The sequence below is a fragment of the Anas platyrhynchos genome, chromosome 1, assembly GCF_047663525.1.
Source record: "Anas platyrhynchos isolate ZD024472 breed Pekin duck chromosome 1, IASCAAS_PekinDuck_T2T, whole genome shotgun sequence".
NCBI lineage: Eukaryota > Metazoa > Chordata > Aves > Anseriformes > Anatidae > Anas > Anas platyrhynchos.
The window spans coordinates 35,098,881-35,387,238 of NC_092587.1; the positions used below are offsets into that span (position 1 = coordinate 35,098,881).

Consider the following 288,358-nt stretch of genomic DNA (forward strand, 5'->3'; position numbering starts at 1 on the left):
AATAATGCGGGTTGCAGGGACTGCTGCTGGGGTGTTGTGTAATGTGTGCGGCGGTTTGTCCTTACGGCCATATAGGTCTTGGTTAGGTATGGCTTGGTGGGCTTTAGCTACATACAACAACTTCCTCAGGGAGCTGCATTCGAGAGGTTTAGCTTTGCTTTAGGGATACCCTTACATCTCTTAATTCAGAAGGCTTCTCAGTCGTGCATTCAAAGTACAGAAATGAGAGTCCAGGCAAGTCCATTCTTAGCTTTGTCACAGTCTCAGTATTTATTGCTTAACTGTCCAACTTACACAGCTTATTTATATGAATAATGCTGCGACATGATGCTTCAAGGCAAAAAAGATTAATTCTTCAGTGGAACGGCCTCATCTCAGTGATGTTGCAAAATCGAAGCTGTTCTGAAAATGCTGTGAAAAACCTAAAATGGAAAGAGTAGCTCATGTCTCGCAAATTCAGTGATCCTTTATTGTGACTTGATGAATTAGTTTGGAAAGAAAAATTGCATCATGCCAATTAAAAAGCTGTACTGCTGGCACATTATTGTCTATGGCATTGTCTCTTGCTGATTTTTTTTTCTCCCCCTTTTATTCTTCAGAGGTTTCACTCAGTCAAACTTCTTGTGTGAATTTGTTATAGAAACATTAAAATAAGCACATGGCTGAGTCGATGGAATTTCTGTGCAAAGTTATTTAGTTTATAGTATCCCTATTGTGTATTGTTTGCTGTGCTGGATGAGAAAGTACTGCAAGAAATGTTCCTCTGTAGCTTTTCTGAGCACTTCTTTTGACTCATGGAATAATAAAAATGCATTGAGATTCACAGCATAGTCGATTAAGCTTTAGATGCTCTTATTCCCCGGTTTGATGTCTTTTTGCACTATTGTCTTACCTATTTTGTGAAGAACAGTCACCAGCTGCTCGCCCCTCTAGCTACTGTCTGTCAATGCTGCTTCTAAAGATACTGGCACACATCAACCTAAAATCTTAGATTCCAGATAGTCGCTTCCCTGCAGGGTGCGGTTGCCCTCTCTGTCACCAAGGAGAGTGCTGTGTTCCCATGCTAGCAAAACTGGGATTTGAGAACTTGCCTTCAGCGGGGGCTGCTGCAGTCCTTCTGCTTTACAGACCCTGGGCACAATGGGCGAGACCTCCCCTCGCCTGGGGAGCTGCTTAAGGCAGCAAGAGGAAACGCAAGTTTCGGGAGAGTTGCCTCTATGGGCACACGAGCACTTATAGTGTAAGTTAGAGGTCCTACTTGTCCCTGGATGCTTTCACTTCTCTGTCAGAGTGAGTACCAAATTAGCATAAGGAAATGCTTGCACTAGTGATTATAAATACAAAGAATGCAATTTACTTTCATTTACATTGGAAATGGCATATTTAATGACTGGTTATCACATCCCTTCCTGGTCCTTCATCACCTTATTCTGTCTTTCCACCATCTCCACAGTAACTTCTGTGGCCAAGAACTGTCCTTTTTCACTTAAAAAAAAAAAAAAAAAAAAAAAAAAAAAAAAAGTTGATTTCATATATATTTTTAAATGATCATTTTCTTTACACTTCCATGAAACCATTTTAGCATCTCAGCACTAAAGCGGTGTGGTATTTCCCCTTGCACCTGAAGACCACTCAGTGCGCCTCATCCCGTCTGGAGGGTTGCTTTCCCTGCGCTTTGCTTTATCCTTTGCAAGGAGTGTGGATTTTGCCTTGCACGTGTCTTAAACCTTTTCCCACGAATGAATTAGTAAGAAAATGCCAGCACTGAATGATCCAAGGTAACGCTTGCTCTGCCTCTTGTGTGAGGGTTTGTGTTGCAGGGGGAGGGGGTGGTTTTGCTTTTGGTTCCCTTTTGAAATACCACCTCAGGAGGAACTGTGAAGTGACCAAGTGACCTGGCGTTACCTGTGGCACGTGTCCCTGGAAGGATGCGTGATGCGAAGACTCCCAACCTGACAGGCAAAAAAAAAATTTTTTTATCTGGTAAAAATCAGTGTGCTGTGGGGTTTTTGTTTAGATTCTGTTTTGTTTAAAGCAGCCACCGATGCCTTGTGTTTAAGTCTGAAGCTTAGTTTTCAGTCTAAAAGAGACTTTGTTCATTCCCAAAGTTTCTAGACTGTGCTCTGAAAGGGGAGGCTTGTCCAAAAACTGGAGTTGGCAACTTTGAGCACTGAGATCATGACTTGATATAAAATATATTTTGTTCATCTTGTGTCTGTGCTTCTGTGTATTGCAATGTGTGTAAGTGTGCAGTTGAAGAAGGAATTTTCTTGAAAACTAAGATAAATCTACTATTAATAGTACATTTTAGTTGTAAAAAGCTTTGATTAAGATAGCTAAATGCTTTTTGGTAGTTGAAGTAAGAAGTGGTGCCCGCAGGTAGGTTTAAGTGTAAGCTGTATTGCTTTTGTCCAATAAAATGATATTGTAGGTGAATTGTGTTTCTGTAGAGGACAATGGGATTCACCAGTCACTGATGCGTGCAGCTATTGCAGCCAGGCAAACGTTCGTCTCTCATGCAGTGGTGAAGTGTGGCCGTATGCCTAACAAGGAACACCAAGGGGCCAAACATGAACTGAAAAGCCGATGTGTCTTTTTTGAGAGCCTCTGTGTTGTTTCCTGAACTGGTATGGATGTGTGGGACTTACAGAACCATCTGAAAACTTTATTGCTAAGTGAATGACCTATGGGTCATTATAGGTATGAATTCATGTTTAAAAAAAAAGAAAAAAGCCATCATCTGGCTCCATCTTTTCTATTCCCTCTATTGACTAGATAAATCCCGCTGTTACATGTTTCCTCGAGTGATGTTTAAATGCGTTGTAGCTGAACTGTGAGGTTTGCCTGAAGAAAGATGAGGCTGAGGAGGTAGATGGTGAACCATGTGCTCTCTTTTTGTTCTCTCTCCCTAAATTGAACACACCTTTTAGAAGGAAGGGGGATGTGGGGCCGAAGTACAGCCCTCTCTGAAATGCTGCACCCACATGGTAGATGCATGGGCTTAGTGACCTGACTCCTGTTCATGGAGCTGAGGCCCTGGGCTTCTTCCAGATGGACGGGTCACCTCTGTACCACATCAGCAGCTGTGCTTTACAGGGAGAAAGCTGATCCCAAAGTTCTTGCCAGTGCAGGCTGTTACCATGAGGGGACTTGCTATTGCGTGCCTACAGACTACACCAGCATGCACAACTTATGTAAGGGTCTTGTATACACCGCAGCCCTTCAGTAAGCCCTGCAGAGTTGATTCACTGCTGTACGGCATTAGCTCTTGCTGCTTGTGTCTAGCAGTGACAGCTTCAAGGCCGTCTGCGTCATGTGGGATGGCACGAGGTCATCTACAGTGATGTAGTTGGGGTTGGGATCAGAGGTGTGCTGTCATCTTAGCTTTCAAACGCTAATGTCTGCAAAGCTGCGTGCACCTCCTTACAGGTCTGTGCCGTGCTACAACGTGTGCTTTATCGAAAGGAGAGAGCCTTGCTTCCTTTAGTTCTGACCGCATGGACAGCTACTTCAGAATACATCCATGTTCACATCTGTATCGCTGGGTGGCTTGTAGCATGGTGGTGCAGAAGCCAGTAGGGAACTACAAACTGCATCTATTTTTCTATATGTTGTCTTCTCTAAAGACCTCAGGCTAGGCAGAAAATAAATCACTTCCTTACCTGTTCTTACCTACCTGCATTACCTCGTTAGGGACGCTGCTGACACGTACAAGGGGCTGTACTGAATATGTGACATCTGTGCTTCCCGAGGTCTTCCCCAGGTGGTAATCACAAGTATTATCAGGATGTACACGTGCATTGTCACTGTCCGTATCTATCCTGCGCTGCTCTGTGCCATGTAACGCTATCTGATCTACGCAGTGCTTTCTCAGATGCTGAGATTCTGCAGCCTGGTGATCTGCTTTGGCAGTGAAGCAGTAATCTTTTGAGCTGGGCTTGTTGGTGCCAGCAGTATCAGTGTGGCCTTTCATACTGCAAAGCTTGAACACGGAGCCAAGAAATGCTTCTGTCAGAAATGCATGCGGTAGGTTACCTTTCTGTAACCTCGCTCAGGTTTGACCAGAAGGCCTAGAACTAAGATAAGGCTGAAAAGGTACATATGGTACAGTTGGACTTGATGATCCTGGAGGTCTTTTCCAACCGAAATGATGCTATGATTCTGTATGCTTGCATGGTATGAGCTAGCACTGCTGCACTGTGTTAAACTCTACAGGTTGATCAGCCTGCCAGCTACAATGCTTTCATTTCCCAGGTCCCCTAAATTTGTTCCCTCTCGTGAGCCAGCCTTCCCACCACTCCCCAGCCGCCTGAACATCTTTCTGCTTTCTACCACCTAAAAGATTGCTTTGTGGTCGTGATGGTCCTTGATGTTGTGTGTGGTCTGTCGTGCATCCTGTACCCAGCTGCTATCCTGCTACTTTAGTACATGATTATAGGCTGGAGTAGAAAAAAAGAATAGAAAATGGGGAAGGATGCCAGAGGAAGCAAGTACTTAAGTTGTACCATTCTTGTTTTTTTAACAGTTGAAAGATAAAAATAGTTTAGTAAGGAAGCAAAGTGCAAAGGTTAAAGTAGAAAAATAGTGTTAACAATCAAATCCCAAACACAATGATCAGTGCAAGGTCTAGAAGGAACAAAGGCTCTTAAATGTTTCTGCAACATGTTCTCCCCTCCCTTCCCCGGGCTAGTGCTTCCAGCAGCCCCGCTGCTGTAACAGTGCGGTGGTGTTCAGGATGTCATGTCTCCTGATAACCAGTGGTCTACAAGGCAAAATGCAGCCTGTGGTGATAGCTGCAGGTGAGACGGTGATTGATAGGACAGTACACGTGGAGCATTTACTGTTACAAAGCCATCCAAAATGTTTTATTAGTCACAGTCCAACGTATTCAGTGTTGTCAATGTGAAGTACTATATCTACTAGCAAAAAAGTAGGCTACATCCACAGGATGTGTTGTATAAAGACCTAAAAGTAGTTTGAGGTAACAGATGGCAACTCTCAGTCTGTTATATAAAATTATTTGTAAACGTCAGGAAAAAACAATAAAAATAGATTTAATTCAGTCAAAAATTCCTACTGGTTTAAAGAACATACTGAGATTATATCTGATGGATAACAGGAGTGTGTGACAGGAAAACAGTGAAGTGGACCTGCTTGTATTTGAAAGGTAAGCCTAAATGCTGGAACAGGGGGGCTTCCCCTTCTTACCCCCTTTGGAATTCATTGTTTGAGTAAAGTGACGTGCAGCTTTACCTGCAAGTCAGCACCAAGGTGGTCACCAGACTTCACTCATGATGCCCTGAAATCACAAAGCCTTCAGATTAAGTCAAGGCAGCAAGGACTGAGGTATCTTACACCTTTACTCAATTAAATGTAGTCTCAACCATCACCTGAAATACGTGTACTTGGCTACTTCTCATTGCCCCTTTGTGCCTCAGTTTCTTCATCTTTCTTTTCTAGTCATGATTTTTGCTTTCATGCAAATGAAGTCCTGTTAAATTAGTCAAAAGCTTGTCTTCTACAACCTTGAGGCCAGGTAGAAAATGTCTCTGATGTGATACTAGTTTGGCCAGAGCTTGACATCACTGAAAGATGACACTTGGCTGTAGTGGCTGGTTTGGAAGAATTTGCAATACCAAATGGCATTATCTTATTTGTTTAACACTTATCTATTTTTTTTCTCCCTTTCTCTCATGTTTTGTTTGTGCCTTGCTTTCAGCTTCATGGCACATATCTCTAGGCTATTTCAATTTGTTTTCCTATCTCTAGAGACACTGTCAACGGCGTCTTGGTTTGTCAGGACTGTCAAAACAGAAGTGTTTTTTCCATTCAGCGTTCTGTATACCTAAAGTAACAGGAAAGGGAAACAAATGAAGCTTTAGGTTATCCTTCAAGTGATTTAACTGGGTAGGATTTGTTACTGCCTCCTCCACAGTCTTCATAAAGGGCTCATACTTCTCTAGTATGGTTGTTTGTGATAAAGTAAGAGAGTATAAGACTGTTGGTCTCATAATGCTGACATTTAATATTGTTCAAGATGGTATCATATTGACTGCTTTGTACCCATTTTGGCAGGATGCATGGACCAAGATAGTCAACGCAGGAGCTATGTATCATAAAGCAAAGACTTGAAAGAAAGAAAGAAAGAAAGAAAGAAAGAAAGAAAGAAAGAAAGAAAGAAAGAAAGAAAGAAAGAAAGAAAGAAAGAAAGAAAGAAAGAAAGAAAGAAAGAAAGAAAGAAAGAAAGAAAGAAAGAAAGAAAGAAAGAAAGAAAGAAAACACAACAACAACAACAACAACAACAAAACAACAATCTGGTGTCATTGTAGTCCGCTCGCTGTGAACTTCTGCTACTGTGGTTCAGTACGTGGAAAGATTGTTTTTGTTCAGCATAGCATCTTCCCATCATACAGTATTTGATTATTGCATATTGACGGACTGATCTTCTTAATTCAGAAAGGAAATGGAGCTATTGGAGCGAATTCAAAGACTGAAGTGTTTCAGGAGGAGGGGAGTGTCTCAAGATGCAAGCCATACACACATTCAGCAGATCAAAGGAAAGGACAGAAGGTAGCACTACACTTAAATATGGCAAAGCAAACTGATCGTGGGGGGCTTTTAATCATACATGGAGGCATGAAGATCCAGTTGCCATTAATTTCTGTTGTTTGAGTGTTAGGAGTAATAAAATATTTGAACAATTGACTGGGGGAAGTGGTAGAGTAGAAATATTCTATGGGTCTTACATATCTCTTCTAACCACATGCTATGATCCAGAATATGAAAAAAATGATACGTCTGTTGTACAGAGTAGGTGATAACAGGCACTGGTTGGCCAAAGGGAATGACAGGCTACTGGTAGGCTGTACCAGGGAATAGCTGTCTTCAGCATAGGGCTCTGAGCCTTCTCAGTGGCTTCTTCCTTCATGCAGTGGGGGCTGGACATCTCTTTCTTAGGACTTCGTAGTCCTGCCATCCTTACTGTACTTCAGTTCCTCAGCTCTGTTGAGTCCAAAAGGTCAGTGGCCATGGTAATAATGGTCTTTCTCTTTCCGTAGTGCAAAAATTTCCAGAATGCCTATGGCTATTAGTTGAAAATTTGAAGTCAGCATTTTCCTTTAACTCCTTTCTTTCCGTCATCAAAAAAAGTTAACAGTAGACTGCGGTGGTATTGTAAGCCACGGTTTTCTCTGTGAAAGAGAGTTACTGCATGCCTCTCAATAGTGTTTCCTTGGCTTCATATTCTATTGATATCATTGTTCCTAGAAACCATGCTAAGCTCATGTTCCTGATTCTGGTTCCCACATGTCCACCTCTCGCATAGGGACACTTTTTTCTTCCTGTTGGAATGAGTTACTTCTTTTTGGAACTTTAATGAATCTTCTTCAGTGTCATTCTTCTGGTTGTGTAGCTCTTCTGATGGTCACCTCAACATATCTGACAGGGCCAACGTGCTCTGAGCTGGCCAACCTCCAAACCCACTTTTGGAGACTTCCTTCCCTGCATCTGGGTGGCCTTCTGCCCTCCACCAGCAACAGCACCCAGGCATAGCTTCATCTGCAGGAGCACAGGATCCTTTGGTCTCCTCTTCTAGATATAACAGTGTCCACCTGTTGTAACCTGCACAGGGATGGACAATCTCTTCCTTCCCTGAGTGGTTACTGAACTCATTTTCCTCTGCCTGTAACCAAAAGCCGGTTTTTGCACAAGGAGGGTGGTAGTGAGTGAAACACGCTCAGCCCGCTACCCACTGTAAGCGTACTGAAACACTTGGACAGCCACTGCTGTAGTGGCCTGGGAAGGACAGTGGAGCAGTGGCAGCTCTCAAAGGCAGCTCTCATGAGCACTTTTATTCCAATGACAGTATATCTCTTTTTTGTGCCTCTGCCTTCATATCTTGGACTGTGGACAGGCTCTGGAGAAGGTATGCTGTGATTTTTAGAAGAAAATGACTGCTCAGAACAACACTGCAAGGCACAGTATTTGCACCACTACTTGGATGTCGGTGTTCTTTGCTTGTTTTTAGTCAGTGGCAAATAGCTAGTGTAAATACCTGTTGGTGTTATAATTTAAAAACAATTATTTCTCATAAATTGGGAGTTTGAATGTTGGAATAAAGTCTCACACTAGGACGGATTTGGCAAATAGATTACGGTCTTTTTTTTTGTTATGGCATGGCTGTGCACAACACTAAGGCAGCTTCCTTTGCTATCATCGCTGGCTTGGGTTGTGGATAATGCATTGCTTCTGTTTGGGTGCTTATTCAAGCGCTGCTACTGCAAAGGTTTTTGTTTTAAACTTTTTAACTTAGGTTTAAAAAAAAAAAAGTTCTCTGCATCAGGAGAGTCCATCCTGTCAAACACTTGGTTTTGTTCTCTTCTTAATTCTAGCAGGTTTTGTTTTCCAAATTACTGAAAGCATTAGAATCACTCTTTGTTTAGCACTGTATATTCCGTGTAAGCCTTTTTCTGCTATAGAAGGCAACTGTGCAATTGCTGAACCCACTGCTGGGTATGGTCAGTATCCCTTTGAAGGAATGCAGATCATATGCTCCATTTACGGAAGCATCTGAGCTGCTGCTACAGCAAGAAACTATCGCTTAATGTGGGCCATCAGATCAGTCTACACTATGGTCTGCTCACAAAAAAAATAAAAACAGCAGAAAAAGGACGTGATAAAGGCTTATTTCCCTAGATTCCTCATTCTTTTCTGCCAGGTGATATATTTATTTTTAAGTATCTCTGTTTGTGCCAACAGATTTTTTTTTTTCTTAAGCAAGTGCTGAGAAATTGCTCTTCCTCTCCAAGGACGCTCCTCTGTGACCTACTGTAGCATAACCAGCTAAACTTAATCTCTGCTTTGTTCAACACTTGAAAGGATCCATTCACAGAATTGTTCAGGGAGCCTGGACTGAGATTTTTCAGCTGCCCCAAGTGAAATTGGGGAATCAGTAAGAGAACAAGTACTTGAACAAGGTGGTACACAGATGAGTCTGGTGGTTTGGAAGAAGCAGCCTGAAGCTATAGCAAAAATGACTAACCTTTGCTATTGAAACTAAGTATTCTTCTGAGGAGTCTGCAGCCAGCTGCCACATCATTGTCACCTAAACCGCAAATTGGTGCAGTGGCTGTATTGTTAGGCTGTATGTTACAACGTATTGAATCTGATCAAGAACATGGTTTCCTGTTTGTAGTTCAGGGGCATTGCTGTGTAATGCAAGTCAGCTGTGTTTCTGTTTCTGCAGTAAGTGCCTGTAGAGCTCTACATGTCTTAAAATCTATAGAAAAAAATATAGAGGAATGAAGAAACTCTGTCTCACTGTCATACCTGAGATTATTAGAGATGCCTGTGGATAGTAACTACAAAAACAGAAGGAGGAACTGATTGAAAAGCAACACATGTAATTATATTTTTTGCCTGTCTCACCTCCCTTTTCTTATCTGTACCCAAATCTAGCAGGCTGCAGGATGAGTTGCAAATCATTGCATTTAAGATGATACTTGCAAATGATGGAAGGAAATGTGAGTTCTTATGCTGTTTGACTTGACAGCAAATGAATGCTGCTCCATGTAAGAACCTGCTAATTCATATCAAGAAGTATATAAATAAGCAAGTCTTTAATAGTAGCACAAATGAAGGAAGAAAAAATATTTTTCAGCAATAATTCCACTTTTCTTTTTTTTTGAGGAAAAAAAAAAAGAATTTATTCAAATATTCTTTTTATTTACAAAGTAAGTTACATTCTCCACGTGATTATGCAGTTTGGAAAACAGATCTGTACATACATGTGGAAAATACTTTTCTTATAATGAATGCATCTATTCAAGCACTTTTTCACAGCATCGCTGATGGATCTTATTTTACTTTTTTTATTGATTTTGACCATTCCCATGAGATGATTTTCATTAGTCTTTTTTTTTTTTTTTTAAAAAAATACTGTATTTGAGAGAATCCTAGGTTCTGAAATCAGAGTAGTTTCAAACATAAACTAATGAGGTCATTTTCTTGCATAAAATACATGTTTTTTTATTTTTGTTGGAACGGTATTACCTTACTATGTAATGGATGTAAAATGTATCTCCTGAGTCAGTGTTCCTATAACATAACCCATTCTCCCTTTTCTGAATTTGGTTACTTCTTCCTAATAGGACTACATTGCATCTCTGGTGATGTTTCTGCTTATTTCAGGTGACTTCTTAATTTATCAGCATGATTCTGTATTTATAGTGACTAGACTTTTGCTCTTTTCCATTTCAAACTATTTCAGTAAGAATCTATTTTTTCTATGCCACCTCACAGTTAATAAATACATTGAGAAGTCTGTTTTAGGAATGGATTCTAGTAGAATACATTTCTAGAACTCCTTTAAGTTAATACTAACACTAGTGCATTTCTTCTTTCCACAAAGTTTGTTTCCTTATCAGACAAAGCAAGTTTAGTTAGTTGCACTTGATTTCTGATGATGAAGTTGACTACTACTTAATTATTATCTTACCGGTGCTTGAAATTCTCACTGTAAGTTTAGTGTTTCATAAGAAATACAGAACTGTAAGCCCTTATACACACATGCTGTTATGTTTTAAAATAATTTATGTACTTGACATTTCCCAGATTTCACCTCACTTCACCTAACTGTGATTATGTAGAAAGAATGGTGGATGATTCCAGTTAAATATTGCTACTTCCTTCACTTCCCTACAAGCACACATCTCTAAGAGAAACTCTAGCTACAGCTTGTGACAACGATGTAAGTTTTGATGTATCCTCAAAGACAACAACAAGATGGGAGTGAAGGAGGAAACTATTAGATGGCTGAATTTTTGTATATTTTGAAGTTATTATGTTTTTGTATTTACCAAAACAGAACAACTGCAAAAAGGCAAGCAGCTAGTGGAAGTGATCTTTTGAATCACTGGTGCACAATTCAAATTGATGAGACTGGTGAGTGAAGGAAAAATAAAGTTGGGGAACAACTTCACTTTGCCTTAGTGAAGGATGAGAAAAAGAGAAAAAAATGAAATAGAGTAATAGACAAGAAGAGGAGTGAAAGCAGCTTCAGCACAGAAGAGGATGAAATTGTGATAGTAGCTGGCACCCAATGAGTAGTGAACATGATGAATGGACAGTGAAAGACAACAGATGATAGAATGGTCTGAAGACAGAAGAAAGAAAAGATGGGGAATCTAAGGAAGGTGCAGTTAGTATTAGAAAGAGGACATGTGTAACTGGAACTTCCTTCTAAAGAAAAATGGGTAGGCTGTAATGAGAACAGGTCCAGAAGCTAAGATAAAAATTACAGATTTGTATTTGAAAACAATAATGTTCCAGTGAACAGAAATATACAGATTTCCTAGAAACTTCGGTGGAAATTCTCCGTTGCCTGAAGAAGGAAGGGCAAAGTTGTGTTGATCAACAGATGACTCAAGAGTTGGTGCTTAGAAAAATGTTGATGGGTCACTGAGAACACTACAGAGAGAGTGTCTTTCTCAAAGCATATGCTCAGACATATTATGCGATTCAAGTAAGGCCCATGAAGAAGACAATTAAGTTGAGATAGAGCTATATTTACATATCATCCATGCCTATATAAACAGAAAGGGGAAGACATAGGTTGTGAAGGTTCATCAGAGAATATGGCATAAAGACAGGCATGTTAGAGCAGCAGTGATTCTAGACAGACTTCTGGGATCAGGGGAAAAGTGAGAGACTAGTTATAAGAAAACATTTTGTAAACTCCTGAGAAGGATTATTCAAGACAGTTGCAAAAGAACAGCAAGGGATAAAAGAGCCCCTTCCTATTTTATGTTCCTAAATGTTTATCTAGATGTTCTCCAACTGTTTCTCTTGATCCTGACTTACAACTTGTTTTGGTTAACCATTGTTTTGTCATGTCATGCTACTGTTATGTGCTTTTTATTGCAGCCAAGTAGTTCTTAAGCATTTCAGCCTTTCCCATGTCTCTTGAAACAGGAAGGTAAAACAAATACATAGTCACATGCTTGCCTGTTCTTTTTGTTTCTCAGAAGCTTGTTCTCCTTTATAATTTTACTTGCCTTTTTTTTTTTTTTCCTTCCAACCTATTACTTGGCTATGACTGGACACTTTAAACCTGACTTTCTGAAAAAACAAGATGTATGTGATTGTGCATCTGCCACCCCTTTGTTAGGAACTTTGAATTCACTGGCTTATTTCATCCACATTTGACCAACAGGAAGAGAAGTGAAAAATACTAAGTTTCTGAAAAAGTACAACTTCATGTAGGCATCTGCTATTGGAAAGATAAGATCACTCTTATCAGATACCTTAAAACCCACATGAGAACACATTCCATAGGCACAAATCCAGAAGAAAGCAGGCTTTACTGGTTCAGATGCTCAAACCCTTCAAAATTCCTAGGCCCTGTGATGCGGTTGCACCAGGTGGTGGCACGTAAGAATTTTAGCCTAGGAGAACTGGTGTTCTCAAGGCATGTCTGAGAGACCTCACCTGACAGCTGGGTGACTGACTTTAAGTATTACTGTAATGCTAGCCTAGATGTGGTGCAATGGTGGGACATTCAATGAAAACTGCTAGCATAAATAAAGCTATTTCAGTCTCTGTTGTGCTCCAGATTCTGAGGTTGTTTTCATTTTTCAGTTTAAGAGATGTTGCTGTTATATCAATACACTTTTTCATATTCTATTTCCTGGCAAATCTTGGTCTCATTGTTCTGTAGTTTCCAAGTTTAATTAGTCTGATGGGGCAGAAAACATGATGAACGCAGAAAAAAATAGTCTAAGAAAAACACGTGAAACTTGAGAGCTTTGCTAAACTAATAGGATACATACATGGATCATTCTCGGTCCTGTTTTTAAGTACTGCTGCTCATCCTCATCTAAGGGAGTATCTACAGAAAGCATGCTAAAAATTAGCATAGGCTTTCTCAGCAGTAGTCAATGATGAATATATATCCAAACAGTCTCTGTTCAAAGAGAAAAATTCAGCTGTTAGTAGGAAAGAGATCATGGTGAGAACACAAATATTTTATACTGTTTCTTTCATAAAATGCAGTTTTTAAGAGCATAGGGTAATTATATTGAAGTTATATCTTTGGGAATTTTATTGTTATGAATAATTTCTTGAAAATTTGTACCTTCATTTGCCTAGTAATGCTGATGGCCTAATGCTAGCCACAAGAACTGATTTTGAATGCATTGATGGTAGAAATAATAACATTAGAGATGAAGCATGTTTCCATTAAACACTGAAATTTCAGTTAAATAGCTTTGACTATATATACAACTGATGATAACCAGCAATTAGTTCCTTTCCTATAGGGAAGAGGCTGAAAGCAGGAAATGCAGTATTCAGCATTTTTCTGTCACACGAATTCATTCCATATAAACAATCTATTTCCTTCTTCTGATCTAAAAAGCTGCTTTTGTGCATAATCACATAGTGTGCAGCACGTTTATACTTATAGGTAATAGCTGTTATCCAGAAGATGGCTCTTTGCATGTGAAGTGCCCTCAGTGCCTTCATCCTAAAGATAAACAAGATTGATCATACATCTTAGATTTTGCAACCCTACTTTGTTTGCTACTCCTCCACCAGTTGTGTACTGTTTTCCATCTGTTGCAACATCATGCATCTGCACTCAAGCGCCTGATCACTTACAAACACTCTCTAACAGAACCCCAGTGACCCCCTCCTCTCATATCTATTAATGGCATCACTTGAAGTTGAACAAAATTGTCATCGACTTTGTGACGTGTCCTTGTGAAAGCGAAATGGAGGTTCACAAATTTCCTACCTTATTGCAGTCCTGCATCTTCCAGACTCCACTTAGAGGATTTCTCTTACTTCTTTATTTATAAACAATATGCTCTACACCTGGCTAATAACTAATACCTTGTTTTGTTTGTTTGCTTGTTCGTTTCTGAGGACTAAGTCAGGCTGGATATGTTATTGGAAGTAAGTCTTTCTCCAGGAAATATCAAGTAACATTAAATCTGCAAACAGTTCCACATCTTAATACAGTTTTATAAGCTTCATGCTAGTGATTTTCCTGATGTTGAAAGGTTGCCCAGCTGAATGAGCACAGCATTCCCATCAGCTGCCTGAGTTTGCTCTAGAGCTGAGCCTGCAGAGCAGTGCCGTGTTCTTCCATTTAGCTCCAAGCCCATCATCTCCTTAGCTGCGGAGCTGGCACAGCACTATGCAGGAAAGCCTCTGGTCAATGTTTGTAGGCCCCATGAGGTCCCAGAGATCAGGCAGGTGCTTTTGTGTATCCCTGCTGAGCAACATGAGTGTTTAGCACATCTCTATGGGATGGAGCAGAAGGGCACCCTGGCAGGCTTTCTGTCTCGTTGTCACCCCTACTCACCCACTGTCCTGCATCTCCAGCTCAAGGAGCTGCTGCTATTTCTCTCACTCAGCCTCCCTGTCTGCCAAGGCAGCAGGCTTGTAGCAACCCCACAGCCGCAGCCCCTGGGCAATCAGGATGTGTGTAGGGCCGCAGAGTTGTGGCTGGGCCCTCTGAAGCCTGTGGGGTGCAGCCTGTGGTGGTGCCATGGTGGCCAGGCCCTGCCAGGCCTGACCATCAGCCTCCCTGCTCCTGCCCTGTGGATGTGGCCAGTCACCAGCTGGGGTGAAACTGTGTTCCTGTGGCCCTGAGGTGTCTTAAAGCATCACCAGGGCTGTTCAGTCACATGCAGCACCTCATCCATTCTCCTCAACATAAATAAAGGCTGATTCAGAAGCTGCACAGCCGTGAATGAAACACAGCTGTGTGCTGGGTCCCCTCTCTTAGCTTGTCCCAGAAATGGGCTGGCCCCACCCATAAAAGTGCTGACTCGCCTTTACAAAACGATTTCTGGTGATTTGGGAACACTGTAGTAGGAAATACACAGAAGCTAGGATCCTTTTTTTTTTTTTTTTTTTTCGTCTTCACTGGTAATGCCCAGGCTGAATCATCACACAACTTCATGCTTATTAAAAAAATATGCTTTTGTATCATCATACATCTAGCCTGCAATATCAGGCAAATTTGTTTCTAGTTTGCATAGTTTTGCACAGTTCCTTTCCTGCTGGTGCCATTCTTGCCCATAGTGCTTGCTCTTCTGCTGCACTGGTGTTTGCTGAAGCCCCGGAGCTCACTAAGAGGCTGCACCACCTCTGCATGGGCTTCAGCTGTGTGAGCTGGCTTCTGGACATGTCCTCCACTCGTGCACTAGTAAATAAGCCACAACACAAACTCAGCTTCTCATGGGCACCAAATTCGCTGCTATTACCCTATCCACATCAGTAAATGTGATATTTAGCTGACAGTTCTTACTCTCTCACACACATTTTATGAATTTCTGTGGACATTGCACTTCACTAATAAGATGCATAGCATTTTGTCTAGATTGTGGAGAAGCATTCGTTAAGCTGTTCTATTTACTGTTCACTCCTCGGGTAGAACTATGCTGTTCTTGTTCACACAACATAATCTATACATCCGGGGAGTCCAGCAATCCCCCGGTGTCCTTTCTTAAGCTATCGACATATTTAAGAAATTACTAACGTCATTTTTTGTTGTGTTTTGTATGCAAATATCTCAGTGTGACTTTAATCACAGTCTTGGCCAAGCAGAGATTTCCTTCTAGCATTTTTCAAGGGAATCCCGTTTCTGTGTTTCTGGTCTTTGTTGGGGCTGGGTGTGGAAACAGCAAGGCAGGCACACTGTAAGGGAGAGCCAGAGGGTGTGCTCCAGATCTAGGAAGCTGCACAGCATCAAAGGAAGGGGACGTCTTTCACTGGTTTAATGGTAAACACACTGGCAGGTCAGAATATTTGCCTGCAGAGAGGTCTTGCAGCAAAGACACTTTTTTTTTTTTTTTTTTTTTTTTTTTTTTTTTTTTTTCCCCTCATTCAAGTGGCTCTTAGAAGTTCAAAGAAAAAGAATAAGAGGATGTACAAAAGATCACCTCATTGGACTTGTCAATTATTAGATATTTTTCAAAGTTTCGATCATCTCAAATGCTCACTCGGGTTCTTGGTAATGCAGGAGTACTTTTGCAGACATAGGAACTGAACAATTTCATTTTGTTTCTTTGTTGTTTATTTTCTTCCTTGAATAAATACATTAGAAGCCAGCTGTGATCGGGTATGTCCTGAACTGCTACTGCTTCAGCAGCAAGTTACATAGGTTAGACTCTGAGATGCCAGTTAAACCATCTTTGTGACTTTTAAACAAGACAACTCTGAGATGAACAGCATTCCAGTATGTCACATAGAATATATCCCTTAAAGAGAATTTATTTTTTTCTGTGCTGATAAGTGAAGATTAGGTGTACTTTTAAATGAACCTGTAAGACTCGTTTACATCTCCATACACAATAGTGTTGTTAGAATGAAAGCAGTGCTAAATTAAGGGATTAAAAATAAATAAACAAATCCATATGCATTTGCTGAAAAGCAGTCAATAAGAAGTGTTCTTGATGTCTGTGCTGCTGTATATGCTTACCTGTAATTTTCCAGAATTTGATCAGAAGCTTTCCAGACTGTGCTTTAATTGGGAAGAAGTACCCATCATTGTTCTGGGAGGTACAGAGATTTGCTGGTAAGCAGGTCAGTGCTCTGAAGATGCAAGCTTGTTTTACTTATTTAGGAGAACCATTTCATGGGTAAAAACATTGTGTAAAAGCATTTTATGTGATACATTAAGTGTATTTTCCCCATTAATTTGAATTCAAACAAAATAATATTGCACATAATTTATCAGACTCTCCTAATGTCTCTGTAGTTTGCCATAGGGAACGACACAACTGTGTGATGATGGCAGGAAGTGCAAGCTGGTGTAGGTCTTTTTGTATTCTGCAGGTCCATAATGGAGGCTTCAGCTTTGTTTTTATTTTCATGGGTTTTGGGTGTTGTTTTAATAGTTACCATTGGCCTCCCAAACCTTTTAGTGAAATAGGTAATTGTGTATGCATTTTTTTGTCATTTTCTTGACAATGTGTATAAGATTTGTGTGGGGGAATAGCTTTTCTACATAGCTAATAATTTATTATATTGTCTTATGCTGTCTTTTCAGTTTTTTAAATAACTGTTATTATTTCACACTGGAGGGCATAAATATCATTTTCTGCCTTTTTTCCCCCATTGTTTGGAGAGTAACTGGACTACCTCAGTTTCAGGTCAGATAGCATTTCATCAGAACAGTGAAATGACTGTAAGCATTCATCCCCAGTGGATGAAATTCTAACCTGCAGCATTTCAGTCTCCCACCTTGAAGAGTGGCAAGACAATTACTGAGATCCTTGTAGATGGGCTTTAAAGCTGGGCATAATCCAGCAGTGAACGAAATGCATAACCCTCCAAATCAGTGACATTTAACCCAACTGCTCGTCAGGCCAGGTGGAAAGACAAAATTGGCACTCAACTGTTTCCAGCTCACTTTCCTGGTTAGTGCTGCAAACACAGGAAATAATTCCGGTGAGCTGATTTTTGTACACATGCACATGCATGTGCCAACACACTTTATTCTGTATTCAAATTTTCTGTTGTAGATAAACTTGTAAAGCATCTGTATTTCATTTCATGCTCACCTTAAAAGCAGTTGTTCTGCCTGTGGAGAGAGCATTCACCTTTCCCTTTGCCTTTCATCCTTTCTGGTCTTATTTGTGCAGTGAAATTGCATCACTCAGTTGTGACATTTCCGTGGTGGAAGCTACACTCATTTTAACCAAACGAATATCCTTCTGAAACAAAACCTGGGTATATGTACATGTCAACAGATATGCTCTATAACTTCTGTAAAGAGAACTGAATGATAAAAATAGCAAAATATGTGAAGCATTTAGGTAGTTCTGAAATCTACCCTTAAAAAAAGCAAGAGCCAGCAATCCCTTGTACCAACTTCTTTTATCTCTTCCAAAGCTATTTCTCATTTACTGTAATGCTTAACAATCCTATTTCACAGTGTGCTTTAGATTCCCAACAACAGAAAAAAAAATTACTTAAGAAAAAACAACTTGCAAATCCAAGACCAGGCATCTATTTGTGTGCAGTTCTAAATGAAGCTTCACTATTTCTTAACTAATGAGGATCTTCTCCATGTGGAATAAATTCTTAGTACTTAGCAGCATTAGTAATGCTTCAAGAAAAAAAAAAAAAAAAAGTATTTAAAATGGTTCAGTTGCCAACTGTCTTCTTTGACTGTCTCGGTAAGACGTTGAAACAGACCTTCTGCTCTAAATTAATAAGGCCAATCTCAACCACACAAAGCCCAGAATGACCGATCATTCTTCTGGTGTCCTCGCTATCTTTACTGAGGTCAGATAAATCACTTTCAAGCTGTTAAATCAATGATCATAAATTAGGGCTCTGTTTTTACAGCGCCTTGTGGGAAATTCTCATGGTTAAATTAATCTAACAGCTGCAGTGAAGAGCACCTCCCACAAGATCATGTCAAAAGTTCTCTCTCCCCCCCCCGCTTTTTTTTTTAAAGGGGAAAAATGCCTGAATTATTTGTTTTTACCTAGCGCACAAAATGGAATCCCTCGGTCTGTCCCTGCTAATTCATGTTTCAATTGTACCCAGCTGTTTAAATTGCACTGCGCAGAGATTGCCTTGATCCCCAGGTGCTGGTACTCCATCTGTGCTGCTCCGAGAGACTATTTACAGCAGAGGTTAGGCCAGCGATTGCTGGGATGGAAAACTCATTTCTCAGCCTGGCTTTTATTTACACTCTTATTAAAGATCCTTTCACTCATGTTGGAATGGCAGCTAGTGGCTGCACTGAGCATTTGGCGTTGAGCCAAGCAGCGAAATTACCATGTCGATGAAAGATAGCCCGCTTCCATTTTAACCTTTCGCTGTTCTCCCCTTTCCATCTATATTTGCATGAAGAAGGATGATTATTGAAAGAGATAGGGGGACAAAGGGATGAGAGAATCCTTGTCAGCTGAGCTTTTCAAGGGATAAGCCAATGGTTTGTGACCAATTTGGAAAAATCTTTACTGCCTTATTAATTTCCTACTCCTTTCCCTTAATTGCTATTAGAGTTTATTTTCACATGAAGCAACAGAGCTGCTCATGCTCTGCTTCCTTCCTTCCCCCACTGCTTCCCTGTGCCTTATGAGCACAACCCTGGGATATGTCTGCAATGTTGAGGTTTCTCCTTCATCCCCAATGCAGGTCACACAGAGCCACGGCAACACCCTCAAAATGCTTTTCCTATGAATATGCCTCTTGGAAATGAATCGCCTTCCTGGGAGCAAGGGGCTCGCTGCTCACAGCATGTCACATCGCCGGGGAGGGCAGGGGAGGGTGCCTGCACAGTTGGTGGGGGAGGCTGGCGCGTTACAGACCTGGCTGCACTTAAACAAATGAAAATAACTGTTTGTCCAGAAAACTCAGCACATCTGTTCTGGGGAGCAACACGGGATTGGCAAAAAGCACCAGAATGCACCTCAGCTGTTGTGAGACAACAACCCACCTTCCTGAGCGCCAGCTACAGCGTGGCACAATGAGGACAAGAGCCCCAAACCCATAAGCCACGCTACCAGATTCCATTCATGAGACAGACACACCGTGCACTTCAGTGTAGCCATGCTGCAGGTTCTTGACTGCTACCAAAGCAGTGCTTTTCTTTCTCTTTACCTTCCTGGACAGCAGGAGAGGAGTCTATTTTCCATTTTCCTGGGTAGAAGAGCTGAGCAATAGCTGTACCATGAGGTTTACAAGGCTTGGTGTTCTTGCTCTTGATCCTATTTTGGATAGTGAGCAAATATTAGCTTTCACATATTAAAGAAAAAAAAAAAAGCAATATTTTCTGAAGGATTTAACCTTCTACCTAGATGCTTGTTAGATGCTACTATATCCTCGATGCTACTGCTGTTTAGGCACTCAGCCACTCTTTAAACTCACAGGTCGCCAAGATTTTTCATCATTCTTCATCTCCACCCATGCCCAGGAGGCTCAAATGCCTGCTGCTGGCTGGATGCCAGCAGCTCCGGTGGGACCAAGCACCTAAAAGATGGAGGGTTTGTTAACAAAAGCACAGATGTGGACATGGCTGTATTCTGGGTAACAGACAGCTAAAAAGGGGGTGTTTGCAGACCACCGCTTTCTTTCAGCCCCCTGGAAGATGCACAGAGCACAGTTTCCAATATCTCCAAAGTTCCTTGCCATGTTTGTTTCATACATACATGCAGAAAATTGAATTCATAATTCTATATAAAATATGTTATATATAATACATACAAATATAAATTATTATATAATTCATATATAACTATAACATTATATATAAGTGCTTATTTACCAGCTCTCAGTCTGTGCCATTCAGCTAACTTCAGCACTTCGGGTTAGTTGGGTTTTGTCCTTTGCAATTCCCAACTGACTGAGTGCCTGAGCACCACTCTGCTTTCCCAGGGAAGCCATCAGCAGAGAAATTTTGCAGAAGAGGTAGCAGAGGAGCATTACTTGGACATTTTACATAACTGTAATCTTTTTCTTATTTTTTATTTTTTATTTTGGAGCTAAACAGCCTTTCCCTAAAACACCATTCTCAGAAAAATGTAACCACAGAAAGATTTACTGTCTGAGCATTGTGTTTAATATTTTTCCCATTCATAAAATACTTGTCTGTCTGGACATGAGACTCAGTATGAAGGGTGTGTTTTGCTTCTTGTCTGGCTCATTTGAACTGCTTATATGCTAGTGCTCATGCAGAGAAGGGGGAAGAATGATGTCCCATCTCATAACATATTATAAAGTCTCAGATGGAAAATACAATTGCATGACTGCTGGTAGACAACAAGTACTAAGGAGTGTGTGTGCATGCATTTAAAGACCACCAAACTATTTATTTATTTGTTCATTTACTTATTTATTTAACTGGGAGCAACATGAACTTATTCCTCAGCAAATGCAGCCTAAGAAGTTTGTTGCTTGTTGTTGGAGTACCTTGTTCTCAGCGAGCTGAGGTACAGTTGACATTTGGTGACCAGCTTGGGAGAGCTGGAGGATGATGAGAAATGAGACGTTTGGTGCAATTAGCTGTGGTACCAACCCAGGAACAAAAGTGAACAGGCACAACTCGGGGACAAGAGCAGCTTTCAGAGTCAAGGTCTAACTTGCTTGAGGATTTAGCAGTTCTCCCATTTTTGTACATTCTTTGGCAATTTCCTACTTAAATAATTGGATCGTCTGCTTCTAGATCTTGGAGAAATGCAACTGGATTTGGCATCCTCTTGCCTACCCCCATCCCATCCCAGTACGTGCTGGGATATTGCCCTGTACAGCTGCCACAGCCCACAGCCGCTGAGGCTCTCCAGCTGCAACGGGGTTTGAGATTAAAAACTGAACTAACCCACATTTCGGAGCTCTGGATGGGCAGACACAGACCAAATTTTGGAAAAGAGCAAAATGACCGCAGGTGTGCCAGTTGCTTTTACATCCCTGTCTTTTATTGAGTATTATACTGTACAGCGAAACTGAGGAACAGTTTGTGCTACCTGATGAAGGGGCTGCCTTGTTATTTGTCTCTAACAGCTACTTTCATGGGAAAACAGTGTGTTTTCTTGTAATTCTACTTCAATATCTTGCAATATCTCTGTGCTTCTCTTACCTTCCTAAAGAAAAAAAAAAAAATCAGCAAAATTCCATTGTTTTCTGCTTAGTCCCTGAAAAATTGTAGCACTAACTACAGAAATAGGTGACAATTGTCAAATCAGAAGCCAAAAGCTTCATCTGAGCTTGTGTGGCTCTTCCAGCCAGCTCTTCAGTTACTGAGAAGCAGTTTCCCTAGAGAACAGTTGGGCTGAAGAACTGGGGCAGCAAGGTTCAAAACGTAGACCCCTCCAAAATCTACTTAAAACCATAAAAGTTTTCCTTTTAAAATAGGAGAATTCACATATTACATGCATGTATGGTTTCATTTTGAGGTAATGAGCCACATTAAGTAAAATATAAAAAAGAAATTGTTTCCCTTTCTGCTGGCTTCCCTTCGGCTAGCAGTGGTTTCTGCGTTGCTGGTGAGCATCAGCTGCCACGGGAGACGAGAGGTGGAGGGAGGTGAAGAGCCAAAGGCTCAGTGGTTCTTCCAAAACAACAGCTACCTGCTCCACAATGTTTTAAGTTAAAGAGGAGCATGGTAAGGAGAAGGAAGGAAAAATACCACCAATAGGAAAATTGAACCAGATGGATGCTATGCTGTTGTAGAGCCTGTAGGGAATTGCCTTGACTTACCACAGACAAGAAAAAAAATAATAAAATAAAATAAAAAACCACACACACACAAAAAACACACACACACACAGTGATAAATCCAGGGTTGAGTGTTGGGTTTAGGGGTGATACCACATCATTATGGACAGTTGTAGAGCTGCCTTTACAGAACACCATGAAGGATTGCCTTCTATTGCTTAAGGGAATGACTGCTCAGGAGTAAAGGTCAGGGACATTTTGACTCTTTAGAGACTGAGATATTACGCAGTAATACGCCCAAGAAAAACAATGCCATTCTAATCTTAGGTGGCCTAAAATTCATGAGGGTTTAGAGATCTCATCAGTCTATGCATCTAAATAATCAGTCTTAAATTAGCCGCAGGAAAGATCTAATTATTTTTTCTACTGCAGCTTCCTCCCTTTCCCCTTAGTATTTTGTGGCAGAGTGCTGAAGAATATTCCTGCAGCTTCAAATTCATGATTAATTATTCTTAAATTATTAAACAGGAGTCTCTGAATCATCCTTTCTTTATCTACCTGTAGACACATTTTGTCTACCTTGATCGTATGCCTTTTATTAACCTTGTCCTCAAAGCACAATATTTCCTCGAGTCATTGTATCTACCTAAAAAGTTGTGCCATCCTCTGTTCTGCAAAGTGAAAGAACCTTTTTTTTTATTTTTAAAGAAAAAAAAAAAGAAATCCTTCATCTTTCCTTCTAACAAGAACAGGATGTGCAGTAACTTTGGTTTACATAAGCATTCCTGGAAAGCACGAGTGTGACTCTGGAATCAATAAAAGCTGCAGTGTAAGAGTATAAAGAAGTAAACTTTTTTGTGAAGGTACGTGGCTGTGCAGGGGTACGTTAAGAAGACAAAACTTCAGGCCTCTGTTTTACAGCAACTGCACAAAATACATGTACAATAAATTACTGGGACTGTTCCCTTCGATAGCTTTAGGTAATGAAGTGCATTCAGTATAAGAATATGAAAGTATTATTGCACTTTCTGCATACAGGGAGTACGGAAACTGATGTCCACGTCTGAGGAGTTGTATCTATTACCTAGAAATGAAAATAACGAGCCTTACTTGAGCTACAGTCTTACACAATTTAGGGTGTAAGAGACGCAAAAGCAATGGCGCAATGCAGAGCGTGCTCCTTTAGGCTCACTTGGCATGGGACAGCACCCTGTCACTGCACACTACCGACACTGATTTATTCACCTTGCACTAGTGAGGCTGGCAAAGCTACTCCAAAGTATATTTGCACCGTAATTTTAAACCTGACTCAGTGGTCTGAGTACAGTAGTAAACTGTAGAACTTGGAGGAGAGTAAGAAGAACCAGACTGAAAAGAAGAAATCCGTCATCCCTGCACTGTTATGCTCAGTTAACACACTGCGCACAGGCAGCATTTTAAAAAGGGGGGTGACACTGGCAGCAGAGAACAAATGTTTTCACTGCTCTTCTACTGAGTTTGAAGTAAAATAAGAACGGGGAGTAGTAGTAGTGCTACAAGGCAACACCTGAAGAGGCAAACAGCAAATTGCACACTCAGCTCTCATCCCTGTGCTACAGAAGGATGTTGCCCGTGGCTGTGCTGGTACAGTGCAAAGAGGCAGGTGTTACCTGTCAGCTACATCTTCGGTTGCTGAATTACCATAAAGACTTGCTTCGATGGAATCAATGAATCAGCTTTGGTTTCACTCTAATAAAAACTTTGGAGTGGAATTTGAGACAGTGATTCCTGAGAAACTGGGGAGGAAAACCATATCCCAACTGCGCTGTCATTTCAGAACTTGCACCCAATTTTTCATACCACAGACAGCGGAGAGCTGAGCACTTTGCATAGCTCTTCATTGAGTCAAACACAGCAGCTGGCAACCTGAGCCATGAATCATAACCTAAAAGCAGCGTGCAGCTCACAGGGCTCTCCTACAGCCGGACTCCTCTGGATCACCCCACACACTGAGGCACTTCTCAGGGATCTACTTCATTAGATCTGGTGTGAGACCTCTCGTCAGGGACTCGGCCTTTCCCTGGTAAAACAGTGTGTGCTGCTTGTCTGTACTGCATGATTAATACACAAGGAGACTCAGGTACTCTTCAGGACATTCAGAATAATAATGGTTATAGATATAGATGTATATATATATAATTTAAAATTTTATTTAAAATTTTACGCATACACTTCTTCAGCATCCTCCTCTTTTTTTTTTTCATTGCACTGAAAAGTTTCAAAAAACACAAAATATATCCCTTTACTAAACATTTTTTTTTGTTCTTCGGTTACAAAAAGATTAACATTTCACAGTCACAAAGCATAAGTACATTGGTCCAAAACATCTTCCTCCAGCAGGTCCTCCATTCCTCAGGACATATAAAACCTAGAGAGTTTTACAGGTCTCAAAATAAGATGACTTGTCCAATGAAGGGAAGAAAACAGTGACGGCTATTAAAAAAAATCCCAAACCGAAATAAGATACCTATGAAAGAACATCACCAGCAACAGTTAAAAAATATAAAGAAAAAAAATAATAATAAAAAAATGAGACCGGAGGCGGGCAAGGGCATCCTCCTTCAAGTACGTCACAGGTAGAAATACAGCAGCACGGTTACAGCATGGTTTGGTCACGCTCTATGGCAGCCACATCACTACGTCTGCATCTAAGACACGTGGAGGAAAACTATTTACACACCGAGAATGTCGGGGAGGAACAACAATTCTGTAGAGTTTGCAGCTCCTGTTTGATACAAGTGTTGAAATTATTTGCACATGAGATTAAAAAAAAAAAAAAAAGCAGCAAAATGCTGATGCAGGAAGAAACACAGCAGATTGGCTTGGAGTGTGTAGTGTTCTTTAAAATCTAGTAAAAGCTCAAAGCTAAAACACCAAGTGCAGTTCTTAGTTCTTCAAAAATGTCTTGGAGACACGGAGTCTACTGCATCTCATAGACCTTGCCTGTCGTGTTTTAATATGGAATCAACTTTAACATGAAAAAGCACGGCTAATGGCAGGCTATGACCGCTTTCCTTTAGCTTGTTAGACCTGTTACTCTTTAGAAGTCCTTTTATTAAAAGCATTTTCTCTCTCCACCATGAGGCCATTGAAAATTAGCTCTCATGGACAACTTCTGTGTTCATACGGGAAACATCACTGCATTAATTTAACAGAAGACAGTTGCATCCCTCACTTAAGGTGTAAATGACATTTTGAACTATTGTCTTCATCTAATTAAGTAAAGGTGAGTTCAGGCTGTAGTGTGAGAGAAAACCTCTGGAATGTCTGTCCTACTTCTGCAACAGCATTCGCAATGGTAGAAGCTTCTTGGGTCTGGGTTTCTAGAAATTGGACTGGACCAGGCACCAGAAGGCAATGTTAGATGGTGTTGTCTGCTGATCTGAGCTATGTGGCATGCTATTTCCTTTCCTTGCTGGTGTCCAAGGAATGAAAGCTTGCCTTGTTTTCCGAGCAGTGCCAACGCACTGGCAAGGATACAGCACTGTGCAATGGCAGTGCTAATCCAGATGTAACTCAGGGCTGAGCCTCCTTGCTGCTCACACTCAAACAATTTTGGATACTACGAGAACTTCACTAGCCAAAAAAAAACCAACAACACATACTGCTGATGGCATCAGGCAGTGACTAAGATGATGTGCCAAGGACCTAAGAGGTGGACTTGGTGCCTAACTTGCTCCAGTTCGAGATGAGCTCCTGATTTCAGAGCTTCACTGAGCAGCAGAGCAGCTACAAGTCTGAACATGGCCGCATCCATCCTGTGCCTACCTGAAAAATGGCATTGTGCATTGTGGACCACAGCAACCCTTCCTCCCTGCCGTCAGTGATTTCTAATGCTGTGACTCCCAAATAATGCACTCTGTGATGAAATAGGGAATGTGTTTAGTTATACCAGCTTCACACAAACCTCCCCAATAAATGGCTCCTGCTTCCTATTTGTGCCATGCTTTGGCGTGTAGATGTATTTATACCATGCTGTGAAGCAGAGCACAGAGCACAGTGCAGGCATGTAGGAAGCTCCTCATGAAGGCGAATAGAAGTGAGAGCCCAGGTGCTAAAGCGGCGTATCAGAGGTGAACCAGCGACACTCAGGGTAGGCAAGCCTGTAAATGTGTAACAGGGACTTTGTAAAGAAGCAAAACAAAAAAACATCACAGCATAGTTTCAGCCACATACATCTGAGTAGAAAGCTTTTTATTACTCTTGAAAATTTTCAGAATTGATGCTAATTTATGTCAATTGTTGATCCTGTGCTTCTGCCCTTTCCAGGAGAAGAGCTCATAGCTAACACAACTTGACCTAGGTAGGCGCAGCAGCTGCAGAGAAGCAGGCTGACTGATGGCAATGCCTCAGGTGAACAGCAGAACTGGAGGCTGATGCACAAAGCCATACTAGTGCCTGCCAGATTTTGCTCTGAAAACCGATCCCTGAATTTGCTCCCATCGAGTCATGCACTCTGCCACCCCATCTCTCTAGGGGCACGTTTAAAAACACCACTGAAAGAGAAGATGCATTTTCCATTGCCTTGAAATTTCACTTTTAAATTTTGGCTGATGCTATCCCGGAAATTAATTTCTACCACATTGTACTCAGTGGTTTTATTATGACTGGTGTGAATGCTGACACCGTGTTACTGAATAATGAAGACTAACACATGGGTACCGAAATGTTTGACTCCAGCTTGTAGCTGGTAACAGCAAGCATCAGCTTCTTTGCTGTTCATGTGGCTTTGGAGGGATTGCCATTAGTTTCTTCATTAAAGGGGATCTTTATTGCTAAAGGACTACACAACTGCATTTGCAAAGAGACAACAGGAGTTACACAGAGCATGAAAAGCATGTTTACAAGTTTATTAGGCCAAAAAAAAAGAAAAAAAGAGAGTGCAAGAGAAGATCTCCTGCTTGAACTTCAAAACATATGTGGGGCCATGTGAAAAATACTCTAGACTCCAAACCTGCAGATCTCTTTTCACCCATTTGCTCACACAAAAAGATGTAAAGGGGAAAAAATAAAAAGGAATAGATAAAGTGTGATAACATATAATCAGATACACGGTTGATTTATACTGAAGCTCTAGAACATAAAACCTCAGTGTTCTGCACAGCTTTATCATATGCAGGCACTGGGGCATGCACGGAACAGTTTCCAGGCTAAAATCATGCAGTTTGCTGCATGTGCGAGCCATTGCTCACTCTGCATCGGCTCAGCTCATCTCTGAAACTCCTCCTGGGTCTAGAGACTTAGAGAAGGGCATCTGAAATTCTCCGAGAATGTTGCACACGTACTTTTGGATGCAATCAAATAAAGCATCTGGGCAGCTATACCGAACAGCACTGTTCTTTGTTTACATAGCACATTATAAATTATAAAACTGGCAAGCTCGAGGCTACTCCTGTTCAGGAGAAAGTCTGCACACCTCAGGGAGCACAAAGGACACAGCATCCTCCCCTTCGAGCTGGCAGTTTCTCCTTTAGAAAGGATATAACATTTGTGAGATGCCTAGTCAGTGCTCTGCAATTATGTCAGCTCCCTGTCTTTTGGCTATTCAAGAAGTAGCTTTTATGTACAAGCCAGATTAGCAGCTCCAAAAGAACGTGGTCTGGGAGCAATTTAGGTTGAATCTGGCTCCCCAGCTGACACATCTGCCTATATATGAGAACCTTCCTTTTTTTTTTTTTTTTTTTTTTTTTTTTAATTGCAGCCAATGAAGTGAAGAGCTGCCTGTCTGCAGAGCAGGCAGCTAGGTTAAGCTGCAGATTTGCTCAGTTGTTACTCCCATGGATTTGCTTTTACTCCAATAAGGTACTCAGGTTTTCTTTATTTAAATCGATTCAGTACAGCTAAGAAAAAAGCTGATGAAGCTAGTGAGGGGTGAAGGGCTGGTAACTCACAGTGATCTTTTGATCCTCAACTACAGTCCTCAACAAGTGAGAGGACAGAAAGTTATAAGCTGTCACTTTCTGGTAGCCAAGTCAAGCAGGAAGCAGGAATATGCTGAATAGTAAGTGAGGCAGGAAGAAGTGAAATCATTCTTAAACAGATCACTATCTGTGTACCCAAACTGATAACCAGAACAATATCATCACTACAAGTAGAAATCCAACTGAAAATATACTCAGGAGCCCAAATAAATTTACTGAATCCCAGCTGATGCAAAAACTGTGTGTTCAGGGATCCTTTCAACAGGATAAGGCAGACAGACCCATTCAATGAATGAAAATCTGATCCCAAAGAAACCACGACCTCCAGGTAAACATCACATAGAGCTGAGTTTGCTTGCTCTGTATAAGCATGGTATGCACACAACAGGGAATCTCAACAAATACTTCCTCGTATCAGAGCAAATCTTGCAGTACAAGACTGTGACCTATTTCTCCTGGACAATTTTGCAGCTGGCTGTTTTAGCTGCAGTAAACATGTATAGTCACACTAAAAACGATTTCAGTTTTCCTACTAAAATACAGGAGTATAGTCTACTGAAGAAGAGACAAGAGGAAAAATGGGGATTCAAAGGATTACACAAGTTTGCAGTTGTCCATAGGTAAGTCATGAAAGCAACTTTTTGGAAGAAGAAAACTTTTTAGTCTCATATATATATCTATAAAAGTATTTTTAAATGAGATGTAACCCAAGTCACTACTCTGAATACCTGGGGTTGGACTTCAGGAGCCTCCATGGCTTCTGATACCCACCTCTACTTTCACAACTGACATGGCTCTTCCAAGCTACATGGTAAACTGAAAAAAATTAACTCGTATTTCAGGTCTTCACCCGGAGGGATGACAGAATCCGTAATATGCTAGCAGCATTTAAATCCCATTCCCGTTAAGCACCAAAACCTTTTCTATAGGGGAGTTGTAATCTTAAGGGTTATCTTTAATCATATACAGTATATGTGCAGAGCCCTGCCTTTCGGGCAGAAAAGTACCCCTCCAGCATTAGCTTTGAATAGATTACATCAGTTGGAGATGTCCCGGTCAGATCACCAAATGCACATTGTCTCTTAGAGGCCCTTCCTGAAAAGATCCCCTTTCTGAAAACGCTCTCGATACTGCTCTCACGACTGCTTGTTCCCGTGTATTAAAGGAATGACGTAGACAGAAATGTCGTCTCCAGAGCCCAGCCTGTCGTTGGAGATTCGCCAGCCCCGGTCCTTCAGCACTCCCCGGGCTCGCATCACCAGGTCCTGCGCCGCCAGCGTGTACCTGTGGAGAAGGCAGAACACAGCCAGGGAGGGTGAGTATTACGGCCTAGTTTGGTGAAGAAAGCCTGGAGATTTACATTTGTCAGGAACAAGGACAAGCTACCCAGAAGCAGAGAAATGTTAACCACAACATCCGCGCAAAGCAATCGTTCATAATTCAGTAGCAGCTTTTGTCTCAGAAGGTATTTCACAGGCAGTGATCAATCAAAAAGCGAGCAGTCATTTTAAGTGCCCGACTTCACAACTTTTCAGAAAATATTAAAAAAAAATACCTTAACAAATTAAGTTTCTAGTAGTCTGAAAATTTGAGGACACAAAATAGCACCGCTTGTTTACTGAGACCTATACTTGGGGACTGAAACACCTGGAGGTAAATATGGGTTTACTCATTCCATAGACAAACTGTAATAAAGAATGCAATTTGAAAATAAGCAATATTTAAAAATAATATCCAAATTGCCCTTTAAACCAAGCAGATAAGCTATTTTCCTTGACTGTAAGAATGATTTTTGAATCTCTTGTATAGTGAAACTGGAAAAAGAAACTTAATACAGCAGATTCAGAGTCCACAGTCCATTCACATTTATGAGTTCAATGAAAACTGTGTGAATGTGAGTTGTCAAGTGCTTAATTTAGTGAAATACTGACAGTTTCATGTTGCTTCAAAACTCCCAGACTGTGCGGGGCTGAATGGCATTGTATTTATGGGAGTTATTTTCTGTCCTTAGAAAATACCAGATGCTGCTTGGAGGCTGAAGGGTGGCGGAGCACGAGAAGTGGTGCAGAGACAGTGCTCTGCCCTGCGCCAGCCAGAATGGAGAAGCGGTTGTTTACAACGGGATTATTTCTAAAATGAGTCCTTATTCAACAAACCTGAGCCCAATGCAATATTGATCAGACGTGTTATCCCATATCGTTTTACCTGCTGTTACTAGATCAACACATCTGTGTGCTAATTTAGAAGTTTCCTCTGAAAGAAATCTCATTATGGATGAACAAGTACTCCAATCAATCCTCAATCCAACACCTGCCTGAGATGTTTTGAATTTAGCTGGGTGGAGCCAAGCTTCTCTATGATTTGCTGATTAAAAATTAATTGAACAGTTAAGAGACTCACAGAAGAAAAAAAAAAAAAAGACACACGTTCAATATTGTGTCTGCCTGTATTTCATTTTAATCTGAAGTATCAGCCTCTGATGTGATGAGGGGCTCTCTGTAAAGCCAAACTCACAGACATCAGAAGCAAAACACATCCATGTAATTTGAAGAAAGCAGGAAGGACGAGAAGGGTTGGCATTTCAAGACTCCTTTTTCTAGGGAAGAGCCTTGCCCAGAACTGATCTGCCCAGATCTCATCTGAGGCACGGGAAAGAACAGCGCCTCCACTGATCATAAGCAGTGGACAAAAAAGGGGTTTGTTAATTGAGTATCCAAGGATTGTTCTAACCCCAGCTAATTTCACCAAAGAATGAATTATTAAATGCAATTGCTATCAAAAGAGCCTTTATTCACCTTCTTGGGATAACAGAAGAGAAATACCCAATTTATTATGTCCTGTTTCTACAATTTTGGTTCCTTAGGCTCAAACAACTCCTTTGAATCGGGAATAGATTTACTTGCTCTACTAGAAAGTTACTTTTACTGCAAATAAAACAACGTTTCATGGCACAAAAGGTTCGATGTTAAATCCAAATAATGCTCTGCGGAAGCAATGCACCACCCGCTCCTAGTGGTACTGAGGGAGTGGTAACATTTCCAGGTCTCTCTAGTTTTGACACAAAATTTACTTCTAGCCATAAGAGCAGGGCCCAAGGGTCATTTTGCACCAGGCAAGTCACAAACTCCAACACACGCTTGCACAGACGCTGTCTGCAGGTTCCAAGACCTGTCTGCACCAAAGACCTCAAGGTGTAACAGCAGGAGGTGACAAGAAGCGCTGATTGTACTGTCCTAATAATGACATGAAATTTTGTTTTCCAAGGGGAAAGAAACAAACATACATTACTTGCATTCTTCAGTTCCCAAATCCCCAAATCAGATGCAGGGCTAAGAACAAAAGGACTCCACGTGGCAGGCAAGAAACTGAAATATTTATTCACAGCATGTCTGATGCTAAGAGAGTTTTGGCTAAGAACATCTTTTTCAAGGGTTTCTCAGCTATTGTCAGGATTTAAGAGAAGCAAACCCATCATTCTGGGAGAAAACTTTGCCTTCCTTCTTTTTCTAATTAACAAGGGCTCCCCACATCTAAAGAGCACAAAGGAATAAGTACTGCTCTTTATTGTGTAAAGATGTGCTGCTTAATGTTTGGAGAGGGTAAGATTAAAAAAAAAAATGTCTTTAAGAAATCAGAAATCCTCCTGTAGACAGACTGTGAAATACACAAGAAAACCAGCTCGTTGAAGTGGAGGAGAAGGAACAGGTGAAGGCAGCAGCGAGGTAACGTATTCCTCTCCCAGCACAGAGCTGAATTGAGTGACGCTGTTCAGCTTGGCACTAGAGGAGATGGGGCGAGTTTCTGGTACCTGGAGATGAATAGCAGCAGCAGTCCATTATTGAATGCTTTATTCTCCAGCGCTGTGAACTTGGGATTCAGCTGTCAAGACAGCATTAGAGAACTGCTGAAGTAGTTTTAAAGTATCTACTTCCTCCTAATGAACAGCCTCGCTGGAATACAACTTCTGTGTTTTAAGAATAAATATATATATATATATTTTCTCCAGCTCAAGCTTTCAGTATTGATCAGTGAAAGTACTGCAGGGGAAATGGTGGCAGCAGGGGCAACATGCTGTTGTCTGAGCAGCTCCTTATCCGCTCACACACAGCAGAGGTGGAGCAACTCCCCAGCACCCTCATAAATCTCCACATGGGGTGAGGGAGAGGAAGGACAGGAGGGAGGATGAGAAATGAAAGATTCCCAAGGTCAGTGTGTAAGTGCAGCCGAAGGAAATGGTCAAGATCCTTGCTTCTCTTCATCTTCATACTTTCTCAGACAGATGATGTACGAAAAAGCAGCAGTGTGTCGCTACCACCTGTTCTTCACTCAGGGTCGCCTTCATGCTCTTGTGGGCCACAGGACCCGTAAGAAACGAGCTGGCTAAGAAATCCAGCTCAAGCCTGGCTTCTTTGCCCCATCACAGCACTGCCCAGCCCTGGCGGAGAAGCTGCTCTCTGATCAAGTCTGTTCTCGTCACCCGCTGCCCAGATCCCCTGAGGCTGTGTCTGCATGGCTGGGTGAAGACATCGCTCCCTGTGCATTGGAGATGCCCAGGCACATGTTACGTTTGACAGGATTCAGAAATGTTTTTCTGTGGGTAACAAACACTCAGAGCTCTGACAGTAAATACCAACAGGAGAGAGTCCCAAGAGCTTTCCTGAGGGCTATGAGCTCTTATCCATCAGTCTGTAAAATGACTTCTAATTCAAATGGGAGGGATATTGTTCCCTAAAAGAGCTAATTACATAATAGGTAAGTGCTGTGCAGCTCTAAAATTTTCCTATTTTTATTTTTGCCTTTCTTTTTGTTAAATATGCTGCTGTCAGGGAATAAGTAGGCTACTGGGTCAGATGGATCAGGGGTCCAGGTTCTGCTCCAAATGGTAGGTTCTTCAGAAGATCATGGCATTACCAGGCCCAGGGGGCAAGCCCCTTACATTCTGACAAGTTTTCTGCATCCCTAGAGATTTTACATTTCCACCTGATCACCTCACCACAGACTGTTACTGCACCCATCACAGAACTTGACATTTTGTAGGATAACATCTCCTTTAAACATAACACTGGTAATGCTACAAACACGATTCTCCTGTCTCTGAGTAGTGAGAGGAATGAATGCAACTCCAGTGTCTGAGCTGCTATGCTATTGTAAATTCATTAGTTATACCTCATTTGGACCACTGAAGTAATTACATAAAACCTCTCACACAGTACTTTAAACCCTTTAAATATTCTTTATAACCAAGCAGCAAGAGCAATTCCACAAAGGTAATTTTCATAAATATCATTGTAAACTATATGAGGGACTGTTCTAATTACCTTTTGCAAGCTGGCCTGAGAAATGTCTTGCTACCACTATTTGTAAGCCTCTAAATGACCTGGCACAAAGTTACTTAACAGAACAAATTAATTTTCGATTCAGATGTCCATTCACAGACCAATAGGTCAAACACTAATAAATGTGTTTGTTCTAACTCGTAATACAGAATTGGAGCGTGTCGTACTCACACTGGTGCAAACGAGACTAATCCCCCACAATTACTGGGGCTAAAGCTGCATAAATAAATCTAAATCAAGTAAAGAAAATGTTATTTTGCCTTTACTATGATTTCTATGAGTATTTTATAGTGGATGAGAAATTACACACCTTGCATGTCAGAAAGATTGAACAAGGAATTCCCCTTCCTACTGCAAGAGAAGTGTTGGCTACCTCCAGTGCTGGAAACACCAGAAGGAACAAGACCGACACAGTGCACCCAGACTGTGTTCACAGCTAACAGGCCCAGCCAGGACAGCAGGAAGAGCCAACCTTCCCCAGTTACCAGAAGACAATGGAGGCAGAGTAGGGCACAGGTATTGCACTATACCAGCTGTGTTTCCAACAGGAGACTCAGGGGTGCAGAATGCGGAGCAAAAGCTCCCTACCACCTCTGAACAGTGCTAGGGAAAAATGGGGATGCAATTGGGTGGGTCTCCTCCTACCTTCAATGAGCAGCTGATCTGCAGAGCACAGTGCCAGGTGCCCTGCAAGTGCTCCTCACTAGCCATGTAACAAAATTCTGCCTGTGTTTGGAGTGGCTGCCACTTCAAAACCCAAGCGGCCGTCAGGGTGTCTGTACCCTCTGCTGTCCTCCATGTTTGATGATGGAGAACAGGGCTCACCCCTGAAGATGACCACTCAGTAATTATGAATACATAAAGCATTTTGAGATTGGATTTCCCCATACCCTCAGGAGCTGCCACATCCAAACAAGTGAAACTCGAGCTCTCACACAGTCCTGCATGTTCTCACTTGGCTGCTGAGATATCCCACTGCTTATGTCCCAAGCTCCACTTTCCATGGGTACAACTGAGGATGCTTCAAGGGCTCTTTTCCCCCATACTCATCCCAGGGAGAGGGCAGAAGGCAGCAATGGCTAACCAGGCCTAAAATCAGGAGCAACAGGAGCCTCCCTTTCAGAACAATCTCTGGAGAAGGATGAAACTATTTCCATTTTCATCATTCTCCCTTTTAGAAGCGAGAGACTTCTGATCTCCAGCTACATGTTCTAATGCAGTGTGACACTGAACTCGGCAGCAGACAGACACTCCAGGCACACACTGCTCCAGTTAGTTTGGGAAGTTTTTTGTTTGCTTGGTGGTATATTTGAAAGAGAGAAACTGACCAAGAGGAGGTGAAGACAGGAAAATGAAGAGGATTACACAGGCTACAATTATGAAATTAAACAGAATCCAGCTACGTGAAATAGAATAAAACTTTGCACTTATTTTGTCACCACAGCTGCCCAGCAGCAGGCAGGCAGTGGGCATCCACTAGCAGAGGTGGGTTTACAGGTCACAGCACGACTAGGAATAAGTGGCACCCACACAGTATTTATCCATATGTATAGCGTGTGAGAGAGATACCAATAAGGTCCTAGCAAGAAACAATTCTTTAGTGTTAAAAGACTGTCCAGAGGAGAGTTGTGTGTGACTGCTGGAGACAGAGACCTGTCGTGATGTTCTTCTAAGACCTCAGCCTCCTTTAGTTTCCATATGACCTATTACAGCCCACAAGATGATCCTGTGCCAAGATACCACGATCCCACAACTTTCCTTTGAAGGTAGGCAATTCTGAGTTATAACTGGGAAAAAACAAACCCAAACATATTTGCTATAGGGATTCCATCCAGTGTGTAAAAACATGCATACCTACTGCATGTTATCTACTGCATGTGCTCTACACAAATACATTACAAAAAAGCACTCTTAATTCTGGAGAGGATAGAAAGTCAGGGATGAGCACAAACCTGTGGGGATCATCAGGGTCACAGTTTGGTAGGAAGTTAGTGACAGCTTCTGCCACTTCTTCGTTTAACAGAACGTCCCAGAGTCCATCAGTAGCTAGGATCAGAACATCATCCGGCCCATGCTCATACTGCAGGAGGTCGTAGACTCTCACCTAAAACACACAAAAAACATCATGAGAGGCATCCCACAGGCACTGACCCAGCCGGGATGGACCCAAGTGTTCCTGAGCGAGGCTGCACAAAGCAAGCCTCTGATCAAAGCAAAGCCTCCCCCAGCCCAGCTGCCTGGTCTGCATGCGAAGCTCTCCCCTATCGCTGGCAGGGCTAGTCAAATGGAAGCTGAATAATTCATTTGATGAATTTTTGATATTTTCTAATAAAATATTCACAAATAATTGTTTTCACTATTTGTCCAGACCCATTTAACTCTGCCAAATAAATTGCGTATGTTGTGCACAGCAGAAGGCATCTTGTTCGCCTTTCCAGGCCCGAGGCAGGCGCTGCGCTTCCAAACGATGCCCGGGCAGGGGAGCAGTCCCACCAAAGGGAGAGGAGCTATTTATTTACCTGCTCGGTTTTGTGCATCTCTACGGCATTCAGCGGGTAGAGGCTCACTTGAGATTCGCACAGAAGCGAACCCCGAAGCTTATCTGTGTCAGGCTGTTTTGTTAAAACGTCCGCTGGCTTCAGCACCACAGCCAGGGGGACGGGGCTGGGAGGGGCTGGGAGGCCACCAGCCGAGCCCAAATACGAGCAAAGGTCATCATGAGCATTTTAAAACGAGCCTTTTGGTGGCCGTAGCTCTCCTTCCAGCACACGCTGTATTCCAGCTGACAAAGCGCCTGCTCTTTCGATTCCCAGGCTCCAGCAGGGAGCCCTTACAAAGCCCTCCCAGAGCACTTCAATTACCACAGCAACAAGCCCCATCTGAAAGACGTGTGGCAACCCCGGCACGGCAGTCAGGAGGGAACGATGATCCGCACTGAAGTTTGGCAGCAGCACACCTTGTCACACGTCCTGCTCCAGCCTTGGGCTTCACCGGCAGCAGCAAGTTGGTCAGACAAGCACTTGGCATTGCCAGAAGACACGGAGCTGTTTTATTCTCCCCCCTGGTGCACTCTCCCCTTAGGAGCCATGGAGCAGGAAATGCACATAAAATGCCTGGACCTTTTAATGTAATTATGATTTTATGGGACTGCAAGCAGCTCTGGAGAAACAATCATCTAGACCTCACTGCTAATCCTTTACTTGTTCGCCTTTCACTCAAAAGCACAAAAAGGTCATTTGTAAAATGTAACCTTCATTTCATTATCTAAGGTAACAGCTGAAAAAGGACTTTGGAGAGGATTAAAGTCAAGGCAAGATACTCTCTTCATTAGAGCATATCTCCTTATTCAGATTGAGTGGGAATACTATTATAGAAAAGATCCTTATATGCAGCACAGCTCTCCTTTCAAGCCCCCTGCACAAAAGGCAGCAGTTGTCACGGTCCCCATCTCCCAGAGTTTAGTTAACCTTTAACAGCCCAGAGTTTACTGGGCTTCAGGGGATAAACCGGGCAACGCAGCAACCAGTAAGTACACCACACATCCCGGTCAAGTCTCCCAGGTACAAGCAAGTATTTCAGATAGCATCCTGGCTAAAGCTCAGGGATTCACTGAGCAGCAAGCGCCTCATACAAATAACCAAGCTTCTACCATCACAATCTTGTACATTGCTGACAAAAAAGAGCTATTTTAGAGCTGTCCAGTCCATCATAGCTGCAGGTTATGCTTACAGACCGCCTTCCCCAGGTGCAGAAACGAGCCAGCTTCTACCTTTCACAGAGCCCTGCCACCAGCTCCCCTGAGCCTCCCAGCCCCTTCTATTGCCCTCGCAAACTTTTGCCCTCTGTAACATCTCTGGAGCAACAGGACAGCCCTTGAAGGCTTCCATAGGTCACCATACTTCTGCCATCCACTGATGTCCTCTTTGATGTGGAGAGCTGGAGACCTGTGAAGTGGTTCAGTTTGACTTCAGCAATCAGCAAATGCGAAAAGCCAGCTACAAGGAAGCAGCAACCACCTCAGCAGCACCAACACCCGTGACAGTAAGAGCTGGGTTACACCACATTTTATCTCAACTGGTTCTGAGAGATCTCTGCTGAAATTCAGCAGTGGACACTCGCCACCAAACCCACAGTCGCCCACGACACCTTTCTGAACACGCGTTACGTGGCTCGCCACACAGTGCCTTTTTTCATTACAGGTATTTCTTTCTAATATTGCTCGCCTACACGCAATGAGAAGTGCTGAGTAAAATGCTTTGGGCAAGCAGCAAATAAGCAGGTGGGCCGGTTTTATATTTACATTTCAAACAACCTACCCACCGGACAAAACCTGCGTTTGGCTCATGCAAAGGACCACACCAGCGCTGCGAAGGCGCTAAGGCTTGCCAGGCAGTTCTGTTTGTAAGAGGCAGCCAACACGAGTCCCTGTGGCGTGAAAACTGTTCAGACAAAGTGGCACAAGAGCCTGCAGCCATCTGAGGTGCTCCCAAGCAGCCTGCCTGGGGGAATTCAAGCCACACAACAGTCCGCATTCAGTTGCCTGCACTATTGATCAACCCAGTCTCTTCAATAAATTAAACCCTTTCTTAATTGTATTGTCCCTTTTTATGTGCAGTGTTATCCAGTGCGGCTCCACTGGCAAACGATGAGATCTTTCAATACCACCCTCCAAGTAATTTATATGTAAATAATAAAAAGCGGGTCCCAACACTGCTCCCTGCAGCACTCACCAATTAATCTCCTTTTAGCTTTTTACTGCCACCCTTTGTTTCCTGCCCTTTAGCCAATTTCCAGTAGACTGTGCCAACTTTCCACTTAGTCTATAGCTTCATATCTTTTATATTAATAACCTGTGATGCAGAACAGTTTCTCAAATGTTTTTTTTTTTCAGAAATCAAAGTGCTCGGGCAAGATCATCTACCACATTTTTATTTTTTTTTAATTCTCTGGTAGACATAACCCTGAAGGACTTCAAGCTACTAAAGCGTGATGTTTGCTCCCTTAAACCACCTTGACTCCCTTTGATCAAAGAGTACTTCTGTAAGTACTTGCCTCACTTGTTCCTTTAAACGCTGTAATTCCCCAAGATTTCTCCAGAAGGCAGATGTGAATCTAAAACGGCTTCCTTTGACATATTTGCGAAGTCGTCACAAAGATTTTTTTAATGCCTTTGGATGGGGAAAATTTCTCCTTGGTTACCTTCTTACCATTTGCTCCCAGTGGTGGTGTTGGGTTCGTAGTGGCAAGGGCCAGGTGCTGTTGCCGGAGCCACACTGTGTCCACCGAACGGCTGAGCTGCTGCTTGAAAAATTTCAGGATGAAATTCTGCTTTTCCGCTGCAACAAGAAGGCTCTTGCTGAGCTTTAAAAAGCAGAATTTCCTGCTGAAAGCTTTCAAATGAGCTGTTCCATTATGAAAAATAAATATTTAATTCCATGCCAGAGAGCCTCAGCCATAGCTTGCCTGCTTTGTGCTACTCCAGTTCATTATAAAAGGCTCAATTCTCTAGAGCTCACCAACCTGCAGAAGTCCTCCAAATCTGGTCTCGTAACAGCTGAGCCACTGAATCCTGATTACATTTGTCAGTCTTGGCTACATGACTTCTCCTCCCATAGCCTGGCGCTCTATCAAAGGGTAAATTCATACCACCCCCAAATTACTTCTATGCCTGTTTCTAGATATAGCCACACGGATGCTTACCTTGCCTTCAGATAAATTTTGGTGGCCATGCCATACCAGAATTTTGTCACCCTGGCAGTAAATACGCTGAAAACTCACCACCTTGCCCCCAGATTTGGAAAGTACTCTGTAATTACAGCACGGAAACAGAAGCCAGCCTTGGATTCTCCCCATGTCACGGCTCACTGTGAGGCTTCACTTCCTGTGCCTCCCCTTTTCCAGGTCTGGAAACCAGACAACGTGCCTCCCTACCTCTACAAAGACAATTTCCAAATCAAATGCTGCACGAGGGCCAAATGTGACTGCTGCCCGAGGCCACTGCACTTCCAAGCGCCTGGGTGCCCAGATGGCAGCATAAAGAGGTTGATTCTTAATGCTGGTTTCTGTGCAAGGTGTCCACATATGGGCAGAACAAGTCAGAGAAGAATGTGAGGAAACAAAGCACTGGAGCCCTCTCTGGGAAGAGAAGGAAGAGCTGGTTAAGAGAAGAGGTGTAATGGAAAGCAAGTTGGATCATATTTTTTACTTCCTAATAAAATTCAGGTTATGTTGTTTTTTCCCCCTCCTTTCCCACATCTCTAAATCGAGGTGGCAGGTGCTCTGTCTTTCCTCCTGCTGCCCTAGTACATTTCTAACTGAATTTAGCTGAGAAGGGAATATGGAAACAAAGCTAATTTTGCTTCCCTTTAACAAAGCAGTTAAGAGATCCTGAAACGTGGATAGCATAGGAACTGAATGACATATTCCAGAATTTGAACACGCGCTCGCACACACGCACTACACACAAATCAGAAAAGCCCATGAGAAGCTGTGGTTTATACACACAGACAAATAGAGCAGCAGCAGCAATCAGCAGAGATGGTACTGCTGAGATACTGCGCTGCAGCTATTACATTCCCCAGAAATGCTGGGTCTCAGCAAGCCAGAAAGAAAAATAAGTAGGTAGAACTGCATCATTGTGCTGGCACTAAGCAAAACCATCAGAGTGATGAGGGCAGAGCTGCTGCGTGCCTGGCTGAGGAGAACAGCAGCAGGTCCCAGTGATGGGCACCACACACTCAAATGGGGGAGAGGGAAGGGACTGGACTGACAGCAAGGAAAAGCGAAGAAGGGGCTGTCTCTGGATTGCCTCCTTTTCCTCAGGGCCAGAATCTCTCCGTGCTTCATTTTTAAATTGATGTTCTATGATGTTCTAAGCAAGGTCAATTTAATACTTTTGTTCCTTTCTAGCGGTGTTATGCCATTTGTGTATTTTCACTCTCTCACGCTGCTGTATCAAGCAGTAAGTTCAAGGTCAGATACTGGGTATGGTTAAAACAATGGAAAGGCAGCTGACAGTGGATGGCTCTCAGCATTTGGGCCATGGCAGCAAAGCCTCCTCTTTTTGTGCTCTCACAGGATGGTTTGCCCTTGCTTAATATTTTATTGAAAATGTGTCATCCGTTCCCTGATGTAGGAACATGAATAAAGTTCCAGAGAACAAAGTGAGGTTTGAATGTTTCTTGTTAATAACCAAATACATTCAAACCCATTTAGAAGCCTTTGTATCCCTCACTGCAAGGTCTATGGTGGTCAAACAATAGAACTGTTTGCGTTGAGGCAAGTCAAAACAATGGAGGCACTTAAAACTGGTTTCCAGAGAGGTGAGTAGCAGGTTCACTACCCCTAGTATAGTAAATACTGCCTAATCTCCTCTTTATGTCATCATTTGGGAACGCACATTGCCATTTCTGACACTATTTTGGGTTTGCACAGAACCACCATAAAAAAATTAAGCACTGGATGTGAAGGGGCAGCCAGATGGAAGCATAAAGCACTCTTCCAACGCACTCTTGGCGTTTTCCTACTTAGCAGTTGGATCTGGTACCCTCTGCCTAAAGCAGGATGCCATGCTACTGTGGAAGACATCCAATGCTCCCTTCTGCAGAACGCTGGTTTGTGTCAGCTTCTGTGAAGGCTGCATGATCCAGGCCTCAGAGGGTGTTGGGGCACGTGAAGATGAGGAGAGTTGGGTGTCTGCCACACAGAATGGTGAGGCTATGGGATAACTACAGACAAAAGGATGAGAAGGCATCAGTGCTCTGCCTGGGATGTGGAGCAACCAGAGGCAGGCACACAACTGGAGAAGGAATTTTTAACATTCAGGAGTCAGATTTTGGAAGAACAAATAAGCACGGTAAGTATACTTGTTTCTCTCCCACAAACCACATAGTCAAAGCTTGGCTGTTTTACCTCAGGAGATGAGGACAGGAAAGGTTTGATGTAGATATTGGAGTCATGCACCTTCAGGTCGTGGTCTCCCAGTCCTCGGGTCACCCCAATTGTTGCCATAACCCGAGCCTAGAAATAAAGAAATGGGATCAAAACTTGCTTCGTGCATTGTGTCAACATGGAAAGAGATAACATTCCTACTTCACAACTGTCACAGCTAGGGATGAACTCTTTTTCTCCCAGAGACTTGAGATTTAACATAGCTAATCAATGTATGAACTTCATTTCCATTTCTCATTTTGTATTTGTGCCCATGCCAGTCTAAGTATGCCCATCCTAGACTGTGACGATTTGTAAGGGACTGGGACTATGGAAATCTAACTCAGTTGCCTCACTGTCCCATGGTAATCAATGAGAGCACACCTTCAGCAAATTACACTAATATGAAGTAAACTGGTTTTATAAAAGGGATGAGGAGCCTAATTAATCACTTAAGAAACCTGTGGCCTCTTCCTTTTGACATATTGCCACATATTTTCTTCATCAAGGCAAAGTGCCAAAGGCCACCTCAAACTGCTGAGTCTGCAGAGTGCCAGTGCCCACTGAGCTCTCTGTGGAGAGCTGGTCCAAATCAGGTCTGCTCTTACCTCAGATCTAATGCTTTCTTCGCTAAGCATCCTCCTTTGAGACAGGAGCTGTTTCCCAAGAGGTGCTGGGCTCTTCTTCATTAAAGCTTCTCCAGAGCCTGCCCAGGCAGCCTGCCCCGTGGGCACCCTAACTCCCTGCACATCACCTCCCCAGAACACTACCTTTGCCGCAGCAGCTTCCGAACAAGATTGCTCGCAGCATCAGTAACAGTGCAAGACTGACTCAAAATTATTCTGCCTCCCTAACCCCTGGCTCCATAAGGCAAAAAGAGAGAAAATTTAAAAGATATGCGTGAAACATTTTGCAGATAATTATAAACCTAACCAAATTCAGAGATAAGCTGCAGGTCCGAACCTTTAAAACTTGGGCTAATTCTGAAGAGCGTGTGTTTTTGCACTGAGATAAGAGCCTAATGCAGCAGGGGAGCACTATTTAGGAACACAGCAAGCATACAAATATCGGCAAACTGACACCACTGCGTCCTTGTATTGATCCTATTGCTGCATCCAGCTAAGCTTGCTGGGATCAGCACTAATGATCTCACTGTTCTTAATCAGGGAATTGGAAACAAAGTTCACCCAAATGGAAGGGTTCACTTCTTACTTTCAAGAAAAACTATCAGCAATCACATCAGAAAAACTCAACAGTGAGTTCACATACACTAGCTGAAGAAAACATGTTTAAGGGCTGTTATAATTCCTAAATCCTGCCTTGATCCCTCCCCTTCCTAAATTAGGGTTTTTGCATCTCAGAGCACTGTAAAATGTTTTTAAACATCCTTCTGCTTCATTTTCAGCAAACATGACTTATTTTGCTATCTTCAATCATCCTAGTTATATTTTACAATGAAAATAGAAACATTTAAAGTCATCTATTGAAGACGGTCTCTTTGCAGCCTAGTTACTTGCAATGAAACAAAACCAAAATGAAACTGAACAGCAAATGACTTCCCTCTTCCCTCCACCCCAGACATGAGACTGATTTATAACTGAACCAAGATACTCTTTCAAGCTGTCAAAACGATAAAATAAAGAGATACTGAGTGGAAAACAGTGGACTGCCACAGGCTAAATCGAGTGGTAAACAGCAGAGAATTTGTTCTTCCTCTGGTCTGAGGAAAGCACATGTGCCCACCTTCTTGCCTTCTCCATATATCAGGGGAAACTTCAAGTCGTCTTCCTCAATGGTTTTGTATGCCCTGTGAGGGGGGGACAAACAACATTTACAGAGCTTGAACTCAATTAGTGACCCACTGCCTTGAAACAAGCAGATGTGATTATTTAATTATTATTATTAAAATCATTATTTTTCCTAGGGACTCTGCCTTTGATCCGAGATGTACATTTCTTTCTCCATGGAAAGATTCTTCCCGAAGATTTAGTCCATTTCACCACAAAAAAAGTGACCATGAAGTATGTAACGTGCCGACCTGCTCCTATTGCCTGCAAGGAGAAAGAGGTGGACTGGAATAGCATCCTCACCAGGTAACATACTGTGGGTTATGGCAGTAGCTATACCATAACACAGCACCATTAAAGAAATAGGAATGAAACAAAAAGCCAAGAAACCAACCAATGCCTCGATTCACACCGTTAATGTGAAATGGTGAGCAGCAACGGAGTGTGTATGTGGCCGAAGTGTGAAACAGCTCTCTGATCCTGTTCTCACCTTTCAGGACTGCTTAAACTAAAGGCAAGCTTCACATGCTGAAGACTTTTAGAAGGCTATTTAGTGCTCATTTGACCTTGACTGCAACATCCAAGGTTGTCAGAAATTTTACATTTCGCAGCAGTTTTCCAATGGCCGAGAGACAAGAGAAGTAAATGTTCATGCTCTGATTCTGTTCGCTTCATGCCTGCGTACTCTACCTTTTACACATCCAGCTGTTGACACTGATGAGGTGAGAAGGTGAGCAATTTTGCAAGTGAGAAATAAAATCAGAAAAATAGATGGCTGTCACTCTCACAGCCACAGAGCCCCATGGCTTGTGTAACATAACCTGGGGTCCCTCTTTGGTCAGATACCTCACCCCACAGCTTTGCCAGAGGGACACGCTTCCCTTCACACCACAAAATTGTTCCTCCCATGCTTTCCCCGGGTATTGTCCTCCCCTCCATTCTACCCCTGCCCCCAGTCCTCAGGGTGATACCAAAATCATATTTTGGCTTCACCAAAATATGGCACAGACCTGGGATCAGTAAATGGTGCTGGATTACACAGCTATGCTTGCTGCAGCATCTAGGCAAACCTCTTAAAAAGAAAGTAGTGTAGACCCACTTGAGACTCCCCCTTTCATTTCTTAGTAACCATAGGTAGGGTCCATATTAGGGCTTTGGGGTAGGGGGAGAAAGGAGAAAAAGAAACCAAAATCCAAAGAAGAAACAGTAGTGGACAAGTCCACTCCCACGCTATAAAACATCACTACATGGGAAATCCCCAAGTGGAACCAGGTAAAGTTTGCAAAACACGGTGGGTGCTTCATGGGAGACCAGACAGTCAAGAGTATCTGGGGTATGTGGGAATCTCTACAAGGGATGCTATGGAGAAGGCACTTAAATGGCTTCTGTACTGCGGGAAGGGAAACTACAGCTCTTAAACCAAAGGCCACAAATCACTACACACAGAGAGCATGGCAAAACTTCACTGACATGTAAAACTCGGGTTGGCATTTTCTTGGGAAGGATGAGTCAGTCAGTCACGGACTTTGCTCCCGTTCCTATTCTTACATCCAACAGGCAATAGCTAAGGTCTCCGCCTCACTCACCAGCTGGGACACCCTGGTTTGAACAAGGAGGATAATTTTACCATCACTCTACTTACTCCCTGACTGGTTGTGAACACATCCCAAAGCTTCCCGTTAGAACCACAGCTCTGGAAGTCCTGGCAAAGCCTCCCTGAGGAGGAGTCTGAATTCTTCTCATTCCTTTCCTTAGAGGCAGTTGTGCTCCGACACCAAGTAAAACGGTGTCAGCTGAGTCTGTGTTGGTCATCGGAGTTAAATGACTAATCCAAACCATAAACCCAAGGATTTAATTCCTATTGGATTTTTAAACTGCTAGAGGTATTTGTTACAAAAAGCAAATACGACTACATTGATGTGACTTAACTATTTACAACCCCCTTTCTAAAGGAACAAACAAACCCATTCTTTACCCACAGATTACATAATCTGCATGAGAACTAAAAATACTTAAGACCAAAGCCCCCACTTCACATTGTAAGTAGCCAAAACAGGGACCAACTTTTCATCCCACTCTCCCCCCCCCTTCATTTTCCTTTGTAGCACCTCACACCAGCTGTGCTTTAGGAAGAAGGGGAAAAAAGAAGGGGAGGTGGAAAAGAAAAAAGCATCAGTTGGTCTTGTGTCCTTCAAAAGAATGGTCCCCACAGTTAAGTCCAGCATCTGTTATGGACCCACCAAAAAGACAATCGTCTTCCACTGTGACACAATGGTGCAGGGATGTTGGTAGAGGCAGTGTTGCAAGGGCTGAAGCTAACTTGTTTCATCAACAGATTAGGAAGGGCATCCGGCTGGCCTACGACCTCCTGAAGCTATGTGACTCAGTCGGAGATGACCAGAGGGCCGCAGCGATTTGTTTCATGGTTTCTCACAAGCAAATCATCTCCTGGGCTCAGAATGTGGGTGCCAAGACTCATCTCAAATGCACTTTTTTTTTCCTATTGATATTGCTATTGCCTGAAAAATTATCAGCCCTTGAAAAACAATGCTTAGAACTGCAACCACAGCAGTGGAGCTGGCTTGGATACACTGAAAAGCAACCTAAGACACTTGAGAGAAGTACCTAAGCCCTGCACTACTAGCGAAACAGAATTAATAATATATGAGCCTGTGGTTTCCTGCAAAAAGAATGATGAAGGACAGCTTTTCAGCTAGCAGCTCTGCAACTGCGCTGGGGCGAAGGAAGGAAGGAAGCTATGAAGTTCCCGGTGATTTATGCCGTGTGAAACCTCCTGTACTTTGTACATGTGTTTATTTCACACAGGCTACAACCTTCTGGACTATTTCACTTGACTTTATGTAGTAAAGTTGCATTTATACCTTCCTGTGCTCTTTAGAGAGAGAGTATGCTGTATATAAAGATGTAATATGGCAATAGGTATATCAAACACAGACATATGGAGAACCTGAGGGGGTTGTTTGGTTCTTTTAATGCCAACACAGCCTTATTCTGACATCCCTGTAACCCAGCCTATCTCGCTGTTTTAACAAACATAAAGGCAAGGTTGCAATCCTCTGAACTCCTCATCCTCCTCATCGCCATCCCAGAAGGATTCCACAGACAGCAGGGCACGAGAAGATGGGTTTTAAGGTTATAAGGACACGACCATACTACTGCTTGCTGCTCTGAACGAGCCTAAATCCTGTCAGTGCTTCTGCCACGTAAACCTCTACTCCTCCAAATGGAAAAACACAGGGGGTGGAGAAGGGGGAGTAGAAAAGGCAAGCTTGTGCCCAGCTAAATCTAGTTGCATTTTTTTCAGTTAACTTTGTTTCTTCTTTTCATTTCAAAAGAATTATGAAATGCTACTGCTGTCCAAAAATACTGAACTAGGGCTTGACATATGTACCACCCACAAAGTTACATTTGGACTCAGGATCAACATTTTGGAAAACCAGGCCAAATCGCACCAGGAGCCAAAAGAGATGTCAGAACGAAAGAACTAGGACTGACATGATGTTACTCATATGCAAACTGGAATCTGCTCTAAATACATGGTGAAAAATCATCAGAAGCTGATAAATGCCCAAGACAATCTATGAAATAAATTTCCTACAGTACCTGCAGTTGTTAGCAGTGCTTTAGTATTTGTTAAATAAGAGATAGTCAAAACTACCTGAATATTGCTGGGTCAGAACTTGAAAAACTAGTCAGCTCCCAAACACAAACTTCAGAGCCAAAATCCTAGATAATTTCTTACATATGTTAAGCATTCTCCTGCCATATAATTTGTTCTTAAAATTGGTCTTCTGAAAGCAGACAAATTCATGTAAGAGTAGAAGTTGCCGGTGACAAAAAAAAAATAAAATCTACTTTGTGTTCTCTTTTACAGCAAACTATGCAAGTCTACTGTTCATTGAAGGTATTGCATTGGCATCCCCAGGCACAACAGATGGTAGCAAAAACACAATCTATGCTGACCTGGAAGGCTCAGTTCTGCAAACAACAGGGGAATCCAGACTCCATGCCCACTGTGTGCTCTGCTGTTCCACAGCACTTGGCTTCTGAATGTTTGCTCGTTTTTACATCTCTGCTAGTGACACTTGATAGTAAACTGAGGAACAGCAAAAAGAATTGCCATCAAAGGGCTTTAGCTTGAAGCATAACGCAAAACCCACTTGTGGCAAGCACAAAGAAAAAGCACTACACCATCAAAAATGTCTTAGTTTATATTGAACACAAGGATGAAGATTCTCCTTTGAGACAGGTTTGTGGATGCAGTGTATTTCTAGCTCTACTTTGCTATTATTCTGTAAAAAAAAAAAAAAAAAATAAAGACAAAACAAAACCGAACACAACAAGCACAACAAAACCCCTCCAGCAAACCAACCAACCTCCCATCATCCTGACCTGTGTTACTCAAGCTCGACCTTTCTTGGTCATACCAATAGAAAACTAGATTTTTATCCTTGAGCAACATAAAATTTGAAAGAAACAGTTCCCAGTTCCCCCCCAGTCCTCCCAAGTAATCAGTGGACCGGAGCTACTTTTGAATAACAGAGCTCAAATCACCAACCCAGAGGAACTGATTTTCATTACTGTCTATCGAACTACAGGTATCAAACCAATGTAAGCAAGTGCTTACTACCAAATTTTCCAAAAGGAGAAATGATATGTAGCACAGGTTAGGCAAAGAGCCACTGAAAATCTTGCAATTTATGTCTCAATCCAACCATAATTTTGTTTAAATGTCCTTATACGTGTGCTTTGCAGAGTCAGACTCTCTAAATCCAGAGAGTGCTGTCTGATACTAAGTACCCTCTAGATATGTTAGTTTTAATGTTTCAGTGCCTCAGTGTCTTTCTCCTATTACTCATCTGACATAGTTTAATGAGGCAAAACTACAATATACAAATACAATAAAAGCACACAAACTACAGCAATGTTTATAAGAGAAAGGATGATGGCAAACCCAGATGGATTAAAGAAGGCATGCATGCACACATGTGCACAGAAGAGTTTTTAGGGACACATCTATTCTAAACAAAGACACTCTAATAAGGTTTCTTTCAGGTAAAGAGGAAAACATACAAGTTTTAAAATATCTCTTTTTCATAGAGAAGGCAGCAACTCCTTTTTCTAAACCTGAAACTGTACAGTGTTTAATTTTTGCAAATTCCAGCTCTGTCTACACATGTATACATTTTAAAAAGTTTAAAATCTCTCAGCACGGCTTCATACAGATATTTTCTCCAGTTTGGTCAAATCAGACTGGTACTTGAGCTGTGGGCTTTTTCTGGAGAGGATGTGTCCCCCAAGTACCAGGTACTGCTGTGGAAGTAACTCCTAAGCAAAGCGAACTCCACCCATCTTGCTCAGCCCATTTTACAGACTCGAGCATTGGCATCTGCTCTCAGGCACTTCCCTAAGTGTGGCTGATTTTTTAGTACATTTGCCTCTAATGAATCATTAAAAGAAAGTGGTGGAGGAAAAGCTGGGGAGTGAGTGGCCAAGGACTTAGGGAGCCTTGTTCAAAAAAGCTGATAGAACTGATTCCACAGACTAGGAGTCTTTTGGTGTCGTTGCACATGAGGAACCTGATCTCGTGCTGAGGCAAAGCCCAAGCAGAGCTGTGCAGCCACATAGGGACAGGTCTTGGATGCACTGCTTCTGGAAGATGCTCCTGCAGGACACAGCTTGGACCAGACACTTTCTTTCCAGGCTCTCTTGGCCTCAGAAAGGCCATTTACAAAGAACTTTACCTCAGACTTAGTTTCGCCCTTTGTTGCAGCATTATTATTTTTTATGTGTTTGCTTCTTCCTGCCCCAAAGACACTGGCTCGGCTCCTGTGGCATGTGTTCCCTTGGGGACCCCAGAGCCATCCATCACCACCAGGAGACATGCTGTATGCAGCAGGCCAGCTCCCACCTCCTGCTGCTCCTGCAGCGAGGGCTGAAAATCCCCAAAATGCTGGGGCTGTGCACGGCGAGTGCCTCGCTACGGGAGCGAAGACAAAAAAGCCAGGCAAGCGGCCGCGCACTACGGCTCCCGCTGCAAAAATGACACCCTCTGTCTCCTTTCTCTGGAAAGGCCTAATGCTGCTAAGGTGGCCCGTAATCATTAAATTATGAAAATGTAAGTTGCTGGGAGGAAATTAATACCAGGAGTGACTCGGGAAAAGGCTGCTTTTTTTGTGAAGTAATTATGAAATTAAAATTTGATCTCTCCCTGGTGATTGTGCAAAGGATACGGCTGAGGTCTCAAACACAACAATACGGCCGGGGTTTCAACAGAAGAAGCGCAGAAGGTTTCACTCGACAAAAAAGCTCAATTAAAAAATGGGGGGGGGGAGAGGAGAATGACTTTTTGTAAATTACATGAATTTGGCTAAAAGGCGTAATCAAGCAGGTTACGGCACAGGGTCTGCAGACTTCCAATTACTTTTTACAAGTTGGAATCAAGCTGTTAGGAAATGCAGCTTATCTGAATAAGACTAATAATGCTAAGCTAATTAGACCCAGCGGCATTAGCCGGCAGATAAATTCAGGCAGAAAGAGGGACAGTGTCACTTTAAATGCTGCCTTGGGATCGGTGGGAAAGCTAATGAGGAGTGTCAGTCGGGGCTGTTTTATTAGGTGGCTCTCCGGAGGATATAGCCCGAGGTTTCTGTAGCAGGGCTTCTGTGCTTGATTCAATAAATCAATTTATATTAAACGGGGGTGCAGCGCAGGCGCCTGCTTCATAAAGCTCCCGGTGGCATTTCTCAATCTGCTTAGGCGCTCCTCGGCCGGCCTACCTGAACGCGCCGTCAGAGGACACGGAGCGGGGCAGCGAGGAACAAGCAGCCACACCGGCAATGTTTGTTCAGTCGGGCTCACGCATTACCAAGCAAAACATGTACATTGGCTCCCGCCGTGGCACTCCGGATCCCCAATAAGTGATTAATGAGACCCTGGGTTTTGTGAGCTGGAGCCTGAACCGCAGGCCGCGAGGCAGGCTGCACAATGAAAGCAAGAGGCATCCATCCCAAACCAAATAAAATGGCTTGAAAAGTGAAGTTGCTTTTTTAATCAGATGCTCAGAGGCTGAAAGACATTCCCTGTTGGAAAAGAAAAGGGCGAGCGCAGAATAGGCTGGCGGCTTGCCAGCAAGTGGCCAATATTGACTCTAGAATAAAATGGTTTTTGCTTAGCGCCGGCCCCAGGGCACCAGCCTCGCTGCTTGGGAATAAATCAGACGCGCAGCGCTTCCCCAGAAGGGGCTGGCCGTCGGGCGGCTGGTCACGTACCACAGCAAGGCCTCTGGAGGCACAGGGCTGCTGCTAAGGGCTCTGCAGCCCCTACAGCAGTAGGGCACGCTCGGGTGGAGCACGCAGCCCTGTCACTTACTGGGCTTCAGCCCAAAACGCGTGGCTGGGGTTGCGCTGGGTTGAACCGCTTTTCATGGGTCCAGTTCAACTCCGTGCGGTCCTGGAGGGCAAAAGAAGTCACAAACAAATCAGCTGTAAAACCGGACTTTTGTCTGGGGCTCTTTCGCCACTAAAATCTGCTGGAGTCAAAACACTAAAGCTTTGATCTGAAAACAAGCATTTAAAGAATCCTACTTTAATGAGAACAGCAGAAAGGCCACTGTTTACGTTCCAAGGAGGAGCAAAAAACTAATTTTGAAACCACAAAAGGCCAATGCCAACTGGTAGTGTCCTCTGTCTGCCTCTGGTTAAACACACTGCTGTAAGGATGCTCTGGTGCTGCAGGAGGCGGACGGAGGAAAACTGGGAGAGGCAGCTTTGTGTGTACGCATGCCAGTAAGGGGCACAGTAAACCAGAAAATCACCGAGCAGGTTTGGGGAAGATGTCTCAGATACATTCAGTGCAAAGCAGAATTGATCTCACTGGACTTACCCAAGTGTAAAGGAAAACTTGCCAACCGTGTCTTAAATGCTAAATAAAAGGAAGAGATGGAAAACACTAATTCTGTGCAGTCCTTAAAAGGAGCACTTCTTTCCCATAATTTCTACCTCTTTTAGCACTGGCAGCACTTTGCTCTTGTGGTCAGAGTCCTCCCTGATGCTTCTGTTGCCAGGACATGTCAGTGTCACCAGAAGTACCTCCTTTCTGATACGAGCTTAACCTCTGCAAGCCACGGACTGAAAACCCTAGGCCAGAGATCCAGCTGTGAAAGACTGTTAGTAACACAGATGTCTGCCAGCAAATTACAGCTCGAGACAGCTCGGAGGCTTGTTCAGCAGGAGACACAGCTCTTAAGATGCCTTGCCAGCTGCAGTACGCGATCTGTAAGAGTTGCTCAAGCACGATGTGCGGGGGACGAGGGTGCCAAAGGGGCAGCTCATGGTCAGCTCCCACCTAGATGGGATTTATTTTATATGTATTTAATACAGCGGATTTCCTGTCCCAAATCCCACGGGAGTGAAGGGAGAAAGGGTGAAGGGTGGGAGAGCTGGGGGGAGAAGGGAAAGGCTGGTCTCAAAGCAGTTATGGGCAGCCTGGACTAGTGATGCAGCACACATTGCTGGATCAGTGGTTGTCCTAATGCTGTGGGGAAACTTGGCAGCTCTGCTACCACTGTGGGCTGCTGAGACAAAGCCAGTGTGGAAACTTCACAGGGAAAAAATAAAAAGAAAGAAAGAAAAAGAAAAACGAGAAAAGAGAAAAGAAAAAAAAAAAAGGCCAAATGCATTATGACAGACCCAAAGACAATAACCTTTTGTAATCCAAACGAGCTGGGCAAGCCAATTCATTGTTGAGAATCTGAAAAGCTCCAGAGCACAGGAGAAGGGTAAAAAAGAAAAGAAAAAAAAAAAAACTTATACAGCTTCTAATAGAAAACACAGAAAGTGTCCTGAATTTTAAAATAAAGCAGTTCATTTTCGTGAGGAAACATCACAGTGCTGAGTTTTACACCCTCCCACTAAAGGATGCAAGGAAGTGTAAGAGTGGCTGCTTCTTCCCGACATCACCTGCACCTCTCTACGGGTACATGCAAACGTCAACACACCATGAAGTCACTGACCAAAAAAAGATTCAGACAATTGATCTTCTGCATTGTAAGTGATAAAGGTTTGGCAACATTTTAGCATACCGGGCTCTAGCTGGCTAAAGTAGCATCTGACGTTTTCTAGAAAAGGAAATTTAATGCTAATTTATTTTCTGTGATAGATTTTGTCCATAGAAACAACAGATATGTCCTTGGCTGCTGGACCCTGATGAACCAATTAATTCTAAGAATTAGAAAGGGAAAAAAATAAGAGCAAGACTCTTGAGGTGGAAAACAATCACTGAAACGCCAGCCACCTCAAACCATTACCTCGAAGGGCACATCACACTGGAAATCTAATGTCTTCTCCACAATCTCAACCAGTAAGATTGACCCAGACTTTTGGATAAATAGAGGCAGATTGCATTTCCTCTGCTTAGGTGATCACTGCATGGAATTCAACAGAAAACAGCATTTCCTTGGGCACACACCCTGAGAGAAGAAATGGATCCTTGTCTAAAATGACTCTGATTTAAATAAATCTTATGATGACAGAGCAGTTCAGGACAATGAAATGGTGAGTGAAGCAAACAAAGAGGTAACAGATACACTAGCTGTGGGGTACAGAACAGCTAAAAGATTCTGATTGTTTTATTCGGGACAAGAGTGCAGCCGCTATTTTCCACTTCTTGCCAGAAGTCAAAAGGCACAGCAGGGAGAGGTAGCATCATCACAGTCTCCACATGCTTTTGCCTGGCACAGGCCACCTGGGAAAACACTGACGTGAATTTAGTCTTGAATTTTCAAGTCACAGTTTAAGTATTGGTTCTGGAACAACTACTTACAGCTATGACTATTTGTGTTAAACCAGTGATAATCTTTGCACTGACCATATTAGAATCTGTAACTGGATCAATGTGTGTCCCACACTTCAGGAAATTCAGAAAAATCAGCAGGAAAATCAACTCATTTCTCCCCCTTGCCATATGGTAGGGTTAAAAGAGTTCACACACCAGTACTGAAAAACAATACATTGAATCAAACTGCAATCCATTTAGACTTACCCAATCTCTTCTATTCACTATTCCACATTTAAAACATGTTCCTTCTTATTTATCTTTCTTCTAACACCAAACAACACTAGCTGTGCAATAACCATTCTGAATAAGTGCTATACATAGATTCACAAATAAGGCACAAACTGATATGCAGAATTACCCCTTTGTTTAATTTTTAACCATTCCAACCTTGTATGCATCCCAATATCCTGCTTGCAAGCCGAACTTGCGCTGCAGTTTCTGACATGGCTCTCAAGTTCATTTGGAATGTCTGCTGTGCAAAAATAGTTATTTTTCCCAACTCATCCTTTACTTGCTATTTATCAACACCAAATTTGATCACTGTGATGCCTATTTGTGTAAGTTGTTTAAATCTTCTCAGTTCCTCGCAGCCCTTCTTGTTTATTAGTAGAAGGGCTGCTACTTGAACCATTAGTAGAAATACTGCTACTTGAACCATTCTAACCACATCTCCTCCACAGACATCTAACCAACCGGGGAAAAGCCAGAAGAACTCCCATGAACCTCGAGAAAAACTCTTTACCTTCCAACCAGTGAAAGAATTTTGCTCTTACCCTCCTCTTGGCCCATGATACAGTAGTTACACTGTAGCTCTCCCCAAAATTAGTTGGGTGGTTTGGCTTTTTTTTTTTTTTTCCCAGTAGCTTCTCACATCTTGAAAAAAAAGCTTTTGGAAGTCTACATGAAGCCATTCTTTTCTGATGTCTTCAGAAATCCATGAGTTTAACTCTCCTTTTGCAGAAACTGGAAGACTGTCTCACCATCTTCCAAATACTTTACTGTTCAAGTCCTCAGTTGAGCTAATGGTCTCATTTTGTTCCTATTCTTTCACTTCTATTTAGCCTATTTAAAATGTGCAGCCATCACTTTCAGGGAGAGATTAAGTATTTCTACTAGCAGCTGTTCAAGATGATGGACAACGATGGTTATTCCCAGATTAGCATGTTCTGTACAGTGCAAACATTCCAGATTATATTATAAACTTCGGTCATTATTCTGCCATTAAAACATCATTATATTTATGGCCTGTAAAGTATCAGACAATCAGAAGCATGTGGAGTTGTAGTTGTGTGAGTACATCCAAGTCTCCAAACATACAAGAGCTCAGGTGTTTTTACCCCCTCCATCTTTTCCTTTCCTGCATGAACATTTTCTAAGGATGCTAAAACACAAACAGCGAGGAAGTCAATTTGCATACACAGGGCCTGTTCCTTTATAGGTCATATGCACAGCGCTCAACAAAAAAGAAGAGTTGGGCTTCTCTAAATGAGAGTCACTTGAGAAGGAGCCTCTTGAGCTGACGCAGAACAATGAAGACATTTAGCCTGAGACAAAAACCTCATCCCTCTTCCTGTCAATATTGTTCATTCAAGCTTTTCATTTTTGGATGGCTATGACTTCTATTCAGATAGGTCCACCTCTAAAACAGTTCCTGAGGGGTTACCCAAATCAGGTGTCAGGTGCCCTGGAGCATGGAAGGCAGCTCGTCCTTCTGCAAGCACTCCTTCACATGCAAAGGCATGGTGGCTCCTTCTGTAAGAAGCTATTTGCAAGACAGGAGAGTTGTTCAGCTTTCACGAATACCCCCTGGCATATCTTCCCCTTTAAGTGTTTGCTCTGCTTTGAATGCTCACACGCTAAAATGAACTGAGATCCTGGCTGTGGAGGGAGGTCAAGTCATTTCAAATGTTAACTTCTAAAAGAAAAATACATCTGAAAGAAGAAAATACCTTTCCTCATAATACACAGGTGTATACCTCCACCTTTGATGCAGTTTAATCGAAGATGCATACAAAACAGGCATGGGTAGGGGAGAAGATTGACCTCATGCTGAGAAGGGCACATCCTTACCAGCCAGTCATGTTGAAGTCGCGGTAGAGCATCCTTTTTCCAACTTCCTTGCGCTGCACCCTCCGAGGAAACTCTAAATGTGTGAACTCATTTCCCAGCAAGTGGGGCTGCATGTAAGCCTGTGGGCAAAAACCAAGCCACAGATACCACATGAACATCATAAAACAAGACATCATCTATTTTTAATGAGATAGCATTACCATCCCTTCTCACTCCCTTCCCACACGCTTTTTTTTCCTTTTTAAACAAGGAAGATGACAAGCTCTGCTTTGTGAGGTGCACATACACCAGTTCTCACAGTATCTGGTGTCCGGCAGTGGCTCTACTGGAAGCAGTCCTCTGTCCCTCAAAACCCCTCATTTCTTCTCACTGTTTCTCAACATTTGGGATCTCTAAAGTATGCTCCATCCACTGGCCCTGAAGGAGTCTGAGGGGCTTTGTAAAGCAGAACATCTCCTTTTGCAGATTGGTGACCTGAGAGAATGAATGGCCAAAGAACAAAGCCGTCAGGCAAGGAGAGACTTGGAGGGGTGCATGTGGAGAGAAGCTCAAGCTATTTGACACACAGTGCACCTATGTTGACAACACACACAACCTAATGTTACTCCAATGCTTGAATTTTGACTGTCTCCAGAAAAAAATGAGCAATGGTTCTGCTCCCTTTACCTGCTCAGTGTGAGGCACCCCACTGCACAGACACCGCAAGTAAACGTGAACTGCAGAGCACTTTATTTTTGGGTTTTCTAAAAACTACTTCCTTCATACAGGATATGATTAAAGAAAAGCAGCGACTGATGTTTTTGACAGTGTGAACGTTCGACCAGTGCTGCTGCTGTCCCTTCTGGTGTGCTGCTCTCCAGATGCTGGGAGGCCTCCTCAGTGGAGCCGAGCCCAAGGCCTGTGCGCTTCAGAGCTGAGCGTGCTTGAGAACAACGTGAGGCAGCTTCGGCTCTTTGTCCACCGCACACTTTTATACACAGATCCCCTGACACAACAGGTTAATCCTTAATCATACTTCATTTCTTCCTTCTGAAATAAACCTCACTCGTTTTTCTTTAACAAATGCATAAACAATCCTTCCTCCCCCCTTCTCTCCCCAAAGCCACGCCGTGAGTGAGCTTTTCTGAAGATACAGTCAAATTGGCTATGGAACCAAAAAAAAAGTTGCATTTCTTAACCTTTCTGCAGATAACTCTTTTTCCTTATCCAGCCAGTTAAGGCAATAACGTCTGTCTTATCTTCAGCAGCAGCTGCCATCGGGGCAGACCAAATGAGCATGCTTTAGTTGCTGGGTTTGTCATAAATCTAGCGCTCATCAAAGGTGAGCAGCAGGAAGCAGTGGAAGCCCTTATTGATCTACCTGGCAGCTATCATGCAGATAGTTCACAATAAAATATTTCCTGCATTTAAGGGCTGAACCTGCTCCCACTCAATTTAATAGGAGTTGGATCAGGCTCAGTGCATGGCAGCGCTAACCGTCCATCAGCCTGTCCCCGCTCCTTTCGCCAGGCATCCTTTCACAAAACACCTCCCAGCTCTGCTGAGACGGGGCCGAGGGAGATGCAGTGTAGCTGACAAGATTGGATTCTGCTTTCAAGAGGCGGCTTTCAAGCACACAAGTGTGATCTTGACATTGTGATCCCTTCCCGAAACAGGAGCTCCATCAGATTATTTCTGTGCGCAGTTAAGGGCATTACATTTTTTCTCCTGCAATCTACAGTCACCCAGGGTTCCCTCCCCCACCCAAATATTTGTTTCAAGGGCCCTCTAATTGGATCGCTGCTTCTCAATACAGAAATGGATGAGAAGCACTACTGACTTTTGAGTGTCCTCACAGTATTAGTCCAGATGAGGCTTTCCATACTTCCAGAACTCTGGATTCCTTATTGACAAGTATATGGAAACTTCGTGTTCATTTTTGCTCAAGTTGCAAAGGAGTTCCAACATCCCTAATGATGTATGTATTGTGATGCACAACAGAGCTGCATTTTAGTATTTCTTCTTTCTAATCTATGTCTTTGTAAAAAAATGAAGCCAACAGTCTGCTTAGAAAGTGCAGTTCAGTTCACTTTTGAAAATGCATAGCCTACCTTGATTAAGTCATTACAAACCACTTCTAGCTAAAGACTGGTGTCATCTACCTAAAAAAAAATAAGCCTTACTTAAAGCAAAAAACCTCATACCTGAAATCAAAAGCTATTTAACCCTTAGATTATGAGATTACTTATTAGTCCAGATCATAGGTTCAGAAGAAATAAAGTTACAGGCTTTTAGCATTTTTCCCCTTGAAAACAAGAATTTCATTATTGAAAAGGGAAAGCGATTGGGAGAGACTGCGTTTCATAAAGATTTACTCAGATGGAAAGTCTGAGGTCACAAGTGAAATAAGATTAATAAAGCTGGCAGAGTTACCAGAGGACTGCTAATGTTCAAATAAGATTTCTCTTCCGCAGCCAAGCCTCAATGCTTGATTTACAATCTAGGGATCTTAACTTGATTCTAATATTTTTGGCGTCAGTGGAACAGAGGGAAAAGAGCAATTTGGAAGCTTCTGGTGCTGTGAGCTGAATTCTTATGTGAAGAAATTCATTTTTTGGGGATGTATTTTTTAATTTTTATTCTCTTTTTAACAATTATTCTTGATGTTTCACTGGTAATTCTACAGAGAAAAGAGTGATGTATTATAAAACTCAGCTCTGACTTTCAGTCAAGTTTGTTGAGAACTGTTCTCCATTTACTACAAGGCAGGGCTCTTCTCCTTTTCCACACCAACCAAACTATGCTGAACCAAAAAATAAATAGAAGCAATTCTTTAAAAGTCTAATGGTCCTTCAAGTAGATACACAAGCAGACACTAAGAAATCCCTTGACTGATCGAAAGAGAAACAAAACCAGTAAGTTAACTAACTACCAGAATTTCAGCTGTGATGAGGCACCACATTTTCTACTTTTCATTTGTTTAGTCATAATTTGTAAGAGATTCAGATTAGAAACATCATCCAGAGAACTTAAAATGTAATAAAAACAGTGACCGTCAAACACTTCCTATATTCTTACGAGGCATGTTCAGACAACTTTGTTATTCTGTGTTATGAAATGGGAATATTTTCCATCATTTTTCTTTTAGAAGCTGTTACAGTTTTTCTGGCATATATCTGGCACCGGCTGTATCATATGTTTGGTACTCAGCCATTTCATGGTGTATTTTGTGGCTGGATGTATTACACTCAACATTAGCTGTATGAAATGGAGTCTGCTCAGGGAAATATTAGTCACGTTTCTTTCAAAAGGCCATTTACTTCCCGCTGTGTTTCCTAGTGCTCAGCAAAGCAAACATGAAATTAAGATAAACGTAGACTTACACACTAGTATGCTTGTTAATTAGGTCGCAGGGAACATTGTACGTACCTTGCAAGTCTCTTTCCCTCATCCCTCTTCCAGCTCCTCTGGTATGTGCTGCTCTAGTACATCACTGGCAGTAGTAGTTTCACTGCATTACTTGGTATTTTTAGGCTTACTGTTGTCCCATGCATCTGCCATACCTTACAATGCTATCCTCTTATGGATATCCTCATGCCATTTTATCCTGTAGGATATTCTACTACCTGGGAATACCTCTGACAACCACATGTACATCACAACGCATCCAGAGGTTCTCCAAATTACTCAGCCAGTACCATATGGCCAGATTCATGTTGAGCCAAACGGAGATAACTAAAGGTGGTGGTGGTAGAAGAAACGAAAAAAAGTGGGGGCTGAATCCATCCCTGGATCGGTCCTCTCTTTGTTACAAAAGGCCATTCTATAAAACCATGTGCGGCAATGACATCTCTGAAGCGTGACTTCGGTAACTAACAGAAATATACCCATCTGCAATACGCCCATTCATCACTCGTTTTAAACACGTTTTCCAAGGGGATAAGTAACAAAATCTAAGCCATTTACTGTTGCAATTTAGACTATCATGACTGAAATTAATAGCGTCCTCAGAACATAAAACGAAAATTGCCTCTGGTGCTCTTTGCCTGCACAACTCCTGCACATACCAGAGCAGTTCCCAGTCAATACTGCATTTGGTTCTTTCTCAAGATGTACCGATACGGAAAGCCAGAGCTTTCCTTGAGCAGGCACCGTGCAAATTCTTCTGCCAGAATGCCAAACAGAACACGAAGACCTCAAAGTTCAAAACAAAAGGAGGATCGTGAACGCCTGACAGTGGAAGAGAAGCAGTGTGTGCCCTGACCCTCTCTGGGAAGCCAAAGAGCCAAGGGGATACTCATGGCAGGTCTTCCATCACCCAATGGGAGGCACCGAGGAGCTGCGTGCTGGCCTCCCACTGCAAGGACAGGGTGCAGGTGGAGATGAAGAGATGAACGTGCCCAGAGTTGCTCAAAGGTTAGAGAGACTGGGTAGTGACCTTGTTCTTTTGAAGCTGCCATGCCAGAGGCCTATGTCTGGGGTCATTAGCATTAAAACACAAGCTGGTACAGAAAGCATTTGTTTTCTCCTTGTTTGTTCAACCAGCGCTATTTGGAACTCAGTTACGTGTAGGACAGGGCTGGGGGGCTTTATACAGTGATTCTCTCATGACTGAGCAGCTCGTTTTCCTGAAGATTTCCTTGCATGTGGAAGACGAGGCCCAGAAGACAGAGGAAGAATGCAGAAGTCACCAGTTATCCTAAACCAACACTTTTCATGGCCAAAGTAATCAACAGGCACTAAAGGCAGAGGAAGGCTTCCTCAGCCTGCCTATGCTAACAGTATCTCCACAGGCTGCTGCTGTTCAGGAGCTGTAAATTCATACCCTCCGTTTGCCTTCACAGCAACCTCCCTGCACAGACAAGCCCTGAGCAGAACGGTATCTCTGCACTTACCAAGTAAAATATTTATGCTAAAATGATGAAGCAACTTTCTTCCAATTGTTCAGCAAGAACAGCACAATTTGTTTCAAACAGAGAAACTCAGCCTGAACTGCAAATGAGAAAATAAGTCCAAAGCAAGCCACTTCCAGGTAGGAACAACAGAGATACAGAGAGCAGAATGACAGGAGAGTAAGGGGACAGCCCAAGGTGAGTAACGGGAGCCCTTTGGGGTGTAATCAATGGGACAGATGCAAGAGTGTAATGCAACGTTACTATGGAGTGTAACGTTCATGCCAACCTTCAAAGAATTAGGGGTCTTTTCTTTCTTTCTTTTTTTTTTTTAAACGCTAGAGTAAGAATGTTTCTAACAGAATGCTGTGTTTGAAATTATCTCTGATTTTGTTTCACGCTCTTGCTGCCTTGCATGTATTTTCTTTGAACATGATACCCATAGTCCTGGCATATTTGTTACATATAGAAACAAAATAAACAAACAAAGGTAAAAAAAATTCCAAAGGAAACAGCAGAAATGCTTTTCAGATCAGCTGCTGTTTTCAATATAAGCCAGAAAGGACATCAAAAGAGAAAAAGATTCCTTGTAGGCAATGCTTTATCTCGTATTTCTTACAGAAGCACCAGACTTCCTAGATACTACAGATACCTTTTATTTTAAAGGCAAACAAATTATTTTAAAAGTAACTGCAGTGTAAATATTTATTAGGCCTCTTTTCCATTTGGTTTACTGAATTTGAATACTCCCAAAGCAGCACTTCTTCTGAAATTTTTAGCTTCAAGCCAGTGAATCTGACTAAATCTAAACGTGACTGTTGTAGAAACATTTACAATTTCCTTTAAGATCTTCCACCACCATCTTCAACTGCTGGCATATTGTCTAGCCTCAAACTACAGTGCTTGGGCCAGGCTGAAGATAAGACACCTGAAGAACAGGGAATGCCACCAGCCTTGGCCTGTCCACCTTACTTCAGACAAAGCTAACAGTGAGCCTGCCTTGGCTTAGGCTTGAATTTCTAGGAGGTAAAAGCAGGAGACCAGAGGAAGCAGAAAAGAGATCTCTTGGACACGTTAGGAATGGCATTTTGATAAACAGCCACCGAACTTCAACCAAATGATCCGACTGTCAGTGAAACACTTGAAAAGCAACAGGGTTGTCTGTATGGAAAACAACATGCAGTTTGACTTATGTTGACTTGGTGTATAAAGCATCCTGCACCCCCTCGGACAGTCCACCTGTCACAGCATTATGGATGCTCCTACATTACACAAAACTTGTCTTTCTTCACCCATCCTATGCTGCACTTACTAAGACTTGCTCAGATCACCTCGACGTCTTGAGCTGGTTCTATTGGCATACTATTAGAGCAAATGAATAAACCCCTGCAATACTGTCCACATGTGTGCGTAGAGCACTCTGTGAAATCTTACCCTGTCACAAAGTAAACACTGGGATGTACTGAAATACCTCTGTGGCTTGTTAGCTGTGTGCCTGAGCTCTCATTATCCAGCACCAACGAGCTGCTTAAGGTCGGCAGCTGTACAAGGCACATAAGCACAGCCGTGCCAACCGATGGCCTCTACAAAAGAGGTAAGGCTTCTTTCACCAGGATTTGCATTGTCAGGCTTTTCTGCATATTTGCTGATGGCTAAAACACATACACACACATAGTCAACCAGTAGTGTTCAGTGGGTGTGTGGTCTTCCACTGAGCCCCAGTAACTCGGCTCCATGTGTTTTTTAACCTCAGATGTTCCTGGGGCAATGCTCAGCAGCAGCAGCAGCAGCACCTGATTTGGTTCTCCAGTCTCTTACCAGATACTGAAGTCGCTGGCGTTCAGTCTCTGGAGTGAATTCTGAAGACATTGGAATGACTTCACCATTTCGGATTATTATAGCCCTGTAGGAGTAATAAAGCATCATTAGTAGAAGGAGGGGAAAAATGTAAAAACACACAGAAAACCACAGCGTAGGGTCAGACTCTTATTCTCTTCAGAGTCACAGAAAAATAAAGTCATTTCTTTTCTACCGAAGTTCTCAACAGATACAATAACAATTCCTGCCATGCACCCTTTAGGCTGGATAACAAAGTGTATTTGTATATGCCAAGTTCATTTCAGAGCACACAAAAACATCCAAGCAACAAAGGCAAGAGTTATTTTAGTTGATGTCTACTGGGTATCCTTATTAGTGAAATGCAGACACCCAGAGGAGATGCTGCAGAATCACTGATTGCAGAACAACTCTTTGCAGGTTTTAATCCCAGCTGGGGCTGACACTGTCTGAAGCACTGGCTTCAAATGACTCATGCGAGCACTTTCCAATTATTGATTGGTCATATGTCATGTCAGAACATTTCTTCTCCAACAGCAAATGGAAATGGAAAAGCAAATCCAGTTTAACACAAATTTAACTAGCTACCTGCCAAAAGCAGACAGGTAATGGAATGACTATAGATCAGTGGGGAGATTTCACATGTACTTCTGCAAATGGCAGAGAGCAAATGCTCTCAAACACCTGTCTCTTGCCTTTTACTCTGCTTTGTTGCAAGGAAAACATGGCCTGGTCCTTCCCTGGTGTAATTCCACTAGCTGAAAGACAGTTAAGAGGAGGCAAAATTTATGCAGCGTTCCTCCTGCATTTATTGGTCAGGTATTGACTCACAAAATTGTATTGCTTTATCTATTATTTGCACAGTTCTGTAAGTATAGTAATGCTTGGTGCTTTGAACAGCTGGATGAGCCCTCTATCATCCCAAAGATTTTAATACCTGATTTGGAGCTGTTTCCCTACCATCAGTTGATTAATTCAGTGTTTGGGTAACAGCAGCGTGCCTCTTGAATTCGCACAGAATTTGCTGTGGATTAAGCAAGTAACTGGCACTCGGATTCCAGTTTCTGCATGTTCTCTATTATCTCCTTTTGTGTGCTCTTTTAGTTCTGTTGATGTTATTTACATGCTAGCTTACTTCTCCTGATAATTTGATCAATTTGATGGTATTGCTTCATGCCAGGTATTCTGATGGCATTGCAATGAATTGCAAGGAATATGGTAGGCACACAAACACTGAAAGCTTTAAATCTTTAAAGTCAAAACATAAGCATCTTGAGAAAACAAGCCCTGATACAAACCAGCTTTGCAAAATCAGCAGCACTGCATAATTTTCCAAGTGCCATGGATATAATATTGGACTAACACAGACTCTGAATGATCACCTAATACTGCTAGTATGAAAATGGTTGGAGCATTACCACAGAGGAAAGGCACTGCTCACGCTTCTTGAGATTCATATGGCAAAGAACAGACAGGTACAGGACTGAGCAGCACTGGCAGAGGTGGGAAAAGGCTCCAGTGCTGAGAGGAAAACAGCTCTGCTTTGACAGGTAACAAATTTACTGCTCCTGGACTTGCAGCACTCCCTTGCAGATGATCATTTTGCAAATTAGAGGTGGCAAGAGCATAAACCTACAGACATTGCAGGCTCCCACTGGCCCTCCACTGCTACAATTAAGAACAACGTTGCGTGCTTGAAACAAGGCAGACATGGTGGTTGTAATTCTTTAATTTATTTAGAGAAATTTGTGCAGAATTTTTGATGGAAATCCCTCTTTATGGAATCCGAATGCATTACAGGCTTACAAAAACGTCAGTTTGAAGGTTTGCTGAAATTTTTTCCTACTTTAACAGCACACTTGGATTTCTGAGACAGTCCTTTAAAACTCAGTAAAGACCACCACCACCTTTTCTGCAATATCTTTGCTTTTATTTTTGCTGTCCTTAAGGTATTCAGATGTGAACCAGGCTCATTTACCCAATGACAGGGGCATGTTTCATAGGTAATTTGACTCACTTGAGTAAGCTCAACTTGGAGGGACTGTGGGTTTAGTACAGAGTAAGCACTCTCGCAATAGCCTGGGTTGAGCTGATCAAAGGAGCTGATCAGACACGAACCCAATTTTACATACTAGTTTAAGAGAGTCATAAGGAATCTCTTGATCCTGTGCTTGTCTGAAAGAGCTAGAACAGAAACACACACTGACCTAACTGCTAGTGTGTCAAGCTAATTTTTTAATTATCCTTTGCTTCCCCTTTAATCACCATTTCACAGGAAATCCATATTTTAAAGACCACTGAAGTCCGGGGTTCAGCTTTTCCTTTGTGCACACTGACATACTTCCTATATATGCTGATGGCTATCATTCTCACTTCTATGGGTAGAATTGGGCCCTGAGGGACCAACATCATATAAAAAGCAATTCAGAGGCGAGTGGGTCAACCTTTCATGGCTCAACTTATTTTCACTAGAAATTGCAGCCACCTGGGACAAAAAAGTACAACCCGGCACCGAAAACCTTTGCAGGGGGAAATAAAGCAATGCCGTTGATACGTGATTAAATAGAGACTCAGTTTTATGTTTTTCATTAATGCTTTCAGCAGTTAGATTTTATTCAACTCAAAAGTTACAGCTGCTCATAAGAGTCAAATGATTTGGTCTGAGGAGTTAAACAGCCCCAGCTATTAGCAAGGGGAGGGAGGCAGACGCACACATCCAGGTCGCTGCTCTGAATTCAGCTCTGCTGGGCTCGTTATCCTGTTAGCAGTCTCGTTAACTTTCCACACCAGCTGCTTAGTAGTTTCCTGACAGCGAGGGATATTTCTGACCGTCTACATGACAAAAACGGACATATTTGTTGGCAGCCTCACCGCAGAGGCCGGGTGTGAAAGCCTGGCCCGGGAGCTGCCGCACTCGGTGGGATTTTTCCCTGTGATTTAAGAGGTGCCGAATCAGCCCCTAATTGGGCTCGGAGACCGAAATGCCCTTCCAGTGACCTGGCAATGACGGAGCTGGAGCAGTGAGGCTGCCAAGTGCAGTCTGAAGGCTTTTCCCATGGAGCAGCCTCCAGAGCCCCACAGCAGCACCACGGAGGAAGCCTGGTGTCGAGAGCAGCCCAAGAGCTGCTTTTGAACACCCACTCTGCGTGGCTCTGCAGAACAATTAGTTTTGACTTTATGCTTCCTAATGGACCAACAAGCAACATCGTGTTACGTGGCCATTGCTGCTACTGCCATGCATGAGAGATGCATGCGTGTCATGAAATAGTGCTCTGCAAGCATTTAGCTCCCTGTGCATCGTGGAAGTACGAGCGTATTATTTTATACCAGAATAAAGCTGCCCTATTAAACTGTCAAAAATAGCTACATAGGAAGGCAGAAAACTTGAAGAGATGCAGTGCTCAGGGAGCATCTGATTCTGCCATGTTTAATGGTGACATTTTAATTTCAACCACCCTGGTGAAGCACATTATAGCACGGCCACAGGGCAAGCCTGCCAAAGGAAGCCGGGTGATTCATGTTTGTAGGGAACAAGTATGTCAACACTAACAAAATATTCTTTGATGACAAGGTTACTTCAGCGCCATACCAATCATTAATTTATATCAGCAATGAAGAAGTAATAAAAAAAAAGGCATAAAAGTGTTTTTTTTTGGCAGCAGAGGAGGCCAGGAGTCGCAGATCTGCAGCCCTGGGTGCACTGCCCTCCATGCTCTGGGGCTCTGGTGCCTTCTCCATGTAGCATCATCTCAGGGCGAGCAAAGGGAAACTGTTCCTAATGGCCTCCATGTCCTCACGGCTCATGTCAAGCAGTTTTTGATCATTTCTGAAAACTAGGGATTTCACCAAATTCCCTCCACTCTTGAATTTAGCTACTTAACACCCAGCAAAAGGCACCCCACACAGACTGCAGGACTGCACTTGCCCTGGCATTTCATGGACATGTGCACCACACAAAAAAAGAAAGTACATTCACCAGTTTGGAACTGGTAAATATTCACAGGAAACAAGAAAACATTGGGGAAAAAATCAGCCAAAGAAACAATCTGATTTTGCATCTCTTTCCTGGCCAATTTACTTTGAGGATTTTCTGCTTTGGAAAATGCCTGCCCTTAACAACTAGACATGGAGCAAACAATGTGCCTGGGCTTCAGTGTGTGAGATGGGGCTGACAGTCACGGCAAAGTCTGCAGCAGGTTACATCCACCAAGTCTCACACATGTGAAAGGAAACATTATGAGCTTAAGAGGCTGCATGCAAAAAATCTGCATAAAATGCTACATTTATCTTTTAGATCAATATAACTACATAGTCCATGGTGCACAAGTAAATAATATTCTGAGCATCTTAGCATCTTAAGTATTTACTTATTTTCTATATTCAGATTTGATACTTTAAAACAAGCAGTGGTGCCTTAATGTATAATCCCCTTTGAAAATAGGTGGTGAGTGAAAACAAGCAAAGAGTAAAAATCTGCCAGTGTGCTGTAGTGCAGCTTTCACACTCAAGATAGAGCAACAACACGCTAGCCTAGGGAAAATATCAATACATCAATTACTTCTGCATTTTTAATATGGATAAAACAGCCACCCCTCCTTCTAGCAAGCAGGGCTGGTTGTTTTTTTCCTTTTTTTTTTTTTTCTCTCCCTTTCTTTTGTGAAGAACACAATCAGCTGAGAATTGCACAGCATCCTTTCTGTGTTTCTTATGAGAAACAAACAGAGGGAAACTCATACATTTTAGAGGAAGCTATTGTTGGTTACTCTCACTTAATCATACAGAGAAAGAAACACTTTAGTGAACAAGGTCAAAAGTGTAATTTCACTGCTGTCATGGGCCCATTGGGATTCTGGTGCTCAAAACAAAGAGGCATCTCCTACTGTTAGGAGTATTCAGGGGATGCCCTGATTCCATTACACACTTTTCCAGCCAAAAATGATTTGAAACGCAACATTAAACTGCACATTCCTACAACCGAGGATAAAAATCTGGTAAAGGTGACAAAGAGAGACCATTTGGAAAACCCTTTCTGACAGTGTATATCAATTCCAAGCCACAGGGAGGATGTATCTGTTTTGTCAAAAGGTGTTAAGCATTGTGGATTCGGTGCAGACGAAGCAGAAGTGTCTGGCCTGTCTGGAGAGGTATTAGAAATGTGTCAATGGAAAAGAAAGAGGGATTAAACTGACAGAAAGAATAAGGCAGGGTTTTATTACATTCAAAGACGAAACCAAGCAGTAGATTTTAATTAGGTGTGTCACAAAATAGCTGAGGGAAAAAAAATATAAATCCTAGAGCTGTGGAATTGGTCTAGGTGGGTGCTTGTTTACTACAGTAACTAAATGCATGCATTTAAAGAAGCCGAGGAAGCACAATGCTACTGCCGGGTGAGCTTCAGACTGCTTCTGTTTATTTATGTTTTCTTAATTGCTACAAAATGAAAGAGGAGTGATGATAAAAAGATTCAGCATAATGCTTACCTCCTCTATAAATTAAGTACTGGAACTTCACCGTTACGAACAGCCTTTATGATTACTGCTGAGTTTTAAGACCTTCAGCCCTGGCACCCTGGTTTCACTTACTGCTAACCGTATCACTCTCCTTACTCCCATGCAGGATCATTTCCCCGTGTTTACTTCGAAACCAGGTGAACAAATACTTCATTGCATTGGCCGTAATCATGGAACTACAGTGCAAAGCCTTTAAATGATTTCCTTAATTTTGTGCATTAAGTCAGGCTGGGGATAGTGACACAAGCCATTATACAATGTTTAGCTGGCATTAAAACAGGTCCCAGTGATGACATACCCATCACCATAAAACTCAGAGGTGAAAGCAGCAACCCTCAGCAACACAAATGGCAAAACATGCAGCTGCCTCCCACCTGTGATCCCCAAGGTACGTTTTATATATGCCTCGCTCCTACTTCACATCTCTACCAAGAAAAAAAAAAACAAAGAAGCAACAAAACATGGAGGGGGCACAACTACTAAAATTGCCCGTCCTTATTTTCCATCTACTGCCACACAGTCCTGCCACCCTGCTTTCTTCACAAGCCAACACAAGGAGCAAGAACTTAGGGCTGCACAGGGACAGGGTTAAAATAATTTCCTACACCAGTGTACTTTGCCATTCCCTGAAGGAACCATGAAGAACAGTCCTAGGCTTTTGGGAGGGCCTTGCAGGGCCACGAGCCCTCTGAGCAGCTGGGGTGGCCACCTCAGGAGCATTGGTGTCCAGTACAGCCGTGGTGCTCTGTGAGGATGACAGTGCTGGGCTTCCATGGGTGTTGCATCCAAGGGCCCCTCCTCATTTCCTTGCACCAGAACTGAGCCAGCCGTGCTGCACCACCCTGGGGTGCTACAGGCATCTATCTCCTCTTGCTTTTCCAAGAAACATGGGAATAAGTTATAAAACTCAGTTTCTGTAAGAAACCTCAGGAGTCATCTTTCAGAGGCACCGTACCAGCGAGTGAGCTGCTCCTGTAGCACGTCTGTAGGGTTTTATGTTGTTTCCAGTTACCTGACTCATTGTATTTACATTTCTAATGCTTATTTGGTGATTCCTGTGGCCTCTGGGAAAAATGAGGGTGCTGATACACTCTATAGCCACTATTTTGGTGGTCTGGTTGTACTAAGCAATTGTATTATTTTTAATAAAGGATCATGACTGGGCAGGTAGAAGCTATTTCTCAAAGCAGGATAATATTCATAGCTTTCCATGGAAGTGTTTACTCCTCATTTCTACCAGCAGCCGAGCCAGTCAGCATCTTCCTTACTGCAACTGAGAGCAATAAAAATCTGAATTTTTAGAGCTCTCCCATTCCCTCTTGTGTATTCAGCTAACTTAGTAAGCAGTTAAAGGGATTTCCTACACCCAGCAGCCTCCCTCTGCCCCACATATTGCATCCAATAGCGAGAGGCATTTGGCTTCCACCAGCACTGTTACTAAACTTCTTCAGTTGTTTCTGCATCACTGCTCACTCTCTGGTTTAAAATGAAATATAATACTGAGCTTGCAGGTTGTCCACACAGCAGACAGCCTGGAGAAGACATACTGCCCAGTAATTATCGGCCCCTGGAGCTCAGAGATTCTTTGGTGGGGTGTAGCTTGGTTCCCAGGAGACTGTCCCTTAAATTCCCTGCTCTACTTCAGGTCCTCACGTGGACTGCTTCTCTGAGCCAGTCTAAGTGTGGAGTTGTTATTATTAGCAGTTGGCTAATTATTAGCAGTCAGCTTTATTAACAGGGTTTCATTTTAAGGGCTAATTACACTTTTTTTTTTAGTACTCCTCCCATCAGTAATGTGATGGTGTTTGCTATCTATATGTGATTTCTTTTCCTTTTTTGTTGTTTCATCGGGAAAGTAACTTTTACTATTGAAACATGCATCAGTGGTGCCTTTGTGTGTCTACCTATGCACATTTACCTTGTGCTATTTGCTACTCAGATACCAGTAGCATGACCCCAAAAGACAACTAACTGCACTACAACATTCTGTAATGAATTGCCTGCACTTTCCTGCTGCTTTACACCTGAACACACTGATCCTTCCAGCAGCCAGGAGGCCATTACAAGCCAGTCTGCAGCGAGAGGACACTGCTAGCCCGCAAGAACTGCCTGCCGATGGTTCCAGCACGCTAACATTGGAGATTTGCTGCCCTCATGGGATTCATTTTGCTTGTGATGATTTCAGTGTGTTCTTAATCTGAACACCACCAAGCTCAGGGTCGCAGTGACGATAACACCACCACATTTCTGCACTGGCTGAACGTGCCACCCGTGACTCGGGTCGTGCCAGGGAGATGAGCAAAGCAGCGCAGTCACATCTCTGTGACCAGCTCTGAGCCTCGGGACCGGTATCTGTGGAATCAAAGCCTGTTTCTCTGCTGTCCAGGATATCACATTCATCTCCAGGACGAGTTACTATGGCAACTAAACCTGGGCTTAGGGATGAAGGCATCGCTGTGCAAGCCAGTGCTTGCTTTGCCAGTAATATGGCTGGGATACAGCTGACCACAGAAGATGGAAAAAGTGCAGGCTTTTTTTGCCTGCTGTTCAGCAATTTATCATTGAGGATGCCGGAATGATTTTAGCCCCTAAAGCATTACATCTACTTTGATTTCAGCTTTTCTACTTTCTTAACTTAGCAGCAGAACCTTCCAACACATCTCTGACCCCAGGAGACCGAGCAAGCCTCCAGTGCTCCCCCTGGCTCTCCTCCTGATGTTTGGATGGGAACTACAGATGCAAGGTGCCCAGCCTGCTTGGCATGCCTTGGTGCAGGCCCTGTAACACTGCAATGAATAACCCACTGGTCTCTCTCTGGTCAACTAAAAAGGCACAGATTATAAAGGCATTTCTGAGCTCAGCTCCGTGCGCTGGGACATATGGATTCCACTGTACTTCTTACATCACAGGCTGCCTGGACTCAAAATCACAGGCTCTTTATGCATCAGCATGGTTAAAATTATGCCTCAGCACCCTTTGCTCATCTTACCTCAGAGATTATAAGCTCTACAGGCTACACGCACGAAATACATGTGAGGATGTTATTACAGTGAATTTTGTCCTTGATTAGTGCTTATATGCACCAATAAAAGTCAGCAACAGGGGAATTTTTACTTGCAGTGGTAGCAAGCAACTGCTTTGTATGTTTGTTTGTTTGCTTTTGTCTGGTTTGGTTAGTTAGTATTTGTTTTGTTTTTCAAAAGGCTGAAAAAAAACAAGGAGGATGGCAATTTAGAGAATCCATTGCTCCTGGAAACTAATACCAACGAACTGTGGCTTTGCAGCTTACTGAGAGAATTTGAATAGCAAAAATTTCTGTTCTTCCTCATAATCTGAAATATAAAGACTTCATGCATAGAAGGTATCTGTGTGGTTTGGGTCTAAGACCTGGCTGAATGTACCACACATAGTAACTGTTTACAATGGCTTCAACACCTGCTAGGTTGCCATAGACATTGCTAAGGCATACTCTCTCCCAGAAAAAACAAGAGTTTGGAGAAGAAGAAGGATTTTTTTTTTTTTTTGGTCTTCAAAAGCCTATGAACACTGACTGCCAAATTAATCATTTCTGCCAAGTCAGTGCTGGAGAGGATGTGCCAGTGCTTTGGAACTCATCATCCACCGCGTCGTTAGAAAACGCTCTCTCCCGTCACTGCACTTTGAGTGCAACAACTTATTTCTGATCCAACACTTTTTCTCCACACCTTTGATAAAGTGTTTCCTGAAGTGCCTCCAAAAGCTTCACCCGACACAAAATTCTGCAAGATGATCCGAGGTCACCGCTATTCCTGTGAATCCTGTGCTCTTACTTCTCCTTGGAAGGAGGCCAAGTGGCAGAAGGGAAGCAGAAGTGTTTGGAAGCCTGACTTGCAGGCCCTGCAGAAAGGAAGAGAAGCTGGGGAAACAGTGAGATGCTACTTGGCCCTATCTTCTGGGTCTGACTAAGATGTCACGCTCTTTTCCAGCATTTTCTGCTCAGCAGCAGAATCAGACTTCTCCACCTACCAAACTGCAGTCAGTGAAGGAGAATGTGCGTGGGAGAGACTCGCTTTGTTTTGAATCCAGTCCCTCTCCACTTCACAGCCTCCTGAGCAGACCAAGCAGAGGTTGTCTGTTGCCCTGGGAAGACTAAGCACTCACTATTTTTGAGTGATTCCGCCAAAGAATTAATTATCATCTAAAAAGAGGAAGTGCATGCAGCTTGGCCAAAGCATGGTCTGTAGGTGTTGCTCTCGCCTCAGAGGAGGCACCACTTGAGGATTTGGAGCAATAAGAATTTTCAAAGGTGGAGGAAGTGTCATCATGGCAAAAGGATGGACTCTGTGCATGGCTCAGATTTGCAGTTCCTCTTGTCTCACTTTTAGGGGGAGACAGGAATAAGAATGCTGCTCCAAATACTGCAGATTGAAGAAGTGCAGTAACTGAGTTAGTCTTTCCTTTCCTCCAGAGACCTCTAAAGACGAAACACAATCATTGTTTATGCAGACACAGATGTAAGGAGATAAAAGACTTTAAAGAAAAAGATACACAATTTAGATTAGAAAATGGCTAGTTAAGAAAAATCTGAAAAAATCTGAAAATTAAAGTTTCTTAAAGGATACTGTAACACAAAGACAAAAGCAAATCAACTCTACAATAATAATAGACTCGAACACTGCTTGGCTTCCACCCTTAAATAATGTTAGAGCTTCTGGCAAAAATCACCCTGCTGAACTGCCTTGAGGAAGAGGTCAAATAACATGAGCCACAAAAATGGGTCAGAATCTTCAGTTCTGATTTCTCAAAAATTCTAGTTAAGCTACAGTGTCAGCCAACAAATATATTGCTGCTTCCATGCTTCACTCGTTAACTTCATAAAACCATGATTCCCCAAATTTTACTCCCTTCAACGAGAACTACTTATGAAAGAAACAGCTAACAAACATCATGACACAGAAGAACTATAAATGTAGTGAGATTCAACACAAGCAGTAAATCTGGAAAGAATGGAAACAGTAAACACGGTAGAATTCCACTTTTGATTTACTATTATAGTGCACTGTGAGAAGTCAGTGTTAAATACACATCTGGGCAACTGAAGCTACAATGAAGTTGTTTAACCTGCAGCCACATGGAAAACCATCTATTCAGTGAGCTCATATCATTTAGCTATCCCAAATGCCTTAGCATTAGTTCTACAATTGCAAAAAGGAGGAGGAAATATGTTCTGGACATGAGAATATATGTTGAATATACCCTGAAAAGATGAGCACAGGGGAGCAAAAAGCAAGGAAGCAAAAAAAATATAAAAAGAAGAAAAAAAGAAAGAAAGAAAGAAAGAAAAAAAAAAAAACACAACAACAACAAGCTGATGAAGCAAAGCAAAAAATCCAGTGACCCTGCAAGTCTATGAAGCCTCCGAAACATCAGGCTCTTTGCTTTGATGCCATCTTATGCCAATATATCAAAAAAACCCAAGAACTCATTTGCAGATTTAGCGAGTGTTTCAGGCCCTATGGAAAAGTCAGATCAACTTGTGATGTTCTGCATCTTATACAATGATAAAAGCACTGCCTACCTAAGTGGCTCCAAACACAGCATAAAATGGCAGTGCCTGCAGTCTCTGAGCAGCTTCTTAGCCAGACAACATGAAAGCCAGAAGAACGCTTGTGCCAAAGATAGTTAATATGATCATATCGCATTAGAGTCATTGGAGTGATATTGGGCAAATGTTATGTTGCGTGAGGCTATACAGTAATGGGCAGTAATCAGTAAAAACATTTTAAGTCCTTGTTTTACTACTGCTTCATCACTAGCCATAAAAAAACATAGTAATAAAGAACATAAAACTAAAAAGAACCGAGATTAACAAGGCGTGTTATGGCAGTTTAGAAGTAAAAGTCACTTTAGCAATATAAAACTGAACAATACTACTTAAAAGGATGAGTAGAGATTTACTACTCATTATTAAAAATAAAAAATAAAAAAATAGCTATTCAGAGAGTCCACAGCATATCTATCAAATTGGTAAGCAAAGTACCAGTGCTCACTAAAAAGGCACTATAGATCGGATAGCTGACTACAGCACTGTCAGTCCCTACCTAAACAATCATGCATGGACAGTGTTAACCATTGAGAGGGGGAAAGAGAAAGGGAGGCATTAAAAAGCTTTGGCCAATATTCAGACATGAATTTTGACTGTACAAGTAGGTATATTTATGGCAGAGTTCAAGAATGATCAGCAAGCCATTAGAGAATGAAAGTGGCTCCCTCCAAGTTGTTTTTATCAGGCTCTGAAGACATCACCTCATTTTTAGTAGGGTTCTGGTATCATGTGCAGTTAACATATAATTATTACAGAACTGTGATTGCGTCGTTAGCAGAAGTTTAATTATATCATTGACATTAGTGATGCCATAACATCAAGCTCAACAATAGTTCATAACAAAACGTACAATTAGCACAATTTTTCTCCCTTTTACACCAACCAAAAGTGTTCAGCTTGGAGAAGCCTAATAGTCCCTACAGAAGTGAGCTAGGGCTGAACCTGAAAGGATTGCTGGCTGGTAATTTAGTAATATGGTAATTAAAGTCTTTTCATGATGTAATTACACATCAGCTACAAAAGGACAGCTGCTATACAACAGTGCCAGGGTACGTGGCATGAAATGATTAGATTTGAGAAGCTTTAGTGGTTAAACTGAATACCACAGACATAAGTCTGAGGTATAGCTGGCACCACATAGCACATTATTATTCAGGTCTCACACTTGGCGTTTCCTTAGTCTCATTGTGATAGTAACAGTTTGTTGTATGTACCTTGGTCCTGTGACAGCAGAAGCTGTTCAAAACCCACCTTTATAAGCTTCTGCTGTTTTGAAATCGCCTGGAATTAAAAGACCAAACCCTCTTCTGGGCAGAAGCGGTACAAATGAGTTTTGCGTAAACTCAAAATGTTCATTTCTCACCCCTGCAACATGAAATCTCCTCTCATAGACAAGTCTGTTGGAAATGTAGCTTGATTTATTTGCAGTTGTTTTTTTCTTCCAGTGTGGGAGTGGAGAAGGTAGGAGAATGAGGACTGAGAAGAGGCACAAATGAGTAGGTGAACTGAAAGAAACTAAGACTCCACCGAAGAACGGAGGGTTTTGGCATGTGCTTCCAAAAGCAGAAAGCACAAAGTCCCCTGTTTGGGGAAAAAAACAAAACCCACTCTTCTCCTCAAGAGTATATAAATATTTTGTTTAGTAGTTTCCTCATAATATTTATCGCTGCCCTCATTTGTATCTGTACAAAGTACAAAGTTGACCACGCAAGGCATGAGACAGCAAAAATGCACATATTTTTCCACTAACAAGAATAAGAGCTTGGCTGCACGACTGGGCTCTTAAAAATACAATAATGCACTGTGCACTCTGGCAGTAGGCAGACAAGCTCAGAGCTGCTTTTCTAGTCCTAAAATGTCATTTCAGAGATGATAAGCAACTTGGATGTTTCACAGACAACTGCAAACTCTCTTTCTGAAGCATGGGAAGTAGTGGGAAAGATCAAACAGTCTCCTACATTTAAAAGCTTTTATTGAATATAGTTTCTTCAGCTAGAAAATCTAGAAACAGGCCAATTTGGGGAGTCCAGAGAATTCTCCTCAGCATGAGGAATGTTTCTGTGAGGTCCATTTGGAGGGTGGAAAAATGAACTGTTTTTGATCTGAAGTGACTCTGTTACCTGCAGGATCTGAGAAATGAGTAGAAAAACTTCAGTCCTAGTTCAAAGCCTTGCCAGTGGTTTCCCTTCCCTCCCCGTTCCCTTTTTTCTAAAAGAGATGTTTTGGATGGGCTTAATGAACATTCAAGGCCTTCTGAAGTCTCAGAAGTTTTAACTGCAGAGGACACTGGAACCACCTCATGATGACCATCAATAGGAGTTTCTTCCCATGAGTACCAAGAGGTAAGAAGGGAACTGAGACTGCTCTCAGGGAGCAGAGGAAGAACCCTGGGGAACTGGAAGCAGCCAATCACTTAAGAATCAAGACCTCAGCTACTCAGAAACAGACCAGTTTTATACCATACAGTTAAGAGACAATACAACAATTCAGCTAACTCAATGCAAAAGACTCAACTTTACTTCAGTGGATAGAAGCATTGGAAAACATGATTACTTTTAATTTAATGGAAGAGAGCTAAAGTGTAGTGCAGCTAATGGTTCTGATGAGCAGATAGGTGGTCTACTCAAATGTGTCTGCAGCCACCCTCTGTGAGGACTCATTTGCCGTTTGATGGGAAAAGGAGATTCAAATTTGGCACTTGTCAGGAGGAACTCGTTGAGCAATTTACAATTTTATTCAGCAAATTCATCATATTAAGAACAATCACCAACAAAAAAAGAATAGCAACTTTATGCACAATGGATTTGTCTTACCTCTGACACATTTTAAAGCAGCCAGAGGCAATAAAAAATATTTGGTTTGTTACAGAACACTTTGCTCTTGAGTGCTGTCTCTGTAAATACATGGCTGTACACAGTATGAGCATGAACTGTCAGCACTCAAAACTCAAAAAAACATGAATGCGTAACTGTAGCAGTCTTCATCGAAAGACATGACTCAGTACCTGCACAGACTTTAGTTATTCAGCTGCTAACTAGCTGGACCCAACTGCAGACTCTGTCCTGTGAAGAACTACTCTGCCTGGCCTGCTTGTGCAAAGAGCTGCCAGAAGAAATACGTGAAGGTCTGAAGTCTTGCAAGAACAGTTGTTCTCTCCCTCTGGCAGTGCTGTGGCCACAGAACAATAGAGAGGGAAAGTATGCTTCTAGTTTTAGCTGACTTAGAAGACAAAGCAGCAGCTTTTCGTTCACGAGATTTAAAGCATCCAGCTTCAAACTAAAACAAAGCGACAAGTCTTGAACTACAGCTTTCAGTTCTGAGAAATGGCCGAGTACACGAGTCAGAAGAGGTCACAGTAAAAAAAACAGTGATAGTCCCCCTCCCTCCCCTCCTCTTCCACTGAAGGACTACAAGCTATTTGTTTACAGATGATTACTGTCAATTATATTGAAATCTTGATAGATCAGATGGTGTCAGGTGGTTTGCCAAGGCTAGGCCTATGGACAGGGGCCAGCAGACTTTCTATCGAAGCAGTCCAGCCCCACCAGCTGTTCCAGATGCAGTCCCCCTGTCAGTGTTCAACACACAATTCTACTGCACATCCAACATCTGTGTCAATGGCTCTTAAGTGACTTTCCACCTCCCTGCAGCCATCAGCTCATTCAGAAACAATAACAAGGAACTGAAAAAGTTGACCTACCTGAGTGCATCCACCACTCAATTAGATACTGGAAGCCTATCACTGCCTTTTGCATTAATTTTGGGGAGAACTGTCAAGAGTCCAGCCAAAAAAACAGAATCCCCTTGTGATGGCAGTTGCCACTAAAGAAATCAGTAATGCCAGATCTTGGGAGTTTGGAGGTGAAAGTTGGGGAGACATCACGCTCACTTACCTGCTATCACCAGCATTTGCCACGTACAGCTTCCCCAATAAATACACCACCACAAGGGCTGTGCAGCCACCAGAAATATTATACACGGTCCTCTCTCGTTCTATTTGCAAATCCTACGGGAGAAGAAAAGAAAAATGTATAAAGAGAGCACTGCAATTAATGTTTTGGAAAATGAAGACTCCACTAAAAGGTTACAGTCTTCCTTAAACTGCAAGTCCCACTGGCTTTCTTTATGGTTACAGCTTAGGCCACATGCTCAGGGAAAAGAATGAGAAGTCTTAGAGTACCTACTACTTATGATACAAAGCTGAGAAAAAATCAGGACAGGAGATTGTAAAACATCACACATCAAGGAATAAATGGTAAGGCTGAGGGATGCAAGAGATTTTACTATGGAAAAAACACAATGGAGGCAAAGATAAATGTAACTTCACAACAGGTACCTGGTGGTATAATTGGAGAGCACTTTACATAGACAGCAAATAATTAATGAGACCTAGCTCTGACATGAATAACTACCTGCTCTCCAAACAGGAGGCTAGGGTTGTGGAGCGTACACCTTTACAAACAGCAGCAAGACACATTCATGCCACAGAGCTACCCTTCAGAAACACAGAAGGGAGGGATGCTAAACTTGTTAAGGGAAACAAACAAAAGGTCAATAGAACAACATTTACTGAAAAATACCAGGCACTCACAGACCTGCAGGATGAACCATAGTATTTACGGCTGTCTTACCTCACCACTTTTATGAGGCCCTGGAAAGGTTTAATTTATGCACATGCCTGGGTGCAAATATAGGGAGGTAAGTACTTACCCAAGCAGTTTTTCCTGTGTTTAATTTCCAACTGATTCTGAGTTTAATAAATTATATATATTAATATATATAATAGATACATTAATAGATGTGGAGAACACAAGTCACATCTGTCACTGACAGTCAGTCATGCTCAGAAATATGCATTATCCCAGAAATATACATTATCCCAAGAAAGACTGGAGATCATAAAAAAAACCAACAACGGGTAAACAAGCTACTTCCTAGTACTCCGTACATTTTAAACAAAAATTGAATTGTATGCCAATGAACTCATTCTGCTGCCTCTTAGTTTGTCTTGTGGTAATAACCCAGCATGTTACAAGCTACCCTCCTCTCCCGAGTCCAGAATCAAGCCCAATTTCAAACTGGTCTTTCTCTGATACTGGATTCAGACAGGGATCATCATTTAATGTGGCTGTTGCAAATGCTGGCAGATCTTTCCAGCTAAACCCTGCCTACTTGTATGCATTTTTTATTATGAATATATTTGCCTCTGTGTGTGCTCTACTTCATTTTCATATTTGCACTGAGCAACAAACAGCTCAAATTGTCCACGCCTTGGGGTATGGGATTTAGAGCTTTATTTCAGAGCTAAATTTATCCAAAGAAAAGCACCACAACAAATGCTAGCCATGACAGCTGCAATTTGATTGAAAACCTGCAGCGCCGAAGCAGGCTGGGACCATTCTTTGTTTCCTGCAAATTTCCAGAGAGGGAGGTGACCGGGGGGCAGTGGTGGGGATGCTCAGCAGTGCTCGGCTGCTGTCCCGAGCGAGCTGGGCAGGGAGGGCTCCCATTTCTAATAGCGCCTGTCACAAATAATGCTATTCCTGGCGTGCAGGCAGCCTGATCCCATTTGTGCCATGGGGCGGGCGGCGGGGACAGCAAGAGATGTGCAGCGCTACCCGAGGAGGCCATCCTCCGCTGCGCATGGGAACTGCACTGCACGCTGCTTCCCTGCAGGCAGCCGGCTTTGCTGCAGCTCTTGCAAATCCATTCAAGGATGGATTGTTTGGGGGGGGGGAAAAGCTGTTGTTATTGGGTTGGTTGTTTGCTTTTTTGGTGGTGAGGACCAGGAGGCAAACACCTCAAAGCTAAAATCAAATCTTGCAGCGCCTTTGGTCACAGACACGGGCTGCTTGCAAATGCCACTTTATCTAATCTGGCCATAGAGAAGCTGATTTTTCCTCCCCGTGGTTCCTATATATTTTTAAATTAAGCTGAAAAGAACAGTTCAAAGGAAGCAGACGTTTCTAACCATCAAAATAATTTAAACTTACAAATACTACAGTGGATTTTCCAGGCACTGCCAGGAATTTTAAAATACCTTCATCTCTGCTGCTCAGGGTATCCTCTGAGACCTTGAAACAAAGTACAATTCCTCACCTGGCTTCAGCCCTGTCACACGTACACTTCACAAATGCTAGGATACCTAAATTAAAATTTATTTCTTTCAATAAGCAGAACTCAGAAGCATTTATTATGAGAGGGAAGATGGATAATCCTTAGGGCCTCATTCGTAGAGTTTCCTTGACTTAAACTAGATCTGTGTACTGAAGGAGAAGGTTTCCTGCACATCAACAAAATTTGAGGGAAAAAGGTAAAACAAAATAAAGCCCACGACTGCCACTAACTCATTCTGATGTAGAGATATTGGCTTTTAATGAAATACTTTGTAACAGTGCTTCTTGGAAAGTAGTACAGCACAAAGGGGCAGAAACTCAAGAACCCCCCGAAGCCCTTAGAGGTGTAAAGGGGCTCATTCCAGACAAAGCCCAAGCACATGCAAAGCTTTCCTAATTTCCCACCTGCAGAAAGATTTCAGAGCAACTTTTTTTTTCTTTTTTTTCTTTTTTTTTTTTTTCCCCCCTCCCCTCTTTTCTGGAGAATGCAACTTATCTCTCCACAGCAATCTGCTGGGGAAGAGCTGAGCAAAACTGAGCTGAATCAAATGATGCCTTGCTCAGTCCAAGGGGCAGCACGTGGCACACTCTCAGACCCCGATGAAGCTGGGAAACTTCACTCACCAAGTAGAAAACAGATATGAACTGCAGGCTGGAGAACAAAGGACGAAGAAATAGAGGGCTCATTAGTAGCTGGGACAACACCCCTGTTTTAGCTATGAAATTGTTTAAAATAAAAAGATTTCTGCATCCTCTGTGCAAAAAGCAATCATTTAGTGCCAAGGAAGCAGATAATTTAATCTGTGCTCTGCTCCTCTTTTTAGGGAGGGGAGCAGGTAGGAGCAGGGTGCCCTCGGGGTTGCCTCATACCTGGCCCCCCAGGTGATGGCACAAAGGGGAGGACGGAGCCAAGCCTCCAGAGGACACTGAAGTGCTGTGAGGTGTGTTTCCAGAGGGTGATGGAGAACTGTGGTCACTGCTCTGCTGATGACAGAAGCAGCCTGAGGATGCAGTGTGAGCCCTGGGACAGACCATCACCGCTGCCTGGACCACTCAGGGGGTCATCCTAAGTGAAGGTGCATCCTGCAGCTCAGACCTGAGCTTCCCAGAGCAAAAGCACTGGTTCATCATGCTACTTAACAATCTCTTCCAAAAAAAAAAAGGGGGGGGGAGGAAGATTACGCCATGAAGCCCGTACAGTTTGCTCAGCCGGAGGCTCACGGCGGCTTGCTCGTGCCACCTCGTGGAGAGCTGGTGGAGGGGCTCGGGTGTCTGTGAGCACAGCGTGGGCCGCTGGTCTGGGGGTGCTGTGGGACCCCCCTTTTTCTTTCCCCCTTCTTCCAGCAGCATGTGTCGGACACAGCTGATGCAGGCTCGCACATGCAGGCTGCTGGTGTGCTGCAGAGGCGAGGGGAGAGAATAAGAAAGCTGCAAACGTGGTGGTGCAGAAAGCAAGTGCCAGCCCTATCTGTGCCAAATTAAATTTGGCATCTTGAAAACAGAGGTAGGTAAACTCATCAAATCGCAGTACCAGCATTTCAGCTAGTTATTACACTGCAATAACTACTAACAAAACTACTTGTCATCTACATGCATCCTCACTGTAGGTCCTCCAGGACCTTCATCTTGCTATGACAGCAAGGAGCTTTACTCCCTGCACAGAGCCTATATGATGGCTGTTAAAAAAAATAAAAATAAAATACCATGTTTCAGAGGGCAAAAAGTCAAAATTAACTCCTTAAATTGCTTTAGCTCTATCAAAAATGCATCAAAAAGCCTGTACCACCGTTGCAAGCTTCCCTACTTCTATTTCCTATTCCTATTTGGCTATTTAACCAGAGGGTTTTTTTCCAAAAGAAAACCATACAACATATGCTGCTCTCAAGATTGGTGCCATTTTCATTTGAAGCATTTTCTAAAAGCATCTGTCTAGATTTCACGTGAGTCAAACAAATTTCAATAAAGAAGAAAAAGCATGGACTTGGAAGCATGGACACAGAAAAAGAAGAGACACAAACATACACCTTCCGATAAATCATGCAGCCCAGTTCTGTGCCATTTTTTCCTGTCCAAAATTAAATAGGGTTCAGCGTGAAATACATGCCTTCTCTCACAAGATTAAAATAGATTTAAAAAACTGCACTCCAACATACAAGGTTAAATTCAGGGAAGGGATTATAGTTTGATTCTTCTATCTAGAACTGAAGAGCACTTGCAAGCACCCTCCTGGTTCCTAAAACTGAATCTCTAAATGCACATCTCAACACCCAAGGGATGATTATTACAGGATTTGATTTACTACACCTTCAGAAGTTGAGCTAATTTATTTCCACTTAACTGAAGTAATTGTGGTCACTGACAGTTACTGACACTGAGAATTATCATTATTATTAATATTATTTTAAACAGGAAAGTAAATTACCAGCAAACACCTCACAGCAACTTGCTAATCTCAGTTTCAACACAGAGAACACTATCTAGAAGTACTTCAAAAAGTGGAAATCTTAATTGCTTAAATTTCCAAGTTAGACAATAACTTAGTGTGTAGCAGCTTCCCTCAGTGTTTTGGTGCACGTAGCTGTAAGACGAGCACTGTCCAAAATAAAATCGCACCTGACAAAGACAAATAATTTTAAAAAGCCATTTGATATAAATCAATTGCATTTTGTTTGTCACTCAAGGCCAGAACAGGGAGAGCTTAACTAGAATTCATAAGGACATCAGGGAAAAAAGCAGTGGCATGCAGAAAAAATCTCCCAGGAAAAGGGGACAAAACCCTCACTAGACCAACCTGGCAGGCTGGACAGTTACTTAATAAAGAAATAAATAAACAAAAAAGGAACCAAATCTACCCAGCATTTGTGTCGGGTTCAAAGGGTTCCTTTGCAGTGCTGGGTTTTTCAGGAAACAATACCGAGAAGCCTGCCTACGTGTCCAGGAACATGAGCTTTCCCCAAGTGCCAGGTAAAATGATACACCCTGCTGGCGCTGAGCCCCTGGAAATGATGCAAGTCTCCGCTGTGCTGAACTAACTCAACAACATCCATGATGTTCCACCACAAAACAGGACCAGATAAATAATGTACTATGGAGGAGAGGCCCAAAGCCTGCTAAGAGTATAAACAAGCAGGAAGTTAGGGAGAAGTGGGATAAAGACAAATCAGTGCAGGTACAGCTGAGACTGAGTAGTACTGACCTTATGAACACAGACATTCGTGCAAAAGAAAATGGTCCTTTGCCTAACCTGATTATGATTACAAGACACCACCTAGAGTTTGAAGTATATGTAATTATCTAATGCTTTTCTTAATCCGACTTTTTTATAAGACTTCCTTTTAAAGTAAAAGATAATGCCAGGGTTGTACTGCATTGTGAGAGCCACAGTTGGAGTCAAAGTAAAAGGGGGATTTAAGGTACCTGACCAAAGGCACAGGGAGGAAAATGAGATACTCTGGGCTTCAGTTTAGAAAAACGGAGGACAGATTACTATGGTCTGTATGTGGAATACCCAGCCATCACATCTGTAATAAATTATCCAGGGTTTCTACATTTCTACTGTATTACAGCTTTTCCACTGCTCAAGGAAAAATGCTGTAAGAAAAATCCCTGGCTAGGGTATGGTGGGCAGGCAGCATCATCTCTTCCTTCCTTCTTTCCTCAACAAAGAAGGGAGCAAGCTAGTCCCTCTTTCTGAAGGGGGCACGCTATACTGGCAGGACGTTTTCACGTCTTCCTCTTTCCTTTCAGCTAGCAGAAACTTAGCTCAGTAGCTGCAGTGTGCTCATCTGCTCACGTGCCCCACACTGTCTGATGCCAAAACCTTGGCTGTGGGTCTCACTCCTGCACATACTCACCTAAAAGTTGGATGATGCTGTCCAGAGCCAGTTGGAGGATGTGTTTCCCTGCACATCCCTGGCAGTCCAGCAAGATAACTGCTATTCAGAATTCAAAGTGAAACACCACTTTGTAATAACAACTGCAGTCTCTAATTAGATGCATGTACTAAACAAAATTCACATATGTCAGGAAAAGCTATGATTGAATCCTGCCTTTGTACTTCTTTCCAGACAACAAATAAAACCTCTGGGAGATGCTCATTAGTTCAAAAACCTTCTGCTCAAAAAAGAGGCAGAGAGAGAAAGAGAGAGAAAGAAGACATCTCCCAAGACCTTATCCCACGTGTACTTGCTGGCAGACCAAGCCTCTACTCTGCCTGACAGGAATTATTTTTAAGACTGTGAAGAACTGAGGGGGAAAGTGCATAGCAGTTATATCAATTACAAAAGCTCAAAGAGAAAACACAGCCTTCCATGGGGAAATTGGAGGATATTCTGTTTGCACAGGGTCATGATTTCTTCTCAGATATCCTTGCTGTACACGAGTCAAAGTGGGTGGTAAGAACTTACTTCATGCCCCACTCACCCACTCCCAACCAACCTCACCCAGGAGCTGAACACACTCTCTCCCCACAGATACTGCCTTATGAGCAACCTCAGTGAACTGCAGGTCATCAGGTCAAGGAAATTGGCTCTCATCCATGTCCCTGATGTGATTTTAGGACTCATTTTTGTGCAGTTGTGGGCAATACATGCAAGTGTCTGCAGTGCAAGGGATGCTGAGGTGCCTTTGCTGCTGCTCCCACAGGGCAATGAGGCTTTCCAAGGCGCATGTCCATATGTGTAGCCTGATGACAACAGCCAATGTTGAACGTGCCACTATGAGGCAACGCTAATTTTTAAGATTAGAAAGAAAGAAAAAAAAAAGGAAAGATGAAAGAAAGAACAACAAACTTCTCAGAGTCTTTCTAGCAGAGTAAACCAATAATGATGTGGTCATGGCGCTACCTGGGATTTAGGATGTTGCTCCTGTTTGACTGCTAGCAAGCCTGGCAGCAGCTCTAACAAAGGGAGAGAAACAGTTCCATGCCTCACAGAGATGTACTAGTTAAACTGTTGAGGCTCTGAAATACCATCTATGTATGGACAGGATTATTTAAGTAGGGAAAAGAAACTGAAAAAAAAATCCCTTAAAGTTCATTTTATCCAGGCCATGTGGACAAAACCCAAAGACACACGTACCATTTCCTTGAATGCACTTTCTATAGCCCCAATAACCAGGCACTCATGTGGGATCTTCTTCTCGGTGAAGAAGCGTGTTGGAGGTGTGCTGGGTGAGCCCGGGGCCCCCACGCCGCCACGCAGGGAGGCTGCCCGTGTCAGTGTCCTGCTGTTGGTGGCCGGGTTGTCAGGCTCCTCTCCCAGGCAGGTGGGTGGGAGGACAGCCGTGTTCCTCAGGATATCCACGATCTCCTGCAGCTGTTCCAGGATATGGTGCTGCAGCAGTTTGGAAGCGACCACTGCTGCTCCTGAGCCAGCATGTCCATCAAACAGGGACCAGTAGTACAGGCTGATCCCATCTGGGTCCTGGGGAGGTAGAAGGAGAAAAAAAAAGAAAGGAAAAGAGACAGTCACTGTCATGCAACCACAGGTGAGGTAAGTGACGGAGCAGCCCGTGGCACAGCAGCAGCAGGTAAAACACAGGCCACTTTCCTAGAGGTATCTTTCTACTGAAAAGGCAATAGTCCAGTGTGTTAGCACAGCTCTTGCAGGGAAGAGACATGTATTTTTACCTATTTTTCAACCGCCTCAAAAAATACTAACAAAAAGGTTGAGGTTGCCATCTTTTTCACCTTACAGTCATCACAGAATGCCTTGAACAAACACAGCCGCCTCTGTGAGACTGCCTTCATCTCCTAATGAGCTAGTGCCACGGTGTGACCCCTTCCTCTGTAAGGCCCACCCATGCTGACAGAAGGTACAGCTCAGGCTTTTCCTGTCTGTGTCAGACTGGGAACCAGCACAGAGCTCCTCAAGGCTGGTGGATGCACTAGGTCTGCCTGTACTCTTCATGTACTAGCATATACATTCACTACCTAAATATTCCCAGTCCCCCCAAAAGTTTCTTGTATGGTACTGGAGTTACACATCCTATGTATAAGTGTATCAGGATGGCTCTCAGCATGATAGCACACTTTTAGATCTCACATCTTACCTCAGTTCCTAGCAGGCTGGTCAACACAGTTGCTCTCATACAGGCAGAGTAAGTATCTAAAAAAAGTAATTTTTTCTAGGCATCATTAAGAATAAAGTATATGTGGCAATGTTATATATTTGTTCAGCAGTTTTTGATCAACGATGTGATTTTAAAATATTTCTTCACTTCTACTCTACACCTGTCTATGTAAGTCATCTCCACTATTGCTCTGATTTGAGCAGAAATCATGTTCTTGTGGTGGCGTTCAGTATCACAAAGATAGGGCCCATTAACCCTGGCCTCAAAGTAGACCAAGTTCTCAGCAGCACAAGCTCAGATCTGCCTGAAAAAGCACTAAGGAGTCATACCCTAGATAACTTCAACTCTTCTGGAAAACTCACCTCAACATCCTCAGGGAAACATTTAAGGACTAACAGTACCTGTCCTTGCATTATAGCATATTTGGCAGCAGCATCAGGAAGGGATATTTCCAGTCTCTCTTTTGTCCTGTTTCTTCTTAATCCTGCACCTTCTCACAGCTTTGCTGAAATAACTGCTCATGGGGCTGCCTTGCAAGCAAGAAGGGAGTGAGCTAATAAAGATTTTGAAATAAATGATTTTGCAAGGGGTGTGAATCAGGCAATACTGTTGCAAAACACCAAATACTACAAAAGGCATAACCTATATCTCAAAGCAGTCAAATAACTTAAAAATTATGTCTGAACTTTGTGCTGACTATGGTCTAATTTAGGATGACAGACATCCTAGCAATAGCTCCACAGCTAAAATGCATATTTATTTCATTCACCCAAAACTGCTTCCTTACACAGCAGATCAGCATATAGTCTATGTACCACCTGAATCTCCTCACCCCATGCACCCAAAGCACTGCTCATTTCAAAGCTGTGCACAGGGTTGTGAACCACAGCTCCTTTTACTTGTTGCTGTTCCAGCAGCTCCACAAAGGTGCCAAACACTGGCAGTAGGGCAGAGAAAGCAGGTTGGATTGGGAACACCATGAATTGTCATTCACAAATCCAAAAGTAAATATTCATTGCTGACCTGAGTTACAAAATCTGAAACTTAATGCAAAATGTCTCCTTTGCCAACAAGTATCTAGATCATCGCTACAAGTTCACGTTGTTCAAAGCTGCAGAATATTTGCCTAGGGGGACTTGAAAATTAAACCGATACTCACATTTTAAAGAAAAGGTGCAGCATTGAAGAAGTTTCCAGGGTGCAGTGTAGCTCTGCTAACAAAATGTTCCCTAGGCCTCCAACCTGAGATGTTATCGCACCGGGGGAACCTGGTGTGCTGGCTCTAAGGAATAGCACGGAGCGCAGAGCGGCGTGGAGACACCGCGGCTGGGCTCTGTGACCAGGTGGGGACCCGATTGTTCTTGTGCACACCGAGACCAAGCAGCTGCCCTGAGCCAACCACCTGCCATGGCTTTGACAAAATGCTGTACTCCAGTGAACTTTGCTCATTATAATATCATTATAATGCCAAAACACACCTCCATCCCAAAAGCCACCCGCCTCCAAGGTGCGACCACCCCTCACAGAGCACGCGCTCTGAATTTCTCGCAGCCTATTCCTTTAAATGAAAGCCAGAAAACTTTGCACCAATCGTACCCAAGATATGCATGACTAGAGTCACTCAAACTCCACCTAAAAGACAGAAAATAATATAAATTGACTTAAGAGGGAGGGGATGTCAGGGAAGATACCATCTCGAAGGATACCTTCTGACTTCTTGGATCAGTCGACGGGCTGAGCCTCTCTTCCCCCGCACTGGAACACCTCTGGGTAAGATTTGAACACTTGGTCACACCGAGTGCCTCCCTGGGAAACTTAGATATCTCTATAGAGTCTTTGTGCTTTTTAATGTGTTAATAGCCAGCCTGTGTTACTCATACTTCTGGCATTTGAGTGTGCTTTGCAGACAGTGAATTTTTATCACCGACAATCCAAAGAACCTGTGTACCTGTTGCTGTAATAAACTGCACTGATCGCATTGTGACAGCTGTAGCTGTGACAATTCTCATTGAACACGACCAAACTCTGAAAGTGGTGGTTCGTGGAACGTGACTCGAGTGAGGGTGTGCTGCATTACTTGTGAGTCCGTCATCAGGGTAACTCGGTACTCTGAACGCGGCTGGACTTGTAAGGGCTAACTGGTCACCCCTTTAACACAACAGAAAAATTGGCGTAATCAGCAGGATTGCCATGGATAAACTGCTGCAAAAATATGAATGCGCTCCTTCCCAGGTTGCGAGGGAGTGGGCTCAAAATTTTTGGAAAGGTGGAGAGAAATTGGTAGAAAGCATTAAGCAGTGTCAGGCTGCACAAAAGATCGGAGTGGGAAAATGTAAAGGTGCAGTTTGTGAGGTGTTAGGAGCCGGTTTGTCTTCTGCTCAGCAAGGAGCTAAGGAAACTCCTGCTCCCAAACTAATTTCTGATGTGGAATACGCGGCTTTGAAATCAGAAAATGAGGCGTTAAAGTCATCATTGGCCTCTGAAAGGGAGATGGGAAAAACATTAGGAATTAGTGTGGATAAACTTTTGAATGAGAATAATAAACTTTTGAATGAGAATAATCGTCTTAAACAATTACTGAACAAGTATAATCACCTGGTAAATAAAATAAAGCCTTCCGCTCCAGTTAAGCAGGTTCATAGATTAATGCATAGTGCAGACCCTGAAAGCTGGAATGGTGAAATTTGGTTTGACAGTGATGATGAGGCCAAAAAGACTGCCAATTTTGAACCTCAATCGATTTCCATGAGACCTTCGGTTAAAACTGAGACCACCGTTGATGATGGAGTTGAGATCCGCACTACAGTGCGAACGATCCCATGGTCACCAGCAGAGCTGATAAAAATACAGGAGAAGTTCTCAAGGCGGTCAGGAGAATCAGAAGTCAAGTACGTGTGGCGAGTTTCTCTTGAAGGAGGAGACCAAATTATGTTGAGTGAGGAAGAAGCAAGAGGCTTTTGGGGACCAGGAGTATTTTTAACCACCACACCAGGAGACCATAATTACTCCTTAACTGCACGAGCTGCATACTGGGCGGGGGGTATAGATCCTCAGGAGAGAGGGGAACCCCTGGAAATTAGAGCCACGAGCTATTCTGACCTGGCTGTCGCGGTACAGAAAGCAGCCTGCATTCAGGCAATATATGAAAGAGATGAATTTAGGAAATCCCCAATGTTGGCTCCTATCAACCCAGCTCGATTAACCCCTCTTATCCGTGGACTCCCTGACTGTCTTAAGATGTTTGTATCAAATACCCAGGGTCGCATACAAGCTGCTCATAGGGATGGTGATCGTGGTCGTAGGCAAAATCCATACTTCCCCATTCCCACCTGGAGTGAATTTGTACAAGATATAGATAACTATGCACGCCGAATGGGCTGGATTAGTTTGTCCCATACTAAGCCCCCAGATCACTCCTGGCGAGCGCGCCAAATCCACACGCAAAACCCCAAATATCCCAACTTCAAAGAGACATTCAAACATAATAAAGAACGGACTGAGTTGTGGCGTAAGGCCATAGCTTTGGGTGTACCCCGACCAATCTTGCGTGGTGTCTCTATGGAGGATCTCCGTATATTAGTCCAATCTCTGGTTAACAAAAATAATCCCGGTGGGGAGAGCTGCCTAACTGGAAAAGCCCCAGCCCACAAGGAAAGCAAACCTCCTGCACCAAGCCCACCTGACAAGGCAGAGTATCAACAAAAAAACTCCTATCCTCGGGGAGGGCAGCAAGCCACCCTGCTCGGCAGGTATTAGCAATTTAATGGCCCTCTGCTGAATACTCTTACCCTACCATTGCCTTCCCATTGGACCCCAAAATATTGGTAAACATTCTCATTGATACCTGAGCCCAAATGTCAGTAATTACCCATGAGACAGCACAAACCCTGGGTGTAACACCTGGTCAATGCAGGGTTAAATTCACAGGAATCGACGATGTGGAAAAACAATGCCCCACAACAAAAATTTCACTCTGGCTGCCAGAGGAACGAAAATTAACCAGGGCAGAAGTGTTAGTCAGTGCTGCATATACTTATATAGATTGTTCAGGAAAAGTACACCACATCTGCACCTGGTGGATTTCACCCTCTTTCTAACCCTGCCGGTTGAATACAACCGAGCATGTTTTCTTCCCTTTTGTGTTCACAGGAATCCCGAGTGAACCGCGTGTGGACAGCTGGAGAATGACAAATCAGCAGTTTGGATTGATAATGCTATGCTTTACCCTGACATTAATGCAATCCCCTCTGGTTCATAGCCAAAAAGACCCTGAATGGCCGTGGTCCCAAGCCCAGGTTAAATACACTGGATTATGGGAACACTTGCCATCAGGGAAAACTTAAACTTAGCTACTGTGGCTGTGCATGGAGGTGAGGTGTTTCACCGTGACATCTCGTAACGACCCTTGGACCATGCATTGTCACGATACAGTGCAAGTGTTGCAACACTGCAACTCTTCAACTTAGCTGGTTGCTAAAAAGGATAGAGCTATAGTTGTGCATTAATATTTCATAAATCAACTCAAAATGTACCACCTTTTTGAGAACTCCATACACTGGCTGGATAGCATGGTTACACGGATGTTCTCTGAAAAAGTCTTGGCGCATGCCACGGGATACAAATTGGGTTATTGGGAACAGGATTAGGTATATTAAATAGCATTGATGCTGAGGTCCTAATGAGCTGAATAACTGCTACTACAGACGACCTAAGGAAATTGGAATGCATCCTTATCGGCCTTAGGAGCAAGTCAATGGCTTTTATCAGACATTTTACCCCATTGGGAACAAATTGAAGAAAATGATCATCAATTAATTGTAAATGCCCTTAGGAAAACCCAAAGTAATACTTCTATTGCCTTGAGCTGCATCCAAGTGCAGTTATGGATACAGTCTGTAGCAGCAGCTATTATTAGAGAGGGAAAAGGAATAACCTTATCCACAAAAACCTGAAAATTGATTTGGGATACTGCTTCAGAATTTGAAAAGGATTTTCAAGCATGGTGGCAATTAGTCAACTTTACCCATTATGCAGAAAGCGATAAAATATTGCTTTAATAAGCAATGCTACAGTATACAACGTATATCCAATCATTGCATTAGGACTCAGTCATCACGGAACTATACTTTATCCTAAGGAGCATAAAGTATGGGCCCATCAAAAGGGAGGAAAGTGGTAAACAATTGATGTAAATGCATGTATTGTGCATGAACAAAAAGGCTTCATCTGTGAAAGTAACATGCTTGAAGCCCAAGACATTTGTTCTTGACACTGAACAAAACATTTATCACTTTGAGATACACCCTAAAGAAACCCCTGAAACTACTTGTATATATTGGGATAGGCTGTGTTTGCATGAGAACCCACTGTGATTCTATAGTCATAGATAATATTACTGTAAGTGCAAGTAATGACTCCAATGTTTGTGTTTTTAACTTTACCACGATTCTAGGATGTGATTTTAGTTACTTAGCTCCTGTCACCTCTTAACAACTTATTACATCCAATTATACTCTACTTCATGATCTGCTGTCTACTCCTATTGGAATGAACCTCACACTGGTGAAGAAATTACTGTTATATGAAGCTTTGAAGCAGTTGATGAAATGAGTTCGAGAAAATGGACAAAGGACTCATTATTGTCCATCATGATATAGAAGAAATACATCGAGTGATGGGAAGAGTAAAGAAAGATGAAAAACACTGCTGCTGGGACACTTTCTTTGGATGGATGCCAACTGACACAGGAATCTTCAACAAGATGCTTCACCCTGTTGTTGTTTGGTTAATACTCACTGCATTATGTTTTATGCTAAAAATTACTTTGTATGTTAAACTTTGGATTATGATACCTATGAGATATACATATACTCGATAATCCTCACCACAAGAACATACGTGATACACACGATATATTCCAAATGTCGTGAAGCTTGAGTGACTATAGTCATGGGGTGGATTATGAGGAATAATTCCCTAAGGTGACTTGAAAATTAAACTGATATTCATGTTTTAACAAACAGGTACAGCATTGAAGAAGTTTCCAGGGTGCAGTGTAGCTCTGCTAACAAAATGTTCCCTAGGCCTCCAACCTTAGATGCTATCGCACCAGGGGAACCTGGTGTGCTGGCTCTCAGGAACAGCACGGAGTGCAGAGCGGCGTGGAGACACCGCGGCTGGGCTCTGTGACCAGGTGGGGACCCAATTGTTCTTGTGCACACCGAGACCAACCAGCTGCACATTTTCTGCCCTGAGCCAACTGCCTGTCCTGTTTCTGACAAAATGCTGTACTCCAGTGAACTTTGCTCATTATAATGCCAAAACACACCTCCATCCCAAAATCCACCCGCCTCCAAGGTGTGACCATCTCTCACAGAAAATGAAAGCCAGAAAACTTTGCACCAATCGTACCCAAGATATGCATGACTAGAGTCACTCAAACTCCACCTAAAAGACAGAAAATAATATAAATTGACTTAAGAGGGAGGGAATTTCAGGGAAGATACCATCATGACTTCTGGGGTCAGTCGATGAGCTGAGTCTCTCTTCCCCCCAATTAGGATGCCTCTGGGTAAGATCTGGACACTTGGTCACCCCAAAAGCCTCCCTGGTAAACTCAGAAATCTCTATAGAGTCTTTGTGCTTTTTAATGTGTTAATAGCCAGCCTGTGTTACTCGTACTTCTGGCATTTGAGTGTGCTTTGCAGACAGTGAATTTTTATCACTGACAATCCAAAGAACCTGTGTACCTGTTGCTGTAATAAACTGCACTAGATTGCATTGAACCTAGCCATGACAGTTCTCATTGAACATGACCAAACTCTTTAAGTGTGGCTGTGCTGGTTTGTGGAACGTGACTCGAGTGAGGGTGTGCTGCATTACGTGTGAGTTCGGCATCGGGGTAGCTTGGACTTAAAATAGTTAATTTGTCACCCTTTTAATGCAACGAAAGTGCGAAAAGTTCATGGCTGAATAAACACAATTACTTAAAAATCTATTTGAAATGCACTTTCAAAAGTCTGAATTATAAATATTATCCTTTTTATTATGATTATTTAAGCTTCTGGCATTGTTGCTCTGTGTACAGTGTATCAACTGCATGTAGTAAAGTTCTAAAGTATCCTCAACCATTTCACCAAGAGTATAGTCACCTATACAAGGGAGCTCCTCTAAGCCTGACTTCTACCAAGAAAACAAAGAAAGCAACCTATTGTGCACACCATTCATTTCGTTATTGAAATGCTGAGAAATGGGAGGATTGTCTTGCAGTACTGGATTACCCACCACAGTAAGCATCATACAGGAAACATCCTATAGTTGTAGGGGGAAAAAAACAAGTGTATACAGCTCTGAATGCAGCTCCATATCCAGTCCCACCCACTTGCCTGGTTTGGTGAATTCACCAAAAACATTATATGAATTTTTTACCCCTGAGGGCATGTCTGGCAGTTGTGCCAGCTCACTCTTGGCTCAGAATCACTGGAAGTCCACACAACTGCTGTCTGTAAAGTTCTGCATTAAGCCATTTTTAACAGATAACAGGATTACTGACCAAAAAATCTGTTTGCAAAAATAGTTTACTATTCATACAAAATGTGAAGTAGTTTGCCAGCAAAAACAACTGTCCCAAATTGGTAGTATAAAACTAAAAACTGAAACCATTTATTCAGAATGGCAACACTGCCTCCTGGGAGCTGGTGGTCAAGTTGCTTCTGCTCCCATTCCTCTCTTAGGGTTTGTTTCCCTGACCAAAATCCCTCTCTTATGGTGCACCACAGATAATGTTTCCACTGTTTTTATCTTCATACCATTTGTAAGGTGCAAGTCCTTCACAGACATGCTGTCATTGGTGATGAGGTGTGTATACGCATAAAGGCATTATATCTGGTCCTGGTTTCAGCGAGGATTGAGTTAACTTTCCTCCTAGTAGCTGGTAGAGTGCTCTGTTTTGGATTTAGAATGAGAATAATGTTGATATCACACTGATGTTTTAATTGTTGCAGAGCAGTGCTTACACCAAGCCAAGGACTTTTTGGCTTCTCATTCTGTCCTGCCAGCCGGCAGGCTGGGGGTGCAGCAGGAGCTGGGAGGGGAGAGACCCAGAACAGCTGACCCAAATCGGCCAAATGGCCATCCATCCCATCTGACAGCACGCTGAGCAATTAATATGGGGGGCTGGCTGGGGTGGGGTTCTGGCTGCTTGGGAATAGGCTGGGCATCGGTCAGCAGGTGGTGAGCAATTGCATTGTGCATCCCTTGTTTTCTACATATTATTATTAGTAGTACTATTATCATTATTATTTTCCTTTCTTTTCTGTCCTAATAAATTGTCTTTATCTCAACCCAGAGGCTTCATTTTTTTTGATTCTCTCCTCCATCCCAGAGAGGGAATGGGGAGGGTGAGCGAACGGCTGTGTGGTGCTTGCCTGCCAGCCAGGTTAAACCACAACATATCTCTAACTCTATTCGAAATAGAAATATTTTACCTTCCACCTAGAGGATTTGAATTTTGATAGTGCCCCCCACCCCAGACAATTTCTATCAGAAAGCTACAATTAAAAGCTAGTCACTGAAAATAAATTATTGAATCTTCCAAAGCAAGCCCCTGAAGTCTGTATTAGAGCTGTTCAGAAAATAAAGCAGAACACTTAAAGTAATTCATTCTTTACTGACACAACAGTCATTTAGGATTAGCATTTGCAAAGAGGTGTTCATACCAAGCTACACTTTATTCCATTCCTGCTCTGTTTTCTCAGCTCAGTTCTTGTGGCTGCAGTCACCTCACTTCATGTGCAAGGTTTCTGACAGTGCCCCCGCCACTCAACACACAGCAAATGGCCATGATGAGAGCAAAGCTGCCTCACCACCTGATTCAGGAGCAGAGCTAAAGTCTCTGTTGCTGGAAAAGCCTAATCAGAGCCAGTGCAGGTCTTTGTTTCACTAACAGTGTTGTCTTGAACAAGAAAACCTTCAAGGCAGAGAGAAGTTTCCAAGCAGAAATGTCCAGACGCCAAATACCAGGACACAGATGGGAAAGTTACTGTCTTCCGCTCACCTGCTCATGCCTTATGCCTATTGTTCCTTGGTCTTCTGCACACTACTTTGTCATCCCTCACACCAGAGGGAAGAGGAGTGCAAACCTGGAGCTCCTTTACCTCACCATCAACCTTGAAACAGCACTACAGTGAACATGGTAAATCAGGAACACACATTTTTGAAGCAGGGATGAAAGACCCTGCTCCAAAGACCACCTCTTGAGCTCTGCTCCAGCCAAACCCCTCATCTTCTCCAGAGGAGGTAAGTTTTCTTCCTCTTACCCACAGCTGTGCCAACCCTGCCACTGTAGCCTCTGGTGTGCACGGGCCAGACGTGATGCTCCAGTACTTACTGGATACTAGACTCGACTTAGTAGTAAAACAAGGTGGCAAAGACCATAAAGTTTTAAACAGATCCGAACAACAGGCCATGACAAAAAGAGAAATTGAAATGTTACCACTTGTTTCCTATAAGCCACTGGAAAGCACACATTAGCACAGAAAAGCTCATGTGGGCCCAAGCTGCAGTCTGAAGCTGTCATTGATATGAACACGGCATGCTCGTGACAGCTCTGGTGGTTCCTGGGTACTTCACCTAACTTTGAAACAAGACAGTGTTGCTACCGGCTCAGCTAAGTTCAGACATCCATAATGCACATCTCTAAGACAGTTCCCTAGATTCCCCTTATAACCAGTGGAGGAAAAAAACACCCTGCACTTTCACACTATCCTCATCTTATTCCAAGGTAGACTTATTTGTTCTTATAGACTGTAGAAATAACCTAGATAACTGAGAGGTATGTATTATAAAGTTATGGGAGATGACTACCACAACATTTCTCTTATACACACATTCCTTATGAGATGCTCTACTGCCTTAACTTCAGCTGGGATCTGCAGGCACTACAGTAACAAATATTAGTCTCCACAAACTTGTATATATTCCTGCAAAGCCTGATTAACTTTTGAACTAGCAAAGAGAATAACCATTAATAACCTATTAGCTATCTAAATAAGAAGGCAGAAATAAACTCATTTTCCCCCCTCCTGAGAATAAAAACAGCTCTGCTTGAAAAAAATTGAATTATCCAAAACCCATGCCAATTTACTGAGAATTAAATATACAGTGCAAATAAGGCAGAAACTCGGAGAACAAACAAGAGCTGGCAATCAGGGCGGCCAGATGAGACAAAAGGCACAAGAAGATCCTCACTTTTCTTCCACACTGAGACGCCTTCTGTAGCCACCATGCTATTATCCATTTTGGTGTGCAGATGCAGGGCTGTTCTCCATCTCTCGTTTGGGGATCTTGAACTTCCTCCTAACACAAAGGTATTATCATTCTTCAACATCTCAGAGACATCCATTTCTGCTAGCTCTGGTGGTATTCTGTCTTTCAGTCATGATACTCCATTCATTCATTCAACTGGACAAAGCCCTCAACTGGGAGTATGATAAGTCAACACACCCTGATTTTAGATTTTCCTTTGTTCAGATTTAACGGCATTCTAAATAGCTACAAGACACATCAGGAGAAAACAGATCCTTCACTGCACTGACCTTACAATTCGTTTCCCGTATGCACTAGGAAATTTAATAAGCTTCAGACTCTACATCTGCTGACCTTGTGCTCAGGCACATGCAACAGTCTCCTGGGTTTTGTAATTGTAAAACTTAATTAAGACATGCAAAGTTTTGGGTCAAGCAATGGATGAGAAATCATGACAGCAAATGCGTATGTACAAATAACTGGAGGTTGGTTATAGTAAAAAGCGGGCAGTTTTAGAAATATATAGCAATCAATTTCAGACATATTTTTCAGGTAAGCTAGATGGTGGTCCTGCATTGTAAACTTGAGCTTTTTTATGCAACTAATTCCAAACAGGCAAACGAATCATGTTGCTATCCGAGATTTGTTCTGAGAAAAAAAACAATCAAAAAAAACAACCACAGTCCACCCTACTACTATTGTACCAAATAAGTGCAGATACAAATGCAATGGAGCAAGACTTGGGTTCAGATAAAATCAGAATTGGGTGAGCAGCTGCCATCCCATCCACAGAGGAAAGCCTCCTTGTGGCACTAATGGTGTGTTCAGCTACATATGGTAGACAACCAGGCTTGTGTCATATAAAACAAGTACTCCTTCCCATCTTTGTGAAACAGAGAAAACTACAGCACTATTAATTATGTATCTCCATGGTACGATGACAATTAATAATGCATCACATTAAGTCCTGTCACCTGACCGTCACTATGACAAGACCCTGGCATTCGACTCCCATTTCACTCACTGATGGTAACTGAAGAAATCTTTTTTTTTTTTTTCCCCTTTGGACAAGTACTCAGTAAATCACTTCTCTCATCCTTTCTTCCTCCAAAACTTCTATGAAGTGCTTCACTACTCAGGGATGATTTCAGATCATGCATTACAGGGATGTCCCCAGAAGGCATTTACAGAATTCAGCCCCTGGCTTTCTTACTGAACACTTGCTGAGATGAGATCACAACATCCACCAGAGTGCCTCAAGCCTGTATTTCTGCATCCTTTTGATACAGAATAGTTGCATCCTCATCATGTTTAACACTGACTCAGATACTCTTTAAAAAATATTTGCTTCCAATGCTAAAAATGCTATGTGAGGGCAAAATACAATATTATACTTCACAGCATAAAAATACAAAAAAAATAGAAAAGTAAAAGTATAATAACTATAAAAATAGTATGGTATCATTATCAGTATCTTTTTTAAAATTATTTTTAAATATTTTCAAGTAGCAAAAGATGTACCAAGGAAAAAACATCCTAACAATTGCTAGTGTAAGAGTGCCCTCTAGTAGAGATAACATTCTCCAGAAATATGCTGCCTGCTTTGGGAAAATATATTACAAATTTCTATTCACAAGCTGTGGTCTAATAACATGGTAGAATAGGTTTTACACAGCTAAATTATGAGTGCTACAGCACCTTCAAAGGTCACGTAGTAAACAAGAAAATCTGTAGATAAGAACACATAAAAACCAGGATGAGTAGCACGGAAGCAGTACTATGCTGTATAGATCAGCTGGTTCTTCACTTCCGACACTATGCACTCTTCTGGTCAAAGTATGTAAGAAATACAAGAAAGTAAAAATATTTGTAATAAAAAGGTTTCTCTCATTAAAGCTGAAAGAAAGTAGCTATTTAAGCCAAAACGGAGATGAAAGGTACAGAATCAAAGTAGGAAATACACTAATAAAGAGAAGAAATTGCAGAAGTCTATGAGCTATTTCTTTCTCATTACGCAGGGCAATGGGATATTTGATAAGGCTAACAATCATCCAGTCTAAAATGAATAAAAAAAGCAGCTTTCAAAAATATGTAATCAGTTTATAGACCCTACCATTATGGTGCCATAACAGTATGAAAACCATAATGATAGATAACATCAGGGCTACTGAAGACATCTTTCTATAATGAAATAAGTTTTATATTCCTGTATTTTGCATGCAATCTAAACATATTAAGTACTTAATGTTTGGAGAAAAATACCTTGTGGGGAAACTGATTAACTGTGCAGTAAAGTATATACAAACCTAGCATGCCTTTTGCTCTCTTGGGAAGAAGCATCTGACACACTACTCAAAACTGGAAGTTAACTGGACTTGCGAAACATCACTGTGAACCTTTATGTTCCATGCATGCTTCCAAAATATGAAAACAGAGGCAAATTCAGTACAGCTATATCCATCCACACCATGGATTCAGAGGTCCCTGATACGGTTTCCCACAAGCTAGGCCTGGAACTTTAATGAGGTGTTAGAGCATCCCTACACAGGTCAGGGTCTGCTCCAGGGTCCTTGTAGTGTGCTATATGCATGACAACAGTAGCTTTGGTGTCAAACAAACCCATCACACGGACCAAATATGTTGTTACTTATCTTTGTGTGGTTTACATATGTGCCTATGCACTGTAGTCAGACACTTGCTTCATTAAAAGCAAGTAATGCATGCAAAAATTAAATACACTCATTGCAACCAAGCATTTGAGTAGGTCAACAGCAGAGAGCTGCATGGTCTTTCTAGGACAGACTTTTTTTTTCTGAACATAGAGTATTAAAAATTCTTTTTTGCATTGCGAGAATGTATGCAAAACTGATTAGTCTCAACAAGTACAGGGCACAATTCTTTATCCTGGAGGGTGTAAATATGCACTTGGAAAAAAAAAAGCGACAGTCTGAATTCAATGAGGAATGTCAGCACGCAGAAACTAGCATAGATGATTTTAGGAAAGGTTTGAAAGAGGAAAGGACAAGACTATTTGCAAACCTGAGTCTGAAGATTTTGCAGCAATAAGGAAGTATGAAACAGAGCAGGGGGAGCACGAGGTGAGGAGGTACACGGTACAAGAGGAAGTTCTTGTTCCTCAGGACCTCAGTGACCCCTGCAGTCATCAGGTGTTCATCAAGCCATGGGGTTTTGGGAAAGAGACTGAAGTAGACTTGTAAATACTACATGGTTTAAAAACAGACAAACAAACAAAAAAAGAAAAGATGTTCTTATAGTCCAACAAAAGGCTGATCAGTACTTTGGGAGAAGCTGTGCTCTCCCAACAGCAGAGAGACAGCATATCCGCAATGTCTGACTACAACATCCAAAATTTATGGAGTTTATATGTCTGAATCTAACATAGTATCAATCGTTGCTGGAGCCTGAGACCATGCTTAAAGAATGGATGAAATAATACAGACGAAGAACAGAAGATGATTACCAACAGAGAAGTGCATGATGTACATCACTCTCCACAGAGAGGGTCGCTGTCCATGATCACTGAATTCAGGGTGCTGGAGGACCTTAACCTACCTACATAAACCAAGTTTGTGACATTCAATCCTGTTTCAGTAAGAAGAACCCAAATAAAGTCCAACTCTTCATAAAATGGTGAAATCGTATAAACAATGATTCTGTTATGCTTGCAGTGACCTTCACTGGACAAGATAACCACAAAAATTAAACTCAGTATTTTGCAGCAGTAAATTTCTCAGGATTATGTTTTCATAAATGAATTATAAAGGAAAATCTAAGGAGTACTCCCTTCTGCATATTTAAACTAATAAGCAAGAAGCATTTTTCTGTGAAAAAAAAATAATCAAGTAGTAGAGCTAAGAAAAAATTAGTTAGGTGTTCTGTATTTACACAGAGATTATATCATGTAACTGGAAACACATGAAACAGTAAACACTTGGAGTTCTTCTTTCGGTGTCCTATCACCACATCCTTTTATTTTTATTTTGTACTTCTCCACAGAAGTCTGCTTACCGAGTTGTCTTTCAGTTGGAGACCTTCTCCATTCGGCAGCGATGACCTCCGTTTTGTTGAGTTCTTGTTTGGTGTGGAATTCGCGCCTCCAGATTTCTTCTTGACAAAGAGGACTTCACAGCTGGCCTGATCTTCATTGTGTGTGCTCTTCCCTGCATTTATTACCCTAAAGAAGGAAAAAAATCAAAAGAGAAATTAAGGGACATAGTCCAAGTTAGTGAAGCACAGAAGCCTCCAACTGTATCTTATATATAACTCACGAGGTAGTATTGCAAATGCCAACTGAATTACAATACCTGACTTTTGTACACACATACACCCCCCCACACACACATGCATACTTGCTTGTTTCCATACACCTACATTTGGCATAACCATCATTTCTCACAGAACTACGTGAATAAGAGCCAATGGTATCACAAGCGTGTTTTACCCTTAGGCATGACACACTTTTCCTTACAGCGACTACCTGATGGTCATGTCTGATACCATTTATGCCTCCCGGTTGAAATATGAGATCCCCAGTTGCTTTTCTACAGCAACGTCTGCTATGCTGAATAATGAATCTGTTGGCACGGGGTGTGTATTTGGTCAAGTTCTGAATCTTGCACAAACAAAATACCTGCTGTAAATCTAAGAGTTGTTGGCACTAAAGGTACAAAAGAGAGAGAGGGAAAAAAGGAACTACTGTTGGTCTGTTGAAAGGACAGACTCTGCCTTGTATTCCAACAGGCAAATTGCACCACGGCAACACAGAGATGCATATGCCCCCTTTGGCACTGCAGCATAACATATAAAAAACAAAACAAAAAAAACCAGCTCAAACTCAGTCCTCTGTCCCATTTGCAACTTGGAGAGCAGCTGACTTACACCAAGAGCTGCAAGCATGCAGAAATGACCACCAAGATCTCAGTACAGCTCTGGGCAGCCAAGGGTATCCCCAGACTTACACCACGGCTGCTGATGTCTACTCAGCTGAAGTCACCACCATTGGTGAGACAACAACCAAGACACCATTTGCTTGAGGCAGCGTTTCCAGACAAGCACAGTTTCGTGTCAGGCACACAGTGTCTTGAAAAACAACTGCTGCCACCCCAGAAAGCACAACAGCTCGAAGGCATATCGTAATCCTGACGGCAAGTTGAAGACATACGTGAATTCTTGATCTCTAGTGTTTTGATTACAGTAAAATTTTACATAACAAAAAACCTTGATAGAAGTTGTTGGAAAGCAGAGAAAACAAAAATTGCAGGCAGGCCTGCAGGGGACTCTGCATCAGCTTGTCTCTTCTTGCGGAAATGTCAGCCCTGTGTCAGTCTCGCTTAAAGATAAAATATTCTTTTGATTTTTTAAGAGCAACATGGTACTGTAACATGCAAATGAGCATTTCTTCCTTCCAATAGAAGAAACATGGTTAAACTCTGTAAATGCATCCACTCCAGTTAAGTGCTTGCAGAAAGTTTCCTTGCAGTGCTGAACGTCATACGCTGCAGTCACACAGAAGAGAGATTTTATCTGCAGTTAACACCTGTATGCACAATGCCACCAGTTGTTTGCAAGTATTTCATGTAAATAAACACCAACTGTAGATAAAATCATTTTTGAAAACATATAAAAAGCATAGATTAAGGAGCCTCTAGTCATGAGGCACCTGTGTGTGGTTTAACCACGCGCATTCTGTAGTCCCTCTCGTTTGAGCTAATGGAGATACTGATCAAAAACATTGAGGCAATAAGCTTCTAGTTTGAAAACCTGACGTATATTCAGAAATAAAAATACAAATACCAAAGAATTGATGTCAGCTGACCAACACTTCTTTAGTTTGAAAGGCTATGAGCATGATTAGAGTAGTGCAGTAGCACAGAGAGCAGTTTTATAAAAAACACTCTGTTCAGCTGACTACTTTCCTTACTTATGATGCTGTTTTCAATCTAGAAAAGACAAATTGAGCCAAAAGCTACTCCTTACAAAGCCCACGACACTCCTTAGCACTTCTCATTCCTTACGAAAATCACTGAGGTACTGGAGCTGCTCTGGTCTCTGAGCTTGGCAATGGACTTCAGGACTTTAACAGCAGGAGATGTTCTGATGCTCAATGGTGTGTTAAGTTACACACAATATGGTATCATTTTACAAAGCTCTTACCAAGAAAATTTGTCAAGGCACTGAATGCATGAGAAAACCTACAAGAACAAAGTGACCTGACAAGCCAGCCTGGCAGGCAGCTGCTGTGAGACACACCTGGCAGCTGAATCTGTGCAGCAAAAACCTTGCTAGGAGAGGGAATGGCCAAAAGGAACCCGGCAAGACTGAAAACCGAAAGCACATGGGGGTTGGGGTGTCAGTATATTGAGGTGGGAGGATTGGGGCTGTGAAAGACAAGTTCCTGCTTACTATTCCAGCTTTTCCAATTATTTCGGAAATAAATTAATCATAATGTCAAAACAGTGTTTATGGGCACTACAGGCAATGCAGGGTCCAGATGCCAGAGGTTCCCCTCTCATGATACGGGCACTCTTCTGCCCTCACATCCCACCTCATACCCCAGCTTCTGGGAAAGGGTTGCAGGAAGCCCCACGATTTTTAACCTCAAAGTTTGACCTATGTGTTTGTAATTACTAACCCTGATGCCTAACACAGACACTAGTAACACCTTCTACTCCAACAGCTCTGTGTCACTGCTGTCTTTTGAAATCCTTTTCTCTGTGCAGCTTCTTAAATCCCTTCTTGAGGCACTTCTTTCAGCCAGCTTTCCAATGCTGTTTTTACTGTTGTCTTTGCTCCTTGCTCTCACAGCTAACTCATCAGGACAAAAAACACATCTAAACTGCTTATACAAATAACAAAGCAGAACTAACAAGTTGTTCATATCTCTAAAAGATAACTCTTAATTACACATCTTTTAAAAATCTTAAGGAAAACCTACCACCCCCCTCCGTCAATAGAGGAAATGCCTCAACTTCCTAAGCTTTTCGGTTCCCCTTCATATTTCTCTTTCTGTCTACCCCTCAAAAATGTTATCCTCCACTAAAGTGAACAAAATGAGATAAAGCATTACCTTATCACATTAATAAAAGAAACACCCTTCCAAAAAAAAATCTCCAACCATGCAGTTGTCCTCACTTCCATTATATCATGAATGCAAGTAATAAGAAAATGTCAGAGCAAAAAGGGGGAGAAAAAGATAAAGACCTATAAGTCTCTAGCTTTTACTTGAACACATTTTCAAGGATTTTTTTTTTTCTCTCGCCATAACAGTTCCTCAGGGAACTGTTGAATTAGACCTGTTCATGATCAACAACTCCTGTCTTCTTCCCCATTACCCATTTATCCATTATCCAATCTTCCTTGAAGTTCAACTCAAAAAGCATATCTACTTCGGATCAGAAGTCCCTCTTTTTACAGTATTGTCTGTCTCTAAAGCATCAAACACGCATTGTTCAGTAATAAACAGGCAATCCTGTGGCTTAGTCCATGGTATACTAGTGCTAGCAAAAACACATCCTACTTTGCAAACAGGAGCTTCACGAAACCTGCATGGCAAGGTGGTAGGATTTCATCACATTTGCAGAGGTCTCTTGATAGACACTTCAGTACATTACAGGCCGATCTGATTTGCTGAAAGCAAATCCCCCAGATATGAGCCAGCTAGTTTGTCTGGCTCACAATTAGCATTCTGCTGGTATCTCACAAGACCCCAAATCCCATCTGACTGAATGGAGATGTAGGTCACGCTGTGCTTCTATTCTTCATTCATTGAGCAGAGCTCAAACTCCTGTTACCAACATCACTGATTACAAAATCCTAAATTTATCTTAAAAGAACAAACCAGGCCAGTCAAACAAACCCTGGACAGCTTCTCTGTAACCAGTTCCTAACAAAAACACAACCACCACATCCTAAGTCTTCTGCAGCATTCTCATTCAGCCCTCTGTTCTTCAAGTTTATATCAATACATTTACTCTGGGGAACACCTTTGGCTGTTTTACTCTTCTCTAAACCACACGTGAGATTGCATGAAGATGTATTTGCTCCAGTAGAAGCTCCAAGGAAGCTTTAGGAGGACTCTTTTTACCCTGGTCTAGATCTCAAACTATTAAAAAACTTAAATAAGTAGTGCACACACACATATATATATATATATATTTTTTTTTTTTTTGCAAAACTTATGTCTCATATCTTGACAAAAATATCTGGGAAACGCAAACAGTTTAGTAGAAATACTGAATGATGCATAGCTACAGCAGTATTCATAAAAGTGCTTTTTGAAACTTAAGGACTATGAGAGCTCCAAGACTTCTTGCACCAGGGAGCCACCATGCACCAGGAGAAGCACAGGAACCGACTACACACCTACTCCAGACTGGCCCCAGCTCAGAAATAAAACTCATTACCAGGGCCCTGATCTACCCCTTCAGTCACTGACAAGCACTTGCAACCACACGATAAGATCCCAAATCCTACCTGCTTCTCTCCTACCACAGCTCCTCTCTGCAGTTACTGGGCTGCATCAAAAGCAGTGAGGCCAGCAGGCCAAGGGAGGTGATTCTCCCTCCCTTCTCTACTCATGTGAGACCCCCCCCAAGCACTGTGTTCAGCTCTAGAGCCCCCAGCACAAGAAGGTCATGGACCTGTTGGTGAGAGTCCAGAGAAGGGCCACAAGGATGCTCAGAGGGCTGAAGAACCTTTCTTATGCAGACAGGCTGAGGGAGTTGGGCTTGTTCAGCCTGGAGAAGGTTCCAGAGACACCTTACAGCGGCCTGCCTGTACCTAAAGGGGGCCTGCAGGAAAGCCAGGGAAGGACTCTTTGTTGGGGGACGGGGTGATAGGACAAAGTGGGATGGCTTTAAACTAAAAAAGGGGAGATTTAAATTAGATATTCAGAAGAAATAATTTACCATGAGGATAATGAGGCACTGGAACAGGTTTCCCAGAGAAGCCGTGGGTGCCCCATCCCTGGAGGTGCTCAAGGCCAGGCTGGATGGGGCTTTGGGCAGCCTGGTCTGGTGGGAGGTGTCCCTGCCCAAGGCAGGGGGTTGGAACTGAGTGGTCTTGTCCACTTCTGATAAAGATGCAGAAAGCAAAGCCTTAAATAAAAGACGAGTTGATGTTCTCAAGTTGCTGCTTTCTTATAGAACACTTCTCTATAAACTTAATTTAGAAAAGGCTTCAACTCCACCCAAAAAAACCTGAAAGTCCCATAAGATGTTAAAAAAATACCTGCATTAAAAAAAAAAAAAAAACCCTCTGCAAATTAGTTATGTCCTTCATACTAACCCATGCCTTTCAAAAAATAAAATCTTCCAATCACCAAAACATTTTTTTCTACTAACCACATATTTATTTTCCTTCCCCCAGGATGTTCTCTAACTCCATCATTTGTCTAATTAGTAGACACGTAATCCTAACATTCATTAAACTTTACAACCTGGTACATACACCTGTCTTCTTCATTATCAGTTTTCAGATTACCAACAACTCTAAAGAGTTATTCTGGTCATTGGGGAAGCAAACAAATCTTTTTTCCAGGAATTAATGTATTTATTCAATAACCACAAAAATTAAGCAATGATAACCGAGAGCTTTTGTTGAGGTTATTTCTTTATTTTCTGTAGATCAAAGTGACTCTCTGCAATTCCTGCATCTACAAGTTTCTGAAAAAAAAATCAATTTGTTAACCCTCAAGCAAATAGAAAAGCTTTTCGTATCCTCCTTAAGGCTTTCAATAAGGAGATAGACAAACACAAATATATCCATGGGCAGCTCATTGTTTATTTTGATTTTCAGTTTAAGGCTGAGGATTGAGAGTGCAGCAGGTACCCCCAGCACAGAAGTCTGTCCATGGTGCAGCACGCCATCCTTCCAGGCTCCAGCAGCTCAGAGGAGCTGCAGCCAGAGCCTCCTTCCTTACTCCAACTGGGGTATACGCGTGTCACCCTGCCACCATCAGTGGGACAACAGCTTGCAGCCAACCTAACCAATAACACAGAAGTAGCCTAGATTAATTAAAAGTATATCTGTGAACAGCAGACAATATGTTCCTAAAATTTTCCTTTATAATTTCAATAGTCATCATTTCACTAGAATGAGGATTAAGGATACCATACAAGTACCCTCTTTCATAAACGTGTTGCTGGCTTTTCTTCCCCACCCTCCATCCCCACCCTTCTCTTTCTTTTTTTTATTTTTTTCCTCCCCCTCTAATGGATTGGCATTGGAGTGGATGCCACAGCCTTTTTCTGTGACATCTCATTTATAGTCTTAGATTTCCAGGTAGGTGGCTGTTTCCCCCCCTTCACCCACACAAGATTTATTTCTGCATTGGGAATTGACTTGCAAGAGATTTCATTCTATCTGCTCAAATTCTCCCACAGATGAAAGGAAGCTTTTGAAAGAGGCTAAACAATTTCATTCATTCATTACTGTAACTGTGATATTGCTCACATCAAAAACAAAATACCCACTAGTATTGTTTTCTGTGGGCAGAAACCAAAGCCATCCATGAATAATTTGTCTGAATCCATGGGGTTACATAAAATCTTCATTTCCTTAAACAAGCTGGAAGTGAATTTTTAGCCAAAAACGATGAGTCTTTCAATACTTCAGTGTGAAAATGTGCATTTTTTTTTTTGTGTGTGTGTGTGTGTCAGCAACCACACCAGCATACAGGGCCCAACCCGCTTTAGGACTGAACTACAAGCTATTACACCTGCCAGGCTGATAAGGAATAAACATGGGATTAAAATAGGCAGGGTTCAAAAGTGGAATGCAATTTTAAATTAAAATATATGATAGAAGTCAAAAACAATGCAAAAAAAAAAAGTTTCCACAAGTTTGGTGTAAATGAACACAAGCTGGAAATGCATGCACAGCCCACCACCCACATATACTTTCCAAAAAAATACTGAACCAAGCAACTAGAAGCAACAAGGCAGTTTTAGGTCACAGTAACAGAGCAGGCTCCATGATCACTAAACAGAAAGGGATGAGCAGCAGCTGTGTTAGTAATTAGGATATAGGAAACTACATGAGTAATGCAATGGTCAGTGAGCCTGCAGCAGATGCTGAGCTGGTCTGGTGGGATGCAAATGTGGTTAAGAGTGATCTCACTTCAGGGCTGAGCAATCTCAGCCATGGCTGGAAATAGAAATGCCCAATTCTCCTTCCTCACTCCTTCTGTACTGGCTATCAGCACTGGTTGGTAAGAGGTTGCTAAAGCAAAGATGATCTTGATGCTGTAAAAGAGAACCACCATTTATTTAAAGCACAGTGAAAGTGCCGGGGGAAAACAAACAAACAAAGAAACAAAACTAAGCAAGAGACCTGGAGGATAACAGGACGAACTTAGGTTGACCAGGGCCCTTCTAACCTGATGTCCACTAACACACTGCCTTCCAGCTTTTTCTTTTTGGAAAAACTATTTTTGGAGATATTTCCATGGTATACAGGAAGAAGTTACTTTGAAAGTTCTTCACTGATGTTTCTTCTATGAATAGCATATACAGTCTGGTGAAGCTTGCCTTTAGATGGGTATATTTGCACAAAAAATCTGAAGATTTTCATGCATAATTTGATTTTTCTAGATTTTTGTTGTTTTTAAGGCAAGAAATGGTCATCACCTTTGGCTACCGTGACAAATCAAAGATTGAAATTGAAACAGAAAACACTGAGCAACAAAACAGGTGTGAAAAGAAAATGAACCTTTATATAGGAAAATACTTCAGCGCTGTTCATCAGCCTGAGAATTGCCCGTGGGCTTCATTTTACACATTAGGATGGACAACTCCTGAAACTGAAGCACCCAGTTCAATGTTCAGAAGTCATGCTATGCACATCGTGATAGTGACTTTTCTGCATGTTGTTGCCAGCCACTTTGCCACACATGACTTGTTAATTTGGCCTTGAAGGGTGATACTGAGAGTTCACTATGAGCAACACTTTCCTTTTGGCTTCGCACTGAGAAACAGCTCTGTGGATAGTAGTTTTGAGCTGTATTTTGATGAGAAACATCTTTGACTCAGTTCTTCAGCCCACACTCAAAGAGAGAACCCAACTCATCCCTTCCCTTTGCTCTGATGTAGGGGAACAGCAGCCACTCCTGTGCCTTTTCCCAGGAGCTGTGCAAGTCCTTACGTGCATGAGGCTGAGGATAAGCTTGAACATGAGCATTGGTTAAAAAGATGCAGAGGCAGGGACAACAGCCTGCCCCATGCCCCTACAGAAAGGGGCCCTCAGGCCTCACAAATACCTGCTTTGCCTGCAAGCTCCATACTGCTACTACTAAAACAGCAGCCTCACAAACAGGACACCCAGCCAAATGCTCAATTTGAATTCAGAACATTTTATTGTGGCACATAAGTGAATGTTTGCACGTGGCAAGGGTGCATGAAGAAAACAAAATGCTGTTTTTGGTGATTTCTTTCCCAAAGTTCTACTTACGAAAGCACATCCTAAATAAACCCTTTCTTCCCTAGAACAATGCCAGTTACATGCAAATAAAACCTCTCCTTATACTTACCCTGAAGCGAGTTATATGTTTAAAGTACTTCAGTAAATCACACGCCATTAGGCTATGCTGCTGTGAAGTGCCATCGCAGCTCTCTCAGGGTTAAAAGAAATCACGATAAATGGCTTATGCAAAACTGGTTCAAGCTTCAAAAAAATTATCTTTCATATTTAGCATGTGTGAAAGTTAACTGCAACAGTTTGGTGGTGACAGTACTAATCCCTTTTATACAGCTGTCAACTTAAATTAGCCCCAAGCTAATCTTGGCAAGTGTGACAGAAAGTGTACACATTTCCACAGATAAGCACTAATGCTTTATTCACAATAACCCGCTACTACAGCTGCTATTGTGAAACCCCTATAACATGAAAGATGTCAGTTTGGTAATTTATTCTCTAAAAGTCATTATAGGAAACTCTATATGTATGCAAGTACACAAATGCAAGTCAAGAAAAAAAAGGAAACATTATGTACAGCTTTGTTACCAAGAATCCGTAAGTAGAAAATCAATTCAAAGCCACTCTTATGGTGGTTATTTTTAGGAATAGCTTAGAGAAGACATACACCCTGCTGCTGGAGTTTTACGTCCATCAATTCTCCTCCAGAGAACATTAAATGGCAGGTCTGCAGGAAGGGGCCACGTGCAAACCACACCACAATGACTCTTTGCCATAAAAATGTGCCTCAAAAATTAATCTTTTAGGTCTCCTATTTAAATTACTTTTCTAGACCTTATCTTTGAAGCTGTTAAGATATAAGCTAAATGCAAGACAAAAGCAAAAAAGAGACTGCAGAGCACTGGCAGCTACCTTCATCTTGATAGATCTTTATCATCAAAACATTTGCACGGTGCTCATCCACTCTGCTTGGGAGTAACAGACAACTCCAAAATTAGCTTCCCCAAATTTTAGGCTAAAAAAGTAGTGACAGTATTTAACGTGAAACAGGATTAGAAAATACTACAATAGTTTTATATATTTTTAATATACTCATACACACGCTGGTAAAATCAGCACCATCTAAAAGAAGAAGAACCACAGCTGAACGGGGAATTCTACCCAAGAACAAGCACACAGCAGTGAGCAAACGAGCGTGTGTATAGGGCTTGGAGACAAGAGTGTTCTTTCCAGCCCAAACCACTCCTGTTATCCCAAGGGGAGGTCCACAAGCTCTGGGGTCTGCACACACAGAGCTGGCTGCACAGGACCGTGTCCAGGTGGGCATGCAGAGGGAGCAAAGCAGTGGAGACCTGTCTCACCCAGCACACGGACAAGATCCAGCACAGAGCAGGATACCCAGTGCTGTTGTTTCTTCTGCCTGTGTTGCAAATCTGTCTGCATTATGAATCTTGCCCTTTCCAAAGTCAATGACTTGAGCACCATTGGTTCCTATAAACCCTCAGCACAAGTCTTCACCTGTAAAGGTACACATATGAAAACCTGCTTGTTTGAAAGCAGTTTGCAGTTAGCACAAACACATGCAGGGCCACCTATCAAATATTTTAAGAGTTATAACCAAGGAGAGTCCATTGTGTTCAAGATGTTCCCCAGATGAAGGGGCAGCCCAGCACAATCAGACCTAAGCAGCACTTCAGGGACAGATCCTGCATGGTGTGATCAAAGGCACCTGCAATCCCTGTGAGGTCTCACAACAGGTACAAAGTCAACACCAGAACCAGCTGACTACTGCAGCTTGTACATAGACCTTTCCATTCCCCTCAGGCCACTGGGAAATTAGAGCCTTGTCAAGATCTGTAAAAAATACGTATCAGGAAAGGATAAAATATTAGTGTCCCTGCACCCTGCTACACCAAGGAATAGCATGCATTCAGGAATTATAATTACAGTTGCACAGAGCACAAACATGAAATATACACTAAGGTAGCAACTGAAATTGGAAGTTTAAGAGGCATTAATTAACCCCTTGACAAGATTGCAAACAAACACTAAACAAAGCTGTACGTGGACTGAAAAGAAAACCCTGCCGAATGCAACAGTTAATTCTGAAAGTTAACAAGGGAGTCAACTTCTCAGGCAAAAGAGGAAAGGTGAACTTTCACACACATCCCCTTTCTTGGCTTTCCCTCTGTAAGCAAACCTCCACATGGCAGTGTGCTGCCCACAGGTACACCTGTGCAGCATTTTTTTTTTTTAACCCAAATCAACATATTTCCACAGCAACACTGAAGAGACAACATGAAGGCAGAAAGAGCAGATGATGTGGAGGACAGGTCCTGCTTAAAGGAACATTTCTGGAGAAAATGAAGGTTATGCAATTGTGTTTGATGAGTTGAGGAAGTTAGCAATGAAGAAAAAAAAAAGAATCGTAGCTTAATGCTATCTGTCTGCATATTATCAAATACCAATCTGTAGCTTCCTTTGGAAAAATCCATCCATTCTTTCTTCTTTGGAAATTAGCTTCTGCCAGAAAGCAGCACAGGAATTCACAGGGTGAGGAGAAACACGGCTGCTCAGACAGGTTTGCCTGCAGCTTCAAGAAAGGAAGCCCAGAGCACTTTCACCTTGGTGCTCGCAGTTGCAGCGACTGTGCCGAGCCAAGTATTTTTAATCCTCTTAGGTGTCTACACGTGCCTACAGTCACCTACATGTGATGGCTGCTACAAGCATGGTCCCCAGAGGTGAGATCTATTCAGATGTCCACGGTGCAGACAGCTAAGTCCGAGCTAATCATCCGGACTTTATTTATAAGCAAAGAGAAGGAGGACATCTGGGGGCATGATTCATCTGACCTATTTTAGCTGTTTACATTAACATGAAGTGTCTGTTCCTCTTTGTGGACAATAAGAAAGATCCTAGGCACTTGCACAGCAGGTTGTCCGTATGATGTGGTCAATTGATTCCCACCTTACATGCCTGAGCTTACATGGCTGGGGGCAGCAAAAAAACAAGACGCCAACTTCTTTTTCAGTAAGTTTCCTTGCTGTTTTAAATGCATTTTCTTCATAATAGAAGTCCCGTGGTGTGACTAATGGTGCCACCCAGTGCAGAGAGCCAAGGCTGACGGAGAGGTGGTAGACAAAGAATCAAATGCAGCAAAAATGATTTTTAAAGTAAAGGCCAGGGACATGTTACGAGCTGCCTCAAATCTGGCTCAATAGCTCCTGATGTGACAAGTGAATTTAGCATGGTGCAGCAATTTAAATGCATCTAAAACAGCTGGTGGGATTCTCAAACACAAAGAGAGATAATTGTCAACCTTATTCACAGCAATTAAATCTCTATGGACTAAAATAGAACCTATTGTTCCCCAACACCCTGGGACTGGAGCCAGAAGGAACTTCAGTAGAGCAGAAAGTTGGCAGTTTGGAAAGAAAAAAAAATGCACAGAAAACTGTGCAATTCTCTGGCATAAGAAAAAAATCCCCCCCCCCCCCCCCAAAAAAAAAAATAAAATATGGAAACAGACCTTCCTGTTGCACAGTAATAGGGAGACAGCAGAAATTAGCACTGAGATAGATGTCAATATGGGCTTATCTCAGTGGGTACTCCACACAAACGGAAGCGTATCCAGAAATTTCTTCTACTGACTGAAAAGAAGAAAGCTAGAGATTATTATTGCTATATTTAGACACTTGCATAGTGCCCAGATATGTTTCCTCTGGAGTCATCTGAGCACATGATACTTAGACAGACACAAGAAAGCTGGATAACTGTTATTAAGAGGCAACCACTGCCAATACAGAAACAATCATTAATCTGCTCTCAATTCAAAATGATCACAAAGAAGTGGCAAAAGTTTTGTAAATCATTTGCCAAGGACAAAATACCTCCAGAGCAGCATCAAGAGACAGCTAAGAGAGACTGGGAAAAGCCACAAAGAGGTGGTGCCAGAATCGTTCAAGTGACACTCAGGCTGCCACACATCAATCAATGTGCCCCAAAGAGACCGATGGTTGCGTTGGCTGGGCTGGGGGCAGCAAGGGAAGCATACAACAAATCTTCAAGGTAGAAAAAAAAATATTCCTCCAAACCATTTGAAAACGTGCCTCTCCTGACCAAAAACGTGAAGAACTCAGACCAGGGGTGGGCCAGAACATGCTGCAACCACAAGTCTTCTGCTCCCTAAGCCTGTATGCAGCTAGCTATCTGCTCCTGTACAGAAAGTGTATTAAAATGTAAAAGTAGTTCAGTGTTGACTTCAAGGAATAAAAATCCATCTGCTTAGGGCTCTGACAAAGTGGTCTGATGGAAGAAATGCAAAGCATAGGCTGAAGGATGTACCGAAGTTCCCTCTGCAGATTTGCATCCAGCCCCGTGACTAGGCCAGGCTGCTGAAGGCCCTCGGGGCAGCTCACTGTCACTGTTGACACTTCTGGTCCTGTCCCTGCCTTTCCTCCATCTGGAGATTTTGCCCCCTCCCTGCACCAGGTCTGCCCTTCTGAACCAGAAGCAGCAAACTCTGCACCAGCTCCGTTGTGCAAGCCTCCTCCTGGGTTACATCTGCATTGCTGCATACAGCTGGCCAACCTCCAGCCCAGGGACCAAGGGACATGGGCTATGCTCTTCATCCTCTCCCAAAACTGAGTATCTGCATCCACACTGCCTGCACAAAGCAGCTCCTGGCTCAGCGCTGCCCATGTTCCTCCTGGGTACCATCTGGAAAAACACCAGACTGTGGGCCACAGCTGTGCTGGGGACACAATAAGAAACAAATTTGTGTAAATGCAGGACGAGCTCTTAAGCCAACATCAGCTTCAGCAGAGTTTCACAGCACAAACGCTGCTCTGGAAGCCAGAATAAGACCTGCAATGAAAGGCAGCTTTCCCCTGATCTGCAGACTCAGGAATTCCTGCACAGTCCTTTAAGGTCTCCAATGCTGGACACTGTAAAATGGGATATTCCCCCATGCCTTTTTCCAGCTGAGAAATCCTTGGGAACCTCACAGAAGCAAAAACAAACTCAATTATTCTACACAATTTCTCTTGAAGAGACAAACTAACCCCACCATTATTATGCCATATGATCCACCTGAAATACAATTCTGCAATAAAAGATGAATACAGATAGATGCCGTTACGCATCGCAAACACCATAATTAAAAATCATTAATCTTCAAGATATCTTTCTCCAAAGCTTCATGTGCATTGTATTATTCATTGAAAAGGCTTCTGTTGCACTCAGGAAAAAAATGAAGTTAACCATTCTTCCACAGCGAGAACATTTCATTCAGTGACTGTTGTGTAGTGCAGAGGAAGCCCACGCAGCTTCTGAATTTACTAACAGGGATGTTGTAACTGAGCCCCAGCAATACAAGGTGGAAAGTAAATCAGCAAGTGCCAACCCCATTTGGAGACAACAGCGCAGCATCCAGCGTCACGGTGATGGCAGGGTGAGAGCTGCTCCTTTCTTAACACCACCCTTGCAAACCCATGGCATTGGCAGAGATGCTTGAAGCTCCTTTTGATCTTGAGTGGCTCTAGGCCCTGCTCGCAATGCCAGCCTGACACAGGCACTGTCCTGGCTGCTGCCCAGCCCTGCATAAACACTCCTGGTGCTGTGCCCAAGCTGCTGCCTTCAGGGTTCAGATAGAGTCCTCCTGGGCTCTCTTTGCCACTAGATACAACCACAACACTCTGCTGAGTCTTTTTCTGCCCTGGGTTCCTCTACTCCTGCCTGGCCCCTTGGTTAAAAGGGTATGTTGTGGTGAGGCCACATTTCTTCCTCCTAATCCCGAGGATAGCATCCAGCTTTCAGATCCAGTTCTTCAACTTTCTCTAGTTGGATCTCATTCACTATCAAAAAACTCGGTTCTCCTTTCTCATTACTAGGAACTTTCTAATCCTGCAGCATCTTACTTGAAAGGAAGCTGAAAGAGGTATCGCCTACTTTCAGCCAACACTGCCAATAAAAAGCAAACATGACACTCCCCCGTCATATGGGTTAATAACCAGCAGTAAACAGAAACTTCATAGGAAACCAAAAGAAAAATACTACTCTTCAGCTGCTTCTCAAAGTCACCATCTGGTTCTGCAAGGCTGTCTCCTAATATAAGGTAGTGCAGCAGTTTAAGTTGCATTACTTCTTGCCTTCAAATATCTTAACACATTGTACAACACAGAGCGATGTAACAACCAACAGGTTTTATATATACAGAAAAGAGCTACAAAGAACAAGAAAAAAATAAAATTATTCTCTTTATATAATACTGCAACTAGGTATAACCACTTAATTGTATTGCAACTTACACACAAACACACACAAAATATCTTCAAAAAAAGCTTTAAAATGACCAGTGAAGCAGCCAAAACCTTCCATCTTTGTTTTCAATTTCTCACTTCCAACTTGCAAAATCATGATATTTTCCACCCATTTACCCATCAACCAGCTTAAAATGCCAACCTTTTCCCACTGAAGTATGTGCATGTAAAATATTTCATTAAGAAAGAGGAGATCCACAGACTCAGACACAAAATAAGATCATACCACCTCCTGAATTTTTTTGTAGCTGGTTATGGTAACCACACTTCCTTAGTCCAATCTTCTTTGGATGTATATATAAATACATATATGTGCATACACACACACATTAAACAAAGATAAACCTATCTGGCTAGGACAGATTTTTATTTTTTTTTTAATCTTTGTTTGGAAAATAAATCTCCACAGTTCTCAGTGATGAAATCAAACACCCCACAGAACACATGAGTAATCAGCAGAGCAATTAGAAAGAAAGATTTAAAACACAGTGGAGTTGTGCTCTACTGGGAAGAGGAAGTAAAAAAAAAAAAAAAAAAAAGAAAGTTTCCATTCCTCTGAACTATTGATTATATCAGTAAGTACAACATGCAGTCTTACAAAGGAAACAGCTGTGAGGAATTCACTTCTGAACAGAACAAATCCACCTTTCCATGGCTGATGAACAGAAGGTGGCTGCAGCGGGGCAAAGGATCCTCAGGGCCTCATTACCTTCCTTCACTGAACTACCTCAGTACAGCTCTGCTGTCCCTGATGTCCCTGCTCTGAAGTGCCATTCTGGGGAGAGACAGCAGGGAGCAGGTAGAGTAATTATGCACTTTTCTAATAGCAGAACAGCTTCCAAAGGAATTTTACCCTCCCACAGTAGCCCCAGGACCAGACACCTCAGTGTAAATGCCAAAGGAATTGCCCGCTTCCTGCTCACTAGTCTTGTACCGACTTACTTACTGCTTCTGCAATCTCAGTTAATCACATTTTATCACTCGAGCTCAGATAAATACAGCCCCCACATATATAACTCCTTCCCTTCTTGTGAAAGTTTTGGCTGGCACTTCTTTCCTTTTATAAAGAAAAAAGGCTTTTCTAGGAGGTTGGATGCTGAAGGGAAACTGCTTGCCTTTTTTTTTTTCAAGCAGTATTTCTGCTTAGGAAGGCATGTTTTTTCAATTATGGTAAAAAAAAAATGAAATTGTTTAATCTTCTTATTTCCACATGCATGAGAATTTGCACAGTCTTCTGGATTTACTGCACTTTTTAGACCATAACTACCCATTGAATATAAATTGAAATTCTGCTATAGAGATATCAGTGGGTGGCCATGGGACTACCATCCCATCTTCCCCAGTTATTTGGGCATGCAAAAACTTCACTGCACACAATTTTTTAATTTCTACAACAACAATTCTATTTCCCCCATCCCTAATTTCTCTTCTGCCTACCAGCACAAACTGAACTACACCGAAGCAAAAAAAAGAGTTTAAACGCCTAATTAAAACCATCAAATACTCCAGTTGGTGGTTGGCATTACTGTACATCATTTTTTTTTGCATTTCCTTCCTCAGATAACAGATCTTTGGTCCAATGTGCTGTGAAGCGTAGCAACTAATACCCTCCTAGGATCCTGCATACTTTGAACGTGACCCAAACATGTAGTAGATATTTTCTCTAGGGATGAAACTTAGCGTCCAATTAACATTTTGAATAGCCTCGATAACTATTGCAAAGAACACTAGGATGATAATTGTAGCCATTAGACTTCCACGCTTCAAGCATATTCATCTGCCTATGACTCCACAGTGGCCTTCAACTGGGCTTTAAATATGATAATAAAAACATTAAGCAAGAACACTGTTGCAGCTGATGCTCAATAGCACATAGAACTTCAAAAATATTCTTGACTAAGAGAATGATTTTTACTCTGTACTAACACACAAATCCAGTGTTTAGACATGGGAACAATACTCCCCAAAATGTTTAACTAACAGACTTCATTCTTTACAAACCCTCCTCAGAGCATGAAGAGGGATATCTTCTGTAAAGAAAAAAAATCACTTTATTAACATGAAAGTAAGGAGACAAGGACCACGCTCAACTTATCTGCTTAAAAGCATTTCCTGCATTGCCACCTCTCTATAGGTATTTACGATTTACTGGATTATAATACAGCCAAAATAATGTTCAGTTTGAGGGCTTGTTTTGCATAACATTTTAAAGTACCCACTGTAAGCTCCTCAACCCATTCTAATTTGGGTCTTCAACAGCTTAGTAGGGTCTTGATGCTTATCTACTTTCTTTCAGAGTTGCCTGAAAAACAAGTAGCCCACCTTTACATGCATTCTCTGATAGCTGCTTAATCAAAGAGAACTATTTCTGTCACCATGTAAGCATGGAGACTTTACATCTTACTAAGTCATAGTGCTTGAAACACTGATCATAGGTATAAGGAAAGGAAGGAACAGCTCGGAGATGTGCACACGGCTTGGGTCATCTGTGTGTTGTGCTTATTCCTCACCTTTCAGTCCAATACTCACAGCTCTTAATGTCTTTAAAAAACAAGTCAAAATCTGTACAGAAGCCTGGAGTGTACTAATGGTACAAAAAGCCTTAGGTGCTTACAAGAATGGGATTTACAATTCTTTGGGAGGGCCAAAGTCAGGGTCAGTCCCCCATAAACTCTGTGTTCTGCACCACAGCCAGGCTCACCAATGACAGACACCTACAGGAACTTGCACCGGGCAGCTACGGGCAGCACAGTGAAATCCCTAGAGGTAACACACATGGTAACAAAAGACATCCCAGTTAGCTCAAGTGCTGCAGAATGCAAGTCAATCCATTTCACTGCCATAAAATAAGCCTCCAAATAAAGCTTTCTAACATAAAGCTGGTGGAGTAATGAGGACAGAGCAAGGAATGATGACTTGAGGAAAGGAAAATGACAGATAAGTTCATCTGGTAATTAAAAGGATTACTATTATTACTAGGTTTTACAGGTCTTAAAGTAGAAAATAAGTTTTATAGACTAGTACATCTACCAGCATCTGAATGATTAAGAAGAACAGTACTTTGAGTGTTTAATCAGCTTTTGATTTAGAGTACCTCTTAAACAACTGTCTCAGGAACTAGTACAGACTGTGATCTTGCATTTAAAAACATACATCTTTTGTTGCTTTTTTTTACTACATAGTATTAAGCAGAAAATAATTCCTTTCCTCACATCACTTAGATGAAAGAACTGTAAAAATGCACATTTCTTTCTGGGTCTAAGAGTAACAAACAGCCCTTTTCACCTACATGAAGGTCATCTAGCCTAGGCAAAGAGACACAAATATTTCCCTGTGCTGAACTCCCCACAAAACTAGGCAAGATGGCTTTCCCTTATCTGGAGTTTCCCTAGTCTGTGGTGACAAATCTAGACAGGCAATTTAACCAAATATTCCTGTTAGGAATGTACCTTTTGAAGTTCAAGATCACTGCTGGCTGCTCCTGTTTATCTGGGGGGTGGGTTCTTGGCAAAGCCAAGCTGGGAAAGAAACTTGAGGGCAACTGGGATTTGCTCCCTGGTGGTTTAGGTACCTTGTCAACAGCAGCCTTTGGTGTCACATTTTGTTGGTTTCCTCAGGCCGAACAGTGACACAGAGCCGGTGACAAGGTGCTGATACTCAGTCCGTGGCAGTTTGCCATATGCTGGGTTTGCAGCTTTCGGGACAGGGGAAGCCACTTCAACAAGTCAACATCAAAGGTGGATTCTCTGGATGACACCGGTGAAGACTAAGGAGCAACCTTTCAACAACCTCAAAAGCCATGATAAAAAGGCCAAAAAGATGGGGGTCATGGGATACTCATATTTTAAATTTAGGTCCTTTTCCCACATAATCCCCAAGAACATTTTTTATTTTTCTAAACAGCTGCTTATACTTCTATAGAAGTTTCCTTTCTCCCAACTATAACTAAAACTAACTACACAAACAGCCATAAATACAAATGGCCTGTTGGACCACCAAATCATTGCCTTCTGCAAGGACAGTTCATCACCTCAAGGTCCAGCCCTAGGCAAAGCAACCCCCTGACCTTTGAAGGTCCCTAGTACTCAAACTGGAACTTATTTCTACAAAAAAATGGCAGGCCAACTTGGAGTAAACCTGAAAAAACAAGTGCTTTTCCTGGGTGCCGTTCCACATCCCACATGAGACGAGTTAACTGCTTCCTTCTATTCCCTCAAGATAGGGAGTTTCTCCTCTGTGCCCTTGGAAGGCCATATGGGTAGCTCCACAGACTCTCCCCTCACCCTCCTCACCTTTTGCCTCCAGCTGTAGTGGTTAAGTCAAGTGAAAAAAGGACTATGGCAAACTTTTTCAATATCCAGCTGTATCTGCATACCCCAGGCAATCTCCTATGCAACAGAAAGTAATACTAAAACTGTTTTTTTTTTTTTTAAAAAAAAAAGCTGGCTCCCATACAGTGCCTTGTTTATTTGCAGATCACAGATGTTTTTAACACACACTGGCAAAGTGGGATAAAATCAGCAAAATGCATAAGCATCTGCAACCAGCATTACGCTGAAAAAGGCAACGCAATTTTTATGTCATATCTGTCAAGCCCACAGAGGTTTACCAATCACAGCCTGCAATCACACTGAACATATTGGTTGCCTTAGGCAACTGCCTCTTTTGCAGAAGAGATAACCCAGGTATTGAATCAGATAAACCCTATTTTTTGGTCAATAAGAGCCCATGTGTCAGGTTTTTATCCTCCCATCCCTCAAGGAATAACCACGCTGAAGCAAAGGCTCAAGCAAGCAACAAGCCCTCACAGAGCTGGCCTCATGAACCCGACTCATCTGCCCAAAGAGGTTGCTGAGCACCCTCCAGGTGCCTTTACCACCTCCTTGCTGCTCCTGCTGCCGCACCACAACCCACCACCATCCTGCGGCCTGCTCGCCCTCTGCCAAACCAATCTCCAAGGCTGAATCACCAGCCAAGGATGGCAAGCCACAAACCCACACGCTACGCTGCTGGGTGTTTTCATTCACTGGCTGTTATGTTTGAAGGAAGTTGCTTCCACTCAGGACAAATTTTCAGTTTAAACCATAGCAGTAGGCCCTAGACACGCCAGCCATAACAACAGCCTCACTTCAGGTGAGGACTCTAGGCGTTGGCATACCAAATGTGAAAATTTCCTTCCCATCACCTAAAAATTCACTGTAGGATAACATAATAGCTTGTTGTTTTGTTGCCTTTGTCTTGTTGGACAGTTGTGTTTGTAGGCATGACAAGAAGAGGGAATTATGGAAGAAATGGTTCCAATGCGCTGTTCCTCCTTGAAGTCCTTCCATTACGCGGTTTCAGGAGGTGAAACTACAACTTCCATGTATTATATTATCTCAACAGCTATTTCTCCACAGCTGCACTCAGTAACAGAAAGCACCTGTGCTGTTCTGATGGGGCCTCAGGATGTGAGAGGGTAAACTGTGCAATTAATCATAATTCAGTGACTGAAGACTCTAGCAGTCAATAGAAGCCATAAGACAGCGAAGACAAAAGATAAGAAACAACTATCCAAGTTTTGCCTTTTTTTTTTTTTTTTTTTTAAAAAAGCTAAAGCATAAGGCTCAGGTTTGTTGCACCTTCATCCTGGAAGCTATCCTATCTCCCACTTCGCAGACCACAAAAATGAAACATGCCAGTTCCTCAGCTGCCCCAGTTCACATCCACCTCAGAGTAGATGGCTGACGAAGGTAAATTTATGCTAAGATGTTTAAGTGTAAACTGAAGCAGCTGAGGCACACGAGCTCTTTCCCATTTGCCAGCAGTGCTTCAGGGGGTTTGTTCAAGAAAACAGTCTTGTCCCAGCTTCACAGGCAGGTTTTCCAGCTTGCATTAAGCTGCAGACTGCTATAAGCACAAAGCACTTACCTGGTTAGCTTTTTGCCAGGCACGCTCTGTCTGCAGTCTAGGCACATCTTGGTACAAATTTTCCACTTATCAAGATGTAGGTTTAAGTCTAGAACTCCACAGCACAGGGGCAGGCATGAGCCAGGGCTGTGGAAAACAGCTGTTCTGTACAAGATGTCTTGTTTTTTTGTGACTGTGATACCAATCAAATTTCAAGATATTACATGAGAAAAACATTCCTCAATACTGAGAAAACACATTTGAGGGAGAAGATATCGAAGTGACTAGAGGGTCTTTTTAGCTTCCTGCTCCTTTAAGCAGCAGCTTCTTTCAGAGGATCCATTTCAATTTTTAGAGAAGGTGAATGAGGAGAGGTGACATAACAAAAGGCTTTGCCATTTTGCAAGCTAAGGACTTGGAACAATTCCTCAGTGTAAACTTGCATCTGTTTGGTCAGGTCTTTCATCAGCAGAGCCCGAGTGAGAGTGTCTCCTTCCCCAGAAGTATTTACTGATGCTTATGAAAAATGCAAGTGCCACGGAAAGGACAGAGTTGGAAGACATGTGGCATCTCTAGTGCCTCATGCCCACTGAGTTATTAGATCAATAACTTCTACCTACTCAATTAATGTTGCTATACAACATGTAGGAACCTCACTACCTCTGAGAACTGTCAAACTTTGTTGAAAACAGCCAACAGGTTTTGAATTTACTAGAGAGATACACAGAGCATTCATACAGACCTTGTTTCCATAGAAAACTTGTTGTCCTCGGTAAGGATCAGAACAATAGCAAAGATTAAAAAGCTATTACGGAGCTCAACAGGAATGGCAGGTTTGGTGGTATTTTTTTTTTTTTCTTACCTAGAGGAAACAATGTGTTTTTACTGAAACAGATAACTACAGAATGAAGAATAAGACAGTGCTGCACTGTAACTCCAGTGCAGTATGATACAGCCAATGCCTGAAACACCAGGTTTCAATGCTTTGCTTTCAGCTTCCACTGAAGCTTAAAACTGTTTTAATCAGAAATCCCATGTCCACACATAGCTAGACACAAGCAGTACTGTAACAGACGCAGCAAGAAGCAGGTTTGTCTATGCACGAGTATTCATTTGCACACCTTGTTGAATATACTCCTAAACAGGTATAGAGTCTATCTTTTATATCCCAAAGTAAAAATACTGCCCAAATGAAAACAAGTTAGTATAATTCATTCAAGAAAAGCAGCCTGAGAGTTGTACACTTTTTTCCACACACTCGGTCTATCAATTCCAATTGTACTCTTAACAGTATCCTCTAAGAGCCCATCTTCTCTTTTTAAAATCATCTCTGCAAATGGCAGGAAGACAGGTTAGTTGTTCTAAAAACTCACTCTGTTGTGCATATTCATTTTATATATGTTGCTTAGAGAGAGAAAAGCCATAGGTATATCAAGATGAATTTAATATATTTAATACTCCTCTACATCTAATACACTGTTTTGTTTCTTTTTAACATTCTACACTGTGAAAATGTAATATTTTATGACAAATATCAAATGCAAAGCATGCCTTGTAAGTGTCTAAGGTCCAGCAGGGGAGATGTGCTAGGTGAGATACACAGCAGCAAGCGCAGCCAGCGGAGCCTGAGGAAGTGGAGGGAAATGACTTCATCTCCCATACCAGGAGATAACAGGCCAGCACCTCGTGAAAGCAATGAGGGTGGAAAAGTCAGCACATTCCTTGCATTTTAAGTGTGTGCATGTGGGGGGAATAACTCAGAGCAGCCGTTCTGACTGGATGTAGCAAGCGCCTTCAGAGGGACATGTTACTTGGAAGGAGGATACAGAGAGAAGATGCAGCATCAGAGACTCTCTGGGGCATGTCAGCCCAGGTGTGGGCTCATTAGCCACCACTGTGCACCAGTCAAAATGCTGAAGCAGCCAAGAAAGAATCCTATGCTAAGGAAAAAAAATTGCATCTTAGCATAAACATAAAAATACGTTTTGGTGCATCATCTTTTTACAACTTTGAAAACAAACTTTTCCCATAATGGATCAAATAAACGTATTTTTAACTCTGAACTTTTACTTCGAACCAGTCTGGACACGTGGCACACAGCAAGGCACTCCATCTTCAGGGGCACAGTCAATACTTGGGGGGCTCAAGTCCCACCTGAGCTCAAGGGTTCTCAGAGGGAAGCTCTGTGCTCCTTCACTACTCTGGAACCTCCAAGGGTTGCATTGGTCAATGCAGGGATTTGGGTGAGGAAGGTTTGTGTGACAAGCCATGGACAGGCCACCTCCTCAGTACTCAGCAGTTTACTGCAAAATGCATCCACACCTTCAGAATCCTGGAGGAATTCTGGTAGGCATGAAGCTGGCATATGAGTCATCAAAACACAGGGCAGGAGGAAGCTTTTGAATTCAGCTACAGCTTGATTTGAACTGACAGGGATGCATTTTTACTTTGGTGACCAAAGGAAACTGTGCTGTGTTTTTGACATGTATCTAAATTGGTTTTACCTTGCTTTACACTTCCAACAGGTTGCTGTCATGGTCCAGAAATGATAGAGAGTTTAGGAAACATAAAAAGGGAGAAGGGGAAATTTTTGTTTCAAGATAACATTTGGAGTGCTGCAAAATCATCCCAGGGCCTACTCAGAAATGTGAATACATATCCATGTACACTGCTGAGACAGATGTGGTTCTGTCTTTAGTCATATTTAAGCATGTTTAAAATTGCTTGCTGAGTGGAATGGCACAGCAATCACAACAGCAGGAAAACTTGAGGAAGAATTCTACCCTCCCACCGAACCAAGAATAGTTTTTACTGATGATTTGCCTCAACATTTGTCTTGAGCACCAGCAAAGTTCGCTCATTTCTTTTCTGAGTGAAGAAGCACATACTGTGGGAAGAGAAGCACATACTTTTTTCGTCTCTATAACAGTTCAAATATTTCTTAGAGGAACTTCTTAAGAACTGGCATTAAATGTTCAAAGTACTTTCTGCAGACTGGTTGAACACAATGTACTGTTTAATATACCAGACAAGAAAATACCCAATTTCTTCCATTCTTGTGGTCCATACCAACCGCCGGGCAAAGAGCAAGCAGACTAACACTGACTAAACACACTCAACTACACATGAGCAGTAGTGGATTAGTAACAGCAAAAGAGTATCCCAGCTGCTGAGATGCCTCCTCTCTCCAAGAAGAGTCCTTCACTGCTAGTCAAAACACTCCTCTGATGCTTGTACGTTGATGTGGCAGAAGGCTTGTTGTAATGACCTTGGAAGCTACTACCAGCTGCGATTATAAAACATTAGGGTTAGGGCAATACATGTTGGATAAAAGGTGAAGATCAGAGAGAAGAAACTCACTGGCCACCAAGAGAGAAGGGTGATGGTTGGCCATTTGCCACTCCTTCAAACACAAAAACAAGATAATAGGATGTCATGGTTTTAGCTCGGATAGAGTGAATTTTCTTCAGGGAGGCTTTTGTGATGCTGTGTTTTGGATTTTTGATGAAAACAGTGGTGATAACACACGGATGTTTTAGTTGTTGTAGAGCAGAGCTTACACAGAGCCAAGGACATTTCATCTTTTCATGCTGTCCTGCCAGTGAGGGGGCTGCAGAAGGAGCTGGGAGGGGACACAGCCAGGACAGCTGGCCCAGATAGATGTCTCATACCACAGAGCATCATGCTTGGCAATAAAAGATAGGAGAAAGAAAGAGAAAGGGGGCATGCGGGAGAGAAGGGACATTCAAAGTCATAGCATTTGTCTTCCCAACAAACTGTTATGCGTGAAGAGCCTTGCTCTCCTGGAAGTGGCTGAACACCTACCTGCTGATGGGAAGCAGCGAGTGAATTCCTTGTTCTGCTTTGCTTGTGTGCATGACTTTTGCTTTATCTAGTGAACTGTCCTTATCTCAGCCCATGAGTTCTTGCACTTTTACCTTTCCAATTCTCTCCCCCATCCCACCTGGGGAAAGCGAGCTGTGGGGCTGAGCTGCCTGCTGGGTTAAACAACAACATAGGGTCATCATTAAAGCAAGCTCCACGATAAAGACAAAATAAGTTTAAGATTTTTGCAGTACATAGGGATGTGGGAAGAATCTAATATCCAATGCCGAGTAAAATCATTGAGGCTTCTTAATTTCCTGGCTGACACAAATTCCTATGGAGGTCCTGCCATCAAGAAGTGATGTACTTTCTGTCAAAGGCTTGGTCTACAGAGCCCCCAAAGCTACAATAAGGCACATACAAAAGGGCTGTCTATGCCCCCATTAATTAGATATAAACACAGAAAATTTTCATCAGATAACACTCAAGAAACCCAAGGAAGAAAAAGCGATAAAAACATGCTTCTTTAAGAGCATCCCATTCCAGTTTCTCTACATTAGTGATTTTTCCGAAGTTCTGAGACAGAATGATACTGAGAAACCTTTTTTTTTTTTAAATGAAGTAAGAGTACAATCTTGCTTTCAGTTTTCCCAATTCTTGGCCTAATGCTGCATTCAGTGGACTTGCACAAATTATGTGCAGCAACATACAAAAACTCTCTGCAGGAGTGACATTCAGAACTGAATTTTTTAATGTTTAATTATAAAGCAAAACGCTTCATGTAAACCTAATAAGGTTTTGTTTGGACAGGCACAGGGCTTGCCATAATGCTTCAGCAGCCTGTATCTGATATCTGTCCTGTAAAAATACAGCACTTCGAGTCATTAAGACACTGTATATTGCAGAATATAAATTAGAATTATTTTCACTTGCCAGCTGCGAAGCGTTCGCTATTTATGCTCTGCTGTAATTCGGATGTATACACTCCATCTTAAAACCCCATAAATTTGTTTGGTACTGGATTAAAAGAGGAAAAAAAAAGTTTCAGCATTTAATTTAATAAAATCACATTAAATCAACCACCACCACCATGACCACGATACCCCCCGCCTTTCCCCCAACAGATAAGGAAAACCATTAGCACTGTTAGATCAAGTTGTAACGGGTTCATTTGATGAGAAGTTAAAAACCGCAGGGCTTTTGAAGGTGATACACAGCCCTGTAGCTGCCAAATGATCAGAGCAGAGCTCTCCCAGGCAAGGATTTACAGCATCAAGCAGTACTGAAGCACGCAGTTACCCTGGCTGCTACTTCTACTGGGAGGGAAACAAGGCAGAACTATCACTAGGCTTACTATAAACACAACCATTTTGTTCTGTGAGCTCTTGGGATCTCATTTAAACTATCTCCAGACCCAGAAGGGCCCTACTTTAATTACCAAGTTCCCCTACCCTCCTCCTCCCCACCATCCCCTGGTACAACCAACTGGCACAAACACAGCTGGGCCTTTCCTGCAGAAAGCACCGCGTCCATCTCGGGCCCAGCCTGGTGGGCCTGGCAGCAGGTGGCTGTGGAGGAGCACAAGGAACACCTTGGGCAGACCTCTCCACAGGTACTCTTGGACTTTATAATTTAGTTGAATTTTAGGATTTGGGGTCACCTCTTGCCTCTGTTGGAAACTGATTTAAAATAAACTTGCTAGATGCAGAAGCCACAGCTATGCATGGCAAAGTCAAGTCAGAAGAGGGCTAGTCCTGTCCTCAGTGGGGTGGCTGCTCGTCACAGGGACCCAGAAAAGCCACGTCCAGCTCCAGGGAGAGAAAAGACCCCTTCCCTTCATAGACAGTGCAGACAAGATGCACCTGAGCACATTTATCATGAGTCACAACACAGCTTGGGCATCTCAAGAGGTACAACGCAGCCCCAGAATGTGCAGGATGGATAAAACAGAATAAATCAAACTACACAATTTAAAGATTAGTATAATTGGATGACATGGTTGTAAATAGTATGTTTCCACTTAAAAGCAGTAAGTGGAGGATATCAATATTCAATGCTCCCAGAAAGCACGATCTACTCCTACAACATGCAGCAAAAATAACTCCACAAGCTTACATAAAATCCAGCATAAGAAGATATATGAGGCTTATCCTGTCAATGAAAAGGCTTTTTCATTGTAAAACTCAAGAGCCAGACGAGCAAATACAGCAACACTGACATCCCACTCTCAAGTCTGAAGACAAAGAAAACACATTACCTGCTGCCACACAGGAAAACCTGAAGCCTTGGGTTAAAAAGAGAAGTGCATTCACCAGTTTTCTCTGCACTTCCTTTTTTTTCTTTTTTCTTGGGGTAGTAAGGGGACAGGGAGGGGACAGGTAGTGTAAAAACCCACTGCTTCAAGATACAAGGATGAAGAGCAGGGCAGCAAGCAACCAGCTTTGCAAACATCATCTCAGGGGGCTTGGCTACGAGGCAAGCACATCGAGTTCATGAGATGGAGGTAAAATTTACACAATAATTGCTTGCCACAGCAGAAAAGTGAAATAAAGAAGTATTCTCCTTCTTTAGGAGGTTGATTTACTTTCACATCAGGTTTCTGTTTTAAACTTTCAGCCTAAACCTATACTGAGTTGAGAAGAGGCTGCAATGGTAGGATACAAATTTAGGTTCTTCACATGTGGAATAGTAAGGAGTCTCCACACTTGTTTACAACGTTTCAGCAAGTGGAAGAACATTTCTAATCACCATTTCTTTAACTAGTGTGCTTTTAAAAAAAAAAAAAAGAAAAAAATCCAGCTAGCATCATTTACTGATCATGAGCTGTCAAAATCCTAGGACAAGTTAATTTCTCTGAACCAAACAGTTTAATACTATGGGGGAGAAAACAAAATCAAGCATTGCACATACTTGGCAATTATTTAACTTGAACAGTGACATCCCTGCATAGTAATCACATATCTCATTCTAAAAAAAAATGGAACTTCTAGTCAAAGGATTGAAGGTAATAAGTGAACTCATGTTTTGCTACAAAAAAATCTGATGCTTCTCAAAGTAAATGACTCATCTATACCAATACTTTTATGATCCACCATTTTCTAAGAAATTGTCTTTTCTTTTTTAAACCACAGGAGAATACAACTTTGAAATGAGGACTCATGAGGCAAGTGATGACAGAGGCATGCAAGCCTCTTAAGACTGCACATGCAGATAATTAAAGCAGACATCACAATTCTGCAGGATTACAGCCCAAGGAATGAAACAAGAATGTAAACCTCAAGCTTTTCACAGGAGTTGTCTCTGGTGGCTTTTGAGAAGTTGTGAACTAGTTTATGAGTAGACATAGTGACTCAATTGGTTGTCATTTTTGCTTTGTCTCAACTGTAGAGCGTTGCCTTATTATACCAACTTCATTCAAATGATTCAAAATTCATTGAATCAAACATTTAAGAGGTTATTGAATTGTGCTGCTTTATCTCCCAGCTATTTACCATCCCTAATAATTTGAATTTCCATCCTCTTTACATTCAAGGAGTGAATAGAATTCAAGACAAAGCCTTCTGCCTGACTCTTTAAATGTAGATTTGATGAAAGCATGAGAAAAATCCTAACAATTACAGATTTTTTACACAGAGAAGGTAATAGGCTTCATCAAGAGCTACAGACAAGCAAAAAAAATCAAACCAGTTCTGATGGTACTAAGTAACCATGCAAGAAATTTGGAAGGAATGTAATCCCAGTACAACTGAATATCAGACTATGCAACATATGTCACCACTTGATTAGTAGCTTAAGGATATCACCAAACATAAAACATCCAGTGGAAAATGACCTAAACTGGCAGTTCATCCCCAGTGCTCATGTCCAAGAAATTATTATCCCTGCATCTGGTTCCCATTCCTCTCACTGTCCCCACTATGGATGATTTGGGATTCATAGTCCCAGGGTCCCTTCTGGACAAACATCAGAGGACAAGAAAGCAACCCGAGGCTGCGCCATCAAAGCCTTCCCTAGCAGGACAGCTGTCTCACAAAGCTGCCAGGTTAAACAGCTTAATCAAAAAAAAAAAATCTGAAAAAGTGCTATCATTCCCAAGCTATAAAGTGCAATCACCTCATTTTGCTACTGTTACACTGTATCTAGCATGACATAATACATTTTCCAATCTGTAAACAGGTATCTGATGGTGAAGATGTCACCGGTTTACACAGTATGAGGGTGAAAACCACACCTCCTCAAACTAATTATAAAAAGTCATCAAACAGCAGGAGATGTGTTCCTCTGCAAGGTCCCACAGGACACTGCTGCTGCTTACACCTGACAAATTTTTCCCCTGTGAATTACTGCCTTATGATTCGCCTTAAAAATCAAAAGCCTGGAAGGCATTTAGGCTGTTAAAGATTAATGAGCAGAGGCCTTTCAGCTCTTGCTTTATGCTCAAATATCAAGAGGTCCTCTATCAAGGATTTTATTAATTTGAGCAGAATTGATGGAGGCTGCCCACACAGCATCTCCTTGCCAATTATAAGTATACCATAATAACTGTAAGAACGCCCACTCCCATTCACACGACGTTGAAATAATGCTGTCATATGCGACTGAGCCCAGACAGAGAAGTGCCCAAATCTCTGTGTACCTGCTTGCAGGTATGTCCTGGTTTCTGAAGAAAAAAAATCTCCTTTCTCCTGCTCCCCAACACACACACACACTTTGTTCTTCTCTGTAAATGGTTCTTTAATAAACTATGAATGAGGACTAAAACTGGGAACTTTGTCTTTCACATGATTCGAATAATGAAGTTAGGCAAGATGTTTGAAGACATAGATTATACTTGATAAGCATAAATACCCAAGAGACCCATCCACAGGCTAGAAGCGGATAAATGTACTGATAAACAGCACAAGATACTGTACAAGCAGGAAATTAAAAATAAGTGCACACACGTCCGTCCCATGTCCACTGCCCCCCTCAAAATAAGTAACACACAACTCTCAATCAAAGCAAACAAACAAACAAACAAAAAAACACAACTATGGATTTCTCTCCTCCGTGTTACTGTCTCTCCCAAAAACACCCACACTATAGTTACACAGAGCAAGGCAAATGTTTTTCTGGACTGTTTCCACCCTAAAGGACAGTAGGTACAAACGTGGGTCATAAAAATCCCCAATCCATGCAAAATTGGCTGAAAAATGCCCTTTACAAATACACTGAAGTTTAATGATCTGCTTGGAGAATGTGAGTATATTGGACTAGCCAGCAGCTGACATTAAATCGCTTCACTGGTCACTGTCAACATTCCTGCAATAGTCCATGCTACAAGAACTTAGTCACAGCATAAAAATGCCAAAATCTTTCAGAATCTGAGCTGCATGAGACCAGAAATCACCTGACTTTTCTGCACGGTCAAATGCACTGACCAGCCTGGAAGACTGCACCCACATGTTGCCTGGTGTTATAGGAAAGAACAACAAATTATTCGACGTTTCCTATATTTTCATTCCTTTGTCCCTTTCCCCTTTTCCAAAAACATATTTTCTCCTGGAATACGTTTCATATAAATAACACTTCCAGAAATTTCAAACACTTTGAAGCTCTGTTCCTTCCTTAAATGACTGCCAGAAGCACAACTTGCCTTGTAGGGGTGTTGGAAGAGCCTTTGAGTAAGGAGCTGTGGGGATACAGAGAACACCGCAGTAATAAACATCCTGAAGAAGAAATGCAAAAAGAACTAAATAAAATGCTAACTTGGAAATGCTGAGCTGAGTTTCAGTTTTAGGTTAAAAGTGCAAGTCTACTGCTACACCGTTACTGTGGTATGTGCCCTGACCCAGGTGAAGCCCTCTTTTTCACCTCTCTTGAATCACTCCCACACATTTCTCATCTGAATTTCTTTATTTCTCAAAGCAGAAACCACTATTTGGCTCCAGCATGGTATACAGATGCACCTGGAGCAAAGAATTTACAAGCAAGTTTACAAAACCTCCTAGTGCTGTTTCACACTAGAAACCCCACTGCACGTCTTCTTGGATGTTCTCATACCATCTCTGACTCCTAACAAGGAACAGTGAGTCTGTCCTCACCACCAGTTAACATTACACTGAGTACATCAGTAATATCCACCATTGTCTCTTCCACTCAAAGACAGATTTACTCCCAGCCTCGCTTTCCTCCACAGCACTAAAAGTCCTAACCCTGAACCCCACATACCGGGCCCTGCAAGACATTCCCAGCCCCTAACCACTCATTCCTGACTTTTTTTTTTTTAACCAAGTTCCATCAGTTTATTATGAAATACACCCACCTGGTTTTGGCTGCCACACGACATCTCCTGTGCCTGCACCAGCTCCACTCCCCCTAGATCCAAGGATCACACCCTTTAGTACAGCTTTCTTGTTTGGGGCAGTAGCACCTCCTCTTAGAGAAGCTGCCATGCACTTAGAGCCAGGTCTCATACTGTGGCTCTGCTGCTCATAAAGACAGCTAAAAGACAATACTGAGCCAGTCCGTAATCACTGGGAAAGGCAGCACTTTATGCCAATGAATTACCACAATCCTCACAATCCACGTGGCAACTACCACAGCATCAGCCATGTAAAAATGTATGTGTGTATATGGAACTTGCTAGTTCAAGTTTGGGCTACACAGAGTTTATCCACTTCTCCGTGCCCAGCCCAACACTTCAACTCAATTTTTTTTGCATTCACCACTGGAGATGTTCTCTCAGGAGGCGTTAGTTCTGCCAACTGGGCTCTAAAGAACAGACCCAGGCAGACATGTCTCTAGAGCTGGATCTGTCACAAAGACTTCCAAGGGCTGAACTCACTTGGACTCAAGGAGCTTACCATCTGACTCATACCAAACAGAAGAGATGACCCCCACTGCCTCTGCTTGGGATGTCTTCTGCACTGGGGAAGAGTCGTCCTGGAGGATATCTACAAGTTTGTGACTGAAGACAAGTACTGGAGAAGAAACATTTTGTGGCTTGTTTAAGAAATTGTCTTTGTTCCAAAGGCAATGGTGTTAGGCTGCAAAAAAAAACAACAGATGTGCTCAGCTTCAAAGCTGAGCTGTATTATTGCTAGTAATCAACATAAAGCAGACAGCAATAATGTTAGATATCAACTGGCCAAGAAAAGTGCTAACAATCAAAAAGGAACAGCAGCAAAGTTCTGGTTTCTGCAGAAATGCAAACCAGTAACCTGAGATACAGGTGGCCTGTGTTACAGCCTGGTTGTCCCCAGCTCAGCATGTTACATCAGCTCTTTGAACAAGGCTTTCCTGTTCCTCTGACAGGTGTTTCATCATGCAAATAAACAGGTTCTAGCCAGCTAAAGATAAAAGATAAGCAATGAACTCATTCGCATTAAAAATGATACTGAGCTACCAGTGCCAACGTGTGAAAATGCTCCCACCGATAGCTGTGCAGGCTGCAATAATTCTGTACCTTTACCACATGCTCCTGGCTTGGCACATGCCTATTAATGCCACAACACTATGTCAGTACAAGACAGCCACATCCAAGGTAAATCCTCCAGAATAACTTCTGCAAGTTAAGCAAGAGTGCCAACTGGAACTGCCATTTTCCCCCCAGAGAACAGTTATCTAGGCTTCACAACAAACAAAGAGAAGAGGAATGCAATTAGTGAAATCAGGAGATAGTTGGCAGGGATGTCACATGGGAGAATTAAAGAAAACAAAAATGACCTTCAATAATCAGGTCAAACATACAATACAAAAGCTGGGTTATACTACAGAGGTTACTCAGCCAGCCAGCTACAAAAATGGTAATCAGATAATTGAGGTTTCCTCTTCTCTTTTTAAAAATTGCTTTTAAAATAGTTAAGAAGCATTGGCAGTTTGTACCTACCCCCTCGCCCCTTTTGTTTTTTTAAAGGAACTTGAAGAGCTTAGGGCAACAGGTTTCTCCCTAGGAAATGTTCATGAAATAACCACACATGCGGCAGTACTCTCCTGAAAGCGTAGAAAAGACAGACCATCCACACTACTACAGCCACTCCTAACGTTTGTTAGCATACAAACACCAGATAAAGTCATCTTTATAATCATTTAATGAGCCCCAAATTAATATTTCTATAATCAGTGTCAAATACTAAATGAGTGGGGAGGTCAGTCCCAAATACTGCTATTAAGGTCTCTCTCTCTCTCTCTAGCATAAGGGAAAAGTAATACACGGTCTAGGGATCTGATGGAGTAGTGTAATTAATCATTATTATTATCAAGTCCTAGGCAAAAGAGATCAAACACTGCACTGCTAAGGAGGATATATATAATCTGAGCCTCCTGAACTTCACACACGCCGCTCGGGATATCACCAGCTGTGACTTCATTCAGCAGCAGGGAACAGCGAGGATGGAGGCTGCCTGCAACCACTGGATGCCTGGGGCTCCAGTGCAAAGGGGAACGGAGCAGCCAAAAGAAAAACGGTACATTAAATTAAGTCAATGTCTACATACAGAAAGAGCTATGTAAATGTGTATTTCCCACACCTTTAAAGATGTTCAGAAGTACAAATGCATGCTGGTTTTGAAGTCAGAGCCTTTTCCATGATGCACTGAAATTCTCTACACAAGAGTTAGGTCAGAAACTCTCAGTACTGAAGGCGACTAGCTTGTGACTAGGGAAATGACCCCATAAAACAAGAAGCAAAGCTAGGACTGTTCATTAGAGACAAGAAGTCCAGAAAACAAGTAAGTTCCCAATTGTACCAGGATTGCCATCTGTGATCAGAACATTCACATCATTGTCTCAAATCGCAACAGGAGCTTTAGAAGAGAAAGGCCAATTTGGCTCATTTCTCTGCTTTTCAGAAGTTTGATGGGCAAGCAAAATGATTTGATTGATCCAGGTCTCCTCCACTCTGTGCCTACCATTCTTGACCAGACGAAAGGTCTGGGCTGGGGTAAATAAGGAGGAAGAAAAGTTGTTCTGGTAGGATGACAGTGATAGGTGGCACTGCGGAAGTGGGGTCAGCACAATTCATCCCTCATGGAGAAAACAACACTGTTTGTCAACCAACTAACATGCCAAAACATAACATAAGGGTTTACTACTGTCATGGTTCTGGCTAGGATAGAGTGAATTTTCTTCAGGGAGGCTTGTGTGATGCCGTGTTTTGGATTTTTATGAAAATAGTGGTGATAACACACGGATGTTTTAGTTGTTGCAGAGCAGGGCTTACACAGAGCCAAGGACATTTCAGCTTCTCATGCTGTCCTGCCAGCGACAGGGCTGGGGCTGCACAAGGAGCTGGGAGGGGACACAGCCAGGACAGCTGGCCCAAAGGGATGTCCCATACCGCACAGCATCATGTTTGGCAATAAAAGCTGGGAGAAAGGAGGAGGAAAGGGGGGGACATACAAAGTGATGGCGTTTGTCTTCCCAACAAACAGTTGTGTGATGAGCCCTGCTCTCCTGGAAGTGACTGAACACCTGTCTGCTGATGGGAAGCAGCAAACAAATTCCTTGTGTGTGCACAGGCAAAGCAAAGCAGCTTTCACTTTATCTAATGAACTATCCTTATCTCTGCCCATGAGTTCTCACACTTTTCTTTCCGATTCTCTCCCCCATCTCACCTGGGGAGAGTGAGCAAGCGGCTGCGTGGGGCTGGGGTGCCTGTTAGGTTAACCCACAACAAGTAAATTTTTGGAACACAAACATGTTTGGAGGCAACAGCTGAGTGAAGCAGTTGAAACTCTCAGTTCCAGCAAAGGAAACAAAATGACGACTGTGCAGTGGGGGATGCACACTCTCAAAGTAAGAAGGGAAGCAAAGACTCTGCCAGGTCCAGTAAATTTTTTAGAAAGTCTTTAAAAAAAAATGTTTAAAATCAGCTACACTGACCTCCACATAACCTTTTTGTGGTCTTTAGGTTTTTATTTATAAAAGTCCAGGCTTCCTAGGAACTCTGAGCACATTACTCTGTAGCTTAGCTGATTTATTTCCTTTGACCTCATCTCTCTGTCATTTACGCTTTCAGCCCAGGTTCAGGGCTGGGCAGATGGTACCTGCAGCTCCTCTCACGAAGGATGCAGCAATCAGGGTGAGCTGTCCCCCTCGTGCCAGGAGCTGTGCTGCAGCCTCCACGTGGTGCAGGAGGATGCTCCCATTCCTCTCCCAGCCAGGACTGTTCCAGTTATCACAGCCAACACTGAAGTGCTTCTGACCAAGGACTTTATAAGCTAGAGCTGATGCTGAAACCTACCCATGCTGCTGAGCTGCATGCTATCTGATCTGTCCTGAGTGAGGGGGATTAAATGGGTAGAAAAAAAAACTTCATTAAAACTTTTCCCTGAATTCAACTCCTGTTGCTCACGACAAAGCTCTAATTCAGACCTTGCCAGTTGTAGGAAAAACAAGATGGGAGATAACGCTCTAACTACAAAGTCTACTCTGTCAGCTGGCCATCGGGCTGACAGACAACATGCAAACTCCCTGCAAGAGTTTGTAAGAGGCAAATCTGTGACAGGACTTCACTGTTTGAATTTCTGTGTATTTATTTGAAGCAATACACTGTCACTTAGTAGGCTGGTCTTTAAACTTTTTTGTTCACACACCCCATGACTAAAAAGTACAAATAATTGCCTATATTGATATACTTGTGCTCATCTCTCCAATTACATACTTTCACCACTGAAGTTCTAATATTTTCTTCTTGCACCTCACTGGATCATCTCATTCAGTCCACTTTGAAGACCACTGAAAAAAAGCCAATCAGAAGATTTCAAAAACTTAAGATTGATTTTCATATTAAATATGTTAACACACCCCTTTTTGAGAACCATTTCATTTTCTCCACAGATTCTACACAGAAAAAGCAACTTTACAAAGATTTTCACCAGGTCTAATAACAGGCAAATAAAATATTCCCAAAGTCACCAAAACTAAAGAACATTTGTCTCTCCTGCAATACTGCCCAAACATCCGGAAAAAAAAAAGAGTTCCCACACCTTAGACCCAAGCTCATTAGCTTTGGCTGGGATAAAGTGGATTTTCTTCCTAGCAGCTGGTGTGATGCTGTGTTAGGGATTTTTGATGAGAATAGCGGTGATAACACACAGATGATTTCAGTTGTTGCAGAGCAGGGCTTACACAGAGCCAAGGACATCTCAGATTCTTGTGCTGGCCTGCCAGCGAGGGGGCTGAGGGTGCACCAGGAGCTGGGAGTGGACACAGCCAGGACAGCTGGCCCAGGATGACCAAAGGGATGTCCCATACCATGTGCCATCATGCTCAGCAATAACATCTGGAGGTAAGGAGGAGGAGCGGGGGCATGTTGGGGATGCTGCTGCTTGTCATCCCAACCAACCACTAGGTTTGGTGAGCCCTGCTCTCCTGGAAGTGGCTGAACACCAAAGGGAAGCAGCGAGTGAATTCTTTGTCCTGCTTTGATTGTGCATGTAGCTTTTTCTTTACCTAGGGAACCATCCTTATCTCAACCCATGAGTTCTCGCACTTTTACCTTTCCAATTCTCTCCCTCATCCCACCTGGGTAGAGTGAGTGAGCAGCTGTGTGGGGTGAGATGCCCACAGAGGTTAATATACAACACCCAAACTACCCACTGCTATCTAGATAAAAGCAATAAAACGCAGACATGCATTCAGAGTCCGCTTTTAAAGTGCTGTATCATTGTATTTGTAGTTTTCACACTGCACTTTTTTCTCTGGGCTTACAGATGATGATTTTGTTTTCAAATTGCATATTCCCTTCACATGAGATTTTACCAGCTACTGCTGTACTACACAATTTCTCACTGAACCATATAATTAGGTTACATTTTTAGCTGACTACATAAATTGACCTTCAGATCTAACAACTGCATGTGCAGACTGACATTCTGGACACACGCAGCTTGGCTGTACCCTGCTTTCACGGAACAAGTGGCAAGGCTTCCTCTTGCTCCAAAGACAAGTGTTTTGTCTAGAAGAAAATGCAGAAACTGTGATAAGAGGACAAAGTAGCAATACTAGTTACATACATTGGCCTCCCTCCCCCCCCCCCAAAAAAAAAAAAAAAGACAACCCCAACCCCCCAAAACAACAAACCAAAACAGAAATAATCTTAGTGAAAACTCACTGTTACACCAACTGATGACCTCTTTGAAGAGGTCATACCATCATACAGAGCCACATACAAGTTTCATCTAAGGTTTTGATGTCTTCATGAGTAATTACAATTCATTCTCCTAACTCGTTAATCTATTTCACAAGAATAAAAGGATCCTGCAATTTCTTGTCTCAAACTTATTTCTGCTAACTTGAAATTACTATCATTTCAAAGACATAATGCCTTTCAAATTCTTCAGCTGGAGAACGGACTGAAATGACCCTTTTTAAGGGATTCAAGTCTCAGATTCACATTCAGTCTTGACTATGAGACTACTAAAGTTTAAAAATGATATTTTTTAGAACAGATATTTGAAATTTAAGCCATATTATAGGAGCCTCCCCATTACAAGCACTCCCCACCAAAGGATTTACTTCCTGTGACATGCTTCAAGTCTACTCCTACACCCACTGGCAAGCTCATCTTCTGACTTATAATAATACCTAGAAAAATGCTTCAGTGAAGTGACCTGAGCATTTATCAGACTCACACAGGAAATAATTAATTCACAGATTTATGAATGTTTTTTCTCTGTGGCCTGTATTCTTTAACAAGAATAAAAATTTGAAAAGGTTATTCTCTGTATCTCAAATGAGTAAAGATACTTGTTCCTAAACACTTCCTAAAACTATTACATGAATCTGATTTTCCCTTTCCGGGTCTCTGCAATATCAAAGTAATCCTACTTGGTTCTAGACTTAAAAGGTATGAAAGATATTTTGCCCCCTTGATGAGAGGCCAGTAGAAACTTTTGAGTCCCTTCAGCTTGTGGCTGAGTCTTCTGTCTTCACCCTTCACAGTCTGTAGAGCACAACTTTTCTCTAGAGTCTACTTTCCAGTTGCTCTGCCTTTTCCTCTTGTCTGTTGCTTTTTACAACTATTGTCCACTTGAGTGAATACAATGATGCCAAGCCTCTTTGAAACAGCACAGCATAACTCAACCATACACCTAAAACTCTCTTCCCTCCAGTGTGCTGTGCCTCAGGATGGCCTTATCCACACCACCTACCAGGAGCAGGAACTGTCTGGGGATTGCTAGACATCGTGACCCAAAACTCCGTCCAAACGATGGAGACACCAGGCTTGAAGCCTGCGCCACTGGCCCACTCCACACAGACGCACCAACAGCCCACACAGCAAGTCTTGGCCTGCAAGGCGCCCCTTCTGTCCTCCTTGTGCCAGCCACCAGCCCATTTGTGTAACACCTTCCAATTATATTAACCCAGACCACAACACAGCCCTTTCTTTCCCTCCTTTTCATCCACTTGCTTCCTCCTCTCCCCAGCTCTTTGATGACAACAAACCCGATGTCTGTTCCTCCATCCAGCCTGTCTGACCAGCTTGGAATTACATTTAGAGACCTACGTTTTTTTAAGCAACTCACCTCAGTCAGTTTCTAAATTTGTTCCCATAGCTCTGCACCTTCCTAGTTTAACAGCTGTCATCACACGCCTGTGGCCAGATGAACCATTTAACTTGGGTAATGCAATCTGAAGGACAATCTCTGCATCCCATCAAGGTGGGATAAAGAGATACAACTTCTCTGCAGCAAGCCTGACCTCTGCTTTCAGCTGGCACAGCACCTGCAAGCCACTACTAAAGAAGCCGTAAGGGCCGAACGGGTTCATTTGCCATTACGAATGGCAGATTGCAGTGCTCTGAAATACTTTTCCAGCACTGACTGAACAAAAACAGTGATTAGCAGATCAATCTAGCAATCACCCACTATCAACCCAGCCTGTGGATCAGCCCACACTCATTCCTCCCAGCCAGCCCACACTCACTGCTCCCTCCCACGGCCATCACCCAAGCCTCAGGCACTACTGCCCCAAGCAAAGCTTCCCAGAGCCACTCCATTTTCCTTCTCCATCTACAGCTGCCTGGCTTTCTCTTCTCTTTATTACTTACATCTACACATATTATTAGTTAGTATTAGCAATTTGTTTTCCTTCTTTCCTGATTAGGAGAAATGCAGCCCATTTTTTTTCTAGGAACCTTTTTTTTTTTTTTCCCTCTCTTCCTGCTCACCTGCACATCACCTCCCACTGCCTTGATCAGAGCTCTTAGGCCAGCTGGACAACACAAAATCCAAAGCAGACAGCCATACAGCAGGAAGAAAGAACACTTACCAGCATGAGTTTGTTTTTAAAATCTAGTCTCTAGCCCCCATACCTACCTCATGATTACAACAGTATTTACCACTGCCTCCTAGGGCTAAAGCAGTCTCCACGTAGGTGCTGGGGGGACCAGCACCGCCACCCAGCCACCACAGCCTCATGAGCCTGGGAGCCCAGGCACTGCACTTCAGGTCCCACCTGGCCTGCCACCTTCCCTGCTATTGTCACACCCCAAGCAGCCATTAAGGTTTGTTCTGCTCTTGTACCTCCAATGAGAGGCTGCTCACTTCTCCAGTTCTCTAACCCAGCAAGCCTGAGGTACAATGCTTGGGCTAGCCAAGGCCCTCCCTGGTCATCCCGGCTGCAGTAGGACACCTTCTCCCATCCTTCAGGAGAAACCCTCTTATTCACACCATGGTAGTGTTTCCTTTAGCAGTAAGAGCAAAGCACTGTGAAGGAAAACTGGGGTACCCAGCAGTGCAGACCACACACACACACACCTTTCCCAAAGGGCTGACAGCCCCTGGTGGCCACCAGGCGGTCTTCAACCAGCAGCAGCAATGAGGGAGCCATCTGTAGTTTGAGACCTCCAAGATGCCTCCCAGAATAAATTCCTTTGCACCATCCCTTCTGAGTCTGTTGTGGCTCTCCTGATATCTCATCTACAGGATTTGTCCTGTTGGCAACTCAGCAATTCCTGGGCACCCAATGATAAATGTCACTATACCCCACCCGCAGGTCTCTCTGGACACACCAGCCTTACCACAACAAGCAGTTGTAGTGATATCTGAGAGACTCTTGGTATAATTTTCACTAAAACAAAAGAGATCTGAGGACAAAACAGAAAATGGTAGGCTTCCAGCTTGCTAAAGACAATCATAATTAGTTCTTCAGCAACACGGCATGCTCTGGGTCCAGACACCAAATGGCACACTGGCCTACAGGGCTACAAATGAGTATGCACAGCAAACGGGTTTCAAGCCTGCACCATGAGGTACAGCATCCCAACAACATGAAAGGTCCCTAAAAGAAGACGAGTGCCTCACATGAGCCATGTGACACGGAACAGGGAACCATTTACACAACAGTTAGCATCACACTCCTGGAGACTTTTTTGAAATTAAGCTTCGACCCCATACATCCTTTTCCAATTTTACCATTAAACTCTCACTTTATAATAGCGCTCCATTAGAAAAAAATAGAAATAGTAAGGATTAACGTGCACTGATTAAGATACCTGCTACCATATGTGCAGAACCTTTTTGTAGATTTAATCTGTGCTGATTTTTCAGGTAATACAAGTATAAAATATTTATTCTCAGCTTTCCCGTTCTTAATAAAATCATTACTGCCATGGATCAAAGTGATAAATACAGCTCCATGTCCAGAGAAAATGCCCCAGGTGTTCGAACTTCAGAAGAGGTCAAGCAGCATTAAACTTTCAGATCCATGCTATTATGTTACATCAGATGATGGCTATAATCACCTCTGGTAAGTCATGATATTAAGGCTAGTATGGGCAGCACGTACTTTTGTTGCGCATTTTGTTAGCTTATGTTTATTTTTAAAATCCAAAGGTGCTGATTGCTGTATGGGACATTTTTTTCTGAAACGGAAACAACAATCTTCAAAATCTTATAGGTGTTCCACACAAAGCAAGTACTGCAATTGGGAAACAAAACCAAAGAACTTAGCAAAACAGCTTAGGTTTGTAGTTAGCTGATGTCCAAGTTCAGAAATAAATGATCCAGAAAGCATTTGGCAGCATAAAGTATTTTAACAGAAGTAATTATCACCAGCTTCTCTACTTTTTATTATTATTTAACTTCATTTCTAAATTTTTGATCAGGAAGAAAAGGGAGATAGCTCCAATCCCTGCTTTTTCTTAACACCGTAAACCAAACTGGAGCATAAAACGAGTACTTCTCTCCTCATCTTGTAGCATATAAAATATCTTTTCACTTGGAACCTCTGAAGTCCTAGAATCAATAATTTTAAATGCATAGTCTAGCAAGTTATAAAAAGAATTCCATTAAGAATAGATTACGCTTCAATATAATGCTAAAAAAGCTTATTTCCGATATGTTTTATTTCTGCTCACTGATATAAACCAGACCTTACTTTAACACATCAATAATTAGGAACCTGGGGCACTGATGCTCCTTTGAAGGTCAGTAAATGGCTTCACTGTCTCCTCCACAGTGACTGCGAAAGACTGAAATGATGCTATCAGTGCTCTCCTACTACTAACACTGAGATACAGCAACTCTTTTTGTGAAACCATATATCCATATAGTTCTATATAAATGGCAGAATATTAAAGCCTCCTATCCATCATTTAAGATTTTTTACTTCCTTCAGAGAGACAGCGGTGTAGGAAAATGACATTGAGTCCCACTAGTGAGCTAGCTGAGCTGATTGTAGAAGCACCAGGAGCCTTCACCTTTTGGGAGGTGCAAATTGAACTCCTGTTCTCTTACAAAACAATACTTGATCTTCCAAGATGAATTCCAGCTCCTTCTGCAAATCCTTCCTTGCAGGGACAGATTCTGCCCGTGTTATGTTCGAATCCCAGCTAAGCATGTGCTTACTCACTGGCCAATATGCCCATCCTGACCAACGATCATGCCTGGCCAAAGAGAATGGAAAAAATAAGATATTGCCACAACTTCCTCCAAATAAGGTTTTCCTGTTCTGTCTCTCTCAGCAGCCATGCATTTTCGATAGACTTGGGAGTATTCAACTCAGAGTCCTGCTCCTTGGACAAGTTTGGCTGAAATTATCCTCCAAAGAACTTCCAACTGTGGATTGACCTCTAGTAGATAAGATAATCAAGCATGCTTCCCTCCTTCAAAGCACTGGGCTTCATTTTGCCCTTAAAGTTTAAAAAAAAAAAAAAAAAAAAAAAAGGCATTTTGATTTTAAAAGAGATTTTGAATCAAGGAAAGTATCCTACACTTGAATCTTTCCACTCCATTTGTGGTATTTCCAACCCTTGTTATCTGTAGTAAGATAACGGGAAGGAAGACTGGCAATGAAAATCCCAGTCCTTACAATGGCAGCAAGAAGGTTAAAACATCAGCCCTGCCTCCAGCCAGCTGTCCTCAAGGCTGCTCTTCTGCTCCCAGCACGTGAGATGTCCAGATAGCTGATTCCCTTGCTGTGTCACATTTTGATGGAAACTCACTCTAAAACATGTATCTATGTGTATAAACACTCATACATATTCATGCAGATATATCTATAAATATATTTACACTTGTGTGTGTGTGTGTATATATATATATTTAGAGAGGAAGACAAAAACACAAAAACACAAAGCTCCCTAGACATTGTTGCTCAGAAGCAAAACAAAACAACACCCTAGGCAGGCTTTTCTTTTCATTGCTCATGTTACTAAATGACACGCACAAATTAAACTAAAATAAGGAAGAAGAAATTCCATTAATGCAGTCACCTCACAATTAAGTATTTATGTAGATACTGCAGAAAGCTGGTGGATATTTTATAACCCCTTGGGGGCCGAATAAAAGGAAATCAAGGGGAAAAGGAAATGGGGTGACGCAAAAGCTTGCTTTAATTAATCAAAATTAACCAAAATATAAGTTAGTGTTCTTCTAGCAGTCAAAGCAGCTCCAGGGTAGATATGAAAATGAAGTAAATAACCCATCAGAAATATAAATGCTCCAAGTATAGGCACCCCTTAATTAAAAGGTTTTTGAAATCCTAAACTGCCAAGAGACACACTTTTGCAGAATCCTTTCTAACAGGTGTTTTTCAGGTTGGTTTTGAGAAATGCTCAAGAAACACATATAAATCTCAGCCTTGTTGGCCTCAAACTGTGGGCTGCTGCTCTTTGAAGCAGGACAGCTGCCCCTTTGCAAGGGGTAAAGCTGCGAGCATCGCTGCGGCTGCATGGCTCTGCAAACACTTCTTGAGGGCTGGTGTGGTGGGGCACGGCAAGGCAGTCTTCCACAACGCTGAAAGCAGGTGCAAGGACCACCTTGCACTTCGATTGTGTACACACACACAGCATTTGGGGGGTTTGACAACTAATTGGCTACCTTCTTAATTACAACCCCAGCTGAGATAATCTTTTCTAAACGGGTGAAAGTGCCAAGCATCGCCATAGCTACTAATAAGGCTGATACAATCCATAATCAGAGCAGTGTAAGCAAGACTGAGCAGTTACATTTAAAAGACTCACTTTAGTCAAGTGCTATAACCAGACGAGATAATTGCTATGAAAATAGTTTCATCTATTAAAACAGGTTTTCTAAGAAATATATTTATAAAAGGTTTTAAAGCCAGAAGTTCATCGGCTAGTCAGATCTCTAATCTACCACAGATCTTGACATGATTGAAATACTTTTAAACCAGTATGAGTAATTTGTGTCTGCAGAAACTCTGGTTTCTCAGGAGTATTCACTCCTTAGGCTAGGACCCCAAAACAGGACCTTCACCAGCTGAGAACGTCCATCTTCTCCTGACAGAGCCTTGAATTACCTACCACCCCATGAAAGACTTGTGTTTCACATTCAAATCAAGTTTCTTCAAGAGATTAAAAGAATCCCTTAACAGTGCATTTTCCCCATAACTATTTTTATAACCCTAATCAGGTCAGTTCTCACTCTTCTTTTGGCCAACAAGATAGGGTACCTCCAAGTCTGCTGCTATAAGGCACCTTCTCCATCTTCTGAATAACCTTATCAGCCCCCTTCTTCAATCTGTGATTTTCCCAACATCCTTTAAAGGATGCTGACACCAGAACATCACCCGGTACCCCAACAACACAATACGCAGAGGCAAAAGTCTTACCCACCCTATACTTCTGGGGCACATTATGAATGCAGAGATACGCCAAGGCTGTCTGTACAACACCAGGTGTCTTCACAGACTTCTCAAACCCATAAGCAGGGCCCAAACTATCAACATCTCAAAACCCCCAGGTCTACCCACTAATGCTGAGCAGCAGTTCATCTCTAAAACCTTCTGCACAGTCCCCTCTTTGGCTGTTTCCCTGGGAGCACACCAGCTCGATACCCCTGTGCTTCCGCTGAACTCCCCATGGAGGAAAGTCAGGATGTCTTTGCTGAAGTGATCTGTTCTATCTTGCAAACACCCCCGTTGGGTTAGTCCCTGTACCTTTCTTGATGGTTACCTCTCATTTTGTTAAGGTGAATAAAAAATGGCCCGTGACTTCAAAATAGAGTATTAAGCTGCAGAGTAGAGACACTGTGCTTGCTATCTGGAAATATCCATAAGTGAAAGAAATCCTGTAAAGCAACTCTCTATTATTTTAATAGACTTTCCTTGCTAACTGCAGTCTCTGCAGATTTACAGACCAATCTGGCAGCAGCTCCAGTGACAGCACTGCTGCACAACAATAATTACCATTCCCAAGGCAGGAAATGCTCACTAATACGTAAACAACTCACTGTCATTAAAAATATGTACATTTCATGTGAGGATGGAGACATTTCTTTTTGCCCTTCTCTTCACACACCAAACAGCAAAGAAACCTTCACCCCAAACCAAGGCGGAGCATTACCAGGCAGACCTGCATAGGAACCCTGTGCAGCACCCAGCTCTGCTGGCAGATGCCACCAGGGAGCTGAGGAGCTTTCGGCATGCACTTTGGGAGCACCCCTCAGACTTTTTAATTACTCACTATAAGAAAAGCCCAAATTTGAACTAAGAAGCAACACTTCAATAAAATCTCTTAAGAAGCAAGACAGCTCAATCACTTAATCTTCATCAAAACTTTCTCATCTGCAGAAACGGTGTAGAAATGAAAACGCACAATAAGGAGTTTTACCAGCCCCAAACCAAAGAGATCCCAAAAGATATTACAGTATGTGTCTGCAGCAGGAAAACTGTAATGTATCTCTATTTAGAATATGCATGTGTGCCTATTTGCTCTAGATGCATGTATAATCATCCCTGCTATAAATTAGAAAACAGATGAAGGATTAAACATCAATTGCCTGTCCTCCTACACTTCCCATCTCCCTGCCAGGGCCTGAGCAACAGAAGGCATGGTGGCAGTGGTTGGAAACAGACTCTGAAATTGGAGTGAGAGAGGAAAATAAGCATTTTCCTTCTGCAGCAGAAGGAGAACCTATAGGAACCACTCGTGTTTCACTCTCAACAAATACACCCTTATTCTAAAATTACAAAACGCTTACGGCTTTAACAAGGATCTTAAAATGCAGCATAAATAAGGATCACTTGAATTTGCAGTTGTAACTATTAAATTTGACAATGGAAGCAGCACTGTTACGCAAAGAGTTGCTTTAATACTAGTGAAGCATCCTACATATTGTAACTATTTCTGAGAGACTAGGAGAGTTTTACACAAGTGTAACCTTTGCTAGCTTCACCATCTGGGAGTGCACAGACAGCACTTAGCTCCCTTGGCTTTTTTCCAGGAGACTTACAGTAAGTCTGTGGTATGCTTTTCTCTTAACAATGAATTGAGAGGTTTATTTTATTTTTGATTGTGGCTTAAAATAGCCCACCATCAAAATAATATTAAGGAGATTGGATCTCCAGACAGCAATAGCATCTTTTATGAGACCAACTGATAGAGCTGAAACTTTGCCCAGTATTTCCACCCAGGTACGTACACATTTCTTCAGAAATGAGTAAATGCAGAAAACTCAGAACTACAGATAAACAAAGATGAAAAGTCAGAAAGAAACAGCCTGCTGACAGAACATGGGATAGGTCAGAAAGAGGCAAGAGAAGCGGGTCAGAAGCTTGTGAGATAACAAGAGAAAGGATGCTCTAGAAAAGAAGAGGGCGGAGCTGGAGAGAGAGAGGTATAATTACAAGCCACGCCATAAAGCTATTACGCATATCTTGAGATATCCCTCCTATTATGCATATGTGTATCTCTACCATTATCCATTATGCATATCCAGGAGAGCTGCAACAAGTTCAATTTCTCAAGTTCATATTTATACTGCTTTTTCCCCCCTCTCTCTTTTTTTGTTTGTTTGTTTTTCAGAATAACTAGAGAATCGAGGACGGGAAGAAAGTGGGAAGATACGAGAGATGCTTTCCTGCTAAAAACAGAGAGTTCCAGTCCTTTACCAACTGTCTGCAGGAAAGCGTCTGGGTGTTAATGGCTCTTCAGAGTCACCCACACAGTTCCTGTGATAGCTCTACTGCTCTGGACTGAGTCTGTTGCATTCAGAGCATATGTAGGTTTCAGGGATTCCTACAACTCTATTCCCTAAACATTTAATGTGAACATATGCTGTTCTGACCCAGCGTGGTTTCACAATTGCTTTTCATCCACTGGCAGTTTGTTCCTTGTGAAAACTTTGGTAAGGCTGATGGCTTTTCTGAGGACTCAAGGAGCAGGGGCAAATGAAGAATGTGGTTTGGGGGTAATGGAAAAATGTATTTAAAGGTTTGGTCTTCTGATTCTGGCTGAAAAATACTCACTGATCCATCATGGTTACAGAATAGATTGGTAAATAAAAGGAAAGAACAACTAATGATAACTTCAGTTCCAGGTGTTTTATACACAGGCACAGCTTGTTTAGAGAAGCAACCAGAGTGCTAAGCTGATGAAGCAGAGCACTCCCTACAGACGAGCACCCGAGCTGCAAACCACCACCTCACTGGTGTGCGTGATGTCCACTGGTTTTGTGGAGGAAGGCGTCTTGGTCTGTGGGTTGGGCCTCAGAAGCATGGCAAGGTCTGAGGAATCAAAGTGCGATAACCTTGTCCCGAAAACTCCACTGTACAGGTCAAACAGACAACACGGTCATGCTGGACATCACAGATTGAAAGCTGCCAGAGAAAAACAATAACAATATTGGCTCTCTTCCGACATAATTCTCCTCTTTTACGCTCTGATTCACCACACAATTAATTAAAAGGATCAAAGGTCATGGGTGTACTTCATGAATTACGCTTCTCCATCACACTAGATGATCTGTCCAGCTGGAAAGTAGAGCAATGTGGCTTTCCTATCTCAACGGGTACTCAAAGTGTGTCAGCACTTTTAGATAAAGATATAATTAGAAGTTTTCTGTTTGTTGAAAAACAGACAGTGGCTTATTTCAAGTGATCAACTTGGCAGGAAGGGACAAAGTGAAGTAACAGGCAAAAGAAAACAAAACACTTTGAAGGTCTCCAAGACTTACAGCCTGTGGGATATGCTCTGAATGCATAAAGGCTTTTGATTACAATGAATTTGCTTTCTTTAAAATAAAAATGCCTAAAATGGCCTTCTTGAAGGCAACAGAACAATTTCCTTTTGGAAAATATGTCACAGGTCACTGCCCATACACACAGATGAAACCTACACTCTCAGCTATGGTACATGTTCCCTAGCTGCTACCACCAGGTAAGGCAGATGCTCACACACAAAGTCAGCATTTGTAATAGTGAAACACTAACAATGGTCCTAGATTTCAATCATGTGTCAGCTTTCTTATTTCCAAATTTCTAGACCCAATTTCTATTCTGAGTTGACTAGGAGGAAACATATTTCCCTACGTACCTTGTCAGACTACTTGGCAGTTTAGTGGCCACATTTCACTCTTCGGTAACAGGAACTGGACCCATGAAACATGTAGAAAGAGAAGGACAGAAGTCAGCTTTGCAGTCACATCACCCCTCCGTACATGATGGGGTTCTGAAGACATCCTACCATCCACATGAAGAGACTGTGAGAAGCCAATGCTTTCTGCAGTGCATCCCTTCTCTCCTCAGCTGAAGAGCACAGATGCGGTTTCCCATTCCACAACTATGTTACCACTGGTTCCCTTGCCCACAAAAATTAACAGAACTGCTGCAAAATTAAAGCTTTTGTAACTCTCCATCCCACAGGGCTGCAGGTGAACAAACATAGGAGAAAGGGGTACATTTCCTACAAGCCATCTAAAGCAGATCAAGTCTTGTGGAAAGGGTATCCACAAAGCTATCTGTGTAAATTCAACACCGTTTAGGTGTTGAACTTAGTGATATGGTTTAGTGGAGGACTTGTTAGTGTTAGGTCAGAGGTTGGACTCTTGAGGTCTCTTCCAACCTAGACAATTCTGTGATTCTGTGATCTGGAAGTGTATTACATATTTCTTACATCTGAGGTTTTTTGTTCAGATTTCATGCTGTTTCTTAAAACAACAGGTTAAAACTCATTTGACATAAGTCTGCAATCACATTTCCTCCCATATCCCCAAAGGTTGACTTTCTGCATAGCTAAATTCAGGCAGCTTACCAGGTTTATTTTCTATTTGATTTACAACCAAGTTTGCTGAAGAATATTGCGTAAGCTCTTATCTATAGATAGTGTTTGCTTCACTGTTTCACATGTAAGAGAGTAATAGCTCATGAAGATGCTCTAGCAGCAGTGTTCCCAAACAAGCTTACTTCACGCCTGCTGTATGAAAACTCCACCGTGTTTTTCAATTCCCTGAAATAACACTGCCCCCATCTCTGCCTACACAAACATCCTTTTAATTCCGGTTAAGATGAGCTCTCCTGCAAAATGCAACGTTACCTCCATACATGACTTATACTCCTCACCCTGCTGCGTGACATGCCACTGCCGGTGCTAGGTGCTTTTGTACAGCAAGTGCCTCTCAGCCGAGAGCAAACCCTGCCTGCTCCATGCTGCTTGCTAGTATGACTTTCACTGGAGATATTTTGGTTCCTTCAGGTCTTGTTAAAACCCTCACACAGGAAATACTTTTCAAACCCCATTCTCATTTTAAAAGTCAAGACCCTCTTGCCATTCCTCCAGACAGAGCTATTTGTTGAACGATTCTTTCTGACTATTCTATTCGCTACTCATGCACCTTTGTGGCATCAGCCTTACAGCCTGCCTGTAACAATGCTTTACTGCTCACTGGTGCAGTAAGTTTATTTTATTTTTTATAAAGTATTTTCCTAGTGGCACTCCTGCAAGGCTGGGGAGAGCGGTGTAGAAGCTCACAGCTCTGTGACACTGCCAGAGGCTGGGGTCTCAACAGCACATCCAGTAAGAGAACAGAACAGGATAGCTATTTGCATATATTTCTTTTGCATTTTGTTTCAGGAATGCAGGCTAAAATATTGCATAAGAACAGAAAGATGAAGACTAAGATGCTACAGAGCATGGGAAAAGCTCTTATTTTAGGATTCCATAAAGTAAACACATTCATCCTCAAACAAAAAAAAATTGCTTTCTGTTGTACTTAACTACGGACTACTAAAACAAAGACTTGTCAGCCTACCCCTAGAAGAGCTTTTAAGAAGGAATTTCCTTCCAATGCAGAATATCTACACACCGCTTTTCAGTACAATTTGTGCTGCCATTTTCAATTTCTACTGCAGTCTCCATGGAAGGGCCTTCTCCCACAGGTTGGACTGTCATTCTAAATGGAAACACACTTGGGAGGATTTTTCAGGGCAGCTCAGTTTGTGCCCCCTAATTGCACCCTGCTTGCAGCTGCAGACTCGCTATTCCCAGTGGAACTGTGAGAAATGCCAGGTTAATGCAGGAATGAACCCAGCCATAGCAGAGTAATTCCCTCAATGCCCAGTAGAGTCATCTGCCAAGCAGCAGAGCATGAGATGTTTTATCTTCCTTAAAATACATTAAAAAGCCTCCGGGTTTTCATGACACCTACCTCTAACAATAGTTTCACCAACTGATCCGAGGCCTCTGGGCACTCTGACACAGAAGGCCCTGACCTGTCACAAGCCTTTCACCACTGTATGTCCTCACACAATGAGCTCTGTCTATATAACTCTAAGTTACAGAGAGGCATCATCTTTTATCACTGTTTACAGCCTGTGATAGGGGTTTCTATTCCTGTTAAACATTTCCCCTGATACTAAAATATTTAGCCTACCTTCAGCATGCTCTCTCCTGGTTTCATAAGGCTTGCTTTCTATTCCTTCTCTTCCAACTCCTCTGCATTTCCTAATTACTTTTTCCATAGTCATTATTTCTCCTTTTAAGCTTTGCCCATAATTAAGGATGAACACTATTCTCAACAGTGTTTTAAATGCAGACTTCTACAGAGGCAATTTATTTTCCACTATTGCATCCCACTTCCCTTGTATGCTAACATTTTCTTTGGCTTTTTGACTATACCCTGAGCAACTATTTTTGGTAGCTCCCTAGAAGGATTCTAAAAGGGCTAATTTTAAAATGCATACCCGTGTAACTAGTTCAAATCAGCTTTGCCAACCACCACTGTATTTCTCCAAGATTACACCCACCTAGTTACTCACCTAGTCTTTCCAAATTCTATAGGAAATACAGCAAAGTTTCAAAAGATGAAAGAACAAAACCTTTCCCTTCAATTATCTGTTGGTTTTGTTTCTTTATTTAACGCCCCTCATTTATTTACACGATAGCCTCAAGAGGTGTGCTTGCAGTAGAGGAGGGTGTGCAGTACCAACACCACGTACCAAACTTCTGTAAGCAACCGCAAGAGAAGCAGCATGCCTTATGCTTGTCATTAAACTAAGTGTAAACAAGGCAGTCTGGCACAATCTCTCCAAATACCAAATTGACTAAGTCTACCTGGTGATTGGATTAACACTACAGCATTTTGTTGCAGATTGCAGCATCGTCTCTCCCACCCCTCCTACTTTTTGCAAACATTTGAACTGATGATGAGGGGACTGACACCTGAGGCCAACTAAGCACCAAATTAATACTCCTTTTTAGCTCACTTGGTGACTCTGCTCCCACTTTGCATTCCTTCGGGGAGCTGGATGTGCAGGTTACAGCTTGAACCAGGCCATCCTTCCAGTGGGGCCTGCATCCCTCTGCTCTTCCCAGGACCTAGGACAGCCACCACCACCAGGGCTTCCCCACCTAACACCACCATACACATGCTGGTGGGGGAGGGAACTTGATGGGAAGACAAGGGGAAGCCTCAACTCACTGCAACGTAGAGACTGAGCAAAACTGCACGTCTCTAATCTGCTGTTTAAGAAAGCAATGAGCTCAGTCTTTATGCCTCACTCCTCTCCAGAACTCACTCTATAGGCCTCATGTAGCATCTGACTCTGAGATTAGCCACACTTATTTTCAATTTGTCCAGCAAACGAGCAAGATGTGAACAAGACGCCTTTCTGCCTGCTTCCACAGCTTCCTCATACTTCATCCTTTGAGTCCCCCGGAAACTGGGACAAGCCCCAGCAGTGGCAGCGCCGACAACCCCACTGCTCCCAGAGGCCACCACCTGCCCCAGACAGCACCCAAGCTTTGAATGCGACCAGTTGTTAGCAAGTGATGTAGCATTGAAAGACATCCATCTCAGGTTGCACTTTGCGTTTCACACAGCAAAAAGATGATCTTTGTCCCCAGAGCACCTCATTGTTTGTGCTCTGCTGCCCTTACATGCAACAGAAGCATTTTCCATTCCTTTTGTGAAGAGCCCTACCTCTCTCCTACCCCAGCCGGGTTGCTAACACCTCAAACCAGCCTCTCAAGAGAAGTCAGCTTAGCACTAAAAGGAAAAACACACACCCCAATGGGAAAAAATTCCCCAGGTAATTCACTTCATGCAAAGTAAAAGTCTCTTAATAAAAGCTTTATTTATTTATTTTTATGTAGACAAGGGACCAAACAAACAAAACCAACACAGAAAAGCGATTCGGTCAGCAGCAATAACATACTAGCAAATAATAGTATTCTAACATAAACCTTTGGGTCTACAAAGCTCCAAAGAGCAACTTGCAGTGTATGTATAAGTTGCTTCTTGCCCGTGCTTAAGCATACACAGCTACCTGAAAGGATTATGCTCCTTTTATGTTTTCACTTCCATCCTCTTGGTTTCAGATTTCTAAATTACACTGAGCAACAAAGAGTAGAAAGTGCCAACTATGACAGTTCATTTCTCTCTTGCCACTGTCTTTTTTCAAAGACAACCAGCTGAGCAGGAAGACAATTGCCAGCCCCTCCACAGAAGCCCTTCGGGTGCTCCACAGAGCTAGCTGGTGATGTAGGCATCAGGCACTTCTCTCGAACCCAGCAAGAATGGGATTACAGTTAATCACATTAGCCTATAACTTTTTTTTTTCTCTAAAGGCAGGATTACAGCCAGAGATAGAGAACTTCCCACATTCCTGCATGCCAGCTGCATTCTTCCCGACTTCATTTGATTAACAGCTAATAGAATTACAATCCACAGACCTGGGTTTTAGGGGATTATGCCAGAGGGGTTGCTGAAGGCGCTCGCTTGGCTGTAATTCCCAGCTTTGCACTACTGGAGAGGGACAGAGAGACCTTAAAATGACATTGAGAAGTACACTGGAGGGAGCCCCAGCCTAAAGAAGTGGCCCTATGTATTTTCTTATCTACCATATTTCCTGATAACGCTGGGCTAGAGCACGTGTGCCTGATTTAAAGTTCTTGCCTTCAGAAGATGTAGGAGAATAGTTGAAAAACACGTTTTTGTAGGAAGGGAGGGAAGATGGGAGGAAAATATATTCTGCAGATATTCTGAAATTGCTCATTTCAGAACAACTCAGAAAGCTCTGATGTATGTGATGATTTAAGCAACAATATTCATTGGAGTTAGCTTTAAGATCAGTATTTCTTATTTCTGAACACCCACCTATCTGAATTGAAAGGTATACTCCATCCTCAGAAGCACCAAATACACTGAGCAGGTTTCAACCTACAGCTCTTTAAATTTCTGAAGGAAAACTTTTTTTAAAAGTTTGAACTAAAATCCAATGAGGAAGTCCCTGGAAAGAAATGGAGGGGGGGGAGGGGGAGAAGACAATTTCCTTTTTCAATCAAGACACCTACAAATAAGCGAAGCATAGAGAAACAAAAACCTAGTTTGAACTGTGTTGTAGATTCAGCTTTAGCACAAAAATTCAACGTTCACACCTGAAACAAAGATATTTAAAATAGATTTGGGTAAAACAAACAAACAAAAAACACCCTCTAAAATTCTGTTTCAAAAAAAAAAAAACAAAAGCACCAGAAACCACACATACTTATAAGCAGTAATTTAAGGAACTCAGTTGTACTGCACAGACTTCTGCAAAGCATCACATACTGCTGAACAAATAAACAAAAACCTAAGACCTGCACTCTAAATGCCAGGGAGCTTGCACAGAAGCTGAGCCAGGGTATTAATGGGGTCTGAGGGCAAGGGGTGCACTAAACCCCTTGCACATCTCCTAAAACCAACAAAGATGCAAGGAAATGTGCACCCTTGAGCACCTCCATGCTGCTCAGCAAACCTGGCATGTGCAGGCAGCTGGGATGTGACAGATTGAACAGGGTGGCTCTCGCCTTGCAACAATTTGCAAACTGCACTCACGGGACAGGGCTTGGCTCCTGGTGACAGCCCTGGGGCCTGCAGCCATGTCAGGAACATGTTTCCCAAACAGATACTGCAGGAAGTCTTGCTTCTCTCTATTGGACTCACAGCTTCTCATTTTCTCCTCCTCATGACCAACCAAAAAGGAAAAAAGTCCACAACCAAGGGGAAAAAAAACACAACAACAAACTTCCCTCAAAATGGCGGGGTGGTGGGGGGGGGAGGGGGGGGGGTTAAATAATGATAACCATCATCATTTCATTCATTATCATTGCCACTTTGGGAAACTCACTGATCTCTCAAACTGCATCCTCCAAAACCTAACAAAAAGCCTCCCTACTCAGAGCAGCAATACCCACACCGTTTTCTCAGCCTTCCAAGTGCCGGGCAGCTTGCAGCACAAGGGATCCTATTTCACCCCAGAGAAGGTGTATCAAGTGTTTCACAGCTGGGTAAAGGCTGAAGCTGCCATTTCTGGAAGACCCGACAGATCCCAGCCAGCAGCATGTCTGTCTGCACAGTGACCTGCTATAGCTGAGGGCACTGAGACCTCAGGAGAACACAGGGGTAACATTTCTTCCCCTTAGACTATTCCACAAAACAGAGCAGTGTCCCAGACAGGAGTTGGAGATGCGTCCTGCATCCTGCTGCAGACTTCACCAGGGACCAGACCATTAGTTCTGCTTGGTAGAAATTTTGTGACATTCCAGCCATGCACTGTGCACCATCTGTTTCTAAGGAGGCCTCTGACATGTACCTAAAGACAGACAAACAACACTTAGTCTCAATGAATCAATGTTGGCAAAAATAAATAAATAAATAAAAGAGCTTGCTTGGCTGGAATTGGATTTCTTGCACCTTTCTGCAGGAAGCTCGGAGAGCACAAATTATAACGGGCCATAAAGGACAGAACAAACTGGGAAATTCGGAAAGGCTCATGGGAGGAGCAAGATTTAAAAGAGACCTCATCTCTGTCAGTACCTTTGTGTAAAGGAGCAGAGGCACAGGCAGGACAGTGTAAAAGTAGCCTAGCTGCAGGACCAGCAGTTTAATAGAAGAATTTAACTGGAAAGACTTTGTAAACAGAGCTATGACTACAAGAGGATCCTTAGACAACCTTGGAGACCTCTAATGCGAGTCCAGGACACTGCCATAAGATTTCTGAAGCAGTGGTATTCAGGACTTCAGAACATGGTCCATAAAACCACTGTGGACTAACACACAAATAGCAGTTTGCTCTTCTACTTCAAAGCACACAGATGCTGCCCCCTCTCCAAACTAATTGCTTACGATGCAAAAACAGAGCAGCAAAAGATGCAATCAAAGCTCAGCCTGTTTCTTCTCTTATTAGAAGAGAATCCCACATGGAAAGCATACACAAATGTATGTTTCCCACTCCTTCCCCAACCCTCTCTCCCTGAAAAGCAAGGCCCATCTACCTGCACCAGCTCATATCAGTGTGCTATCACAACCACAAGCCACGCTGAAGACAGAGCCTGAATGGCATCAGAAACAGTCAGCCAGGATTAAACATCCTATGGTAGCAGTTCAAAAATAAATTGTGGGTAAGGGGAAAAAAAAAAAAAAAAAAAAAAAGATTGATAGCGATTATCCACCTCAGCCACAGTGACCATCAGGACCCGGGGTCTGCTTCCATGAGAAGAAAGTGTGCGGAGCCAACAGGATCTGACAGCATTCCTCCTCCAGCACAGGAGATGCCCAGCGAAGTTAATAACAACCTGACACTATCAGGAGTGAACCGATGGGACAGCCTCATCCTGATCTCTCTGCACCAGGGGAGAAAGAGGTTAGTGCAACTGCTGCTTCCCCGTGGAGGACCAGGCCCGTTCGCTCCCTGCCTGTCTCAGAGATGGCAACCATCTGGGAGGAGCACCACCACAGCCATCAAGACTGTGAGGTGTTAATGCGACCTTTGGTATTAAAGGAAAGAAAGATGAAGAAATTAAATGAAGCTGAACACAAGTCATAGTAACAGATGATCAAATATGAATCCCATAAGAGGAGAACTGCCACCCTGCCTCATGCCAGAGCTGCACCCCTGCCACAGCAACACTGGTTAATAACCCTTTTATGTTTTATTTTTTATTTGTGGTGTGTGTGTGTGGGGGGAGGAGGGTTGTTTGTTTTGAATCAGCATGAGTGTGGAGCAGTACACAGGGTCCATATTTTGGTTTTCCCCAGCTACACCTTGCCAACACCTACCCTCCTGCTCAGAGCCTCTCTCCAACCTCCTGCATTCACCAGCGTCGCCTGCCCCCTCCAACCATCAGCATGTTTGGCAGGATACAACAGACACCTCCTGCTGGAGGGGGAACCATGCAAGAAGGCCATGGGTGAAACCAGCAACACCACTGCCACGGACATGCTGGCCTCCCTCTTGCGTTCTTCAAGCTCTTTAATTCCTATGCAGTAAAAATCCCACCCCACGCCTGTTGGGTTTGGATTGCAGGGGTTGGACACAAGCTGGGACTTCTCCACTATGTCCAACAGTTTTGTAGGCTGAATACTTGAAACCAAAACCCTTTCTGCTCCACCTAATGAGGGGGCAGGGAAAACTCTGGGGACAGTGCCACGTACTGCATATAGCCATCCCAAACCTAAACCCTACTTGGTGAATGTAACTGGCCAAATGGGAACCAAGTGTTACACATCATCTTCCTCCTCCTGCTTCACTGGGAGGAAAAAAGGTCCTTAGAGAGTTAAGAAATAATAAAAAGCACAGTTAACGCTGAGTTGCCCAGCACAATGTCTTGCATTTTAGAGCAGCAAGTTCAATCACGAGTCATATTCAGGATTCGGCTCAACGAAGAACTGACCAACCTGTCCTTAAACCCACAAACCATATTTCTTCCTCATGTAATACACGGGCCCTGTCACAGGGATGAGCTGTGCTTTGCAGCTCTGCTTCCCTTCAAGGTTAACGCAAGCATGTTTCATTTGATCACACTCACGGGCTGGAAGAGGTTCACCCTCGGGGGCACAGCCCTGTCAGGTTTCCTTATAGCACGTACCTTCCTGAACAACGCAGCTGTATCAGACAGAAAAGAGCCAAGCCAGAGCACTCACCGATCACTAACAGAGCCTGGTGAAATTGGGCAAACCAAAACTGCCCGGGAAGACACAGATGCCCTCCCATTTTGGGAGCTGGGACCAAGCTCAAGCGAGCTCCTCAGACAGCAGCGGTCCTCAGCCCCTGGGGCCAACAGCACGAAACACAGCACAGAGGGATGGATTTCCTACTTGTCTCTTTAGGAATCATGTGCATGCAATTTAGACAACATTAAAAACACCAGAGCACATGATTTACCCTTTCCCCCTGCCCTCCCTCCCAACTAGTTCGAAGAAACCAGAGACCACATAGGAAAAGCCAAGCACAGAAAGGCAGGAAAAATTGTGTCGTCCAAGCACGCAACTTCAAACTCAGGACTCATTTTCCACATTCGTAACTCCCCCCCCCCTTGCCAGAGCTTATCCTCACTGCCTCAGTTTCTTCATCTGAAGCAGCAGGACGATTTGCACATGTATATTCTTCTCCGGGGCTGTTCTGAAGTTATTATTTGCAAGACACTTGGCAGATTAGAGCCATTACATAAATATTAAATGTTATGGTATCAGCTCTTACACAAGGAGAGGGATTTCTGAAGCTCTTACAACTACCATGAGGTTTCTGTAGGCTGATTCATACAGGCCCAGGCTTAATACACGTTGCCAAATTCCTATTTAAAGTTAAGATTATATTATGCATAAAAGAATAATTCGTTCACAGGAAGAGTGTTCAGGCCTCTTTAGGTACACATATGGGATTTGAATTTTTAGCTCATCCATCAGGTCCCTATTCAGTCCTGTCTTCTGAACTACAGAAAAAAATAAGGAACATGATTTTATCCAGATATAGGGGGGAAAGTAAACAGTATTTTTAAAAGTTTAAAAAGGAAAGTAATTCATTATTTCTGTGTATTCAACCTGAGGAAAAAGGCAAAGAGAACAAGACAAAAAAGGTATTCCTTTTTCCGGGCACGCTATCCCCCTGAAATCTGTACCAAGCAGAACACACACAAGAAACCTGTTTACAGGCAGGGGATGAGTCATGCTCCCAGCTGACGGTTCGAAAGACTGGCTCCCAGAAAGGAGAACATAACTTGCAATTCACAGGAGCCAAATGCTGCTATTAGCAGGCGATGGGCATCAGGATAAGGGATCGGGAGCTGCAAGTCCTCCGCTATCCGCTGCCCAACTCCGGACAAGCAGTTTCTGTGCCTTGGTTTATCCCACCTCACAGACGTGGGGAGCTTTCACCTACCTCAGAGGGTTACTGCAAGGCTCAGCATTTGTATAAACAGCTCAGTCTAGACAGAAGGTGGAAGGTACTTCAGGGGGAAAACTACTTCTTTGTTATTTTAACCCTGAAAATCAACAAGTTTGGGCTTGATTGTGCCAACCTAAAATTTCTGACGACCGAAAGTGGATGGAAATGATTTTATTAAAAATCCTTCACTCAATCCCTGCGTACATTCATTTCTTATAAGCTAAGTAACACAGCGTGAGAAAATATGATGCAACATCAGCCTTACCAAAGAACCAATACTTGGAGTGGAAAAAAAATAATCCATAAGCTTCCCTTCTCCATCCCACCCTTTGCCTTTTTCATTTTAAGCTTAAATTATTGCTGTAACAACGTGCCTCTGGAATAACACTGTCGAAGGACACGGTGGTCATACTTCACCTACAACTCCACATCCATTACGGGCCAGCAGTCACCACACCACAGAGCAGATGTAATTGCTACTGCAGGCCTGCAGAGCAGAGAAACCACAGCGTTGCAAGCCTTCTGAAATGTAACGTTATGGAAAAAAGAGCCTGGACTTTGTGGCTCATCAAACTAAAGGCACCGCTGGGATACTAAATTGATTTTATAAAGCCAAGATGCATACATACCGCAAAGGCCTAGTTTCTAGCTACCTATTATGACTTGGAACTGCACAGATATCTAGAGCGGCATTTAGAAATTAAAAAAAGCAAAACAAGCCCTTGCATAAAGTCACAGACAACATATGAGCCTGTTTCCACATTTCCCTTAAATATCCTATTAAGTGCATTTAATGGTACCTTTTGATACTAGTCTCCAAAGAGATGATAGGAAGGTAAGAGTAGGGAGAAGAGAAGAAAGCATGTGATACTGGAAAATCTAGCTATGATCCCACCCCCAGGACTCATTATTTAGAAAAGCAATTGCAGCACTAAATTATGGACCACCAGAAACGCACATCCACATTCAATACAAGTGGAAAATGACTCAGGCTTTGTTTTTCTATCACAAAATGTTATTCAGTTGCAGTTTCTTTGCAACTTCACCAGAATAAGGCTATTTCTTCGTCAATTACAAACTCAGGATCAGATTTGTGTAAGTGCTATCTGTAGCCCAGGTAATTCAGCCAGGAGAGGAAGGCTCTGCTCCACCCTACTGATGTTCAAAGCAGGAACAGGACAGATAGAGAAAAAGGTGAAAAAAATGATGTTATGGGCAAAGTTCAGGCAGGCAAACACTACCCAAGCCGTTCAATGCTATGTCCTCCAGCTCTGCTGCTGCCTCTACTGGGCCGGCTACATTTGGAGTTTAGCACTGGGGCTGATGGCAGCTTAGCAGAAACCACAGGAAAGAGGTCACAGCATGCTAAAGCCAAGCAGAGAGAGGAACTACAGAAGTTTTCCTCCTGGTAACAGGGCAATCCAAGCAGATGCTCAGAAAGCAGCTCGAGGTGCAGATCAGAGGAGGCCTTCAGCCTTGGAGCACAGATGCTTTGGAGGACAGGGAGGCAACGAGCAAATGCAGTGTCAGGCAGGACTCCCCCCACACAAATAAATCACTGAACTCTTCAGAGAGCAGCAAATCTCCTTACCCCTCTGGATTAAAGGCAGACTTAAAGGAATGTTTGTTAACAGACTGCTCACTCCCTGGGTCATTCCCAATGCATGTTAGCTAACCACATTCAGCGGAGTTATGTCAGGGATGTCCTTGATTTAAAAAATAAATACATAAATAAAAAGTGTTTCTAAACAAATTGATACCTCTAAGGACAATCAAAAAGCTGACTAGACGTGGGACAACTCATTTCATTTCTATGGGGTTTGTTGACTGCCTGCAGTATCTTTTTGAAACATCTACTTGCCTTTTGCTATTCTGTAGATCAAGAATTGAAATTCAGGGTCTCAGGTCTTCCACGGGAGTAACAGGACAGATGTTTTGGGAGGCAATTTTCAGTCTGCTCACTACAGAAAGCTGATTCCCTATGGGATTCCCACTGAAATTTCAGGAAGCAATGATATTTTATGCCAGCATTGACTATGTTTTTGAAGATTTCATTTGCCTGCCTACATGCTTTGCATAATAATTATCACACTGAAAGAGGGGAAGCTAATAATAAAAATTAAATGCTAATTTACATTTCACTGCATAACACCACAGAGATAACTTATTTTTTAAATTACCTACTTAAAATATATGACATGGATGAGCAATATTGCAAAAATATCTATTACAAAAAAAGCTCAGTATGAGCAAAGATAGAAAAAGGGAAGGACCAGTGCTTGTTCCAGGGGGACAAGTCTGATGAACAGGCATGTAACACAGATGCTAAGGAGAAGAAAAAAAGAATACGGTGGGCTTCTTTGTCACTGTCTAAGGTGGTAAGAAATCCCTGTCCTCAGGAACCAAAGAAACAAGAGAAAGTCCCTGAAAATATATATATATATTTAGTGGACTTGGACTGCTTTAGTCCAGCACAGGAACCAGCTCTAACCCCAAAACACATTCTCCAGCTTGGATGAAACAGACATGAGGGAGCTCCAGTATCATCAGCACACTGACACGCTTTTACAACTAAAGAACATGAACACAGCAAACGCCGTCCCGAGCCAAGGCATCCAGGTGATCTGTTCTCCGAGCCAAAATTTCCTCCCAAAGACAGCAAGACATGCACTGGCCACAGAGCATAAATCCAGCAACTCCATCCCTGCTGTGCACAGCCCATGACACCAGTAAAGACTCAATAAAGGCAGCACAAAGTCTCTCCAGGGCTAAATCTCCATCTTCCAAGCCTACTGCAAACCTCTCTTTAACTTCAAGGAATAAAAAAAACTCAGAGCCCGGAGCTATCACTGCCAACAAACTAGTAAAACACGAATTAAACTGCTGCCCTTCGCATGTCACCAGCTGCTGGTGAGGACGCCAAGCCTGCCCCTGACATTCTTGCAAGTGCTCATTTGTACTGCACTGAGAGGCAAGCACTGCTCTGGTAGTTTCCTTAATACAGATTCTAACACAATGCTAAGTAATGGTATAAAAGTACTTCCTCCCCTGAATCCCTCTGAGCAAACAAACTTAAGAATATGTATAATAGTAATTTGACCTTCCTGTTTCTTTTTTTCCTTTATTTTCTCCATATAATTCAAATGCATTCCAAAAGGAAAACAGGTATTTTCAATATATACCACCAAGTGAATCTTGCAATTATCTTCAGACAGCCTGGTAACAGCTTGAGGGGGGGAGTGCTGGGAAAAAAAAAAAAAAGTCAAATTTGACAAAACCCAATTTTGTCCTTATTTCCTTCTTTTTCTTTGTGCATTATGTCTGTTGCATTGCTTCATCTTTGGATGACAACATAATTTTGGTAGCACTGTTTTCTTCTTAGCTACAGCGCAGTGAGCATTTTGACATCTTCTGGTTACAACCAAGCCCCATTTTGGAAGTGCAGAGGGATGTTTCTGGGAGCAGCCTAGTAGCACTTCCACAAGCTCTTCTCTTCCCTTAAGGCAGCAGTACCCCCCTTGAGCTCTGCTCCATGCAAGTCAGTTACTGCAGCCAGGACTGCACTGGGAGGGGATGAGATAAAAAAAAGAAAAACAAACAGAGCAAAAGGCTAATCTCTTTTCACAGAGATAACAGTAGGAACAACGAAGGACAGTAACTTTTTTATGCCTTCCAATTAACCAAACTGCTCAAAGCTCAGAAGAGGTATTTGAAAGTGAGCCTGGCACATCCTCCTTTCACTATCACCAGAGCTGGCTACCTTGTCTCCAAACACTCCCCCCCGAACTGCAGGTTTCAGCTACAGGGTCTCCCCTGGCCTTCCCCTTCCAGCATCCTCATTTTCCTTCCCCGGCAGTCCCGGGCAGAGGCTGCCGGTAGCGGTGGATGCGCAGACCTGGGAGCCGGAGAGCCTCCCTGCCGCTCCGTCACCAACCTGCAATTACAGCTGCTTGCTGAAAGCCACAGCACCTCACGTAAGCTAAAAATAGCAGCACTTACTTGCTTTGGTAAAGAACTGCTTTTTAAGGGACTATTATAGTAGCGGAACAATCAGAGCTTACTTTTAAACGTTTCAACTTATAGTTCCTAGGGAATTCGCTCAGCAGCATATTCAATTCCTTAATAATCTGAGGAGAACAATCCAATCTGAAATTCTTTAAAACTCCCTTCCTATTTCAGCGTCCCCGATGATGCAGCAACTCATATCAACCTTTTAAATAAAGCTAGCAATTGCTCATTAGCAACACACAGCCTTCTCTGTAGTGTTTGCGGCAGCTTTGCTGGGAATTCACGGATGCCCAAAGAGACGGTATGGCAAAAGAGCTGGTAGCTTGGAAGAGCTCCTTTGGTGGGACTTCAGCAAGCTGCCAGGTAGGAGTGATGTGAACGGCACAGTCAGGACTTGGAGACGGCAGCCGGGAGACATCAAATACTCGGCCCTGCTCCCAGCATCACCAAAGCAGCAATGTGTGCTGGTACAGGAGTCAAGTGCAAGGACGTGCCTTGCCTCCGCAGCCGCTGCCCTTGCCAGCGGGACGAGGAGCTGCATCCAAACGAGCGCTGCCCTTCGCCTGCAGACAGTGCTTGAGGTGCACCCACGTCGCTTGCGCTCAGGGCTACCACCGGTCCCAGCTGGGCACCCTCCGAAGCAAACAGCATGGCACTGATCACAGCAAGGAGCTGCTGGGGAAGCCCGCTTTTAGGATTATTTCCATCAGTTCAGAGCTCGCGTCCCTCACGCCTTCCCCCAAGCTGGGGGCACTTTGTGAAGAAGCAGCCGGCCACCCGTGTGACTTACATCTTGCTGGGTGCACACGGATTTGCCCGCAGACCCCATCCCAGCCCTTGTGGCGTGCAGGCAGCACCCACACGAGCCGAGCTCCCTGCCCACAGCCCCTCCGCTCCCCAGCCCCGGCAGGGCTCCGGCCTCACCCCCTCCTCCTTGGGGGGGCACCAACGCCTTTAGGGGGGGACAGGGCACCGCGGATGCCCCCCCACTGCCCCCAAACGGGCTCCCCTTGCCCTCGGGCTCCGTGCAGGCCTGGAGGGGGGGAGGACAGGGGGTGCTGAGGGCAGGGCAGGGCGGAGCAGGGCGCTGCCGGCCGCCCCCCACCTGCCCGCCGGCGCCGTACTCACTCGGCGTAGCCCGTGGTCCAGGGCAGGCGGCGGGTGTCCTTGCTGAGGATGAGGATGGGCCGGGCGATGTGGTCGGCGGAGCACTCCACCTCGTCCGGGGACAGCCCCAGGAACTCGGGTCTGCCGTAGGGGAAGCGCAAGGGCAGCTCGGAGCCGCCGCCGCCGCCGCCTCCCCCGCCGTGCTCGCCGCCCGCGCTGCCAGCCATGATGCCGCCCATGAAATTGGCCACGGCGGACTTGACCCGGGTGAGCATAGTACCCCGGGAGCCCCCCCCCGCCACGGGGGAGCCCCCGCCGCAACCCCGCACCGGGGAGGGGGGGCTCCGGGCCGAGCCGCGCCGCGGAGCCGAGCCGCGCCGAGCCGCGCCGAGCCGAGCCGGGTGCCGCAGGCTCAGGGGCGGCGGGGCGGCGGGCTCATGGCAGCGGCAGGTTTCCCCCTCCCGGCTGGACTCAGCCCGGTGGCGGCGGCTGCTGAGTCATGTGATGGCGAGGCTGGGTTCGCCACGGCGCTTCCTGCTCCTCCTGCGGCACCGCCGGAGCTCCCGGCCGGCCCCCGGCCCCCGGCAGGTGCGCGGCGGGCGGGGCCGGGCCGAGCGGGGCCGCCCACGCCGGGGCCGCCCCCGGGCAGAGCCACCTGGGGGCCGCGGGGCCCCGCTCCCCCCCGCTAACCCCGAGGGGTCGCTCCGGGCCCCGGGAGCCGCGGTGGGTGCAGCGGGAGGATGCCGGGGCCGAGGGGCGAGCCCGGGTGCCCGCAGGGTGGGGGACGGGGAAGTTTTGTCTGCTGGCCCGCAGCCAAGGCGGTGGAGGGGGCACAGGGCTGGGGGTGCCGGGCTGTAAGTCACCAGGAGGCAGCGACCCGTGGGGCGGAATCCAGTTAATCGGGACAATTCCCACCCCAGGTTAAACACTGAAGCAGGTATACACCCGGATTTCGGAGGAAGTGGTTATTTTTCACATCTCTTATTTAACCTGGATTGGTAGAGGTATTTTGGGGAACAGTAAACCTCTCCTAGGTTTATCAACTACTTGATATTAATAACTAACCGCTTGATAACAACGTAAGGACACCTTGTAACTCTGCCATTCATGCATTTCTGTTTGTTTTGCTTTGTTTCCTGGTTATGTTGCAGAGGTCATAACTTTAAAGAAAATAAAAAAGAAAAAAAAAAGAAAAGAAAAAAGAGAGAAATAAAAGGATTGTTAAATATATATATATATATATATATTTTTTTTTTTTTTTTTCCAGGGGTCCTTTGTCTGAGTGCTGTAACAGGCAGCAGTTCATCCAATCCACACGTGACAGAGGAAGGCAAGTCTGAGGTGACCAGGGCTGACCCCAAACCCCTGGTTACTCTATTCAGTGGTCCGTACGGTATTTGATTTGCCCAGTTCAGTTCACTGCTGGCCCCATCCACCTGAGGATAATCCCTCTCCTCTCCTTTTTCAGCTAGATGGCCAATGTTCTTCCTCGAGCAGCAATCCAGTGCCACTTGCCTCACTACTGCCATAACAGCCTGCTGTCTGAGGAAGACAGGAGTGAGAAGAGGGACATGAGCAGAACTTGACATGTATCCTGAAGAGGCTCATTTTTTCTGTGTAAAAGTCGAGCTCCTCACAGGTTATCACATACACTCTTGGAGAGGCTGTGCCAGCTGACTGAATTTTGCAGTATATCTGACACACGGCTTCAAAAAATACCATTGACAAGAACTCAGAGAGGATGAGTGTTTGTCCTCCTGCCCCACTTGTGGTCACCATTCTGCACAAAACGTGAGGGAGAAATGTAAGAGAGTATGTATAGACTTGTTAGAATTTAAATGATCGTCTCTGCAAGATGAGAAGGAAAAGCTCAGATCAGACATATGGGGAGACAGCTTAACAGCTCGCCATTCAGAACAAATCTGTGCGCTATTTGAAATTCTGGGGTTGTTTGCCTCTGACACAAGAACGCTATGCAGATAAAACAGCTATGATGTGACCTTTCCATAATGAAATGTATAGAGATGCTTTGATTTCAGTTCTCTTTGAGGAAAGAGGATCGTGTTGTTCACTTCTGAGTCAAAGGTGAAGCCCCACTTCTCAAAGGAAGTCAGGCCTGGCAGATCTGAGCAAGTTCTTCAAATCGCTCAGCCTGAGGTCCATCAGGTCCAAGCCAGACATCTTTTGTGGTGGGCAGACCTTGAAATGTCTGGGTATTCAATTCACATCAAATTTTCAGGCTAAATTCTCAATGTCACTATTTGAAAACTGACTCTCTCTTTCTGCTATCCCATGACTAATGCAAAGAAAAGATGACAGGTTTGATTTTTTTTTTTTAATACAAACGTATTTGTGAAATTGAGATAAATATAATTTTCTCTCTGAATGGCTAACCACGTCATGGAGCTAGAGACACATTCACACGCAGCACTTTGAGGGATCTGCACTGTATTATGTCACCTTGCCATGCATTATAATCAACATTTGACAAATTCAACAGCATTTTACTCACGATGAAAAAAAAAATATTATGCAGAGAATGCTCAAGATCTTTACAGAATAATAGAATAATTCTGATTGGAAAGGGCTTCTAATGATCATGTGCTCCAACTTCTTTGTCAAAGAAGGGCCAACTTTAAAATTATATCCCATTGTCCAGAATCTTGTCCAGTTGAGTTTTCTGTGTAACCAAGGTTGCAGATACCACGGCTTTTCTGGGCACTTTTTAAAGAACTGTAACAAAGTTCACTTTAAAAAATTGAAAAGTTTGCAGGATCCATGTGGCTCCGAGGACTTTGGCTCTGTCTTTTGGGTATATGGGATGCTTGAGCAGAGGGCATATTGTGTGGAGTGGTTGGACCAGTGAATGTGCTTTGAGTCAACATGTTTCCACATTTTCTGATGAAAATAAATGTCTGGGACAGGCCCTTCTTTGTTTCTATTACAGAATATGCAACTCCTGTCTCATAAAAGGCACCAGACTATGCAAGCCATTGGATATATTCGTGTTTCCTAAAGGATTATGGAATTTATTTTATAATTTATTAATTAATAAAAATATATATTTATTTCAGTGTGATTCTTGTACTTGCCTGTACATTGTTTATACCTCACCTTGCTTGCCTGTTTTAGTCTTCGTTTGCTGTGCTTTTTATACTCTGAGTGAAAGCAATGGGAAAACTCACAAGAACTCCCAAAGCAGTAGGTCTAATGTGGGGTGAAAGGAGCATTTCTGCTGGCATGAACTTCTGCACTGTTTTTAGTACTGAGTATGTACAGAATATCGACAGGTGTGAACTCTGTTACTGGCTTAATTCTGAGAGTATGTCAGAATAGGTATCTGGCATTATGGTGATGAAACTATCAGCAGGGTTAAAAAATAAATAAAGGAAGAATTGTTTGTTTTTCTCAGTTAATCCCCCAAAAGAAAAGCACTTGGAGCCTTATTGTTGCACATGACTCTGCTTAGGAAGATCACCACATCATGTGGTGATCAATGAACTTATTCTTACCTTTTCAGAAGTACAGTACAATCTTTAATAGGCATGAGGAAGCTCTTCATCTCTGAAGAAAGGCCCTTCAGAGGCACAGTGCCTGAAGCATCACAGAGATGTGGAGGGGAAAATGCCTCTTGTTAAGACATCAGTGCTACTCCCTGCAGTGCCCGATCTCCCCTGCATGCCCTTAGCTACCCCCAGTGTTTCTAGGCTCATCAGAGCTGACAAGATCAAAGCCACTGGTGCTCTTGCCAGTTTGCAAGCAAGAGCACCAAGTATATTAAAAAATAAACAGCGATACTCGCAGTGATGTATTTCCTCTGTTGTATCTGATTTCTACTTCATTCCTGAGTAAGTATTTATTTCACGCATGGTATTTCCTTATGAGAGATTTCCAAGGCTGAAGTTCAAAGGGAGCATCTCCTGCAGAACATGGGCAGTGCCACGATCCCAAGGCTTGGGGACCCAATCCTGTCCCCACAGAGCATGATTCGAGTGGTCTCACTGAAGGCTGCAGGCTACCCAAAGAGACCAAATAGATGATCCTTATGGGTCCCTACCAATTCAGGATATTCTATGAAATCCACAAAATGGCACCAGGGCCAAAACACCCAAATATCTTATTCCGGAGCACAAACTTTAGGGCAAACTCTTCATTTTGCATCACTGCCCTAACCATGACATGACCAGAACCGCTGAGTACGGTTTGCCAGGCTGCAGCAGCTGTAGCCAGACTCACCAGTGTGGCTTGGGGGGTGAAAGGAATGAGAAAACATCCAAGGTTTCCTTTAGACTAGGGAGAAACTAGGGATAAAACTTGTATTCATGAGTTTCATGCTGACAAGCAACAGGGGCCAGGGGCCCTAACGCACAGAAATCGTAGCCAGGCAATGAGGACTTCTGTCACAGCTCTGCCCTTACTCAAAGATATGCTGAACAGTTGCATGGGGAAAACACTCAGGCCAGAAAAGTGGCTTCATGTTTCTTCTCACGATGGAGCACGAATAAATGCACAATTCTGAGCTGTGTGAAAGTAGCCCTGGTTTAGGTACCCAGGCAGGAAAAAGGCCCTAAAGAGGGGTCTTAGGTGACAGGCAGTCACAGTAAAAAATGTCCCAAGATCTTATACTGGCTTGCAATCTGCGTAAATATAAATAAATACCTCAATGTAAGCTGCCCATAAGCCCACAAATTTTCATATTTGCCAAAAACTACAGGATGACTTTTTCTGCGAGAATCTCTATGCAAGTATCCTGAAGAAATAACCATCTAATTTCACTACAAACATCATCAACAACATTTTGCTTCTACAACCTCTTCTTAGTTTCCATTATCTGCTCCTTTTTAATGCCTGCAGCTCCATCTGCTAATAACGGGCTGCGCTGGGGATTAGCTTGTTTATGTGCTCCCGTTGGCAGCTTTACGTGGGGGAGGTGGAGCAAAATGATTATAACCTCCTTGTGCTCCTTTGCCCTGATCCCTGCGAAAGAACAGCTTGCCCAGATGATGCCATGAGATGCTTCACAGTGTCAGCTATAGCTGGTAAGGAGGTCTTGACTCATGCCCAAGTTAAGCATGGGTTAAACGCTCAGGGAAGTGTTTTGTGTTTGCAGAGTGGTGGGGAATGTTTGTGTAACCTGCCAGCTGCTTTCACTGGCTCCTTACCTGGGGTGTTTGAAGAGTAAACGGGATGGGCAGGGGCTGCCTAGATGCCTGTGGGGCAGGAGCAGGTGGCAGGGGCATGGGGTACAGGAGAGCCAACCCTCACCATCACACCCTGCTTTGACTTTGCTTCTTTATTTTCCCTTTTTTTTTTTTTTTAATTTTATTTTCTTGACTTTTTTTTTTTCTTTTAATACAAATTAAGTGAATGGTTCTGGCAAACCTTCAAGGTTTTAATGTCAGTCTGGGCACACAAAATCAAAGGTAAAGCTCTTACGTGGCACTTGCTCTCAGGCAACATTGCCAAGGGAGGAAGTGGGATTTTTGAACAAGTTGTCAAAACCCTGAGCTCCTAGACTTGAGGCTGAAGGCTTACCAGATGTTTTGTGCTGTCAGAAATCACAGTCCCGGTTATTATGAATCATGGCAGAGAAAAAAATTACTCTACTTTTGCATTCAGTTCTTGGATTTCTGTTCATCTTCTGTAAGCAGGAGTATGGAAACTATTTTTCCCCATTTTTTTCCTTCTTATTTTTTTCTTTTTTTCCCTTTTTTCTTTTCTTTCCAGCACTGCTCTTGAGGTGCGTGTGGCCCTGCATGGTCAGCCTGGCTGCCTGGTTTCCCAAATACGTGGCATATGTGGCATTCTGATATTAACGTGTTATCATTCAGATTGCTATGGGTAATACCCAGAATCCTGTCAATACCTGAAGAAACAAGTGCAAACAAGGCAAAAACAAGCATTTAGAATTTCCTGACACTTCCAAAAGTCTTGAAAAGTTGTAAAAGTGTGTATATAAATATTTATTAAGTTGTGTTGGAGAAAAAAAAAAAAGTGAAAGTTCAAGTCTTCAGAGCTCTCCAGTTTCAGCTGTGTAATAAGATGCTATAAATGTTGTCCTTTCTTCTGCAGCATCAAAGGCCCCTTGTTATAGGATCTGCTGCTTTGTCTGCAAAGACCTGTGTAGTGGGGGCTCTAATCCATTTTTAAGTTGTGCAAGCACATTTCTATTTTTCCCCCCACCATTTTTTTTTATAGCTTGACCATTCCCTTTTATTAATGCTGTTAACAAGATTGTTTAAATGGATTCTTTGTTGTCTTGTTTTATGTGTGGGGTGGGGTTTTTTTGGCTCGATTTGTACTTTTTTATTTCTTCCTTTTTTATTGACTAGAAGCTATGGCTTTTGACAGTCTTTTGTAGAGGAGATTTAAAAATAATAATAGAAAATTATTTTTATTTTTCACGTCTTCCTATAATAGATTGTCCAAGGCACAGAAATTTCACCTGGGTTGCACTACGAGCATAATGCAATGTAAAGGCTGCTCCAAAATCATACAAGCCATTACTTTCTCAGATGTCCTCAACAAAGAAAAAAAAACAAACAAACAAACAAAAAGAATAAACTGGAGGCCAAAAATCAGACTGAAAATGTTGTGCTGGGGAGAAGTTGGTCCAGCACCAGGCCAGCTAATTAGGGAAAAGTGCAAACAGGATTATGTGAATATCGCTGCTTCCGCAGCAGACACAGCAGCAGGAAAGGTCCCCAACAAACATGTAGCCACAACAATAGGCAATCTGCACGGCCTGCTGGTTGCTCCAGCTGAGCTACAAATCTAATTAACCTCTGACTTCTCTGGGTCATGGCCTTTCAACTACTGTGCGGAACAACCTAGGAAACGTGATAGAAAAGTTGCTTTATATCAGATTTCAGGCAATAAAGAAAGCCTCACAATCTCCCATTAAAGAGCTGACATAAATTTGCTGACTTTCTGGAAATATCATTATTTGTGATAAACATCTGTGTTTACAATTTTTATTAATATAGGGTGTTTAAAAAAAAACACAACAGTTTCTATGGAGTTGTAGCCCCTTTGGAAAGTGACTCATGCACCTCAAATGCATTTAAGTAATGTAAGTAAATAATTAGCATGCCATAACCTACTGCAGGTCACTGCCAATTGTTCGTCAGCTTAGCCACTGACAATTATTTTCACCATGGTGCAGAGGGGTTCCCTTCATCCCGTGTCCAAAGCTTGCCACCAGCATAGGTAAAGCCCATTTCAGTCTCCCTGAAGGTGGAAGTAAAATAACCCTGCAGCTGCTCACTGCCTTCCCCAGCCAGGGATGGCATGGGGCTGACAGCAAAGGTAGTGGGGCAGCTTTGGGGGATGCTCAGCCCCCTCCCAGCACCTCCAGCCCTCAGACAACCTGTGCCAAAACCCAGGAGTCACTGGGCACTCACTTGTTCCCTGCACTTTGTACCTGCGGTTTGCAATCCCGAACCACAAAGGGGTTTCCTCCACAGATTTCAGGATAGCACAGGCTGAGATGTCTCCGTATGCACTTGGACTTGGTGAGCCACAGGAATCTACAGCCCCATAAAAAGACTCATGGTTAAGAAAAATCTGGAAAAGTACTGTCTGTATTTCCACATTATTTACTATTAAGAGATTTAGGGGTGTGTGGGGAACAACATATGATAAATTGCAAGATACAGAAATAAGCCTGCTGTAGGAAGCCCCAGTACCTGAGCCCCTGTAGGCATCTGTGATAGATGCAGGTCTGATAATCAAGGTCAAAAAGTTCCTTGGCACGATAGCGAGGAGAGAAACCACAGCTTGAGGGGAGACTGAAGAAAAGTGTTGACACCACAAAGGCAGCGACAATGCTCCATTAAACCTGATGAAGCTTGAAATCCAAAGCTGGTAGGAAAGGCTTGTATAAACTGCATAGGAAGCGCTTAAAAATGCTGATAAGTAGGTATCTTTCTGACCCTGTTGGCAGCTGCATTGATACACATTTACAGGGACAAAGTTCCTGTAGAGAAGTTTCTCAGGAGCATTTGATGTGCCAGTGCATTCAGGCAAAAATGGGCAAAAACCTCCCTGAAGCTCAAGCAAACACGGTTAAGGAAAACACCACAAGCACAGAACTGCTCCGCTCCCTGCTTTGTTTTCACTTGCTCCTCATGGGAGATTTTGTGACAGGGGATTATATAGCTCCCATGTGCAATTATCTTTTTATTCTGGATGCCCTAAAGACATTCAGTGACTGTTTACATGCCCTTTTTTTTTTTTTTTTTTTTTTTTTAACAAGGGATTGAAGCTGGTCTTTGGCTCTAAAGTATGCCCAGGCTGCCACCCCTCTTCTGAGCACATTGACATGCCCCAGGTTCCTCATGTGGTTCTTCTGGTCCTCCTCCCTGAGCACAAACTTGAAAACAACCAGAAATCCTCATCGGGACCGACACAGGGTATGGTGCCCCTGTGGGGTCTCCACCCTTTCTGAGAAAGGAATGAGGTGCTCAAGACCAGGTGAGAAGTGCTTGTGGGGATACCCCACAGGGAAAAATGGTTGACATTTTTAGGATGGGGCAGTGAAGGGTTTGAAGTGAGGCAGGAATAAAAGAGGAGTCTGGGCGAGGTGGAAAAAGGCATCCAGGAAGTGTAATGATGTATTAATTCGGTGATATGGATTATGATAGTTGCAGATTGTCGTCATAGTAATTCCATTGTTAGTTCCATAATAATATTTCAGCAAAGACTCCAGTTCTTGATGAAAATAAAGTTTGGAAACTGTTGATTTAATGAATAACAAGAAATTTGGTAAATCACAGTAAAAGCTGTTGTCTGTAATTTTGTAGCCACATATTAAAAATTGCTATTGACACCTCACGGCAGGGAATTCGTAACATTTCAAGTTACCTTGATTTTGTTATTCTGCACAGCACAGCCATGGGAGCTCACGGAAACCCTGGAGGTAGAACTTGTTTCCAATTACTCCTGAAGCTGCCAAGGAAAGCAAACCTCACTTTTAGAAAGTTCTGCCCCTTGGCTTCTGCTGCAATGACCATTTGGCTTCAGTAACATCTGTGTGTCCTCAGCAGCTCCGAGAAACAGTGTGTTTCTGTCAGGTACCCAAAGAGGTGTTGAAGAGCTGGAGTTAAGTACTTGGTCTTGACAATCTGATGAAATGGGATTTTTCATAAAAAGTCCTAGTGGTTGTATTTCATCAAAAATAGGGGCAGATACTGCTGCCTTCAATACTTGCCTTTTCCTGTTTGTATACTAACACACACGTCATCAGCTGTGTCTTGAAACACTGATTTGGAAAAATAAATTTAGTTTATTGTATTAACAAGGCTGCAAGGATGCGTAAACCCAACTACATTTTATATGACAGTTTGCCAGAGTTGCTCACCCATATCTAATTACCAGTGTGGCAACAAAGGTGAGATTAGGGCATAATCGTGTCTTCTGCTTGGTGACTTTCACTATAGCAAAGAGAGCAGTAAAGGAGTGTCATGGTGCATGTAGTTTTAGTTTTGATAGCTTGGGTAATATTAATGGTCACCATAAAATGAAATAACACAGGTGTCGGCATGACAGAGGTACTGGGGGAAAAATCCAACGTCCTTGATAATCTCCTCACAGCCTGTGCTGAAACACTGGCCACTGTGCTCCCCAGTGAAATCAGAGCACTCAGCTGGGGTCATCCTGATGAAAGCCTGCTGCCCAGATGCAAGCTAGCACCGGCCCTCTGTAACAGAGGACACCAGGTCCCAGCAGCTGGTGCTCCTCAGGCTTGTAGACAGTTGTATTTTGTAGAAATACAACGTTCAACACATCCTTATATGAATCTTGTGTGTTCTTCCTCTTCGGTATCTTCCAAACAAGTTCTGTGTGTCTCTGCTTATCATTTCCAGCTGGTCATTAACAGGGTAGTTGCACATCTTGTATAATTTAAAGTGCATATCAACTCAGAATGCTTGTAATAAAATATAGATTAATTCCTTAACAACAACAACAAAATCTATGCAGAAAACTGTTGCCTTTACAGCAGAGTGGAACTTCATGTGAGAAGCTCCTTCAGGGCAGTAAAATGATCTTTTGATATTTTTTCATGTAAATCTCTGCAGACTTTTTTTTTTTCCTTTTCCTTTTGTAGAAAGAAAATAAAAATTTTAAAATAGCCAGAAGGCAAAATATTAACACATTTTACATTTGAACAAGTTCTTCTGATTCCTTTCATAAATACCATCAGTGCCAAAAGGGAATTCTGCACTTACATTCTGAAGCATCAGTGTGATCATATGATTCACACTAAAATTCAATCTGAATAGCAGCGTTTTATTGTGGTATTACAAAAAAAAAAAAAAAAAAAAAAAAAAAAGAAAAAGCTGCCCCAAGGCTGGCAGCTTCTTCTTTGCAGTATGGAGAAAGAATTTTCTCTGTAGGACATGGTATAAAGCTGTATTATAAATGTGTTCAGGTACCTGCACACACAGTTGATGTAAGACACCTTATGCTTTTGTCAGAGGTGTGTGACACTGTAACAGGCACAGATTTAAGTGGGAGAAGCAAATTTCCATTCAGGACAGTATGACTGAGTCTATCCTGGTCTGAAAGAGCAATGTTTGTGTGCATGTATCCTGCCGGTGCCCTTCACCTACTCCTGTGCAGGGGGTGACAGGGCTGTGCCCAAGCAGTGCCCTCCTCCCTGCAAGTACCAAAACAATGCCATGCATGCAGAGCACATGGGCTGCAGCACTGAGCAATGCTCTGTTTTCCCTGGCAGACTTTATTCTCTGCTGTCCTGCAAGGTGCATGTGCTTGGGCCCTTCAATACCAAAGGCCACCTGCTTGCAAGCAACCAGACCAGTCCAGGCACTATCCTTGTGTATACATCATCGTGCAGACAGCTTGCTCTTGTGTAACGGGCCCAATTCTCCTCCAATTTGATGTGTTTTGCATCTGGCAATGCAAGGGGATTGATGCATAGGTGCACAAGCACAGAGCAGGTCCATGTCAGGCACATTTCTGTTTTTCCCCAGCATCGTTGCCAGTGAGGCAGCATAGTTTGCAGAGGAAGGTACTAGAAATGTAAAGTATCACAAAGATCACAGCTACTGCGCTGTGGAATAGTTTGGGTCCACTTACAGCTCCTTGTAGTCCCAATCCACCTTCTTCCTTTGTGATTCAAGGTTACAAGTAGAACAGCATCCCCTGTAGCAGAAAGGAGATGACTCTGCTGTAATTACAAAGGGGACTTTTGAGATCAAAAGATGTAAACAGCTTCTCATAAGTGTGCTATCCTGCTAATTCCCCAGCCAACTGAATGCTAAGCTGTGCCCTGCTGGGATGCAAAAAAAACTTGAAAGGCAAAGAGCAGAGGTCAGAGTGATGTCTCTTTGGGCACTGGCTGAGATACTGGCGTACAGTGAGCTCATGAAGTAGCCCAAGGCTCAGTGCAAGCATCATTCATACAGCTGCAGGGACCCAGGAGCATGCATCACACCAGCCTTGGGGACGAATCCAGCTTCCAACACTTTGCAAGGTGGCAGCCCATGCAAAAGGGAGAACCTCCGGCAAGAACAGGGCAACGGAGCTGCTGGTTTCCATCCTGGTTTCCATCCCACAGAGCAGGGCTGTGGCCCTGCTACCTGCAAGGCTTGCCTCAGGTGCTCACGTGTGGGCACGCCACTGCCAATTTTATGAGATGCTTGCATCGATATGCACCCTCAGACCTAACTATTCTAAAATTGTGTCCCAGCCCTTCACTGAGGCTTTAAAGAGCATTGTTAACTCCATATGTGTCTTTTGGCTCCCTGCTTTTTATTTCTGTGTTTTATCTGCTGGCACCCTCCGAGTGTTAAAAGTTGCATTTAACCTTGTCAAAGGAGGACTGCTTCTATTTTAAATTGAAGCATTTTGTGCAGAAGTCATATTTTGCTTGCAGCATTTCCTTATGGCTAAATATTTCTGTTGGAATTCCCAAATGACAATGTAAAAACACTCCAACGAGCTGAGGAAGAGCAACTTCTGCTCTGGAAGGGAGTCTGATGATATCCTTGATACCTTTAATTGAAACTATTTTATGTCCAAGACAAATGAAGGGTTAACAGCAACATGCATATTCATGACAGATTTAGCCTTTTATTTTATTTTTTTACAACATTTTTCTGAGCATATCATGATTCCCTCAAATTTCTATGGTTAAATCTCTTGGGCTGTTTTATTGTACAAATTGCCATATTCCATAGAGTGAGTGACAAGATTCCCCAGGCTGAAGCATCACCTCCTCACCCTGGGGCTTAGCTGTCATTGCAGAGGCAAGTTGCACATTGCAGCTACTTTGCCTGGGCAAGCGTGTACTTCACCTGCTTGGGTTTATTTAATTTATTCCTTGAATATGTCAGTGTGCAGCTCTAAGATCTGCTTTCTCCTGGAACTGACTGGGCATTCTCAAAAGAAAAAGTTAAACTTGCAAACTTCTTGCACTGAGAGAGCTGAAGTAGAATAGATTGTTTTGGATTTGTTTAATCTGAACTACAAGCTCATTGCTTTGGGACCTTGGAATAAATTCCTTTGTTATCATGCAGGAGGGCATCTCTTCTGCAGAGTCCCATAACAAATCTTGGCTGTTACGTGACCACATACTCAGAAAACACCTTTGCTTTTCTCAACTGCAATTCTTTGGGTGTTTTCTTCCCATAAAATTGGCTTTAATTTGATTTGAGACAAAATATGAAAATATCCAAATTCTCCCCAAATAAAAATCCTGCTTGCTTAGCTCTTCTTCCTGCAGAGATCTGTACAATAAAGCTTTAAGTAAAATTAGTAGAAAGAGAAATAGCAGAGGGAGAAGCATGACTAAGCAGATTGAAGAGAACATCACTGTCTACCTACAGTATTTTTCAACCTTTGTCCTAAATCTGTTTTAATGCCTATGGGGAACTGCTCTATTCGTACAGAAGGACAATAGAAGTGGTCTGAAGTGATTTTTGCCCTAAAGAACCAACCTTTGAATGTAGCCTGGCTAGGTAAAACCTGGCCATCAGCTTTCAGTGACTATTAGGAAAACAACCAACCAAACAAACAAACAAACATATTTTCTCATTGTCTTGAAGCTCTTCAAATATATTCTTCTTGGTCTTCACGTTATATTAGAAAATGCTACTGTCAAATGAACTTTTCAAATCAAAATGGAACTTTTTTCATTTTTAACAGTAAAAACTAATAAAAGATATTGTCTCTGCCTAAACACAGTGGTGACAAAAGACACCAGCAATATACCTGACACAAACTAATCTCTATCCCTTTGAAATAAATGGCTACCTAATGGAATAGCTGCTCTTTTATAGGTCTTCCTTTTGAATAGAGATACTGAATGAATCCTCATTATCTATTCCTTCCATACTTATTCAAAGAGTGAAAATATATGACAGGTGGGCACAATACATGGAAGATGTATTACTGCATAGCTGTAATCCAGTACACTAAGGTCATTACTTCAGCTGCGACTTAACTTGGTAATGGAGATAGGATAAACAAGAAAGGAAAGAACCGTACTTTTCCTTGAATATCTCAGAAAATAATACTGTATATTATTTTTGATTCAGAGACAGCTATGTAACTACTTTTAAAAAAAATATATTTTCTTTTCCTGAAAAAAAAAATAATGGCGTGAAAAGCAGCCATTAATGAAACAGACCGGTTTCTCCTGGGCTGAAAAAGATACGATGAGGCCAAGATTTTTCAGCTGATGAACCCGCTTCTGTAATCTGTTTTGGATAACATTGTTATAACAGCATCAAAAGCATGCCTATGTGAAAGATATTAATGATTTCTTCTGAAGCAAAACATGAAGAACAACTATCTGGAAAGAATGTAATTGATCATCTATTATGGGGAATTAAAGGCAGTGGTGGGGGTGTTACAAACTTTTCATTACATTAAAATGAAAACCGGCCATTATGGGATGAGAGGGATTGAACTTTGTACTGAAAACATCATGCATTCATCTATTTATTTAAACCGTGCTTCCTAGATGACTCAGCCCTTTGTTAGGGTTGTCTAAGCCTATTACCTCCTTTTCCAGTTGCCTTTTTTTTTTTGAGAAATTTCAACTGACTGAGCCGTATTTTTTATTTGATCTCTACCTCACCCTGGATTTTAAAGTTAAATGTGATTTTAAGAAGTTCAGACATAATTGAAAGGAATGCTAGGACCAGGAGGCAGATTCCTCAGTACCTGATGCATTTTCCACTATAAAGCACTTGTGGTAAGCCTCCTGTTTGGTGGAGGTATATGAGACTTGGCAAGAAATTTGGTTCTAGGTTCACTAGGCTTCTGCTATTTCCTCGGGCGACACCTACCTGTATTAGAAACCCCAGAAACTCACAAGATATACAGGTTTTCCTGCAATTGCTCAATGCAGATGAAAATGACAGCAGCCTTAAGGCTACCCAGCATTTATGCTGAAAGACTGGACCTGCCTACAGACATCCAGCAACCCATAAAAATGCGAGACTGAGATTGCTGTTCCACATAAAAATGGCTCTGTGTGTCATTCCCAGTGCTCTGTTCCACATCACACATTCAGGTATGTCCTTCATGGCTATGGGATGTATCAATCCATCGCGGTCCTACACAAGGACTGCAAGACAAATTGGCTATTTGGCTGTTACGGTGACGGAGGACATTCTCCTGCTTCTGTATTGGATGACAAGGATAAATCTTTAACCGTGTGTAAGTACACTTCACCAGCTGCCAGCAGAGTAAGAGTACATTAGAAAAACAACTTGATAAGCATATTGATTAATGAGCACTTGGAACGGTTCAGTTAAAGACTTAATTCAGATTTGTTGTAATTCTGATTACTATGTGCTCATAAATGCTCTCATAATCCATAGCTATAACCAAACTATTAGAAACACTGGGAATTAGCATAGTGAGACTGCAAATGAGCCTCTGGATCATGCTGACAACATGCTATGCACTAGTCGTATTTTTTTTTCCTTTTTAAAACAATGATCATTGTGGGATTAAATGGGTCAAAATGATGAAGCAGCACAGGTTTGAAAGAATTTGCATTTCCCATGTCACACCAAATGGCTGGCTTTCAGAGTGTGCCATTTAACCAGTTTGCCTCCCTTTCCAGGTTTTAATCAGTTTCTAGATAGTTCTGCAAAAGTTTGGGGTTGAACCTTGTTGAACCTATTTCAGAAAGTTATGAATCTTCTGAGAGAATGTACAAAAAGACCAAAACTGAGGTAAAAATAAGACAAAAAAAAAAAGGATTAAAAAAAAAAAAGTTACGCCACCTTTTAAAAAGTAGTAGTACTGAAGGAGTAATGAAGTAGTATTTCAATGTTACTACTTTCAATACTAGTTGAAAGTAGTAGCATTGAATCTACTAATCTTTCAATACTGTTACTTCCACCACTAAAACTGACCTAGATAAGGTTAAAATACAAGGCTGCAGATAGAAAGAAACACCTGATCTTCCTTCTCTTCATCTCCTAGAGAGGATCTGAAGCCTCCTGACCTGCACCTGCCTCCCACCTGCATTCAGGGCGTGCTGTTGAGGAGCCCACACAGAGAGAAGGCCTTCGGGGCCAACCAGCAGGCATGGGGATGTGGGGGCTAAGCTTTGGGATGGTGCAGAGTGGAACAGACCAGAGAGACAAATTCAGAAACGCAAATACTTGTCTGACTGGCAATGAGAGCTGGCCTTTCTCTGCTACCTCACGTACAAGGTTTTCGCAACTTCACCTCCAAAGAGCATCTCAGCTGAAAACCCAGGTGCCAAAGATACTCATTTAGAATGGATGACCCACAGCTCTTTTAGGTGTAGGACTCGCTCTCAGAGCCTGGGAGTTGGCAGACCTGGGCAAACGAGAGCCCCAGCTCTGCCGCTGTGACACCCACAGGTCAGGCTGCGTCCTGCTCAGGGGACCGACCCTCAGGAAAGCGTGCAGGTCCTGGAAAGATCCCACCGGCTGCTCTAAGTCAGCAGTCTGCTGAATCCAGCATATGGGTCAAAGTTGGCATGGCTTTCAGCGTAATTCTGTTAATTCCTTGGAGATTTGCAAAGCTTCATGAAAAACGCCGTGTTTTCCCAGTGGCCATCTGTTATGAGCACATAAGATTGCCTGTGCTCGTGGCTAGCAGGTCAGCTGCTGGAGGGGGTTTCTTATCATATCCCTTCAGCGATGGGATCAATCTTTACAAGTAGAATAGAATAGAATAGAATAGAATAGAATAGAATAGAATAGAATAGAATAGAATAGAATAGAATAGAATAGCTCAGTTGGAAGGGAACTACGAATGCCATCAAGACCAACTGCCTGACCACTTTAGGGCTAACCAAGAGTTAAAGCACACCATTGAGGGCATTGTCTAAATGCCCTCATCAACCACCTCTCTAGGAAGCCTGTTCTAGTGTTTGACCACCTTCACAGCAAAGAAATTTTTGTAACATCCAGTCTGAACCTCCCCTGACGCAGCTTTGTGCCACTCCCATGCGTTCTGTTGTCATTTACCAGGGAGCAGAGACCGGCACCTCCCTCTCCACTTCCCTTCCTCAGAAGGTTGTAGAGAGCATTGAGGTCGCCTCAGCTTTATTTTCTACAGACTAGACAACCCAAGCCTCCTCAGCTTCTCCTTGTAAGAAGCAAAAGTTCCTCTCAGATCACATCCAGATGTTCATTGCAGGCAAGGAAATACAGACCACATGGCAGTGGCTCTTCCAACTATCACACTTGACCAGGCTTTGCTCAAGTGTTGTATGAGAAGTTTTAAAAAGTGAGAAGCAGCGGCCACAGTTTCTCCCAACACAGTGTGGGGGCTTTTCAGGAGACGTGACACAGGCACCTCCGTGCGCTCTCAGAAATGCACATGCCGAGATCAGAGCTGCTGTTGTTGCAGCTGCTGCCTCACACACACAGCACTTTGAAGCCTGTGTTTGAGCTTTTGGTTTGGGATTTGTCATGGGCCAACTTGGAACAAGGAAGGGAAGATGGCTCAAGGCTTGCATCTTGCCTTGCATAGGTGGAAAGATGGGGGTGAGGGCTAGAAATGCAGGTAAAGGAGGAGGAATGAAAAAATAGGGAGTTCAGAGGGAGACACTCGGTTGCAGGAGATGGGGAAGAATAGGGAAGTAGACAGAGATATGGGGCTGGGATCCAGACAAGAGAAATTGGATTGTCATATAAGTGTTCAGAGAAGCTGATACTGACCAATTTGTTTTGGGAAGCTTTCGTAGGCACTTAGAAGGATGCCTTGCAAAAAAAGTGAACAGCTCAAGGTGCTGTTGCTTTCTGTTAACCTGGAATTCTTCTAGAATGCCTGGCTGGAGACTTGCATCCAGGCACTATAGAGGTGATGAGTATGCCATTCAGTGTTATTCAGATAGCTACATCATTCCTATCAGGGTTAATGATAACATGAATTTAGAAAAGCCTCTGGTGGGTTTCTGTAGTTGCTCTTATTCCCTAGAGACAGGACTTCATCCATGCAAAACCCACTTGGGTAAGACTGCAATGAAAGGATATTTTACGGCAGCACAAACCCTTCTGTAAGTCACTCTTTCAACAATGATTAGACAACTCTTTTCCTAGTGTATTGCCTAAGTCTTCTGTATGCATGGAAAACCTTTTGCTAGTTGTCAAATGACTGTTTCTGAGGCTCTAAGGATCTGTTACATTTGGAATAAACCTACAACTTGCTTAACCTTGTTCTTTCTGTGCCCTAAGGCCTCAGGGCTGCTGGAGGCACGATGTAAAAACGCCTTGCCAGGAGCACGTTCACACTGGGGAGCCATGGCAGGAGACAAGGCTCTTGGTGGCATTGTGAGGAGAAGCATATGTGCCTCCTCTGTTCAGCAGCACCTATTGGAAGGCACTGTTGGATGGGTTCCCAGCATTAATTTGCAATAATCACAATCATTTACATTCAGGCCTTAATTAATGAATATCTGGATGTGTATGGGATGGGGTGATGTGGAGAGGATATGCAGGGTCTATTTCTGCCCCTTTTCATTCTGGTAAAACTCTGCTCATGACTCACTGCTCATTACTGTCTCCTGGCAATGTATGAAGAAAGAGATGTACAGCAGAACAAAATGTTTCTTACTCTGATTATTTGCTTCTTTTTAACAGCCCAGTACCTCCCTTACCACAGCCTGGTAAATGGGTTCCTTACAATTTTAAATCCTCAAAGTGTTTTTGTAAGGAAATGTTTGAGCATACGACTACCTCAAGGTTATTTGAGTTTTATCGTCTTTAATCATCGGTTATTTGAGTTATAGTCTCAGTGCTAAATGGTTGTTGGAGGGATAAGGGGATAGAAAGTCCTTTTCTGTGGGATATGCCATCCCAACCTGGCTGCTGGAGCTGTTTAAAATCTCTGACCTGGTAACTACTGAAGCCCACCTATATCTCCGTGTGCTGTCGTGCATGGCTGCTGCTTCCAAATGCAGGACAGGTATGCCAGCGGCATTCTTCCCACTGCATGGGAGTCCTAAGGACCTCTTCCAGCTCTATTTGCTGGCCCAGTTGAACAGTACAGGGTGCTGAAGGCATCTCAGCAGCATGGGCACAATGGAGGAAAGGTGACCTGAGCTTGGGGCAGGCCATCTCCCAAGGGAGAAGCATCGATGGGCCTATGGATACACCTCAAATGTTGGTTGAGCTGGGTTAGGGGGAAGAGTGCTGGGAAGTGCTGGGACGATAGCTGGATACGTGCAAAAAATACAAGGTTGGCATCTGGTCTGACTAACAGAAACACACTAAAATTATCCTAGGGAAGAAGCATTTCAAGTTACTCATTTACAGCTGGCACACATTTTATATCTGACAGTAGGACAAAGCACTGTAAAAATACCCTTAAGAATGTGAATCTCTGCTCTGATTTGCACTTAAAAGGCAACATCTGATTAGTGTCTGTGTTTTATTAGCAGAAAACTGAGAGGATGAAAGCTTCTCAGATATTACCTTTATTGTACCAAATACTTTTCAGAGTATACTGTGGAGGAAAATGTCACATTTCATTAAAGTGGATCATTCATATACCACAAAGGACTTGGCAGTGGTTTATAGACCCAGTGGTAATTTTCAATGTTGCCCATTTTTTAGTCTTGAAGATCATTTTAAAAATGCTTCCGATGACCTCAGACTAGATCAACTGGTGCTCACTGGTCTGTATGTTGATGTGTGCTGTTGTGCACCAGCTGTGGGGCTGCTTTAGGTATAAGCAGCTCAGTTGCTGTGTCAGCAGTTATCACACAGTTCAATTTTAATAGGCTTGGTTACACAGCACATTCCCAGACCTTCCAGCTGTGCCTCATGAAAATGTATGCTGACACTCATTCTGGTCTCAGCATAACCCCTTCTTTGGTGTTACTTTATTATTATTATTATTATTATTATTATTATTATTATTATTATTATTATTATTATACTTACAAGTAATCTCAGTGTTTCAGATATATGAAATGTCAGATATGTTGAGGATAATATCCCATCACTGCAAGTTTTCGCCTCTATTAGTTGTTTCTGTGTGCTTCATTTAATCTGTTTGCTACCCATTAGAAAGGCTAGCAAAACATTTGGTTCTTGAAGAGTTGAGTGCTTCATTTTATCTGATGCAACTGAATCAGCAGGGCAATAATTTACAACAAAGAACTTTTTTGGCAGTCTTGGGCTTTTTTTTCATGGATTGTCTTTGAACAGATTGTAATTTTCTTGAATTTATTAATTATTCAAAATGTTAATGACTTTGGGGGATTGATTATGAGCAATTTTATGTGAGTATTTGGTATTCAGTATACAACTTCTAGGGCCATTACTTCGTTGTGTAGGTAGATAAAGGAGCATCGTTTTCTCTGTATTGTTGACAAAAGATGCTGAAAAATGTCATGAGAATTTTGCTCAGAAGATAAGAGCTTGGGAAAACACAAGAAAAAAGATCAGAACATTTACCCCTAAAATCCTGGCAGATAAAGTGTTTTCCTAACAATAATTTCTGAAGTAAGGGTTATTGTCAAATCTCTTTTGTTTACATATAGGATGTTCATTTCTCAAGATAACTCACACACAAAGCAATTGGGTGTGTGCATGTAGTCCTCATGAGGGTGTAATACAGCTTAGGTCACAGTTGCCTTGTGCTTTGGTGAGAGGCATGTTTCTCCAAACAATATATTCTGCCATTGCTGTCAGTCTGCAAATTTATCTCAAGGTTACAGTGAAGGTGAAGGTGACTGGATGCAGTTTCTAGTTCCGAAGAGTGCTGTCAGATGCTTGTGCACCTTGCTGGTCTCTGAACATTTGCTTTCTAATTCTATTGAAGCACAAAAGGCTTTAATTCACAGTTAATGAGCATTTTGTGGGATAACAACCTCAGTTCTTGAACAGCAAGTGGCTTGAAGCAGGTGTTCAACAAATTAACTTTTAAAGATATTTGAATACTTAATTAGGAAATATTTGGTGATGCTTCCTTCGATCTGCTCTTGCCTACTTTTGCTTTAAGGGGGAGAGGAGAGAGGGAAAGCAGTTGCTGTGAGGTAGAAGTACGTACTTCTTGCATCATTTAAATATAGATCTGATTTTTGTGTTAAAAATTCAGTGTTAAAAAATCACGTTTTAATTGCTGTATATATTTACTATATCTTTCATTCCCATACTCTTGACATTTTGGCCAGTCTGGGAAGCAGCTGTGTGAGTGGCTGCTGCTGGCTGGAGCTTTCCCCCTGTACCAGACAGGAATCTCTACAAGCTCTGCACCTCCTCGGTGTAACTTTTCATTGCTTTGACTAGCAGGTCTACTGATGGATTTCCTTAAAAAGCAGACTGCTACCCAGATCTTAGAGTAATGTGATGTGTGCTGAGGCTCTCTGTAGCTGTTGAGGTGAATGAAGAGCACTTACATTTCTTCTGGCTCTGCACAAGCAAAGCTAAATGAAGGGTGCAGACGCTGCAGAGGACTGCTGGCTTAGCACAGGAAAGAGTCACGGCACAGCCTGTGGGAGCATGTGAGAGCTCCCATCTGCAGTTCTTTCCCAGTCATGCTCAGGATGTTTTTTTTCCACTAAATGTCCAGTTGTTGCTTTATTTCTTTTCCCACAACCTTCCACCATCTGGCTTGTATTTAAAAGACACAGTTTAGTTCAACACATTAAATTTCAGCTATGCAGGCTGCAATAGCTTCTGCTCTCCAGGAACTGGTAAAGCATCATGTGTCAGCTCTCAGAGAAATACAAGGGTTAGTTGGTTAGAAAATGAGCAGAGAAGCAAAAGCTATACACCTTAAGGTTGATAGAAGTTAATCCATTTTAAACTCCTTACATCATTTAAGCCTCTTGGGACAGGGATTTGTCTTTAAGTCCCTGTAAAATATCATGTCATATCCATTCTGCTCTATAAAAAATGAGTAAAACCCATAAAATTCCTCAGTCATGCTAGAAATCTATGGGACACCTACATTTGGTTTGCATTGAAACCCCAGTAAACCTGATCTGGTTCTTCACAGTAGACACTGAAGTGAAAATTCATCGTTAGTTAGCAGTGCTCTGGCACTCCCCTAGCTGTACTTCAGAAATAGGCTGAACTGGGTATGCTTTATGGAAAAATAAAAAAAAGAAAAAAAAAAAAAAAGGAATTTTTATAATTGCGTTCAAGATTATGATTTCCAATTTAGAGTATCTGTATGTGAGCTAAGGGCATGCTGCAGGTGCTTGACTGCATGTTTCTGCAGCAGAGCTGCTCAGTCACTCAGCTGTGGCAATCTGTGACCACACACGGGACCCCCAAGTCCCCCTGGGGTGGCAGGAGAAGCCAGGTCTGATAATCTGGAGCACCTCACATGAGGTGCATTTGATGTCTATGTTTGGGACAAATTAATCCATGATTAGGTATATGAGTTCCCACTATACGCAGGGGACATTTTTTCTGTGCAGTTGGGAGAAAGGCCAGAGAGCAATTTGGTCACCCTGAAGTAGACCCCTAGGTGCTTGGGCTGTTTTTTCTTGTCTCACCATCAGCCTTTCTAAAAGCTGGCCAGAACCACTCCTTTGGATGCCTGGGCCGTGCTGCACCTGACAGGATGGTCACGAGTCCATCTGTGTGGTGCAGAAAGCATCTTCCAGCCCCTCGGGTCTGTTGTATTCACCGAGGCTCTCCGGTTGACAGCTGTCTAGCTACATGCCACAGAGGGGTTACTGCATCTCAAACATCACTTTTTCAAACATCGCTATTGCAACACACATTTTTCTGTGTGTGGTCTTCCTTCCTGACAAAGAGCAAGGTAAGTGAGCAAGAATGTGCAAGAATGTGTACAAGTATAAGCACGTACTTGTGAACGTAGCATACAAATACTATAAGGAAAAATGCAGTTTCTGTTGCCATTAAAGCTGTCTAATAATTTCCATTTCCTTTTTACAGATGCCTCTGAAGCTGAGGTTTATATGAGTTAAATCTTTGTTTGCAAATTCTGCAACAGACTCTACTGCTTTGACTTCCTGTGCTGTAAAGTCCTGCTTCTTCTGTGCACATACTTCTGGGCCAACCGGAGGTCAACAGATACTTCCTAAGAAAGCTCTTGATGGCTTTTCTTTTCTTTTCTTCCCCTGACATATAAAGTTCTCTCTCTCTGAACATTACAGTAAAAGCGCAGTAACAGGAAAGGTACAAGGAAAATGGAACTGTACGTTTAAAGGTAAAAGTCAGGAGTAATCTCTCTCTATTGTGATACAGGGTACACACAGCTGTCTGGCTGGCTGAGTTTTGGAATGCACTGAAATATAAGCAGAGGCTTGTTCTTTGTCTTTCACTTTTAACTTGACAAGATCCTCAAATGTATTTTTATAGTTTCCTTCCTGGTATGCTCCCAGAGATAAGTACTTGCTTGAAGTAAATGGCAGGCCTGCACTAGCTGGAAGAAAGCTTCTCCTTACACTCTGTAATAGAAGCAACAGAATTTGCTCCTGATTCCTTTGTTGAGCCACCAGAGATCATAAAAAGAAAAGCCAAAGGATAATGCATTTCTAACTGGTGCACTCCTGGCTACCCTGTGTATGGTATGAAGAAATGTAAAAGCTCATACGCAGTGCAATACTCAATCATACACTTGATCATGAGCTCTAATAAAGAAAGGAGGATTACAAGCTCTTCTTTGTTTCACATGGGAAAGTATTTTCTGTTTCATTTATTATACTGAGCTTTCCTGCAAAGATATTCCTAATACATGTCTGCCATGTTCCTGCATTCCCTTTCATATTCACATCATTAAAAAAAAAGAAAAAAAAAGAAAAGCAAAACAAACAAAAGCAAACAAACAAACAAACAAAACCAGACCTTTTCTGATATATTTAATAATTATTCTTGCAACAGTAACACTTTTCAAAGCAGTTTACTATTTTATTTAGCCCAGGGAATTTAGGGGGAATTAGCTCAAATGGTAGAGCGCTCGCTTAGCATGCGAGAGGTAGCGGGATCGATGCCCGCATTCTCCATTTTGCACTGTGAGTTGGCTGAAGGGAAGGAGCCAGAGGGTTGATGTCAATGGGGTGGAGCCAAGTTGGAGTCCTGTGTCTAGTGGAGTCTCTCAAGGGTTGGTACTGGGACCAGTGTTGTTTAATATATTCATCGATGACTTGGATGAGGGAATGGGCTGTGCTGTCAGCAAGTTTGCTGATGACACTAAACTGGGAGGAGTGGCTGACATGCCTGAGGGCTGTGCTGGATGGCTGAAGGACCTTGATAGGCTTTGAGAAACTTAATGAAATATAACCAGGGCAAGCGTAGACTCCTGCATCTGGGCAAGAACAATCCCGGACACCAGGACAGGCTGGAGACTGCCCTGCTGGAGAGCAGTGAAGGGGAGAGGGACCTGGGGGTCCTGTCCTAGTGGACAGCAGGATGACCATGAGCCAGCACTGTGCCCTTGTGGCCAAGAAGGCCAATGGCAGCCTGGGGGTGGTTAGTAGGTCGAGAGAGGTTCTCCTGCCTTCTGCTCTGCCCTGGTGAGATTGCATTTAGAATATTGTGTCCAGTTCTGGGCCCTTCAGTTCATGAAGGACAGGGAACTGCTTGAGAGAGTCCAGCGCAGAGCCACGAGGATGATTCAGGGAGTGGAGCATCTCCCTTATGAGGAAAGGCTGAGGGAGATGTGTCTCCTTAGCTTGGAGGAGACTGAGGGGTGACCTTATTAATGATTATAATATGTAAAGTAGCTTGGGAACAGCGCCCTACCATGACTCCTAAAGAGGACAAATAGGTGGCTAAAGGCTGTGAGGCAGCTGCTTCTGCTGGGAGCACTGGGAGGGAGATGTGGCGAGGGATGGCTCCTCTCTCATGCGGGCATGTAGACTCCAGCAGCCCTGTGAGATGCCACTCCTGGATCAGCTGGGCTCTCTGGGTCTTTGACACTGTAAAAACAAATAAAGGAGCAGACTTGCTCATACATACTCAAGGGTTGTAAGTGCTAAATGACCCAAGTCAATAGCCAAGGGGGACAAAGTCCACTAAAATCAATGAGAAGACTAAAAAAAAGGTAGGAGAGAAACTGCTTTAAACAGAACCTTTTATTACCATCAACTAAAAGTTAGCATGAAGACTACTTCCCTTTGACTTACACAGCAGTATTTGTGTAGTATAATAAGAGAGAGGCAGGAAGCTGGAAACAAAACCAACACTGGAGTTAGAGGAAGGTAAATAAAGCAAGTCCCTGCAAGTTAGAAAGTTTAGAACATCCTGGTTACACGGAAAGTAAAAAAGAGCCAACTTCCCACTTCTCAGGAGAGGCACTAGATACACGTTTGGAAATGTTCACATAGCACAACTTTCATTAAAAAGCAACTGAGCTGCTGCCATCTTCCTGAATCAATGCAGAACTATTTTACCTTTTCTAGTGTCATTTCAAATGTCGCCTAATGCAGCATCATTAAATGCAAATGAAGTTGTTGTTATGGAGAATACCCTGCTGTTTCTGGTAATGATCAGTTAGAAGGTGTGCTTGCATGAAGAAACCAGAAGGTTGGTATTTATGTCTCTGTAATGAATGAATTGCATCTTAGCAGAGTTAAGGGAGTCCAAAGATGAACAGATTCCTGCTGGTTGCCTTGTCAAGACAGCAGCTGTGGAATAAGTAACCAGGGAGAAAGTCATCAGAGATCAATTTACAAAAATGACAACAAGGTATTAAGAACCTCCTGAAACCTGTAAAAGTGCGTTAGAAAAGAGACATGAAGAACTTCATAGAAAATTTTAAACTAAAAGAGGGTAGATTTAGATTAGATACTAGGTTTTAAACTAAAAGGGCAAATTTAGATTAGATACTAGGATAGGGGTAGATATTAGATATTAGCTACGAGGGTGTTGAGGCCCTGGCACAGGCTGCCCAGAGCAGCTGTGGCTGCCCCATCCCTGGAGGTGCTCAAGGCCAGGCTGGATGGGGCTTTGGGCAACCTGGGCTGGTGGGAGGTGTCCCTGCCATGGCAGGGGGGTGGAGCTGGGTGAGCTTTAAGGTCCTTTCCAACCCAAACCATTCTGTGACTCTATGAAGATGTTTAACAGTTTCAGCATAGGAAGTGAGTATCTTTATATATACATGTACGGTACTTATGGTCTTGGTGTTTAGGAACTGAGAAGAATTTGTTTCTGTTCTCAGACCTTCCTTGTACTTTGCAATAAACTATAAATAAATAAATAAATAAATTTAATAGGCAGAGTTTATATTAGTGCCCTGGTTTCATCTGGGGTAGTTAATTTTCTTCCTAGTAGCTGATACAGTGCTGTGTGATTTAGGGTGATGTTGATAACACACAGATGATTTCAGTTGTTGCAGAGCAGGGCCTACACTGAGCCAAGGACATTTCAGCTCTGCCAGCAAAGAGGCTGGGGATGAACAAGGAGCTGGGAGGGGCCACAGCCAGAACAGCTGGCCCAAAGGGACCAAAGGGATGTCCCATACTGTATGATACTGTAGGATGACACGCTCAGCATTATAAGCTGGGGGAGCTGCTTGGGGGGCTGCTGTTGCTTGGGGACTGGCTGGGCAGAGATCAGATGGTGGTGAGCAATTGTGTTTTGCATCACTTGTTTTCTGTACCCTTTTATTTTTTTATTTCATTTTTTCCCCCTTTTCTTTCCTACTAAATTGTCTTTATCTTAACCCACAACTTTTATTTTGTTCCCCAATTCTCTCCCCCATCCCACTGGGGGCAGGAATGAATGAGCAAGCAGCTCTGTGGCACTAAACTGCCTGCCAGGCTAACCCACAACAGTCAGTCAGTGGAAGTCAAAGGGCCAGGTTGGGACTTTTGCACTTCTGAAGTGCTCCTGAAGTGTTATTTAGAAGGCACGAATGAAAATCCAACCGTACATAGGCCTTACTTTACAGCCTTGCACTGAATGAATTTTGCCCTGAGTAGTTTGCTATTGCCAGGCAGAAATCACTGTGAGAAGCATCATTTCTGCAGAGAAACATCATTACACCAGGAGGAGAGAAGATTCAGCTCCCCTAACTTCTGTGATATCTAAGCTGGGCACTGGGAAGGCATTTCTCCTATCAAAGCCGGGAGATGTCAGGCCTCCACGAATGAGTGATTCGCCCCGGTCTAAAGAAGGCATCTGAGACAAATCAGACGAGCTGCTCTCTGGAGGCGCCTCTGTCTCTCCACTGACAACAGAGAGAAACTGGACTGCAAGAACAGGCACGATGCTGAACTCTACGTGGCTGCAATTATGTGACAGAAATTCTACCTTTCACAAGCAAAGGTTGTGTTTTAGTGTAAGACATAATATAAACATATAGGAAAAAAATATATATATATATAAAATAAAAATGAGGAGAAGCCAAGCATCTTTATGCAGAGAAACAAGTATCTAAAGTTATACTTAGAAGCCTGAAAATCTTGAGCATACAGCTCATTAGGTAATAAAGAGTAAAGCATGCAAATAAGGAATGAAGAGTACATACAAGGACAATATCCCCACTGTTTTTTAGGACAATAGCAACAGATCTTACTTCCAGTGGATGCTGCTTTCTTAGCCTGCCCTTTTGCTGGCTGGAAGCTCCTCCTCATTACGGAGGAGCCCATAGTGCTCCTGGACCCCAGCACCTCCCTGAGCTCCTGGGGCTCGTGGCCCAGGGGGGGCATCTCAGCAAAGTCCCACCTCAGCTCTGCCACTGCCTTAGCACCTACACCACTAGCAGCTCACCTGGAGGGTAACTTTGTGACCAGGCTACTTCTAGACAGCCTCTGTGGAGGAAAGTCTCTTCAAACTGTCATCTCTGACATTTCCCACTTGCTGTTTCCCTTTACTCTGTTGCCTACTAACATGACCTATCAGTCTAAGTGGCTGCATCACATAACCTTAATGTGATAACCTCTAATAATATATTATATAATAAATAATATATTATATAATAAATAATAACCTCTACGGAGACCTATATAGTTCAACGCAATCTACAGGCTACCAGCTACCCACAGACTAAATGATGTTTGCTGTATTTATGTCACCTATGTATAGCTCCCTAACATATTTTTTTTCCTTAATTTTATGTAAAATAGCAAAAAAAAATACGGGTAATGCATTTCATTAAAATTCTTTCTGCCTCCTGAGTGGCCAAACTCAGGAGAAAAGGGAAAACCGTTGACATGCTATTTCAGAGGAAAAAATTCAGACAGTACATAGATGATTAGATGTTGAATGCTTGTTATTGCTGATGTGAATGGCTGGTTTAATTCCCCTGCTATCACACTACAAAATTACCCTTGACATGATCTTCTGTAATGTGCCGAGCATTATTTTATAGACTGTGTTCCTAATGAATTTACCCTGATGAGAAATGTAGCAAAAGGGAAAAAAGTCTGCACCTCCTTTTCATGCCTGATTCCTTTTGTGTTTCCTTCTTGAGGTAATGTCTGGATTTTGACTTCTTTGTTGCTAGTGCAGTACATTAAAAATCAGCTAATGTAGCATTAACTAAACACTAATAGGCCATTAAAGACAGACTTCCATGCTGGAGAAAACAAGAATGTTTCAAATGTAAATATAAGGCAATTTCATATGCGCAAAGTTTTGCTGTCTGATGCCATTTGTATTAATAATTAATGCACGTGCTTCACTGGGGCATTATCAATCTCGATAGATGCCCAAATTTTCTTGGCTCAGTGCTGCTTCTTGTCCTCCCAAATGGCACAAGAAGCCCAGGGAAGGCTGGCCATTGCTTTGTCCTCCCCTGCCAACTCTGGCAAGAGGCTGGCCCCAGCTGAGCGGTGATACTGGCTGCACCACAAGTGATCCCGAAGCAAATAATCCTTGACATGTATCCTGCTGTCACAGGTCCTTATAATTTGCATGATGATCTGCAAATGTTTTCTTGTATCTAAGGGCACAGAGTTGTACTTTCGCTGTATTTATTCGGAGTGCAGATACACGCACAGCCACCCTGTGCCGATAACCTCGTTATCAGCACACACACACGCCTCTCCAAGCGCTAAGGAAATTTCCATCATGGATCTGATTCAACCCCTTCCTGCTGTGGTGTTCATCACCAAATCACAGGCTGGAAGGACTCGAGTGTCCCACAGCCAGCACCCACGAGGCAGGGCTCCCATGCCCATGCAGTCGAGCTGCCCGTGGCTTTGCCAAAGTCTCCTGGGATGGAGGTCTTGGCTGCCAGGCAGCTGATGAATGCTGTCCTCCCAGGACACTGCCAGCATCTCCTGTACAGCTGAGAAATGAGACCCTTGTGCATGAGGCAGCCTGCTGGAATCAGTGAGAATACCTGCTGTGCACAATCCTACAGGCAAACTGTGCTTATAAGATCTGCGCTTATGTCAGATAGAGTTCAAGAGATATCTGTGAAGATATCCATCTATACAGCTGACACGAGGAGACAGAGAATGAGAATGGATGGTGAAGATGATGACGTTCATCTCCTAGAGCAACTCTCCAGATGACTTTTTAATGAGAAATCCTGTTTGAGTTGTTGCAACTAAATAAGCTATTGCATTTTGCTTTGGTATAGATAATCATGATAATAATATCTGCCCATAGCAAAAAGCTGTTGTAAGGCAGGGATGTGATTTCCATCTGTCTTTCTCAGATTGTTTTAACCTTAGCAAAAAATCCTGTTTTTCAGACAGAAGCTGCTCACACATAATCTAAGTCCAAGACACATTTTCGGCTTTAGTCTACTGATTGTGATCATTCAGTCACTTGCCTTCCCTACACTTGGGTGGATCTTCATTAGAGAGAGTTATCAAAATATTTGTGTTAGCATTTAAGTATGTATCTACCACATAACCAGAAAGAGGCAGAGGGGATTTTCTTTTTTTTTTTCACATATAAAGTAGATAAGACATCAGAACAAATTTCTTGCTCCAGTAGAGCCAAATATAATTTCAGTCTAAATCAAAGCACAAAAATAAAATAAAATAAAATAAAATAAAATAAAATAAAATAAAATAAAATAAAATAAAATAAAAACTAGTTCATTTCTGATCTTTGCCTGTCCGTCCTGGTCCAAGGTGGCAGAAGGGGCATTGCTCAGGGCTCAGGGCAGCTCAGGCTTTTCCATGAGGATCTTCTGGGGTGTGTTTGATGCAGCAGAATCAGGACCCCCCCCCCACCCCCCATAGATCTAAAAGCCTTGGTTGTTTTTTCTAATTATTGCTCTAGTTAGTTGGAATGAAACCTGGTGAGCCAATACCTCCAGTTTAAAGCCACGTGCAGATGAATGGTTTCTTGTATTTGAAATATTAGAGTAATAGATGCATTGTTTGTGTCTGAGACAGGCCAGTTTTACAAGTGTCACATTTGGAAAATAAATCTGCTCCTGTGCCCCCTCAAGGCGGCATTAGATGATGTTAAGTGCTCTCATTTTTCTGCTCCTTAAGATATTTTTATCTGCATGAGTCATTAGGTATTCTGGTCACTCCTCTTACAGATGCAGCTATGATTCGAACAGGGAAAATGTCAGCACGGCGACACCTCTCTGTGACAACCCTTCTCTTTTTTTCTAAGGATTTCAGTTCTCATGGAGTTATAGAAAGCGCCACGTTGGGCACCCCCTTCCCCAGGGCAGGCTCAGCGCAGCCTGGCCAGCCCTGGAGGCAGACAGCTCTTAGTTTTTCCTGCAGCTTGAGACCAGCATTATTTAACCTAAATCTGCTGTTTAGGCACTTTTTAAGAGTGTTTCTTCTCAACCTGTGACCCACAGCCTGCAGGACAATCTTCTGAAGGTGGAAGCTGTTAGTATATTTCTCCTCTGCTTTCTCTTGCCTGAACAGCCCCAGTGCTCTCTGTCTCATCTCTTGGATCGGGGACTCTCAGCCTTTAATCTTGCTGCTTCTGCTCGGGCTTCTTTCAAACTGACCCCATGTTTCTTCACGCAGAGCCGAGACGTTGCCAGTGACAAACAGGGCAGAAGGATTACTTAGCCCATCTTCCACACAAATCCTTTATTTCAGCACCCCGCTGCGAAGCTGTGTTCTTGCAGCAGCTCAACACTACTGACTCGGATCATGTGCTCCCACATGCTCATGTGCCCCAGAGCCTTAAATGAAAAACAGGAGCTTTATTCACCATTTCCTATCTGTATTCTTACAGTGAATTTTACTACCTCTGTATTGTGCTATTTATTTCAGGCCATTTCAGTTTTTCAGAATAAATTTGAAGTCCAACCTTATCTTCCACCCTGTGCCCTGTATTAGAGGGCTTCATTGTCTTGTGTCCAAACCTTAAATATCATATAACACCAGACCCTGGAGAAATCCTAGCACAAATTTACTTGTCATTTTCTGTAGAAGTATGATTTTCCAGCCCGTTGTACAATTTCACAGTGGTTTAAATAAGACTGCTTCCTTAACTTGTTTATGAGAGTCCCATGGGAAGCGAAGTCAAACGCATTGCTGCAGCCAATACCAACAAATCTACCACTTCTTCCCTGCTCAGGTCTCGTATCCAATCTCTATATAACATTAACCTTCTTTGCCCTTAGCAATGAGCCTTTTTTTCTTTGTCTTCATATTTTACAAGTGTTCTTTCATGGTATTTCTTCTATTTATTTTTTTCTTGTTTCATTCTGTGTTAATTCTACTTCCTTCTATGCCTTGGCCTTTCTGATTTTGTCCTTGTAGGTTTGCGCTAGTCTTACATATATCTTCTTAGTAACTTGACCTACTTTCCACGCCAAATAATTTTCAGGTCACTGAAAAACTTCTGAGTTAGCAAAAGAGGCTTCTCACTACACGTCGTGTGTCTCCTTTCGATGAGAATAAAGCGTGCTTCTCTCTTTGAGCCTGCCTTTTTTAGGACTTCCTTCTAACCCCCCTATTTTACTTCTGCCTTGCTTATTTCCCAATTGACCATGTAGCGGTGTTTCTTTTCTTGAAATAATTTGTTTTCATGTCGCTGCTTTACTGCTAAATTTCCGGAATACCATTCTTTGTGCTCACTTGCACCAAGTTTGTCTTCTTCATGATCCGGGCCAACTCCTTCTGTGCTCTGCAGAAATGAGATGCAAAGGAGCCTTTACCTTTCTGAGAACCAGATAACAATCCCCACTGCATCAGGGCTGCTTCTCCCTCCTCTTTTCATGCTCAGAGTCTCTCAGCATCTCTATCGCCTCCAACTGCTGGTGTTCACAGCAGGTGTATGCAACTGCCTTGCACACCTTGAAAACATGCCTCTCCCCCTGCCCCAAATAAATCACAAATGTATCAAGTCTATTAAGCTATCAAATTAATTAAGTCATACTTCTGATGTTCCTGTCTCCTGGCTACCCCATCCTCTCCGGGTGCTGGTCCCTGCCCCAGCCTTGGCCCTCAGCTGGAGAGGCTGGGGGGAGCCCTCAAGCCTCCCTCCTGCATCCCGCAGCTCTCACCTGTCCCAGGGGACGCTTTAATGGCACAGGTTTTCTAACAGCTCACATCCAGGCTTTCTGGTGCCGTGCCTTTTGGGATGTCAGGTTAGATCTGGAAACAGACATCTCTGTCACCGTCATCCTCTTTCCTTGGCAGACTGCCAGTTTTGCACATCTTACACAAATGATGTGTGACCATCCTCAAACACTACTAATGATGATTCCCCACTTGGTACCAAGGTGAAGCATGGATATCTATGTACATTATCCAGAAAAAAAATAGTCATTAAAGCATAATAACATAATGATCACACTGTATACTCCCATCTTTCATAAGCATGAAAGCAGTTTCTTGCCAAAGGCCATGGATCTTTATTATTTTTGTAACGGGGGACATTTTTATGTCCCTGATTCAACTGGATGTCTAACTCCAAGCACAGATCAGCTCAGCTGAGCCACCAAAGCCCCAAATCAATGCCTAAATGATGAACAGATGCCTGCTGTTCATCTGAGTCTAGACTAATGGCAATATGCAGACATACTTTCATACAAAAATAATCTGTGCTACCGAACACCCTGAAAGTCAAAGGTGCGAACAAAACTGCTTTCATTACCAAGTCTGAATTTCATTCCAGCTTGCAAAATGTTGAATAGTTTCTCTTTGACTCTGTTTCTGAAAATCTTGGATTAGGTGAGTCTCCAAGATTTTATTAAAAGCTCAGTAGTTCCTTATGATTGCAGGGAGAAACTTGAAAACCTGCACCTTGCTAGTTCAGCAGCAAAACAGCAAATTCAAAAGGCTATGATTTGTAGTTTGCGTCAGTCATTTTAATCTTATTATTTTGAAATGAATTCTGTCACTAATGTTTTTGAAATATTTGCACTTGCCACAGAACCAAATAAGTGTGGCAAATGTCTTCAGGATTGAGACCATTAGCTGATGTGGTCTATTCTGTCCTGTTTTCTAATCTGTCTGCCTGAGAAAAAGAAACACAGTAGAGATATAAAATAATAAGCTATCCAAATATCAGCATTGTGGAGCCAAATTCATCTTGGTGAATGAATCTGACCACTTATTTTACTTAGGGTGAATATTTTTGTGTGTGTGTGCCATGTTCTTTGGCTTTGTAGTCTCTCTATCCAGTGAAAAATTATTCTTTCTTGGTTTGTCACTGATAACAAAGCCAATCACACATTAGGAAATCAAGTATAATTTCTCCAAGGCTCAAGCAAGCAACATTTTCTATAGCTTATTTCCACAGGAAAGGAACCTGCAGATAACATGGCAAAATGGTTCTTCTATTTTCCTTAATGGGAGCACTAGAAATTCTCTGCTGTGCCAGTTCCTCCTTGCGAAAATTAATGCATTTTAGGGTTGGGAGGAAAAATGTCAGCATCCTGATATTTAGTGGAATGACATTATTCTACATACTGCTAACAAGTACATCGTATTTCTGCTGTTTATGATAAAATTGTGCTGCATGTCAACTGCAAAGCCACCTTTTGCCATTTTTAGGGAAGCAGTATACATGTACATGGATGAGAAGAGCTGGAAGTAGTGGATGTCCCTGTGGGTGAACTGCTGGGGCTTTGGCACACTTCCGATGATAGCCTGGCAGGGTGCTGCTCTCTGTGGGCATCCCAAAAGAAGGATGGGATGAGAACGGCGTGAGAGCTGTATGGTGGCACAACTTGTGCTGTCTTATGTCTGCACGGAATTGTGGAGTCATGTTAGAGGAAGAAATTGCCACCTCTGCTTTTTATCTGAGTAACAATGCTGTCTCTTTGTCTGTGTTGGTTGTAGCAGTTCCAGCTTCCATGTGTTACACTCCCCTGCACATCCTGGTGTGGATCCCTTCTTGGGGCCAAATTCACCTTCACATCAACATGCACAAGTCTGAGAAGAATCCCTCAGCAGGAGTTTAATGTAATGATTGAAGCAGAAGTAATTCAGATAAGGCATGCTACTGAATTGGGGCCGTAATTAAGTTGTACACAGTGCAGGAAAACATTTCTCATCATTATCCATCATCATCTTCACTCTCACTTGGAAAGTATTAAGCTACCATATTAAGTTATTTAGATTGTTAGTCAAATAAACAAGAGGCTCTGTAATTGCTGTCTTGGAGACTGGTATTTTATCAGCCAGCAGCAGTCTTCTCATATCTTAATAAAAGCAAAGGCCACACTCAGGGGAAAATCACTATATTGAGGTGAAAGAAAATGACCCTGCTATGTTCCTAAATTTCCCCATGTCCTAGAAACTCCCAAAGAGAAGGGCTATTACACCAAAATATCACCCCATCCTCAAAATGAAGATGATCTAACTATTTTAAAAATCAATTTTAATTACTTTTTAAATTTGTTCTTTACTACACCATAATAAAATAATTACTGGAGCCATTCACTTGCTTTTCCCTGTGAATAGGGAGGGTTAGGCTTTTTGGACAATGTAGAGGTATACAGCAATTCAGATTTAGCTTGAGAAGGCAAAAGCAATTTGTTAATAGGCAGAGGAGCTTTCTTTTTCCTACAGTGATAACAGGCATGAACCTCACAAATGTACAAATGAACTAGATATGGAGCTCTAAGACCTGGGTGCCTACAAAATAAACACTGTCACCACCTAGTAAATGCAGGGAGAAGGCTGAGAACAGAGAGCAAGTTGCACAAGTTGCCTTATTTTCCTGGTGGAAAAGAGTAAAACAAATTAAAAGAAACTACCCCATCTTTTCCATCCTCTCCATGCTTGGCTGAAGGAAGAAGGGCCATGGCTCCAGGAGCAGCCTTGTCCCTCCTGTCAACCTGGGCAGAGCAGATTGCACAGCAGCCCTGGGAGAAATGGCTTCTTCCAAGCTGCTGGAGCCAAGGGCTCTCTTGGGTGCCCTGGCACATGGCAGCGCAGCTCAGAGCTGGGCACAGCCATCGCGTTAAAAAGTGTGATCTCTGCTGCAGCTGCCACTATTGTTTACATGGGATAATAATAACAGAAAGCACTTGCAGTAAGGTTGTAGCTTTCACTGTGACTTAGCAGCTCACTGAAAGGAGAAGCACCAGCCTGCTGTGCTAGCCAGACCCCCAAAGAACTACTGCTCTGGGTTGGTTTTCATATAAAGATTCCCACCAGTTTTCCTGCTCTGCCTTTCACTGTGCCTTAGTTTGCTGGAAGCTAGCAAGGGCTGAGGGAACATCTTTCAAGCTCTGTAATTTTTGCCCACACTGGCAATTGCTCCCAGTGCTGGGAATTCACCAAAAACTGGGATTTGCCATATAACCTGTTTCTTCATCAACTACCATGCTGTATTTTTATTCACTCAACCAAGGCAGTGTGCAGGCCTGTTAAAGGCACTGAAGTGGCAGCCACTTGTGTCCCTGCTAAACAGGTGGGATCAGCCTCGGTACCACAAGCTGATATTAGGGTTGCCAAATACATACAGAAAGAACTGTGCTAGCTTCATTTTTTTTTTTTTAACAAAGCTACAGAGGCAAAATGCTGGAAGTCAAAACTGTTCCAACCCAGCAAACTTAGCTCAAGCCTCCAAACAGCTCTATAGATTGCTACTGAGCACTGGGAAATAGTCGATTTGGAGTCAAATCAACTAAAATTTTGATCCTTGTTTCTAAAAACTGTTAGCATAAAGCACTCAGAAACAATGGGTCATTTAGTGCAGCACCTAGCAAATTCCTACTGGGGTAAAGTTTGGTATTTTATCTTCCAAACAGTTTCACTAAGTACAGAAAAGCAGCTGGAGAGATTTTCCTACAGAGGGGAAGACGATTTTTCCATATATTAATGAGAAAATAGGATTCTCACTATGGTATTACCATTGCCATAGAAAAGTTCTAATGCCCAAGGCTGTGGGAATTAAGTGGACTCTTTGGTCTGCTTGAAGTTAAAGCTGAAACATCTCTTTCTATCCTCATTTACGGTGTACTGGATTTACTTGGCAAGGTTTTGTTAGCAGGGGGCTGCAGGGATGGTCTCTGTGAGCAGAACCCAACAGCTGCCCCATGTCAGATCAGAGCCAGCTCCAGGTGGCTCCAAAAGGGACCTGCTGCTGGCCAGAGCTGAGCCAGGGAGCAATGCTGGGTGGGTCTCTGGGAGAGCAGATTGAAGAAAGGGGAAAAAAAAAAAGTGCAGCACAACAGCAGATGGGAGAGAGGAGTGAGAAAATGTGAGAGAAGCAGCCCTGCAGCCCCCAAGGCCAGTGCAGCAGGAGGGCAGGAGGTGCTGCAGGCACACAGCAGCAGTTCCCCTGCGGCCTGTGGAGAGGCCCCTGGTGGAGCAGGCTGTCCCCCTGCAGCCCATGGGTCCCACATGGAGCAGATCTCCACGCTGCAGCCCCCCCATGGGTGGAGGAGCCCCCGGTGGAGCAGGTGGCTGTGGCCTGGAGGAGGCTGCGGCCCATGGGGAGGCCCTGCAGGATCAGGGAGGGGGTCTGGGGAATACTGATGCCCGTGGGGGACCCGTGCTGGAGCAGTTTGCTCCTGGGGGATGGAGCCCGTGGGATGGAGCCGTGTGGGAGCAGTGCTTGGAGAGCTGCTGCCTGTGGGCAGCCCCCACAGGCTCAGTTCGGGAAGGATGGCATCCCTGGGAGGGACCCCACGGGGAGCAGGGGCAGAGAGGGACCGTGAAGGAGCTGTGGAAGCAAAGTATTAAGGTCTGACCACAGCCCCCATTCCCCATTCTCCTGCGCTGCTTGGAAGGAGGAGGTAGAAGAGGATGGATGAGGGGGGATGGTGTTTTTAGTTTGCTTTTAGTTTCTTACTGCTCTAGCTTGTTAGTAATAGGTAATAAATTACATTTGCCTTCTTGTACTGACTGTTTTGCCTGTGACTATAATTGTTGAGTGATCTCCATGTCCTTATCTCAACCTATAGGATTTTTCCATAGTATTTTTTCTTTTTTTTTTTTTTTTTCTTTGAGTAGGGTGGTGAGGGAATGAGAGCATGGCTGTGATGGAGTTCAGCTGCCCAGCAGGTTGAAACCACCACAATGGGGACAGCTGCGGTAACGGTGAGGCAGCACCACCAGCCTCCTTGCCCAGCACCCTGTGGCAGCGCTGGTGTAGGCAGAGGCAAAGCTGCCACAGCTGAACACACGCATGCACAAAAGGCTTTGGGGGAAAATGCAGATCCCTTCTGGATCCTAAATTTAGCGTTTCTAAATAAAAAGGATTTATACGGTGGCGCCTCCTTTCTCCTCTAAGACGTAGCTCCCAACAGATGGTGAGGAACAGCCTGGAATAACAGCGTACCCCGCTACATTGCTAGATGCCTTTTCACAGCACAACTCTCTGGGCTGCATCCTTACCACTTACAGCTACAGAGTGGTAATTTTAGTTGCTCACGTCATTTTTGCCAAAATGTGATTTCAGCTGGAGACACTTTCTTCAGAACAGCCAGATGTATGGGTTTCTACAAGGCTGCCTGTTGGTAAGAAGCGAGGGGCTACAGCTCAGCAGGGTCACAGCAGGCTCAGGTTTGTGATTTACCTACAGAGAACAAAATAATGTTCCAGGAAGTGACATGCCTGCCAAACATTTCATTAACAGAATGGATAAAACCCTTGAAAACTAGTTGGAGTGAGTAAAATGCCTTCCAAAGGCTAACCACCCATCAGGTTGTCCATAGTGAGCCCATGTCATCAGCTAGGAGACACAAACCCACCTTTTCCCTTGTCAGCAGAAGGCCATACATGTCACTGAAAAAGCAGTTAGTGAACGTCTTCCTTTTGCTCTCTTGTACCTTGACTGATAGATTAAGCTGGCAGAATTGATATATCTATACAATTAACCATACTGAAATAAAACCTCCAACATTTATTTATTGAATTAAGCAGACTGAAAAGGTTTTTCCTTTTGGTTGTGAAAAACAGATATATTTGGGGCTCAGTTTCCCTTTGAATAGTGCCTTGTATTCTGATGGCATTATACATTATAGCTCTTCCTTGGGTGCAAAGACGTTTTCCCTTTACATTTAGGATGATACCACTTTTCTAACCACTCAAGGATCCAGTCGATTAGTGTATTATTTTAGATAGCTGGTTTCTTAACAGCATTTGCTCCCTCAGCTTTGCAGATGAAGTTTGTTCCTTGAGATGCCCCACTACTGTATGATGCAAGTAGGTCTTTGGCCTGGCTCAGGAGCCCTGAAAACTGAAACTTCACCTTTAATACTTTACTCTGAAATGAGCTATGCTTTCCCTGATAGTTTTCTAATAACTGATGGGAAAGGACTTATACATCTCTTTTTTTCCCCAAACGAGCAAGAACTGCTCGTGGTAACTGATAGATTTGGCTTAACAAACTGAATGCTAATGATTCTATATCACAAATTAAGTGGAACAAATCAAGGATGTTTGGGCTAGCCCGTAATTCTCCTCAGCAAAGGAAGAGCATCCAGAAGTACCCAATTTATGAAAGAGAAGAGACTGCATACCGAGAAGCGAATTCACTCCTCCTTCATCATGAAGCCCTGATAGTCAGAGAAGGAATTTCTGCAAGGTAAATATAAGAGGATCTGGGCAATGCTATAATTTGGAGGTTCTTTACAAAAATTATTTACCTCATGTATTTATTTGTAACTAGACTCAGACATAACAAATCACGCTAAAGATTTATTCTGCATGTTTATTTTTTATTTTTTTTCCATTTCTTGACAATAATGATAATTGATAATGAGGAATTCTGTAGCAGGCTAACAAATGCAAATAAGATGCATTTTCAAGAAAAAATGATAAGGAGTGAAAAAATTATAAGATGATAAGAAGTAAGCAAGCTGGAATACTCCAGAAGAAAAAAAAAAAAAGGGGGGCGGGTGGGTAGAGGGAGGGGAGTAAATGGGTTATAGCCCATGTTAATTGCAGCCAGAGCTACATCAGGGAAAACCTAAAGATCAAAAGTAGTAGCATACATAAGGAAAATCCATATCTTACCAGGATGGATCAGCAGCTTCAGAATGATCAGTTAACGTTTTAAATTTCAGTTTATGAAATGTTGACAATTAAGCTGTTTTTTCCCTGCCAGGATGTCAAATGCTGCTCCTTGGAGGCCTGGCTCATTAGATAATTATGTAAGCCAGTCAGTCTCAGAGAAATTTCAATCTTGAAATAAGCTTGGAGCTCAGCAGAGACATTAGCTGTTATTGGAGTAGGACTTTTGGTTTGATTTTTCACTAATTCGCTGAACACAATAAGAAATTGGTGGCCTTCTCCTTTGCAGCTTTTATTACGCTCCCAGTTGGCACCAAGTAATAAGTGACTGTGCATATGCCTTCTGATCTCTTCAGATTCCCTTTATTGTTTATATGCATGCTGGGAGCCTATCCATGGGCATCCCAAAACAAAAGCAAGGAAGATGAGCAGTGACAGACTACCAGCTCTAGCAATCTGCTTGCTAATAGTATTTTCAGATTATTATCATTTGGTTGCATTGATTTAAAATAATGTCTGTAGTAAAGGGCTACAAAAAGGAAAACATTTTATATGACCAAAAAGGAACTGGTTTCCTTCTGAACTGTTTGCCGGCTCTTGCTTTGTCAGTGCTGGTTTACCAGTGACCTTCTACAACACGCCAAGAGTCCTTTCTCCCTCAGTAGCCAGCTTGAACTTGCTGCTGACATTGCAGCCTCACAGGGGACCTACACTATTACAGAGCAACACTTGAGAAAGTCTCCAAAAATAGTCTAAATCCACCCGTTCAAAAGAGATCAGCATCAACACTTTGGACGTTTCCACAAAAGCAGGTTCCTTAGTTTCTGAATGCCTATGGTTCCTATGTGTGTGTTTAGGGATGGGTGGTGTGGGCTATCTAGGGTACGAATTTAACCCAGACTGTTGAGGCTCTGAGCCTGCAAATGCTTAATAGCAGACACAACTTCATTTTTGAGCAGTTAGGTACCTGCAAACACAATGACTGCAATGACAAACACCGTAATGATAAACACCGGTTACAAGACTTTCCCCTCCATTCAGGCTACCTGCAGAAATAATTTGCAAAGGTCTTTGTCTCAGCTTTGTAGGCAGCACATGACACTCTCCTAAAACTGTGGGGGCAAACTGTGCTGGCTAATGGCTGAGTTTGCAGATACCCCCATCCTACCTGGAAGGTGTGCCGTCCGCATCTCTCTGCGCCCTTGTCCTCATTTCGATCCACTCAACATATGCAAATGAGCAAAATGTGCCCCCTGCATAAAAATGAACGATTCCTGAAATGTCTGGACAGCCTCTAACTTCGAGAAAACATAGCAGTTCTCTCTAATATTGAAATAGCACTCTTCCTCTTCTGCCTGGCCTGCAGGAATTTACTGAACTGCTCTATAAACAAGACCTAACTATGGATGTTTATTCTGCTCTCTCTTCCCTCCCTTCCTGGAAAGCACACTGAAAGAAGGACATTCAAAAAAGGACATTCAAAAATAAGAGTTGAAGGAAATTAAAAAAAAAAAAGTTGAACAGTGTTAAACAGTTCTATGTTATCTTTAAGAAACTGGAAACAGCAAAAGACAAGTATTAGCCACACACACCTATGTGTATATATATGTAGCAATTATTTTAAAATTAAATTAGTCCCTTCCCCATTGTTATCCTACAGTATGTTGAAAACAACATGACGTTATTACTGGTCAGAAATTGAAAAGCAGGCAGATTGTCTTCCTCCTAGTGCCAGTTGTACCAGCTGTGCAAGTGGGCTTTCTGTAATCCCGCATCAAGATAATGCACTTCTAATCTTACCCTTTAAATGTGACTCCTGAAAAAGGACACTGCATCCCTTCTCTGCCACTGCATTTTCTGCAAATCACTGGGTTCTTCCTTTCATGCTTCAAAACTGCTGTGCTGTCCTGAAAGAGCCTTGCATTCACATGATCTTAATTTTCTAACAAAAACTATCATTATTTTACAGCTTCAGAATCAAACACAAAATTGCCTCTCATGTATAACAGAATTATCTAAGCAGAAGAATATCCCTCCAAATCTGAAAACTAATTATAACGCCTTCTTTCATATGCTTGAAACATTGACCCTTATAACTTGGTGCTAGGATCTTGTTGCTCCTGTTAAATTGGGATTGCCTCAGGAGAGATTCAGTCCCACACGTGGTCTATAGTTCTCAATCACAGGATTAGTCACACTGACTTATTCTATTTCTTACCTGTGTAAAGACAGTAAGATCAAGCTACTGATTTGATTTTTAACCTGGATGGACAACAGTCATATTTTGGGTATTCCAAAATCCTTTCTGCCTTTGTATCTATGCCATCTCTGAATCTGTGTTTTGGACATGCTTACACCCTTGCTGAACTGTGTGCATAGGGAGTAGTCACAGACAAGGTCTACAAGGTCTATCATCACTGCTGGTAGCCTTGAAATGACGATGGTCCTCAGCCCCTGGCTCCCTGGGTTGCTCCTGTCCGGCTTATTCCTTATAGTAACATGCATCACCCCAACACCTCTTAAGGTCTGAGCCTCTAAATGGTACACAGGTGGGCAAGAGGAAAGTATTTTCAGTTTTGAAAGCCCTTTGAAGCACTTCCTAATCCCTCGTGAGAAGGACACCAGAACAGCCTTGTTTCAGTTTGACAGACGAAGAAAATGTGACCAGGGATTTTTACTGAAATTTGCAGAAGTCCGTTCAGGTTTGGGAGTGAAAGTTCCTCCTTTCATTCTTGTGACGGATCGTGTCTAAAATGCTGCTTTCCTCTGCCAAAAACTGAAGTTGAGTTAAATTAAGGAGTGTGTGATACGAGTGCATTATTTTTAGAACCCCAGCCGTAAACGCTGCACAAACCAAACAGGCCCAGGGTTGTTTCCTCAGCGCTTTCTGTTGTCAAATCAGGCAGACAAGGCGGCTGCTTGTACGGGAGACTGGGCCCGGTATAGCAGGAGCACTGCTGCATTCAGCTGTTTTCACATGTCAGGGACTTCCCAAAACACCTTTTAAAATGTAAGGTGATGTTGATTCTGGAGGCCAGCGGCATGGCAGAGCCCAGACACCAGGGCCACCAGCAGTGTTGCTGGCAGAAAATACGGCTAAGGCCTTCTCACATAAAATTTTGTCTGAAAACAGGCTGCAATTTTCTGACATGCAACCAAGCACAAGGGGATCTACGAAGCAAGATACAAGTCAATGGCTAGGGGTGGTTGAGACCACTGGTCCCAAGGATGGCGTTTCCTGACCTGCTTTGCCTCGACAGAGGTGGCACAGGGTATAAGGGAAGCGGAGCGGTGCCTTGCCAGGGGTTTAGCGGGGAGGAGCTGCCATTACTCAGAAATCCTGCTTAATTCCTTGAACTGCCTTGTTGACACGGCCTCCAGAAGAGTACACACAACATTGCCTTTGGAAGTAAGCCAGCTCCTCGCTGGGAGCCGAAGGAGAAGTGCCTCCCGTGAACGTGCTGCCAGATCTGCAGCGAGTGCTGGGATGACAGCAGGGTCTGACATGCCGGTGGGGCACGGAGTGCACCCGTACCCACTTGGTGCTGGCTGGGTGCCCTGGCCCAAGACGGAGGAGCCCTGAGTGATTTCTGTGAGGTTTTTAGTCTCCCAGGCTGTGAACAGGCCATTTTCTGTACATGCAATATATGCTATTCTTCCCCCTGAGCTGATGAGGAATGCTGGAGCCCTGGCCGGATGCACAGGAGCTGGAGGCCCCTTCAGGGCAGCAGGAAAATGGAAATTCAGCAATAAAAGGGATGCGGGAGCCTTCACAGAGAGCTAGGGCTGCTGCTGGGTAGCACTGGACACGTGTGTGTATGCAGGCATGCGCGCACGTCCCTGGGTTTTCCTTGGGGGGATGCTTCATCCAGCCAGAGAAACCAGAACAAGCACTGCTAGTGAGCCCATGGCTGGGCTGGTGTGGACAGAGGCCAAAAATAATAAACAGAAGGCAGCAGGGTCCCTTCTGAACAGAGCTGGGACACTGGGGCTTTTTGCAAACCCTTCATAGGGGATGTAGCTGCAGGCACTGTACTCCTAGGCCATGAGCAAATTCAGAAATGCAGAGGCAGCCAAAGGAATTAAAGGGAAAAGTGCCTGGCAAGAGGACAACTTCTCTAGGTGCTTATGGAGGAGAAAACATGCCAATGGAGGGAGCAGGGAAAGAGGCAGGGGGGCCTGAAGGCAGAGCAGACACAGCAACTGAGCAAGGTAGCAAAGGTAAAACGCTGTAAAGAAGACAGAAGGAAGGACTGAAATGTTCTTCGAAATAGGATAAAGAGGAATAGAAGAGCAGTACATGGAGCCCTGAGCAAAGTGATCTCTGACCCTTTTTGTATAGGGATATTTTGCATTGCAGTGAGTCCAGGGACACCTATAAAATCTTGAAACAAGTGCAAGGTGGGAAAAATGCATCCCTGCTTCTTCAGACAGTATGGATCTAGAGAAGGTAGAAAATGAGAAATAACATGAAAGAGAAGTTGTATCAACAGAATTAACAGTCTTGATAAAGGCTGGTATTTTGAAAGTTGCCTCAGGGGGTTGTGTTTACAAGTATTTCCTGATACAAAGGGAAGAGACTAAATAAATGGATTTGTTGGGTGTGGGGGACGAGGGAGACTATTATAAAGTTAACACATTGTGTTCCTTAAATGTATAAGGGAGGCTTATTCCTAAACTGTGCTGTATTTCCAAGGCAGAAATGGGACAGAGCAGCTGCAGTCCTGGAAGAAGCAGGAAGACTCGTGAGTCAGCTCTAACACTTACATGTCAGGAAAAAATGCATCGTGTTTTCCATCCCAGTGTGAATCTTTGGGAAGGAATGATAGAGGAGGAAATGTCTTATGCTTTGGGGTCCTGATAAAATTACAGGATTGATGGATGATGAGGACTTCCATTGTGAAGGCCAGATTTTAGGTATGGAGGCCTAGTCTGAGGCACTTTGTAAATGAGATAAAGGAAGGTAAGATGCGGGCTACCAGGGATCAGCCACTTTGGCTTCATGAGTCAGCCGTACACTTGGACTGCTTTAGTCTTCCTGGACAGTATTTTCAACATCCTAAAGGGAAGAAATTGGCTACCGACAGCTGTTTATTCAGAAAGTAAAAGCAAAGCATAATCTAAGAAGAGAGCGAGATTCTCTGGAGTCCTGCATGTTTTGGCTTCCCTCTATGCACGAGGGTCAGGACCATTGCAACAGACAGCAGGCATAGGCTGCTGCTTCCACAAGAGCATGGCCAGGTTGGTCAACTAGTTGCCTCGTACGGGACTTGTGGGAGCAGTGGTATAAGGCAGTGAGTGCTAAATCACTGTCATATCAGGAAAAAATCCACTGCATTTATAGAAGATACAAAATGAGCGTGCTGTGCAATGCCTACTTCAGTCAAGAGGCTTTCCAGTGCTAGGACGGACAACATTTGGCTTCGTGAGGTTCAGAAATTTCTTGAATACAGTTCCCTCAGTGAAGTGAAGTGAGAGTACCAACCGCTCCTAGGAAACTTTGCTGATAAGATTTGTTGTTCCAGTGTAAATGGGTCAAGAACTATAATTTTCTCTTTGACTTTGTGTAAAACAGAACTGAATTTATGTTGGAAAGGTGGAGAATCTTTATTTTTGGAGACTGTAAACAACAGATGAGAAAAGTACCTGACAGCTGTTATTTAACAGAGCTGCTTTTCCCTTGGGCTGGTCTTGCAAGAAGACCACTCAAGGTCCATTCCCAAATGCAAAATATCATATTCTGTACTTAATTTTCACTTAATGTCAAGGATTATACTCTCTTTTTCCCCAACATTTCAAATAGAGTATAAGAATTTTATGATTGGAGGTTAATTGCTTTTTTTTATGATCAAATCAGCAATTAATCTATAAGAATAACAATTTCCTTGCATCAGCCACAAACTCTCCTCTCATTTCATGCTTAGCAAAAACCCAAGCATTCTTAATGGTGTAAATGTTATTGCTAATGAAAATAGTGTATTATGGGCTCATCAACTGTATCCAGGGTGCAGATTTTGTCATGATTTCTCTGCTGTTCCACTACTGTCAGGACCATTTCTTCGGACTGTGCGCTTAGTCACATGGTCTGAACTTGGGTAGACCTGTGCGGTGTCAAGAGTTGGACTTGATGATCCTTAAGGGTCCCTTCCAACTCAGGATATTCTATGATTCTATGATTCTGTCATCTGTCATAACCTGTGTTAGCATCTTAGTTTCAGCAGCTGGCAGAAAGGTGCAGGAGGGCCACATGACTATCATGTTTCTGTGTATGACCCAGAACACTGATCCTACAGAATTTTCCACCATGCTGTTTGAGAACCAACGTTGCTTTAAATGGCAAAGCTCAAGCAGAGCGTGCTCTTCAGATGTCAGTACTATTTAGATAATGAGCAGTAGCTGAGAAAGCTGTGAAGACTTTCATTACTGCCTGAACATACTGCTGGTAGTACTTTCGATTCAAATGGAACCCAGTAGACCAAGTATATGAAAGATATGAAAAACTGGGCAACACAAAATACGTGACTTCATAATTTGAGCATATAGACCCCTGAAAAGAAACTGAAAGAAAACAAATCAGATCATGTGTAACTGATGCCATCTTTGAGCACTTGCAGAAGATTCATGCTAGAGAAAGCCAAAAAATCTTTAGGTTCAGGAAATGCTATTTAATGTGTGTGAAGCAAGAGATTAATTTTGGTGATCCAGTTGAGGACAAAGCAAACATCAAGAGGGGATTTACCTGTAATTATAGTTATGTTATGGCTATAGCACTCTTACTAAGAAGCATTGCAGCACTACCGGGTAATCCTCTAAGGTATATAACAGACAAGATAGAAGTGATGCTCAGCAGTTATATAACCTGTACATCTCCAGGGACTATCACAACATGTCCATAGCTGAGCTGGATGCAACTTGGACGTGTCCGTTTGAGAAGGTTGCTGTGATTACAGCCAGCTCCTGGGCTGCTTCTTTACCTCCCTCAGTGTACCTAGGCTGCTTCTCTCTCCTCCACCTCCACCCTGACAAGCAGTCCTAACCCACAGAACAGTCTGGGGGACCCAGAAATGGAGACTCCTATCAGATCATGACCCCATTCCAGCACTCTGGAAAAAAGCTGGTCCAATGGGGAATGGCGTCAGAGCTGGACAAGGGGCTGTCTTCTCCTCAGACCTTTACAAGTCCAGGCTAGATTTAGGGGACCATACCAAGGGGTGGCTAATAGCAAAGACTCTTGGCAGGACTGTGAATTTCAGCACCATCTAGAAAGCTTGACAAATTTAGTTACGTCTCAGATCCTTCTAAAAGACACTAGTGAATGCTATGGCCATGCAGAATAACTCCAAAACAGGAGGGCACAAAAGACTGGCTTAAAGACTCAGGACTGTAAGCACCTCATGAAAGTAGAGTGAAAGTGTCACAACATGCACATCTGGGACTGACAGGAGCTTTCAAAAACCTCTAGACATGACCCTGTAGCCCCTTTCTCAGATGAGCAGTGCTTATTCACGCAAATAATTGCTTTTAAATCAATAGAAAGACTGGTATCGATAGTGGCTTTCATGTCTTGCTGCTAAGATCTGCCCACATCACTTTACACCATACTGTGGGGCTTCTTATACCCCAGTACAGTAAAAGCTGGACACAAGCAATGCCCGGGGAGTCCTGTCCACTGCATACCCCCAGCAGAAAACTTATTCCTATAGGGCTGCCAGCATGCCTTGTGTCACAGCACTGGGAGAAGGGCTGGGCAGTTTGCAGAGACATATCAGAAGTGATTTGTGTTGCGTCCATACATTCAGCTTCAGTGCACAAGAGCATGGTGCAGGGACCAGTTCATTACTCTGCATGCACACTGCCTCTTTAACACAGGCTCAGATCAATATGCGTTGTTTCAAATGTGACCTTCATGGTGGTTACTGCAGCATGAACAGCACATGATAGCTCTTACATCAATAAAAAAATAAAAAATAAAAAAGCTTAAATAGCAACTTTTAGCTGTAGTCATCATTTTATATCATGGGTTGTTTCCTGAGGCTGTTTGTGCTGTTATCTCATACAATCTTCCTTTTTAGCCACTGAGCAACTTCCTACACTTAGTTGATGAAGTTTCTTAAAATATCTACTCCAAGTGATGAAAACAGAGCTGCTGATCTGTTTATCTTCTAGCCTTTTAATGTGATGTGCTATGTTTTAAAGTGAAACAGATGAATTTTTTGCTTCTGCCTCTGGTCCCTTTACTGTCTTTTTCATCCCAGTCTTCACTCTTTCTTTTTTTAACCACATTTTGCCCCAGATAGCACATAGCTCAAAAGTCGTATCTGACTTGAGTTCTGAATCTGTATTATTCAAGTGACTTTGTTGTTCCCATGAAATAGAATGATTTGGTTCCAGAGCTTTTGATTAGAGAAAATGAAAGATCAAGTCATTTGTCATTGAGTTAGGATGATGACGAGGGCCGTGATACTTAAGAAGGAGAATTTCTAAAATACCACATACACCAAGCTGTTTATTATTTTGACAGTCTTGCAACATTCTTCTCCATTAACGCAGAATGATGCATTATTTACATAAAAATCTACTGAAATTAACATTATTGAATGCTCAAGACTTGCATAAATCAAACTGCTCCTGAGACTAGTGAAGAGTGTGAAGTTCAGCTTATACTTTTGAAGAAAAAGATCTGTTAGCATGCTGTTCTGGAGCAACAGGGTCTGCATGGTGTCTGTGCAAGACCAGCAATCCCATTTTCTATTCTTTGCATGACTTCCCATTGCAGGGCTATGGAAGCCCCTACTTTCTCTTTGGCTTCCCTGGAGTAGATGCCAAAGTCTGTCCTTGTCCCATTGATACTGCAGCTGATGATGTGGTGGGATCCCAGCCTCCCCTCAGAAGGAAGAACTCCATGCTGACACATATTTTGTTTCGAAGCAGAAGACTATTTCTGGATGCCACAGGGTTGACTCACCAGCCTGAGTTCAAATCCCCAACCACAGGATTCAGTTCCTTTTACTTTACTGCTTCAGTTTTAATTTCTTCAGAACAAAAGAAGAAGCTTCTGAACACATGCTGAACATATCCTCCATGCCTTCCCTTCTCTGCTGAGCACAGGCTCACCAGAAATACACTTTTGCAGTTTAGAGAAGACGACTCCCCTTTTTTTCCCATTGTCCCAGACCATGTTTTTTGAGGCAAACACCTGAGAGTTGTAAATAAAGGGGTTCTTCACTCATACAAGGTATGATAACTGCAGGATAACTGCATGATCTGCTGATCACCTCATTTTGTCTTGTATGCGGGTGTTGGCAATCACCTGCTGCTCACAAGCTGGAAGCTTTAATTTCATCACCGTGAAGAATTCCCGTGGAATGCTGTGTGAGCACAGAACTGGAACCCATGGAGCTATCCTTTGAAGACCGATCTTCAAAGCACTTTTAAAGGGGGCTCTGGCAAGCTAACGATCCTACAGGCCTGCTAGATCACCACTTCCAGTCCCCTGCTGTCATGGGCAATCATGTCATTTCTTTAATTAACAAAAATCTACATTTAAATTAATCACTTGTTGCCCATGAGAAATGGAAGCATTTGGGAGGCCTGGAAATCTTTTCCTGAGTTCCGGCCTAAATTTTATTTACAGGCAATTTATACCCATCTGTTTTTGTACCAAGAATGTGCTTCATCCTGACTAGCTTGTCTCCTCTTTACATTCACCCCTCCGTGTATTTATAGTTAACAGTCATAATGATTCCCAGCCTTTACTTTCCTAGGACAGACAAACTGTGCTGTTTGAGCTTTGCTTTTCTGTTGATCACCGCTATGGCTCCGTCTGTGTCTATTTGTCTTTTGGATGGTCTTCAGTGATTTCTGACACAGGACTGCAGGTGAGTCTTACCTCCAGAGGAAGTCTCACCTCACCCTTCTGTTGTGTTAGAAATACTTTCACAGGTAAGATTCCATTCTGGGTGGCTTCTGTGTTTTTTGTGGTTTTTTTTGGACATCACATTAGCAGCTTTATAGTCATCCTGTAACCGATTAAGGTACCTGCGTCTGTCTCCTCTCCTGTCATGCTTCCATAATGAGAGTGAGTGTGCATATCAGGGGATGGACTTCACCAGACTGGTGCTTGCATTCCCTCTCTTTCAAATACTTGGGGAGTTAGGTGTCCTGGTTAATGTTCCTAGCAGGTAACATGGCAGGCAGGCACAGCAAGATGAGTGGCCACAAGGGATGTCTCCGTGTGGAGCCTCCAGGTTCTGGTTCTCACCCCCTGCGAGGCTGGTGAGGGGCTGGCTCAGAGCACCTGGGAACAATAAAATATTAGGAGAGGTTTAACAAATCTGAGCGATTGTTAGAAGCAGCATACATCAAGTTAGCTTCAGATAGGCTAATAGAAAACTAGAAAGACATCGGAGGGAGAAGTTTCAGGAGTGAAATATGAGCCCAAGCCTTTCTCTGGCAGAGGCCAGAAAGCAAACTTTGTTTCATCTGGTCAATAGCTACATCATTTAAGGTGCATCGATTAGGATCAGACATTACTAAATTGTGTGCAGTTACTTTATGTAGGCTAAGATAATTTCCCGTTAGTGGCAGTAGTATTAGAGGAATAATATAACTCTCTTTTCTCCCAGCAAACACGTGGAAGTCAGCATTTCCTCTCACCCTGCTCACTGCCCTTGGGCTGCTGCAGAGTGGGAAGGCAAAATTCTTGGGCAGGAAGGGAGCAGCCTACAGGAAAGTATCTCTGCAGGGCACTGTAGTGGGTATGCAGCCACGTATCAGGAAAGCATCTTCCAGTTCCAGCCCCTGCTGCTTGGATTGACTCTGCGTCTTGAATCAGGCAATCATCTGCCATTTATTCATTTACACATTATTTATTTATTTATTTATTTTCACACTGATTGAAATAAGGTTTGCGAAGAGAACACCAATAAATGCTGAAGGATGTGCATGCATTTTCAGATGTTCTAATTTTCAGCTTAAAACTACAATTTTACTCTTCACAAATCTATTCCTGTACTCTATTTCACCCAACATTTGACCCAAAACCTTCAGAAATGCTGTAACTATTTTTGTCTTTCCCTTGTTTCTATTTTCTTTTTCAATAATTGAATGCAGCAAAGTGATGAATAACCTAGGATTTACTGACCTCTAACGGCTAAATTAAAAACTTCTACCTCTTGTGTAAACGTGACACTAAAATGAAAAAAATACCTTCGGGATCCACTTTTTAAAAATTATTATTTTTTTTTTTTTGATCAACACACTCCAGCTTAGAAAGCATGTCTCTTCCTTCTGCTGGCAAAGAATTGCTTGTTCTCTGGGCTGAATAATATTTATATATTTTGAGATATGAGTAAATTATCAGTCACTTTGCCTTTCCCTGTAATTAGCATGAAAAGGGGAAGACAAGAAGCTGGGGTGCCTGGTTTAGTATGTTTTCATCAGCTGTGCATGCACTGCTAATGGGAAAGAAGCAGTTCACCTCAGTGATTTTAAGCTTTTTACCTGTGGACAGATTAGGTTTACCACATGAACACATCACTGGGTGATTGCACAAAACACTAATGAGGGACATCAGGACATGAAGAGGTGAGGTGTCCATCACAAGAAGCGTTTGCAAAGACTCTGGCTTACTCTGACCTCTGGGGACCAAAGATGCAAACCCAAATCCCAGCCAGTGCTATACTGCGCCCAGCCAGCCCCTCAGTCCCCCAGCTGCATGCAAAGGAGAAGACTAGCGGGGGACATAAGGCATTTTAAATTAAAATACATTAAAAATAAGGCATGATATAATGATAGGATCTAACCAGTTGGACATATTTTGAGTGCAAGGTGCATTTTCCCCATGAAGGGCAAGCAAAGAGCAGATCAGCCCTTATCTATCATTTCCACTTCTGATGTGCTGCCACTGGGACACACTGGATCTGCCCTCTGAAACCCCTTACCCTAAAGAACCAAAAATTACCATTTGTGTTTATGGTGATGGCAGGCAAAGTGCTAGCTTGTTGCCAAGTGAGTGACCAGGCAGAGATTACAAAATAGACAAATATTGCTAAAAGCAGGATAACAATTTATGCACCATAACTAACGTGCACCATCATTTTTAAAGAAAAGCATTGTGTTTCCTCTTGAAAGTGTAACTGCATAATCAGAATGAGCAAATAATGATAGATCACACTCACCCATTGATGTGCTTTTATTTATTTATTTTAAGACAAAGCCCTTCAAAATATTAACAGCAGTGTTCTTTCCCATTTTGCCTATGTAGTACAGGGGTGATATTATATCAGTATACTACTGATTTAGAGGAGGTAACACTGTGATCTTCCACTACTTTAGCATATAGATTAAAATCTCATGATTTTCTTCAAAATATCACTCATCATAAATCTAAATTTGCAATTGTTTTATTTAAGATTGCTTTCTGGAGTCAGCAATGTGCAGGTAACCTTGTAGTTTTTGAGCTCCTTTGTCATCCGCATAGGAAGAAGGGGAGCAAAACATCAGAGGTTTTGTTTTGAATTTTGCCCATCTCTGAGCATCAGGACTTCACAGATGGGTGGTTTCACACAGCTGTGCTTAACCACGTCAGATCCCACAGGTAAAATAATACCTGCTTATTAGCAAGGGCCTTCAAGGCCTCCCATTGAACTATAATTTCCTTGTGAACATATGGTGATGGTCCCACAGAACTTACAGAAACCAGTAGTACAGACCTCTGCAGCTGAGCAGGTCCTTAGGATTTCCTTTCAGTCAGCAAGGTTGTTTTTAGGATGCAGGTCTCTTACCCATTCAGGACACCTCCTTTAGGATGCACAGACTACGTGAGTTTGTCTGAGGTGGAGAGCAGCTCCAGTCTATAAATTTATTATTTGCTGGCAAGATGAGATAGACGATTTTTCTTTACCTTTCTTACTTCTGGTCATTAGGGACGAAGTTTGCCTGTGATTTCTAAAAGTGCTCTTCAAACACCATTTTCTCTGGGTGTCGACCAATTCAGTGCTTCTTGTTTTCAGTATCACCAATTTTCTTTGTATGATATTGTGAACACGAAGTGGCCAGAGCCACAGGAGTAAAGCTTATGGGGCCGTTAGTTGCCACCTATGAAGTGCTTCTCCCTCATTTTAGTCTTTCACTGGGCTGGGAGCGCAAAGCTAGATGGAGCAATGTGACGAGCTGGCTGTCAGCAGCGAAATGCACTGCAGCGTGGGGTTTTCAGGCACAGAAAAGCCCCAAGCACTTCCTCACTCTGCTTGTTCTTCCTCAGTTTGGTCCCAGTCTTCTGCATGGAGAAAAGCAAAAGATCAGCACCTGTGAGCACTAGTACATCATGCAGAAACAATGGATTTATGTAGCTCTTTGTACACTTTAAACACTTCTAACAATAATCAACTCTAGTTACCTGTAGTCTTGGCACATTCACTGAGCCTCTTACAGACTCCCCACAGCTCCTCAATTTCAAAGCAGGGTCTGCAGAGCACTACTTGTGCTCCGGTGAGATACTTGCATTCAAACAAACCTGTACCCAAAGTGATACTGCTCAAACACTAGATTCGTCATACCATTAAAAATATATTTTCAGTTCAGGCTGTCCCTTCTGCCATTGCTCAGCCATGTTCCGCTACCTACATTACTGAGAAGAAAATGTTTCCTTATTTTGTCATGATTCCTATCTTTCTAATGCATATTGTCTTAGGCCCATTTCTAAAAAGTCCTTTTTTACAGCCTACAAAACCAATCAGTGCTGAGCTATTTTCTTGGGAAAGGAGGTGTAACCCTAACAAGAGCTTTTTTTGGGGCTTCTAACTCATAGCTGTAATGCTTACTTACCAATAATCCTGCTTTGCTCTGTGTCTAAGATGCATCTTCATTCCAAATGCAACAGCTCTTCTTTTACCAGACATGTACCATTAGCCCCGTTGTTCTTTCACTGCTTTACCATCAGGTTGCACAGTGATTCACAGCCTGCTTCACTCACAGTCAAAGTCCTGGATGCGGTCTGCAGAGCTTTCTCCAGCTAATCCACTCCTTAGCTGTGCCTCTGAGGGCAGGGCATGAAGGTCCACGGGTTATTAACCTGGATCAGCTGGAGATGGGGGCATGCGGCAGCTCCACACTCCAAATTACATTATGGGATTCACTGCTCGGTCAATGTCTTGGCACTTAACATAAGGCTAAGGAAATACTGGTTCCCTGCAGAGTGACTGCTGATAAATTTGTTTTGTAGTCATGGGTTCAGCACTCTTAGACCCAGCTGTGAGGTATACTACAAAAATGTAAACAGCTGGAGTGCCTTCCCTCAAACACTGTCTGGTCTTATTTAAAATACTTTAAATTATAGAATTTACATTGCTTCCTTTGGGAGATTGTATCACAGTCCAATAATCTCCGTGCCAGGCAGCTCTGAGACAGCCAGGCACATTTCTGTGTGTGCTCTACTCCTTGTAGCTCCAGCAATTTGTAATTCACCTTGCCATTTATGCCCTACAAATATTACACACTACACAGAGCATAGTAAAATAAACAAATAAACAAACAAACAAATAAATAAAAGTTGATGAAAACCTAATGGCAGGATCACCTACAGTTTACAGAAAATGGTGAGGGAAACAGTTTTTCTTGGCTGGCTGCCGTGGTGGTGGCTTTGTAAAGCACTTCCACCCAGGACAAAATCATCTTTCTATGAAGTCCAGCACTTCAATAACAGCTCTTTCTAAATGAATCCCTGCAGCCCCTTAATCCCTGTTGCTCTTTCCATTACTTTCAGGCTACTTACATCTTTCTTCTACTTAAGTGGTTAGGACTATAAGCAGCTTTTAAGGGCAATCTCAAGAGTGAAGAGCAGAAGGAGTTGATTCCCTGCTGACTAACACAGTTACTACAGCCCATAATCTCAGATCCTGTTTGCTCTTCTTTAAAGAACAACATATATATATATATATATATATATTTTTTTTTTTTTTGGCTTGAGGATTGTCCATGTAAAGAAGAAAGGGGAATATATACAAACAAACCCACTGGTTAATTTTATTCCAATTATTATTAAACAAGGATCAAGGATCATCCAGCTAACAAGAAATGGTGGGGAGTGTCTAAAAGCTGTTTTTTCCTGTTGTCAAGCCAGGATTATTTTAATCACAGGGTCCTTACCATGTCTGGACCCTGCCAAATTTACAATGTATGAGCAATATTTACCATTACTATCCATTACTCTTTCATGAATTTTTAAGAACAGAGTAAAAGGGAACACAAGTGAACAGTAAAGAACTGCCATTTCTGGCGGTTTCTTGTTGGGACAACTCTTTTCTGGGTTTAGATGTAATTTCCCTCACATTGACTGTGAGCATTATCTCAATATATATCACAGAAAAATGAAGCAGTTTATGGATTTACAAGAAATATCACTGAAAACTTGATTTATATTGTTGGGGTTTATATAAATATTTAACACATAGATAGAAATAAAAGATTACTACTAAACCATATGAAAGAAATAACAGTATTGAATAGGAAAGAAAGGATTCTGAAAATAATCTGGAGGCAGGCAAACTGTAATTCTTAAACTAAATACCACTATTTCTTTCTGCTCATTATAGTTTACATGTAATTCTTCTCCATATCCCCCTGCAAAATGTTTTTAGCATTTTACTTCATCAATAATAATTATTCAACCAGTTTGAAAGCAGAACAAGAATATGAAGATGAATCGGCCCACATTTTCCCTGTACTTCACCACAGCTGACAGGCTCCTTTGGGAGTGGGATTTTGGTGGAGCAGCTTTCTGTCAACACAAATGAGCAATATTTCAATACTGTTTGAAGGGCTCTGAACGAACAATAATGAGTTGAAAGATATTCCTCATTATGTTATGAGGCCTTTTCTTCCTTTTTCTTCATCATTGTGTATTGGGTTTATGTGGCAAGGGCTTGGTAGCAGGGGACGGCAAATGTGGCCTCTGTGAGAAGAATCCAGAAGCTGCCCCATGTTAGATAAGGGCCAGATTCCGTTGGCTCCAAAGGGACCCCACCGCAGGCCAGAGGTGAGCCAGTGAGCGACACTGGTTGGGCCTCTGTGAGAGCATATTTAAGAAAGGGAAAACAAACCAAACAGGGACACAACTGCAGCTGGGAGAGTGAGGAGTGAGAAGCAGCCCTGCAGACCACAGGGTCAGTGCAGCAGGAGGGCAGGAGGAGCTCCAGGCAGGCAGCAGCAGTTCCCCTGCGGCCTGTGCAGGGGGAGGCCCCTGGTGGAGCAGGATGTCGCCCTGCAGCCCATGGGTCCCACACGGAGCAGATCTCCACGCTGCAGCCCCCCCATGGGTGGAGGAGCCCCCGGTGGAGCAGGTGGCTGTGGCCTGGAGGAGGCTGTGGCCCATGGAGAGCCCCCGCAGGAGCAGGCCCCGGGCCGGAGCTGCAGCCCGTGGAGAGGAGCCCCCGCAGGAGCAGGGGGCCTGGGGGGAGCTGTCACCTGTGGGGGACCCGTGCTGGAGCAGTTTGCTCCTGGGGGATGGAGCCCGTGGTACGGAGCCGTGTGGGAGCAGTGCTTGAAGAGCTGCTGCCTGTGGGCAGCCCCCACAGGCTCTGTCCAGGGCATCTCGCAGGAGGGACCCCATGTGGAGCAGGGGCAGAGGGTGACCGTGAAGGAGCGGTGGAGACAAAAGCATCAGGGACTGACCACAGCACCCATTCCCCCATGCTGTTTGGGGTAAGAAGATGGAAGAGGGTGGATGGGAGGAAGGTGGTTTTGGTTTCTTCCCTTTGTTTCTAACTTCTGTAGCTTGTTAGTAATGGCCAATGGGCTTTATTAATTTCCATACTCTGAGTTTGTTTTGCCCTTCACAATAATTGTTGAGTGATCTCCCTGTTCTTGTCTCAACCCCTGAGCCCTTTCCATCATATTTTCTCCCCCTTTTCCCTTTGAGGAGGGGGAGTGAGCGAGCGGTTGTGGTGGAGCTCAGCTGCCCACCTGAGTAAAACCACTGCAGAGGTGTGTCCCACAGTCTCTGCGTAGGCAAACAAGGAGTCTTGCAATGTGAATCCTTCACAGTGGATGAGAAGTTCCCCCTGCCCCCTTCTTTTGCTCCCTCCATAGAGGTTCACAGTCCGAGGCAATTGCGTGCTGTAGCGGAGCAGGGGATCACGGTGGCCAGGCGCTTTTCCTCATCGAGGTCACTGGAGGCAGGCGAGGGAGCCACAAGGACCTGGCAAGTCGACTCCATGCTTCAAGACTTCCTCCAGCCAGAAGGAAAGAAGGGTAATGGTTGTAGGCGACTCCCTTCTGAAGGGAACAGAGGGCCCCGTATGTCAGGTAGACCCTACCCATGGGGAAGTCTGCAGCCTACCTGGGGCTCGGGTCGAGGCCATTCCCAGGAAACTTCCTGACCTTGTTAGCCCCTCCGATTATTCCCCATTAGGGAGAATTCAGGCTGGCAGTGATGAAATTGCTGAGACAAGCCTGGAGGCTACCAAAAGGGACTTCAGGGGACTGAGGCAATTGCTGGATGGAGTGGGCACGCAGGTGGTGTTTTCCTCTATCCCTTCAGCCCTCCCTGAATTTGCCAGATGAGTGTCAGAAGGTCTCTTTATATGGGAGAGCCCGAGTCTCCTTCCCAGGAGAACACCTTGCTCAGAGGATGCTGGTTTGAAGCCTACAAATCATTTGCCCTGCATTCAGAAATCTGGCCACAGCACTAAAGCTCTCTGCCAGCCTCATGGACAGTGTGGTTGAGGCCCCCGCTTGTCGTGGGCTACCCCTTTTGCAAGGGAACCATTTCTAGCCACAGCAGGCAAATGACACCTCTGTCTTTGCGTATTCTCCCTTTTTCCATCCCAAGCCCTTGTCCCTAGTTTGCCCACGAGTTTCCCTTGGTACTGTGAAACTCACAGGATACATCTGCAAAAGGCTTGGTCTGATTCCCACAACGGAAATAACACATTTGCTGTTCACAGGATGCTCCTGGTCAGTAAGGGAGACAAGCAGAAGGAATCGGAGGGAATGGTCACATGGCCATGGGAGAGGAGAAGCAAAGCCCGGAAGGGAGAAGAGAAGAAGACAAACACCCGCACTACATGACATGCTTTATTAAATGCCAAGGTGGGCGACAGAACTTGGAATTAAAGGCAAGCTGTTATCTGCACAGAACCGCCTTGTTTTCTGGACTGGGACGTCCTCTGCTCCACCTTCATCTGATCTGTAATCGTGTTCAGCTGTGAAAACAAGTAAATGCAAAATAAGGAAATGCACAAGGCAGGAACACGTTGTCACCTCCAATTAACAGTATGTCAAAAGTTAGTGAAGGAAATTCCAGAAGCTACACACAGAACGTTGTGAGGGAACCTGCAAAGGACTCTTGCTCAGCAGTGTTAGACTTAGTCCTCTGCAGCCCTCTTCATCCTCGAGTGTCCCTACTCCCTAAGCATTCAAACTGGGCGTTCTTTGGAACACTACTCCTAAAATGCAGCTTCCGCATTCACCTTGAAAACGTTGAAAAGGATCTGCCTTTGAAAAGGCAAACATCTTCTTGCTGCCACCTGGCCCTAACGCAGCCTTCGGTGTGGCATGTCTTTGTCTGGTGCCCGTTCTCTCATTACCATTTTTACGGTCATTTTGTCTATTCTCCCTGTCTTTCCCTTCACTCTTTCCCTTATGACTTTTCAGAAGAAGAAGGGCACTCTGTATTTTGCACACCCCCCAATGACCAGAGGTCTTCAGCCCTCCCCCATACAGTTGTGCACTCTTCTGATGCTTAGCAGTTGTTTTAGCATAAAGACGGTGTGTTTTGGAACCACAAAGGGATTCTAACTTGAGGCTCAGAAGCACAAGCTTGCCCACAGATATTCTTTCAGAGGGGTTGAGAATAACATTAATGAATGCTGACCTTAGCCACGCAGGCTTCAGTGGTGCTTCCGGCCTTCTGGTTGAGCTTAGCGTTGGCTTCGTTGAGTCTCTGATGAGCTCTGAAAAATTCAGAGAGATTGAATCAGGAGATTCAGAGAGTCTGCTCTCTAGAAGGACCATATTATTCAAGCATTCATGTTTGCAGACAGGCAATTTTTCTTCCCTGACTTATATCGCGGAGAACATTACGACGAGGAACACATTATCGGAGTGGCCAGAAGGCCACCTCTTAAGACGATACCAACTTCAAAAATGCTTTTGTAATGCCATGACCAGTGATGCTACTGCGGGAACACTGAAGCATTATGAAGGCAGTTCTAAAAGAGAGGAAGGGTTGCAGAGGAGTCTTTTATCAGTATGCCTTTTTAGGCAAATTCACTGATATAATGCCGAGCAGACAGAAAAAAAGGGATGTTAGGAAGAAAATGTACAAGGAAAAAGCAGCATCTTGCTCTCACTCCAAAAAAAGTGCAGACGTACTTTTGGAGGTCCTTTTCTAGGCGTCTTCTGAGGTTTACTTCCTGCAGATAGTAGTGCTTGTAACTTGCCAGCCTTGCCTCAATGGACTCATATGGAGAAGTATGCTCTTGCAGTGTCTTTTCCCTAACATCCTCCTCTTCAGAGTCAGCATCTCTGCTTCTGTGCGTTAGCTTCTTTCTCAGAGAAGCACGAGGAGGGAATCTTGTCAGATCTTGCGTGTCCAGAGAGGCTGCCTGTGTCTGAAGCAGATAATGAAATTTCCATCACCACAAAGAAGAGAACCATCCCCCCATCAGCCACACATAGCCAGTTTCAAGGGCCCAGCCTCACTAAGGGGAGGGCGCTCTCCTCCTCACTACCACCAGCAGTCAAGGCAGAACACGGAAACTACCACAGGTCAACGATTCTATTTCTCAGGAGGAGAAAGTAGGCCTTTTCCAAAGGCTCCATACACAATTCACAGGGACTTCTGCGCCAGGGGAGAACAACGCCTCACAGAAAGAATGAGGGGCAAGACCCCAAATACAAATATGTCCTGAGACTTCTGGTATGAGCACTTGTTCCCTGTCAGGCTCTTTCTTATCTGTGTCTCATACTGTTGCTTTTGGTCGTGACCCACCTTGTAAGTCTTCAGAAGATCTTTGAGGTATGCCACCTCTTTTTGCAGCTGGACATTGGTCTTCTCCAGTTTTTCCTGAGACCCACGCAGAGCAGACAGCTCTTCTTGCAGGTTGCAAGTTTGTGCTTCTAGCTGCCTGCGTTTTTCAGACTCCATCTCCAGCTGCTGCGAAAGTTCTTTGAGCTGTGGAGAGCAAAGCATAAAGGGGTAGGGCCTCAAGATGGTGTTTGTCACCTTCTGACTTGGTATTGAAAGCAAAGTAAAGGCGGGCTCGTCTTTTAACAGAACAGCTTTTAGATCATTGCTGACAGGATTCCCCAAGTTTTCACCCTGCCTCGGTTCTGCGGGGAGACTGGTCTGAAAGGTGCTAGGGACGGACGCTCTTGCCCGAAATGCTCCTCTGCTCATGGGACATCAAACACAACTCTACCCAGACACCAGAAAGAACACCTATTGTGTGTGGGGGGGGGCACGAGCAACCAATGCTCTTCCTGTCGTTACTCTGAAAGCTTTGGAAACTGTGCCTCAGAAGGCCATTTGACATGGCTGCTGGAGGAAGGCATTTTCTCTCTAGGTCAAAGCTGATGTTTGCTTGCAAGGATACGCAGGATAGAGCAGATGTTCCATGAAGTCCCAAAGGTCAGCTGCGGTGCTGCCTTACTCTCCTCCCCCAGAAATGTACCCTTTTTATACATACTAAAAATACAATCGGGAGGTTCCTGCCTTTCATAAATAGATAGCAAACAAAACCAAAACCCTCACAAACAAGCAGACAAAAAAAAAGGAAACTTAATCTTCACTTTACACTGCCTCCACACAATGCTACTTCCTTGCAAATAAGAGACCTCTTCTAATGGCAGTGAAGCTACGAGAATGCTACGAGCCTTTGGACTAAGAATGGGCCACCACAAGGGCACTTGACTCCTTCCACAATACCTCCTAAAGCACACGTGTGCCTTAGCAGCACCTCTCAGTAACGAGGGGAAGGGTAGCTAAAGGGTTCCATGCAACTGAACAAGACACCCATGGCAGCTCAAAAGCACTTCTTGCTCCTCGACATCAGGGTGCCCATGGCTAGGGGAAGACGGGCTGAGACAGCGGCTGGTGAGCGGCAAGTTACAAAAGCGTCACTGGCTCAACTCCTAAGACAGGGCTCCAGAAGTGATCTTGGGCAAAGCCAACTTCAGACAGGTGGAGTTGCACCTGCCAGACCTGGAAAATGCTGTGGGCCTGTGCCATGGCCTGTGAAGCCACTGAGCCCACCAGCCTTGCTGTGACTCTCAGCTCGTCCTTCCTTCACAGAGCAGCCTGCCCTCAGTGTGCCCTCACAGATACTGCTCTGCACGTTCATTTTGACCCATAATGGCAACTGCATCTGCGTTCACCTGCTATGTATGACAACAGAAGGAGCACCGAGGAGAGAACAGGGAACTCGTAATACGAGAAGCAGTATAGAAAAGAAAAGAGAGGTACAAACATTAACAGACAAAAAAAAGAAATCAAAAAATCCTGCAGAATCCAGAGCTCACCTTTGCTGTTAATTTGTCAGCTTCACGGGCCCCTTCAGAGCAGCTGCTCATCGTGTCTCCTGCAGTATTAAACTGGGTCTCTCTTTCTCTGGCCTCATATTTGCTTAGGATCTTCAGAGCTGCATTCAGATGCCTCCTTAACCTGCGCAGCAAATTAGTCAAGAAAACAATGAGGTGAAGGAACTACCAGCCCGTTTCACATTCTCAGACATAAACAGCATAGAGGTCGCTTGCTTCTTCTTTAACATGCTTGACAGACCAGGAGTTACTGAGAAAAAAACAGCGTTCCAGTGCCACAGGTCACTTGGAGGGTCCACCTTGCGCCTCAACGCAGGAACAAATGGAGAAGGGACTTCCTTCCCTCCCAGGAGACTTGCAGGGCAACCTGCATTTGAAGTTCTTTTGGCAGCTCTGTAAAACCAAAAGCACGCGTACAGAAGAGCCTTGTAAGGCCTAGCGTGAGGCTTGAATTTGCTCACAGACAGTTGCCCTCACCTACTTTTACAATCAGCCTCCATGACGCTTGATTTCTACTCTATGGGATCTCTCTTTAGAGTGCTAACAAGCCATACCTGTCATGTTCTCTCTGCAGTTTGCTGTTGCTTTTCTTTTCCTGCTGGAGGTGTACTTCGACTGGGTGTTTCAACATGACCTGCTGCTTCTGTTCCGTTCTCTCACACTGACACTTTCAAAACAGAAAAGATGCATGGTAGAACCAGCGCAGGGACAGTATCTACATGTGGTATGTGCAGAATGCCTAGGCAGAACTGGGTAGCAGCACTGGGGAAGCAGGGGGAGCAGGGCTTCCCCTTCCCTTGAAAGTGCTCTGCCATAAAAGCAGGAGGATTCCCCATGGCTCCCCATGTCTTTCCACCCACTGCCTGCCCAGCAGGTATTCAAAGGCTAAAAGTCATTCACAGAAAGCATTCCCATACCTGCTGGTGTGGAGGCCCGTCTGCGGTCATCTGTGCTGACTGAAAGGGAGTTACCAAGGTCTTCTGGGGATTAAGAGCCTACAGAAGCACAAGAAGAAGTGAAAAGTCATGCTGCATGCAACTTTCCTGCCTCACATCTCTCTGCTGCTCTTCCCCTCCTGCCAGTCCCAGTAGAGCACTGGGCTCATGTTCGCCTCACCACCTCCCCAGGCAGACAAGAAGAATCATTTGCTTCGCAGAGGCCACAAATGAAAGCCCCTCCTTTACACCAAGAGGAACTGCTTTGTTAGCGACCGCGTGGCATTTCAGGTCGGGGCTGTGCAGCATTGTGCAAACTTGACAACTACCTCTCATGCAGGAGGACTATCTCAAGTGCAGCCTGAGGTCTACAGTATCACCACTGGTCTAAAGCAGAAAATACCTAGACCGGTGCATTCCAGTGAATCCTTCTTACTTTCCTACTTACAGGGAATCCATCTTACTTTGTCCCCACAGAACTACTTAGCCAGGCGCAGGAGCTCACAGGGAAGAGGGAAGTTTGTCACTGACTTACTGAGGCAGAGGCTTGCCGGTGTCTCTGAAGGGCTTCAATCAGTCTGCTTTGTTGCTGGATTGTGGCTTCCAATCTGTCACTTTCAGCTTCGAGTCTGAAAGAGAAATATGGGCCTTGTTGTGGAACTCCACAAGAGCATACAGTTGGAAAGAGCAGTGTGCAAGAACGTAAGCTAAAGCAAAGGCTTCTTTCCAAATCAAGTGTTAACTTTCTGCGATGCGACGAGGCAGTCCCCGTGCGTTCACACAGTCCCAGAAAGCAGCGCCTCGCCCCTCTGTCGTACTACCCTGCTTACCCTTGCACGCGTTCTTCCAGGTCTCGGAGAGTTGCAGTTCCAGAGAATGCCTCCAGAAGGTCTTGCACTTTCTGGGAAGAAGCTGCTACTTCGCTCTTCTTATCCTGCAGTACAGTCTCCAGGTGTTTTACCCAGTCCTCAGCCTGAATATGCTTTTGTTTCAATTCCTTCACCTGCAAAACCACAGGAAGAATCAATCCATGGTAGTCAGCCTAGTCTCTATGGAGGGGACTTGGCTGCTCCCACTCTCAAACCCCCATGCATGTTACTTCACTGCAGTTTGTACTAACCCCTCTCCTATAGCTCTCAAGATTTTCTACAGCATTTCCTGAATGCTGCCACAAAACTCAGCCCATTTTGCGCCTCTGACACAGACACTGGCAATGCTGGCCCCAACATAGAGACATGAAAAAAAGTTTTCAGCTGTTGCCAGAGCACACCCAAGTGGTGGCACACCCTCTGTGCCTCAGAGCACAGCCAAGTTTTGAGAAAGCGCAAACTGCTCTGCTCAAACCTACCCACCAGAAGGTGGCTCCTAACGCACTGCTTGTCCCTCCAGCTTGTGAAAAGCTCCCCAAAGGGCCCGTTGTGTTGGTCACCAGCAGAGAGGGGGAAGAAGGGAAGAGAAAGGACAACCACCCTCGGATTTATCCCTATAGTGCAGCCTTTCCATACCTCAGCTTTAACCTTCTTCAATTCCTCTCGCAAGCGTTCTGCGTCTTCCTCATCGTCCCCATGCTGGCTCTCAGTAGCTTCAGGTGTGGCTTTTGACACAAACACACTTTCAGAAGCACCAGGAAGCTCCATCTGCATCTGTCTGTCTCGATCCTACAGAAATGGGGTTCAGTGAGCATGACAAAGTCAGTGAGAACATGGGAATATGAGCTGCGCTTTTACTCATTAGCTTCTGCAACGAGGTCAGTCTTTTGCCTGAAACAAAGCATTGGCAGCGCACCACCGCCGGGCATCTGCACAGCTGGGGACCTCTCTCCATCTTTCTTAGCCTCAACTATCAGCAGCTCTTTGTGAGGGTTTCTGTTGCTTAAAACACAGGAAGGCTTAACGTTTTTTCTCTTCTTGGAACATAGCCGGAGAGACTGGGCAGGGGCTTTCTGCCTACGCAAGAAGGCGGGCAGTGGAGAATGGAATCTGCAGAACTATTGTTGCCTCCAGGGGCATTTCAGCACTTGTAAAGCAGAGGCCAGACTTCTTTCTGCCAGAGCTTAAGCATGGCCTGGAATCTCCCTGCAGCTTCTGAGAATATGCTCGCAACCAAGGAATGCACACTGCAAGCAGAGCTGCAAGCCCTCAGTGCTATTCTCTGGTATGTATGTCTTCGTTGTTGGCCTTAAAAATTGCCACGTAAAGGTTACCGGAGCGCTGGTGAGGTATGGTGAAAAGCAATGGCCACTACCGCCAGCCCCTTTGAGAAGCTCAGATTTTAAGCAGCAGGAAGAACCTTTGCTGCTTCATTATATAGAATATGCTTCCCCTCGGCTGGAACTCTACAGATACCTCAAAGGAGGCTGTAGTGAGGCGGGGGTTGGCCTGTTCTCCCACGTGCCTGGTGACAGGACGAGGGGGAATGGGCTTAAGTTGTGCCAGGGGAGTTTTAGGTTAGATGTTAGGAAGAACTTCTTTACTGAAAGGGTTGTTAGGCACTGGAACAGGCTGCCCAGGGAGGTGGTGGAGTCACCATCCCTGGAAGTCTTCAAAAGACGTTTAGATGTAGAGCTTAGGGATATGGTTTAGTGGGGACTGTTAGTGTTAGGTTAGAGGTTGGACTCGATGATCTTGAGGTCTCTTCCAACCTAGAAATTCTGTGATTCTGTGATTCTAACTGAAAGGCCAGCTGCAGCGAGACCCAGGTCTCCTAGCACCTTGACCAACCTTTGTCCCAGTGCAAACTGAAGAGCTGGGCTGGAGCACAAGTAGTTCAAGGGCCCCCAGTCACAAACATGTGGCAGAGGCAGCAAGAGAGGGAAGCGAGCCCAGAGGTAAACCTGCCCCAAAGTAAGCGAGCCAAGTGGCAGCCAGTGGGTCCTTCACAGAAAGTACCTTGTGATCCGTGGGCAATTCAGCCTCTTCCTCCTGCTCTGCTCCTACACCTGGCAGGGCGCCTACAAGGGATGGACGAAGCAAGACAGTGTGAGCATTCCTGGTACTCTGCGTTTCCCGGCCAGTCAAGCCCTGACCCCAAATACGGGAAAGGGTCTGACATCAGGCCACATTACTTGTCCTCATCGGCTCTTCCACACTACAGGCTCCTACCTTCTCCATCCAAAGCACATGTGGCCGCTGTAATGCACTCAGTCCTTGGAGAGCACCATCTGCTGGGGACTGCTGTGTCTTGTGCAGCATCAGCAGAAGCTTCTCCCGTCTTTTCACTGCGTTCATGTTCTTGCAGTTTCCTGGCAATGCTACGCGTAGAAAGAGAGAACATACAGGCAGTCAGATCCAAAACATCCTTGCCCAGGATCCTGGCTCTTGCTGAGGACAGCAACTGACTTGGAACCGGTTCAGAACTGTCTGTGTGCGGTGTCAGTCTCCCCATGATGGTGGATCTGCTACGCCACCAGGGATCTCTTTGAGGGTTTATCTGAAGGGACACTGGTAAGATCCCCACTGAAAGACAAGGCGCCTCTTCCCTGCTCAGTGGAGTGGAACTGGCCTTAGCAACACAAGCAGGATTTCTAGGAGAGCCTTGTGGGTGGAAGTTCTCCTCTACTTCCAAATCCTCTCTTGACTTGGGAAGGAGACTAACGAGAAGGCATCACTGAGCCCAGCTTCAAGAATGGTCTGAAGATATCATTAAGCCTTTGTGCATCTACCACAAAGGGTGACAAATCAGCACGGACACGGACAACTCAGCCACTCTAACAGCGACGTACAAAACGCTCACCCAACATGTCCCAACTGGAGAGCATAATCCACAGCCGTGAAGCCACTGAAATCTTTGCAGGTAGTGTTGACACCATAGGAAAGAAGTAGCTCTATTATCTCCATTTCCCCAACAGAAGCGGCAAGCATAAGAGCAGTCCTAAAACATCCAAAAGATGATATATGAAACATATATCATATATGCATTTGCAGGCTCTGTGTTGTTATTATTCTAATCCCTGTCTACTCCCCAAACAATTCCCTCCCTGATTCCTACAAGCTGAGGGAAAGCAAGCCACAACACACAGGGGAGTGTTGCAGGACTGAGGCTGGAAGGCACCTCGGGACACCTCCTGGCCAACCGCGTCCCCAGAGCAGACTCAGCCACGAGTCCAGACCACGTTGCTCAAGGCTTCTTCCACGCTGCTCTTCAAAGCCTGCAAGGATGGAGGCTGCTCAAACCCCTGGCACCACCTGCTCCCCTGATTAACCTTCCTCATGCCGAGAGGGTTTCTCCTAAGCAGCTCTGGGAAGGACTCTTGTTTCACTTCATGCCCACTGTCTCTTGGACAACACTGACTCTCTTTCTCCAGATCCTTCCAGTGACAACACTAAGAAGACCCACATGCACTTTGGAGCAACGCCTCACCTTTTAAAATCATTTTTAGCACACGCAGTCGCTCCTTTTTGAAGAAGAAAGTTTACCATCTCTTTCTGATGGCTGGAGATGGCAAGAAGAAGCGGGGTATTTCCCTCCTGAAAGGATAAAGAATCCCAGTCAGAACAACCCAGATGAATTACGTGCCTTTCCCAAAGAGCAGCGCTACCCATACTCAAAACTTACCCAGTTCTTTGCTTCAAGCTGTGCACCATGCTCAATTAACATCTCTGCTATAGATGTGTTAGGAGCTGCGGCAGCCAGGTGAAGGGCAGAGTTGCCTCTGCTAACATTCAAGTTTGGGTCGGCATGGTGCTCTAGCAGAATCGCCACGCATTCTTCATGCTGGCTCTCCACTGCCTGCAAACAACACAAAGGAAGGATTTGTGCCATGTTTCACTCTGTCACAGCTACAGCAGCTTCCCAGTGCTGGAAGACAAGAGTGTCTTCCAAGACAAGCTCGCGTACGCTTATTACGTGCTGATTACAACTTTCAGGCTTCTCTACAGGTTGGCGTGAAGAATGCAGCAAGACGCTTGTCACTTGAAGCGCAATCGATAAAGCCCCACTTAGAGCAGAGTAACGTGTTCCACATACCTTCATCAGTGGCGATCTGCCAGTGTTGTCACAAAGGTTCAGCAGGCACTTCTCTTGCACCAGGAATCGAACAACATCTGCATGGCCGTTCGCACAGGCAAGGTGCAGAGGTGTCCTAAAACCAAAATAAATTAGCTTTCCACAGGCAGGCAGTGCCTGAAATCACTCCTGGCTGTGGAACACGCGCAGGGCCACAAGTCTTCACTTGCCAATGCCAAGCGGAACGTAAGCTTTGGAGGCTGTGGAACTCCATGAAGACTGTGAAGTCTGTGTAAGCCTCCGAGTTTTTCCACAATCGCTCAAGCGGCAGAAGGGCGGTGAATGCCCTGATGCTGATCACCACCAGACAGGAGAGAACTGCTAATGCCCGAGCGGCTGCTAAACAACCCCACAGGGAGAGGACAGGGCGGTGGCGGTCGGCGGCACACCCTTCGAGCAGCGCTCGAGCCGCCCCAGCAATTCCAAGCAAAGCTGGATTTTTCCCCTCTGCCAGCTGAGAGGGAAAAGCCCTCGCAGTGATCAGCTCTGACCCAGGGTTCCAGGGGAGGCGGTGCCCTTGCTGCCGTGCTCCTGACTCTGCCCTGCGCTTCAGCCGTCTCTCCGCGCAGGGCTGAAGGCTTTGCCAAGGGCTGGTAGGAGCACGTTCCCCTGACTATGTCCAGTGCCAGTGACTGCCTGGCCGGACGAGGCCCAGTCTCAGCCCTCCATCGCCTCAGCTCTTGCTGACACCTGCTGCAGAAGGAGGGTTGGTGCCAGAGCCGCGTATGCAGTGGCACCAGGCTGAAGCTCGCACGCCACAGGAGAGCGATCCCAGCCCGAGCCTTTAAGATGCCCCCCAGCCCCTCACCGCTTTGCCTGGTCCAGACAGTTTTTGCCTAGTCTCTTCAGCCACCAGTGCTTCCTCAGCCGGGCCAGGTCGCCACGGGCAGCCGCGCGGTGCAGCCCATGCAGGCCCTCCTCTGGCAGCTGGTGGGCATCGCTGTCTCTGGACAGCAAAGTGCTGCTGGGCATTGGACGCTCCTGGTGCCCCAGGAGCCTCTTCATGCTGCAGCAAGGATGTGGGCACAAGCCCACCTGGGGCCACCGGAGCCCTGCGGGCCCTGCTTGGGTCCGACACGGACAGGCGCAGGGGCAGGGGAGCCAAGCCCCGAGCAGCGGCTGTGGCCTGGCACTCCCAGGCAGGGCACGGACGCACCAAGGCTCCCAGCCAGGGCAGTGCTGTTGCTCCCACAGCAGAGGCAACAGCACTGAGCACTGCTGCTGGCAGCGGTGCATATACACTGTGTCTCAGTGTTGTGTCACATTATGTCACAATGGGCGTCACCAGGGGCGTCACTAGGTGTTGCCTTAAGTTGGAGGGCCACACTCCCCCACAGTCCAGCAGTGACTGCGGCAGTTTCTGGCTCCTGCCTTCAGAGCTCTTTGTGCCTCAGTTGACGTTCTTCCGCAGCGTGGATGTGGATCTCGGGCCATGCGACAGGGCTGGGCTCCTCAGGAGGCATTGAGAACATGCCTGGCTGGCAGGGGCACTGCATTACTTCCCTGGGGCCATGGTTGAGCTGGCACCTGCCCCAGTTGTACTGGGTCTGGCTGGGATGGAGCTAACGGTCCCTGCAGCAGCCCATATAGTGTTGTTCTCTGCACTTGTACAGAATCATAGAATCATAGACTCATTAAGGCTGGAAGTTGCCTTCAGGATCATCTGGTCCAGCCATCACCCTACTACCAATGTCACTCACTAACCCACATCCCTAAGCGCCAGGTCCAACCTTTCCTTGAACGCCCCCAGGGACAGCGATGCCACCACCTCCCTGGGCAACCCGCTCCAATCCCCGACTGCTCTTTCTGACAAGAAATACCTCCTAATTTATAACGTTATCCTCCCCTGGTGCAGTTTGAGGCCACTCCCTCCAATCCTGCCACTAGTTACCTGAGAGAAGAGGTGGACCCCAGCTCGCCACACCTTCCTTTCGGGTAGCTGTAGACGGTAATGAGGTCTCCCCTGAGCCTCCTCTTCTCCAGACTAAACAAGCCGAATTGCCTCAGCTGCTCCCCACAGGACTTGTGTTCCGGGCCCCTCACCAGCTTCGTAGCCCTTTTCTGGACACGTTCCAGGGCCTCGATGTCCTTCTTGCACTGAGGAGCCCAAAGCTGAACACAGTACTCAAGGTGCAGCCTCACCAGAGGAACAGGGGAACAATCACCTCCCTGTTCCTGCTGGCTACACTGTTCCTGATACTAGCCAGGATGCCATTGGTCTTCTTGGCCACCTGGGCACACTGCCGGCTCATGTTCAGGCCAGCATCGACCAACACGCCCAGATCTTTTTCCTCTGCACAGCTCCTGAGCCACTCTCCCCCAAGCCTGTGGCGCTGCAGGAGGTTGTTGTGGCCAAAGTGCAGGACCTGGCACTTAGCCATGTTGAACCTCATCCCATTGGCCTCTGCCCATCGAAGCATCCTGTCCAGGTCGCTCTGCAGGGCCTTCTGAATTTTAGGAGTAGTTTTAGCTGTATTTTAGGAGTAGTTTCCCAAAGAATGCCCAGTTTGAATGTTTAGGGAGTAGGGACACTTGAGGATGAAGCGGGCTGCAGAGGACTAAGTCTAACAACACTGGTGTGCAATAGTCCTTTGCAGGTTCCCTTCAGATGTCCTGCGTGGAGCCTGTGGATTTACTTTCACTAACTTTTGAAATGCTTGTAGTTGGAGGTGAAAATGTCTGCTCCTTCCTTAAGCACTTCCCTCCTATTGTGCGTTTCCCTGTTTTCACAGCTGAACATGATTACAGATCAGATGAAGGTGGAGCAGAGTACGTCCCAGTCCAGAAAACAAGGCATAGTTCTACCAAGATGGAAGAAGACTGCCAACACTTGCCTTCTGACCCCTAACTCAGGCAGCTTCCAGGCAGTGAGCAAGCGCAGTCATTGGCCCCACCATGCTGGCAAGAATGCAGCGGTTTTGTGCAGGTAACAGCCTGCCTTTAATTCCAAGTTCTGTCGCCCACCTTGGCATTTAATAAAGCATGTCATGTAGTGCGGGTCTTTGTCTTCTTCTCTTTTCCCTTCCGGGCTTTGCTTCTCCCCTCCCCTACTCATTTGACCGTTCCCTCTAATTCCTGCCGCTGGCAGGGGCACAGCATCATTACTTCCCCATCCATGGCTGTGGTTGATCTAGCAGCTGTGCTAGCTCACCCCCGCACTCTCCCAGGCACAGGGCAGCACCGTGCCCACATGCAGGGACAGTTCCCCCCTTCTTCACTTGTGCTGCCACAGTGGTGCTGCTGGGTTGGTGACAGCGGCTGAAGGTGTTCGCGTGCTCCAGACCATCTGGGTGCAGATGGGCCTCCCCAGATTTGCCGGAGGAATGGCAGAAGATCTCTTCCTATAGGAGTATTGGGTTTACACAGCAAGGTTTTATCTGCAGGGCGCTGCAGGGGTAGCCTCTGTGAGAAGAGTCCAGAAGGTGCCCCATCTTAGATAAGGGCCAGATTCCGTTGGCTCCAAAGGGACCCCACCACTAGCCAGAGATGAGCCAAAAATTGTTCTTTGTGCATCTGTGAGAGCATATTTAAGAAAGGGAAAACAAACAAACCAAACAGGGACACAACTGCAGCTGGGAGAGTGAGGAGTGAGAAGCAGCCCTGCAGACCACAGGGTCAGTGCAGCAGGAGGTGAGGAGGAGCTCCAGGCAGGCAGCAGCAGTTCCCCTGCGGCCTGTGCAGGGAGAGGCCCCTGGTGGAGCAGGATGTCGCCCTGCAGCCCATGGGTCCCACACGGAGCAGATCTCCACGCTGCAGCCCCCCTATGGGTGGAGGAGCCCCTGGTGGAGCAGGTGGCTGTGGCCTGGAGGAGGCTGTGGCCCATGGAGAGCCCCCGCAGGAGCAGGCCCCGGGCCGGAGCTGCAGCCCGTGGAGAGGAGTCCTCGCAGGAGCAGGGGGTCTGGGGGGAGCTGCCGCCCATGGGGGACCCGTGCTGGAGCAGTTTGCTCCTGGGGGATGGAGCCCGTGGTACGGAGCCGTGTGGGAGCAGTGCTTGAAGAGCTGCTGCCTGTGGGCAGCCCCCGCAGGCTCAGGAGCAGCAGAGAACAAGTGTTAGGGACTGACCCCAGCCCCCATTCCCTGTTCTCCTGTGCTTCTCATGGAGGAGGACATATAAGAGTGTAGTTGGGGGGGAAGGCATTATTACTTTGTTTTAAGTTTCTCACTGCTCTAGCTTGTTAGTAATAGCTATTAAATTGCATTAGCTTCCTTGTGCTGAGTCTGTTTTGCCTGTGACGTTAATTGTTGAGTCATCTCCCTGACCTTACCTCAACCCTTGAACACTTTTCATCGTATTTTCTCCCATTTTCCCTTTGAGTAGAGGGAGTGAGAGCACAGTTGTGGTACAGCTCAGCTGCCCAGCTCAGTAAAACCACCACACCTCTTCTTCTTCCTGCTGCTGTTCATTTATCAGTGTGCAGTAGTGTTGCCTGGCAGGGGCAGTGACTGAAATGAGCCAACTGTGTTGAATGAACATAACCACATTATCAAGAGACAACAATGTTAAGCAAGAAGATAAATGGTTATAATAAGACCAAGTAAAGAGGGCTGTGCACTCCAGGCTGGGGATCCAGACTAGAGGACATCACTCCATATTTGCCTGCTCTTCTGGCTCATCGTAGTCATCTGTGACTGCTGTTTCCCAGAACTGGGTGCTGGAGTGGATGGGCACTGTGCATGTCTGCTTTTGTGGTCATAAAACATGAGTGAGCAAGGGAGCACTCAAGAGGATGGCAGATTTTACTTATTGTTGTTTAAACCCTGTTCCAAACTCACCTGTTTCTATCAGAGGTCACTTTCATTTTTAAAGGAGCCTGGACACTTTTAACATCTGAGAAAAAATAAATACATCAGCTGTTGTAAAGATCTCTGTGAGATTCAAATTTGCAAAGACAGCCTCCAACTGTGAGGAATCACTGGGAAAGGAAAAACAGCATCCTAGGAAATTTCCCATTTTCCCCTGTGAACTATTTGAGCAATTGCTTAAATATCAAGAGTTAGTTCTTCATTTTATACTTCATAACTTGATGAAATATTTAGTTATTTGACAATGCTGACATATCTATCAACATATATTGAGATGTCCTTTTATGTTAGCAACATATAACACTTTCATCTCCCTACTGGTAAAATGCAGAGATTTAAGATTGATCGGTGAATTAGATATTAATGACTGGGAGGCATTGTTGTACTTAGAGTGCATTATTTGAATCAATATTTGGATAATGTCAAGAGTAAATGGGAACCACGGGAAATAAGATCTTGGTCATATAGAACATATATCAATCATTAAAACACCTACCCCACCAGAAAGCAGTAGAGCATAGGTGAACAGTAAGTGTTTGGCTTACGTGCAGCTTCACGATCAGCCATTGAAAAACTATGTAAAAAAAAATAAGTAAAAAATTATAAATCACTGTTAGTTACAATATGTGTTTTGCAGCAGACAGTTACCATTTTTCTAAATCACAAGCAGCCAGCTGGTGTTTAATTACAGTAGATTGATATTCCTAAAACTGTCAGGAGTTTCAGCGGTAACTCTTTTTAATAAATGTAGTGAAATAGGAAAAGTCTGATCTTGAAAGGTGATCAAGCTTTGGCAGTTAAGAACCTATCACCATCCCTTTGTTGAGACAGTGCCAATAACAGAAATCTAAGGATGACAAGTCTTAGACTGGGACAGAAAGGAAATTAATAACCAGTTCATGCTTGATGAGATTTCTTTTTTGGTGGCAGTGTGCTGGATGACATCTGGCTGCTATTTACATATGGTATTTGTAAGATACATAAACACTACAGGGGGTGAACACTTATTGTATGGACAGTCAAAGTCATGGTCCAGTGCAGGTCTGATTATGGTGGTGGGCGAGCAAGTCCTGTGCTGCAGCAGAGTTAGGGATGATTATGATTCCATTTGCACTGGGAAAATGCTAGGGATGATGAGCAGCTCTCCACTTCTCAAGAAGATCTTTTGGAAAGCCAGTTGCCTAGGGGCTGGACTCCTCATTTGAATAACAGTCCTGGAAACTTCTGGCTCTGGTTTTGCTCCTTTCCCTGTCTCAGCTGCCAGCCCCAGAGACACCAAGGAATGTGCCCATTGGGCCTCCACTGCCTTGGGAGTGCCTCCTTGGGGACAGGGGGAAAGAATGGCAGGACCCATTGGCTCTAACTGTAGGTAGGTGAAATGCTCAGACTTTGATGGGATTTGAGCCATCACCTGTTTCTCCTCACTGTGTATTTTTCTTTTTTTTCTCTTACCTATCCCACACAGTGGTTGAGAATGTTCTATTCTGGTGAATATTCTGAATTTTGTTGGTTGTGTTAACACGTGTTGCAATTGGTCCGACCCGTTTGGGTTGCTGCAGTTTTGGTGCAGGTGCTGAAGCCCTGACTGACACCCAGCTCCTTGGGCCCTGGCAGAGAGACCAAGGCCAGCAGAACCCAGCTGTTCCTTCCACACCCTCATGAGCCTGGTATAAGGTAAAATAAATCCAGCTCCTGGCCAGAACTGGGATTGTTCTGCTGCAGCAGCTTTCAGTTACTACACGCAGCTTCTTGTGAGGTCTGAACATCTGCACTATGGAAAAATCCACCCTGCTGAGCCTAGTTATGTCCTGCCCTAAAGGCTGTGTCTGTATTGGAAAAGGTGAGGAAATTCCTTGTGGATAAACATGTAGAAATCTCTGGTCTGCCACTGTCCACAAGAAAACGTGAACACGGGTGGGTGCTGGGTGCGAGGAGAGGGGCTGCTGCTATGGGCCAGCACCACGGGAGGCCAGGAGGTGGCACAGGAGCTGCTGCAGTGGTGCCGAAAGTCCACGGTGTGGTGCCAGCGCGATGCGCTCTGGGCCTCCTGACGCTGGTGGCAGCTTCTGAGGGCAGCCGGCGCCTGATTTTGGTGTGTGAGCATCGAAGCAAAACGGCCTTGTCCTTCGGGTTGTCTGAGTGCTGGCACAGCTCGAGGTGCTGCTCTTTCAGGGCCGCTTGCCTCTGCTCCCCCAGCGTTATGTGGTGCTGTAATCCAGCACGGCTCAACCACCTCAGCTGGGCACCAGGTCCTGCAGCAGGGTCAGCACCCCTGGAAAGGTCGAGTCCAAGTCCTGAAGACAACGAAGGACACACGAGCATGCCCTAGTGATGTGTGATGTGGGCTCCCACCAGCAACTGAAAGAGACCTGGCAGACAAGAGCAGGGTGTGAGCTCCCAGACCCCTCCTGGTGGCAAGCTGGGGTTCTAAATACTTTCACCCCAAGTTTTCACCCCAAGCTTTGTAAAAAAAAAAAAAAAATAAAAAAATGTCTGAAAACAAAATCTGTTTGTTTTTATTTGTATGGATGCAATGAGGTAGGCGGGCAGGATATTCAATCCCTCCCGTGGTTTGAGGAGCATCCTACCAGTAACAGACCTTTTACCTAAGGACACTTAGGCCTCATGTCTAAAGGTAAAAGAAGCAGGTGGTGACAAGCCCAGGAGCCACAGAACCTCTTCGTTTTATGCTAAACAAAAGTTACTCTTATTTGTAGAGAAAACCTTTTGCAGAGCAAAAACCATGATGATGGATGCTACCTACACAACCCGCTGAACTGTCCTGCAAGGCACAGACATCTGCACTGAGGCCTTGAACAAGCTGCAAGTAAATGACGTACTGGTGTTTCTCTTTCAAGGTCTCTTCAGATCTGAATGAGCTTTGCTAGAGGCTCCTTGATGCTGGGTTGAACAGGCAAAGGATGTTAGCACTTGACAGAGAGTTTAACAGACATAGAGGAAAGAGGCCCAGTTTGTTTTCCTTGAGCTAATACATCGCTCTGCAAACGGTATCTTAAATAATGCTAATTTATGCTATTTGTCCTTAGGAGCTTGTTGCCTATGTAATTAGCAAAGGCTGACTTGCACTTCTGCCTTGCAGACCTTTGCTTTACACTGTTAATCACTGTGTACAAGACAGCTTTCCAGAGACTGTAACAGCTGTAGGGTGGATGCCCCTGCCCCAGGATTATGTAGCGTTGGGCCACTACAAGCATAAACCAAAATGTTACCCACCTCATGCACTGATGTGTATTGGGAAAGTTCCTTCGTTAGTACTACAGCTGTCAGTTACACAGTACACTCGGTCTGCTTGGCTTCCAAATATCTAGTGCATGGTGTTTCGCTACCAAATGTAATGTAAGCATCTACAAAAGCCTCATGACTTTTAATGAGCGTAACCCAGAAGATGATAACTCCTCAGTGTGAAGAATGAATGTTTTGTGACATAGACATGCTGCAACACATTTCTAAACTAAAGAGCTGTTTATAAATATCAAAATAAGAATTCAAAGGCAATGAGACATTTATGAAATCTGTAACATAATAAAAAGTGTCCACAGCAATATATCATCACTTGAAGACATCTACTGTATGACTATTCTTATTTCTGTTACTGGGGTAGCTGCATGAGGGTTTTTTGTATGTACAATAGATATCTGAGCATCAAGTCGTGGTGCACTAAACTATGGCTGAAATGAGTCTATATGATTGACAGCTTAGCTCTGGCAATACATTCTAAATCAAGGCCCTATGTGACGAATACAGAGTATCACAAGGTACACTAGGAAGGTGTATGTGGCAAACGCCAAAATCTGGGTGCAGCTTTAATAAAAGTTGTGGGTGGGTGTTGGCTACAGGAAAAGGTGAAGAGGGTTTATTTAACAATAAAGTGGTGTATATAATGTGAAGGGATTCCTGTGTAGAAATGGCTGTGCAGAAGTAAGAACCTATTTGTAGAAGAACTGTTAGAAAATAAAATTCCATGTTTGAGAATAAGCAACTGAAAGTAGACTGATGTGAGCTTATAAGACACTCAACACTTTTGGTGATGTGAAGAGGCCTCATCAATCATCCACCTACACTGTCATTTGCCTTTGTCTGACAAAGCCTTGAATCCTCTTCCAGGACTGGTGGGGAAGTGTTTTGTATCTGTAATGGAAGCCAAGCAGGGATCTTTCTGAGGATGTCTTCTGCTGACTGGAAGTGTAAAACTGGATGCCACAGGCACTGCATGATGTATTAGGATGCCCACGTGAGCTTTGTGGTGTGGACCCAAAGCACAAAGCTGCTCCCCAGTTACCTAGCAGGGGTGCTGAGGGAGCAGCTGCAGGACTGCCAGCTGCCACTACTTCACCACTAACATTTTGACATTAAGCGTGTTGCTGATGTCAAAGGCTTTTTCCTTCACCAGTTGTTCAGCACACTTGTGACCTTAAGCACCTCAATTTTCCTTTCTTCAAGAAAGATTCAAGCTCTCATTATGACACTGAAAACCCAGTCCCATAACAGCTGAACAAAACAGGAAGCTAATTTCCAAAAGCTGTATTTTTGCGTTTGCTTTTTGAAATTGTAAGAAAGGAGGTTTATGGATTGAAAGGAAAAGGAGAAAACATTCAGCTGCATACTGCTGGAAGAGAGCTGTTGGAGGAGTGTTTGTTTCATTATTATGTTGGAAAATGTTGGTGGTTTTTTGTGTATGTGCGTTGCATGCAGTGGGAGGGATGATGTGATCTGTAAAGTTAAGGTTTAATTTAATTTCAATAAAACGTCAGCATGCATACAAACATGATAATTTCGACTTTCTTTTTATTCATCTAAGAAATCTGTGGCTTCCTGGACAGAGTGGCAATTACAGACATGAAGTAGATAACAATTGTTTTAAAACTGTAAATGAACATGCCCACATTTTTCTGTTTCAGCCATATGCCTTTTAATAAGTAGGGTCTGTGTCTTGTTTACAGAATTGTCTGTGTAATGATGAAAGCCAGTAATCTTCTGTAAGTCACACAGGACAGATGAATTTCCCTATAACAGGCTTTGCAAGGAACACTGCTTTGCAATTATGTTCTTAAACTATTAAGCATTTTGATGCTTGAAAAATGACAGTAAATTAGGCCGATATGGATCACATTTTGTCTGCTCATTAACAAAAAGACCTAAATAAAGAGGAGGAAAACCAGAAGAAAAACTAATCCTAAACCCATAAGAGCTAAAAATGCTAGTAATGGCTAAAATACATGAAACATGCATGGGTGCTTTAGTAGAAAGGAAGACAGGACTTTACATATTTTTCTGTGAAGACGTCAATGCAGATGACACATTTTGTTCAAATGATTTTACATTCCCATTCATGCTGAGGACTGGGTGATGAAGGAGTAGTTGTATAAGTCATCTTTTAGGTTGGAAAGTTTATAATACTCCTTTTTTTTTTTTTCTTTTTTTTTCTTTTTTTCTTTTTTTAAGCTACGTAGAGTTAGTAAGATCATCACTGCAGTTCTGTCAACACTGGAGTCCACTGAGCTCCACCATGTTCACAGTTTCCATGTGTGTACATATACAAACCCACACCCTAGGCTTACACACCATGCACAGATGCACAAGAACAGATTAGAGAAGGAAAAACACCGCTAAACTTTTTAATTCTACAGCTGCAAAATACCTGGCAGTTCTTCTGGATGCCTCCCCAGAAACTCCAGACCTGAAGAAGATTCTGTCGATTTATCATACCAGTTCTTGCAGATTACTACTTGAGTAGATCTGTACAAATCCTTCTCACATATCCCAAACCTTTTTAATTCTCTGCACAGTGAACATTACTGTGGAGTTCTGGATCTGAAAAAGTTGCTTGAAGAGAAAGATTATTGTGAATTTATCCAGACATGACAAAGGTATAGTCTGGTTACAAATTTGAGTACCATCTCTGAGTGTAAAATGGGCTAGCTTGGACTGCTGCAGAGGTATCCAACTGGCAGACTGTATTGTTAATCCACAGGTATGGGTTTGCATACATCAGGCAGCTGATGAGCAGGTTGAACTTTCTGAGTGAAACAAAACAAAACAAAACAAAGCAAAACAAAGCAAAACAAAAAAACTTGCTTGGTAAAAAAAAAATATATATATTTACTGCTGTAAATTGTGTTACATTCAGTTCCATGAACTACCACCCTTGTTTTCTGCCCCAAACTCCCAAATTAAAGACCCTAAAATATTACATAAAGTACAGTCTTTACCCGTATGGGAAACAGAAAGAACAACCTGTCCATCTTATTCCATCTGATTTATCTGTTTTGCTATGATCCTAAAATAAATAAATAAATAAACACACACATTAAAAAACAAACAAACAAACAAACAAACAAACAAAACACTCAGGAATTGAATTATTTTAGTTTTTATTAAGGCAGTTAGGGGCAACATTCCAGAGCAAAATTCTGATAGTATATGATTTCAGGTAATCTTGCCTATTCTGTTTTGGCCAACTATTAATGTAAAAATTAGGTATGGAATTCAAGGCTTGTTAGGAAAATGAAAAACATAAAAGTGATGCTTTGCCTCTTTTTTTTTTTTTTTTTTAACCCTTGCACTTTTCCTTTGGCTAGTGCTATCTACCTTGTATTAAAAAGTTAAACCTGGAAAAGACATTGCTATTATCATTTTACACAGCCATATATTTTGTTAACAAAACCAAGGAATGCACTATGAGACACTTGAAAAGTTGTTCTACTTCCAGTCATTTTGGAACTTTCTGAACAAAACCTTGTAGAAGCATAGTTTGAATGGAAACCTATTTTCCCACTTCACCACAGCATGGGAAAACAAGGCAAGAGGAAATATGTAACAGCCACAGAGAAAGGCAGTCTGGGAACCTGGATCAGCACGGTTTACAGTGAAAGGGACCCAGATTATTTAAATCTACAACACCTGACATTTTGAAGAGAAGATATAAAAATACACTTTGCACAGAACAAAATACTCCATCTTTACTAGATGCGTGAAGCTTGAAGATACCTGTTCTCATCCCCAAAGAAAATGAAAATGAAAACGAAAACGAAAAAGAAAAAGAGAGTGTTAGGACTACCTGCTGGGAGGAAAGCACCTTCACACGGCTGTGAGAGGAGAGTAAATCCATAGAGAAAGTGTTGCATTCCTTAAATGTTTTCAAATTCTTTGTAAGGTAAGTTAGAGAGAAGTAGACCTTAATTAGTATGAGTACTGAGTGGAGCCTTGAGCAACTCTTTTGAAACTAATTTTCATCAAGTTGTTTCAGGTTTCAGTGTGCAAATTTACTGATGGTAACAGTATGCACATCTTGAAAGCCTGCCAAAGACTATTATATATACTCTGGCATTACAAAAATGTTAATAGTCTGTTTTTCACCACTACTAAAGCTCACTCAGCACATGACTGCTATGCAGGTTGCGAGAGGCTTGCTGTGACACTGCCCTCATGCCCTCTGTGTGTGGTGGGGAGAGCACACCCTTCTTCTTCACAGCTGTTTGGGAGTACAAGGCAGCAAGATCCCAGCAGGCCCCATCCACCCCAGGGACTGTGTCAGCATGTTGAAGGGCAGCCCCCATGTCCCACAGCATGGGGAGGCTCCCAGGCATGCCCCAGGTTGCAGCCTAAAAGGAGCCATCCCACAAAGTCATGTGTACGGATTCCTTCAGGGTGAGGGATAAAAACAGCTGGCTCCTCAGGACCTTGTTTATAGGCTGGGTATCCCCAAGGCACTCAGTCATTGCCTCCAAAACTTTGGTAGGAACCTCACTTTTCTATAATTCTCACAGGGTCTAGCAACTGCAATAGTACCAACTTTATTTTAAAAAGGAGACCAAAAGGAATATGTGGTAATACGGAACAACTGAAGCCATGATCGCTGTGTGGTGATGCAGATGTTGGCAACCTCTGCATAAGGAATTTCTTAGTAAATCCCCGTTTTGTGGGAGGTTTTTCTTTTGTTCTTTCTGTTGGAGAATTGTTTTTGAAAGGCAACATACTGGTAGCATCTTGCTACCAGTATGGGGCTGCTACCCTGATGTCCTGTGGATCCTCATTCCAGTGTAGGACTGAAATGCTCCATAGAAGATGCTTTGGAATTAAGAACAGGACTTTTTTTCCCCACATTGGAGAAAAACAATGACAACTGTAAAGTGAGAGGATGTAGCAGCAGACCTTTTTTTAAAGACTTTGAAAGAAAACATGAGCAGCTAAAGTGAAGGAGAAAATGACCTCTTAGAGTGCTCTACCCAGTCCTCCCTGCAACCAAAGACATCTGTACTGTGTTCTGCTTCACATGATTTAACAGCATTGATTTCAGAAATAGCTTCAATACCTTAAAAGGAAATATCCTTTAGACTAATTGAAAATTGGGGTCCTGAATAAATGGCATAATTCATAAAAAAGCCTGAGCAGACCACGAAAGCTTTCAAAAGAAAGAAACAGCTGGTGAAGGAGTCTGAGGAAAAGTGCTGGACAAGTTAGCTATTCCTCTGATGACTGGGTTTTGGCTAAGACGTAATTGAATACAGATACATATTTCTTTAAAGTACTGGTTCTGAATCATCAAATGGACCATAAAAATCCCTTATCTAGAGGAGAAAAATGTTAGAACCACAGAGACATCCCTGTTTGCTGCTGAGCCATCAGATGCCCTGAATAATCCAAATGAAAGAAGCTTGACAGCTAAATTTTATTCCCCATGCATCAAAAGTATATAACATATAAAGCAGGGTGATAAAGGAAAATGAACTCTCTTTTTAAAAGAAAAAAGCCCTTCCCAAGGGCTATAGCTTTGCTTTGCTTTGTTATTTGGAAATCCTGAGTAGCTAACATTTAGTAAGATGGGTCAGCATAGATGTATTTCTTCCCAGGATGACAGTAATAAAATCCTTGTATAAAGGATTTATTATTAATATTCCTAACAAGGCAGGACTTCACCTGATGGACCCTCCAGAGCTACCTCTCTTCTGTTATGTAAATTATGACCCTCCTGCTCAAAACTCCCAGGTGCATTTGACTTCATTAAAGAAGTGAAAAAATGAATGGTGAATGGTGAATGAATCAGTAAATTCACTGTTTTTAACTTTTACAGTTGTAAGTATATCTGTAAAAATAGATTGCTGTGTCCTACGAAGAAATGTCCTGCAACTGACTGAAAATGGATGTCAGAAGATAATTTGCCTGCTACTCTATCCAGCAGTCCATCTACGCATCCATCCATCCATCCATCCATCCATCCATCCATCCATCCATCCATCCATCCATCCATCCATTCTTGTATCCTTTTCTTATCTTGTAGCAAAGATACAGTGATATGTAATTTAGGTCCAGATACTCTATGGCATTTCCACTGTATAAAAATCCTGAGTGATTTGCTTTATGCCAATAAAGACGGGAATTTTTCATAAGTTAACTTTTCTCAAGGCCATACTGTGCCAGCATAATTCAAAGCGAATCTAAATGAGATTTCATGTCTCCTCTTTGATGAGAAGCCCCATGTTGATTGATGTCCTTCTTATTAGCAGGACAACAGCCTGTCTATCTCTTTGACTCCTCTTGAACTTTCTCATATAGAAAATCCAATGTCTCATGACCTTTGTTTTTGTTTTTGTTTTTGTTTTGTCTACAATAGCATACACTTATAGACAGAGTCTTTGAAGAACACCTACAAAGGTCTCATCCAGTAGTGGAATTATTTTAGAGGAGAGACACTAGGTCTGGATGTCACTGACCTGTTGCTTGCTCCTATCAACCTACATCTCTCAGGTCTAAATCGTGGCTTTTATCTACCTGAAAAATACCATTCATGCATTTTTCCTTGCTCCTTTCTAACTTCCCCACTGACTAGAATAAATGCAGCCCTCAGATAAGTTGTAACTCTCTTGAATTCTCAAGCAGCAAGTTTAACACTTTTATTCTCCTTCATGGGAAAGGATGTGATGCACAGCCTTTAATTGAAACAGCTGATGGTTTGCAGAGATATCATCATGAGGGCACGAAAGTAAAGAAAACCAACCCAGATGCCAAGTGTTGGCTGTTTGCATCTCCTTTGCATTGGAATGTTGATTTCATAGATTGCACATATATTTGCTATCCTATTTTTCCCAAGGGAATAGAAATCAGTTCATTTATACAACAGATTATCTCTCTGCTGAGAATAGCTCTCATAAGTCAGAGATTACTTGTCCCCAGGGAGAAGAGGAAAGAGAAAGCTTATGTAGAGAGATTACAGAGTTCATGTGTGTGCTCTAGTCTGCTTCCTATTACCAGTCATGACCCAAGAAGTTAGGAAGAGTCAGTTACTTTCATCTTTACAGTAAAAACCAAACCCAATTGAAAACAAATAATAAATATAACAGTGTAAGCCAGGAAGAGCAGGGTTTTAAGGTTTGCTCATACTTCCAGCTTCAAAAGCCGATAAATTCTAGTTGCAGTATCACAGTGACTTTGGATGGACTTATTCCCTTAAGGCTCTTCACTCATCCGAAGACCCTGAAACAATCCTTGATTCATATCCCCAAAGCTGCTTCTGTTAACCAGGGACCACATAAGCTTCACTTACCTCTGCAGTGACCCAGTAGCCATGCAACCTGCTGTAGCAGAGCCCCTGGAAATGTGATTTCCCCACTTTCACCCCTGTAGAGATCTTCAGCAGCCTTTAACCATTTGATTCATGAAGAGCTGATGAGCCAACAGTGAACAGAGCAGATAATTCTCAGGAGACCTTTACTGCTTCCCAGTGACTTCCTCAGTAGTCCCTGTATGCCAAACCCTTTGCTGTCTTACAGGATGAGCCCCATCCCTGTCTTGCAGAGAAGACCCAGTTTTACTGGGGAAACCCCAAAGAGGACATAGCCATCTCCCTCCTACGAGCCCCTGCCTGAAGTGTGTTGGTGCTGCACTAGGATGCAGCACCACACAGTCCTCAGCTCAGTGCTGTAAGTACCAAGAAATGGCACTCATGTCTGTATCACACCTTTAAAACACACGGAACAGACTATTCATTTCTAAACACGGTGTAAAAACTCAGTCCCTATTTGCTATCATGCTGGCCCTGTGCCCTGGTAGTGCTGCACGCACTGGGTACAAGCTCACTCCACCCCAATATTTGGCCCACCAGGCACAGGGGGCTCTGCTATTGCCCTTCCCTTTGCCTGTACCACTGAGATAACAAATGTCCCTTCTTCAGAAGACAGAATGGGGTCAACCTGACCAAGCCTTCCCCTTGCACTGTCTACCTTACCGTGAGGAACTGATCCCCAAATAAAGCTTTTAGCTATAAAATATTTAAATTTGATACTAATCACTTCAATTTTCCCATACATATATAAATGTCTACATCTCAGCTTTCCTAGAGTGTCTAAAAATTGTTGGATATTGCAAGACTGTTGGGTCCCTGGTTCGTATTGCCACCAGACACTACAAACAACACAGTATCTATTTATCCTTGTTAACCAAAGCAGCATGTGAGCTCAGATTCCAAATTTGATGTTTTACAGGGTTGTCTGTACTGGCAGTTGAGTCACGTATAACAAATTTACCAATCGTAGCCCTCACAGGCAGATGTTTTCAGGATGTGAATTTCCACCCCCTCCCCCCCACACACCTCATGACTGACTGCTTTTAACTAAGGGGCGATAGCTCTTAATAACAAAACTCCCTAAAAATTCACACACATTCCTGTCCTGCTTTTGACAAGTTCCCTAGGAGATCTTGCCTAAGTCTTCAGTTTGTCATACCTTGATCTTTTCTTGAAGTGGACACAATGTTCTTTTAAAAAATGGGAAATCATTCGGGGTCATCTTAAAATTTCTACTTATTTTCAATTCTTGAGCACTTGCTTACTATCTGCCATCTATATCTTCTTTTCTGTGCATGTATTTCTAGCTATAAATATACTTAAAGCAGGGAGGAGAGGGAAATTCCCTAGTGGATTATGACTTGCTTTTGTGGCACTTGTAATTTGTCAAACGCAACTGGTTCATGGATTGCTATTTCTAAAGGGAATTCACCTAAAAAAATAAAAAAATAAAAGTAAGAAAAGAAAATGTATCCTCATTTTTATGCATGAATGTAAGCGAAACCAAAACAACAACAACAACAAAAAAAACAACCCTGACTAAATTAATCACTCTCTGCCCCAGTTTTTACATCTCAAACTAAAGAGAAGAACGAGGGGAAGAGAACACTGGCTTTATTGATATTGCAAAGATTTAATGTGACTGGGAATCAGAATTTGGCCAAGAGATAGAAGGACTGACAGTTTTTAGGAAAACAGTATTCAAAATAGTCTTTCTCTCCTAGTGTATCCCCACTGAAATTTTCATTGGTTATAAGGATCCACTGCCAGAGGAGAACAAGTAGGGCATCTCCATAGGTTTTATTGGCTGATACTTTTCATAGTCTCTGAGGTTGTGGGAGTCTCAATCCTCATCACAAGGACTGAAAAACTCATCCATAAGTTTTTGGTGCATAATGTTTATTACAGTGGGTGCTAATCATAAAAAAAATAATAATACCCAAAACCAAACCAACCAAACAAAAAAACACCACCACCACCAACAAACCTCCTACATATTCTGAAAGGTTCATAGGCTTCATCTATAATCTTTCAAATAATCTCTCTTGTCCTGAAATGTACAGGACCAGGCATGCAAAACCCTGACTCTTCACCTAAGGGGTCCTGCAACCAGTAGCACAGAATGATTTGTGCCATGGCTGGGCTCAGACACTGAGTTACGCAGCACTCCGTCCCTTCTGTCAGTTTAAAGGAAATGTTTTTCCAGAAATACCCAGGAATAAGGGTTTGTGTTCCAGCAAACTCTTAACAGTGGTAAATGCTTTTAGTGTACTTGTGAGAAGAATTTTTTTTTAAAGCAAACAAGAAATATGAGGAACTGTGCATCTCCAAATATGCTTTCCCACGATCTCACAAGAACCCACACCTTGAGTGTCACCAATTTGAAAAGAGAAGCACTAAATAAGTATTAATATTTATAGGATGACAAAGAAAGATTGCAGTAGCAAAAAAATACCTTTAAAATCTGTATCATATGTGTTAGAAAGAGCATTATGATGTCTCTGACAAGGCCGATGAATGCAGAGAAGGTATGAAAGTCTGGCATTGTTTCATATCCCATTCTCAGAGATGATCCTTGCCCCCAGCGCAGCCCAGTGCTAGGAGAGGACAAGAATTGCCCCAAGTCTTCCTGCTCCGGTCTCTCCTTCCTCCAAAGATTCTTCCCTTTTCAGTAACTTTAATTTTGCAGTTAACATCATTTAAAAGACTGCTAACATTCTCTTCATTATAAATGAAGAGAAGCCTGAAATCTGGAGTGAAGGGAACAAAATTATTCCAGGCTTTAGCAAAATTCAGACATATATAGCCAAAATAAAAATTCGGTTGAATTAATTTTGACACGGAACAGTTGCAGGTTACTGGAAAAGCTGATGACAATGTGTCTTTTTTATTTCTCAAATCTAAAATGGTTTTGTTTCTGCTGTTTTTGTTGTTGTTGTTGTTTGTTTGTTTGCTTGTTTTGCGGAAGATTGGGTATGGTGCATTTGTTCCTGCTTTTACTTTCTTTCATTACCCTTAATATCCAGAACATATCCAGAACAAAATTCAGTTGCTGTCCAAATGTCCTTTAAACCTCATTATAAATATTTCAGGGCATGGATACCTGAAGTGAACCCAAGTGAAAGGGTTTTAGTGTCCTGACCCTTGAGGTGACACCTATGGACCAGCTCAACCAGTGAGATCCTTCTGAAAACTGAGCACCACAGCGCTGAGTGCTTCCCACTGCTTTCAGCTTCAAGGCCAATTTGTAGCAAATTGCTGTAGCACAGTTCAGTGTGAGGTCTGACAGAAGGGAAAGGTGACTTGACTTTGCTAAATCTCCAAGTTGTTTGTTACCCACTCACGGGCACATACTCGTGTGCTTGGAAGCACTGGCATATACATCCCTGATTAGCCAAAAGGAGCTGATATGGGGTTGCCTTTCCTGCCCTTTCCAAGTGGGAGTGGATGCTGTTTGGGATCTTTTGCCTCAGCATATCATCTCCTCCATCATAAGTCTTGTTTTCCTTATCTGTTTATTTTATGGCTCCAGGCATGCTCTTTATCTTCTTGTCACCTTATCTTAAGGTCAGGTTGTTCCTCCTCTTCCTTTGAATGAAATCACACACATAGAGCTATTAATCTTCCCTCCCCTGTTAAACCTTGTTCTCCCGTTTCATTGACTGCTTTCACACAAGCATTTCCATTCATAATTGACCAATCTTAATATTTTTGCTACCAATCTCTACAAAGTCACTCGACTGCAGTGTGGTGCTAATGCTGGTGCAGCCTGTGCAGGATCGCATCCAGCCGCGGCGTTGCAGCAAATCCCCCTGTCACCTCCTGCCAACATGCCCTGGTGGACCCTGGTGGATGGAGGGACTCCACGATACAGCTCCATGTGGGTGTGGATTTTCCCCCAAAAGAGACATCCCCAGCAAACTTCCAGGCACTCATCACTAGGAGCATGATCCTGGCATGTATACTATTATTCTTTTCATTTAATCCCTAATTGATTTTAATATAGAAGACCGTGCGGGGCTGATTTGCTCTTTTTGGAACTGCTTTCAGAAATACACCTATCTATACAGTATGGGCCCGACACACAGGATTTGGCTAGGCAGATGACCCACAATTAAATATAAGGTAAAAAAAGGTCATATAAAACCTGGATTCAGATGGCTGAGAAAAACACTGAAATTAATTTACAGCTGCAACAAAGCATGATCCCATAAAAATGGATCAGTTGGAATCAGTAAGTGAAATATTTCATTTGGCCACACATGCTCATTCAGTTCTTAAGCAAAGCCTGTCTAGAAGAGTAAGCACAATAAAAACTAACATTTTTCTGAAGAGCATTCTTTAACAGATTCTTAAAAAAATCTTTAAAAGGCACCACTGAAGCCATAGAATTGGAAACTGAGAAGTCCCAGTCAGGAAGGCTGTGCTTTGCACCACTGCCATGGATTTACTGTGAGTGTCAGGGGGCAGTGGGTGAACATGAATGTTCATGCTGTCCTCGCTGCATGTACACAACATACTGGGAAGCCCTCTGGTCTGTTAGTTATATATTTACCTTCTGCATCACCTCAAATGACACTCATTTGAGAACAGCTCTAAGGACAAATGAAAACAACACACTTATCACTTCCCTTTAAGTCTTTCTCAGGTTTTCAAAACTGAAGTTTTACTTACCCCTAGAGTATACAACACAGAAGAAAAATAATTATGTCCAGAAAAAAATACATATATATATATATATATTTAAAAAAATAAATAAATAAATTACCAAGCCCTGAGAAAAAACATCAAGAATAACCTTATCCCAGTGCTGGTGCTGCTGCTTTCAAAGAAGGCAGAAGATGGGAAGGTCTGCCCATGGGGAGACGATGTCTGCCCTCATCAGCTGTTCCGGGCTAGGACGCTAGGAGTTTACCTGTGCTGGTAAGTTGTTGGCATGGACCTTGCCACAGATGTGGTCTGTGGAAACCCCAGTAGTAGCTGAGGGGTTAGAAAGAGTCAGGGACAAGAGCTACATTAGATGCTTTGGAGGAAAAGTGAATTTTTGTGTATGAACTTCACCATGTCTCAGGGCTGAAGGCTAGATAGAGATGTCTGGTCTGTAGTTTTGTCAGGTTTGTTTGCTTTTTACTGACACAGAGGAAGACAGAGAATCAGATCAGCTGCTTGATGAACCTCTTGTCTTTCCTATCATAATCTTGCTTTTAGCCCCAGCAACGTAATTGTTGTACCCTGACCTGCAAAAGCTGAAGGCAGCAGGTAACAGCAGAGTGGAGCAGCAGCAGTGAGATGGGCAGCTAGCTTTGTGGTGAACATCTGCATGAGACAACCCCACACCTTGCCGCATCACCCCAAGCATGGTCATGTGTGCTGCCATGAGGGCGAGCAGTCCTTCACCCTGTCCCCTGCTCCAGAGCAGGATAAGGACACTGCTGTGGGAGAACTCTTCAGATGTCCCAACAATGGGGATAGGGCAGCAGAGACCTTAGGAAGCCCAGCTTCATCTCCATTCCCCGGGGTGCAATAACATCCTGGTTTGAGTCCCCAGCTCAAGAGGGATGAGGAGAAAGTGTAGATGGCCAAGTGGTGGGGTGCCAAGGTACTCAGGGACATGAGGAAAGGCTGAAGGACTGGGCTTGTTGTCCTGGCAAACAGGAGCCACAGCACGCCCCAGTGGCTGCCTGCAGTCCTTGTGGGGTGGTTGCAGAGAGGATGGAAGCCAGCTCGTCTGAGGAGTGCCACACTCCTCATTGTGCAAAAGCCTTCACTGGAAAGCAGTGAAGAGATGACTCTCACCAGATGAAAAACATGGCTGCACAAAAAAATCAAAGGTAAATTAACTTAAGGTGTGTTTACAATATGTGCAGGATTTTGCAATTTACAGGACAGATGAGCATAAAAAGCATTGTATTATGCTTGGAAAATATTTCTGTAATATGATGAAGTATTCTGTCATGCTAAGTACACTACTTCCAGACTGAAAAAATCTTCAAGTTAAGAAGATTAATAAAAAGACAAAGAATGAACAGTTTTAAATGGTATTCATCTCAGATTGGTTCAATTTTGAAAAATAGATACCCTCTTTCTGTCATGTAATGCCTATAAATTACAGAGCATGAAGAAAGCACATTATGAAATATTTATGTTTTATAACTGATGAATCCAAATGCCTGGCATATGTTATCACAGTGTTTCTGCTAATTAGCAATATGTTGGTTTGCTTTGGCTCTTTTACTGAAATAAGAGCCAGCATCTGAGCTTGAGGACTCGTACCAGCTAAAACATCATCTATTTTATCTCACTGTTGCACTAAAACAATTCTTGCTCGGAATTATGCTTCCAGATCATTTTGGAGAGATCTAAATAAAGGAAAAAGCAACTGGACCACTAAGATGTGGTTAGTCATAAGCCACTAGCACCAGAAGAGAATATTAATAAATAAATGGTTTATATTCTTGTCCTAACAAATTATTATTTGAAAAACCCTGAGCCTCCATCATCAGAAAATGATGCTTTAAAATGTTACCTTGAATGTCTCCTGATTAGAGCTGGTTAAAAATAAAAGATTAAAGACAAAATATGCGTAGAAATATTGACTCGTTTTTAGTCTGCTCCTAATGTGAGAAACGGTTGGCAGTATCATAGTGCCAGGTCAAGCACAGAGCTCAGCAAGACTGAGATGTGTTAGTGCTGGGTTTTGAATTAGCAAAATTGTTCTTCTCCTACAAAATACCAAATATACAGAGATATGGTATAAAACAAACAAACAAACAAAACCAGCAAGAAATATTTATTAGGTCTTGTCTCCAAGACATTTTTCTGCTTTAGGCACCTGCCCCTCTAAGAATCACAGAATAGTTTGGGTTGGAAGGAACCTTAAAGACCATCTGGTTCCAACCCCTGCTGAGGGAAGCATGGTCCTGCATCCCACTGCCAGCCCAACAGGTGACCCCTGTTCGTGCCCTCCTCTTGGATCCATGGGGAGGGACACCAAGAACTTTGCAAGTGTCCTGGGGAGTCTCTGTGCTCCCTTGTAACTTTGCCTTCAGAAAGATTTAAAACTCGTGGTGGGAAGATACACTTAGGAGCTCGATCCTATTGGTTCATGAAGAGTTAGTATTGTACAACCTGAGTGTCTTCCCAGTGGGAGATGGAGTGGGGTGAGGAGGCTCCTGGGTCCTGCTGTCCTTCACCAGGAAGCCAAAGAGACCCCTGGCCTCCCCACACAGACCACAGGGTACACAGACTTGGAGGCACACAGAGTTTATTTATTTTATACCCATCTGACATCTTTTGTAGAAAAAGGACATTTTTCATCAGATGCCAAATTTGATTTTTTTTCCCACTAAGCCAGCAAATCACTTTCACTTTTCACTAAAACACTTGAGAAGGAAATTAATTGACCAGAATTAGTGCTTCCCTTTTTACTACCACTGCTTCTGTTCATGTTGAAATCAGTTGTCGGTGGCATCAGGTGCAAATTATTTTACACTATAATCTTTCCAAAGTTTTTTTACAATTGTGCTGTTTCTTAGGAAACCAGGACATCACATGCTGTACATGGCAGAGATGCCTAACATGCCACTCTCGCTTTCCTTATTATTGCTTTTCTTTCCACACAGTATTACCAAGAATTTTAGGCACTATCCTGAAGTTTTATCTCTGGTCTTAACTCTGTGTGTAACAAGATATATTGCTTTCTATATTGCTCGTTGACCCTTAGGGTTGTATTATCTGAGTATCTCAGAAAGTTCTACCTAATTAAGGATTTTCTCCGAAATCCACCTTTAAACACAAAGGAGATGAAACCTGAAAAGGTTCAGCATACACAGATGGGACACATGGAGAGATTAGATGGAGAAATCATTCCCTCTTTGTGAGACCATAGATGCCATGTGGGTGTGAGGAGGTAAACTGATCTCTAGCCTCATTTCTGTTTTGATTTTTCTTGTGATGTGACTAACCAAGGCACCCAGCCGGCAGAATCCTTGCAATATGAACTACCATTTCTTACCTATTGGCATAGCAATGTCAACTCCATTTCAATTAGTATGATCCTACTAGGTGGTAACATTTGGTGGTTGCCCTGAAATAAAGTAAAACCCTGAATTTGGAATATGGAGGTCCCCACTAAGAATTAAAAAAAAAATAATAATAATCCAGGAAACCAACCACACCAAAATAATAATAATAATAATAATAATAATAATAATAATAATAATAATAATAATAATAATAATAATAATAATAATAATAATAATAATAATAATAATAATAATAATAATAATAATAAATAAATAAATAAATAAATAAAAAACACCACAACACTAGCACCACCAAAAGAACAGCAGCAGTAGAGAGCTATCTCCAGTACAGGTGCACAGATCCAGTCTCGCTGTCTACTTGCCATTACAGTCAATGAGCAGTCTTCTGGCCAATGTATCAGTGGAGATAAGGACGGCATTTGATGGATCATATGTCGACCTCATCTATATAATGACTCCATGGATTCCAAAAACTTGCTCTGCCTTGTCTGCAAAAATGATCACTCTTGCTTAGATGGACACACCCACACTCAGGCAGATGGATTCCATCTTTGTGTCTTCCATCTTTGAGGGCCCATATTGAGCGTCTTAGGTCACAACTTTGTAGAGAAATGAGAATCAATTGTCTAGTTACACTAAGCTTCACTCTGTAATCTTTGTGAGGCAGAAGAGCAAGTGTTAGTGATAAATCTTGTCTTGCTGAAAGAGGGAGTTAAGCTGGGATTCTTCATGGTGCCTTGGATCATCTCATCTCCTGTATGGTGTACTCAAAATGCAACTTTTCAGTGGAATTGTTGCAGTAGATGCAAGAAACACCAAAAATCAAACACAAGAACAAAGTCAGAACTCTGTGTTCATTTTTCCAACTTCTATTTAGTTTAATAATGTTATTAACTGATAAGCTTCAAGTGTATTGATTTAATTAAGAACATCTATAACCATGTATCAGAACTCAGAGTTCTTGAGCCCCTGAACTCCTGCTTTGAGGTGAACTAGGTTGTCAGACTTACATAATTAAGTACCTGCTCATCTCTTTTGAAAAAGACAAGTACAGTCTTGTTTGGGAAATAAGAGTACATATAGCAACACAAATGTATCTTTTTCTTTTGTTTATTATTGACTGCATGTAATTCTTTACTGCCTTCACAGTACTTGGAGTACTGGAGATTGTGGGACTCCAGAAGGACTGAAGTCCAGATGAATATCCAAGTGCCATAACGAACTCAAACCTTAGCTCTTTCCTACCAATATTATTCATTTATTTATTTATTTGTCACGCTACTGGCTTCTGTTATGCTGGAAGCCTTCCTTTGCTCCCATGGAAACACTGACACATCCCACATTTAGAAGTAGTGGCCATTTAATAATGTCTGCTCCTTTTCTGAAGAGAATTGCTTGAACCAAGTGCATGGCAAATTAGTCTGATGATTTGATTTCCTTCTTTTTCTGATCTCAGCTAATGATAATGTTTTCCTATGTGGTGACTGACAACATCAATATTTCAGAGGTTCATTTGATGATGGTTACCCCATCTTATTATACTGCATAACTCTGCCCGCTTTACAGTGAGCCAGGAGACAGCATTTGCAATCCATTTTATTACTACTAGCCACTACCTTGTGTAATTAGTATTCTTACTTAGAAAAAAACATTTGAACAGACAGCAAGCCAATTTCTCCTTTGGATTAAGAATGTTACAATTAAAAATGTATTCCTAATCCTTTGCACTCTCCATCCTCTGCTCCTCACTTCCTCAACATTTCCAACCAAAAGTTTTCTAAAGTAGTAGAAAGTCTGTTGCCTTTTAGACTGGAGATTTAGGCATCTATCATAACATTTAGCCTGACTTTATCACCTTTCCAAAAAGACAGGGTTAATATTTATCTGCCTTCCTTTCTCCTCCCTGAAAGCTCTGTGGCTGCCCACATTTCCCACGGGTCATCTCCGTACTGTGAGGGCCAGGACCCTCAGGTCACGACTTCAATGCTTGACCTGAACAGATCTTTGGACAATACTTGGTATGTATTTTTTATACATAGCCTTGCAGCTAGGCACCTCAGCAGCAAGTTATTAGAGTAGAAATGAAGTGAATGCAGTTACAGTTCCTGGAGATAAGGGGCGTTACAAATATCTCACAAATACATTACAAATTTCTCACAATTGCAAAATGGAAACCATCTTGATGCTTTCAAATGGTCTTTGTGCTAAGATGCTTTATTTGCTCTCTAGCTCATCAGTCCATCTCTCTCCCAATATTCACTGTATTTTTATTGTTGTTGTTATGTTTTATTCTACATGACCCACTTTCCAGGAGTTCAAAACAAACACATGATAGACAGCTCTGTTTTCTGCTACTGCTGAGGTCCCTGTCCCCATTCCTGTTGCTGCCATCATTACCAGGGACAGGAGAGACTGTGGCAGGGCCAGTCACAGCTGTAGTGGTGGAAGAGGCCAGGACATCCTCTGTGCCAGTCTCTGGTTAGCAGTTCTTCACCTTCCAGAATGAGCTCCATGCCCTGGAGGACCAAGGAGTTTGTAATGCCAGTTTTGTCGTGTTTTGTTTCAAAGGTGTAAAAGCTGATGGGCCACCTACAGCCTGCATTTCCAGTGTGTTGATTAAGAAAGCTTCTTGAGCTCATATATAGCATTTCTTATCCATGTATCTATGAGAACTTATGGAGGAAGTCAAGCATCATTACCCTGAGCTAGAATAACTCAGGCACCAGTAAACTAATTTGACCAGTACTGGCTATGTGGCCACTGTCACATGGAGGAGGCATGAGGCATGACTCAGTGTCCTGTCAGTGACTGAACCTTTGTAAGGGGACTAAACAGCACTGAACGATGATCAGCAGTTGCTCCCTTCTTTGTCTGCCTGCCCCACTGAAGAGGAATGAGACAGGCAAACACAAAGGGGACCAGCAATGGCAGGATGGCTTCGTCAGTAAACTTATGTCCATATGATGTCACTGCTGAGCATATTCATGCCCTGCAGGAATAATGGTTAATAATGTTTCCTAGCCTGGTCCTGTGGCTCTTTTCTTCTTGTTGTTTTGTCAGAGTTAGACTGAAAATTCCTTGTTTTAAGGCCCACAACTTTCTGTATTTGTGCAGCACTGTGCAAATAATAAATAATAATAAACCTATAGCTAAGATTATAAGCCAAATCTGCAATAGTAAAAATCTCTGCTATCAAGCAGTACTAAGCAAATAAATAAAAAATTGTAGGTCTTGGAATGATGTATATGTCAAGTGGGACAATATGGAAGAAACACAGCCTAATAGGTCATTAATGAGCCAAAACAGGATCCAAAATATGTGGGCTCTTTTTCTTCAGTTCAGATTGGGCTGTGTTGCTTGACCCGCAGCAGAAGTAAACCTCATTAACCTGGTTAAGCAGGTCTCACAAGCCCACCACATTTGTGCAGGAAAAGTAAGACGTTATAGTCCTAAACATATAAAATACTGCCACCGAAGGAGGGCTGTGATTTCAGTAGCACTTCATCCTGCTGGAGCACAATCAATTTAGCAGTGTGCCGTCATGAAATGGTCATCCTTATTTCTGCAATCAGAGAACATTAAATCTTAATTCCTGCTTATCCAATTGTTAATAGAGTTAGCACCTTACAGAAGCCCATAATGAATCACAGCTGTTTGAAACTGTTCCTGGGAATTACTTAAATTAACATGAAATGGAGGGGAAGCCACTCTTGCATTTAGCTCATTGGGAAAGGAAGAACCTAAACCAATGAAGAGGAAAGAAATTTATAGACAACCTTCCGCTGATCTTGACGACAAATTTTCCTGAAAGCCATCCATCCTTTGCTGGCACAGCACTGAGAAAGTGCAACATCCCTGTCCCCCATAACCCCTAAAAATAAATAAAGGAAAAAAGGCTGGAAATGGGCAATCTTCCCTTTTCTCTGATTAGCTCTACCTGTACCCAACAGCATCTTGGTCCACCTGGTGGCCAGGAGACTTGCTGGAGACTCTGGGAAGAGAACTTTATGCTCTGGATGCCTCCTCACAGCCTCGCATTTCAGAAGTAGAGTAACCCAATGGACCATGTCAGGAATTTGGCTAAAAATGTCCTTATGAAAACCTAAAGCTAATTACCATGTAAACTGTTACTCCAAGCAAGTTTATACTAAGCCTTGGCAAATTACTGAGCAGCTGCAGTAAAGCAGCAACACGGCATTAAGCTGTTAATGCAGAACTGATCCAGTATGTTTTGCAGGACCAGTCCTGGGAGAGGCAGACCCACGCTGGCTGGCTCTACCGAAGCTCAGCAGGGACCAGTCATTTTTGTTGCTCCCTGGCTTTCTACACACCTGCACAAACCATTCTGCATGACTTACATTACCTTTGGTAATTTCCTGCCTTTTTCAAAACTAGTCAGACCTACTCTTGTGTGGGGGATGGTTACCTGAGCCAGCCAGGACTGCTCCCTGTGGAGCAGCTGAAATCTATTCCTGGACCTTGAAACCTGTTCATTTATATGCCCTGTAATGCCTCTACTTGATCAGTGAGTAACATGTTCTCCAGTAAAATGAACTCCTAAAGAAAAGCCCAGAGCACTACCTTGTAACAATAGCTGAAGCACCAAACCAGTGTCAAAACACACTAGCTCCATTCTGCCCCCCCAGCCTACCAAAATCCTGCACAGAAGGCACAGTATGACTGAAACTTACGCTGGCACTCTTTAGAAGGACAACATATTTAATTAGTCCTTTGTGCAGATGAGGGACTCAGGCTGGGCCAACTCTGTAGGAGCTTCCCCTGTGCAGTAAGTAACTGTATTTCAGCGATAGCTCTCCTCCTCTAAGGTAAGGGTTTACTTTCTAAGTCTGGGTCACCAGTACGTGCCCTTGGATGACATAAAGGGGCTTATAAAAGAGATGGAAAGCAACTTTTTGCCCAGTCAGATAATGACAGGACAAGGGGGAATAGTTTTAACCTAAAAGAGGGAAGATTAAATCAGATGTTAGGAGGAAATTCTTCACTCGGAGGGTGGTGAGGCCCTGGCACAGGCTGCCCAGAGCAGCTGTGGGTGCCCCATCCCTGGAGGTGCTCAAGGCCAGGCTGGATGGGGCTTTGGGCAACCTGGGCTGGTGGGAGGTGTCCCTGCCATGGCAGGGGGTTGGAGTTGGTTGGGCTTTCAGGTCCCTTCCAAACCAAACCATTCTGTGATTCTCTGGTTCTATGATTTGGCTGCGCGACTCCTTTCCTTCTTGTGCCCTGGTTTCCTTATGCACAAGCTGGAGAGAGCATGTGTGCATTTCAATGAGGTCTTTTAATTGGGACAATTAGGAACTGGCCATAAGATCTGCTGTAGATCTTTGTCTCTGCAGGATTGGGCCCAGATGAACATACGCGTTCTTGTAGACTTTGCCCTTATTGTGGTAATACAGGAAAGAAAACAACCAAACAAAAACACAATTTTTATCTTTCTAAACAAACTATTTGCTTCCAATTTTAAAAAAGAAATGACTTTTACAAGCTTTTTTGTTTGTTTATTTTGTGGGCAACTTATATGACTTATTTAGAAGAATAAAATCCTTTCCATCTTCTTTATCATCCCATATGCTCCACTTTCTGACATCTAAATGCTGCAATTCGAGCATCCTCAGCACCAAACAACACAATGCAAGCTCACTCGCTCGGTCTTATTTTTCACTAGAAGCTTAGTATTTCGTTCCTTGGAACTAAAACAAAAATAGCAGAATAACACCTCTAGAACACGATTGAATGTTACGTTGTATGTTTTAACAATACTGGCTGCATATAGTGGAAAACTGACTGCACATCCCTTCTCTGGACATGTGTCCTTCCTGCTCTGTGTGTAACATAAAAAACATTAGAATTTTGCTAATTACTTAAAGTCATGGGATAACTCATCAAAATTAACAAAGGAATTTCACGTTTTGTAAAGTATATGGAGCATCATCAAAGATGTGTCAGGTCATACAAATCTAGTCAGGTGAAAGAAACAAAATGTTTCTCATCAATTATATACAGGTTTATTAGAGCAAGTTGTCATGTTTTAAATGTGCAATGGTTTCACAATTTCCTTTTTCTTTCCATTCTCATTAGTGTGGCCTCATGATAACCCAAAGCAGCTGTTAAAAAACAAACAAACAAACAAAAAATCTCTACAAATGAACAACTATAAAAATATGTGCTGTATAAACTACAGGTTACAATTACAATTATGTGAAAAAGAAAAACAACAACAAACAATCAAAACTCGGTATTTACAAAAATGCCTGGAATCCAAATAGTCCAAAGTCATTTTATTGATTTAATTACAGAAACAGAACACTCATGGAGTACATTTACACTGACAAGCCCCAAGTGTAAGCCTAGGCTTTGTAACATACTTGGAAGAAACTGAAAATTATAATTTTGAAATGGTTTACTCTTTTTATTTATTTGTCATTACCCTGCTTAGTTTTATGATCAGTATTATTGTACATTTGTTTTCTCAGCATCTTCTCTGTTTGAATAAAAAGTGTAGTAGAAAAATAATTCAGCAAACATGAAAATTCTGTCAGTGCAGCTAATTGTTTTTGAATATATATTTTATGTACAGAGAAAGTAGTAACACAAATATAAAACTAGGCAAAGAGTAGTGTACTTAACTTGAAACATTTGCAATTTCAGTATTTGTGAATTACCGACTTGTGAAATATATGCAGTATATACAATGTGCTCAAATACACTCACACAACACCACTGCATGCATCTTTTGGACTAAAATATGCCTTCATTGTCATATACCTTCACCCATAACTGGTGAGAACTGTTGTCATACCCATGTCAAAAAGACAGCCTGCTAAATAAAAGCCCTTCCACCATGCTGTCCTTTTGGTTCTAGTGTTTTGGACACCACCAACAAAATACTAGAACAGATTGCTCTCCCGGAGAGCAGAAAATGCTGACAAGAAATGTAGAGAAAAGAGCAATGATTTTCTTTTGTGACAACAAAAATCCATTTTTTTCTTTTAAGTTTTTATTTTTGAGCCATATTCTTCGTACTTCTTTGCCTGGAATAGTCAGTGATACATCTAGCAGCTCCTGAAGCAAATGATGGGTTGAATATGGTCTTATCTGTCTCTAGCTCTATTAATTTCTGCTACCATTACTGAGAGAGGCATGCGGCCAGCATCATCCTCAGTAAAAGCTATAGTTGCAGCCCCTTATGTTTCTCCTCAAGCAATTAGCAAAGGAATCTTGGTTGCCTGACTTTGAGGGAAGGAGGGCAAAAAAGAAATGTGCTGCTGAGGTTCCTGCTGTGCACGTGCCCCACAGCTCTGTAGGGCCAGCTGGAACCATGCCTGGAGTCCTGCACAGTGCCGGGGGAACGACTGGATTTCAGGACCCAGACAGCTGAGGAAAATGGAGCAGATGGGTAGGTAGAAGAGAGGAAGAACATCATGCAGATGCCCACTGAACACCACCAGGTCTCTTTTTGGTTTCGCTACTCTAAATGCAGAACATCTCAAAGAGGTCCTCAGGACTTTGAAAACTCTGCAGAAATTATTCAAGGAGCTTCAAAATCCGGTCCCCAGGTAAAGCACAGTCTCCACAGAAAGACACAACAGGATTATTCAGAAGCTGTAGACGCTATGTTTGGCTTGGCATGCATTGTAGTGAAGACAAGCACACTTTGAATGCTTGATTAATAGTAAATGTGATGTGGTGCCTTTATTGCAGTTTACCGCTGTTTTCACAGCCTACATTGTCATGACCTGCCACAAATAAATAAATAACATTGACAATTTTTACATATTTCCAGAAGATTTGCAAGCTTGATTCCCAAATCTGTGTCTTGGAATGTACTGATTCTGCAGCCATTACCAAAGAGCAACATCCCCCCAAATTTATGGAGCTATTTTACTTAAAGAACAAAAGTGGCTCAATTCTAGCTGTTTTTGTGAACAAACAGACAAAAGATATGATTCTTTCCCACAAAGCAAACATTTCTGGTAGTCAAGATGAGTTTTCTTGGTGCTGAGCTAGTCATAGCTTACCATACTAATTTATCAAAATATCTTTTTTAATAGTTAAAAAAATTAAAGGTAGGTGTAACAATACAAACAAAATACCATATAACTTCCACCAACATGAGGGGAAGAAGAAATGTCACTCTAAAAATCAAACTCCACAATCCACATGCAGACACTGACAGCAGTTACAGCTTTTCCTTCTTAAGTGTTGTTACATTTTGTCATTAAATGAGAATTACTAACATTCTGAAATTGCTTTAATGGATAAAGCAGTGTGATCAATGAGATTCCCAATAATTTAGAGCCTGTCTAATCATGTTCCTTACCTGGTCAGTCTGGACTTTCTTCCAACTCCTTCCTGTTTGTGTTTAAGACTAAAGTGTGATCTTACTTTTATCATCTTCTTCCTCTGTGTAAGAAGTTTTAGGCATCAATGCTAGAGAGCGGGGTTATCCCAAAGTATGTTAACTCTGCTATTTTTACTGCTGTGAGCAAGCAAACAATGTGCTTATTTTAGAAACAAAAAATACAATGAATAATAAATTCTATTTAGAAAAATAATTGCTTTATTATTGTCATGCCTTCCTGACGAGTTGCCAAGTCCCAGATACCTTTCATACAATAATTTACAGGCTGCAGAATAGCTTATTGAGCAAGGCAGAGCATTTTTTCTTGGGGCCATCTCAGCTGTTCCTTGCTGCCACGACCTTGACCCTTGGCCAGCTTGAAGTGCTCTGCCACAGCCTTCCCGAGTGCTGCCAGCAGGCTGTGGGGACTGCCTGCCTGGTGTCTTCTCAGGTGGGAATGGGGATGAAGCTGGTCGATTTCGAGTGGGGTGACTCCCTCCAGGTGTTCAAGCTGTGGGTTGGGCTCCTGTTGTTGGTGAAAGAAGTCTGTCGCCTGCTGTTGCTGTTCGAATCTTCCTTACTCAGCGTTTGCTTCACTTTTTGGCAGCAAGGGAAGCTCTGTATGCAGTCTTGCAGGAGATGCCCGCTGAAGAACATGTAGATCCACGGGTTACAGCAACTGTTCAGGCTGGCCAAGAGAGCAGTGACTGTAGTAGCAGTGTTTTCAGAGTCTGGGGGGGGAAACAAAGGGGTTTAACCATCAAAGGAACATGCTCAGCCTTCAGTCAATTGCTTTACTAACTCTTTTTTTCTTTTCTTTTGCAGTTGCTGAGTAATCCCAGTTCTATGAGGTAGTGACTTCAGCAACGGTATTTGAAACAAATACGGGTATAATCAGGAAAGTTCCTACTTATGCTAAGCTTACATTGAAGTCAATGGGAATTTTTCTGAATAGACTTCAGAAATCCATGACAGAAGTATGGGGCAATCCAGCACAGCCCACAGGCACGGAATAATGCTTTAGCCCTTTTCCACTGGTGTTTATCCATGTGTTGATAAGTCTGTGCTTATATTTTAATAACAGACTTACTTTTTTACAGTTTTTATTCAGATTTTTGCTTAAAAAAATGGTTACTGTGGGAAGCAACAGCAAAATTCCCACAGCTTTCTCACTGCTTTCAGTAACACAGGGTTTTGCTGGGTACATTTGCACACTGAAATTTGTTCAGAGGTTGAACAAATGTTACCGAAAGAACAAATGGAAGTTAGCACTACGCCACTGAACAGTTACGCTGTGATACTTTTTCTAATTAGTTAAATTATCAAGTACTGTAAATATATGGTGGAATCAATTATTAGTGAGCCCTCTTTGTAAAGACTGAGGCACCACAGAAGTACAATTGCAGTGCTGTACAGTTCCATCAGATTTAAAGCATCTCTTCAAACAAACCCACCAAACAGCCTTATGTTCAAACAGCCCTGCATTTCTTTCTATGATTTTTGAGGTACGTAAATAAATAAATAAACATCTGCTTGTCTACTGCAAGCATTTATTTCTCTGTATCAACCTGCATCCTTGACTTTAGTTCTGTATTAGGGGCGATCAATGCTCTCAATGCAGTAAGTGATAATTTGGGTATATTTAAAAATAAAAAATTAAAAATTAAAAAAATTATGACTTCCAGCGTTTTGATTTGCACCTTTCTCACTATGAAGAACCTGAGTGTATGTTACCACGCTGCCTGTCGTGCCTCAAGCAACAATTTGAAGCTCACCAACTATCTCCAGCCGGATTTAACAGCGGGACAGGCATCCCCGAACCAGCCCCCACCGTGCCGCGGCAGCCGGTGGATGGCAGAAGGAGATGCTGGGGGTGCCCCGGAGCAGGGAGTGGGACGGCAGGGGGGCACCCTGGGGGCAGGAGCCCGGCTCCCCCCTCCGAAGCCTGGCCGGTGCCGGCAGGACGGCCCCGGGGGCTGCAGCAGGGCCAGCCCCGGGGGTCGGGACGGCTGATCCCGGGTCGGGACGCCTGATCCCGGGTCGGGACGGCTGATCCCGGGTCCCCCTCTCGCCCCCCGCCGCCACCTACCGAGCCACGGGAAGCGCTGGTCCCAGACGGACCACATCTGGATGGTGAAGAAGGGCGCCCAGCAGACGACGTACGCCGAGACGATGACGAAGGTCATCTTGACGGTGCGGATCTTGGCTCGGGAGATGCTCCTGACGCTGCTGACACAGGGGGCGAGCAGCAGCCCCCGCCGCGGGGCCGGGGCTCCCCCGCCGCCGCCCCCCGCCCGCCGCCCGCCGCCCGCCGCCGCCGCCTGCCCCGGGCGCGCCTTGCCGCGGGCGTTGCGCCAGATGTGGTAGCAGATGAAGCCGTAGCAGGTGGCGAGGATGAGGACGGGCGCGACGAAGATGCCGCCCGTGATCCAGGTGACATAGGCGCGGGGCCCCCAGGGCATGATGAAGTGCGCCCAGCAGTCGTAGACCCGCGAGCCGCGCTCCACCTCGCTGAGGGAGAAGATGAAGTACTGCGGGGTGCTGAGCAGCAGGCTGAGCGCCCAGGCGGCCGCGATCATGCCGTAGGAGCGCTTGGTGGGCTGCTGCAGCGTCTTCAGCGGGTGGCACACGGCGATGTAGCGGTCGGCGGTCATGGCCACCAGCATGTACGCCGAGGCGAACATGCCGAAGACCTGCAGGTGCTTGACCACCCGGCACAGCCCGTCGGGGCCGTGGAAGCGGTGCGTGACCTCCCAGCAGAGCTGCGGCAGCACCTGGAAGAAGGCCACCACCAGGTCGGCCAGGCTGAGGTGCCGGATGAAGAGGTGCATGCGGGACGCCTTGCGGGGCGTGCGGCGCAGCGCCAGCAGCACGCTGCCGTTGCCCACCACGGCCACGGCGAAGGTGACGGCCAGCACGGCGATCTCCAGCTTGGCCAGCTCCTCGTCGCGCCCGAACGGGTCCCAGCCGCCCAGGCTGCCGTTGGGGGACCCCGACCAAGCCTCCTCGGGGCTCGGGCTGCTGCTGCTGCTCCCTCCGCCGCCCTCCGCCGCCCGCCAGCGGCTGCCGTTGCCGGGGGGGGAGCCCCCAGCCCGCGGGGAGCCGGTGCCGCCCGCGAGGCGCATGGAGGGGGCTGCGCCGCCCGGCACGGCCCGGCTCGGCTCGGCTCGGCTCGGCTCGGAGCGGCCCCGCACGGCCCCCGCTGCCCGCCCAGAGGCTCCGGCGGTGCGGAGCCGAGCGGGGGCCCCGGGCCTTTATCCCCCGCGGCGGCAGGCGAGGCGAGCCGGCAGCCGCCGTGCCAGTGGCTGCCCGCCGCCTGACGCCAGCCCCCCGCCGGCCCGCCCCGCCTCGGCCCCGCCGACAGCCCGCGGGCAGCCCCGGGGGGACGGGGGACGGCCGGCGGGGCCGGGGGGGAGGCAGGGATCCTCCTTCCCCTGGCAGGGACGCAGGGAGGCTTCCTCGACGGCAGCCCGCTCCGGCAGGGAAAGCCGTCGGCGTGAGCTTCGCTCTAAGGAGATGCTCGGAAAAAAAAAAACACCCCAAAACCCAAAATACTCTCAAGAAACCAACCCCCAAACTCAAAAGCTGTGGCACAGAAAATGTGGCTGTGTGAAGTTCTCAGTAAAGCTCCTTCTCTAAAGGTGCCGTTCTTCCAAAATCCCTTATTTATTTATTTACTTATTTACTTACTTTGTGAACAGCTCAGGGCACGATTCACGGCTTGGTGCCTGTTCCCTGCTGCACCGTGAACATTACCAGAGGTACTGGTAAGGATCCATTCCAAACCCGGTTTCTGGGCTGATTTGTGGTGAAGTCAAACTACTTTACATTATGGTGTCGAAAACTTTGTCAGTCGAACACATTCCCACACGGCGTCCCAGCTTTTCAACAGCAGTTCCAAGACATCAGCTTAGCTATACACTGTATTACACCCAGGAAACCTTATGAACCACACAGCACATTAATGTGTGTGATTGCAGGTCTCAGGTCAACTACCGAAGGAATTCAATGCCTCATACCACAGATCTCACAACACACAGCTACCGAGTACACAGCATCATGCCCTGCCGTAAGAACTGCTGGAGGTACTGCCTCTACCTCCAGCAGGCTTTACAGGAGCTGGACGCTGCATAAATGAATGTTGTGATTAGGGAAATTGTGCTAACAGCTTTTCTACTGTGCAAACCACGTGAGTATCATAAAGCTCTGTTCACTACTGGGTATGTAATTTCTACAATAGAAACCATGAAAGTTTCAGGTGTGACAAAGACATCCCTACAACAGCCAGACAATAAAACAAGGGTGGTCATGCTGAGTACTGAGAGTTTGTCAAGCCCACATCTTCTCAGAGAGGTCCCTCTCCAGCCCATATTCATTTCATCTGGGCAGTGCTTTTAAGAGTGTTTCCAGAGGAAAAGGCTGAAAACTTGCCTCAACATCATTGCATAAGGCTGCGCTTGGTGACCATGGGCAAGGTTAACATGGAATGGATGCTGATTTTTGCTGTCAGACAGAAGTGACCCGAGGATAGTCATTATACTTTCTTTCCCCAAATTAGTCAATAATCATGTTTTTATATATCTAACCAGGCTGTTGCAAATTTGTTGTTTCTACTGATCTAGGTAATTCTGCAGAGGGTTTTATTTATATTTAGTACTGCAAAAATGTCCTTCTGCTCCAAATATTAAGTATATTCAGGGCCCCTGAGGTTTCTATACTAGTGTAATTGGGGTCTAGACTGCTTCTGCTTTCTGAATTCTAACAGTATCTGTGTGTAGATGGAAGTCACGGATAAAATGTTGTTCAATTTAAACAAGGAATCAGTGTAGTTTTCAGTCAAAGTAGCTGCCCTTTATTAGGCTGAAGCCAAGTAACGCTCCCCTATCTGACCAGACATGGAGAGAGCTCCTCTGCCCACAGAAAGCTGTAACATGGAGAGCAGCTTGGGGAAAAGCAGCTAACAGAAAACTTGTAGAACACCCTTCTAAAAAGAAAAAAAAAAAAAAAAAAAAAAAAAAAAAAAAAAAAACATCGTTGGGAAGACTGCTAGAGGAAATGAACATCTTAACCCTGTGATTCACCTGGAGCTCAGCTTGGGACTAAAGACTCAGGAAAGAAAATTGAGGTTGCCCTTACAGGAAGCGTTCGTTTGTTCTATGCATGCACCTTTCTACAAAAATGCCTAAAGATGGCAAGGATTTGTGGCTTACTCTCAGCAGGCATACAGGTTTCTGCAAAAATGCTGAAAGGTTGCCAGACATCTTTCAGTATGTTGAATTCATTAATGACTGAATGGCTTATACAAAATACTCCAAAATGTAATTGGAACAGGACCTAGTTTGCTGCCAAATGTAGCTGTTTTCTGTTCATATATTGTGGTGGTGGTGGTGACTTTTGCTGCCTTTCGACAGTCCTAGGCTCTTCTTCCAGGGCTAGAAAACAATGCTTTGAGCAAGCCAAAGTCTCAGGATTTTAATCCTTGGACATTGGTGACGATTTGTATTTTCAAGCTAAGTTTTTCACCAAAGTGTAAGGGGGTTTCAGTGTAATCTTCTTCAGAAAACCTGACAGTTTTGAATTGTAGCTGCTCATAGTCAAAACAGGATTGTCTGCCAGGTTCATAAAGAGTTGCTCAATTCATTAGAGTTTCAAAGAAGCAATATAAGAAAAAAGAAAAAAAAAAAAAAGTCAAGCTCCTCATGCAGGATATGGGTTAAGGCACTGCTAAAAAAGGAGTCCTGGTTGTTTATAGAGGACTCAGCCACCCTTTTACATAGCATGTAAAGCCTCTACACAGATAGAAAGAGTTGTCCCTGTCACCTGCCTCCCCGTTCTAAGCATCCTCAGTGCTCTTTTATGCAGGCACTGCTTAGTAACTGAGGATGTGTGATAGCTATTCCCAAAGCCACAAGAGATGGAGGTGCTGCAGACCCAATCTGTCAAATCAGAGCTGTGGAAACCAAGCATGGAAGAAAGCCTGTACGGTAAGAAAAGGGCTGCTGAAAGCTGGGGGCACCAAGGATGCTCCATCCATTCACCATCCACAGGAAGGAAACATCACCCGAGGGAGACCAGACATGTACATCTAGCTACAGACCAGACATCTACATACAAAGGCTGGAGCTGTCCCGGGCTTCTACAGAAAAACTGGAATAGGGAAAAGAAAGATGCCTACTGCCTTGTAGATGCTTCCAAGGTGGGGTGGCTTCTCAGCCAGAGCTGTTAGACAGCTGTGTGGTCTGGGACTCAAAGCAGCCTCCCCAAAACATGACATGTTTATAACACGAGTTAGTCTAGCTTGTTGGTTACCAGAGCCAAACTAAGAGGAGAATTACCCCCAGACCACCTTCAAAACAGAACAGAAGTCTGAATTTAAGGTTCTGGGAAGTTTGTTGTACCAGACTGAGAAATGAGTAAGACTGGATAAACTCCCTCTCTGGAAAGCATGGAAAAAGCCCACTGCAGTAGACAGACCTTCAGGAGTAGCTCTTAGGATTCAGTTCGCAAAGGCCCATTTCATTGTCAGGAAATAATTAAAAGTGTCCAGGAAACACAGAACTTTAAGATTATGCTCCAGTCTGTCTGTCTGTCTATCTATTGTTTATTAACTGAAAGATTCAAATTCTAGTATTTTTGCACATATGAAATTGTGTCTGGCTATCCCTGTCATATTGTTTCTCTCTTCCCACAAGGGAGGTTGAGCGTGGCACTCAAAGCAGCATTTCAGAGAGGCCCGTACAGCTAAACGTCACTCGCAGAACCAGCGAGTTGCCCTCCCTGCTCTCTTTGCCTCCTTCATTACGGTCTTGCTGACCTGGCTGATAGCAATCGGGATCCTTGGGAGTCAGAGAGTTCAGCCATTCCCTACAGAAATGTTCATCCAGCAGCTCCTGGCCTGTCTGGATATCAGGGTAGGACAGGAAAGCGGCATCTGGGGGCCCAGTGAGCCCTTGCATGTTTATAATGAAGCACCAGAAAATTGTAGTGCAAGCACCTGCCTTTCCCCACTGCGTCACGTCGTTCAGACTTTCAGCATATCCAAGGCATAATAAGAGCTATCTGAGACAGTTTAAGTAGACCCTCAGGCAGCAATCTCTCCTGTAATCTGAAGGATTAAATTCATAGGGGCATAAATCCACTGAATCATTCGATGCTGTCATTGGCAGAAAAGGAAAATTTAAGACTGAGTTTTCTCATGTTGCCTAAGCATCTACCTTGTGAAGTGGTATAATCTCAGGCTTTCCAGACCTGAAAGAGAATTAATATACATTTTGCACTTTCACAGATACTGCAAGAGTTTTTGCTTTAAGCGCATAATCAGTAGTTTTATCTCTCAGTTCTCTTATTTCAGAGAAGTTAAAGGCTCTTGTTGACGATTTTTCATACGCCTTGAGCCAGTTTTTAAATTACTCCTCTCTAAAGTTTCATAAAAACATATGCTTCAGGTCTCCAGCAGGTCTGATAAATGCTTCCATCTGTAACCCACTATTTGTAACACTGTGTTAACACCTACCTTATGCTTTTTTACGCCTTTTATAAATTTTGATGCATCTAGGGGCAATTTAATAATGATTTTTGTCTTCTCTTCTAGTTAACATACACCAAGCCAAGCTAAGGGAAAATATTTTATAAAGTTTGGTGGCAAGAATAATAAGTAAAATGAAGTGAAATGAATGTTCTTGGGTATTCTTGTGGTTTCTTCTTAGAAAACACTTGATGTACTGAGATGTGACTCTCAAAAACATGTAGTAAAAATTATCTTCAGGCATTTAATATAGCAGGAAGGAATACAGACAATCTATGCATGGCACACTATTTCAGAGGGATTTAACTGAAACTGACAATGACACTATCAATTGATTCTAGGAAACTGTCCAAAATATTTGTGTAGAAGCTAGCTCTTGTACAGAGTAGCCTTATTTATCCCGGTACTATGCCAAGAACTGAAAACTTACGTTATTTGAGGATAGTCTGGCAGAGTGTTACTGCTTCGTAATTGTAATTGAAAGATGCAGGCACTTAACATGTATGGAATAAATGGAATAATGCTTCTGTTTATGTCAATGCACATTTTAATTGCTCTCCTTAAGAAACACGTTCTAAAGCATTCCAAAATTAACTGGTTTTGAAATTGCATATGTCAGCAGCCATGTGGTGATCATTTGGAAGAGTTTGCTGGTATGGGACATTGATGATCGATGCAGGATACTAATGCAACTATTAAAGTAAAGAAAACACGGCTCCAGTCTTTTGTACTGAAAATATTGTTGTAGCTGCATTCTCACAGGCTTGATAGTTCAGGACAAGAGGAAGTCCAAATTCCAGCTAGTCTTGTGGATGCTTACGGGGCATTCATTTTTCCAGTTTCTGCAGAATGCTGTATGGGATGGTCCTCTTACTATGAGCCACAATCTGGAATGGAACTAGCTACAACTGTTTTTGTCAAAATGCACTTTCAGTAGAATATTAATTTGCCAAACTTCAGTTTTTCATGGTGGTCTGTGTAATGGCTTTGGTAGGAACCTTCTCCTCATTCCAGTTCACATTACTGGTGAAAACATCAAAGGCTGATGAAGAAGGAAAGAAATATTGATATGCCCCAGGGGTAAATTTTAATTATTCCCATATTAAAGGTGGAATTTTCCAAAGCTACTATATTGGCATGGTGCTTTGCATCACCAACGGAGGAAGCCTCTAGAGAGGAGCAGGATGCACAGTCCATCTGGCTGAGTCAAACTCACACTTGATGTTATCCAGGTTTCGATCATGGCGATCTCTGTGCCTCAGAGCAGGTCACTGAAAAAAGGGCTCCAGTCCATGAATGCCACAGAACTACACAAAACTTTGATAATTGTATGGACTGGCAAATGCTTCTTCAAATCCGAACAGACATAAAAAGCCCTTTAACCTGAGCTGTAGCAAGTACAATGTTCTACACGCAGAAGAAGCAAATAGCACATTCCCTAGTTGCTTCCAGTGTGTTTTCACTTATCTCATCTGCTTCTTATCCCATCTGCTGTCCCTATCCAAGCCAGCAACAGGCTGGCAATGCAGACAGCACAGACTCTCCTCTGCTCAGGTCCTTCCAGAGATAATAAAAACAAAAATGATGTTGGGGAGCAGAAAGAAGGATTTGGCATTGAATGGCATTGTCAAAAGAGAAGAAAGCTGAAAGACAAAGCAGGGAGGTTACTGGATTTCTGAGCAGTGTCTGTAGGGTAATGTGTGGAAATGTGAAAAGGGGATGCAGACAGGGTAAGGAGCACCAGGCACTGGCACAGCAGAGAAGCCCCAGCACCTTGAACTTAGTTTCTCACATGGGTGACATAGGTTTGGGGGCTGGAGAACACTGGAAGAAGCAGAGAGGAAAATGGAGAATGAGAAATGCAATTTAAATGGTGCATTGAGTATCTTGGCTGTTTTTGTTGTAGTAGTTGTTGTTGTTTTTATTATTATTTTTTTTATTATTGTTGTTGCTGTTGTTATTTGCTTGTTTGTTTGTTGTTTTGTTTCTAGATGCCTATGGGTAGAGAATGACACTCAACAGTTTTGGGTGAATCTATGGCAAGATTTCTGTGTAGGTATTTACAATTTGCGAGTTAAATTGTACCATGACAAGTACTTCCATGGGGAGAGTTTCCTGATGTTAATTACTACAGTTTAATGTCCCTTTTGGGGTATTCTCACTGTAAACTTTAAATAAGCATGGTTTATCATTTGCACTCCAGACAAGCTGTCTGCCTCGCAGTTTTAAGCAGTCTCTCCTTGCACTTCCCTCACCTTCATATGTACCAACTCTGTATCAGATAACATTTCACCAGTTCCTTTTGTGAACACAGGAAAATCTGCACGCTTCTAGGAGAAAGAAGGATAACAAAGCAAGAAATTTTAGGGAATAGGAAGTGCTAAAAAAACAGGTAGCATGTCAAGAGAGGAGAAGCACTCCATGAGATACAGCCAAGCTCTAAGCCAAAATGTGTAATTTTATGTCCAGTGGATAAACATTTTTCAATGGTTTCTTGGTAAGTTTTGGCATTACATTGTCATTAGCAGGATTAGTAATCCATGTGAAATGACTTGTCTGGACTACAGAAAATAGGTTTTCAATTTTATTTTTCTGCCATCTATACAGGGAGAAACACAGGTGCTTGGAGTAGAGTAGCTAGGTGCAGGTCACATACAGAGTGTGCAGATGAGTATAGGAAATTTTAAACAGAATTCTAGAGTTAGAGGCCAGCACACAGAGATTTATTGAATTTTTCTTAGGCTTCTAGGAGGATTTGTATTTGGACCTTTTCAAAGGCAAAAGAGAAAAAGCTTTTAATTGCATTTGCTAAAACCACAAATGAAATCTTCCTAGAACCGATCCTAGAACTGATGGAAGGCTTCTATCAGTCTTTGTTCCCAGTGTCCTCCCGTGAGTGTCTTCTGTATCATTTACCAAAAAGCAAATAGCAGTATTTCATACTGCTTGTGATTTTCTATGAAACCTTTCCTACTGGTATGAAAATCACCTTGTTACACACTTAATCCAAGGAAGTCCTGGGAATTATCAGGAGAGAATGAATAATGAAGATTGCAGTTCATGTACAAATACATGAACTAGTAATGATTTTGTTCATAATTAACCTTCAAACATTGTACAAGTTAATTTCAATACAGTATAACCACAGGATTAGCAGTAAAACATCCGATCTCTTTGTGCTCAAGTTCTTGGTGAGGTCAGAGCATGAATAAATTAAACAAGCCAAATGAAAGGAAAAATATTAACCTTACAGACTTTACATTTAAGTCATCTACTGTTACTTTATTTCAGTCCTTCCTGTCCTCTGTCTACAACATTACAAGCCATTTAGATTTTATTTTTAACACTTATGTGAGAATCGTGATTTTTCTCCCCTTCTTTCAACCTGAATAATATGGGTCACCTCTATCTTATTATCTCGAGTGAGTTCAATGAAATGTTTGTTCCTGTTTTGAACAACTCAGCATCCTTCATCCCCTTCTGTCATTGCCACTGCCACTGTCACCACCATCACCATTATGAGAGGAGATCCAGGTGAAGAAAGTGATCTGATCTTCCCTGGGAGGCTGACTCTGTTATTTTGGGGCTGCTGGAGTTCTTTTCCACAGAACACTTCTGTTCTCCATCCTATTTCCAGTAAAGTGATTCCACTGCCTATTCTGTTTATAGTTACTGCTAACATTTATAATTTATTCCTTTTTAATATTCACATTGTTTGGTTCTAGTATTACTGAAGTATTAATTCTCAAATCGACTAAGATGAGCATGCTGCCATTCTTAGTCCTTGGACATGGTACAATGTCTTTAGCTCTTGTTGGAGTACAGCTCCTACTTGTGTGTGGCTCAATGCAGAACCCTTCTAATAAAGCCTTTCCTTCTGGTTCTTCATTATTTCCTGGTGCATAACAACAATTTCAGAGTTACAGAACTAGCAGACACCGTAGCAGCAGAAATCAGCAGCTTTGTAAAGAAGTCTGTTCTGGCCCATTCCCTAGAGAAATTAAAAACTTTTAGGTAGCTAACAAAAATCAGCAAGTGGCAAAGAAAAGTTGCTTAAAACGGGTTTTCAAGAAATGTCAGGTTGTCACCTTATGGACTAAAGCAATAAGATAACCATGATACAAATTAATTTTGGGTTAGTGTAGCAAAAGAATCTAGCACATCAAGTGATTAAATGATTTAAATTTATATCCTGTTGGCTTATGATTAGTGAAGGGCTTTAGGAGAATTTTATGCTTTTTAACTGGGAATTGTTGTAGCTTTAAGCTCCGAAAAGGAAGTCTTTGATAGCTCTCTGAGGTTAGCAGAGCTAAATCTGGCAAACTGAAGACCTGAGAGTTGCTAAGGCAAGAGGTACAGATGCATTTACCTGGTAATTGTATAAAGAGGTTTGACAACCCGACTCACAAGTTATAAGGTATATGCAACAAGTTCAGGAATAAAAAAAAAAGGTTAGGGAGTCATGATCCCAAGTTCAGAAAGTCTTCTATGGCTTATGAGATAGTCCAGTGTTGTCTCAGTCATTAATGAGACCCTCAAACGCTAGCTGAAGACCTTGGAAAATGAGACAATATTACATAATGCCTTCTTAGCAATCAGGTTAAGTTCATCTATCACAAAGAAGGACATTGTTGTTTTTTTCTGACAGATATTTTGTTATTTATAGTTGTTATTATATAAATAAAATACAATAAAATATAGAATACTTGTTATTTTTTAAAAGCTTTTTTTTTTTTTTTTAATAACTACATTAAGTATTGTGATTTAGGTACCTAAATCAGCTACCTAAACTAAAGAGTATTTCTGAAGCTCTGAAAGGGTGTGTTTAGGGTGTTCACATGTACAGTTTGGGAAAAACTCTCATTACAAAGGAACTGGGACCTCTTGGTTATTCTGTGGTATTGATATCAGACCATGTGCCATTTACTAAGAAATATAAGCTCTTGACATTCTTCTAGCTTCATATTTCTACAATCCTGTAGTAAAATATTCTGAAGCATGGACATTAAAATAACTGGCCCTTCATGGTTTTTGATTGCTTATTTTATTCCAAATAATTACAAAAAGTTTTAGCTGTTTATTGTACTAGAACAAGCTAAGTATTGGGAAGGCAATGTTTCCTTTTCCCATAAAACTCATTGACGTATACGCACTTTAAAAATCAGCTTTTATGAAACATCTTGCTGTTACTTTTCATGGTATGTTTAGAAAAACATATTAGCAGAGAACATTGGTTCCATAAAAATATGTGAGATCTTTACTTGCAAATTGAATTGTTAGACACTGGAACAGGCTGCCTAGGGAAGTGGTGGAGTCACCATCACTGGAAGTCTTCAAAAGACGTTTAGATGTAGAGCTTAGGGATATGGTTTAGTGGGGACTGTTAGCATTAGGTCAGATGATCTTGAGGTCTCTTCCAACCTAGAAATTCTGCGATTCTGTGTGATTCTGTGATCCTGTGAATTAAACCTACAAATAGTAGGCTGTAAACCATTTATATTTGATCTTACACAAGAGGCATATCCTGCTCTTTTTTTTTTTCTTTTTTTTTTAAGGTAATATAAAATGAATAAGGAATAAATAAAAGCTTTAGAAAAGTCTTTACATTTTAAAAGACTTTAGGGATAAAGTTTTTTGCCAAACTCAAAGAGATGAAAGCCAGGGTGCATTTTCAAAGGCTCTAAAAATTTGGAGCAATTCAGGTTTAAAATTCTGAGATCTCAGTTACTGGTGAGAGATTATTCTGAAGTTACTCTGCTTCTAGTATAGGTAGAAATGTTTCACACACTTAAAACAAAATTTTCAGTTTTAATGATTTCCAGTGGAACTGTAAAAGATTGGATCAGGGAAAATGCTAATCTTAAGGCATCCTTTTATTTTCTTGTTGAAATGTTAAAAGTAATATAACAATTTAATTGAAGAAAAATTACAAGTCTGTTGAATATATAGTAACAAATTGCATATTCGTGAGCTGAAGGTATTCACATGGAGGTACTGAACTACTGAAAAAGGACAAAAAGGGACTTTTTTTTCTTCTTAATAAACCAAGCTATAAAATCAATATAAACTTACAATTCCCAATATATTGTGCGAAGAAAAATTACAGAATATCCAGAGCTAAAAAAGTGGTTCTTCATTACACTTTCTCTTCTCCACTCAACATTTTTCTACAAGGAAGACAGGAAAAGAAGAGAGGAAAACTGCAAAGTATCAAGATGAAACAAATACTTAGACTGACATTATTTCTGCAGCTCAAAGGTATCAGTTAGACTGCAACTTCTCAGATGAGTTTGCCACAACACAGCACAGAGGTTAGGTTAAAGATCTTCCTTTAATGATTGTAGTATGACATAAAAGATGCCTCTCTAATTTAAGCACGAACAGAAATGTTCATTAACAAAATTCTGTTTTGAAAATTGACATGAACTAACCTCAACAGAAATTCTTAACAACTATTAATTTACTGAATAAACTTTTTGAATGTCTCCTTTGGAGTGACTGACTTAAACAGTTCCACAGATGCAATGGAGGGCACTGCTTATAACTAGCAAAGTGACAGGCACGTCCCTGAATAGACATTCAGAGAGGTCATTAGTATTTGGTCTGCTCCCTCTTACTTCTCTGGCTGCTGCCGCTGCATGTGCTTTGAATAGGATTACTTTGCACTGCATTAACACATCCCCACCTGCCTGCTGGCCTTAATACAATTCCTATTGAAATCAACTCCAGATAAATTCAGAATGTGCCAGAATGTGCTTAGTCTTCACAAATGTTAGCTTCTTTGATTATGCTGTAGATGTTCTTTTAAGATGACAGATAGCCAAATTAGGATTGGCCTGTAGTTTAATTAAGCAATACCGCCCTTCACAGCATTATTATGCACTTTTCTTTTATGCACTTCAGCTCATCAATATGCAAGATTTTTGATTTTGAAATGTATCATGGAAAAACATGGCCTGGTTGCTCCGTATGAAGAGGAAAATTCTTTCTCAGGTGTCTGTTACCAGGTTCTCATAGTAACAAAAGCATTTTTCTGAAAGGATTTGGTTTATCTGCAGAATGGGGCTATTTATTCTCTAGTAGAAATAAAAATAGATAAAAATTATGTTGGAGTATATAGATCTCTTTAGACTTTCTGGAACCAAATGATAAGACAATCCCCAAAGAACTGTCATGCATCTTGCACATTGCAATGAAACAAGCAGATATGCAAGGGCACAGAAAGAAACAGAGTGATTTTTAATGTAAGTTAAAGTCTTGGTGGTTTTGTTTCACTTCCTAGAATGGATGTTATTTTTTTGGAAATGCACTGGGGTCTTTGGATACAAAGTGAGCACTGGCGTAATAGATGATTGTACAAGACACGGTGCTAGGCAGACTGACCCATCCCATGTATGTGACTTCTATTTTCTAAGAAAGATCGTAGATTTTCTTGTGATATGGCATTCAATTGTTATGTACGGGAAATCTTCAGAATATTTATTTCCTCAAACAAAATTAAAAAATATGTCCAATCATCCTGCAATATACATGCAGCATTTTTCCCTTTCTTTTCTTGCATAGATTTCCTGTCTTCCTGGTTTTGTTAAAAAAAAAAAAATAAATAAAATAATTTAAAAAAATGGATCAATTGTTATGTGCATTGCATCTGCCACAGAAGCAGCCTTCCTGCGTGCCTGCAATTTGCAGAAGCATATGTAGATTGACCAAGAGAGCTTTGAATTATTTTCTGTTGCTTATCATTTGTCCCCTGATTCAGGAAGGCACTGGAACAGCTATGTAAATACTAGAAATACTATGTAGAAAAGAGGTGCCTTTGTAAGTTAGGAACTCAGATAGCAAGCCCCTACATAAAGGCTGTTTACTTCTAAACCAACACTATATGCTAGGTATGAAGCACTGTAGAGATGAGAAAAATCACTTAGAGAAATGTGAACTATTTGCCAGAATGACACATGCCTAGCATCTTGGGGACTGACTAAATTTAGAAATATAATGTCCTAATTCCTTTCTTCTGCCTGATACAGTAGCTCAAATGTCAATTATATAAGCAAATGAAATATGGCCTGTTTGTAAAGTACAGTTTGGAGAGTCCAAGCTTTGATTTACAAATAAAAATTTCATAGATCTTGTGGGTTTGAAATTATGTTCTATTCAGGCATGGAATTTCCTTAATAAACTGAGTCTGGAGACAGTATATGGCACTGAATTTGAGAGAAAAGTGTTTCTATTTAAAGACTCCAAATCTAAAGCCCAATTATGACATTAAGGGTCACTATGCAAGTATTTCACTGTTTATCATTTTAATAAGGGATAACTGGCTGTTTCTGGCTAAACATTTTAGGAAGGGAATGAACATGCTACAGTGAAGGAAATGCAGGAGTGACAGGAGAGGAGACAAGAAACAGGCAAGAGGTAGGCAATGAGAACAGGGGAAATGAGGAAAGATGAAACTCAAATGGAGGACATTACCCATAATGAAATAGTTGTGCTTTTGTAGACGTAATGGTCAAGGGTTACAGGAGAGGCAATATTTGCAGGTGATATCATTACTAATAATTTATGACTGTTTGTTTAATTAAATGTATTAGCTTTGCCTATAAATGGAGCCTCTGACAACCATCAGAAGTAGCTGAAAGTCTTTTGTCAGAAAATTTGTCTGGCTCCGGATTTTTTTTAATTTTTTATTTTTATTTTTGTTAAAAGTGTGTTAAGAAAATGAAAAGTGTATTAAGATTATTTTTTTTCAGGATTTTTGTTGAAAATCCTTAATCCTAAACCCCTCAAACTTTACATTTGCCTGTAAAAAGCTTACTATGAAAAACACTGATAGCAACAAAAAAAAAAAAATCACTGAAAATTAACATCCCATTTTGCCAAATAATACAAGTAATTTCTCATTGAGTTTCAAATGTGACAATATTTATTAAGCAAAATTTTCAAAAAAATCAGCAACTAACATCATTGAGTCAATGGAGACCACTTTCTACCCAAAAGACTGCCCTAGCTCACACTACCCATCTTCTCTTCTTATTGCCTAACTGCATACTAATTTGTGACTGTTACCTAACACCACCTCTGAAGACAAAGAGAAAATGACATAGAGGAAAGGGGACCACACTAAACAGACCCTGAGAGCTATGTGATAGGGGTCACGCTGTCAGGAGCTGCACTGCAGCTTTACAATGTCTTTGAGAAACTATAGAAGATGAAGCAGAGTTGCTGGAGAGTATCTCAGACAGCAACCAGATATACCATCCAGATGCTGTCCCCATCACATATAGGAGACAAACACAGATGGGTATATGCATCTCACAAAGAAGATGGATCCAATTAGGACTCCCTGCTTTGTTCAGGGTTATCCCAAAGGCAGGGGGTGTCTTAGAACCTCTTCTCCAGTCATAGGAGTGGAACTTCTCAGCCTCAGGCATGCTCCTGTATTACCATGCTCCAAGGGCATAACTTGGAAAGAGAAGATGGGCAGGAAATTCTTAGGGATTGCAGTGCTGCCTGGGGTTGTGATGGCCACAGGTGGCTTCATGTTCTTCTCAGTTGTGTCTGTTGCTGAAATAAGGGAAGAAAGTAAAGCCAGGGTAGGCACACAGGGCCTAGAAAGTGTTAACGATCCCTCTGCTGTGAGGTACTTGTGCAGGCATTAGGGGCAACAGATGCAGTGGCCGTAGCATATCTGTCCCCCAGCATCTGTGTCCAGCTGCCCAGATCTCCATCCCACTGAGACCCAGCAGGATGCAGGGCCCAGTATCATTGTGCATGTGGCCTGGGCTCAGAACTTTATAGGACTTTTTCCAGGGTTGCTTACAAGTAGGCACGTGGCTTGGTTGCAGCCACCTTCGTTTGGGAGCAGCAACTTTTGGTATATGGACATAGGCCAAGCTGTACCTTTTGGCCAAATGGTCAGAAATCACTGTCAGGCTCCTTCTGGTTACAAGTATAGATATAGACATTGTCCCCTTGCAGGCAGCCAAGCTGATATGTGAAAGAATCACCCTCCACTCGACCACACAGATGATTTTAGCTTTTCTCAACATATCCCTACACGGCTCCATCTCTCCGTATGTGGGCCTCTGAGCTTGTGCTGCTGACTCACTCTGTCATCAGCCATGCAAAAGCATGGCCTTGAACTTCTCAACACCTTTGGTCCTTCTTCAGGAGTTGTAAGGGGTTAAAATAGCTTTTGGATTATTTTTCTTTTATTATTATTATTTTTATTTTTTTTTTGGTGAATGTAGGCTCTGCTCTGCATCCCCTACGTGTCAGTGTGGAGCATGGAGAGAAAGTGACAGCAACGCATCTACAGACAGCATTGCACTACTATAGCAACAATCAAAGCAGAAAGAATTACCTTACACTAGATCACCCTTTCAGATCCTATGAAAAACAAGGAAGAACAGGGGGAGAAAAGGAGATTCTTTGTGAATGGCAGGTAAGGGTCGAGTGCACAGGCATACAGAGAGAACCTACATGCTTTTTTTCAAGTTTTTCTCCTCTCCTGCTTGACACATTGATCATGGAAATGTGTGCAGGGCTCAGCTCACAGGGAGCAACTCTTCTAGATCAGAGGGGAAATACTTATGCCAAGAACACGACATTTCATCTCCTTCCTTTGCTGTTCAAGTAGGATTATGATAGCTTCTCAGCTAGCATTAAAATAAGCTGAAATTCTTCAAGTCAGTGCTATTTAAATTAAATTTAATGTTATCCTCCTGTACTGTGGAATAAAACAAGTATTTGTCAGTGTTCTAGGTAGAGAGGAGCTAAGATCAAATATGCCCTTTGGGTGTAGAAACCTCTTTCAACAACAATAAATACAGCAAATTCAATACTTGTCGTGTAGTAAATTCTTACACAGATTCTTTCTCTTTCAGTCAATTTCAACAAATTCACTGTCCCCCAAATGCTTTGTTATAAAGACTGATAATTGCCACTGTAATGTGAAGCAGACCCATCCATTATCCTTTACATACTTTATATACAACTTTACATACAACTTTACATACAACTTTACATACAACTTTACATATAACTTTATGTACAAGTACTAATATTTTAATTCCCTTATCAGTATTGCAGGTCATCTTCATGTTCCACATGAGCATTCCCAGACCAGGTTCCTGGGAACTGAGATGCACCTGCAGTTTGTAGGCTGTTAACACTTACATGCATGACTTACAAGATTTTAAGTGAAATTTCATATTAACAATACCAGAAATATAATGTTTTGTTACAGAAAGACAGATTGCTTCACACGTAAAAATTCTTAATTTTCTTCCACTGAAGTTCCAGTATTCCTTATATCTCCTAAAACTGAGGAAACCTTCAGTTTTCTGATATTACAATGTATTGAGAAAAATTAAGAACTCCCCTGTTGCATTTATTTGGCCTAAAGCTCCTATATTCCCCTCTCCTGCCCATTCTTCTGCTGTCAGATGATATTAACAATTTTCCCTCAGTTTGCATGTTTTCAACACTTTCTTTGCAGATGGTAAATTTGATACTACACTTCTGGCATGAAGGACATTTTTTGTGTCTAAAGTAAAATATAGTTGTATACTTTAAATGTTGCCAATATGCAATGACTCAAGAGAAAAGCATATTGTTGTTCCAAGGCTGAAGGTGCTTACGTTGGAGTTCAGAAAGGTGACTGAGAAAATGATGAGACCTGGTCATTGGAAGAAACAATTACATTGTACTTCTGTGAGAATTTCCTGCTTGCATTTGACCTGACATTTCAGAGGAATGAACGTGCCCAGATTCCTACATGTACTGATCTGGCAGTGGCAGAAGCAAACTGCTTCTCAGAAGTGTTTCTCAGGCTGTGCGTGTATAACAGAGTGGTTTAAGATGCCTAGTTCACAAGGCAGCACTTTTCTATCAATGTGAGTGTTCACAACCAACACACCACAAATTACAACAGGGCAAGACAGGAAGACTACTTTGGTATAATATGATCCTAAGCAAGAAGTTATGCCAGGTAGTACTCCCATGACTGTGCTGTAGGTGCAATTATACGCATGGTCACATGGTGCTTTGTTATCAACACATGAAAGCAAGATAAATATTTATATCACTATTCACTTCTGCTACAGTCATCACTTCTCTGTGCATTTGTTTCAACAGGGAAGGAAACCAAAAACAAATATGATTTAATAACTTGAAAAATTTCTGTGGGAAAGAAACTTTCAACAATTTACCAAAGGTCATGGGAATCTGGGGAGGTCCCTGCTGACTGGGAGCTCACCAGTGCTATACCCATCTTCAAAGAGTGCGTGAGAGAAGACCCAGGAAACTACAGACCTGTTAGTCTAACCTCAGTACTGGGAAAAACCGCGGAGAAGGTTATTCTGGGGTTATTGAAAGTCAATTAAAGAACAAAGCCATTATCAGGCATAGTCAACATGGGTTCATCAAGGGAAAGTCCAGACAGGAATTTGATCTCCTTCCATGATAAGGTCATGGTGGATGAAGGGAAGGCAGCAGACATAATCTTTCTAGATTTCAGTAAGGCCTCTGATACTGTCCTAGATAGCAAACGTCCTACGTGTCCTTAGGGCCAAATTGTCCAACAGGTTCATGCTAAGCTGGGTGAAGAACTAGCTCAACAGTAAGTCTCAGAGTGTTGTAGTGAATGAGGCTACATCTGTCTGGCTGACAGCCACCAGCAGTGTACCCCAGGGCTCAGTTCTAGGGCCAGTTCTGTTTAACATTTTTATCCGTGATCTGGATGCAGGACTGGAGAGCATCCTCAGCAAGTTTGCTGATGGTACTAGATGAGGAGGTGCTGTTGACTCCCTGGAGGGATGACAGGCCTTGCAGAGGGATCTAAATCGATCAGAGCACCGAGCAGTCATCAACAGCATGAAGTTCAACAGAGGTAAATGCCAGGTGCTGCACCTGGGATGGAGTAATGCCAGACAGATACAGACCAGGAGACTGGCTGGAGAGCAGCTCTGCAGAAAGGGATCTGGGGGTGCTGGCTGACAGCAGGCTCAACATGGCAGCCAAAAGGGGAAACTGCATTTTGGGATGCCTTAAGCACAGCATAGCCAGACAGTCTAAAGAGGTGATTCTCCTGCTTTATTTAGCATTGGTTTGGCTTCACCTTGAATAGTGCAGGTGGTCCTAGCCTCCACATTATAAAAGGATGTTAAGTCTATGCTGTGTTACACCCTTCTATTCTAAACTTCCTACCTAGAGCATCATGCATATATCATTCTCCAGAAAAATGAAAAAAAAAGTAATTCAAGAAAAGTTTAGAAATCAGGTGGTAACCTAGACATCTGGCATAAAAATTCCAAGAGCCTTTTCTCCAGGCCACCTACTCCCTGTGCTGTCTACCAACAAAGCAGTTACTTGCTGACTTATTTTAGGAAGAAGCATGCAAAAACTAAATATTTCTCAGTCGTAACTGTTTATATTTGAAACACCTGCACAACTGGTTACAAAACAAATGTTCCCCATGAAACATACACAAAACGTGCAGGAACCCGTGACATGGCACCAGGAGCTGCAGTCTGGAGGTATTCTGAACTCAAGAAACACTTTTTACTCTGAGTGTGGTCAAACAGAGAGGTTGTGGAGTCAACTTAGTTGTAGAAGTTCAAAACCTGACTGGACACAGCCTGGGCTAACACCTGCAGTTCTTGTAAAAGAAAGGTTCACACATCATGCGAGATCTACATCCACATACATCTTCCTGCATGAAAGTGCAAAAGGAGCTCATGCAGACCAACAACCTATGACTCCCAGGTAAATAACTGCACAGATTCTGGGGTATACTATGAAAATAGGCTGAAATAATGTGGCCTTCTGCCTTGGTCCTAGTTGCTAGTACCGACTCCAAAAATCCTGAGTATTAAAGACAATACAGCATCATTGTATCATTACTGTAAATACTTCATGTGGGAAGCGTGTGCAGCTGCAGCACTGTGTGGCACAGGGAGGAGGGCATGCTCACTCATGCTCTGTGTCAGAGAAAAAGCACAGACAATCTCCCCAGTAACTATTTCTCATTTCCACTGTATGTGACTCAGACCTCCAAGAATTTTAGGCAAGGCTTGCAAGCACCTTAAGCATAAGCTATAAAATAAACTGCTGTTGCTCTGCAAATACACGATGTTCTGAGTGTTTATCAGTCCTCACAATTCTGTCCTTCCTTTTCAGAATATTGAAAGTCTAAGAGAGTTTTTAATTCTTCTTCATGGCACTTGTAATGATAAATAGCCTGATATTCACAACGCACCTTGTCTGCACAAGCAGACAATTTACCTGCCACCCCGCAGCAGTATGAGGAATGAGGACTTGCTGGCTCAGAAGTGAGTGGCTCTTCCTCCGTAAGTGTATTCCAGCTGCCTTTTGAAATCTTCAGGCTTCCAGGGTGACCACACGTCTGCCACTTTATGTGGGAAGAACCAAAACTTGGGACTGCATTTGGTATGGAATTTACCAACAAATAGTTTCTTTCAGCGCCTTTTATTTTTCTAAGACAGACACAGTTTCTCCAATGCTGCTCACAATTTCATAAATATCTGTGATATCTCATCCCCCTGGATTGCTCCTTTCCTGACAATTTGGTCCTTGCACAAATCACATTCCATGTTTTTGACTGATCTTGTGGCCTGTCTCTGTAACCTTTTGGTGTGTATCATACTTTCAGAATGAAACAACAGAACTATAACATAACATTTCAAATAAGAGCACACCATCAATTTACACAGCTGAGCAACAGTTTTGCTCTGTTTCTTTTCTAATCACCCCTAACATTCAAGAGTTTTCTGACTGTTCCTGACTTACGCTAATAGTTTTCTGGAACCTCTGTAACTCCAAAACCTTGTTCCAGTTCAGGGCCAACCACCATGAATGCGAATTCACAGCTGTTTTTCCTGTGTGCAGGAAATTTCTGAATTGCATCTGCCATTTTCTCACTCAGTCATTAAATCTCACTGTTATTCTGTAATTCCTCACACATAGCCCATCTCTGTGTAATGTCTTCAGCAGCCTTTTCCACCTGACTGCTTACACTTTCTTATGGATCACTGGGAATATCTAGGACAATAAAGATACCAATGGGACTGTAATGACAACTTACTGTGAAAATTGACCGCTTATTCTGACACTCTAATTATTTTTAGCCAAGCACTTAGCCACGTGAGAAACTCCCCTTTTGTTCCTCAGCAACTTAGTTTTAAATCCCTTTGGAAGCACAAATTGTCACTCGGTTCTTGACAGCCCCACAAGACAAAAAGGTCATTCAACAGAAACAGCAAAGGATATTTTCCCCCTGGATTTGTTTTTAGCCCAATCAATTTCATGCTGACTGTATTTTTTTTTTTCATGAATGCTAATGGCAGTGTGTATTGGGCACCTGCAGTTAATCCAGGAACAAGACCTTCTCTGCATTGCATTGAAATGATTCCAGATCCATAGACATTTAACCTGGAAACTGTGAAATTGGACAAATCTATGTATAAACTATGAGACTACCAAGGGAACAGTGTGTTCATAGTAACATGTAGCAAATTCATGACATTCAAACACAACTCTCATAGGATGCTAAGACTGGGACTAGATGAGCAATGATAGGATATTACCAGGTACCTCCATCCCCAACCCCACCTCTGTTTCTAACCACTGCCAGCAGCACCTGGAGGGAGCTGCAGGGCAAGTGACAATTCAGAAATGTCCTTGGGATCTCTCTGTGTGGGCATTTAGTCCCTTTCAGGTCATCCCAGGGACCCAAGAGCCCACGATGCAACAGATCAGGGTCTGAGCATCAGGGTATAGAAAGACTTCAGATTCTAAAGACCTCAGTAGGAAGGAAGGGGCCTGCAGCCTGTGGCCAGAAAGACATTGCCGGCCACAGTTTCTGCTGTGTGAGAGGGAGGCAGAACAGCTTGAGTACATGGGGAAGTTGGCCATTGAAAGTACACACGGCATTTGTCAAGTCCTCTGCGGTGGCTGGACTAGATCCACCCTGCCCCATGGAAGGTGAATTGAAGTAAATGGCAGGGAATGCAGAACAATCATCTTTTCTGAGTTTTATTCCTACCACTTTTTCATCCAGAAAAACAAATTGCTGAATCTGAAGCACACAGATCCCCGTCCTGCTACCGCTTATGCATAGCAATACCAAAATGACTAAAATGAAGCAAAGTATAGGCACGTGCACAAGTCATGCAGTTTATCAGCAGACAGATGTTCAGTGGTTCCTGAACTGATGCTGCTTGGGGCAGTACAGGCGTGGGCGTGCAGGGGACTGGAAAGAACAGAAGCGTTTCTTTGGAATAGTCTTATGTCAACTGCCTTATCTTCTGCCTGATTATTATGCTATTCACCATCTCAGTAACACAAATGTCATTTTTACATCTAATTTTCTGTTCACAACAGTTTTTCCTCCCACCTCCACTCCACTGACTAGACGAGGATACTTGATGTACTGATGAAACTTAATGTATGTAAGCACAAATAGAGGCTGGGCAGAGAATGGACTGAGAGCAGCCCTGAGGAGAAAGACCTGGGGGTGCTGGTTGATGAGAAGCTCAGCATGAGCTGCCAATGTGCACTTGCAGTCCAGAAAACCGTGTCCTGGGCTGCATCAAAAGCAAGTGATGTGTCCCCCCACCACTGTCAGAAGTGGTGGTAATAGGGTCAACAGTGTCACTTAGCCCACTCCCAAACCTATACTTGCCCCCATAGATATTGTCCCCCTAAACTGCCACGAAAATTTTAAACCAAATTCCAGAATAAGGGGAGATGGCAAAGGAAAAGCCTGAGCCATGGTGTAACACATCAGCTTTCTTTCATGTGCTCTGGACAGGTCAGGCATGGTCAGGACATAGCATGCCACAGCTCTGTAAAGAACTGAGCTTTGCTTTCCCTCTGCACTAGTGTCCACCAGTATGAACAGAAAACTGAGCACACTGGAGTCAATAAATCCCCATATCCCCTTCCCAGCACATTTTATACCTCTTGAACAAGCCATTTTCCAGAGATCTGTATACCTTCTTTGACACAAGGCAGAACCCTGTCAGATATTCCTCTGTGTAAAAGTGGAAATATAGCCTAATTTATACATGAGCCCTAAGCATAGTCAACAGGCAACTTTCACTTTTAATCATGTCTGATGTCCAGAACATTTACTAACATCTTCATTTACTTTTCACTTTTGTCTGTATGCAGCAACGATATTTAGCTTCACAACAGGTTAGTGAATGCCACAGCTTCTGAAGAATTAGTAAAAGGTTACCATAAGAAAGCATTTAAATCGAACTCCACTCCCCAAATAAGGCACCAGGAAAAATGGACAATTTGTTGTTAAAGAAAGTTAATGCCTTCCTTAGCCATACTTGGAATTGCTGTCTGTCTGCTGACCTTGAACAGCCAGACATATTATTCCACTTTACCCTCTGCCTGCCCAGTAATTTTTTCCTTTTGCTCTTCCTCAGCATTTTGTCATATCAAGCATGCAGCAATAGCAGAAATGTTTATCTTGTTGAGATCCAGCCAAGCCATGAGGCACTACATAGTTGGAGACATATTAGTCCTCCAGTGCTATATACAGGTGACATCTGTCACTGGCAGGTAAGCTTTTCCTTGCCTGGATTTGTGCTTTTACACATCAGATTCACAGAAGTGGCTTTGGCATTGCCCTGCTTGTGTATTCTGGAAAATTCCTGCCTCTAAGGGTAAGCATTTGCTTTTTCTGACCAACCAATATTGAAGTAGGTGAAACATCTGTAGTGATCCCACTGTCCAGGTGATCCAGTCCAAGCTAAATCAGCAACTTTGTCTTTTACAAAATGCCAGGTGGCATTTGCTTAGCTTCAGCTCCAGGCTCAGACTCCAATATGTCATCAGAAAGGATCATCAAGACACGTATTAATGGTAAAAGGGCAGCTATTCAGGAAGGACTCAACCAACCTGAAAGAAAAAGGCGGGTTCTCTGCCTTGGTCTTTACTAATAAGACCAGTTGTTTTCTGGGTACCCAGCTCCCTTTCCAGGTGGAAGAGAGGGAACAGGAGCAGAATGAAGACCCCATAATCCAAGAGGAAATAGTTAGTGACCTGCTACACCCCTTAGATGCACAAAAAGTCTATGGGAGCAGATGAGATCCACCCAAGGGTACTGAGGGAGCTGGCAAAGTGCTCACCAACCCACTTTCCATCATTTATCAGCAGTCCTGGCTAGCAGGGGAGGTCCCAGATGATTGAGGGTTAGCAAATGTGATGCCCATTGACAAGATGGGCTGGAAGTAGGACCCAGGGAACTACTGGCCTGTCATTCTGACCTTGGTGCCTGAGAAGATTATGGAGCAAATTATCTTGAGTGCTATCATGCAGCACATACAGGACAATCAGATGATCAGGCCCAGTCAGCACAGGTTTATGAAAAGCAGGTCCTGCTTAATCAACCTGATCTTCTTCTATGACAAGGTGACCAACGTGGAGAATGAGAGAAAGGCTGTGGATGTTATCTACCCAGACTTTAGTAAAGCTTTTGACACTGTTTCCCACAGCATTCTCCCAGAGAAACTGGCTGCTCATGGCTTGGATGGGCATGTGCATCACTGGGTGAAAAAACGGCTGCGTGGCCAAGCCCAAAGAGTTGTGGAGAATGGAGTTAAATACAGTTGGCGGCCAGCCACAAGTGGTGTCTGTCCCCCAGGGCTCAGTACCGGGGTCAATTCTCTTTAATATCTTTGTCAATTATATGGATGAGGGTATCGAATCCTCCCTCAATAAGTTTATAGATGACACCAAGTTGGGCAGAAGTGTTGATCTGCTCAGGGGTAGGAAGGCTTTACAGAGGGATCTGGATAGGTTGAATCGATGAGCCAACGGCAACTGTATGAGGTTGAACAAGGCTAAGTGCTGGGTCCTGCACTTGGAGTACAACAACCCCATGCAGCACTACAGGTTTGAAGAAGAGTGGCTGGAAAGGACCTGGGGGTGTTGTTCAATAGCCAGCTGAATATGAGCCAGCAGTGCGCTTAGGTGATCAAAAAGAAAATTAATCACAAGAAATTTAATCATATACTATAAAAATATAAAAAACCATACATTATAAAATATAAAAAACTTTCCTTTTCAAATCAAGCATTTGTGATAACTAATATATAACTTTGCTCTCCTCTTCTACTTTAGCCATAGCTTTAGTCAGTTCCACACAAAAACAGTGGAAAATCAACAAAGTTTGGGGAAAAGTAAACAGTAGACAAACTCAATATACATTTACACTTACAAGAATAACTTTTATAAGAATAGATATTATTTAAAAAAAAAAAAAAGTAAAATAAATCCAACCATGTAAGCCTTCATCTGTTAGCCGCGTAAACTGGCATTAAGTGCTTTTGCCTCTATTAATCCAAAAATAGATATTTGCAAACAGAAAAAAAAATGGCTGTCCTGTTTTGCAGTTGAACTATACTTACAGTATTTTAAATTATGAAGTACAAAATATTGATTTTATTTATTCATTTTTAGAAAAATTGGAGTTAAATCTATTTGACACATAAAATGTAACAAAGTCCATATGGTCACTCAGTCTGTTCTCAACACATAGCCTTAATACCTGGCAAAGGAAATTTCAGTCGCAACACAAAAGTAAAAGCTGCACTCGGAGGCAAAATAGATAATAATTAAAGTCTCTTAAAGGACATCATTAATGCACCTAATTAAACAGGAACTCCAGCATGTGTGATAAATGGCACATAGATAAAAGAATGCTTGCCTCATGCAGAATTTTGATCATCCAAAAACCTTTGGGGCAAAAAACAATGCAGTAAAATATCAAGCTATTACATCAAGTACACTTCTTATAATAAAATAAAATTCTACCTGAAAGATTGGAAAGTAAACAGAACAGAAAAAAAAATAGTACACGTTACATTTATGTCTATAGAGCACGTTAAAGAAGTCCTCTCATGCTTTGACTGTGAATGATGGTGTAAACAAAACCAAGGGAGGCAAATCTGCTCTTCTATTCAGTGCAGTCAGGCATAGAGAAGTGATGAAGTTGTGCCCTGTCTTGAGTCAGAATGCCATCAGAAGGGGCACTCCAAACCTTTCCAGCCCTTCTAGTCAAGGGCCTCCAACTTGTTGTAGCACAGAAGTCTTAGATTAATTTAGGCCAGTTCTAAAACTGCATCCTCACGAGTGCATTCCAAAATGTTTTCTCCTTAAACAAATCCAATAACTTAATAAACTGTGTGTAAATCACCTAGGTAACACAGGAGTTACTGCAGCTAACTACACTGAAGTGTTTGTTAATGTGGTGCATGGCTGCAGAATCCTGCTTTTCTGCAAAATATATGAGAGGTGCAGTTTAAAACTGTATGCCATAGTACAATTATCACACGTGGAAGTTCACACAAAAGGCTCACTTTGGTGCTTGCAATTTTACAGCATCAGCTGGAAGACAGCAAGCGCAGACAGACAATAAACTGGTGATGTTTTATTCTGAAGAGAATTTCATAGAATCATAGAATGGCTCAGGTCGGAAGGAACCTTAAAGATCACCTAGTTCCAACCCCCCTGCAGTGGGCAGGGATGCCACCCACTAGACCAGGTTGCCTCATCTCTCTGGCCATCTTCAATTCTCTGCTGTGCAGCTGCCCTGGGATAAAAAGCAATTCCTTCACATGTTCACAGGGATCTGTCCCAGTTCCCCCATCCTTCTGACACAATTCCCTTTAGTCCTATCTGGGCCTTGGTGACCTTCTATGCCTGCAAGGTCAGACTGCATGCAATCCACAATAGTGTAGGTCAGCAAAAGCTGCTCTTCACACAGACCGAAGGTATCCCCTCCACAGAAAAAAGAGGACGTGAAGCATTCTTGGAGAGGACAGGCAGCCTAGACTGAATCAGTGGAGTACAGCCTCAGAAAGTGTTCAGGGGATATTTCTTCACTATATCTATCTGTAATGCAGTTCAGCATT

General features: G+C 43.0%; 3 protein-coding genes, 5 long non-coding RNA genes and 1 other non-coding gene across 13 annotated transcripts in view; 5 read left to right on the forward strand and 4 right to left on the reverse strand.

Moving 5' to 3' along the window:
• Window positions 1-11,103, forward strand: part of LOC119715586 (uncharacterized) — a 14,571-nt gene extending 3,468 nt beyond the window's left edge. The window contains exons 1-2 of the long non-coding RNA XR_005262812.2: window positions 1-6,363; window positions 6,457-11,103. The exon at window positions 1-6,363 is cut by the window's left edge and continues 3,468 nt beyond it. This is a non-coding gene — a long non-coding RNA (uncharacterized lncRNA). The remainder of the gene's footprint in view (window positions 6,364-6,456) is intronic.
• A 13,241-nt stretch (window positions 11,104-24,344) lies between these two features.
• PPM1H (protein phosphatase, Mg2+/Mn2+ dependent 1H) lies at window positions 24,345-162,443 on the reverse strand. Of its 2 annotated transcripts, none has more exons than XM_038173265.2 (10): window positions 161,887-162,443; window positions 99,443-99,608; window positions 84,115-84,459; window positions 76,814-76,926; window positions 61,809-61,893; window positions 55,120-55,238; window positions 43,148-43,211; window positions 41,387-41,494; window positions 35,428-35,579; window positions 24,345-29,423 (listed from the first exon to the last, which is right to left on the reverse strand). In XM_038173265.2, exons 1-10 carry the CDS (start codon window positions 162,138-162,140, stop codon window positions 29,276-29,278), a joined length of 1,554 nt encoding a protein of 517 aa, XP_038029193.1. In that variant the 5' UTR covers window positions 162,141-162,443; the 3' UTR covers window positions 24,345-29,275. The 2 variants fall into 2 exon arrangements, with proteins under 2 accessions (XP_038029193.1, XP_071890472.1); XM_072034371.1 differs by lacking the exon at window positions 161,887-162,443 and adding an exon at window positions 104,341-104,411.
• LOC140001822 (uncharacterized) lies at window positions 86,279-91,897 on the forward strand. The gene is made up of 2 exons (XR_011807373.1): window positions 86,279-86,878; window positions 89,258-91,897. It is a non-coding gene; the product is annotated as an uncharacterized lncRNA (long non-coding RNA).
• LOC106014352 (uncharacterized) lies at window positions 161,993-164,933 on the forward strand. Of its 3 annotated transcripts, none has more exons than XR_011807367.1 (3): window positions 161,993-162,132; window positions 163,133-163,249; window positions 163,334-164,933. It is a non-coding gene; the product is annotated as an uncharacterized lncRNA (long non-coding RNA). The 3 variants fall into 3 exon arrangements; XR_011807368.1 differs by having other exon boundaries at window positions 163,133-163,195; window positions 163,338-164,933; XR_011807370.1 differs by lacking the exon at window positions 161,993-162,132 and adding an exon at window positions 162,600-162,802 and having other exon boundaries at window positions 163,133-163,195; window positions 163,338-164,933.
• Window positions 164,934-166,828: 1,895 nt separating this feature from the next.
• Window positions 166,829-187,454, forward strand: LOC110354838 (uncharacterized). 2 transcript variants are annotated; one of them, XR_011807376.1, is made up of 3 exons: window positions 166,829-166,904; window positions 170,123-170,340; window positions 184,248-187,454. It is a non-coding gene; the product is annotated as an uncharacterized lncRNA (long non-coding RNA). The 2 variants fall into 2 exon arrangements; XR_011807375.1 differs by lacking the exon at window positions 184,248-187,454 and adding an exon at window positions 170,754-172,083.
• Window positions 185,245-185,317, forward strand: TRNAA-AGC (transfer RNA alanine (anticodon AGC)). The gene has a single exon. It is a non-coding gene; the product is annotated as a tRNA-Ala (tRNA).
• Window positions 187,455-212,792: 25,338 nt separating the features above from the next.
• LOC140001426 (uncharacterized) lies at window positions 212,793-215,490 on the reverse strand. The gene is made up of 2 exons (XR_011806645.1): window positions 214,445-215,490; window positions 212,793-213,896 (listed from the first exon to the last, which is right to left on the reverse strand). It is a non-coding gene; the product is annotated as an uncharacterized lncRNA (long non-coding RNA).
• A 3,184-nt stretch (window positions 215,491-218,674) lies between these two features.
• LOC140001826 (uncharacterized) lies at window positions 218,675-230,819 on the reverse strand. The gene is made up of 17 exons (XM_072034383.1): window positions 228,905-230,819; window positions 228,058-228,172; window positions 227,647-227,820; window positions 227,452-227,558; window positions 226,825-226,962; window positions 226,194-226,342; window positions 225,981-226,042; window positions 224,598-224,750; window positions 223,923-224,095; window positions 223,628-223,721; window positions 223,075-223,152; window positions 222,712-222,824; window positions 222,140-222,281; window positions 220,611-220,793; window positions 219,992-220,230; window positions 219,492-219,570; window positions 218,675-218,820 (listed from the first exon to the last, which is right to left on the reverse strand). The coding sequence occupies exons 1-17, from the start codon at window positions 229,330-229,332 to the stop codon at window positions 218,728-218,730; spliced, it is 2,520 nt and encodes an 839-aa protein (XP_071890484.1). The 5' UTR covers window positions 229,333-230,819; the 3' UTR covers window positions 218,675-218,727.
• Window positions 230,820-257,786: 26,967 nt separating this feature from the next.
• On the reverse strand, window positions 257,787-263,179 carry AVPR1A (arginine vasopressin receptor 1A). The gene is made up of 2 exons (XM_027456441.3): window positions 261,969-263,179; window positions 257,787-260,610 (listed from the first exon to the last, which is right to left on the reverse strand). The coding sequence occupies exons 1-2, from the start codon at window positions 263,002-263,004 to the stop codon at window positions 260,327-260,329; spliced, it is 1,320 nt and encodes a 439-aa protein (XP_027312242.1). The 5' UTR covers window positions 263,005-263,179; the 3' UTR covers window positions 257,787-260,326.
• Window positions 263,180-288,358: the final 25,179 nt, after the last annotated feature.

Excerpts from the sequence above, each read along its gene's own strand:
- PPM1H (XM_038173265.2), bottom strand. The coding sequence starts at position 162,140 with ATGCTCACCCGGGTCAAGTCCGCCGTGGCCAATTTCATGGGCGGCATC. Across the intron at positions 99,609-161,886 it reads TGGACCACGGGCTACGCCGA|GGTAATAAATGCAGGGAAGA; the intron begins GTGAGTACGGCG and ends TTCCTTCTTTAG. Across the intron at positions 61,894-76,813 it reads GCAAATGCTGGTGATAGCAG|GGCTATAATAATCCGAAATG; the intron begins GTAAGTGAGCGT and ends TTACTCCTACAG.
- LOC140001826 (XM_072034383.1), bottom strand. The coding sequence starts at position 229,332 with ATGCACCGCTGCCAGCAGCAGTGCTCAGTGCTGTTGCCTCTGCTGTGG. Across the intron at positions 224,096-224,597 it reads TGAAGAAGGTTAAAGCTGAG|GTGAAGGAATTGAAACAAAA; the intron begins GTATGGAAAGGC and ends GTGGTTTTGCAG. Across the intron at positions 222,825-223,074 it reads ACGGGCCTCCACACCAGCAG|TGTCAGTGTGAGAGAACGGA; the intron begins GTATGGGAATGC and ends CTGTTTTGAAAG.
- AVPR1A (XM_027456441.3), bottom strand. The coding sequence starts at position 263,004 with ATGCGCCTCGCGGGCGGCACCGGCTCCCCGCGGGCTGGGGGCTCCCCC. Across the intron at positions 260,611-261,968 it reads CCAGCGCTTCCCGTGGCTCG|ACTCTGAAAACACTGCTACT; the intron begins GTAGGTGGCGGC and ends TTCCCCCCCCAG.